At 37.1% G+C, this 288,358-nt stretch overlaps 1 protein-coding gene across 2 annotated transcripts; it reads right to left on the bottom strand.

The window, feature by feature from the left end:
* Nucleotides 1–33,099: 33,099 nt before the first annotated feature.
* Nucleotides 33,100–231,301, bottom strand: SGCZ (sarcoglycan zeta). Of its 2 annotated transcripts, XM_059681106.1 has the most exons (8): nt 231,107–231,301; nt 148,486–148,587; nt 143,912–143,932; nt 106,573–106,639; nt 82,605–82,727; nt 53,356–53,428; nt 42,628–42,751; nt 33,100–33,412 (listed from the first exon to the last, which is right to left on the bottom strand). In XM_059681106.1, the coding sequence occupies exons 1-8, from the start codon at nt 231,299–231,301 to the stop codon at nt 33,221–33,223; spliced, it is 897 nt and encodes a 298-aa protein (XP_059537089.1). In that variant the 3' UTR covers nt 33,100–33,220. The 2 variants fall into 2 exon arrangements, with proteins under 2 accessions (XP_059537089.1, XP_059537088.1); XM_059681105.1 differs by lacking the exon at nt 143,912–143,932 and having other exon boundaries at nt 106,573–106,660.
* Nucleotides 231,302–288,358: the final 57,057 nt, after the last annotated feature.

Consider the following 288,358-nt stretch of genomic DNA (forward strand, 5'->3'; position numbering starts at 1 on the left):
TGGCATACCCTGGCCCCAGGACTCCTAGTTCATTGGCATTTTCACCACTCCGACTAACCACGGTGCTTTTCCTAACAGCAAATTCTGTTTTGGCATACAGTTTAGGAATGATGCAGATGAACCTTTTGCTGTGTCTTTAAAAATTCCAAGCAAAGTTAAAATTCTCCAATAAAATTATCTGCTGACCATGATTATTTTGGGGGTGATTCACAGAATGGTTTTTATTAAAAAGACACAACAACTATAGGAAATAATGACATTTCACCCTAAAGAAAAGTTGAATTATATAGCAAGAGAGAGAGATAGGAAGAGAGAGAGAGAGAGAGAGAGAGAGAGAGAGAGAGAGAGAGAGAGAGAGAGAAGAACAGAATGTAGAACTATGTGATTTGGTATGTGATCTGATTAGCACAGAGAACTGATATGGAGAATTTAGAGTAAAGTTGGTGCTACAATCAGGAAATTTAAGAAGGCGCTTCAAGATTCGGGGCTGGGAATGAGGCTGGGAGGCACGATTCCTACCTAAGCTATGGTTTGGGTTTTCTATGTTTAAATAGTGGACAGTTAGTAAAATTTAATAGTTATTTCTTTAGCCACTGATCTAGGATTTTGGCTAGATCATGTGAATTGTGGCTTTTCCCTCATAATCCGCAATGCACAATGTCCCCCATTTCCTACGGTATTTCCTCAGGGCAACTCCTTGTCTGAAATTTATCTTTTGCCAACTACAGCCAAATATTTCATTACAGAATTGATTTTATTTTCTCCTCCGTGGACACATCCCATAGATACTACCCACCCAGCATGACACCTGTTAAATAGTCCTATAAATCATTCTCCTGCTCACTTGGCTTGCCACCATTCAAGAGAAACCTGGGGTAATTGATCCTGATGCAGTCTTTCCACAAGATCTATTTCACCAACCAAAAGGGACTTTCCAACTGTCCCACTAAATTCTCTCAACACTTCTCAAGTGATATATGGTAACATATGCTTTTCCAAGGGGAAAGAGATTGTTGACAGTTTTAACTTCCGAAGAAAGGAATCTGTGACAGATTAGCTGTGGCCTCTTCCATGCTATTCTTAAGTCTGTCTCTGCAGCTCTTCACATCACTGATTTCTCAATAAGCAAGCGCTTTGAAGAGCTTTTCCTATGCCCTGGCTTATTGTAAACCAATCATTGATGATCATCAGTGCTTTATTAAGCCACTAACTGATTTCCCTTAGGTCTGGCTTTCTGAACGTAGTCACAGGGGCAAGAACTTCATTTCAGCCCTGACCAGTTTGGCTCAGTGGATAGAGCGTAGGCCTGCGGACTGAAGGGTCCCAGGTTGGATTCCGGTCAAGGGCATGTACCTGGGTTGCAGGCACATCCCCAGTAGCGGGTGTGCAGGAGGCAGCTGATCAATGTTTCTCTCTCATCGATGTTTCTAACTCTCTACCTCTCTCCCTTCCTCTCTAAAAAATCAATAAAATATATTTAAAAAATGAACTTCATTTCATGCTTGTCTTAAAAGTCATGTTAGGTACATCATCTGCTTTTGATTTTATTAACTTGAAAGCAAAATTGGTACCATTGACTCAATCCTGGAGCCTTGGGAATCCTCAATAAGCTCTTACAAAGATGACAGCCAGAGTTAAGTCAAAGATTATCACTGAAAGATGCTACCAAAAAAAGTGGGAAAGACTTTATCAATTCTATCATCATATCATTGGCTCGGACACTTTGTTGGAAGATCTTAAAGGCACTTGAGATCTCAGACCCCCAGAAAAGGTAAATCCTTATTATTTAACAAACAGCAGCATGATAGGGGTGTTTATTCATCTAGTTTTCCAATGTATTCATTTTTATCTCGTTAATTGTGACTGAAACCTAAAATTATTAAGTATTCTATATAAAAAAAACAAAAACGTAACACCATCCACCCCTATCAGCATGCTACAAGAGAAGCAAATCAGAGTCAGGTCCTGGGGTTAGGAAAACAGTGTTAAAAGGCTTGTTAAGAATCTCTAATTGCATCATTGACATCACACTGCTCTTTAAAAACAATCACCTGAAATTAAGAATAATGAATCTGAAATGGGCATTCATGGAATTTTCCCAATAAGAAATGTATTTTAAAAAGTAAAGGAAAAGCCTCTGTTAAAACTAGATCTCAAATAGAATGTAATTATTTTTTTCTATGAATTGCCTATAACATCTATTTGGGTTTTAAACCCATTAATCTGAATTGCATAACCTTACGATTATAATATGATTAGCATGCATCACTTTGGGGGACCAAAACTTCTAGATCTTCGTAACAGAAAACTGATTAAAGTACGTTTGAACTTAAGAAACTTTTTGAGTTAGATTACTTCTCTAGCCCCAGTTCCGCAAATATTTGAGTTATCCTCAGCTTTAAGAGGATTTTCTTCAATCAGCAGCTTATATGTAATTAGAGCTCTTTAAATTTCCTTTGAGTTTTTGGAATATTTTACAAGTTAATAAAAGACACTTTGCTTTGAGTGCAGTATGGCTCACATCTTTAAATTTTGTATAACAAATAATGCAGGGGTTTTAAGACGTATCTAGCAAATACCGTGTAATTATGATTTGACCTCCAAAGTCTAGTTCTCTGTGTGTTGAGTAGATGACAGGGCTGGAACCATTTCAGGGAAAGTGTGTGCATAAGAAATACTCTTACTACAGCAAGAAATAGTCCTCTGTGTACAACTGTTAGAAAAATCTTGGTGCATTGTAATTTGAAATAAACAAAAACAAAACAAAACAAAAACAAACAAAAACTGGTCCCCAGCTCCCTTGAATGCAAATGATTTTAAAGCAAACTTTAGCCCATGAAATGAATCAGGTCCTGCCTGTTTCTGTAAGGCACAGAATGCTTTTTACAGATAAACATTTATAATGGATCTGATGATAAGGAACACTAACTTTAAGCCTTAATTAAATACAATTGTGTCCTCCTGTGAGTAATGAATTCCATTCTTCTCATAAGTAGACCTGTATTCCAAAGAAAGTTCTCAATTACAATAATTATATTTAAAATGTTATCAATACACATGTCTAAAAACTACACAAGTTTTAATCTCTTTTTGTATAAATACTTATACAATAGCTTTGATTTTGCCTGTTGGTACCAAGCTTCACATATTTACTCTCTAGCCCTTTACAGAAACAGTGTGCCTACAGCTATGTTAGAACATACGAAAATCTACAGAGATGGTAAAGGAAAGTTTGCAAAGTGGTTAAGAACAGCAACTTTATATTAAACAGGCTTGACTGAGTTCATCAACTGCCATTTATTGAATCTATGAGCCTGGACAAGTCACTTGCACTCACTAAAATTCAGTTAAGTTATATGTGTACATTAGTTATGACATTATAATGGGGTTAATGATAATGATACCTAGTTCATAGGGTTAATGATAATGATACCTAGTTCATAGGGTCTCTACAAAGATTAAGTTGCCAGGCTCATACGAAGATCTAATTAATCATCTATTGTGGCAAATGAGTATTCAGGTGCTCAGTCTGTTTTTTGTTTGTTTGTTTTATGGAAAATCAATTCTTAGCAACCCTCATAAACACACAAGCAAAATCATAATCATAGGAGGCAAATTTACTTCCAAATATTTCAAGGAAGAGTTTGAAGAGTGAGCTTTCCCTGTTCAGAGCTTTTTGTGTGTTAATTTGATTGTTTTTGGTAATGACTAAGGCTTAGGTAGAACAATTTGGTCAATTATATTCTGTGATAAGTTGCAAGTCTGTATAGCCGAGAACCTACCAACTAAGAGTTTTTGGAAGGGACCCCAGAGCTTTTGGATCCTGTTCAGGGCACTGGTTCTAGAATATTGTTCTCTTCACGACCTCACACCTAGGAAGTGACAGATGGGTTTGCCCACTAGAAGAGGGCCAGCTTTCCAGTTGCCCTGTTGGAGTGGATCTCAGTTCTTGCTAGAATCCAGCAGCTTTTAAGTGCCAAGACTGAGTCCCTCCTCCCCTGTACTCAGGGCATATCTCCTGTTGATCTCTCCATGTGCATGAGAAGGGGAAGTTAGACTGCCAACAGCAGGGCAGCAGGCCCTGGGCTAAGAACGAATTCCAACACCATTAACAAACCCCTGGTGAGGATTCTTACCCAAACTGCCAAAGGGCACTTTTATGCCCAAAGGGGGCTGCTGTCTACACGAGGGTTGACAGGAAGAAATCCAATGCTGCTGCCTGGTGTGGGAAGTACCAAACAGAGCTGTTGTAACTTCTGGAACTCTTCCCTATTCCTTCAAAAAGACAAGAGGGAGGACGCATAAGAGCTCTCTCTCTGTGTCACATTGTGTATCCTGCAGCCCCGAGGAAGGCTTTCAAATCGACATATGCTTGGTCACAGCATAAAGCCGGAACATAAAACGCTGGTAAAACGAAGCATTTAAATTATAAATGCTTTAACCATCTGATTTGTCAGCAACTGGGAATTCTTAATCTCAGTAATCACACCTATTGGAGAGAGGTGTCCATTTGTAATTGAGCAACTTTTTGTCTGTGGAAAATAAAATGCACCAGGCAGCATAAATCACCCGAAATATTTCAAATTGTCATTCCCTAACACCACAAGATACTGTGTCTTCTTAAAGGAAAAAAGTGGTTCATGTGCTGCATGGGGCCTGTGTTTTCCTTAGATGAGTAACTTACTTTTTATGACTATTCTAAAGGCAGAGGAGAGGTCTATTGGCATACCTCATTAATATCCCTTTTTTAGCAAGAGCATGCTCTGATTTTATATATCCATAAACATGTCTGGTCATTATCTGAATAAAAAATAATATATTTCCTGCCAGAATTTATACTCAGGTACCGATGTTAGAAAAACATAAATTCTGCTAAAATTTAGATATTTGAGAAGAATAAATTACAATAAAAATATTACCTGCAGTGTGTTCATAGAATATTGAATTTGTGTGTTCTTGTCTTGGTCCTTATATTTTCATCTTTTTTATCATTATCCTCTTTTCAGCTTTGCTTTTTATGCATTCTTATGTGAATATGGAAGAAATGAGATGCTAAGAAATAATGTTTACTTTCCAGAGATTTAATAAAACCTATTTACTTTATAAATAAAATAATTTATGTTCCTGGACAAGTGTTTTTGTCTGTGTATACATTTCTTATGATACAACCTCACAATGGAGGAAAACCAAGATATACTAATTTAATGTCTGAACTACTAGTTTTAACTCACACACTTCCACTCAGAAAATAAGACAGTAACTGCAAGTATTAGTAAACCTACATGAAATGTATTTTTTTCCAATAAGACAATATAAATTGCATGAAGGGAATGGATCTGATGTCACTTTTCTCCATACATTTGTCCAAAGGATATTCATTGAATGGGCACTGTGCATTAGGAATGCTATGAGGCACGATAAAGATACAGAAATGGATAAGGCAGCTAAGCCTTTATGAATTCAAACAAGGTAAATTCAACAACTGGGGGCATGGTATGTGTTACGAAGGTTTGTATATTGGTGTATGGGAGCAATAAGAGGAGACTGATTTTATGACCAAGGAAGGCTTCTCGGAAGAGGTATCATATGAACTGAGCCTCCAACACTAAGTAGGAGTTGGCTAGAAGGGAAGTGTCATTGCTTGAGCAGCAGGTGTGGAAATCCACACCACAGGACTATTTTTAAGACTTCATACCTACACCTTAATCTTAGTCCCTACACCTATTTCCCCGACCCATCAAACCTCACACCTCGGGTAGACACCAGTTTGTTTCCTGTGTCTGAGTTTGTTTCTGCTTTGCTTTGTTTGTTTGTTTGCTTTTTTCTTTTGTTCTTATTGCACATATATATGAAATTATATGGTATTTGTCTTTGTCTGATTTGTTTCACTTCGCATATCTCCTCCAGGTCCACCCATATTGTAAAAAATGACAAGATTTATGGCTGAGAGTAATAGTATATATATGTGAGTGTGTATAGATACATATTTATGACACCTTCTTTATCCATTTATATACAAATAGACACCTAAATTGCTTTCACATCTTAGCTATTATAAATGGTGCTCCAAGGAACATAGAGGATATATATTATTGAAAATTCATGTTTTTCTTTTCTTTGATTGAATAACCATAAGTGGAATTGCTGGATTTTAGGGTAATGTAAATAAGTCATGGGATGTAATGTACAGCATGGGGGATATAGTCAATAATATTGTAATAACTCTGCATGGAATATATGATAACCAGATTTAGTGTGATGATCATTTCACAAATATGGAATCACTTGATGTATACCTAAAATAATAGGATATTGGATGCCAGTTATATTTAAAAACCCACCAACTTAGTGTATTGAAAGTGAACAATGAGTCTGAAGGGGTACATTGGAGACCAGAGAGAGTTATAATTTATCTTGGAATTCTGGATAATTTTGAAGAAGTTTAACAAGAGGGTGGCTATAGTGAGATTGGCTTTAATTTCACATCCTTGGTATTTGTTTATTCATTCTGTGTATGTTTATAGAATTCAACACGTACAGGTTTGTTCATCCTTCTCTTTTCAAATAAGAGCAACTGGGCATACAGAGTCCCATGCGTGATCATTAGATCACCATTTTAGGTGGCTAAAAAACACTGGAAGCCAGGATTTTTCATTTTTTAGGTAGTCCTTTTCCTGGACTACCTTTCCTTTCCAATAATAAATAGTTTAATAAGGTACTTAAATCAACTATCACAGTTACAAAATGTACAGGTCCAAGTTGGAATGATATTTGCAGTTAATGTGTTAAACTTGTCGTCTATGCCAAAAGAACATACTATGTTTTAGCTGCTCAGAAAGAGCCTGTGACTCATTACAGGTGATCATCAATCAGATATGTCTGCTCTAAGCAGCAGCTATTCTTTTCTGGAGAGCAAGAAAATCACCATCAAATTGCTCTAGCTTTCTCATTTGACTGTGGTATTACGAGACACTGGCAAATGTACTTTATAATCTGTAACTTTTAGATACTGCTCCATAGTGATACCTTTTTCATCACTACAAATTCAACATTTTTTTAAATCAGAGAAATATAATATCATCGAAGGAATAGATCCTGTATCAATTCAGTTAATTCTAATACACAAAAATGCTTAGGTCCATATTTATTTAGTAACAATTTGTGAAGTGAAAATTTTAAGCTGATTCTAAAACATTTTGCTCAAGTCTTAGTCCTAGACAGAATCCTACATAATAAAAGGCTAATATGCTAAGTGTCTGGTCGGCCAGTTGACCGTGCAACCAATCAAAGTGTAGTATGCTAATGATATGCTAAGGCTGCTCAACCGCTCGCTATGAAGTGCACTGACCACCAGGGGGCAGATGCTCTGACAAGTAGGTGAGCTTGCTGCTGAGGTCTGGCCAATTGGGACTGAGTGAGACAGGCCGGACATGCCCTGGAGCCCTCCTGCAGTCCCTCTCTAGCTGGCCAACCTCCTGCGTCCCTCCCGGGCCTCGATTGTGCACCAGTGGGGCCCCTTGGCCTAGCCTGTGCCCTCTCGTAATCTGGGACCCCTCAGGCGATGTCAGAGAGGTCCTGATCTCACAGGTTGGTTCGAGGGACCCCACTGGTGCATGAATTCATGCACCAGGCCTCTAGTATATTATATTACTTTGAAGAGCAGTCCAGAAAAAATCATGCTACTTGACTACTGAAAGGTATTTCAGGGGGATAACTGCAAGCAATATAAATTATACAGTTACTCTTACCTGGAGAAATTTAGTGACATTGAAGGTAAGAGAAATGAGATTCCTCTTCATCTTCTCATCCTTTCAAAATGACTCACTTCTATCTAACAGTATTTTCCCTTTCCTTTGCTTTCTTTATCTCTCACCCTTTCTTTGTGCATCGGACTTTTGCAAACTGAAATGATAGCACTGGAGTCCCAGACCACCTATTATTTTCCCTTCTCTCCCATTCCCCACCCCACCATCCTGAAGGTGATGTGTGTTTGTCATGTACTACTCATGTTTAGTGTTATACACACTGGCACATGTCCCAAATGACATGTGCATGCACTTATCCCAATACATGTTATTATTGCTATGAATGTTTAAGTTCATTAATGGCATGATACAGTTTTACTCTTTTGCATTTTTCTCCATTTTAAAAAATTGTTATTGACCAATACAGATTTTATTTATAAGTATAGCTATATATGAATATTAGAGGAAACTATACTTAATCATCCTTTTCCTTACTGATGGACAGTGTACAGCCTACACATTTTTGCTATTAGCCATAGTGGTGCAGTGCCTGGGTTGTTGTATCTTCCTTCTTATGCACACACACGGCACTTTCTCCAGGGAGAGCTGGGGCAAGCTCATGAGACACTTTTGTGGAAATTAATAGGCACCTATGGAGGGGGCGTGAGCCCCACTTCAGGGTGTGTAACTTGGCGTGCACAGCGGAAGATGAGTTTGGCTCTCCCAGCTACCCTTGGCCTTCTGTACCCTCTTATTCAGGACACAATTTGTCGGTTTTAGTAGATCCTAGAAATAAAATCACTCGGTCATAGGGAATCAACTCTGCAACTTAGCATTACTAAATTTCTGTATAAATCACACACTCCTCATTAGGGTTTAATATCTTGCAATTTCCCATGTCCTTTTCAAATTTTTATATTGTCAGAGATGTTCTTTCTTGTCTACTCGATGGATGTGAAGTGGTATATTTTGTTGCCATAACATATCACTCCCTAGACACTTGTGAAATAAGACTCTGTCCATGTATAAGCCTAAATTTTGCCTTATCTTTCTCTTTTCATTGCCCCCCCAAAACAAACAAACAAACAAAGTTTTGCATTTAAACATATTTGTCAGACCTTTCATGTATGGTTTACCTTATTCCATAGACTCCCTGCCTAGTCACTAGCTGCCTAGAGAATGTAACAATTCTGGAAACTTACAGGAGAGATAGCCACCTTGGAGTTTCTGGGCATGTTAGACACCGATTTCCATGCCAATTTCTCATTCAAGTTTTATTCAGGGTCAAAGAAGCTTTTTAGTGATGATAATACATATGGTGATTTTAGTTCAAGACAATGGCCTCAGTAGAGATGAAATATCTAGCCAGCTACCTGTGGGAAAACAAAACATGCCAGACCAAAGATAAATAATAAATGGATCAAATATTAAATGTCAAGTTTCAATCATAAAGATGGTGAAGGAAAATATAGGTAAACATTTTCATAATCTTTCAGTTTCAGAAATTTTTATCAAGTTTTATAAGTAACTTGGAGGTCATAAATAAATCATGTTTAGATTCAAATTCATAAGTGAAATCTCTCATATGACACGGAACTATAAAAGTGAAAATAAAAACAAATAAAACTAGAAAGAGATGATAAATTTTTCTGAGATAAATATGCCACACAAGGAATTAATGTTTTCATTACCTAAAAATATTTAAAAACAGGAAGAAAGTTATTATATATTGAAAGAAAATTAATAAAGCATACGAACAAGCTGTTATTAAATAAAATACAAGCTATTAATATTTTAATTGCCTAGTATCTGGAAATTACAAGTAAAAATTGAAGTATTAATGCTTTTCTTACCAGATTAGAAAAAAAGGACTAATAAGATTAATTTATAAGGTATGACAATAAGTTGGTTTTATAAAACTCTTAATACAGCATGTATTATATAGTAAACATTCAATTAACATTAGTTTTTTAATAATGCTGGTTGAAGATGGGGAGAAAATAGTACTCATATCCAATACTGTTAGAGATGTAAATTGGTATAATTTATGTTTTGAAAATGTACTCTGACTGCAATATAGAATGAATTGTTAGAATTGAATGCAAGGTTGTGTGTACTAAGGACTTTCATCAAACCAATGTTTATATTAGCACCAAATTGAAAGGAAACAGTTATGATTAGAGAATGTGGCTAAATTGTGTATCAAGACAATAGGATACTATGAGTCATTATAAATGACTAGAGGTCTGGTGCATGAAATTCGTGCATGGGTAGAGTCCCTAGGCCTGGCCTGCGATCAGGGCTGATCTTTCCCCGGGTTCCGGCAGCCGGCCCCACCCCCTGCGACCACCACCACCAGTTGCCCTCTGTGTGTGGGGTGACCAGCGGGGCAATTGGGGCTCCGGCGCCGCCTGCATTCGCCGCCACCCATCCCCAGTTCCCCGTTCCCCATTGGACAATCAGAGTATGCCAGCCAGGGGGAGGGACTGAGAGGTTGGCTGCAGGCCCCCATCTGGCGAACGGGGCCTGCAGGCTGGGGGGCAGCTCCTACGTTGACTGTCTGTCCCCTGGTGGTCAGTGTACATCATAGCCAACTGGTTATTCAGCCGTCTGGTTGATTTGCATATTATGCTTTATATATATAGACTAGGGGCCCGAAATTCGTGCACTGGGTGTGTGTGGGGGGGAGTGTCCCTCAGCCCAGCCTGCCCCCCCTCACATACTGGGAGCCCTCAGGCATTGACCCCCATCACCCTCCAAACGCAGGATCGGCCCCTTGCCCAGGCCTGATGCCTTGGCCAGAGGCGTAGACCCCCATCACCCTCCGATCACCTGATCGGCCCCTTGCCCAGGCCTGACGCCTCCGCCAGAGGTGTCAGGCTTGGACAGGGGACCCCCATCTCCCCCTGATCACTGGCTCTGGCCCCCGCCCAAGCCTGAGGCCTCTGGCCCAGGAATCATGCCTGGGCAGGGGACCCCCATCTCCCTCTGATCGCTTGCTCCACCCCCCACCCAAGCCTGATGCCTCTGACCCAGGCTTTAGGCCTGGGCAAGGGGACCATCATATCCCCCCAATCCCCGGCTCCGCCCCCCGCCCAGGCCTGATGCCTCGGCCAGAGGAGTTGACCCTCATCACCCTCCGATCACCAATCACCGGATCGGCCCCTTGACCAGGCCTGAGGCCTCTGGCCTAGGTGTCCGGCCCGGGGAGCGGGGACCCACAGCTGCAGCGGCCCCACGATCGTGGGCTCCGCTTTAGGCCCAGGCAAGGGACCCCTAGCTCCCGGGACTGCCAGCTTTGACCGTGCCCAGCTCCCATCGCTGGCTCCACCCCTACTTCCTGCTATCACTGGCCAGGGTGGAAAAGGCACCTGATTCTCTGATCATGGCTGGGGGGCAGGGCAAAGGCGGCCCCAGGGCCGCCTTTGCCCTGCCCCCCAGCTCTTAGCTCCCCCCTGGGTTTCCGATCACTGTCAGTGGCAGGGGGCTTCTTCCTGCTTTCCCTTTCACCTCCCTGCATTGTGCCTACATATGCAAATTAACCGCCATCTTGTTGGCAGTTAACTGTCAATCATAGTTGGCAGTTAATTTGCATATAGCCCTGATTAGCCAATGAAAAGGGTATCGTCGTACGCCAATTACCATTTTTCTCTTTTATTAGATAGGATACTGAATATCAAAGACCTCCTGTTACATTTTTATTGGGAAACACTGTTTACAAAAGAGTATGGGTTATAATATACCACTTACAAAATAATGTATTATACTTAAGTAATAATTAAACACATTAAAATTAATATATATTCTGTGTCATACAAAGTGTACATAACATAATTTTAAACATATGTATTAATTTAAATAAAAAATTATATATATAATAAAAGTCTTTTTCATTGAACTAGCTTGACACAGTAAAGTGCAAAAAGAAAGCTGCTTTGTTTGTCTCAGGCCACTATTTCAATCACATTCCCTCAGATATTCAATGGCTTTAGATGACATTTTTGAAAGCTCATATGCATCAGTCTGGGTCACATCAGGAAACAGATGGCACACTCAACACTGAAATAAGGAGGGATTTAATAAGTCCGTATTACAGACATAATAATCAGAGTAAGGAAACCACGAAGAGATGGCGAAGTGCACAGAGATGCCCAGCAGTGGATGCCAGGACCTGCTGAATGCCTTCAGAGGTGCAGTTAGGGAACTGGTGCTTGAGCCCTTGAAGCAGAAAACCAAACGGTAGCCATGGAACTCACAGGAGTTGTCCCCATGGGAAAGTAACCCAGACATTACCCAGCCAATCCCGGTACAGAAGGTGTAAGTGAAATGAATATCTCAAAGTCTCTTCCTTCTTCTCTCTGATGTCCCACTGGCACCCTAATTGGACGAACACTATCAGAAGCCAAAGGACATGCGGACCAGGAAAATGCCAGGGACAGCCTTCTGTGAAGGAGCAGGGCAGAAAACAGCAAAGAACGGATCGGAAGGTGCACGCATAGAATAACCACCAGAATACAGCTTTTTGGCAGATGCCAGGCAATACAATATTCTCGTTCTCCAGTTAAAAAGCCCCATCCAGTCTGCATCTCACATTTAGTGGAAGGCTACTCCTCCTCCAGCCCGGGAGGCCATCAGTTGATTTTCAGCCCTACCGTGCAACCCTTTCCTTTTCTCCTCCCCTACCTGTTGTGCTGCTTCTGCTTCATTCTGGGTTGGAGCAGGCCCCGAGAGAGATGAATGAAAGTAAAGAAAACCCAAACTTTTTTTTTAAATCAATTTTATTTCTTGCCCTTGGATTAATGTTCTCTGTCACGGCAAACATCCAACCTGATCATTCACTTACGGGCTATTTGTGGGATGGCTGGGGACCTTCACATCGTGAACTGTGCCCTTTTACATGGACATGAACTCTGCTGCTGCTGTTCTGAGTTGCCCTCCAGCTTCTGTCCTTTGGTGATGTCAGATTATCAGTGCTTTTCCAAATAGGTCACTCAGCTAGCTATCTGAGTTATCTCTTCCTCTATTTTACTGCTGTAACATAGGAAATTGATAGAAATGCAAAGGACCTGTGGCCATAGAAATGCAAGCTGTGTCCAGTACAACACAATTGATTATTGTCCTGTGGATTCAGTTGCCCGTTTTGCATCTATTAAGCCAATAAATTTCATAACATATCAATTCCTGATGGGCACACACATTTACTCTTTGGATTCTCTCATTAGCAAACAAGCTATAATCTTGTTACATACTTATGTTATGATTTTACCTTTCTTTAATATCACACTGAAACATTTCTTCTCTGGCATCTATGTGCACTTTCAGGAAGCCCTTTGTGATGAGGTGCTTTGAGATGACGGACTTAGCCACCTCTGACGTCTTTCTTGTGGCCCATGGGCATTAGACACCCTTGACTCACCAGAAGGCAAATGACAGCTGGCTATCAGTCCCACTCGCTCTTCTTATTCTGCTGTTCAGAACAGGTCCAGACAGGCATGGGCAAGGGAGGAAGCTTTAGTCCCTACGATTTACTTGAAGGCACACACAATTTCCCAAGCTCCTTTATATTTTACTAGAGGCCCGGTGCATGGATTTGTGCAGGGGGAGGGGTGGTCCCTCAGCCTGTCCTACGCCCTCTCATCATCTGGGACCCCTTGGGGGATCTAGCAAGTGGTCAGGGAGGAGCCCAAGCCATGGCCCGGCGCCTGGCCGCTCGTGCTCACCCCGGCCCACTGTGCTTGCCGCCACCAGGGTGAAACTCCTGCATTGAACATCTGCCCCCTGGTGGCATATCAACTGGTTGACCAGTTGTTCTGGTTGTTTGGTTGTAACAGTCGCTTAGGCTTTTATATATATACTAGAGGAACGGTGCACAAAAATTTGTGCACTTGGGGGGGAGGGGGGGTCCCTCAGCCCGGCCTGTGCCCTTTCACAGTCTGGGACCCCTCGGGAGATAACGACCTGCTGGCTTAGGCCTGCTCCCGGGTGGCAGAGGGCAGGCCCAATCCCTAGGTGCAGCCCCTGGTTGGGCTCAGAGCAGGGCTGATGGGGACTTGGGGCACCGCCCCCTGTCATGCACAGAGCAGAGCGATCGGGAGGTTGCGATGCCACCCTCAGTCATGCTCAGGGTAGGGCCGATTGGGGGATTGGGGCACTGCCCCCTGTCAAACTCAAGGCAGGGTCCATGGGGAGGTTGCAGCGCCACCCCTGTCATGCACAGAGCAGGGCCCATCAGGGGGGTTGGGGCTCCGTACCCTGTCACGCACAGAGCAGGGCCCATTAGGGGGTTGGGGAGCTCCCCCCTGTCATGCACAGAGCAGGGCAGATCAGGGGGTTGGGGCGCCGCCCTCTATCACCCACAGAGCAGGGCCCATCAGTGGGTTGAGGAGTTCCCCCCGTCACTCACAGAGTAGGGCCGATAGGCGAGTTGGGGCACTGCCCCCTGTCACACATAGAGCAAGGTGGATCAGGGGGTTGGGGCGCCGCCCTCTATCACCCACAGAGTAGGGCCAATCAGGGGATTGGGGCGCCGCCACTGTCACACTCAGGGTAGGGCCGATGGGGAGGTTATGGCTCTACCCCATCACACACAGAGCAGGGCCCGTGGGGTGGGGGGTTGTGGCGCTGCACCCTGTCACACACAGAGCAGGGCCGATCAGGGGGTTGGGCCAGCGCAGCCTGTCATACACAGAGCCGCAGGGCGACAAGGGGGTTGGGGAGCTCCCCTGTATCAGGCACAGGGCAGGGCTGATCAGGAGTTTGGGGTGCCTTCCCCTGTCACAAACAGAGCAGGGCGGATAGGGAGGTTGTGGCCCCGCCCCCTGTCACACACAGAGCTGCAGGGCGACCAGGGGGTTTGGGCGCTGCCCCCTGTCACGCTGATCCTGGTGCTGGGAGGCATATTACCCTTTTACTATATAGGATAGAGGCCTGGTGCATGGGTGGGGCTGGCTTGTTTGCCCTGAAGGGTGTCCTGGATCAGGGTGGGGGTCCCCACTGGGGTGCCTGGCCAGCCTGGGTGAGGGGATGATGGCTGTTTGCAGCTGGTCACACACCCTTCAGGGTGGGGGTTCCCACTGGGGTGCCTGGCCAGTCTGGGTGAGGGGCTGAGGGCTGTTTTCAGGTTGGTGGGTGACTGAAGCTCCCAACTGCTCCTATTTTTCTTTTTTTTAAAATTCTGGGCCAGCTTTAGCTCTGGCTCCAGCTCTGAGGCCTCTGCTGCTAAAAGCAGGTATCTGGTTTGTTTGGGTTCTATAATCGAAACAATGTATAACTCCAGCTCTGAGATCCGGCTCGCTGAAAGCAGGTTTCTGGGGTTTTGTTTAGCTTCTATATTTGTTAAAATGTTTCAAACTGCAGGCTCAGAAGCCGGCAAGGCAGGCGGGGAACATTGGTTTCCTCCGTCACTGAAGCAAGCAAGCCTCATGTTAGCTTCAAGCTGCCTGGCTGCCGGCCGCCATCTTGGCTGGCAGTTAATTTGCATATCACCCTGATTAGCCAATGGGAAGGGTAGCGGTCGTATGCTAATTACCATGTTTCTCTTTTATTAGATAGGACTAGAGGCCTGGTGCACAAAAATTTGTGCACTTGGAGGGGGTTTGTCCCTCAGCCTGGCCTGTACCCTCTTGCAGTCTGGGACCCCTCGGGGGATGTCCACCTGCTGGCTTAGGCCCGCTCCCCGGGAGATTGGGCCTAAGCTGGTAGTCAGACATCCCTTTGGCAGCCCGGGAACTATCCGGGGATGTCCACTTGCTAGCGGGGAGCAGGCCTAAGCTGCAGTTGGACATCCTTAGCGCTGCTGAGGAAGCGGGAGAGGCTCCCACCACCACCACTGCACTGGCAGCCGTCAGCCTGGCTTGTGGCTTAGCAGAGCTCCCCCCATGGGAGCACACTGACCAACAGGGGGCAGCTCCTGCATTGAGCATCTGCCCCCTGGTGGTCAGTGTGTGTCATAGTGACTTGTCATTCCCAGTCGTTCTAGTGTTAGGGTCAATTTGCATATTATCCTTTTATTATATAGGATAGAAGCCTGGTGCATGGGTGGGGGCCGGGTGGTTTGCCCTGAAGGGTGTCCCATATCAGGATGGGGGTCCCACTGGAGTGCTTGGCTAGCCTGGGTGAGGGCCTGAGGGCCATTTTCAGGCTGGCCACAGCCCCTTCAGGGCGGGGGTCCCCCTTAGGATGCCTGGCAAGCCTGGGTGAGGGGCTGATGGTTGTTTGCAGGCTGGCCACAGCCCTGTCAGTGTGGGGGTCCCCACTTCGGTGCCTTGCCAGCCTGTATGAGGGGCTGATGGCTGTTTTCAGGCTGGCCAAGCCCTCCAGTGGGAATCCTTACCCCATGAGGGTGTGGCCAGCCTGGATGAGGGGCTGATTGCTGTTTGCAGGCTGGCCACAGCCCCTTCAGGGTGGGGGTCCCCATTGGGGTGGCTGGCCAGCCTGGGTGAGGGGCTGAGGGCCCTTTTCAGGCTGGCCACACCCCCTTCAGGGTGGGGGGTCCTGCTGGGGTGCCTGGCCAGTCTGGATGAGGGGCTTATGGCTGTTTGCAGGCTGGCCACAGCCCCAGCCACCCAAGCTCCCAGTGTAGGCTAGCTGGAATCAGGTAACTGGGATTTATCTTCTATAATTGAAACTTTGTTGCCTTGAGTGGAGGCCACAGCCGCCAGGGTAGGCGGGAAGCTTGGCTTCCTGCATTGCCAGGGCAACCAAGCCTCTTGTTTGCTCCAGCGTGGTGGCTTCTGGCCGCCATCTTTGTTGGGTTAATTTGCATATAGCCGCTCTGATTGGCTGGTGGGCGTGGCTTGGGGCGTAGCGGAGGTGCAGTCAATTTACATGTTTTTCTTTTATTAGATTAGATATATATAGATCTTTTTATACAAGTGTCTTATCTTGGGCCCTTCTTGAATGGCTTAAAAATATTAAAAAAAACATGCTTCTCCCTTCTCTCACAGAGATAAAAACAGACAGTCTGCAATACTGTTAATAATTTTGACATTCCTACAATGACCCACCCCTGCCCCCTACCCAATTGCTGAGTCTACTCTTTGGTTTTCAGGAATGATTTGCTAATTGTTGCAGATTGAAGTCCCTGGAAAGCAGGCTTTGGTAGGAAGAGCAGTACCTGTGGATTGTTAGACCTGCTTTCAACATGTGTGGGAAAGGAGGCAGAGAGAGGTTTCACTGAGGGCCATTTAGAGTTGTTTCAGTGTGACACAAGAAGGCTGGTCCTTTTGTTTTTTGTTAATCTTCCCCTAGGATATTTTTCCATTGATTTTTAGAGAGAGTAGAATGGAGGTGGAGAGAGAGAGAGAGAGAGAGAGAGAGAGAGAGAGAGAGAGAGAGAGAGAGAGAAGCATTAATGTGAGAGAGATACAGCCGTTGGTTGCCTCCCACACACCCTCGACAGGGCCAGGGATGGAGTCTTCAACCAAGGTATGTGCACAGGAATCAAACCCGGGACCCTTCAGTCTGTAGGCCAGTGCACTATCCACTGAGCCAAATTGGTTAGGGCAAGGCTGGTCCTTTTAAATACTTCATCAACCAGTAAAACTTTCTTGTATTATTGGATTGAAGTTTCCTCTTTCTAAATGTAATTTGAGGGAGCATATATTTATAAAACTGTAAAAATTACAGAATTGAGGAATACAATTTTATTTAATGCTTTATCAGTGTGTTGGGCTTTTCATAGTCTTTGGAATTGTGGCTTTTCTTCTGTATCTTTTGCTTGAAGTAGTACTTGGATGTCATAATAATGTAAATAAATGTTTTTTTAAAAAAATATAGGAACATTTTTCTAAAATAAAACTTATATAGGTATCCTTTTGCAAGGGTATCAGGCATTCTGACTCATTAGGTATGGTCTAGAAGTAATAAAATCATGTTATTCATGCTTACAAATAATGAAAAAAGAGATTTGAATCAGATTTGAATCAGGTTATCTGACTCCTGGCTTTCCTTATCTTCAAAATTGAGTTTATCTTTATTTACCTTTTAACAAGAGAATATTTTTATCAAAGACTGCATTTTTACTCTCATAATTCTTTAACAAAAACCTTTTGAGATCTAAATTAAAGGAAAATAAACTAAAAGATTCTCTGGGAAAACTAATACTTTATACAATGTGAGGAAAGTATTATGAAATAACAATGGAATGGTGGCATTGCTAGTTCTATGTTATTACTAAATGTAAAAATGTCACACTTCTCCAGATTCTCAAGCCTTAGCCCAGATGCAGTCTGAACTCTTGTAATGGGGAAACGATGATTAGTTTTAAAACAATTTTTATGTAATAAATCATGTTATATACCTGTCATAAATACCATCTGTCAAACATTTATAGGCAGACATAGAAGGCTTGATACATATCAAAAAGGCAGTAAGATGAGAGAATCAGAATTCAAACTGGCAGGGTAACTACAACACATGGAAAATTCTTAGGGTACCTTGGAAAGCCTTTTATTTTTTTAAAATACTAAGTTATCTGAGTATGCTCCTGACCGGTGGCTTGAGAGCATTTCTTTGCACAATAATGTGGGTGATTTATGTGAGCAAAATCTCCACAGCATTCCACACTGCTGAAAATTTACAGCCGCATTTCCTGAGATATTCTTCAGTATGATGTTCTCCCCAAGGAAGCGTTTTTTTTGGTTAAATAACTGAGAGGCACTGCACATTGTGTCTCCATTTTGAAGTTATTCAATATATAGGAAAGGCTTTACCAAATAAAGAAATGTATATGCCTTTTCTTATATGTCTTTTCTGTGATTTTTGTTATTATTGTGGTTCAGTGTTGTTTTGTTTTTTGTCCATATGCCTTCTTTTCACACTCTTGTTTATATTTTGTGGGACTAGTGTTCAAGGAAATATACATTTGAACACATAGATTCAATGTGATATAAATTTGCATTAAGGAACTTATATATCCATCTGGTTACAACTGACAAAATTTTATCTTCTTCTGCAGGCTGGTTCCTTACAGAAAATTAATTGAAGAAAATGCATATTGGCAGAACACTATCACTTATGAAAAGCAAAAGGCATATTGTTATAGAAGAAATAAAGGATCAGTTCACCTTCTGAGGGACGATTCCAATTTGGCATTCATTTTGGTAGATGTTCTGATGCTTTAAAATATAATTTATTTACCACTATTTTATCAGGAAATATTTTTCTTCCTATAATAAATAATGTTATTACAATGGCAAAAAACTTCTATCAGGGACACAAAGTTACCATACTTGACTATAATTTGTACTAAATATTTTTATTTAATTAAAAAATTTCAATGTAATATACATTTAAAAATTTTACAATATTATTACATGCATTTATTTTTCTAATAAACCCAACAAAACATATTTCTAAAAGAATACAATAATAATCTATAGAAACATTAATAGGATGGAATAGTTTATTATAACAATAATTTAACTAAAGTGATATTTTAAACTGTACAATATTGTATTTTTGGAACATATGCTTACACAGCTTAAAATTATATAAGGACATTAAACAGATACAAATTATAGTTTCAGAAAGTGGAGTTATGTGGTCAAAATTTATTTTTTCTTGTTATCCAAAATATATGGCAATTAATAAATTTTTATTTAGATATAAAAATTTCAGTTTATACAAGGTACTATGTATGTTGAGAAAGTAAAAGTGCATTATGCTTAAAGAATTTGTAAGGTTTTGAAATAGGAGGTTAAAAACAAAGCAAAACAAACAAAAAAAATAAATCCCAGTAACCAAGAAAAATTATGGCATGATTCCCATACACAATATATATAGGCAATGTGTTTTTCTTCATACAAGGCTTACAATCATGAAATTCATAGACTTTCATTCATCTTTGTGAGAAGTTAACATAATGTTTCAAAATTCTTCAAAGGAAACTAAGGGTGTGTGTGTTAGCTCACGTTAGTTTTGGGTAAACATAGATATATTCTCTAGTCACAAAGTAATTTCTGTGAAAAACCATATATTTGAGTTCATTTGAGTGGTCCAATTTTCAAATAAAAGCAGAGCATGCCTTTATTAGGGAAGGATAAAAATAAGATGCAACTAATTGTATTATCTATACTGAAGCAATTACTGAGGGAATTCTACTTAAAATTTATTCCTATAACTATTTTTAAAAATCCAATATTTTATTTTAGAAAGCATCTTTGTTTTGTTGCAAATGTTAGTGCTTGAAAATAGGAAATTTGGGTGTTTTAGGTTAGGACCATTGTGTTGGATTTCCCTGGATAAAGAAAGGCATCCCAATTATACCTTAATTTATTTGATAAATGTATTTGAGGAAAAGTGCAGAGAATTAAATGAAAACTTTTAGGTACCAGATTATTATTAGCTTAAATACATCTTCAGATTCAGGAGTGCCAACCAATTTAAACAGTGAGTGATTAAACTCTCAACCACCTACTTTTCTGTTTATTGATTTTTGAGATGATTCTTCTTTTCTGAGGTTATGAAAAAGCAGATTAATCCAGACACTATGAAATGAGAAGGTAAGCCTGTGGAAATTGTATTACTTTGAAGGATGCCATCTGCCTTTTATATATTATTCAATTTGTGCTTTTTAAAAATTAGGCCACATGACTTATTCAGTAGTTCTTATGTTCCCAAATTATAATTTATGTCTACTCGTAAGTCTACAAAAATTTACAATTTGTGTCTACTCGTAAGTCTTCAATTTGTTGAAGACATCATATTTACAAATAATGGCTTTGAGTTGAAAGCAAATTATGCATTTTAGTGGAAATGATCACCTTTAATCTTTCATTTCCCTTTAATTTTCAAAATATAATGCTATTTTGCTCCTGTAACTTACTCTCATTTTTGAACACCGACTGTTTTATGGACAATGACTGATCACTGTTGTGAGATAAGTAGTCATTTGCACTCTCTCTGACTATCCATTTGCACACCATTGCAGAACTTAAAGGTTTAGTAGGACAAAAGCCAAATCCATTGCCCTACAATTCAGATCAAGTCTTTGCTAGTGCACAGGATGAGTGAAATATATTTCCCCACCCTAGCAGATCAATTTAACACAACGTCGCAGATGAAATGCTGATTTTCTTTACATTTTCATTTCATTTCCTAAATTTCAAAGTATGGAGCTAGACTATATAAGAAGAACCATGCATTTTAGACAACATAGCCACCACATTAAAATGTTGCAAAGGATAAAAACTTATCTTGCATATCATTTTCCAGAGTTTATTCCAATTACTGTTTTATGCTAGGAAAAACTTTTAACAGTTGTTTTTTTAAATCACATTATCACATTAATACAAATAGATCAATCTTCAACTTTTAAGAGTGTAAAAAGTAGAACACAACCATATATAGGCATCTGCTAAATGACAATTAACATTTTGACTAGAAATAACACAAAACGAAAACAGAGAAAGATAAAGAGGGGAAAGCAAGTTAAATTAGTTTTATTTCCTTTTCGGGATTTTCAGCTTTTGTGATCATGAATATGAACAGGTGATTATCCTGGGACACTAAACAAAATAACTTTAAATAATATATATGTGTATATATATATATATATATATGTGTGTGTGTGTGTGTGTGTGTGTGTGTGTGTGTGTGTGTGTGTATTAACACTTAAGTATCAGTTCTCAGAAGAAATGTGTATATTTTTTAGAAGTCTAGAGGATACTTATGTTTACTTGGTTGTACCCATTCAGGGAGTGATAAAAATAAGGTAGGCCAATTCTCCTTAAAGAGGGTGGCAAGTATTTGGATCAGTCTAGTACTGAGGCTGGGAACCTATTTTAAGTATCACCATTGAAAATAAGTGTAGCTCCAAACTGATCTGATCCATCTTGCAAAACCATAGTTACTGTACTGCAAATGGTGGTTACCTCTAAGTTGCTAATATTGGATACTGGTCCTCTGATTCAGTTGTTTCTCTGTTTTATTTGTTCTTATTCATAGGTATCACCGTGCATTTTTCTATGTTAACTATGCTAAGGTAATGATGCAACATTATAACAAGATGTAATCAAGGAAATGAGGTTGGCTGTGCAAAAATCATAAAATCTAAAGTTCCTGAGTTGGAAAAATTTCTGATCCAAAAATCTCTATATAATGTGTTGTATGCATGTAAAATTGAATATTGGAACTTGCAAATATGATATTGTCTTTAGGTCAATCAAACTTTTACCCTACTTATATGATTCTAGTTTTTCTTAGGGGCACATGACCAATGTGTAGTTTCATAATTTAGTATGTTCAGTAATGAATGTTTTTAAAATGCCTCAGAACAATTCAAGATATTAAGATTGATTTTTTATTGAATTTTTATTCAATCATTATAGATTTGCCTGATAGAAATAACCTAGTCTAACCAAGATAATCTAGCAAATTTATGTTGGAACTATAAAATATTCCAGAATAATGTATGAACACTGACAACAAATTTATCCCAGAGAGAAATAAACTGCTTTACTTTTTGTTTTTTAGATTTAATAAATCCATTGTGTATTAAAACTCAGGTTGATTTTATAGCAAACTTACTCTATTAGACACATCAAGAGGTAAAACAACTTACATCATTTGACATAACATGAACAACACTGAGCTTACAAGCATTTTGTAAGGGTAAAAATCCAGAGTAAATATGGCTTCCTGGTAGAATGTGATTGCACAATGAATTAACAATCTTATTCTTTTCACAATATCAAAGCTCATATTTCTTATTAGAATACCATTCTGAGATTTATCTTTAGGAGGGAGGCATTCATAGTAAATAAATTTTTTGTGGATGCTGAGTAATGCATTTTATTCACACAAATAAACCCATAATTTCCTACATGCACCCAGGAGAAAAAATCCACAGGAATGAAGGACTGCGTTAAAAGAGTGTGTGCCAGAGGCCAGACATGGAACCTCACATGCGATTATGATTAAAACTGTGATATCAATTTATGTCTAAGAATTCAACTGTGAATTGAATTGCAGTGAATGTTTATTCTTGCTTTATATAGCTTCAGGCACACAATTGTTGATATTATTGAAACTCTAGATAATGTTCCTAGTCATTGTTCCCAGGGATACTTTCCTGATTGACACCTGGTATTCAAGTGTTTGGGTTGACACACATCCTACCACACCATCTAGGAAATGTACTCGACAAAATGTACTTTGTGACTTGAAATGGTAAGATTCTCTTCTTAAAGTGCTTATCATAGTGAGGTGGACGCGCCCCGTCACTATCTCATTGCATATGCTCTTCAGAGAAGTTTTCACATTATGTCATTATCTTATTTATTTCTACATTGTCAGTGGTCTGGTCTGCATTCCCCAGCAAGCCCAGAAGTTCTACAAGAGTCCCGGCCTTCTCTGTCTCTCTTTGGTTGACCACTGTTTGTTTACCAGTGACTACAGTAGCAGAACAGTGGCTGACAGAGATGCTTATTACCATTTATCAAATAAATGAGCAAATGAATGCAATAAAATTTAATAATAAAGTATAATAGGTTAACTTGGAACCTATTATAACATCTTCAAAACACAGCTTTCTGATCTATAAAACAGGGACTAATGAAATTTAATCCAAGAGAGTTGAGTTTATAATTAAAAAATAATATAAATTAAGTGTTCTTAATTCAGTACAGATAGACAATATATGGTTCACCTATGTTAGTTCATTTGCTCCTACCTTTGAAAAGTAGACATCAAGTAAAATTATTTTCCAGAGCTCAGATAATTTACATAACCCAGATAATCCCATTGTGTTTTTTTAATTACATAATTGGCCATAATTAATGAACTGTTTAACAACTTGCCACCTTTATTCCTTATTCCTTCATTTCAGTACATTGCTCTATATGTTATACTTCCACATTAGAGTAAAAGTCAATTCTATATACCATAGAATTAGATATTAACATTTTACTTTTTAAAAAATATATATATTTCATTGATTTTTTACAGAGAGGAAGGGAGAGGGATAGAGAGTAAGAAATATCGATGAGAGAGAAACATTGATGAGAGAGAAACATCGATCAGCTGCCTCCTGCATACCCCCTACTGGGGATGTGCCCACAGCCAATGTACATGCCCTTGATGGGAATCGAACCTGGGACCCTTCAGTCCGCAGGCCGATGCTCTATCCACTGAGCCAAACCAGTCAGGGCTAGAAACTGACATTTTAAAGAAGATAAGACTAATAGGTTTTAAAATATTTTGTATTTAACCATGTTATTGTATAATTCAGGAAACTAAGCCCCATCATTGAGTTGAAAGCCCTTGAGATCAACTCACTGCTAAAATAGATCTCATGCATTTCATGACTCCAGATCCTTTGCTATTGTTGATGACATGCCACTCTTCCTGAGAGATTTGATTTAGTTCTAGAATCATACTCAATACAATGTTTTATATTGGTAGCCTTTTCAATTGGCTAGAGTTGGCTTGCAAGTTGAAACCAAGGTACAATCACAGATGAAGTTGCAACCTCTCATGTTCAAAGCAACTCAGGAATTAGAATCTGATTTTTTGACTTCTCGTTTGCTGATGCCCCTTTTAAAAGATCAAATCCATTTTACTTACGGGAATTTTATTACTTCAAGATGGATAATGGATCATAGTAAAAATAATTAAAGAGGTCAAATAATGAAATGCAAAAGGAAATGTATGTTAATTATTTTAATATTTTACTTTGAAGTTTCAATTACTATTTAATTAATTTACATTATTATGCCAGTGCTCTTCTTTGAGGCTATAACTAAAGTTTATTTTTTCTGGGCTTTCAGACTTCCTTTAAACAGTGACTTCATATAATGTGCTATTCATTCAAAACACGGTGGAATGCCATTGTCAGTTATAAATTCATGATAGCCCATAATAATTAATTGGGTAATGAGATTGACCCAATTAAAATAATATTATATATTTCTAGATTTTTGGCTAGGTCTTTCTTTGGCTTTATGTTTCTTTAATTAATTTTGAGAACAATGGATAACATTCCTCATGATATTGCAAAGCTCTTCATTCTAGTGGCCAATGAATTCAGAATCTTCTACCAAGGTGTAAACAGAAGGAAAACACCAAGTTCATCATGCTATTAAAATGTCAGTGGTATAGAGTTTTTCCAAGATGTTTCATCTACAACACTTTCCCAATGTTTACTCTTCTACATTACTTGCTAAATTCATTAGTAGATCCTATATAATAAAAGGCTAATATGCAAATCACCTGGAGGAATGACCAGCCACTATGACGCACACTGACCACCAGGGGGCAGACACTTAACGCAGGAGCTGCCCCCTGGTGGTCAGTGAGATCCCACAAGGGTAGGGCCATTCAGCCAGAAGCCAGGCATGATCATGGCTGGTGAGCACAGGGGCGGTGGTGGGAGCCTCTCCTGCCTTCGTGTCAGTGCTAAGGATGTCCGACTGATGTCTTAGGCCCGTACATCCCGCGAGGGCTCCCGGACTGCAACCGGGTGCAGGCTGGGCTGAGGGACACCCCCTCCCAAGTGCATGAATTTCATGCACCTGGCCTCTAGTAGTTATATAAAAGACAGAAGTATTGTATAGTCAGATAAATTATATATTATATACTAAGTGTACTATATATTTGGAAAATATCTGTCAAAATCTCAAATGCTTTAGATCTATGCCATTTATGTTTGACATTTTACACATTTGGCATATTTTTTAGACATTTGAGTTAATTTATGTATACTTTAACGGTTTATAATTATGGATCAATTGGTATTCTCATATATTGCAACATACTAAGCAATTCCAACATCTTATGTTCTATAATTAAGTGAATAGAAAAAAAAAGCATTTTTAAATAAAATTATTCTTTAAGGCACTGCATTTTCTTTACTGATCCATAAATATTTTAGCAATAAATACTTTAGATTTAACATAAAAATATATTCTGAAGTGGTATATATTTTTTTCTCAAATAATGTAGCCTATGCCGCTTCCCTTTAAATATCTGGCTTTCAGGAAATGTATGTTCCTTTAGCACTCAACATATTAACTAGATTTTGCTTTAGTGATAAAACTTTTGGTTTCTTTTTTCTTTTCTAGAAACTTCTTTTAATTTAATTTATTTTTTCTGTTTTAAGGGTTACTCTATGTTGTAAAAAATTTAATATTCTTTCTGAAAGCAGGTGAAATATTAAAATAATAAATTATTAGTAACTAGAAACATTGATTAAATCAGCTAAAATCATATCTGCAAATGCAATTTAATCATATATTTAACTATATATAACATATAAGACACTAAATATTATTTCTGAACAAAGCCAATATATTAATTTTATTTTAAAAATTTATATCCACTACTGGAATAAAATGATTAGATTGACTGGTTCTGATAAAAAGTTTAGTATATATTTGTAAGGTGCAATTAAATATTTCCTTTATTACATAGTGTTTCTTTCTTTCTTTTTTTTTTTTTTTTTTTTTTTTTAGTATCAATGGGATTTCTTTGGTAAAAAAATCAGGGCCACAATTTATACTTTCAGTAATTTCAAGTGATTCCTTTTTTGAGTTAGAATAATTTTTTACTAGCAGACATATTTGACTTTTAAAATCACTAGTGAATACTGTAAAGCAAGATTTTCCATTACCATAAACCTTACTTTTATGGCAAGAATTATTTCTTATTGAGGGAGATTAAAATGTAAGAAAAAATGTGTCTTCCCTCTAAAATTGGCCATGTGACAAAAAGAGGGTAATCTTCTACCTGATAATTAGAAGAAGCTACAGCAACCAGAAGTGCTATTTTCAGTACTATCCGTGATAAGCCAAAGTTCTGAAAACACAAATATAAAGTTGCATTGGAATTATCTGAATTATACCCACCCCAACCTTCACTCGCCCATACACACACTTCATAAGAGAAAAGAGTTTACTAAAAAGAAGGCATTATAATGGTTGGTAAATGGTCTGAGGATCTGCTAGAAATAAGCATGCATGTGTCTGATTGCTTCTTAGAACCATCCCAAACTTTGCTGGAGATAAAGTCATAGAATATATAGGGTGTCCCCAAAAATGTGTACACACACTTTGATTCATTATAAAGGCAGTGCTTATTAAAATACATTTAATTTTCAAAAATGAGCTATGAGCTGTTAAAGTGTATATACATTTTCTGGGGACACCCTGTATATGATTTCCCCAAATAATGCTCTCATTTATTTTCTACTTAGAATTAAATTTGAAAGATTTTGTGAGGAGTGTACATGATTCTGATTTTGTCCCCCCACCCCCTAATATCTGGACTAGAGTATATAGATATTTGGGCTGTAAAGAAAGAAAACAATAATCGTGACATAAAACACACACACAACAACTTCCAATGGACACTTTTGCTCTTTTGGAACCACTGAGGAGTAATGTCACTCTCAAAGCATGGAACACACTGGACTGGAAATTCTCTCTCCAAAAGGGAATACAGTGCAGGTCTTGAACTGGTTCTTGATATTTTGAATGTAACAAGGAAATGAAGAAATACAACAATATTCAAGCAAGTTTACAAATATGTGTTTATATTCACAGGTGCATGTGAATGTGTATTTAGGTGTGATGATATACATCTGTATAGAGAGGTGTGATTGAGCAAATGGCATATACCTAGTGTTATCCCCAAAATAAAAAATAAAGTCACAGTTAAACTATTAGCTAATCATCTGGTTAAATGTAGTAACTGTTACTTTTAAATCAATTCGAATGCTTTAGTTTCATTGGTCATATGTTTAAGAGGAACATATGTTCAGTTTTTCATAAGAGAAGCAACTTTATCAAGTATAAATTTATAAATTAAATTAAAATTGCAAAAGCATGTATCCTAATAGCATTGATTTAAAACACATCAATGAAAAAGGTCTCTATTCCCTACAAATACTCATTTCCCTTCTCTACGAACTTTTCTCAATAAAATAAATGAAATGATAGCATATGAGTTTTGATCCTCTTTGTTGACTATCACATTTAATCATGGTTACACAGTAGCACCAAAATTCGGACAAAATACAAGAATTACAGGAGAGATCTTAAATTAAATGAGCTCAATGCATGCATCAAGGGTCTCATTTTCTGAGGAAAGAAGTTTCCAACTGCCAAACTTTGTGCATTTTCTCCCAAAAGAAATGTAGCCCACTCTACCCAAAACTAAACAAAAGATACAATAGACTGATTTTTCAATAGATATGTTATCTACAGTTTATGGAGCTGATAGTCCATTTAAATAGAAAAAGATAGATTTTACATAAAGCAAGATCGAGTACAAAAGCACAGCTTTTGTAATTTTGGTAATATTGCAATTTTACAAACATATTGCATAGTATGTGTAAGAAAATAGTTCCATTTGTCATATGTACACCAGAAAACATTTACATGAAAATTACAAAACAAAATAAATGAATAGTGGACCTGGTTTAAAGAATTGTATAAAACAACGAGACACTGAAACACAAAATTACACATCTCCATTGTTAGTGAATGTCCTTGCACACTGTTAACCCTGTTTGGCTTTTATTTATAAGTATTCAAACAAATGAGATATGAAGAACGCAAAAACAAAAAGAATCACGGTTCATTATACCTCATTTCCTTTAATGTTTTTCATTGACTTTCTCAAAGATTGGAATCGCTTCAATCAACATAAAAAATAGCCCTGTGGTTCTAAAAGTATTTCAAATTAATTATATTCTCCAAGGAATTTTTAGCAAGCAATGAAAGTGTGAACTCAGCTGAGCAAATCCCTCCTGGGCACATTTGGGGATATAGTCTTTACATACTGGTTTTGTGGATAACAAGGATTTTATTATGCATGTGTAAAAGGTAAGTGGACTACACTAAGAACGGTTTCCTTCTAAAACAAAAGCATTAATTAATCATCTACAGCTCAGAAACTGGCAAGGAGGATGTTTACTATCTCACATTATAATTATAAGCCCTCCTATTTATTTGAATAAATTAGTAGAAGCAGCAGAGTTTTAGAGTGAAATATAATAGAAATCTCAGTCTTTGGTCTTTGAGATTTAAACAACTAATGAACTACAGTATTAAACAATATGAATAACAATGTTCAGGGAGGACATTCATTAGTTTATGATTGCTTTAAAAGAATAAAAGTACAATATTATCTTACTTATGATATTTTGCAATATTCATTACTATAATGTATAAGAGTATATAGAGAAAATAAGTATCTTTAAATAGGGTCAGATGAGCAGTTTTAACTAGACCAAAGCTACTGAGAGAAGATGGCAAGACCTCACTAATACAAAACTCAACTGTGAGTTTGCTTTGCTATACAGAATTTGGCCATGAGGTAGCATTAACTACAACAATTTAATGAATGTTATGATCTTGACATGACCTGCTATAAAATTTAACCACGTAAATCCATTAAACACTCGCCAGCCCTCTACCTATTGCTGCCTCATTCAGAGATATCATTTTTGCAATGGCATAATTCATTAGAAGTTTTATTGCATCAAATGCCAATTTTATAAAATGAGGCACTATCCAATTGAGTAATTCAGATGCTAGAATTACATAGGAATTTTGAATGGCATATTATAAAAAATTTAGCAATTGACCTTTTTGATCAAATTACCTTTAAAAAGACACAGTGCATTTTAGTTTGATAGAATAAATAATAATAGAATGACCAACAGAGTACTAACATTTGGTAAATGTTTCCATTATTTCCCTAAATAGTCATTTTTAATAAGATCCAAATATATTCTTTTCCTTTTGAAGGTCAACCAAATTACTGAAACCTGTCAAAAAAAAAGCATTATTTTTTTAAAAGGGACTTTAATGTTCAAATGGTAAGAGCAAGACAGGGAGCATAGAAAAAAAGTGGAGAGTAGCACGCTGGAAGATTTGCATTTCAACATTTATAAGCAACATGTTAAGTAAGGTATAGAGGAGATGAATGATGCCAGTTCAGACTGGGCTACTGAACTCAAGATTACTGAGTCTTAAGTGAACCAATTAAATTTAGAGATGAAAATAACAAAAACATCCTCCTAGTTTGATATACCCCTCTCACAGACAGGTAAGCTCTGGCCAAAATAATTAATTATATTTATTTAGGTCACATGAGTAGGGGAGCAGAACTAGAATTAGAACTCCTGGCTCAATTCTCAAAGGTTTGGGGTATGAACTCTAAGATTTTTCTGGTTAATGTAAAATTTGAAGCATTATTTTAAATTTTTTATATAAATAATTTTGTACCAGATTATGAAGCTTATGATTCATAACCTAAAACAAACAAACAAACAAACAAACAAACAAAAACAGGATAAAGCAGTACAGGCTAGACATCTTAGCGATATCGAGCCAAAGAAACATGAAATTTGGAAGTGTATTTTGTTTGGAAGTATCTTACTGAAATATTCTGAAAGAAAAAAGGATTTATCGTCTTTGCTTCTTTTCTTTTAGCCCCATCAACTGAACTCAATTACTTCTCAGTCTGTTCATTCCCAGTTTAGGATGTAAATATCAGGTGTAGTCCGCACCCTTCCCTCTTCCTTCCTATTTTACCTGCTTGCCTTCTTACCACCCCCCGCCACCCCCCCCAGCTCCCCACCTTCCTGTATTCTACAGCTAAACTGAATGCAAAATTTAGGGTTCATGTACTGCACTTAAAGAATCATTTTTTTCTGAGTTTGATTTAGAAAAGATTAAATTTGCAACGAAATAAACTTGACTCTATTTACATATGTTGTGATGTAAAAATGGTACTGAAAAAACAGATCATGAATCTTCCTGGGTAGTCTGCAATGCAGGGAGTGCTTTATTAGGAAAGAATCAAACCTTTGATAAGAAAATGAAGGACTTTTAAGAGCAATTTTCCGTGTCTTCAAAAGAGGCTCGAACTCTGGGCCTGAGTCTATACCTAGACACTAAGGACTCTAAAGCACCCAGTCACCAATTATTTGGCATTGGAGAGGAAAGCCATATGTATCACATTTTTTCCTACTAAATTGAACAGATATTTTTACATCACCTAGACATAGCCTCAATCTCTTAGCTTATGTATTTCTTTTTAACTATTTCTATAACATTTCAGAATATATTTGAATTCAAACGTTGACAGCCCCTCACTAGATTTGGTTTTTATAGGGTTTTGTCTCCTCACTCTTTTCATCTGTTCTCCTCTTATGACATAACATTTCGGTGGCCCCTTCCACCTCCTATAATATTTGCTTTTGAAATAAGAACATGTTTGAGGTGGAAGGAATCTCAAGAGACCATTTGATTCAATACTTTTTTTTTTGCAAAGTTGAGTAAACGAAAGCTTACAGATGTCCCCAAATGCGTAAATCAGCGCACGATTGGTAGAAGACAGAGCTGAGATTTGAAAAACAGCTAATTACTAATAAAAAACAACAAAAACAAACCTGTTACCTCTTGATTAAGAACTTTTCAATTGTTTTAATTTAGGTGTTTTCAACTTAAATATGACTCAAATTAATATGCAGTGTTTTCCTAAAAAGTCCATAACAGTGATTAGCATTCATAATTTCTCAAAATTTCTTGTATTGTACTTTGTATTAGTATTTTGCAAAAAACATTATGAGAATTTCTCATGTTAAATTCTAATATTTTAACTTAAATAAATTGAAGTCTCGTGTTCTGATATAACTTTTAAGCAATAGCAGCAATAGCATAGCTTAATTCTTCCTCCAATATTGATTTAAAGTTTTATTTAAGGAACCCCAAACGCAAGTTAAATTCTCTTTTAAAAGTATTAAGACTGAACTAGCTTTCTGCTTCTTCTGCTGAGTATAGAACTTATTTAATGAAATGGAGCTTTCTCAATTATTTGATATGATGGATCATGCAAAGAAGATAATCCTGGCTAAATGGTTCACTGCTTACATTACCCATTTTCCTGCTTCTACTACCCCAATAACCTCAACAAGTCCCACTCTCCCACTTCACTTTGGGCTACGGAGGCCTGAATTTCAGTGTATACAGTCAGGGTCCCTCAGAGGGAAGCTCCCACACAACTGGAACAGTGTGCCTGGGAGGGCCTGGGAAGATTGATTGACATATGAAAATTAAGGACTTACCTTATAGTAACCAAGTCATTTTCCCATAATAGAAAATGTTTAATACAATTTTACATTCTTGGATTCTGTAAGTTTCAAAAAAATTTGAGTTAAGGAGTGTTATGATAAATGAACCTACAGTATTCTGGTGTTGTGTTTTAGAAGCTAATTTACAAAAATAAGAATGGAAGAAACCATGATTTCTGGTAGGAGGGCAGCTTAAGAGTCTGACAAAAGTAAATGTTAAGGGCTGAAAGAACAAATTCCTTAAAATATGAATCTAATGATGTAAACACATTTTCAACATTTGTTAACATTTATATTTCTTTTACTATTTGAGCAGGAATTTTAAATTTAATTTCCACTGTCCTTAAATATTGATCTCCAGTGAAAAATACATAGATATACTTCTGAAGATGATACTCCAATGGAAAGTGAATCCATTCTCAGCACTACGCAGCACATTAGTATTTATTTAGAGGATGTTTGAATTTATCAGTCCGAGTCAAGTATAAAGTGAATGGTGCAAACAAAAATTGTACCATTAGAACCTACGTGTGTAACAAATAGCATGTGGATCCACACCACCTGCCTGTATGCCCCTCTTAATCCTTTCTTATATCGCAATAAATTAGATGTTTTGCTAAAAGTAAATATGTCACATGCAATAGCCAAGTAAATACTACATAAGGACATTCAGACCTGACAAATGACAGCATGGTGGCATATGGTTAATTCTGTAAATATATTGCTGAATGCTTTCAAAATTAGCTAATGTACAAAATTCTCGACATAGTAGACAAAGAGTAACAACACATTGAATTTAAAGAAACAAAACTCAGGGTGGGATTCTGTCTTATTTTGTTTTGTTTTGTTAAAAACCATCTATTGAATTTAATTTTTAGTAAAGCAAGCATTACATTAATGCTTTAAAATTTTAAAATTCTCGGGGGAGGGGGGGAAGTGTACATCTAAAAAGATGAATGGAAAATTGTGCTTTCAGACTGTCGTGTTAGTTTTCTCACAGGGTTAACCATTTCATCTTGCCATTGGACACTGGGAATTTCATCTAGGTAATGGACATATGTGCAGTTCATATCCAGGTCCTGCGAAAATCTAAAACTGTGTGCTTCACTTCATGTAGCAAAGGCACCTATGTTATTCTCCCTTTGAGCCAAAGTTATGATCCAGTTTTCCTGCTGAAGACGAGCTTCCGCCGTCCTGCCACGCACACCTCTGCGCTGAGCGGGACAGTAACTCACACGAGAAGGTGGAGGCGAATCCCTGCTGACGCCGGGAGAAGTTGCTCCGTGGACCATTTGAAGCAGCTCTGGACTGATCACAAGGGAAACCGAGCAGAACCGTGAAGCAGACAGACAGGAACAAAAGGCTATTCTGGTGTGAGGAGGCATCAGTCACTTCAGCTCCACAAGCAGATGCTGCTGCTGAGCTGACAGGTGGAACCCACTCCTGCCGGAGAAAGGTAGAGTTTGCCGTTGGGGCAGGCGCACAGCTCGTACACTGTCTGCCGAGGGTTGGGAGAGCTGGGTGAAGACGAGAAAGAGCCGGTGGGCAGGTTTCCCAGCCGAATGGTGTCCGCATTCAAAAATATCTACGGGGGGAAATTGCATTTTAATTCATTTTCGCATTCTCCAGGCCTCAGAGCTTTACCACGTGGCCTAGTGAGAAAGACCACACAACAAACACTCTATTGGCTTAGCTGCCATGCTTTGTTGAGCAAATTACATTTCTAAGGCACAGCCCCAACCTCTACAGCTATCTTCTCCTCTGAGACAGGGTGCATTCAGATGGCAAGCCCTCCATCTGAAAAAGCAACATTGTGCAATCTGCTTAAGGAACCCAGCCACTTACCCAATCACCGCAGAATATTAATGATTTGACAGTCTCTCCACTTAACTTCTTAATCATGCCTAGTTTAAAGAATATACAAAGAACTTAAAAGTCTCTCGTGGATCCCCGATGAGGCTTCCACACGCATGGCATAGGTCTTCCTGGAAATGAGATTACTGAAGGGAAGGGAAATTAATTAAAAAAAAATGACTCTGGCCTAATTAAAAAGATACCAGTACTCCTAAAATCATGTTGGTGGACTGTCTAAAAGATATTCAAGGTAGATTATCTGCAGGATTAACACCAGATAATTATTAGCTATAATCAGGTTTGAAGTCTCCATGAAATATATCACTTGTACTCAACACCTACTTGGCTGTATCTTCTAACTTGCAAGATTACTTCATTTATTCCAAATCATGGACTTAACAATTTCAGGGGCAGTGATCACATGGTTTAGACATGCATGGGGGAAGTCTCCCCCCGCTGCCCCCCAAAAAAGTGAATCCCGAACTTGAATGAGCAAAGAAAAAACACTGTGTCGCTACTCCTTCATTCTACTGTTTTGTAGTAAATTACTGCCTAAACACATCTTTGGGTTACAGGGGAACCAGAGAATAGACCATTTTCTACATATTTATCCTCACCCAGGTGTCATTCCTTTTTTACTAGGACTCTTGAAATAGCTGCCTAATAGGCCCGCCGAGCTGTCATTCTTGATCCCTTATAGTCTATTTTGCATATTGCTAGAGTAACTTTTTAAGAAATGCAGATCAAACCACAGCACCCCAGGGTTCAAAATTTCCTAATGGCCTCTGCTACACTTAACATGGATCCTTATTCCTTTACCAAGACCCACTGGCCCTATGTAACCTGGCCTCACTCTCTAACATCATTTCCTACCGTTCTTCTTGCTCCAGCTCTTATATATTCTCAAATACACCAACAGAACTCTGACCTCATGGGTTTTTATCCCCTACTTCTTTAGCCTGAAATCCTTTTCTGCAGATATATACAAGTGGGAGGTGGTTATTAACTAGGTGGTTAGAGAACAGGGGTGGAGGGAAATTTCCGCTGTTAGCCTCTTTCACATTTTTAAAATGTTGAAACACAGTAACTGATTGGCTATGCAAATGAGCCAGACATATCATGTATATTTTAGATTTGGATGTGAGCATGTTTATTCAAATGTCTATTCTACAATTGCCCTCTCAGAAATGATTTGCCTAGCCACCTTACTAAAATAACACTAACCCACTGATTAATTTCTCCTTGACAGTTCTGCTTTTCTTTATAGTAACCCTCCCCTCTTAACATTTATTGCATCTGTTCACTTGTGCTTCTCTTCCTTAAAAGCAAGCTCTATGAGGGCAGAATCTGCCTCTGGTTCCCGGTTATGGAACAGTTCATAGAACCGTGGGAGTACTCGGTTTGCGAAATAATGCACCTCCTTCACCTTGGACGTGTGTCTCCACCAAAGTCCTCTTCATTCGCTTTAGCCTCCACAGACCTTTCCATGATGCTCCACGATGGAACAACTCCTTTTGTTTGGTTCTCCTGTAGCACTTTATTGTTATTACTCTTGTTTTGCTGATATCCTATATAATAAAACCCTAATATGTAAATCGACCAAACAGTGGAACAACCAGTCACTATGATGTGCATTGACCACCAGGGGGCAGATACTCAATGCAGGAGCTGCCCCCAAAAGGGAGGCAACTGGTGGTGGTGATCGGGGGGGGGGGCAGGGCCAGCTGGCGGGCAGTGCCAAGGCGGGTGCCAGCAGGGGCCCCGGATCACCCTGCCCACTGGTCACCCCACAGATCAGCCCTGATCACCAGCCAGGCCTAAGGACCCTACCCATTATATTGGGAACAGTCTCTCAGATTTAAAAATTAAAACCTGGCAAGGCTACTCTAACACTGAAAAAACAGGATGATACAGCGATGACATGCATGGACACTGGCTTGCACATTTTGTGGTCAGCCCTGATTCTGACACTTATAACTGCGTGACAAAGCCAATTACTTAACTTCTCTCTGCTTCAGTTTTTCCACCCATAAGATGGGGAAAATGGTACTAATTGCCTCAGAAGGATAATGTTTTTTATAATCAGGGCAAGAAAATGTAGCTGCCATACAACAGCAAGATGCCTTTCACATCTATGAAAAAGTATGGTCACTGTGCATGCAGCATCCTGGATTGCGAGAGGGATGTCCTACTGCCGGTTTAGGCCTGGCATCCACTGAGGGGTCCTGGATTGTGAGAGGATGCAGGCTGGGCTGAGGATCCCCCCTCCCATGCACGAATTTTGTGCACCAGACCTCTAGTTTATTATATTATTTTATAGTCATATTTATATTTTACTTTCCCTACTAAATTTTGTCTTTGAATATAGAATCAGGCCTGAATATTTTCATAATTCCATGGTGTTTGATCCTGCACTTACAGTGTCCACATAATATGGTTGTTGACTAAATGGATTATAAAATAAATGAATGACTATGTTTAACAACAGTATCAAATTTAAGAAAGCATCATTACTCCTGGGTTAAGTGAGAGGAAAGAGAAAAAAAAAGGTGCCGGGAGCCGGTCCATCCTTGCTGTTTCAAGGGACCTGGCATATATGGCATACGGTTCTTAATATGTTTGCTCACCTTCTTGGTGCTGTGTTTTAACCAAGGTCACCTCTCTGAGAAAGGTTGAATCCCCAGGTAGGGATTTTCCCCTGAAGTTAGGGAGGGAATAAAACCCCTCAACTAAGTGCCAGGCAGGTAATTAATCCCTTTAACTACGAACAATCATGCTTAAACTACATAATCTTTTCTCCCTGGAATGGAGATAAGAAACGCCCTAACCTATGTAATAGAGATTGATAGGATTGAATCAACTGGTATAAATACAGTTGTAACAAGACAGAAACACTCAGAACTCAGAACACAGAACTCATGAGACAGAACTCAGAACACAGAACTGAGAACACAGGGCTTGGAAGACAGGACCAAGAGAGACAGAGCCTAGGCACAGAACCTACATAGAACGTTCTCTAGAGACAGAAGAACTTCGCTGGAGAGAGCATGCCGGAGGATCCTGGACAGGGACTGGCCTTGGAGCTTGGAGGCAAAGCCTGGCGAGAGAGCATGGCAGGGGATCCTGAACTGAACCTGACTGCGGAGATTGGCAGGAGAGCCTGACTAGAACCTGGTGACTGAACCTGACTGGAGAACCTGGACAGAACCTCTCTGGAGATCGAGACCAGAACTTGGCTGGAGATCCTGGCTAGGCTGCTGATCAACTGAACACTGTCTCTGTGTCATTCCTTCTTCGCCGACTCCGTCCACACCTTTGGGGACCCCTGGACCCGCTGGGGTTGGACCCCGGCATCTGGCGCCCGAACAGGGACCCCTAGGTAAGCGCCCCGCACTCAGGACGGATCAGACTCCACCGTAGGAAGAGGGTGGATAGTCTTCGCCGACTCCGTCCACACCTTTGGGAACCCCTGGAAAAGGATTCCCCTAGGTAAGCCCCCCCATTGAGAACCCCCACACTCGGGACGGATAGGACTCCACCAGGGTGCTACAGACCCCCCTATAGAGGATAAATAGGGTAAGAAGGTGGATAGTACAGAACTTAGATTGAGAAGATGTGCCATACTGAGTCCAAAGAAAGAAGACTCTGTATTGATCTTTAGATTAAGAAGATGTGCCATACTGAGTCTAAAGAAAAAAGATTCTGTATTGATCTTTTAACATATGTGCTTGCTAGCAGAGGAATTAAGGTTACTCCCAGTCAGACAGAACGTTTTATACAAGAAGTATGTCCATGCTTTTCTGAGGAAGGAAAGGTAAATGTAATGGCATGGGAGAAGGTAGGCCCAAGGAGCCTTATCCTTAACCCCACTGCAGCCTTTCTACCCTGGGAAAGTGCAGGATTGGCAAGCTCTCCCTGGGATGATAGATCAGGACTCAGGTAATAGCGGAAAGCGCCAATCCTACTCTTAAAATGGATATAAGAGAGCATTTGAGATTTTTCTTTTTAATGCTTGCTTTTAAAAAATAAAAAAGGGGGAATTTGCTGGGAGCCGGTCCATCCTTGCTGTTTCAAGGGACCTGGCATATATGGCATACGGTTCTTAATATGTTTGCTCACCTTCTTGGCGCTGTGTTTTAACCAAGGTCACCTCTCCGAGAAAGGTTGTTTTCCCAGGTAGGGATTTTCCCCTGAAGTTAGGGAGGGAATAAAACCCCTCAACTAAGTGCCAGGCGGGTAATTAATCCCTTTAACTACGAACAATCATGCTTAAACTACATAATCTTTTCTCCCTGGAATGGAGATAAGAAAAGCCCTAACCTTTGTAGTAGAGATTGATAGGATTGAATCAACTGGTATAAATACAGTTGTAACAAGACAGAAACACTCAGAACTCAGAACACAGAACTCATGAGACAGAACTCAGAACACAGAACTGAGAACACAGGGCTTGGAAGACAGGACCAAGAGAGACAGAGCCTAGGCACAGAACCTACATAGAACGTTCTCTAGAGACAGAAGAACTTCGCTGGAGAGAGCATGCCGGAGGATCCTGGACAGGGACTGGCCTCGGAGCCTGGAGGCAGAGCTTGCCGAGAGAGCATGGCAGGGGATCCTGGACTGAACCTGACTATAGAACATGGCAAGAGAACCTGACTAGAACCTGGTGACTGAACCTGCCTGGAGAACCTGAGCAGAACCTCTCTGGAGATCGAGACCCGAACCTGGCTGGAGATCCTGGCTAGGCTGCTGATCAACTGAATGCTGTCTCCATGTCATTCCTTCTTCGCCGACTCCGTCCACACCTACCCCTGGACCCGCTGGGGCAGGACCCCGGCAAAAAGGCCTTCTCTTTTAATTATTTCTAGATTTGTTTTACTGATGTAAAAGTTAGAAATATAAACCAGCAAAATAAAATGTCAATACATTTTTGGGTGTAGATGCTGGGCTTCATTTCTTCTGGCCTTTGTTTCCTCCCTGAGGGACATTAATGACCGTAACACACTGTTACATTAGCTGGGCTCTTTCCTGCATTTCTCCACAGGGGAGGAGGGAAGATGGCCTTCCGGGTTGAGTCGAGAGAGGAACGGGATTGCAGAGCTCATCCCCCTTTCCTCACATTTATTTTAGGAGCTAGCACACTTGCAGACATTCTTAAGTTTTAAAAATATTATAGGGGCAAGCTCTGGAATGATGGGGTTTGGGTCTGCATATTTGGAGGTGAGATCTCTGAAGACCTGTTAGGGCCGGCGTTTTGCCCAAGGAAACTTGAGACCTAGATGATAAACAGTGGAACATGGAAAGCTAGACAACATGTGGATAAGGAGGTCATGTGGGGTCGATCAAATGAGTATAAGATATTGTGAATGGTTCACTTATGAATAAACACAGAAATACTTGTCACTGGTTAGCCCTGGTGATTTGCAGAGCCTTGCTGACCCTGCTGCTACACTGGCTTTTACAGTTGGGAGCTCATTGTCTTCCCACTGCTGTAGCCTGAGGGAATGAATGCAGAGAGTAGCTGCTTTTATGCAGGAAGGGCAAGCAGGTGGCAGCCTTGGAAAGCAAGCACAGATGTAGAGACCTCATCAGTGGCCTTAGCCTTGAACCTTATGGTGTGTGGCTGGACCACTTCAGCTTTATAGCACTACCCTCTAGCTCTCCTATCCACTTAGGGGCTGCTCTGGACAATATTTAGCTCCATGACAATACTTAATTCCATAAACTTCTGATATCCAAACTGTATCCTCACCCACATAAGGGAGGCATGTTTGATTAATAGATAAATTAAAATGAAGAGGGCCTTCAAAAAGAGAAAATTATATTTTATTGGCTTAGATAGAAAATAAGTCAAGAGGTGAAAGGGACAATATATATTGATTCTTGCAACCCAACATGGCTCAGCTTCTCCAGGCTCCTGCAGCGTGGATGGGCTTGCTCATGGGCTTGCTCGTATCTCTTTCTGTCTGCTAGTAATACTGTTCACTTTCCAACTTCTCAAATTGACATTTCTAGTCTATATTGTCCTATAAACCATGTAATCCATTTGTGTGGAAACTCTTTCTGGTACTCAAAATTACACCCCTGAGGTTTTAACTCAAGGGCCATTGTGTTCTCTCCACTACGAATTCATTTATCCCATCCTTACCTGTTGAAATCAGACCTATTGCTGTAGGAACAATATCAGTTTGCAAAATAAAAATTGTTTTCTCCTTCCTCTGTGATCTTGTAACATGTAACTACATCATGGCTTTGTATATACTATTATAACATGTCCAGCGTCCTTACAGCTATGATTCACATGGTCCTCAGAGCTGAATTTGAAATTCCTTGTAACACTGTGAGAAATCACTGCATATTCTACAATGCTGATTTTGAGTATAATTTCATTTTACACACTTTGTCCATTATTTTGGTAACCTCAATGCTATGCCTGTTTTGATTTTAACTAGTTCAAAAACTACCTAAAGATAGATTTGACATATTTCTATATTGTTTAATAAATGATCAGTTTACCTTTCTGTGGCATAGTCAATGAAGCAAAAAGAAAGATTTTTATATCATTTCACATTTCTTTATAGGATAATTACATGTTATTTATTCTAATATAAAGTGCTGTGACTTTCTACATCTTTGTTTTATTAATATAAAAATGACCACAGCTGAATACCTCTGGATATGATTTATTTATAGCATTTTACTCAATTCACAATTAAATGCCAACCTGTAATTGACCTAAGGAATCTTCTGATATTTTGAATAAAAGAATATCAGTAAAGTAGTGGGTAAGTAAGAAAAGAACAAATGCCAAAACCGGTTTGGCTCAGTGGATAGAGCGTCGGTCTGTGGACTGAAGGGTCCCAGGTTCGATTCCGGTCAAGGGCATGTACCTTGGTTGTGGGCACATCCCCAGTAGGAGATGTGCAGGAGGCAGCCGATCGCTGTTTCTCTCTCATTGATGTTTCTAACTCTCTATCTCTCTCCCTTCCTCTCTGTAAAAAAATCAATAAAATATATTAAAAAAAAGAAAAGAACAAAGATTAATAACCACCAATATTTCTTATGGGATGATTCACTATGAATAATTTGAATGAATTATTAGCATGATAAAAGCAACTCTTTAAAAAGGATGTGAGATATTTAGAAAGTTTTCTGTCTTGCTGTGGAAGACAAAGTATTGTAGTCTGTAATAGAAGTGGAAAGAACCCTAGAAGGTAATATGGATATATTTTTTAAATATCATAAAGCATATTTCTAGATCACATAAGTTGTAATAAGATGCTAATGTGGTTCTGACAATGACTTTGTTTATAAAAATGAAACAAAATATATAATTAAAATGTATCTTGAAACAACAACTGAGATAATGGCATAAAAGTAAAAAAAAAAGAATGTCTCCCTTTGATTCTATTAATTTATGCTCTCATCTTTACATCTGAAGAGGTAAAATGCTCCAGAACAGCTCTTAAATTAGCCTTCCATTCTTTTTCTTTTCAATTTAAACTTCCTAAACTCATAATGCAAAATAAATAAGCACACAAAGGAAGAAAATACTAAGGGAATTGATTGGCATAAACAGCTATACAACAGATTTAGCCCTTCAAGGGCTTTGGGAGTCACAGTAGAAATATACAGAATAGAATATGTATTATGTATAAGGCTTTGAAATAATTAAGGTAGAATTAAAAACAAACAAGCACACAAAAGAGAAACTACAAAAATGTCCATGCAGATTTGAAAAAACAACAGATGAGAATCCTAGAAATGAACAACATAATTACTAAAATTAAAAGCTCAATGTAGGGATTAAGTGTGCGATAAGATACTGAAGAGGAACCTGGGCATGCAGATCTGAATAAATAAACAGAGTGAGGCACGGGGAGGCAAAGAAATAGAAAGTAGGAAGGAGAAGCTAAGGGATCTTAGGGCAAAACAATGCAAAGTCTTAGCCTTTCTTCAGAGTTCCAGAAAAAGGCCACAGAGAAAATGAGGAGAGGTACTATGTGAAGACATCTGCTGAGTAATTTGCCAGAATTGACAAAAATGTGACTCTGCAGACACAACAATCACATGTTTAGAGCAATAAGGTAAAGGGAATAAATGGTGTCTATTGCATTAGAGTGCAAGAGTGGAAGACCGAAGGCAAAAGGTTCCTTAGAGCAGGCAGTGAAAAAAAGCAGATGGTCTTAAAGGAATGACAATAGACTTAAAGGAGATTCTTAGGGGAAATAAAGTGAATGGAAAAAACTATTAAAGAGTATCTCCTAACCCAGGAAATAACAATACGGTTAAATAGTAAAATAAATCTTTGTTTTGTTTTCCTTTAAAAAATATATAGGTACTATTTTTTAAAAATATATATATTTTTCATTGATTTGAGAGAGGAAGAGAGAGAGAGAGAGATAGAAACATCAATGATAAGAGGGAATCATTGATCGCTGCCTCCTGCACACCCCCGACCAGGGATCAGCCAGCAACCTGGGCCTCTCCCCTGACCAGGAATTGATGACTTCCTGGTTCATAGGTCCATGCTCAGCCACAGGAACATGCCAGCCGAGCTAGGCATTAATTTTATAGAAACAAACATTCAAGGAACTTTTTGCAAAAATGTTTTCAAGACCAAAATATAACTTTAAAAAAGATTAATTTATTCTTGATAGTATCTTGACATTTCGTATGTGTAGCTGCCAATTTTGAAACTACAGGAACTCAGATGCCCGATTTATTCTTGACATCTGAATATCTTTCAATATAAAATAAATAGAGCTTTGACTTAAGAAAATAACATTAGGTTTACCAAATTTCATATTCAAGAAGGAGTATTAATATGGTCATCATTGCCATCTTAAGAAGCAGCTCTCTATGTCTCAGCTGGAACCATAAGCGTACACTTTGAGAGGAAGGACTCTCACCAGTAAAGAGCCACCCGCCACCCTGGAGACTCACCTCCCCCTCTGTCGACTGCAAGTGGAGCTCCTTCCTGCAGGTGGCCTTGAAGTCTCCTGCAGCAGCTCGCACCTGGACCCCTCGAGGAGCCTCCATTATCAAGGACCTGGTTGGTGATTCAAGCCTAAGGGAAAAACATAGGAATCCTTAAGAGTAAAAATAAAAAATTATTATGATGGACTAAAAGATAACATTAGTCAACTAAAAACAAACAACTAGGTAGGAATAAATAAAAATATTTGCCATTAAAAAAAAAAGCCAAATGACATTTATAATGATTTTTGATTGCCTTATTTATTTTTTGGCTTTTTATGAAATTATTTCTTGGCATCGGTTATTTACTCTCATTTGTAAACTGATTTACTTAGTTTTTTAATGTTGTTTCCCTTCACAGTACACATGAAAGTAGGTCATAAGTTTACTTGTTTAAATCTTTTATACATTTTCAATATTAATGATGGAGTTTTAATAAAGACATTTCTACAAACTGAGCATATAAATATCCCTCAATAAAGAGTCCCTATTTTGTGGAGATGAGAGAGCTTTAATGAAAATCATGAATATTGTAAACTGCCAAGCACACACAGTAAACATTTGTAAACTTGAACATTTTCAAAATACTCTTTACACTTCAAAGAAATTAATCAAAATGAAGAAATAAGACATTTCCCCCATCAACTGACTTCTGCTGGTCGAGGAAAATGTCCACAGAATAAATGACATTAGTCTGAGGAAGGAACATTAAGTAAGGGATGATATACAAGTACAAGATGGACTACATACATTTTGAGATTGTAGTCATTCAGGATTGACTACATACATTTTGAGAAAAGAAGTGTTTAAGATAGTTGTGTCTGCAAAAGAAAGGTAGCTGGAAGGCAGTTTCAAAATTATCTTCAACTATAAAACTAGAGAAAAGAGCCAAAGAAGGCAGAATACAGAAAATAGAATACAGCCGTAAAAAGCACTGGTGTGAGAAGATGCTGTACCCGCTGAATTGGGCTTTGGATAAGTGCTCTGCTCTGGGCTGCAATGACCTGTGTTCCCTTGACCACAGAAACTCAGGACAAGAGTCCCCTCAGGCTCATATGCAACTGGGTGCTCATCACTCAGAGCAACTGGTTTACAGTGAGGCCATAGATCCAGAGCTGTTTTGTAGAGAGAACCACAGTAAACAGTTTGATCAGCTCTCTCTTTCTCAGTTGTGAAGTTGAAAGTGTTATTGAGGGACTCCTGCCAGCACTTAGAAAAAAGTGATTTGGGCCTGTTCAAAAGACTTTTCTTCTTTTTTTCCACTCAGAAACCAACTTTGAAACTTCCATCCCTATGGGCCAATTGAACATCTTCATAAAATCCCTGGCAGACCCCAGCCAGTGTGGCTCAGTGGTTGAGAGTCCACACAGGATCCAAGAGGTCAAAGTCTGATTCTGGTCAGGGCACATGCCCTGATTGTGGGCTTGATCCCCAGTAGGGACTATGCAGGAGGCAGCTAATAGATGATGCTTCTCTCTCATGGATGTGTCCATCTCACTATCCCTCTCCCTTCCTCTATTTCTAAAAAGCAATTAAAAACATAGTTAAAGCCTGTGCTTAAAAAAAAAAAAAATCCCTGGCAGGAGTGAGGAGTGATAGTGATGTCAGGTTCTGACTAAGATACTTTAAACAAATATCTGTATGTTGTCTTTTTTAAAAAAAATATATTTTATTGATTTTTTACAGAGAGGAGGGAGAGAAATAGAGAGTTAGAAACATCGATGAAAGAGAAACATCGACCAGCTGCCTCCTGCACACCTCCTACTGGGGATGTGCCCACAACCCAGGTACATGCCCTTGACCGGAATCGAACCTGGGACCTTTCAGTCCACAGGCCGACGCTCTATCCACTGAGCCAAACCGGTTTTGGCTGTAGTCTTTTTTTAAAAAGTACAAATCACACATTTTAAGGAATATTTGTAAACTTGAAAAGGAAAATCACTTGTCATTTTTTATTCATAATTTTTTTACTTTGACACATTATTTAATTTCAAAATCTGAATGTTAAAATGTGTATTTTAAATTAATTTTCCCAGATACACCTCCAAATCTATATCACCTTAAACAGTATATCTGTGGCCCCTACTATTTCCATTTGTTAATTATTTATAATATAAATGTTATTCTTTCTTAATATCTCAAGAAAAATGATTTTAAATATGATGTTGCATGCAATAAGCACAAATTATTCAAGGAAAATGATCTTACATATAATAATATTATATGCAATAAACATTAATATTTCAAGAATAAAAGGATTTTAAGTATAATAATATTACCAAAACTGTACTAACATAGTATGATATCACAAAAGTTATAGGAAATATTAAAAATCTGCAACTAACAGGATTACTTCTATTATATTCTAGAATATTTTCCCCCTTTGGCTCTATTTTTGCTCATCAGTTTATGTTGTTCATTCCACAAATGAATGAGATCATATGATATTTATCTTTCTCTGACTGGCTTCTTTCGCTTAGCTTGATGCTTTTAAAGTCTATTTTGTCAGATATGAGTATTGCTACTCCAGCTTATTTTTTCTTTTCCATTTGCATGAAAAATATTTTCCTTCCCTTCACTTTCATCCTGTGTGTGTCTTTTGTTTTGAGGTGGGTCTCTTGTAGACAGCATATACTAGTAATTGGGTCATGCTTTTGTATCCATTCAGCTACACAACACCATTTTATTGGAGCATTTAATCTATTTACATTTAGGGTTATTATTGAGAGGTACTTACTTATAGCCATTTTAATTCTGTATGGCTGGGTTTCTCTCTCTGTTTCCTCTTTTCAGCAATCCCTTACAGCAATCCCTTTAGCATTTCTTGTAATGCTAGCTTGGCAGTGATGAACTCCTTTAGTCATTTTTTTTTTTTTTTTTTTTTTTTTTTTTTTTTTTTTTTTTGTCTGGGAAGCTCTTTATTTGACCGTCTATTTTGAATGATAGCCTTGCTGGATATAGTAATCTTGGTCTCAGATCCTTGCTTTCCATTACCTTGAGTGCTTCATGCCATTCCCTTCTGGCCTGTAGAGTTTCTGATGAGAAATCAGATGTCAGCCTTATGGGAACTCCTTTGTAGGTAACAGTTTTCTTTTATCTTGCTGCCTTTAAGATTCTCTCTTTGTCTTTAATTTTTGGCATTTTAATTATGATATGTCTGCGTGTGGGTCTGTTTGGGTTCTTCTTGTTTGGGGTTCTCTGTGCCTCCTGAACTTGTGTGACTTTTTCCTTTACCAGGTAGAAAGTTTTCTACCATTATTTGCCGGAAGCTGGTCCACCCTTGCTGCTTGACCCAGTCGCTGCAGGGAAGAAACATCTGCACAGCTTATGTTTCAAGGGACCTGGCGTATATGGCATATGTTTGCTCCCCCTCTTAGCGCTATGTGTTTTAAACCAGGACCACCTCCCCAAGAAAGTTGTTTCCCCAGGTGGGGATTTTCCCTGGATTTAAGGATTAACAGGACTAAGGAAGGGAATAAATCAGTAAAACCCCTTAACTAAGTGCCAGGCGAGTAGTTAATCACCTTAACTATGAACAATCACGATTAAACTACATAATCTTTACTTAGGATAATCTCCTTTAGTTACTTCCTTGTAGCTTAACAGAACAGTAGAGTAGTGACCTTGGAATGGAGATAACTAGTCCTAACCTTTGAATAGAATGGATAGGATTAAACTCAACAGAACTAGATGGAGATGGGATTTTTGGCAAAGGTCAGATAAGAAACTATGGACATGAAACAAGGAACTGTAGGTCAAGGGAGGACCCAAAACATACCATGATGTGATTATAGAGGCATGCTTATAGGATCAAATGGTATAAATACAGATGTAACAGGACAATAAAGAGAGAACCTGGCTATGCTGATCAACTGTCTCCGTGTCATTCCTTCTTCACTGACTCCATGCACACCTTTGGGAACCCCTGGGCCTGCTGGGGCTGGACCCCAACAATTTCTTCAAATACCTTCTCTATTCCTTTTTCCCCTTTCTGCTTCTTCTGGCACACCTACTCTTCTAATATTGCCCTCCACTGCATGAGGGAATGACTCAACCCAGGAAACTTGGGGTGTCTGCCTTCTGAGCTCTATCCCCCAAGTTCCCAGTCCTGGGTTCTGCTCTCACAGCTCCTGTCCACTTCACCCTCCCTCTGCCAGAGCATAAGGTGGGTGGCTCCACAGGGAATTTTTGTGCTTTGGCCCTGTAAGAGGGTGCCTGAACTTTCAGCTGCCACTCCATGGCAGACAGTACCCCACTGCTTTTCACAGATAGATGTTACCTCAGTTTGGTGCTCCCTGCTGGGAAGCCCAGCTTCAGGATTAGATCCCAACGTTCTCTGTGGCACCACCCTCCCCCCCCGCCCCCCCCGCCCCCGAGGTGAGATATCTCTCCAGGACTTCAGTTGCTGTCTGTGGGTGCCCAGCCAGCCCTTTCCTACTTCTGCCCCTCCTACCAGTCTCTATGCAGTCTCCACCTTCGGTCCTTGGATATCAGAGTTCTCTCCTGTGAGTTTTCCATTAATTATTTAGGAAGCCTTTCCGTATTTCAGTTGAAATTCCAGCTTGTTCCTGGGAGCATGTCCATGCAGCATCCTCCTACTCTGCTGCCATTTATTTCTAAAATGTTATTCTTTAAGTTTGGATATTATTGAGCCATTTAAACAGAAGTCAGATAAAAACTTAATAAAAGTGGATTAAAGTTTAAAAACAGATTATGAATCTGACATTCATGGAAATTCAATTCAGTTATCTTATAAAGTGGGAGGAAAAACACAGTTTCTTTATCAAAGAATTGATAAGATTTAGTTTGTTTCTGAGGATAAGTGGTTAGAGTTATTACTCATGTGTTTAACAGTAAAATGTCCATATTAAATGTGTACATTTTTTTGTAGCATTTTTCTACCATGTCTGACATTTGGGATTAGAGGATTAAAATATATTAAAGATTTCAGGGCTCTTCATTTATTCCATTTTAGTATTTACTAATTATTTAATCAGAATTTTTCATTACATTCAGGTATCCTTTGCCACTGTAGCCACAGAATAAGATGTTGGGAAAGAGGTGTTGTCTCAGATCGTATAGGATTATCTACCTTTTACACAAAATTTGTGAAATATTGTGCTATTAAAATATAAGTAGGAAATTGTTAATTGATGTTAATCTTGTCATCAACTGTATTAAGCTGTAATAAATAATGTTATTGCCATGTAGTGACACCTTTAAACTATATAATTCATGTTGTTAGATTATTATGTTAATATAAATGCTATATGATTTAATGCCTGTACTTTATAATTATTTCAGGGAGAGGGATGTATAAAGTGGACATTTGATATTCTTTACTTGAAAATTCAAGAATTGGAGATATTCCTGGATAAAAATAAACTCATATCATATCATGAAACTTCCAATATTTCACAAAGTAATGAAAACATGCAATAAAAATCCAGCAATAATCTCAATAGAATCTCTTGAAAGTTAAAACATTATGTCAAATAATTGGGGGAGAAAAGTATGTTAGACAATTACCAGATTGTAAAAATAAAATAAAGTGGAAGATTTTTTAAAAATTAGAACTTAATCTAAAATTATTTTTATTAAAATGATATTGGAATTAGAAATAGAAATTGGATCATTAGAACAAAATCTAAAATAGAAAGTATGAGAAATATCTGACAAATGTGCAATCATTTTGTGATGGAAAATACTAGCTTATTTAATAAATGTTAATAAACGGACTAACAATACTGAAGAAAATAACATTGGATCCTTAATACACTCTGCAGGAATAACTTCCTGTTTCATCTACTCAAAATATTAAAAGTAATAAAGAAATCACAGACTATAAAATTCAACAGAAACTTAGAAGAAAATTCATAACCTAATTTCCCATTTTTTGCATTCAAAGGAAAAAACTATAAAATATAAAAGTGTTCATTTTAAAAGTATTAAATTCACAGCAGTGAATTTCTGACTATTTTTGGTACCCAAAGATTATATAGCAGAGAAGCGTTACTGTTGAACTCTAGTCTGCTTGTTTTACCAAGTGATTCTGGTTTTCATGGTTTTTACATAGCAAAGATGCAACAAGATTTTGCATTGAAGGTTGTGCAGTTCTCAGATTGAAAATGAAAAGCCTCGGTCTTAGAAGAAGCCTCAACATTCAGAGGCAAGAATTCAGAATTCTTTTAAAGTAAATCCCAGGATGCAATTACTAAACAGAAACTTAAGTAGAACTTAAACATCATATATCTTGTTTTTGCTAAATATTTAACAAAGTGCCAAAGAAATAGTAGGCACTTATGAATTATTTGAGGTTTCAATGATAGCACGAATGGAGAATTGAACAGAAAAGTGTTTTACGAAAAAAAGTAACACCAACTGTGACTTGAATATGTAAGAAATTTTACTGTCTTATCATTTCAGGCTACACTGAGCTTTCTTCAGATGCAAATAACATTCTTTTTGGTTACTCCATTTTTTCTTGTTTTCTGCTCACTGGCACATGCCATTGTGGTTTCTTCTTTCACATTATCTCAAAGAAATTTCTAGATCAATTGTCTTTGTTTCCCCATGTTTGCAAGCTAAAAGAAGCTTCTCATAACGTTCAGTTGTTACTAACACTAGATAAATGTATAAATGCATACATAGAATGAAAGAATAAAAGGAAAGAAGGAAGAAAGAGGGAGGGAAGAAGAGAGGGGAAGGATGGGGAGGAGAGGAGAAAAATACTACTTTCTTCTTCTTCTTCTCTAATTAGTAGAACAATACCAGCAAAGTATTTTACTCCTTTATTGACAAAATGGCTCAGAAAAAAATACTCATCTACTTAATAAATGGTGGCTTTTCCTTGAACTTAAAAACGATGTAAATTGGAACAACGTGTTTCCAGAGAGTAATTTTAAATTATATTCATGCAAGAATAGAAATGATGAAAAGATGCCAATTACATCATTAAATATTAAACTCATTTACTGATTCCAAGTCAAGATTCTTGTCTTATTTTTGGAGTAGTTAATGGAACTTGGATTCAAGCAATCTTTGGGCAGTGCACATTATATAATGGATTGCATCGCTTCTCACCGTAGAGTGCAGAAACCCTACTGAACTGTAATATTTTACTTATAAATTAACTTAAAATATAAAAAGAAGAACATTCATACATGAGTTAAACCAGGCATATATGGCATTATCTCCTTATTCACCATTCAGCATGTTTTGTTTTGTTTTAGCTTTGTAAAACATAGGCTCTATTGTAAAACAATTTCACCTGAAATTAAAAAAAAAAAAACGCAAAGAAAACTAACATGTGTAGGTTTAAAATGAACATGGAAACTTAGCACAGAACTCGGCACATATTAAGCATTCATCAAACATCTGTTGGATAAATAAATTATATAAATCTACTATATTTCTACACCAAAATATTACCTATACTCTATAATAAATGTTTTGGGATATTCCTTTCTAAAGCCTTTTATTTTTGACAAAAGCAAAAGCAATGTGTCTACTTACTCCCCAAATTACCATTTTAATTACCTACCCAACCATCCCACCTTGTTGCTTAAAATTAGGTGTCAACTAGGAGTGCTTCTATTGCCCTGAAAGGAAAATTGTCAGAAAACTTGTAAAGATCTCAGACACTCTAATTTTAATCTTCAGTACACACATAAATAATTGAATAACCTCATCACTACTGTGCTTTGCTTATGTTTCAGTTTTGGAATTTAGATCAGTAACACTCATCTTGGGGGTTGCCAATCTGCTCTTAGCAGCAGCAGATAAGCCTAGCTTAAGTCAGTCTTTAAATCACTGATGAGTAATTAGAAAATTAAAAACTAGGTACACTATATACTAATATAATTTCATCCACATTTCCCCTTACGAATTTTGAGACATACCAGCAAGGTAATTAAAATAGCAGGTCGTTCTTATTCCTCTTTTGGGCAATATAATTTTCCTAACAACAAAGCATAAAAATGGGTACATAATTACTAAAATGTTAGAAGTAAAAAATGTTTCTTTTAGAACTTAGTACTTTAAAATTTTTTATTGAATGAATCATTAAACTCTGATATTTGTATTAAAACAGTTCAAAAGCAACTGAAATTAGTGTTTGTTAAATGTGCCTTAGCAATAGGATAACAAATGCTGCCACATGTCTTATATACACGCATTTAGTAGTCCTCAGTATTCAGTTTTGCTAAATTTCAGTAATTCAAGTGAACAAATACTTATCAGACACTATAATGTGTGAGATACAGTGCTGGGTGCTACAGAACTAAAGGTAATAAGCAAAGAAGATGCAGATCGGTTCTAATGGAACCTACAACCTCGTTAGGTGGAGAGGGATAACATTCATAATTACACAAAAATGTTAAATTCCTGAGAAAAGCGTCATAAATCAAGACTTTAACACACTATGAGACACTACACACAGTCTTCAATCCTTCTAAGTCTTTGGGGGTTTGGCCTAGTGTAAATAATTGTCATGGTTATCGTATAAACAAACTAGAGGCCTGATGCATGAAATTCGTGCAAGGGTAGGCTCTTGCAGCCCCAGTGGCTGCTTTGGCCCTCGCAGCCCCGGCTTCGTCCAGAAGGTTGTTCCAATGGTCGTTCCACTGTTTGGCCGTTTGGTTGATTTGCATATTACGGTTTCATTATTATAGATACCTTCATCACAGCAAGAGGGCACCTTCTGTTATTGTTAAGTAGCTTCTTTCAATCTGGGTTACTCTACTAGTGAGAAACCGAGTTCTTCCGGAAATTTTATCATAGAACTATAAAGGTCTGAAAATTTTACACTTTTGAAAGCATGTCTATTTTGGCATTAATATTTTTCTACTTTATTTTTCTATTTTCACTTGAGCAGTTGTCCCCACTCATCAAAATGGGAAGGGCTAAAGCTGATATTTATGAAATAACATTTTTTCTTACTATTTTTATAGCGTTTTCAAGACAAAGTCTCTCAGGTAGATACTTTGATTCAACTTTAAATATGATTGTAATATTTGATTTATTTTTAAAATATCAATATTGTCCTTTTCAAATTAATTAATTGGGTTGACAGTGGTTAATAGGTTCATATAGATTCCAGGTCTACATTTCTATGATACATGATCTGTATATTACATTGTATGCCCACTACCCAAGTCAAATCATCTTCCCTCACCATGTATTTGACCCCATTTACCCTTTACTAAACCCTCCACCTTCCCTCTAAAAACCACCATAGTGCTATCTGTGTCTATGAGTTTCAGTTTTATATCCCACTCTAGAGGCCTGGTGCACCCGTGGGGTCCCTCAGACTGGCCTGTGGGATCAGGCTGAAATCTGCTCTCCAGTATCCCCCAAGGGGTCCCGGATTGTGAGAGAGTTCGGGCTAGGCCAAGGGACCCCTCTGGTGCACGATTGGGGCCAGGGAGGGATGTGGGAGGCTGGCCAGCCAGGGAGGGACTGTGGGAGGGCTCCAGGGCATGTCTGACCCATCTTGCTCAGTCCCAATTGGCCAGACCCCAGCAGCAAGCTAACCTACTGATCAGAAAATCTGCCCCCCGGTGGTAAGTGCACATCAGAGCAACTGGTCGACCAGTCTAATGTCTGCTCCCTTGTGGTCAGTGCACGTCATAGTGAGTGGTTAGCATATCATTAGCATATCGTGCTTTGATTGATTGAACAGCCAACCAGACGATTGGACACTTAGCATATTAGGCGTTTATTATATAGGATATCAGTAAAATCATATGGTTCTTAGCTTTTCCTGACTTACTTATTTTGCTTAGCATGGTATTCTCAAGGTCCATCTATATTGTCCCAAATGGCAATATTTCATGTTGATATTTTATAAAAATACCCTAGCAAATGCACTTTAGAATGTAATTTGCTCATCCAAAATTAATTATGTGAAGTATTTTTTAAACAACATATAGTATTGTATTAGTATAAGGTATGTAATATGATATATTATGTGTATATAGTATAAAATGATCACCACAATAAATTGACTAAAGCTTAACTCACTGTTTGAATTGAGAACATCCATGGATCCGTTACTGGTTTTTACTATTTTAACTTTAATCAACAGTTGCCATGATTCCCCCAGGAGAATTTCCGATAATACTGTCATCTCACAATCTTCTCAGTAGTGAGAGCTTTTACATCTAACTGTGACTCTTAAAAACAGGAAGTAGCTTATTCCACTGGAAATATTAGATTGATGAGTCCATCATAGGGCAATTAAGTTCTGCCTTTCCTTGATTACTATCCATATTTGTTTCTGTTATTTCCTTTACATAACACTCCCTGACCTTTAGTAGCTTTCTCCTAATCTCTGCTTCTCTATTCCTTAAGCCTATGCACCATATATTTCATTGTCTATGACAGATTTTCCAGCAAGTTTATGATTCTCAGTCCTCCTCCTAACTACGCTAAAATTGCCTTTTCCTTTTTTTTTCCAAACTCCAAATATACATTCATTGTATGTTTATTTGGAAACAATATACAGATGGTTATTTTTTAGAATAAAAGGCATATTTTCTTGTCCTTCATTCATTACTTGACTATTTACCATGTAGAAGCAAATGTCAATTCTTCATACAGGCATGTAGCAGGTTTTCTGTTTTAGTTCTTTATATATTGAGGATGATCAACAGTGGTGAAAACAATAATACAGGTGGAAGAGCCAGGACTTACCTGAGGTCTTGGGAAGGTTCTGCTCTAATATGCGGTGTCTCGACTGAGTGCCCGAATACTGCTCCTTCAGTGCCTAAGGGCAACATGAATCCCATGTCAATACAAGCAAGTGGACGGATACACTGTTTTTAAGTTCTATTTTTATGGATCAAATATGCTTCCAAACATGGGACAACAGGAAAAATGAACACAGAAATTAAGAGAAAAATTGGAAACAGAGTTCAAGGTAGCGCAGGGATGGAGGACAAAGCTAAATGTCCCCGTGTTGACCACTTTTAAGATGACCTTACTTATTAAAGTTCAGACTGAGTTAGAATTATTACCCTTTTACCAAAGAACAAAGACCCATCTTCTTCTCCTCTTTTATTTCCCAGGTAATCATAATGAAACCAAAATGTGGGGTTTGAGTCTGAGTTCGTTGTTTCCCAAAATCGAATGAAGTCGAGGGATTCCAGGAGCAGGCCAGTGTCCAGAGCTTCCTTTCTGTTACAGTCAGGAGTATTTTAACATCTAAACTAAATAAGGCCTATTATCCATGTGTTGAGGTCCACATGGCCATAAGCCACCTGTGCACAGGAATGTGCTCCCCCACCAGAATTCATTGAGCAGAAGCAGCCTTTTAATTTAGGGCGTGGAGACAGCCTTGCTTGCTCCTCATTGGTCTTTTCAAAGAATTTTGCCTGAGCAACATCCTTGGGATTGGTGTCTATGCCTTACTACCTTGTGATTGGTTATCTGCAAGTTGTCTGTCTTAGCAACATTCATACATCCATGCCTCTCCGCGCACCCTTCCTTCCCCACCCAGTTGGGGTACCTTAGTAACTCTGCCTCCTTGGGTTTCCAGTTTTACATCCTCCTCCCATGACCCCACTCTTATCTATCTAACTTTCTTTTGTCTCAACAATATACAGTTCTGTCTTTTTATAAACAGCAGGACATGAATGAATATGGGAAGAGCTCCAGTATAGTACATTCTTCAATATTTAAAGGCATAGGACTTATTGGGCCTTGAGCATTTCTCCCACATAGAGCTCCCACCTTTGATGAGAATGATGATCAAACTGCAAAGGACTGGCACCTTCCTTTGACCTCGCTGGAAGCAGGGCTCTATCTAAGACCATGAACTGCTTGAATTACTTTTATGAGAGTTGACTTCTTATGGGGGGTCATAGTTATCTGAAGAGGTCTTGCACTCTAACAATTGAAGCTTTCATTTATTGACTCCATTTGATTTTTCTGGGTTCTCAGAGCTTTTCCACAATTTAACTGAGCAAAATAGAATGGTTTTCCTTTTCAAAAATTAAATGCAGGACACATTTTTAAAAGATGATGCTGCTGAAAAAAAATCTCTTTTTTTTCTTTTGTAATTTCACATAAATGTTTTATATTATTTCTTGAAGAATAAACGTTATCTTCTTTTGGTTTAATAATCTTTAAATATCTTGGTGTAAGAATGCTATGCCTGTTACATCAATGGCATCAACAATAGCTCAATAATGCAATGCCATTGAAAAATACAAATTTTAAACCTACAAAATGAAGCTGCTTCTGCTTATTGTGAAGAACAATATACATGTATTGGCTCAATAACCGAAGAAGAAGCTGCCACTAGAAATTACACCTAATGTTAAGATGCCTTGAATGTAAGTATTTATATAAGGAAATATACTAGAATCACCGGATGAATCCTCCATGGACATAAAACAGCAATGCAGACCTTGATCTCGAATCACAAAAGAAGAGGAGAGATTTTTTTTCAAAGACTACACTATGGTTTCGTCTATATTACGGTTCTAAGGGTAAATGTATAAGGGTCTGCTGCAGTAGATTTCTAAGATTATAGGTTTTCATTTATGAAGTAAAAATCTATTGGTATTTTTGACTTCTTAACTGACCTTTGGTGTGCTTCTCCCCCCGAAAGAGGCTCTGTAGGGTGTACACTGTTATATGGGCAACTATTACAAAAATATAAATTTGCACATCTCAAGGGGAGACTACTTTGGCATTTAAACAATAAAATATAACTTCCAAAAGGACACATGTGTGAAGTACAAATTTTGTAAACTTCCAAGATGAGATAGCAGAAATATAACTAAAGAACAGTAGCCATATTGCTTTTCAAATACAGAATGACACATGTAGTAATTTAGCACAGAATATATCAGTGAAAGGGAGAGTAGAATGCTATCCAAAGTGTAACTTACCAAGGAGGATTAAAAACTGATAGAGGTCTTAATTCCAAGTGTCAGTATTATTAATGATTTAAAAAATAATTCTTGAGGAAATAAACATATAATCATACCACCTACAGGGCTAAATTGAAAAGTGAATAAAATGAAAAATAATTAGCTAAGTTCAGGCCTCCAGATAATGAGAAAATTACTCTCATCTTTTTCAATTTTGTCCAGAAGGAGCCAAAGGAGCCCAAATTAATAAGCAACAATGATAATCTTACAAGGAAATCAGTGAAGCAGGATAAAAGCCACCTGAGCCAGGCACACAACAAACTCAAAAGGAAAAAGGTATATATATCCCACGGATTGGGAAATGTTTGAGTATTAATAGGACGCAGATACTTATCATTGAAAAATATAGGCCACCCAATTAAATTTTAATTTTAGGTTAACTTTAAATAATTTTTAGAATAAATACACAATATTTGAAGAGAGCATATTTATACTGAAATAATTTGTTGCTTATATGAAATTCAAAATTAACTGAATCATTCGTCAACATTCCTTTGGTACAAAGAGTACAGATCTGACTTATTCTCACTTTAGAAAAAGAAAGAATGCGCAATGAATCCCACATTGTAGGCTATAGAAACCATGGAAAACAAAGGAAGTGCGAAAAAAAGGACAAAAAGGAAAATAGTATAGACATTTACTATTATGTATTTACATTTATTGACTAATTAAACATTAGATGCTAAAGGATATTTCAGTTACCTTAAAGTGAAAGTGATGTTATGAGACTTAGGGAAAACATAGACTTTTAACTGTTGTAACAGTCAGGAAAAATGAGCCCAGCAAACTTCAGGGTCAAAAAGTCCTGGATCTCACTCATATGATAATTTTTGGTTTCAAAATAAAAGAATAAGGGTGGCATAGAATGTTTTGCTAGAAAGGAGAAAGAGTATATACAGAATGTGCTTCTCCTTTATATTTAAAGATGGTTTAAGGTATAAGCTAGGCTCTCACAAGTGCTCAACATAAAGTATCACTCCACAAAAAAAATGAAAAAAAAATTATTAAAATTAAATAAACACATCCTTCCTTAAGTGGCTATGTATACTGTAAATACTATCCTCTAAGCTACTCATTATGGACCTGTTGGCATCCATATATCCTTAGGGAAGTCATTTGCCTCAAAACAGGCAGCATAAGAAATGGAAATAAAAAACATTTGATATTCCCAGGTTCTTCCTTAACTTTATAGTAACTGAAAAGAAGAAAGTTCTGTGAAATGCAGCATGTCTCCAGCCATCAGCTTCATGAATTCTACTGCAGTATATTTCAGACACAATTTTATGATATTGGCCCTGTGTGGGAGACTTAGGATCAGTAATACACACAGAAGCCAAGTAAGGATACCACTATGCTTTTAAGTATTAGTTTTACATAAATCATCTCATTTTTCCCCCCACAGAACTTTTTAACATAAGTAGATAATATATTGTTAACACCTGAATAACGAGAAAGATCTTGTTGGAGAAATAAAATACCTTATTGACGAGGCTAGAATCCGGGCCTTCAGGTTTTCCTACGTGTACACTGCTCACGTTGACACGAGCAGACGTAGGAAGCAACCCCAGCTTCTTCATTCCTACCTAAGTGACCTTGAGAAGTTATTTAATATCTCCAAACATCCACTTCCTCTGACAAAAATTAAAATAGTAATGCCAACCTACAGTTTAAGTCAGGTTGTTCTTAAATAGGATGTAAATGTACGCTGGTTCATTGTAAGGATTCAGTATTTCTTAATTCCCCCCTGTTATAAACGTCAGCCACAGAAGATCTACACGTTGTGTGTGCAGAGGTAATGGCTCAATGTGGGTCACTCTACTCCCAAAATGTCATAGCCTCATGCTGAATTTTGAAATCTGAAATTTAGACACTGTAAAGACATTCTTAAATGTCAAATAGAAAATACATTTTATTAAACAAAATGCCATTCAGTAAATTGAGGAATCCCCCAGTGCAGCTGCTCGGGCGTTAGGTAAGATCAGTCAATGCTCAAATAAGCTCTAAGCACTCTGAGGCTTCTTCTAAATGAAATGCTTCCTTTGGCACAATCTCACCTCTAATTGAACTCTATCCTAATGTTGAAAATATTGAGAAAATGTGCTCTGACTTTTCTGTGTGTTAAACTGATTTGTTTTCTGTGCAGGAGATAATAGAAATGCATCATATCAATAACTGAAGTAGGTGAAACAGTCCTGAACTCTACCAAGGTTTTACTTTCCTTTTAAAAATGAAAGCAAGAGTTAAGGGAAGGGTTGAACAGGATACCTTGTTCTATTAAATATTAAAGCTAATATTGAATAGCATAGTGGTATCCTTGCTTGGCTTCTACTAGTATGTGTATAACTGATCCTTGAACTATTTCTCCTTTTAATATGAAATCTTAGTCATTGGTTGAATTGGTAAAAATTCCAACATAGCAATTAGCTCTAAGAACTTAAGGGGAGAAATTTGAGTAAGTATTAGCCACACTACCTCCCAGATCCAATCTATAAGATTGTTAGAAGACTTTAAATAATCAAAATTCAATTAACCTTAGATAGCATTTTAAGTTCCCACTCTGGAATAGGTCTGAGTCCAGAGCAAATACATCTAGATCAAAGGAGCAAAAAATATTTCTATTTATTCATTCTCTTCAAGTTTGATCCTGTGTTATTGAATGCATACAAATTCTTTGGTACATTAAATTGAAAGCCCCTTTATAAATTATAAATCTTTTTTATTATTCTTTTTGATATCAGGGGCCTTTTTCATTCTGTAGTTGTATTTCCTAGCATTTTACCTGGCATAATATAGACATTCATTAATATGTCTATCTGATGTTGCTGATTAAGTGACTGTTTTCATTGTGTGGAAGTCAGATGAAGAACATAGTGGTAGAATACTGCCTAGGAAGGGAGCCGTCTTCAGCCTTCACTAGGGCCCATATATGCTGTCACAAAGGGCTCGGAAGGAGAGGTGAAGGCCTGGAACAGAAGGCTTGCTATTCTGGAGTGCTAGAATGAAGAAGAAAAAAGAGACAAGCCAAGATGGCAGGGGACTAAAGAAACCAGGAAAGACTGGGGTACCTTTCCCTATGGGAAAGAAAACTAGAGAGGAGTAGAAGTGACCCTCCCAGCATAGTTCAGTAGTTGAACCTTGACCTATGAACCAGGAGGTCACAGTTCAATTCCTGGTCAGGGCACAGTTCAATTGCTGGCTGGATCTCCACTAGGGGGCATGCAGAAGGCAGCTGAGCAATAATTCTCTCTCTTCATTGGTGCTTCTCTCTCTCCCTCTCCTTCCCTCTCTGAAATCAGCAAAATACTACTACTACTACTACTAATAATAATAATAATCCTATATAATAAAAGGCCAATATGCAAATCTACCAAACAGCAGAATGACATGTCGCTATGAGGTGCACTGACCACCAGGGAGAGTGGGCCAAAGTCGTCAGTGGGACATTTCTCGAGGGCTCATGGACTACAAGAGAGCACAGGCCAGGCTGAAGGACCCCCCTGAATGCACGAATTTCATGCACCGGGCCTCTAGTATATTAAAAAAGAGAAATATCTAAATTCTACTTTTAAGTTTTGTGTTTTGATGTTTGCCAAATGAGATTCCCTTCTGACTTCAGGTTTTCAATAAAATCTCCCATGATCAATTATATTTTTGAGGTGTTTTGCTTTGTTTGAAGGGGGACAAAGAAGGGAATAAGCCTTACATACAGATCAATACAGAACAGAAAAGACAACAGGAGAGGAATCCAAGCCCAGGAGGCTAAGGGGGTTAAGAGAACATGAGCTTCTATGTCCACTGCCCTCTGGCCATGACAATGGAGTCTTAGGCAGCATTTTAAATTCCTACACTAGAGGTGAGGTTCAAGGGTAAATTCATCTAGATCTCAAGGGCCAGAAAGATTCCTATTTATTCCTATTTCCAAATTTGAACTTTTGCTACTGAGTATTTCAAATTCTTTGGAAGGTTTCACACTCTGTTTTCTTTTTCCTTAATTTGAAATCTCTTTCGCCCCAAATTTAAATTGGTAAAGTCAAAGATTGGACAGGGAACACTTTCATTCTATTCCCAGATCTGCTTCTAGCTTATTCTTTGATCTTTGACAAGTATTTAAAGCCCTCTGGATGTTATTTGTAAAATTAAGCTCTGAATAATGTGATCTGTAAGGTGCTTCAATTTCTAACTCACAGTTATATGATTTTTTTCAAACATGTCAAAGCATGTATACTATAACTCTCTCAATTCTCCTTAAATTCAAGTGGAAATGAGATTTCCCTTACATATCTATAGAAAATTATTTGGGGGGAGGAATGGAGTAATCATATTGGCAAAGTAAATTATTAACTGTCATTTCTTTTAGTCCATTAAAATGAGTTCCTCTGAATTCTGAAAGCATCATTATCTTTTAAAAGAAAAGAAGTCTTCTCCTTGTGTTATTTTAATAATCTAAGTGGCTTTCTGGCTTCCAGCTAACTTCACAAAATACAACCTACACATTGCTAGATTGAGCCTCATCTGGACAAAAAGCTGTAATTATACCTGGATCCTGCTTTTCCTCTGCATTCAAGACTTCTGTAATCTGACCCCATCTATCCATCTACTTAGATTCCTTTTCCTCTACTCATCTATGGACTCTCTTTACTAAGTTTGCCACCTGCTAAAGTAACTTGTAATCCATTCATTTTCTGAGCCTATTTAGGATTTACTACCTGTAACACTCATTTGGAACCTATCATATATGTTCTGAAATTTATAGTTAAAATTATGTGTTACTTCCCCAAAAAGAAAAAAAAAATCAAAGGCATAGCCCTTGTAGTCAACTGATTTCTTGTGAACAACATGGTGTCTTACATAGGTGAGATAATTAATAAATATTGATAAGGGTCAATATGTTAAGGACCTTCTCTTTGAAAACTGTTTTCTCCTCTTTCTGGTCCTCGTTTGAGTAATGATACACTCATGTCCAAAACACTCAAGTCAGAAAGTGGAGAAGTATACTGAGTTGCTCTTTCTTGTTCAACTTCCTTATTAGTTTATCTCTTTCTACAACTTCAATATCACTTTTATTTTCTTCCAGTTATTCCTCCATACCGCTGCCACATAATGTTCCAAAACACAAAGCTGACTGTGTAATTCCCGCTAGAAATACTCCAAGAATCCAATTGTCTAAAGAAGTCAAGTACAAATTCCTTGGTAGGACTTACCCTTTAGCAGCTATATGCGTTGTATACTTCAGTGACAATACAACTCTTAGAGATTTTGAAATGTTTAAGGGTTGTCGTGAGTATTACTTCTTCCAAGCATACTCCTCACCCCTCCTCCCTTTGGATGGCAATCTCTACTCTTTCTTCAGGCTCTGATTCTAGATTATTGCCTCTGTGAAATATATTGTGTGCCCTTGCTGCCCTTCCTCCCTCAGTCCAGCTTCTCCAGCTCCTTGAAAATTACTGGTGCAGCATTTATCACAATGTGACATGAGAAAGCTTTGCTATGCGCTTGAAACACATACTTGGTAAATATGAGTTTCTTGAACTCAAGGATTTTGTCTTAGTCACTGTTGTACACTTAGTGTTAGTCCTTGATTCTGATATAGAGCTGAGGATCAGTAAATAAAGGAAAGAATGAGAGTAAAAACTTAATAACAGAAGAAGAATTTAATATTATTCTATTTTATAATTTATTTGCAAAACATGTTTCAGTTTCCTAGAATATTTCTTTGTTTCATAATTTAACACAAATCAACTTATTAATATCCTGGGGGGATAGTGTGAATTTATTGAAACTGTTATTAGAAGCCTATCCAATGTTAATATTTCTAACAAAATGTGAAAAACAATGTTGTTAAATTGTTCTCTCTGATGGAAAAAAGACACACACACACACACAATCACACACCATATTGATCATTTGAGACTGGAGAATAAGCTGCCAAGATTTCCAAAAAGATATTTCAAAATCTGTTTTTACTTTTCATTCACAGTTTTCATGATTACAAAAACACCCCCAGGAATTTACCCTCAGATGGTGCCGATTCATGTCTCCTCCACTTGTGAAAGTTTCAGAAGATAAAAAGAGATCATGGGAAAGATACTTGGTGATCATATTAAAAATGTATTAGAATAAATCTATTTTCTCCAAGATGAAGTATATTTCAAAAGTAAATCATTTGTAACTAATAAAGAAAATTAGACTTAAATTGATCAGTATTAGAAATAAAGCAGAGTCCCTTCTTGCTTATATTTTTTAACTTTCAGGTAGCTTAGATTTTACTAACATTTATGTTTCTAATTTTTAGGGTAAAAGAAGCTCTTCATTTATTAATTTTTTCATGTTTTTTAGTAAAGAAAAATAAGTGAAAATAAATTATTTTCAAATAGAATAAATATGTGGCTTGATAGAAACTTCTAGGGAAGATACATAAATAAGCCCTCTTTCCAATTCCCACCTCCAAAAATAATTATAATGGTTACACAGAGCTTTTTTCACTCTGAGGATATATATTTTTCAGGAAATAATAAGTAAACCTAAGGTTTATAATCACTAAGGTTATTCTTTTCCCCATGACTTTAGTAATTACTAAAGGAATAAGAAAAAATACCCATCTGAGGCCTTTAGAAAATCCGAAATGAAAAAGTGCCACCCAAAACATATCTTAGGGAAACATAATCATCCGCTTCTACTGTCACAAATTTATTAAAAGGCAGTTATGTTTGAGTTGATTTATCATTACATTATAAACATTCTAACAGAAACTGAAATATAAAAATGAAATAACTTGATAAATAAACTGTATGGTTAAATTTTTTATAGACTTCATAAGAGATGAATGCATGATGAAATTTAGAAAGTTAACGAGACTGGATCCCTAGATGAATTACCTTTTTACCACATTTAAGTAGTCTTTTTAAACTCTGATACACTTAAGCTAGTGGTATATTTTATTCTGAGGTTTGGACATGGTACCTAATGTATGGATAGTACAGCAGGCACATTTTCTGTGTAATCCTTTCCTTTTTTAACGTCATCACCATCCTATATAATGAAAGTGTAGTATGCAAATTGTCCCCTCGACCAGGAGTTGTCTGGGAGTTTTATCAGGGGGCGAGGCCGGCCATGGGAAGGGAGGGAGGCCCTGGCCAGCAGCTGGCAGCCACTACGGACCCAACCAGTGCATGATTTCTAGTACTCAATATAAGCTTTTGTGATCCTTGTGGAAATTCAGTTATCTAAAAATCTGGCAGGTGCACATAAACTCAGATTTATTTGGGAAAATTAATGAATACCTTAATCCAGCCTCTTTTTCTTTGTCTTACTTTTTTTCTGCAGTTCTTCACCCCTCTATGGATTTCAGAAGAGAAGTAAGATGGGCTTTCTAATGCTGTAAATCACCAGTGGGAAGATTGCATTGCCAGTGGGCTCACGATGCTGCTCATTACCAAGTGGAATGCACAGGGATAGAGCTCATCTCAGCAGCACTTTTATGTCTTAATGGTTTTTCCCCATTAGGACTTTTGATACATTGCCATAAAAATGATTTCTATGGAAATAAAAATCAGTAGGGAAGATGTCCAAAGAGACGGTACCTGATTGTCAACAGTAGCTTCAGATATTACATTTGTTTAGTGATTTATCTGAGACTTTCTACAATATTTTTTTCATTGTGAAAAAATTTAAAAAATTGTATGTTAAAAAGATACTAATTATATGAGTAGTTTTATAAGCCTGAGCTATATGATTAATCTATACACATCGCCATGTGAACACAGCTAAGACTTTTAACATGGTATCTCACCAAACACAATTCAGGTAGACTTTTCTTCTCATTTCCAGATATCTAACTGATTCTAAAACATTTATGGGTCACCTGTCATGTTTGGAGTATCTTTGAAGATATGGACAGAGTCAGAAACTGGAACCTTTATACGTTCAACTTGCCCTAATTTATATTATTTCACTCATTTAGTAATAAATTCAGGTAAAAAATAAGGCTCCTCTAGTAACAGGATCGTGTGGCATCCATAATAGCATGCAAGTGGGAACAGGCAGCTACACAGGCATCAGAAAGCACATGTGTCAATGCTGACATAAATTCCCACCATCCTTCGGCTTCTATAAGATGCATTCTTTTTACCTCTTGATGTTCTAGATTGTTCCTGTGAATTCACTGAGTTCTAATAGATAAACAAAGAGAGCTTCATTTGTTAATGATTGTTTTCTACCCATAAGAGGGTTGGGATCATGACTTTTAATTAATTGAAAGAATTAGCTGGTTTTTACTAGAACCAACCACTGTTTTTGTCTATAATGAAGTTTCTTCACCAAGAACACTCATGGCATTCCCAACCATGATTGCCATGAACACCTTCACTTCATGTTTAGAGCAATTATAATAGCCATTAAAGCTTTGTACAAGTCCAGGGATTTTAAAAACTCTTCTGCTATTATGTCACCCTGTAGTTTATGGATGTGGTTGTTTATGCACCACACATAACTATCTTTAAAGATGGTGGCCCTCTGAGCTACAAAATAATGTCTCAGAGTTTTCCTTAACCTTTTGAAATAAATGGTTCTGTGCTGGGAAATCATGGGTAATGTACAACAGAATAATCAAGATTGTACTTTCACGTTTCTGGAATCCCCTGATATACTCCACAAATATCTCACCATGGATTGGTTAAGCAGGTATGCAGTATTTTCAATATAAATTGTTGACTTCTTTCCTGGGAAGCATGAGTTGTGACACAAACTTATACATCTGTGTGTGTGTGTGTGTGTGTGTGTGTGTGTGTGTGTGTGTGTGTGTAGAGATGATGGTATCTTACTGGGTAGTACTAAATTCAGATGTTTTTTGTTTGTAAGTATCGACAATATTCTCTCCACCAAATTCCAATCTAGTAGAAACTTATCTAGAGAATTATCACGATTATTTTCATTGCCAAATTAGGCAGGAACTATACAATATAAGAGTTTTAAGGCTTACATGTATTCATGGGTATAGGTACAATATCTAAAGAAAGAGTATCATGAGTCAACCAACAATAAGAAATGTTGGGATTATTTGCTTAGGATTTATCATAGAATATAAATTTGGTTTAACAGTAGAAAATTAATAAATTATCTATAATAATGTGTTAATGGAGAACACTATGTAGTCATATCAAAAGATGTAGACAGGTCATTCCAGAACTTCAAGACTGTTTCATGATTAATAATAGCAACAATAATTATCACTTTTAGAAAAGTAGGAATGCAAATGAATTTCTTCTCATCAATACATATCATCTACAACAAAACCCGCAGCATCTTCAAACTTATTGGTGATGTGTTAAAATATTTCACTTAACAACAGCAATAGTACGAAGGTTCTGTGTAGTTTACCTTGTGACTAAAATTATACTGCAATTCAACTCTCAACTATAGTTGTTGTCTTACTACGTGGTAGTAAGGGAAGGAAAAATGTAAAGATATGAAAAACAAATTTATTAGGGAAGTAGTAACAAAATCCTCTTGTAACACATATAACTGACAAAAACTGATTTCCTAATATATAAAGAACTCTTAAAAGTAATAAGAAAAAGATAAACAAAACAAATAAAAAATAATTAAGAACTTCAAGAGACACCTCACAAGAGGACTATGAGTAGCCAATAACCATCTAAAAAAAACACCTCAATAATTAGTAATCAAAATATAGCAAATTAAAATTCATAATGTGGTACCAAGTTAAACACTCTGATTTTACAGACACTTTAATATAAAAATCCTATTTCTTATGAAAAGGATGGATAAATTCTTAAGATAAAAATATAAAAAACTTTGAGAAAACAATTGATACATTTTACTATTAATACAACATTTTTTCTTAACAATAAAAGGCACCATAAGCAAAGCTAAAAACAAAAAACAAATATATACACATAGTCTACAGCAAATATAACTGACAAACAAATACCACCCATAAAACATAAGAAACTCCTGCAAATCAATAAGAAAACCACAAACAACTCATTTTTAAAAAGGACCAAAAATGTGAATAGGCTATTCACAGAAAAAGAGACTTGGATAGCCAATATGATAATTAAGAACAAACAAACAAACAAAAAAACACAAGAGCTCTGCATCACTATAAATTTTGGCATTACAATAAACAAACCAAAAAAAACAAAACAAAAAAATACAACAAGACAAAAAGACAATAAAACAAAACATTTAATTTTATTGGAATCTTTTCTGGAGTCCAGGATGTTAGAAACGTCAACCTGTCATGCTGGTTTGTATCACCTTCAAGGCTGAGATAAAGTGCTGTTCACCATCTTCCACTTTAGGTGCCATTAGTGGGAGTTTTGAAAGCTACTTCAACTTTAAAGTAGTGTGAAATGTATAAAAAGGTCATTTCTCATTGAACAAAAAACGCATTTTTTGAAGTAGTCAACATTTTAAGATAGCTGTATTAAAATGACATGTATGTCTTACCAAATTTGCATGCTTATTTCAAAATATAAATATTTTGTTTTTTCACTGTTATTAGGTGACTAAAATCCTACATGAAATAAGAAAATAGAATTCAGGATCAACATTTGAATATTTAAAGTTTTCTATTTAAATTATTGTGCAGAAATATTTACTTCTTCAGTTCACTACAGAAAGTATCAGAAAGTCTATAGTTTTTCTAGTAGAGTAACAGAGAAGACACGTGATACCTTAGAAAATTTGAGTTCCAGGTCAACTTTTTGTCTTACTAGCAATGTGGCAATGAATAAGTCATTTAGTTATTTGGAATCTTAATTTTCTTATATGTAAAACTAGGGGCCCGGTGCACGAAATTCGTGCACTGGGTGTGTGTGTGGGGGGAGTGTCCCTCAGCCCAGCCTGCCCCCTCTCACATACTGGGAGCCCTCAGGCGTTGACCCCCATCACCCTCCAATCGCAGGATCGGCCCCTTGCCCAGGCCTGACACCTCTGGCCTAGGCGTCGGGCCCGGGGAAGCGGGGACCTGCAGTGGCAGCGGGGGGCGCCGCGATTGCGCGGGCTCCGCCCCTGCCCCTGCAGGATGCCTCTGGCTGAGGCGTCCGGCCCGGGCAGCGGGGACCCACAGCTGCAGCGGCCCCGTGATCGTGGGCTTCGCTTTAGGCCCAGGCAAGGGGCCCCTAGCTCCTGGGACTGCCAGCTTCGACCGTGCCCAGCTCCCATCGCTGGCTCCACCCCTACTTCCTGCTATCACTGGCCAGGGCAGCAAAGGCACCTGATTCTCCGATCATGGCTGGGGGGCAGGGCAAAGGCGGCCCCAGGGCCGCCTTTGCCCTGCCCCCCAGCTCTTAGCTCCCCCCTGGGTTTCTGATCACTGTCAGTGGCAGTGGGCTTCTTCCTGCTTTCCCTTTCGCCTCCCTGCATTGTGCCTACATATGCAAATTAACCGCCATCTTGTTGACAGTTAACTGCCAATCTTAGTTGGCAGTTAATTTGCATATAGCCCTGATTAGCCAATGAAAAGGGTATTGTCGTACGCCAATTACCATTTTTCTCTTTTATTAGTGTTGATTAAAATCTATGTGTTCTCTTCTCCTCATAGAACTGTGTAAGATTTTTAAAAAAGATTACTATCTATACCTATCATCTTTATCTATCTATCTATCTATCTATCTATCTATCTATCTATCATCTATCTCTACATATATCTACATACTACACTATAATGTGTACTTCATGATTGTTTAGCATTATTGATATGTGTAAAGTCAATTTAAAGACTTAGTGATCTGTGGTGGTTCAGCAACATGGGAATTTTCATTTACTTCTTATGAGAGGGTAAAATAATGAATTTTTTCTGGGGCCCTTATACTTTGTACAAATAATTCAATTTCAAGGAAATTATCCTAAAGGGGTTGGTATTTATGTGCACAAAAAAGTTAGTAGCTACAAAGAAGTTGACGAAAGCTCTGTTTAGGTTTATTAGATATAAACCAAATGTCCCACAAGAGAGAATTAATAAACTATTGTGGTTCAACAATACTTTTACCCATTTAAAATATTACTGGACACTTCTAAATGGCATAAATTAAAAATTAATATTAAGATATGCATAAATATCTATGTTGTTAAAGAGTCTCATAAAATATTAGCTAGTTAAAATGCCATTTGGCAGCCTTCTTTGCAATTATAGTCACCTTTATTTTTCTCTACCTTTGTTTTTATTCTCTTTTTTTTTCTCCTTCATCCCTATTAGAAAATCAAAGTTATTGCTTGAAACATTATCTCATCTTAAAGTTTTCTATTTTACCACATAAAAGAGCTTTTACTAAAGTGAGCCCGATAACTGAACAAAACATACACAATTCTTAAAACGTAACAATATCTCAATGAGATGTCATCTTAAATAAAATATTTTGTTATCTACTTTAGAGATAAAGTGACTTTTTCAGTTAATCTATCAAAAGATAAAATTAGATTGTCTTGAGAGGTTATGAGATTTCAGTTACCAAGAGTTGAAAGAGAGAATGACTGACCAAATTACAAAGATAAAATAAAGACGATTCAAACGTGGTTGAAAAGTGGAGTAATTAAAATTGAAGATAGTTTTAAAGCTGAGATTCTATGATAACCTGGTAAAATAGTGGGGAAAAGTAGGCTTACAGTTTTAATACAAATGAATACAAAATTCACAAATAATAATACAAGAATAAACTGTTTCATGTACTCACAACTGTAAACCTCCTTTTGCTCATCCCTGAACAGTAAAGGAATGATGAGTAAAAAGGTTGGTTACTGAAAAGTTATTCTGATCCACTTGTTTTAAGGACCAAACAACCAGGATAATTATCAACAATTATCAAAAAATAATTCACTTGATTCTCAATTATAAACTTTAAAGAGGCCAAGCAATGAAACGTAAGTTATTTGCAAAGTTCATATGGGTTTTGTATTGGTATATGGGGAAAGTAGTGATGTTAAAGGCTTGTAGGTTAAATAGGAAACTGATCCTATAAATGAGTATTGAAGCTGATATTGAAGGATTGGCACTATTTATCTATATATCTATATCATCTATATCTATATCTATATCTATATCTATATCTATATCTATATCTATATCTATATCTATATCTATATCTATATCTATATCTATATCTATATCTATATCTATATCTATATCTATATCTATATCTATATCATCTATATCTATCTATCTATCTATCTATCTATCTATCTATCTATCTATCTATCTATCTAAAATTCTAAGTGTCCATCCAACTGCCTACTGGTCACTATGATGCACACTGACCACCAGGGGGCAGATGTTCAACACAGGAGCTGCTGTGACATGCACTGGCCATTTACAAATAAATGGCACTGCACACCTGGAGCCAACGAAGCAACACTCAGCTTCCCCCAAGTGGGACACAGGCCCCGCTAAAACCCCAGAGTGACACCCCACCAAATCACAGCCAACACTGCTAAGACCCCATGGTGCAAAACATGGCCCACAGCCCAGCCTAGCCCAGAAGCAGTTCGCTGTGGGCACCAGGTAATGACATCACATAGCAATGCCCAGCTTCCTCTCCCTAGAGATTAGCCTCCTTGGAGTTTCTTCAGCCCAGGAACATGACTTGCTTTGTAGCCAGGTACAAACATTTTGCACTTTAACCAAATGTCTGTGAAGCATTTCATGTGCCTCATCTCATTTGGTCCTCATAGAAGTCCTGGAGTAGGTAGATAAGAGACTTGGTAGAATCCTATTTTCTTTTCATTAGCTGGAAATTGGAGATTTAGAAAGTTTAGAAACTTGACTTGACTGAAAAGTAAAAAATGGTGGAACTTGAAAATGATTTCAGGTTTTCTCACTGCACAGAATATAGATAAACACTGCTGCAGTTAAATATTTTACCCTTTGTTCTCCCTGAATGATCTATAATAATAATCTGCTTCATGTTGATATTTATTGCTGTTTTGCTGACAATTACCTGAAAGAGAAGTTGGGGTGCTTCACTGGGCTGGGAAAGTTTAGCTAAATCAGAAAGCAGGTTTAATAAAGCAAATTTATTCTATATCTATAAGAGGCTAAGTTGACTCGTGCATGTGTGATATATATAAAGCTCTCGCTGGTGCCAATCGCAAGCCTGTGTTTCAATCTGTCATTGTTGATTGTGCATTTGGTTGACACTTCTATTATAGAGAAAGGGTGAATAGTGATATCAAAACATTTCTTCTAATTAATTTCCTTTCAATGTGCATGAATCTGTGTACCAGGCCTCTAGTATTAGAACAACATAATCCTTAAACATCTTTCTTCCCATGTCACAGGATTCATAGTTGATGTCCAGAGCCATGATCAAAATGAATATATTTTATTTTCTTAATAAAATGGGCAAATTTCCTTGGCTCATATCTGGTTTCAGGCACAGATGTGGACACCTCAGACTCATATGCACAACATTCCATTTCAAGCATGTGCTGAGCCTCGCTCTGCTTCTCAGAGCCCCGGAAAGCATGCTCAGCCCAAGCAGCACCCAAGAATCACCCCAAAATGCCTTGCCAGGGAGTTAGCACCCCTGAGAAAACCTTCGACCAATGAGACAATGAACTAATGAATACATGCACTCAGCCTCATGTCTTTCAGCTGGACAATTATGAGAGGCAGTTGGTAAATTCTCTCTATTTTTTTTTTTTTTTGCATTGGCCACATTTTGAAAAGAAAAATACTTGGCCCTAATTTCAAGTCATTTGTATAGTCTTCTCTCATACATAATATGACGGATTCTTCGATTAACCTTGTGAGGAGGTCAGAAACTAACCAAGGAAGAGAGATAGCATTATTCCTTCTACTCCCCTCTCCTCCTAGAAATAATGATAATCATGGCTGGCATTTTTTGAACAGTTAAACTAATTCAGTCATGTATTAAGCACTGAAAAATCATTTCAAAAAGCATAATTTTCACGATAAAACTCTGAGACCAATTTAAAAAAATAATGTCCCCATTTTACAGTTGATGCAGTGAAAGCACAGAAGGCATAACTAGCTTGTCGAAAAGTGTTTAGCATTTATGGTAGATGACCCAGAGTTAAAAAAAAATATAAACTAATTATGCCCTTAGTACAAATATGCCAATGTCTAGTTTTGTGTGTTTTTTCTCACTGCCAATTCTGAATTCAAGAAATTAGAAAACCTTTATTTACTTTTCCAATCTTCCAGGAACTCTCAATTTAGTGAGTAAAAATGTTTGATGAAATTGATCAATCATACTTAGTGTGGCAGCAGAATGATTTTCTTCCTATCCTGCCCCCACCCCAAAATCCACATCCTAATCTCTGGAATCCGTGACTATGTTTCCTTAAAAGCAAAGGAGAATTTCAATGACAAATGGAAGATTGCTACTTCGATTAAAATAGGGAAATTTTCCTAAGTTATCCAGGAGGGTCCAAAAAAATCATAAGGATCATTGGAAATGAAAGAGGAAGGTGAAAATGGAGAATCAGAAACAGGAAAGCATGAGGAAGACTTGGCCTGCTATGGCTGGCTTCGAAACAGAAGTCAGCGCCTGGAGTCAAGGAATGCAAAGGGCCTCTAAAGGTGGAAAGGCAGGAAAATGGACTCTCCTAGGAAAGAGCACAGCCCAGCAGACACTTGATTTTAGCTCAGTGAGAACTTTTTCAGACCTCTAACCTCCAGAACTGAGGAGACTACTAGAATTAGGTTTTTGTTGTCTCTAAGCCACTAAGATTGTGGTAATTACTATCATAGCAGCAATAGAAATTAATGCAATTAATTAGTAATTGGAAAATGTAGTCAACCCATTCAATCTTGCAATATCTCTTCCCTTTCTTCTCTCCTATCTCTCTTCTTCCCTCTCCACCTTTACAGTGAAACTAGAGGCCCGATGCATGGAATTCTTGCAAGGGACTAGGCCTTGTTGCCCCGGCTTCGTCCTGAAAGCTGTTTGACTGTCTGGCCTAATTAGCATATTATGCTTTTATTATTATAGATGAAAGATTGTCCTGGTTATCATTTATATCAAGGGTGGGGAACATCCAGCCCTCAGACCATTGAAGGCCTGCAAAATCATTTGGTCTGGTTCATAAGGTGAGTTAATTAAATGTCTGACCAAATATAGCAGGCTAATTTTTAAGTTGATGATATTGTATAGCCTGCGAATGATATTATAAATATTCAAATGGCCCTTGGCAGCAAAAAGGTTCCCCACCCCCGATTTATATGAACACAGAATTTATCCACTTATGTAAAGCACACACGGAAAACTCCACAGTGAAATTAGAAATAAAATTCATTTTGACATACTTTAAACAATCCTTTTGAAGACAAAGGTCAGCTTGATGAATGAATACACAGTGGATTTAAAGCTAAAATTTGTTCTTCCTCAAATTTCAATAGGCCTTTAAAATTACAGACCAAGATTATATTACTGTGTCTCCAAAGTGATTATAACATCAATTATTCATCTCAATCTTTTCCCTTGACATTGTTAGGCATATCTTAAGCTTTCAATTTACATAGCTACATGAAGACAGAGAGGTTATGCTGGGAGCTCGCTATGATATAGTGGAGAAAGTCAGAAAGATAGCATTTAAGTATGCTCGTCCTCTTCACCTCGAACTTTTTCCAGACTACTAAATAAATCTGCTTGAAATAATGACCTCGCTACTAAATAAATCAGATCCCAGGAGCTCTACTTCTTGTTATAGAAGTTCTTATTCGGGATCTGAATGTATTACAGACACATGCATGTATCGACGCAGATAAAGCAGAAATGAGACTGGGCTATCTTGAGGCTATACCCAACTTCTGGCCTGCTATTCAGAGCTGGCATTCTGTGCAAATTATTTAACCTTAAGACTCAGTTTGCAAAATGAAGACAATAATACACATCACCTTAAGTAGTGAGGAACAAACAAATCAATGTAAATGACTGTGGTTTGTCAATAGCAAAAGTTATGCCTATATGTCATTAATGTTCTTATTTTGATAGTTGTGATGCTTTACTTTATTGCTCTAAAGTTTAATCTATAATACATTTTCTACATTTAATTTTTGTTTTAATTTCCCTTCTTGTGATCTTATATCATTTTTCACTTAAATACCTCTGAAAGACCTACATTGGATTGAATACTATTCAGTATTACATAAAATGTCCCATATTATATTGTATACTATTATGTGTATATGAGAGATAAATGATAAACAATTAAATTTAGAAGGACTTTACAATAAGTGCTATAAGAGGAAGAATGTTGTTTTATTAAAATATAATATTAAAGTCTTTGTAATGGTTATAATAACAATAATTATTTCCTACATTTATTGACCGCTTACTATGTGTCAGATAACAGGCTTTTACATGATTCAGTTCAAATGAACTAAATGATATTTCTTACATCCTTGTTTCATAGATGAGGAACTGGTGACTTCGAAGCCTACCAATTAAGTTGCCCATAATTACTCTGTTAGAAAGCAGAAGAGTTGCAACTCCAGAGGCAATGCTTACAATCACTACCCCTTGGAACCCTTCAGAAAGTAGTGCCCAGCCTGTTCCTCTCCAAACCCTACTCCTCCTTTCCTATCTGACCCTTCAAAACAGCTAGATTGTGCCCTGGCCAGTAATCTTCAGTGGTGAGAGCATTGGTTGTGTATTGAAGGGTTGCAGGGTCAATTCTTGGTCAAGGGCACGTACCTGGGGTGCAGGTTCCATCCCCTACCCCTGTGGGGGTATGTGGGGGAAGCAAACAATAAATGGGTCTCTCTCACATCAATGTTTCTTTCTCTCACTCCCTCTCTTCCCCTCCCTCCTTCCCTTCCACTCTCTCTAAAAATCAATGGAAAAATATCCTTGGTTGAGAAAATAACAACAACAAAACAATAAAAACACACGGCTAGATTGTCATGAAACTAAATATATTTATATTTATTCAGTGACAGTTTATCATGATTCAGAACTTACTTTGTTGTATAAATCTCTTATAGCTAGTTTTAGTGGGCCAAAATTTAAAACTTTTTCTTAGTATCTTTCATAACAGTAACAAAATATAATTGCTAATTAGTCATTACTTTACAAATTGGGGATGGAATCTATAATAATGAAAGATTATTGATACACACACACACATACATATATATATATATATATATATATATATATATATATATATATACACCATTTTTTTATTTAGCTTATAACTTCATTTTATGCATTTTCCTTTTATTTTCAACAATTTTGATGAACACTTTTGTTATTTAAAGAATGCCACTTTTCATCATGACCTCTGAAATGTGCAACTATTTATATCACTTTGAAGTAATAATTAGTACTTTTCCTTGATTGAATTTTTATTTGATTCATGAGCAATATAAAAGTAATTATAGACTTCATATTTTCTGTGGCATGTTCATGACTTTTGATGGCTTTTATATACTTATTCTATCACAAAACACATATAAGTAATGCTAAATATTATAAGAAAACAACATAAACAATCCTTAATCTTGGAATAGACTGGCCAGAACCTCAGAAGATCTGAGCATCTTAGTTTTTTTCAAAATATTTGGTTGAAAATACCTCTTTTCTCCATTGCACTATTCGTATTCAAATAGTACTGTATTGGAATCTGTAGCCACTATCATAAGGCTTAAAAAGGAATAAAATCACCTCTATTTGCATATGACATGATTATTTACATAAGAAATCCCCTAAATTTGCAAAATATATGGTATACGAATAGAAGATCAATACATGAAAAAGATCAATCAAATGTTATATGTTAACAATGAACATACAGAAAATAAAAGAGAAACAAATATACTAATTATAATTACTTGGAAGGAAGTGAAAAGTTATCAAAATATGTACAGAATGTGTATGCTGAAAATGACAAAAATGTTCATAAAACAATTTAAAACCTAAAAAAAATTGAGAGCCATAACATTTTCATAACTGGAAGACTCAATTATAGAAAAGATGTTAAATCTCCTAAAATTTATGTGTGGGTTTAATGCAATTTCTATCAAAATCCAATCAAGAATTTAAACACAGAAATACACATTATGAAATTTATATGTAAAAGCAAAGGCTCTAGAATAGAAAAACCAATGTTAAAAATGAGTAAGTTCAAAGGTTTCTCTACCCAATATTACAGCCTACGTGATAGCTACACTAATTAAGATATGATATTGTCAGACAGTCACCCCAAACAATGTGAAAGAATAGAGCATTTAGAAAGAAACACAAATTGTTTTGCAAGCGGTTATCCTCCTGGGGAACTGCCTAAATGCTGCATGGAACCTTTCTGTGTTTGCTCAATCCCATATATGTAACCCGTGTTACCAACCTGCTCCACCTCCACCGCCCCTCTCTGATGCCCTCTCCACTTGAGCCCTTGTCCCTGCCATACTTCTTTCCCAAGCTCAAGTGCCACTCCCCTCTCTTTTCACCTTCCACTTACTTGCTCTTACTTCTACTGGTCTGTCTTTGCTCTTAACTGCCTGCCTCTCAAAGGCAGGAAGAAAAGGAGCTGGGGAGGGAGGGAGAGAGGGAGGGAGGGAGGGAGAGGGAGGGAGGGAGGGGAGTAATAAAGGATGGAGGCAGGAGGGAGTGAAGGGAGGGAGGAAGGGAGGGAGGGAGGGAAGGAAGGAGGGAGGGAGGGAGGGAGGGAGGAAGGAAGGAAGGAAGGAAGGAAGGAAGGAAGGAAGGAAGGAAGGAAGGAAGGAAGGAAGGAAAGAAGGAAGGAAGGAAGGAAGAAGAAGTCATCTGTTCATCTGCAATGAGCTTCTGCATCTGTATCTTAGGCCTTTGTCCCATAAATGGAGATGTAAATACTCAAGCCTGGTTTCTACCCTCAATACAACACAGCACAATTATCTGTTTTTAACTTAGTTTCACACAGACTGTTATCTATCCAGCTCTGAAATATTGTCTCAATCTCCAAATTCACCTCAGCTATTAATCTTCTGGATTTGAAGTTGGCTTGCTATTTCCTGGGTATTTCAATGCCAGAATTCCTCTATTGATTTTGACTTGACTTCTTTCATTCAGCTCTGGACATTCTGAGTTGCCTAAAAGTAATTTTCTACTTTAACTTTAACTCTCCAAAACTCAGTTCTTGACGTCAACCATTTAGAGTTGCAAAGGAATGGAAAAATGAGTGGACTGATCTACCTAGAGATTATGCGTTGAGAGAAATTTTTAAAATGTGCCATATTAAACTTTTTTTATCCTGATACAGGTAGTAAGATTTCAGTTTGACGAAGATGATAATAGGGAATAAGGATATTTTCTTGATTTCTTTTTTATTTAAATATATTGGGGTGACATTGGTTAATAGGATCATATAAGTTTCAATGTACATTTCTATGATACATGATCTGTATATTGCATTGTGGCAGAAATGGTTCCTTTTCTAATTTAACCCATTCTTCCTTTACTAATAGAAGTTCCCATCCCAAGTTTTAGCAAAGAACATAACCTCCAGTTAGAGCTAGCCTTTCCAGCTACACATAAGCGCACAACTAAATTTTGGCCAATATGTCAGTGATGAGTGTCATTTCCAGATTGTGGTATTCTAAGAAAAGTCCTTTTTCCTGCTTCCTCTTTTTCTCACTTCTCTTATGCTGAAATGCAGAGAAGACAGTATATGACAGCCTCAAGCTGATTACCAGGGACAACAACCTGATCAAAGAAAGGCTTGCAGACATGGAAGTTTTAAGGAACCTATTATCACTAGATGTCTCGGTATCTGCCTATGTCTGAACTCTGATATGAGAGAAAAATAAAATGTATATTGTTTGAGCTCCTGTATTTTTGGGACAATAACTAGTATTACTTATCCATATTTTATCCTTCTGTTGACTTTTTTTCAAGAGCTCTTCTACAATCTCTAAATATCTAGTAAAGTGTATAGTTTTCCATTTCTAATATTGAATAAACAATTTCCATGCCATGTATTTTCAACTCTCTTATTTTATTTTCCTTCTTTATCTGTTGTGCAATGTATTTTAATTTCCTTTACAACTATCTACCTTAAAAACATCAAACAAATCAGGAGAACATTAATGGTATTTAAAAATTATAATATGGTGGTTGTTATTAAATGCCAAATTTGTGCTATGGTTCTTCCTAAGTGATTTTCAATGTATCTTTTACCTCCACCCAAATCCTATGTGGTGTGTCCTCTAAATACTCCCTTAAAGAAGAAAAACGGAGGCTTAGAGAGATTCAATGATTGGTACCGTACCCAAGACAGACAAATGACCCCCTCTCCAAAGATGTTCACTCCATAAGTCCTGCTTCCTGTGAATATGCTCCATGACAAAGGGGTTCACAGATGTACTGGTGGTTATTAACCTATTGACCTCAAAATAGGGGGATCCTCCCAGATTATGCAGGTGTCTGGACAATGTAATGAGGCAACGTAATCACATGAGTTATTAAAAACAGATAGCCTTTCCCAGCTGTGGCAGAAGAGGATATTGGAGGATTTGAATCATGAGAGGAACTCTACCCAGTGCTCCTGGAGGCAGGAGGCTTGGAAAACCTGCAAAGGAAGATATGTGAGCTCTAGGAGGGAACCCCAGCTCCTGGCTGACAGTCAGCAAACAACAAAAAGTATTCTAGAATTTTAACTTTGTGACACTTTTAACTTTCTATTTAAGGAAGACAAAATTGCACACACTTCCAGGACACCACATTCTATAAGTAATATATTTTTTAAACTTCATCATGATATATAAGAAATCAGACAATTCATTCACATGATGGAAGGATAAATTATACCTTTGAGATATTTTGGGATTTAAGGCCCATAGCTATATGATACATCAATGGAAAAAAATTAAAACCACTACAAAAACATGTTAATTCAACACACCCCAATTATTTTTTTAAAGGGACTGTCCTCTTTAAAGACGTTTTTCACATTTTTCTTATAAAAGTATATTTTCAAGTTTTGCTTTAACAAAAGTAGGGAACATTTAAATGATAACTTAGAAAAGTAAGTCATGAAGAGGATTGCCAATAGGGCCTAGTTCATCATTTATACACTTCAAACCTTTCCACGAGTTTTACCTGGAGATCTGGGGGTAAGGTACAGTGGTACTCATCATTAGTGTCTCCAAAATCTTTCTCCTCCGGAGGTTGAAAAGCAACTGGAAAACTAGGTGAGTGAGGTGGGTGATTTACCCTACTCTGTGGACTTGAAATGCCACACTCGAGTAAATGAATGCCTGCACAGTACTTTCCTCGGCACCTGATCTAATCACATTTCTTCAAGTGCCATTCGGACCAAGGAGCTCCGTCCATCCTGCCGGCTGGGTGGTACACATTCTTGGCATTTGGGCAGGTGGGGGGAACGATGGTCCTGCATAACAGAACGCTTGGTTCCAAAGCTGGCCCCTTCACCATGTGCCAATTTAACAGAGAAGAACCAGGATGTAGCAGACTCACTAATAAAAACAAACCAGAAAATATTGATTTCAACCCAGACACGTGGTGTTTAATTTAAAAGACAGCTCTTCAGAAAATCCTTTCCTCAGTTGTCACACAGGCATGAGGACGTGTCTATCTTCCCAGGCACTCAGCTAGAACAGAGACAAAGGAGTGGTACTCTTGCTTTTCAAGTCAACACAAGGGCACGGGTACACGCGTGGCTGGGATTCATTATTCTTTCAGCTTGCCAGTTTTAATTTCTACTCTCTGGAAATAAAAGACGTACCCTTTCTCCTCAGACATTTAGCTTTTCGTTTTTTTCCTTTTTCTCTCAAATACAAAGAAGAGAGGTCGAAGTCCAACCGATAGCATTTAATTTAACACTAAGGCATTCTATAGGGCTAAAGTCTTTCACTTTATAAAGCCAAATGACTTGTACATGCACGTTGTTTCCAAGAGAATACACGCATGGAATACAAATGAAAGTACAAATTGAAGTTGATAGATTCTGCCTGAAAGCACTGCATTTGAGTCTTCTGAGTGTAAAGGTTTCTATCTTTTATTTGTTTATCTGCTCTCAAAAGATAATTGCATTAAGTGATATCATTGGCCAATAGTAGGGGATACAAAATGCAAATAAGGTTTGCATTCAAGCATGCATATGTGAGCTAACAAGTGAAACTCCAAAATATCCAATAACACAGAGAGGGCATGTTAAGGTCAAATAAGTGTATTCAAATGAAGATTTAAGAGAGATGAATCAGGGAACTTATATGTATACATGCATAGCCCATGGATACAGACAATAGTGTGGTGAAGGCCTGGGAGGGGCGGGTGCAGGGTGGAGGGGGTCAATGGGAAAAGAGAAACACCCAAGGGGACATCTGTCATACTTTATTTTTTTATTTATTTATTTTTTTCCCATACTTTAAACAATAAAGATAAATTTTTAAATGAAAACAACAACAACAACACAAATTAAGATTTAACTAAATAATTACTGAGCAAGTCAAGTAATATCAAGAGTAAAGAGTTATACATTTCAAGCATCTGATTGCTCATCATGGTGATAGGCAACTGTGGGGTGGTTGTGTTCAGGTAACCATTTGCCAATTTCCTCCTGAAACAGTGGTTCTCAACCTTCCTAATGCCGCGACCCTCTAATACAGTTCTTCATGTTGTGGTAACCCGCAAACATAAAATTATTTTTGTTGCTAATTCATAACTGTAATTTTGCTACTGTTATGAATCGTAATGTAAATATCTGATATGCTATATGTGTTTTCTGATGGTCGCAACCCACAGGTTGAGAACCGCTGTCACTAGTATTTACATGTATGACGTAAATTCCTGCTACATTTTAGGAAGGGTAAATGTAAATAGCCTGAGCGATACTAGATCAATCAATAATTTTAGGCATCAATGATTTTGCCTCAGGTGTACAGACCCACTAAATAAATGCATCCACTTCTGTCGCCCTGAAAGAGAAGTCCATGTTCAAAATACCATTGTTCACAAAGGATAATGTTAGGAAGGGCTCATTTTAATTCCTAAGAATCTTCCTTAAATAGAACATTTTTGTGTCACAAACTTAAAATTCTAGAATAAACTTCACACAGATCTCTTGTCACTTCAACTCTGACGTCTTGTCAGTGCAGCTAACTAATTATATGAAGCACCCGGGAGTCAATGTTTCTTTGCAGTGTTATGTGTTCAATGATTCAAGCACTGCTTTAAAGTATATGTGGGCTTACTAATCAATTCTCGTTCCCCTAAATTGCATGCGATGCTATGCACGATTTTCTCCTCCAAGCATGTAAAATGCTAAATTACATTTGTCTTTGATACATTTTCCCCCTTTTATTTTAGAAGCATCACAGGAAGGAACACAGCTACTATAAAATTAATATGCAATCATCCAGCAAAGGAGTACGGGCCTAGCAGGGCTTGAGAGGTCACGTGTATGCTTGTGTCTATGAGAAACAGAAATGTGCCTGGAGACTTGGGGAGGTGGTGGCGATTCTAATCAGCTCAGTTACTCTCCGTGCATCTGTTAACAATGTGGAGAGGCATGCTCATTCTTTCATCCTAAGTGCTATTCCTCAAACCCTTACAAAATTATGTTGGATTCAGAAATGATGGCCTCAGGATTACATTATTTTGTTAGATGGGATCTTCTGGAATCATATAGTACATAAATCTATTGTAAAACTGATTAATTTTCTGAGATAATTGGGAAATATAGATCAATCAAGAATATATGAAGAATAAACTCAGTTATGTGTATAATTTTGAGATAGAGAAAGAAATGGAAAAAGAGAGCCAGAGTGAGATAAAAGTAGTTGTCCATCTATACATACATATATACATATATACATATATACTATTCATATATACTATACATACATACACACATACATTCATACATACACAGAGGGGGAGAGAGAGCAAGAAAAAAATGAACAGGTTAGCAGAGATGACTGCTTCAAGACAGTTAATTAAAAAGCAGAAAAACTTCGATTTTTCAGGAGGCACATTCTCCCCTGACTTAATGGCTCAAATTATAGTCCAAGGATACCAAGAAAAAGAGGAAAATAAAATTGAGTATCCACCTACCTCAAAGAAAAAATTTCAAAAACTACTGAATGTGTCTAATTTTGTAAAGAGAGCATTCCACCACAATTGTTATGAGACAAGTCAAGGTAACATAAAGATCAGAGAAAGTTAAAATTCCATGAATCCTAAAAGCTGTCCAGAGCTCTAGAACGTCCCTTCATTTATGAATGCAAAGTACCCCATGGGAATATCTGAATACTGATTAAATAATTTTGGGGTAACTGTGTAATATTCTAAATGCTGTCTCAGAATTATGCTGGTTTCAAAGCTGATTACCAGTATACACTATCAAGGTTCAAAGATTGCTAAATATTGAAATCATATGTGCCCAATCTCCCTGAGTGCATATCTAACCACATACCCAACTTTTCTACCAACCAGCAATTCACATGTTAGCGCAAAGGGCCCTAACAGTCAATGTCCTTAGTGATTTGTCTGTGTTCTACACTAACCATATCTTCATGCTGTTTTAAGTCTCCCTTGCCCCCATCACAGGACTTAGGTCAATTTGGTTAATTTTTGCCTCATATGCATACCTCCTTTCCTGACCTTTCCAAGGAATTTTAAGAAAAAAGGAAAATAAGGCAGATGGACAGTAATAGGGGCCACAACCAAACACCAACCTGATATTACAGGCCCCAGCTACTCAGCAGGACACCCTCACAAAAGACAGGACATGAGGGTGGTAGTGGGTTGTGAGCAATCCCAGAGATGCCCAATGAGGATCCCCTGTCAACAACCCTTGTTGAATTTCGTTGTTATTTAATAGTAAATCTTTCTTGAAGTCCACGCAGCCGTGTCTGGGACATTGACAATATTATTATTTCTCTTCATTAATAAGAATAAAGAGCTAACCTTCACAACGTCTTTATTATGTGTGGAAAACCTTCTAAACATACAGATGCACACACAGGCATGTATGTGCACACACACGTAATTGGACACTAAATTTATCATTATCATTTAGATTAAGAAAAATTGGGGGCATAGATGATTTATTTAAATTATTGAATAGTAGAGATAGGATTCAACCCCCAAACCCATGGAGAGCAGAGGCCAATTACCATGCTAACTGCTCTCACAGGGCGCAGAGGACTAAGTTGGACCTAACTAGATATGACAGATATCCCAGAAGCTGTTCCCAAACTCCTATCTTGATAACACTAAGTCAAAGATATTTCATCATTTTTCTTTCTTAAAATAATGTGGGCCTCTTTGGCTGGTTTTAATAAAACATGTGTTATTGTTGTGAATGAAATAATTGAATAGAAATTGTCCTTAAAATTGTCTTTAAAAATTATGCGCTGCTCCCAATCATCCCTTTAACTTTCTGTTTTTTGGTGTGTGTGTGTGTGTGTGTGTGTGTGTGTGTGTGTGTGTTTGTTGTTGTTGTTGTTCTTGTTCTTGCTTTTCAATTTCAGTTGTTGATTGAATTATGATCCTAATGTTAGGACCCTAATTTAATAACTCCTAAATAATATGTGATCACTATTTCTCGGTTTATATACTTCTTAAGATAATTATGAGCCCTAAAGAACAATCATTTAGTTTACTTATATTATAATCTTTCCCCTACTTCATTTTAAAGTTGGTATTTACACTTTAGTTCTCCTTTTACATATCTTTTATTTTTAAATAATACTTCTACATTTTATTTGTCTATCACCTATAGAAAGCTTTATTCAGTGTTTGACCTACCTTTTATCTTCCACCATTCATGCCCACTTTCCTCCACCTACCCCTCCCTGAGACTCACAGCTTAATTATACATCAACAAGGCTAATGTTTACATCCACAACCAGGCCCTTCTCTTTGAAGACTGTTGGAAACTCAAACGTTGTGACATCATTGTGACTGTGAAACTCAATTTTGGACATGGGGATCACACACCTCATAAAGTAGCTTTTTTCCAGTGATAAATTCTTTCAAGAAGTAAACAATGTTTCAATACCTCAATCTACAGTACCTGTAACTTTCAGCTTTTCAGCCCCAATGGTAATCTCATCTTCATCTGCAGAGAACAGCACCCTGCCGTCTTCACTTGCTCTCACTTCAAATCTTTTACACTGAGCTTCCACAGCATCAGCTCCTATGGTCAGAGGAAAGGTTTAAAAATGAAACTGGTAAGCAGGAAATCATCAATATGTATTTTTAGAAAGATAAGAGAAATGCATATATTGTTTAGTTTATCTCGGCAATATGTTTTCACCCAAATTAATATTTTTAATTGTTATATTTTTCAGTAGCCTGTACAATTTGGAAGAATATTTCTGGGCTAAGATGGCTGGGCATACATCTGACATCTAAATGTCTGATGTGATCCGAAAAAATGTTTGTTCAAAACTCTGTATATAAACAAGGAGAGACAATGTCTGCTTTGTTCTTGGTTGCAGCCTGAAAATGGGGCATTACACTGGCACCTGCTGCAGGCTCAATAAATACTTATGGACTGAATGACTCGTGTTTTCTCTCTACAAGCAGAAAATAGTGCCCATACCTGCCGCATCACAAGATAAAGCATTATTCAGCTGTGAAACTTTAGGTAGTTTACATTCCAGAGTCTAATATTGAAATTTGTTCACCCTTTACTATCACTGAATGTGAACCCTTTAATAATCTTGCATGCATATATATATATATGTATATGTGTTTATGTGCTCCCCAACATGTCTTCTAATAAAATGTTTTCTTGATTTGTTAAAATATAATATTAAATAAATATAATTACAATATAGAATTGAAATCTATTTTCAATTTATTGGATACTTTTTCATATTAATCCATTCACAGACTACAAACCCATCCCCCATATTTGGAAAACACAATTCCTATGAGAGTTTGGAGGGCTTCAGTAAGAAGATAAAACAGGTCAGAGGGGGAGGAGTTGTTACTTCCATAACATTTATTTGTTTTCACGTATGGATCTATATCTTCCCCTCTTGTAAATATTTGGAACATCCCTCCTCTGCCATATACTTACATTAGAAACTTTTGCAAGTTACAATCTAGCCCAGTCAGGGACCTAGGCATAAAACACTCTGTGCATACTTCTTCTCATTTATTTTAGCATGTGCTAGAAACTCAATGTTTGTGTCTCCCCAAAATTCATACATTGAAATGTTGACCCCCAGTGTAGTGCTGTTAGGAGGATAGGCCTCTAAAAGGTAATCTGGCCATTAGTGCGGAGCCCTTGTGAATGGGATTAGTGCCCTTACAAAAGGACATCAAGAGTGCACTCTCTCTGCAGTCCTCCAAGGGAGGACACAGTGACAATTTGGTTGTCTGTGAGCCAGTAAGAGGCCTCTCACCAGACACTGGATCTGTTGGTACCTAGATGTTGGAATCCCCAGTCTCCAGAACTGTGACAACTTTATTTTTGTTGTTTAAGTCACTCATTCAAAGGTATTTAATTATGGCAGCCTAAACTAAGAAAATGTATTGCCATTATTTATTAAATACTAGAGATCTGGTGCCTGGATTCATGCACTGGTGGAGTCCCTCAGCCTGCAGGAATCAGGCTCAAACCAGCTCTCCAACATCCCCCGAGGGGCCCTGGATTGCAAGAAGGCACAGGCCAGGCCGAGGGAACCCACCGGTGCACGATTGGGGCTGGGAAGGGGCCGAAGGAGGGCTCCAGGGCATGTCCCTATTGGCCAGATCCCAGCAGCAAGCTAACCTACCAGTTGGAGCGTCTGCCCCCTGGTGGTCAGTGCATGGCATAGCAACTGGTCAAACAGTTGAACACATAGCACATTAGGCTTTTATTATATAGGATATGACCCTCTGAAATTGAAAACATGAAATCATCATTGTATTCCAAAATATCCTCTAAATTTAAAATTGTGTCTGGTTTCCAGTGGGTGCTTAGTAGGAAAATGTTATGTAATTAAATTCTAGACTTAAGCTTACTTTTCTTTCCTTAGTCTTCAGCCCTACACCCAATCCTAGCCCATTGGCTTTAGTAACTTAAACCTTACCATCACCATAGCTTCTGAGGATCACTGAACAAGAGGAAAAAGTTAATCCCAAACCCTGATAACATGTGGGATAACTCTCTGAAAATAAGATGTATTTGTTTTTTACATTCTGTAACTACATACATTTTTTCAGGTCAACATAGAAAATTTGAAAAGCTGCTATGACAACCTCATAGGCTGTCAAGTTTAAAACAGCATGAATTATATTTTAAAATCAGTTCTTTATCTTTCTTTAAAACAAAGAACTTTCCTTACAGAATTTAATGACAATATTGAAAAAAACTATGGAAGACCTATTGTTCTTCATAAGTCATTGCATTTGGTCTTCGAAAAGCTATTTCAGCAACATGCAATCAGTTGAATGTGTTTTCTTAGAATTATGGTCTACATTGTTCTTTGAATTTTTGAACATAGTAATAAAACTGGGTAATATTTGAAAAAATGTCAAGTCCAATGTATTGATAAATGTGAATTGTGGATTTTGTGGCCTCTATGTTTTAATCTCTCTTCAAGGAACTCAGCCATATATTAAATATAAACTTTCTGAATGCTAGTATAGCTATTATGCACATAAAACTTTAACATATATATTATGTTACTTCCTTCACATATACTTAATTATTGGGTGAATTGATCTGTACAATATATCACTGACTTAAATGATATTGAGGTGCATTAGATCACTACACACTACATACACACTTACTTACATTCATTCATACCTACATATACATAAGCAATATATACACACACTAGCAAAACTTTTCTTGGCATAATAGTTAATGTCATTATGTAAGAGATGCTTTATTAATATAAAAATGCGATATTGTATGTCATAAACTATTAGAACTGTAAGTAAAGTGTCTGGGTATGACAAGGTGAGTTGAAATCTTAATTCATTAAATTTAAATAAGCAAAACAACTAAGTGAATGCACCTGGAATAGAAGAGAAGCATCTAGGTTAAAAAAATGCATGCAGAATTATTAAAATGTATACACAAATTATTATTGCAGATTACACTTTATTCAACATATTAGTGTAATGACAGCAGACAAAATTGCAAGCAATTAGCAATGCATTGATAGCAAATGAACATTCACTTCAGAAAATAATTTTGAATATATTGTACTTCTGTACATTGCTTTTCTTTTCTGCAAATAAAAACCAATAAATATATGTAGTTGAGCATATATTACATTGTTGTGAATGTTTATGCTTAAATTTAGTATATTAGGCTATATAAAACTAAATTTATTACATCCTAACATGCACTGTGTTGTCTTATTCTGTTTTTTAAGTTCCTGGCATCACAGGTTCTCCAGGTTGGGTCCACTTAGGATCCAGTGTACAGAGGAGAGGTGATGTCCAGTTCAATTGTGTCTCATCTGGTGAGGCCTCCAGTGTTGCCAGAGAGCAATGTGCCTAAAGACTCTGGGTAAGGAGTTCTATTTCCTTAAATAGATCATAAAAGATGGGGTTGTTCAGGCACTTCTATATTTTATTAGTTATCTTAAACACCAACTCACTAACTAAAGTATGGAAACTAAATGTTTCTTTAGGTATATCTCTGTGGAAATTTATTCTAGCAACTTCAAAATCAAACAAAGAGCAGTCAGGGATAGAAGAAATGAGAATTGGCAGGAAAAAGAGAGAACATATATAAACAAAAGAATAGGTTCCATAAAAATATTGAAGAGTTCAATCCATATCCAAATATTTTCTCTAGTTCATTTAATGATCTATGTATTCTTCACAAAGAAACAAACCAAAATAACAACTAAGCTAATTTCTTTGTTACCTTGGGATACTGTTCCATTGCCTTTTAAAACTTCCACATTTCTTACAATCATATTCAGTAGCCATAGGCATGTTTTGATGGGAAGTAGAGAGGCTCTAATAATTTATCTACTGTCTTTGAATTTCTACATTGAATCAGTCATATACATGAATTGGAAAATTTTATTCAATAGAAATCTCCAAAGGTGCTAAAATAATATATTACCACTAGAGGCCCAGTACACGGATTCGTGCACTGGTGGGGTCCCTCAGCCTGGCCTGTGCCCTCTCATAATCTGGAACCCCTCAGGGGATGTTGGCCTACCAGTTTCAACCCGATCCCTGCAGGCCAGGCCGAGGGACCCCACCTCATGCACCGGGCTGGTTTCGGCCAATCCTGCCCCAGGCCTTTACTATGCAAATAAGATCTTTGGTTAATCTTTTCCCCCTAGTTCCTCCCCCCTTCCCCTCTTCCCTCTGAGATTCATCAGTCTGTTCCATGTTTCCATGCCTGTACATTGAGCATCTGCCCTCTGGTGGTCAGTGAGCATCATAGCTACCGGTCGAACAGTCGAATGATTGCTTAGGCTTTTATATATATAGATAGGGCCATATGGTATGATTTAGTACTGATTTAAAGAAAATAAGGCAAAGATCAAAATGAGTATGTCTGATCATCTCTACTGTGCTTTCCTCAAGCATATCATAATGGACCTTTTGTCTGTATAACTGCAATTTTATATGTCTGTCAATACTTTCTAGGTCTTGAAAACGAGTATTATTAAATGACTAGAAATCCCCATGAGAAAAACAAAAACAAGATTCAATATACTCAACTAAATTCGGTGTTCTAAAAGTCCTGATTTAGAATTATCATGGGCCAAACAAAACAAAATTGGAAATAAAAAATGAAGCTGCTTTAATGAAATATAGATATAAAGAGGCCCTGTACTTTATTTTATTTCACGCTGTGTGTGTCCTTACAAACTTCATGGGAAATGCACTCCATGTGAACTTGAGGAGGGGCGGAGAAGCAGAATACGGAAGAGGTCACCAGGGCCAGGCTGGAATCTGCAATTCTCATAGGATCCTGCCAGAGATTAGTTTTACCCCACACTCCCCCTGCTTCCCCAGCACACTCTCGCTCACACAAAACACACACACACACACACACACACACACACACACACACACACACACACACACACACACAGGAACTGTCTTCTGCTTTGGAATCAGAGGAGGAGCCATTCTCCTCCAGCAAATAAGGTTGCCTCAAAAACTCTGACGTTACATTCTCCATTGTATTACTACTTGAGACTTCCACCCCATGTCTGGACCAGTGCATAACAATTCCTCAATAAAAATTTCTTCTAAACTTTAATGAATTCCAATTCTTCCCATCATTTGTACTTCAGTACTTTGTTAATCACACCCTCGCCTATCTATATATCCTACAATCACATATTATTGGCCCCCTTCATCCTTTTTAAAAGTTATGAAAAACTTACACATATAAAGATTATATAAATATGTTACCAACCACACAGACAAGTAAATAAGAATTATTGACAACATAGATAAAATATTCAATGCAACCTTTCCTTAATCACATGTCCCTGCCTTCCCTGGGGAGCTCCAATGTCAACATTATATTGAAATTAGTTTCCATCACTCTCATTTTATAACTGTACTACTTATGTATTCTTAAAACAGTTTTTAAAATTGGCATGTTTTGAATTATATATATGTATACACACATACCTTTCTAGTACTTATATTTTTTGGTGACTAGGTTTTTTGCATTCAACATTAAATTTGTTAGATTCATCTATTTCAATACATGTATCTCCAGTTTATTCATATTCACTGTTTTATTCTATCACTAGAGACCTGTTGCATGAAGAGATTCATGCAATAGGCCTTCCCTTCCCTTGGCTGCTGGCACCAGTTTTCCTCCTGCACTCGAGACCCAGGCCTTTGCTCTGGCTGGGATCCAGCCGGAGCCACCCTGGAGCCGTCAGGCTTCCTGCTCAGCAGGCCCCTGGCCGTGAGGCCTCTATGCTCCACCTGGCACTGAGGCCCTGTGGCCTCGCTGCTCCACCAGCCCCAGGGCCCTTTGGCCTCGCTGCTCCACCAGCCCCAGGGCCCTGAGGCCTTGCTGCTCCACCAGCCCCGGGGCCATGATGCCTCTCTTCTCTGCCAGCCCCGGGGCCATGATGCCTCACTGCTCTGCCAGGCACCGGGCCCATGAGGCCTCAATGCTCTGGCCTGGGTCGTCAGACTTCGCTCCACCACTTGGGACCTAGTATGCAAATAAACTACCATCTTTGTTGGTGGTTAATTTGCATATCATGCTGATTAGCCAATGGGAAGCGTAGCAAAGTTACAGTCAATTACCATGTTCGTCTGTTATTAGGTAAGATATGGATAGAGCACAGGTCAATGATCCATTTTCCACTGATTATCTTTTAGGTTGTTTCTGGGATATCAAAATTAGTAATAATGATGCTGTAAATCTTTGTACAAGATTGCTTCTATACTTTGGCAAGAATTTTCCAGGGCATATATTTGGGTGTGAGATAGTAGAAAATGTACTTCAAATGTAGATAACAAAAAGTTATTTTTCAAACTGATTTTATCAATTAACATACCTCATAGAGAACATGAGAGTTCCTGTAGCTCTGCATTTTTGCAAACACTCATTGTTATCTGACTTCAATATTTTTGCCAATCTGAGCATGTAAGAGATCTGCCACTATGGTTTCAATGTACAGTTCCTTGATTACTGTTGGAATAAATATCATTTAAGTAACACTTGTTTTCAGTCTTACAGACAATAGATTCCTCACAGTCCCTGGGGCCACTGGGGCTGACTCTTTAGAAGTGGTCCATTTCTCTGAGTGCTGTTACTTTCTCTGACCAAAGCAATTAATTCATGCATAAGCACCGACTGAAACACTCTCCTGATTTTTGCACTAAGTTTTGAAAGAGGCACATTCTTCTTTTCAGATCACAGACACTGACCATGATATAAACTTGAAGCTCTTAAGTCAAGCTCCCAGGTGGAAAAAGTCTGCCTGAGAATTCATTCAATCCACGGGAAAGGAACAGAAAGAGAAAGACAAGGACAGAGAGACAATCCTGAATAATTGCTTAAACAACTGAGTGCAGTCAGAGACAAACGAAGGTACCCCTGGACTTTCCAATGATATGAATAAATAAATTACCACGCCCATGCTGAATAGTGCATACATTGTGATTTGGCTTGCTTTTAGTTGCATTTTTATTACTCTTTGTTTTCTTCTTCTTTATGTTTTTTGTGCAGTCATTCTCTATCTCTCTTTCTCTCTCTCTCTCTCTCTCTCTCTCTCTCTCTCTCTCTCTCAAATAGAAATCAATGCATCGTTTCAAAAATTCATCAGTGTCTAATTTAAACATATATATTTCTGAAATGATGCTGTTGAGAAGGCTACTATCATATACTGAACAAATTCTCTTATAGACATTTCTATTGGGCAAACTAGAGTTCTATTTAGGTTTTTCTAAAACCTGGCCTTAAGTATAAATATAATCTTTTACACTTATATTCTTGTTATATTGGTGATTAATAATAATAATAATACTTATAGACTACCTAGCCAACCATTTCCTAAACTACTATGGTATTTTTTTCCTGGCCTGGTCTCTATGAACTTTAAGCATCAGGTAAAATCTATCTGTTTATTCCACTTATGTTGACCAAGTTGTTTAAGAGAAGTGAAAGTGAACATTTTGGCCTATTGTTTTGTGTAAGGGTCCCAATCAAACTACATATGTGCAAAATATTCTGGTTTTTACATAGTATACAAACATAAAATTACAGCACTTCAAAATTGTATATGCCACAAAGTTTGTGGGTGACTTATTGTTCTTCAAAAAGTGTTTACATCTTATATGCATTCATGCTCTTTCAGTTCATAAAGTTAAAATAGAAATAAAAAAGGCATATCGCATGCAGTGAATAAATGTTTTCTGATAGAATTATTATATCTGAGTGGAATCAATGAATGTTTGAGTAATGAGACAAGATTAACTAGAAAGGCAATAGAGGAGATAAAATGGAATACTAAAAAGCAATCAGCTGATGAAACAGGGCAGAAATGGAAAATAAGACGATCAAAAATAGAAGAAGTAAAGAGAAAAGAGACAGCAAGGTGGTATATTTAAATGGAAAGACATCAACAATCACAGTCAAATATAAATGGGCAAGAACTAAACACTACAATAAAAATTTTACCATGTTGCCCACAGCATATCACAGTGTAGATTCCATTTGTAAGTAGGAGTGGGGCTCAAAACCAAAGAGACTGGGGAAAACATATGCCAATGTCAGCAATCCTGGGAGAGACCAAGAGGTCTGATGCCACCTAACGGAAACCTTATTTTTTTAATGTGTTGTTGTTTTTCATTTTTTTTCTTTATTGATTAAGGTATTACATATGTATTCTTATCCCCCTACGGGCCCTCAAACCCCTGGTGTCTGTGTCCATTGGTTAGAATTATATGCATGCATACAAGTCCTTTGGTTGATCTTTCCCTTCCCCCCACCCTCCCCTACCTTCCCTCTGAGGTTTGATGGTCTGATCAATGCTTCTCTGTCTCTGGATCTATCCCTGTTCATCAGTTTATGTTGTTCATTATATTCCACAAATGTGTGAGATCATGTGATATTTATCTTTCTCTGACTGACTTATTTCGCTTAGCATAATGCTCTCCAGTTCCATCCATGCTGTTGCAAATGGTAAGAACTCCTTTTTTACCACAGAATAGTATTCCATTGCGGAAATGTAACACTGCTTTTTAATCCACTCATTTGCTGATGGACACTTAGGCTGTTTCCAAATCTTAGCTATTGTAAATTGTGCTGCTATGAACATAGGGGTGCATATATCCTTTCTGATTGGTGTTTCTGGTTTCTTGGGATATATTCCTAGAAGTGAGATCACTGGGTCAAATAGGAGTTCCATTTTTAGTTTTTTGAGGGAACTCCATACTGTTCTCCACAGTGGCTTCACCAGTCTGCATTCCCACCAGCAGTGCACAAGGATTCCTTTTTCTCTACATCCTCGCCATCACTTGTCATTTGTTGATTTGTTGTTGATAGCCATTCTCACAGGTGTGAGATGGTACCTTATTGTCATTTTGATTTGCATCTCTCAGAAGATCAGTGACTTTGAGCATGTTTTCATGTCCCTTGGTCTTCCTTATGTCCTCTTTCGAAAAGTATCTATTTAGATCCATTTCCTGTTTTTTTTTATTGGGTTTTTATCTTTGTTAAGTTGTATGAGTTCCCTGTAAATGTTGGAGATTAAACCCTTATTGGTGATAACACTGGCAAATATGTTCTCCCATGCAGTGGGCTTTCTTGTAGTTTTGTTGATGGTTTCCTTTGCTGAACAGAAGCTTTTTATTTTGATAGTCCCATTTGTTTATTTTCTCTTTAGTTTCCATTGCCCTAGGAGCTGTATCGGTGAAGATATTGCTTTGGCATATGTCTGAGATTTTGCGGCCTGTGGATTCCTCTAATATAGACCACCAACTTACACCATACACAAAAGTAAACTGAAAATAGAAACCTTCTTTAGAGAGCAAACTCAAATAAGACGGTAATTTTGTTAATATTTACATATTAGCATTCAGTATTGTTTATGGGAGTATTAACTTTTAGAAGAATTTTAACTTTCATTCACGTAAATCAATTAATTTTTTTCTTCTGCAGCTTTTAATGCACAGTATACTCTGGAAGACCTTCTCCACACAAGATCAGATGGCTCTTCTAATACATATTTTTTCCACATTTGTTTCAAATTTCAAATAAAACCATTACAGTTCTCCAAGGTCAATTTTTTGTTTCATTGTATAAAGTCGTAGGGATTTAACTCCTGCCGCTAAACTGTTGAACAATTAAGTCAACCTTCTGTGTTTAGTAATTCCCTTCTTACATCCCATTGATTTCACAGGATACTTTGAACCTATGTTGAGTTACTGTAGATACATGGGAACTTCCTTGGTTTTCTATCCTGGTCTAGTTATTGTTTTTGATCTTTTTAGCCCCAAATTGTATTAGTTATTGTGCCTGTAATAGTTGACGTTACACATATTAAAATTCCCTTTGCTTTTCATTAAATTATATTGTTTGGAAATACTTTATCAAGTTGTAAAATACCCATTAGTATTCCCATTTGAATTGTTTTACATCTGTCAGTTAATTTTGTGGGAAACTGATAACTTTAATAAAGATGTATATTCTAGAGTTCAGCTTTTTCATGTATATTTTCAATAAATAACAATGTAAAGTTGTACAATTAATATAAGGCATTATTCACTACTCATTTTTATGTTCATATAAAACATTCACTTCTAGAATAATTTATTGTTACCAGAATTAATGAGCTGTTGGAATGTCAGAAAACTGAGAGAGAACAAATATAAAACCTTAATGTCCTATCAGTGACTGGTTAAAGGGCCAGATGCTGTGAGTAATTTAATTGTGCTTATCGCCCAGCAGTAGTCTTGTGAATGTCATGACATGTGAAAGCACCTGCCCATGCCAATAAATCAAGCGATAGCACTCAATAACCTTTAGATGCTAGGATTAAATGTTACCTTGAGTGATCACTATCCAATAAAAATTATGGCACGTCTGAATAAATCTTTTCTGGTGGTTCTCTCATTAAGACATACTACTAATACTAGCAGCTAGCACATCTGTAGTACTTAATATGTGCCAAGAATGTCACCTACATCAACTCATTCAATGATCAAAATAACAAGGCAAATATTATCATTATGCCCACCTAACAGTTAGGAATCTCAGACACAGAAAGGTGAACTTACTTGCCTAAATCACACAGTTGGTAAATGGATGCATGGGAATAAATCCCTGTAGCCCGTCTCCAGAGTCCTTGCTCTTCGCTCAGATGCTTTTCTGCTTCCTATGGCACTTTGAACTGATGCTGAACTCCCAGCAGCAGTTGAGTCCCTGAGATCCTATTAGTAGGACAAACTGAGGCCTCCATTGCAGGGCATTAAGGGACACTTCCTTCCTCTCCACTGTCTTCATACCTTCTTCATTCTCTTACCTGTGTACCTCTCAAAAGCACCCTCCTATGTACTTCCTGCACCCAGATGGTCATCTTCTCCAGGAATCCCAAAGGAAGATGTGTTAAATTCATCCTTTACCCTCTAGACATACTTTACTTGCACCCATTCATCAGTTTATTTCTAATTTGCATCACAAAGCACATCTTTGATACCATGGTGTCACTCTGAGCTCAAACTTTTAAAGTGATTCTGCATCACAAATAATGTCCACAGTTTTTGGACTTATATGGAAAACGATACAACATGGACCCTACTAGTTTTTCAAGTTTAAACCTGTACAAACTACCTGTTCTAACAAAGTAGATACTTTTTAAATTGAATAAAGTAGATTGTTACTTTAATGCATTTAGAAGTATATTTATAAGGGGATAGAAATACCAAGGACAAAAGAGAACTTTGGTGATAATGCCGTAAGTTGCAGAATTCTCCTTGTCAGCAGGTAAGATATCACTAGGGCATCTGATGGGTATAAACCAGGTGGCAGGTGCAGGGGATAGAGCTCCAGCTCTGAAGCTAGGGGGATGCAGAAGTAGGGAGCTGGCACACAATTTAAATTTTCTAAGCGTGCCTTCCATGGCTTTGCACCAAAACACATGGTCACTATTTGGTATGTCACATAGCTTTGTGCTTTTTGACATACACCCCTAAGTGAAAGCTCAGTTACGCTAAATAATATTTCTCTATTCTCATTCCTCTAGCTGTGTCTGCTACACAGAAAGAAAAAAAATAATAAATTCAGATCTATTGATGTTCTGACATGAAAGAGCTTTTATTATGTTGCTATACAAATTATAAAATGACCCGGGGGAAAAGAGGCACGATAGAGGAGAGAGTGGAAGGAGGCCAAAAAACCCATTTAAGGTCATAATCATTATTAAATCATTTCTAATATCACATGACGTTCTTGCTTTGAAACACTTATTAGACTCCCAACACTGTTTATTCTTGTTACTTACACTGTGACCCCACTAACACCTTCCTTAACCCGTTACATTTTCTACACGCAAGGAAATTCTTGGTGTATTTTGAAAAGGCACAAAGGAGATCATCACTTTCCATGCTCAGCCAGTGGCCTCGTGCTGTCTGTCTGACAGGAAACCAGCCTCACAGCATCTCTGCCTTTTAGATTCTGATCACACTTTTCTTTGAAACTATTTGATCCTAAGAACCATAAACTATGCAGTGGCGTCGGTTGAATTCTCAATAGTTTTATACGTTGTTTGCCTTCATCGCCTTTGTTATCAACGTGATATCAACAAATGAATCCCAGAGTTAATTTCTATTTTCACTGAGCTTTGAGGAGGTTATTCAAAAGCAGGGGTGATCTGTTTGATGTTGCATTAAAAAAAGGGCTCTTCTAAATGACCAGTTGCTTATGGGTGAGAAAACAGAAACAGGAGATGTATTTTGAAGGGAAGCTGATTAGCTTCAATGAAATTCAAAAACAAACAAACAAGCAAAGAGAAAGCCTCTGTGTGACCCTGTTAACTTCACAGGAAACAGGCAAATTTGGTCAGAGTGGCTGCTGCATTTTGTCCACAGCAGCAGCGGCTTAGGAGACTCAACCAGCCCAGCACTGGGTGTTCTCGGTATCTTTCATTCTAGTAATTGCAATGACTACAGTTTATGATTTCTCAGAGCTTTTAATGTAAAAATACATATAATTAATGACTTAGTGGATGACGTTGAAGGCTTTATTTTCCAGATATAACATTGAAGGCTTTATTTCCCACCATTCTCCAGTACGGCTTTTTTTTTTTTTTTTTTGATACATTTAATGATTCACTTAAAAGTGAGAATTGAGTGAAAAATGAGGCCACAGGAGATAGAAAAAGGAGATCCAATCATGAAGACTCAGGAAGAAAGACTATGGGGAAGCTTATTTTTTAGAGCCACAATACCCCCTAGTCTCCCAAAATAACTTGTATCGTGACTGTGCTGTAAGTTACTTGCAGTAATCTTTGTAGAATAATACAAAATGGCAAAAGCAATGCAAAAATTAGAAATGAGAGATTTTTTCTTAAATATTGTGACACGAGAGAAGATAGGTTTTAAATAGTAGGCGTTAACATGCATTAATTCCTTGGAGGGGTTGGAGGAGGATGGACTATGAGAATTGCAGTGGTCTGATGTGTTTGTGAGCATTTAGAAAAGAAAGCAGCAGACACAGGACCTCAGCTGGAAGATTTAAAACTAGCCATGCCACAGTTGGATCTATGTATGAGGGCAGTATAAGATTTCATATTCTTGATTTTAGGCAAATATATGACAAAATATCTAAGTTGACTGTTGTGGGGAAAGGTTGCAAGTAAATTCAGAGCTGGTTAAACACTTTAACCAAAGAATTCAGATTAAGAGACTGATAGCAATTTTAAGGTAGTTGTAAGGAGATGTGGTACTACTCTTGCGGAGTATATTATCAGGGGTCCAGCAAATACTTGGAAACAAGAATTGCTCTGGTTCATTTTTTCCCTTTTTCTATATTCCATTTTCTATTCCCACTGTGCTTATTTTTCTGATGTATACATTGTCTGACTTGGAACTTCTCCAAAACTACACATAAGAATAGACACATACTCCAAAGTGAAATTTGAGAAAAAAACTAATGCACTTAATAGACCATCATATGTAATGGTCCCCACAGTTTGTCTCCCTGTATTCCATGGCCAGGCCATTAGTATTGCCCCTTAGTGGTTTGGGTTCCACTGCAACCTCATCCAACGCCCTAAAACTGAGATAAATAATCTTCCGTGTACACATGGACCCCTAAGTCTTATTTAGCTTCCTACCACAGATGTTTTCAGATAATTAGTCCCATAACCTTACATTTGTGAACAGTATGCCCCATTAAGCAAATTTCCAAAGACACGTTTCTTATTGAGGCCAACAAAAATTTGCATGTTCAATAAGTCAATTATATATGAAACTCAAAGCACCTGCAATTACGAAGTCCCACAAATGGAGACTCATTAAAAACAAAGTTTGGTTCAGTGTATAAACTATAGACTCATTAATTTCAGATAAGTCATACACTTATGGTGCTCACTAAACATCTAAAATATGAAGTAAATAACCACTCTTGTATTTTGCTTACTTTATTTTACTCTTATCCTGTAGTAAGCTCTGTAATATATCATTTTTATTTCATTACAATCTTCTTACCATAAAATTTAAACACTGAGCTATTGTTGTGGCACATTTTAAATTATTTAATGTAATCACATAATTAACAAAATAGTGATTCAGCTCTTTAGTGCTTTCCTTAGTATTATGTTATAAATATGTACCCAATTCTTGCATTTACATTTATTGAAAAGAACAACATTACTTCCTTTTATCACCACATAAAGAGATGGACTGGCCTAGGTAATGCGAAGATGGTGAGTATGGCCCCTTTATAATACGTCCTACTAGAACCACCATTTTTCATTTTATTCCACATGCTCATTCCTAAATACTCAAGCCTAGATTTATTTCTTTGACAACTAAAGGCATTATTATCATATTTTGAAACATATATTTTGCTTGAAAAGGAGGGCATTCCATGACGTTTCCTATCAGTCAAAGCATTAGGATCCCTGACAATTTTAGCAGATTAGCTACCCATGGTCTCGAAAAGGAGAGGCCAACACCTTGCAGGGATGGTCTTTTGGACCATAAAACAGAGCACTGTTCAGTGGAACTGGCCTCTAAGAACTACAATTATGGATCCCAGAGAAGGGCAGGTACTTGATAAGAGCAGGAGGACAGAGCAGGCAAGCCTAGAAATGACTGAGCCAAACCATCTACTTCAGAATTCGGTCTAGGTCCTCCAGGAAGAAATAGTCAGCATTCCTTGATCTTGCATGCCTAACTCTACACATATTTAAGAATTTAATTAAATATTTGAGACAAAGCATTTGTTTTGTCTTTATTGAATAACAATCTGCAACTAACACCAAAAAGGCAATGTAATGGCTCAGGATGTTAAGACAATGACGTAAAAATCTCATGTGATATGATTTTTTAAAACATGCACATTATTGTATTTTCTTTAGATAATGTAATTTTCATTATACCTGAGTTACACCAAGGGTCCTAATGTCTAAAAATGCAATCTTTGTCCGAAAATCATAGGCATCTGCTTCAAAGTACTACTTTCTCAAACTGATGAATTAGTAAACTAGTTAATAGTAGTTTAATTAATATGAATTGATTGATATTAACAATGAACCCTTAAAAATCAACGATGCATTTAATCATTTAACCTGTATGGGGAACATTAAACCTAAGTGTTTTGTTGATCTATTCTCCACAATTTGCAGGCTATTTTACATAAAATATTCATTCTTATTAAGTTGTCCCAGACTACTACAGCATTCTCTAAGTTAAAAAAAATGAGTCAATGAAAAAAACATAAATTTGGTACATAAGAATAATCTGTAACCTTCTACTTTTTTTATGTTCTACACCATCTGCAGTCAATTAAGCAATTCCCAGGTGTTCACAGTAGTAATTGCTTCAATGCAAGATTACATGTCACTTTAGGGGTCTTTAAATATTTATTATAAACTCCTCATCTACATTTTTCTCCATTTATTTCAGGACAAAACATGCTGATGTTTAGTATTTACAAAAAAAAGAAAGCTGATTGGGCTTGTTGAATTAATTTGTGTATTAAATTTCATTATAAAATTTGATGAAAGTATAAAAACATAATGATGTTGATTTAGTTGTGTCTATTCACATTCTTCATTCTAAATCTAAAATACTTCTAATTTTTGGCTAAGATTTCAAATACTCAAATAGGGTGTCATTTTGTCAGGACTACTATACAGTGAGGATTTAATGGATGAAATTATTCATCAATTAATTTCCTTCCCTAAAGGCAAAAAGTAGTTTTTCACTTTTAGATGTGGAACAGGAGAGAAACATGGAGGCAGTGTAGCATAATATTCATTTCATAGATGAGCAAAGTAAAATCTAGAGACTTGGTCAAGTGTACAGAATTATTTACATGGAAATCTAACAAAAATTACAATTACTAACATACACATAATGCTTCAGGAAGTATTCCCCAAATTTCACATATATTCATTTATTTAATCCTCACATCTACTTTATGATATGAATACTGGAGATGATGTCCAGTGTGACTTGAATAACATCACAGAACTGGGAAGTGACATATCTGGGATTTAGCGGATCTAGGCCTAGTGCTATTAATTATTAAAATGTATACCTTCCATAAGTTGTTGATTTTTTCATCCATCCTGTGAGAGATCAATCAAATCACTTGTATGCATACGTATAAGCCTAACCAATGGACACAGACCCGGGGGGGGGAGGGCATGAGTAGGGGGTGGGGGGCAATGGGAGGATAAGGACACATATGTAATAACTTCATCAATAAAGAAAAAAAATGGAATACCTTCCAAAAACTAGTTTCCCAGGAAATGATGATTTCTAGGTGAACATATTCCTTTATATTGTTTTGATACATAAACCATATTAGACAAGTCCTCATACTATTTTTTCCTCATACTATTATTATTATTTAAAACTTATATATGCCTGTATTTTAACAGATTTTTTCATTGAACTTATGCTCTGATTCTTTGGTCTTCTAGAATAATTCTTAATAATTAGTCCTAATCAAAGTGCCTCTTTAGCACATGTTTTGTATCTAAGCTTGTAAAATCTTAGGACATAGGAATTAACTTAAATTTGTGGAACATTGAAAAATGTTCAGTGGCCAAAACCGGTTTGGCTCAGTGGACAGAGCATCGGCCTGCGGACTGAAGGGTCCCAGGTTCAATTCCGGTCAAGGGCATGTACCTGGGTTGCGGGCACATCCCCAGTGGGGGATGTGCAGGAGGCAGCTGATCGATGTTTCTCTCTCATCGATGTTTCTGACTCTCTATCTCTCTCCCTTCCTCTCTGTAAAAATCAATAAAATATATATTAAAAAAAAAAAAAGAAAAATGCTCAGTGGTTTAAACAATCCAATAAGCATCAATGTATATTAAATTCTTAATTATAACATAGTCATTATTAAAATTTTGTGACTAATGATGTGATGAATCCTTAAATTTATGTGATTTTATGCACTTCTTGCTTTACAGAGGTTTTATTTTGTCATGATAGTTGGCTGGTAATTTTTTTAAAAAGCTCCTAAGCATATTATCTTGGAGCATATTGAACAGAATAAAATGCTGATGTCTCCATCAACCCTGCTGTGTGCTGTGGTAGACTCAGAAATGTCTCTTTAAAGTTGTGCTGGCTTTGCTTTCCTTCTATGGGGACACCTGTGGTGTGTGTGTGTGTGTGTGTGTGTGCGTGTGCATGTGTGTGCGTGTGTGTGTGTGTGTGTGTGTGTGTGAGTGTATCTGTCTATCTTGGCATTTGGGGGCTGTATTGAGGTGGGCAGAGAGCCACTGACACAGTTAAAAGATATAGGGTCTCCAGTTTTTACTCAAGTGCATGATTTTATCATCAGGTTACTTGATTTCTAAAATGAAAAGATCCAGCTACAGTCACAGTCACTAGGATTTTGGGGCTCTTTCTTCATCTGATCAATGACAAGTCCAGATGAAGGTATATATCACTTAAACAATGGTCACACACATCATCTCTTGCAGGTAGGTCTAGATCTTTATCCTTGAATTAAGTTGAACCAGTAAACATATATTTTTGCCACCCACAATTATTTTTATCTAACTTCAATTTGTTGCCTTGTTCTCTGCATTCTTTGAAGCACTGTGACAAAATGTTAGCAGGCCCAATGCTTCTTTGATGTAGAGTTGCTAAAAGCAGTATACACTGTATCACCCAGTTTTCTTTTTATTAATCAACTAGAGGCCCGGTGCATGAATTCGTGCACCAGTGGGGTCCCTCAGCCCAGCCTGCGGGATTGGTTTGAAACTGGTTCTCCAACATCCCCCAAGGGGTCCCAAATTGTGAGAGGGCACAGGCCAGGCTGAGGGACCCCACTGGTGCACAATCGAGGCTGGGGAGGGATGCAGGAGGTTGGCCAGACAGGCAGGGACTGCAGGAGGGCTCCAGGGCATGTTTGGCCCATCTTGCTCAGTATTGATTTGCCACACCCCAGCAACAAGCTAACCTACTGGTTGGAGTGTCTGTCCCCTGGTGGTCAGTGCATGTCATAGCAAGCGGTTGAGCGGCCTTAGCGTATCATTAGCATATTACACTTTGATTGGTTGAGTGGCCAACTGGTCAACTGGACACTTAGCATATTAGGCTTTTATTATATAGGATGTGTACATTTTATTCAGTGTAATTTTGGTTTCCGATAAGAAGCTCATATTTTTTTTTTCCCCCTTAAATGTAGTGGTAGCACATCATTTGTTACAATTCCCTTGTAACTCTACTACCAGGAAGGTCAATGTAGTTTAATTAATTACTCTATAGGATACAAATAGCTTATATATAGGCAAACTGTACTAATTTTAATGTATTTTTATATATTTATACATTTTTATCTCCTTATAAAGATTATTTTCTAAATGTTTGTTTCATCCTATGAACTGTATTATTTGTGTGTATTGACTCAAAGTGAGACGTAAACAAATCAAAGAAAAATATTTTCCTTACACAACTCTAAAAGTGTAATTTTTTTCTTATCAAGCACATCTTCTCTAGTCGTAAATAAAGCACATTTGATGTTTAAGTGTGAAGTGGATTGACAGCCCCTGGAACAGGCACAGGGCCAGTGCAGCCACGTCTGTTCAGGCCCATCTCCTGCTCATTCATCATCCCCCCTCCCTGAGTCCCTCCCTCAGAAATCCCCAGGCAATGAAGAGGAGCAAGCTCCTCAGACTCCGAGAAACCTGAGACCGTTTCCTGCAGAGCCCTCTGCACTTGCTTGCAGGATTGCGTGGTGATTAAGCCTGACAATGTGAAATATTTAAAGAAAACTGGTGCTGAATGTAAATGTCAATGTGTTTAATTTCTTGCCCAAGGCATTTTTACTTACTGCTATATAGTTAGATGTATTTAAGAATCACTTCGAAGAAGTTTAAAGCATTGAAGAAATAGTGAGTAAAGACAGACAAAAAACAAAAAAACAAAATTGAAAAAAAACAGACAAAAACCCCTGGTCAGTGTTGCTCAATAGGTTGGAGTGTTGTCTCCAAAGGTTGCCTTTGGGTGCATATGGAAGGCAGCCAAGCCATGTTATTCTCTCACGTTGATGGTACTCTCCCCCTCTGTCTCTTTTTCTCCCCCCTTTCCCTCTCTTGCTTCCCCTCTTTCTTTAAAATCAATAAAAACATACACTCTAGTGATGATTAAAAAATTTAAAGAAAGAAAAACGAGGAATTGTAGATTGTAATTGAGGTTTTTATATAATTTGATATGCCCTGATTCTTGAAAAATGAAAATGACAATATCAATGATGAGTAAATGATTCTGACAATAACAGCTAGCAGTTCTAGGAGTTAATTAATTTGCCCAAATTTATTGAGCACTAAATAAGAAGAATTATGATGAAATACAAGTTCCCATTTGAAGCATAATATTGTGACTTAAGCACAGTTTGAAAGAAAAATTTCAGAACAATGACATTCTAATTATTTAATACCCAATTAGTCTTAATGTTTTACTGGGATAATGATATAGATGTGGCAGCATGGAGTTTATTATTTTTACAACATAGGACCCCATAGCAATCATTCTGGGTTTTTAAATCAACATTTTTTTTGTGACTGAAATTTAAAGTCAGGATGCTACTAAACAAAAATAATTAAAACCAAAACTATCTTTTCTCATTAATATTATTCCATGTTCAATTTTCAGTTAATTCTCCTTTTATTTTTATTTTCCTGCTATTGGCTGATAACAAGACATACAAAAGTAAAAAATCTTATTACTTTTTAGCTATTGCTTTATCAAAATTAAATAATACTTTATAATGCAATGTAAGAATAAGCAACATATAATTTAATACCTTATTCAAGTTGGCTAAGAAATATTGAAGAACAATTAATTTGGTGAAATTAACATTTATATTTTTAAACTACTTACAATAGTTTGTCTTTTCTATTATAGATCAATGTAATGTTATTGGGAAATAAAATATAATTATCTCCATGATATTATTGGAAAGGTAATTTTATTTTTAGCAAATCCAATTACTACAGAATTAATGACCAGTTTTATGAACAAAGTCTATACCAAAACTACATAATATTACACATGCACTGCCCTAAAAATGATTTTTTATTCTGTTTATCACATTATAGCAGTTTCCTAAGAAAATGTGATATGCCCTGACTGGTTTGGTTCAGTGGATAGAGCGTCGGCCTGTGGTCTCAAGGGTCCCGGCTTTGATTCTGAACAAGGGCATGTGCCTTGGTTGCGGGCACATCCCCAGTGGGGAGTGTGCAGGAGGCAGCTGATCGATGTTTCTCTCTCATCGATGTTTCTAGCTCTCTATCCTTCTCCCTTCCTCTCTGTAATAAATCAATAAAATATATTTTAAAAAAAAGAAAAAAAAGAAAATGCGATATGTTTCACAAAAATGCATACTTCACATTTTATCCATGTTATTTGATGAGAATGTCCTGAAAAATAGAAACTATTATGCTATCAACATATGTTATATGAACATCTAACATCTAAAATCACACACCCTTTATGTCACATATAAAAAAGAACCACCTTGCTAATATAGACATTTATAATTGAAAAGTAGAAATTTTGACCTGGTTAATGACTCTGGCACATGTTTAAAAGTTCTTGTTTTTTTTTTTGAAGGAATCTGACCTCTTAGGATCTGTATGTTCTTTAATCACTTCTTAAAAACAACCTTAGTCCTCTCTGCTTTATTCTAAGAAAAATAAATTCTGTAAAGAAATCTTGAATTCACTCATCCCCTCCTTATGAAAAACTGGAATCTTACACATCATGGGGGCAGGGGTAGTATTCTATTATTAACATAAACTTAACACAAACATATACTTATATAAGCACACAAAATATTTTTCAATTGATTTTTTTAAACCCCAAATCTAAAAATGTCGATTTATTTAATTTTGAATATGTCTGAGCTGTCATATGTATAAAATGTTTTCTTTGCATGTATTAAATTAGAAATGATCTGGTTTCATAGTCTCAGAAAGACTCTGGATTAGAATGAACACAGCAGGTCTGTTCAGGCCTTCCTTCCATTACACATACCCCTTGCAAATGTAATCAGCAGGAAGGTAGGCTTGTATGAAAAAAATTAGAAGGGCAGGGTACAAGACGAATGATATTTGCTTTGCTGACCAATCATATATAGAATTTTGGGAAAATATGACACAGGTAGCTACTGATAAGAGACATTTTATTTTCCCTTAAATAATGGGAATAAAATGTAGAAAAAGAATTCAGTCTGTCATACTTTTCTAATGGAAATTGATAGATTTAGGGTAGAAATTAGAATTGTCTTATTTAGAAAATTAAGAATAAATAAATTTATTTTTTATAAATGAGTCCATTTTGGAAGTATATTTTAAAATATTGCAAAATAGTATCATGTTTATACTAAAAATCTCAGCTATGTTAAAAAAAACACTGAAAGAAATTTAAAACGTAGCAGGAAAAGAAGGTTAAATAGCTACTTTATGTCAATACAACTAAAATTAAAGTCTTTAAAAATGAATACTGATGGAATACATTGCTTAAATTCATCCTATTATGTCTTCAGATTCTACCTAGGGATAAATGTATCCTGATATGATTTAAAATGTCTCCACACATCAGGTACACTTCCTGTGATGTGTTTTGTAGTATATCTTTGCAACAGTATTGTAATCCAGTACATATTCCTCAACTACTATCACAGAGATACATTGGATAGAAAATAACCATAAAATTTCTCAAGGATTAGCAATGTATTTATAACTTAAGTGATCATATAATTATTACAATCACCATCATCAAAATACCAGGTTCAAAATATAATTGTCTACCATTTGAGGTGCTGAAATTGCTTGATTCTTATAATATTCTTCTAAATAGGTGCCCTTATCTCTGTTTTAGAGATGAAATAACTGAGTCCCCAAGACATAAATTATTTTTGGGAGTCCCAATGGTTTGACTTCAAATGTGAACACTTCATCCCCTGCAAGCTCCCCCTTTTCTACATATTCATTTGTGTCTTTAGGTCCATTGAAAATACAAAGCAACGAAAAGACGGAGGTCACCAACAGTAGACCCCAATGACCAGGATATTAAACAGTTTTTAGTTTAAGCCTCAATGGATTGAGTATATGTCCATCCACAGATACAAGCTGCGATATCATTAACTTATTGATTTGCTTCATTTAAAACGAAGCATAACCTTTCTCCCTTCACCCACCCGTTCTCTCTGTCTTTCCATTCTTCTCTTTTCTTCTCAACTGACAAATACTGATACTATATTAAAATCAGTTGGAGACAATGGTTTAAAATACAATCATGAGACTATCTTTCTTTATATTTCCAGCAGGAAAGCATGCAGCAAAATGCAAACGGCATTTGATTATTTCATACAATCAAATAGCTGTTCAGCTCTACTAACAATAGTTACTAGTATGTAGCTATTGTATTACAGTGCACACTTGTATGTGCCTTTTTGTATTTAATATACATTTAGGCATTTCCACTAAGGACCTTTTCTTTTTTAAATCAAGACAAGGATATAAAAAAAGTTTTATCTATCTAAAGTGTTCTCAACATTAAGAAAATTATAATATGAAAAATCTGCCAGCTTACGCCTGTTTCTGCAGTTCCAACACTGTAACAATAATGAGTTGGCAGGTCACTTACACTAGTGCCTGGTGCTTCTGGACTAGTTCTGTATCCATAGACATATTTCTTTTCTCTAATTTTGAATACATTTACATATGACCCCACTTCCTAGTTGATATATTTCTGTGGATCACAAAATACTAACCAGTTATAGTAATTAATAGATACCTACTGACCGACTCTTACACTTTAAAGATATGTAAAATAAAATTTAATTATTATAAATAAAATGCAATTATATATTTTGGAAATATATGTTAAGATATAAGTTCCACTTTTGGTTTCATAAAATGAATAGCGTACCAAGAAGTATTTCAATACCTATAAAGGAACTAGAAGGAATAAAACTCATGTCTATAAATCTCACGTTTTAAATGATATAATTTGGTGTAGTTGAATTTGAAACATACACGTGCATTCAAATGATGCTGTACTTATCATCGTTAAGAATAACTCAGTCCTCAAAATTGTAAGTTATTTGTAATATACTTTCATACATACACACATAACACACAGAAAAAAAATCAATAAGTGGTAGGCAATTTTCCCACAGAAAATTGTTATATTCTAAAAAAATATTTTAACAATTACACATAAATTCAATCTTTGTATTATCTTACATAACTATGACTAACTTTTAATTTGCCTTTCTTCTTACACAAATTGACTCAAATACTAATGCCATGTATTATGAACCTCTAAATTAAAATTTTGAAATATGATAAAATAGGTATTTATTACTTCTAAAGCCTATTAGCCTTAAAGTTTAGATGATTCAATATCAAATTTATAAGTAATTCATAAATGTTAGATTTATTATATTCAACTATTATGTCACTTTTAATTTATATAAGCTGATAATAATATTTATTGGTAAATTATTTGCCTAAAATAAAGGATACATAGACCACATAATGTTATATCTTACATGTTTGTTCAAGCCTATTTACTATAATTGAACACATATTAGGGAGATATTTGGTAAGAAAATTGTGCAGTTTATAATTCAAGAGTAATAACAGCAAAAAATATATAATTCAGCCCCATAATAACACATTGACAAGAGGAATAACTACCGAACAGAGGAAACCATAGCTAGCCTCATGACAAACAATTCATGTGCAAGATTATTGGGCTGTTCTGGGGTGTCTAGTTATATATTAGAGAAATAATATACTTTTGCTTTTCCCAATTTCAACAACCACAAGAGTTTTAAATGGAGTAAGATGGTAGAAGCAATTTTACCCCCAGAGACTCACCTACTGTCAGCTGTCCAGTTAACTGCCCCATGTGATTTCTTGCATTCACTGTTACATTCCTGTCAGACTGTAAGACCAGTGGACTATCCTGGGAAACATGTATAAAATAAAGAAATCAAAGAAAAAAATAGATAGATAGTCATAACTTAATATATAAAATTATACTCTGTTTGGGCATTACCAAAATTCTATGTTGTTGTTTTATATTGGGCAGTTATTTTAACATCCCAAACATTGGTTGAACAATATAAAAATAAGGGTGCTTCTTAACTACTGTACAGAATAGGAATGTTTCTACATTGGTAAATGGGCATTAACTATTGAGTACAAGCATTTCCAACTTTTCTGGTTATTGTAAGCATCATAGGCATTCTAGTCTCTCTCCTTCTCCTCTCCCAGGGGCCTGCTTTTGGAGATATTCTAGACCTTATCCAACTGAGAAAGTCTCTTTTTAAGCGGAACTTGCAATTTACAGATCTCAGCTTAAATGTTTCCTCTAAATTGCTTCCCCTGAAAACTGTAAGTATAGATTCATTCAATTCCCAAATTCCCACTCTTCACTTATTTTGTTCAAAGTACTTATCATAAGATGAATTTCATTTGCTCATTTATGTGTTTACTTGTTTTTTTATTTGTTTCTGTCACAAGAGAAACCATCCATGGCACAGGGACCATGGCGATCATGTGTACACAACTATAGCCCCACTACTTAACATACTGCTGAAGGAAAGCATTTACTAAGTGCTTACTGAATGGATAAATACATCTTCATAAAAAATATTTAACCATTTACCCCATGTAGAAATTATTTGTAAATCACAGAATGATTTAAGTAAGGAGGTATATAGAACATAAGGTGTTTGCCTGTAAATTCTTTTAGTATACATAACCTTGGTTGATGTTTCCTTCTATCGCTGGCCTAGTACTTAATAGTAAAATAATTTATGGAAGGACATTATCATTGCCTAAGAAACTAGTATATGAAGCTTTTGCCACCACCTGTCTCAGACAATTAACTTACAACTGACCACATTATCATTTTTATGATCTAAAACGTAAGCAGGGTGATTATTTACAAACTGTCCCTTCATTCATTCAACAAATATTTGCTGTCTCACTCTGTGTGACAATGAAAATATATCCCAACAGTATCTTCACAATCAAGATGGTGTGTCACTTCCATGTCAATGTAAATATACACATACTTTCATAGCCATATAAAAATTCTTTCTAGATTAGGATTTGGAATCTGTGATTTGGATAGACATAGAAAGACTATAGGCATTTTCTAAAGCTATTTTGTGCCCCTTTGGCGAGATACAAAGCACTGAGCAAACACAAACTTTCTCTTAAAAGTGTGCTTTGCTAATATATCTAAACTAAGACTTGATTTTTTTAAAATAATTTCCACATTTTGAAGATGATATGTATTTTGTAAAGTGAGGCATAGTTGTACAAAAACCATTATAATAAAATTTCATTCCCTTCTTGTCTCTCATCACAACTTATTTCTTTTTGCAAATCGTGTTATTTTTGCAATTAAAAAATCTGGTCTCGCTCTAGCCGGTTTGGCCTGTGGACCAAAGGGCCTAGGGTTTCATTCCAGCCAAGGGCATGTGCCTTGGTTGCAGGACCCTCCCCGCCCCCGGCCCTCGTCAGGTGTGTGCAGGAGGTAACCAATCAATGTGTTCCTCTCACATCGATATTTCTCTCTGTCTTTCCCTCTTTTTCACTCTCTCTAAAAATCAATGGAAAATATCCTCGGGTGAGGATTTAAAAAAAAAATCTGATCTTTTTTCATAGATACTTCTATGCTTCAGGTATTTATCTTTGAAGATATCAGAAGTATTTTAAATTAATTACATCATTTGTTTCAAGAAATATGTTCAAATTCTTTTTACAATATAGATTGAGCCTGGACTTTTTTTGCAAAGAATTATACCCAGTAAGGATAATGCACAAAGCAAAAGCTCATAAAAGCACAAAAAGTATTTCATTTTATGTTGGCAAAATAAATACATGTTACCTATCTATCTTAAAAATGAGCCTTTAATTAAATAACATTAATTTGAATGTTAGAACAGCAGAAGCCTATAAAGAAACTTGCTGTTCAAAACATACAAAATTTTGGTAGAATTTTCACTCACATTCTTCAATATTTTATGATATAACATGCATGGCTGTAGTTTAGATATTTTAAAATCAATGACACTATATGCTTTTACACAATATCCCCTCAGTACCAATTTAAAAATACGTATGTGATAAAAATATCTAAGGCAAAAATGATATCAACTCTTCCAATCATCTACAGAGGATACAATACTAAACTATCTATAAATCTGATAACAAAGCCATTTTAAGTGAAAATCAGTACCAAGAAACGACCTCTTTCCAAAAAAAAGATTGACATTTAAGAAGGTTTTATATCGTCTTTGCATTCATTTCTAAAAAAGTTCTCTACATAAGAAAATCACTTCCACCAACAGATCATAGCTTTCCACTCTTCTTTCTATTCTCTCTTCATGCTCCTTTATATTGCCTGTCTGTGTTCTAAAATTTGAAAGCCAGTCTAGTTTCAGATAGTAAAATAGAGATAACTGGACTCCCTTCTAGCTTATTTTTGCTGGGAACATAATGGGTGGGGAGACAATCATTTGGTGGTATTATCTCATGGAGTAGGAATAAACACAGTAAGGATGAACAGGTGGCATCTTAGTCTGCACAATGCACTTGTATAAATATCTTTATTTTCTTTGGAGGAAGAAAAACTTCATGCAGAAACTTTAGTATCTTTCCACTAAAACTATGATATCCTCTATTCACAGGTATATCAGTTCTCGGGAGCTGACCTGCATCTTGGCTATAACTACAGGAAATATACTTATGCTCTTTATGCTTCTTACGCTACCCTTGAGACAAAGCCAGTCGAAGATACAGGGAGAAAAGCAATGGCACCACTAAATGGGCCTGAGAACGCTGCTTACATTTCCTTCATGCACACATTATTTAGCTGAAGATCTGGCTGTAACCTTGCTAATGGTTATCCTATATAATAAAAGCCTAATCCTATATAATAAAAGACTAATATGCTAAGTGTCCAGTTGTCCGGTCATTTGTTCAACCAATCAAAGCGTAATATGCTAATGACCAGATGACTGGACAACCAGACACTTAGCATATTATGTGCACTGACCACCAGGGGGCAGATGCTCTGACTAGTAGGTTAACTTCCTCAGGGGTCCATCTGATTGGGACTGAGTGAGTCAGGCCAGACATGCCCTGGAGCCCTACAGCAGTCCCTCCCCGGCTGGCCTACCTCCTGTGTCCCTGCCCGGCCCTGATTGTGCACCAGTGGGGTCCCTCATCCTTGCCTGCACACTCTTGCAATCTGAGACCCCTCAGGGGATGTCAGACAGCCAGTTTTGGCCTGATCACACAGGCCTGGCCGAGGGACCCCACTAGTGCAAGAGTTCATGCACCAGGCCTCTAGAAGAAAAATAATGCAGAATGTTCTCATTGCAGTGCCTTTGTGATAGGCTGTGCAACTGAGTAAGGAGGAAAAAAGATTCTTTTCTTTGTATTTCTATTGAGCTCACCTTTGTTTATAATAAATATTTACTGAGTACCTATGATGTGCCCAGCTCTTTGCCTGTCAGTGTGTGTAAAACAGTAACAGAAAGAGACACACTTTATTCTCTTATAGACTTCATAATCTACTAAGCCACACAGACAATAAAGCAGGTAAATAAAAAATAGAACAAAACAGAGAATGTCACACTCACAAGCTGCCATGATAGGCATTTCTCTACAAAAGTATGTTGTACTAAAAAAATAAAGAAGTATGTTGTACTGATGAGAAGATGGTGTGTATATATGTGTATAAGGTGTTGCATGTATATAAGGCACTTCAGATTCCTATATTCATTCTTTCAAGACTATCAAATTGTAGTAGAAATAACAGTAGAAACAGCAGCTAGGACTTGCTGGTACTTAATCAGTGCTAGATGCTGCTCTAAATACTTTACATCTATGAGCACAAAGTAAGATTGCCCATGAAAAAAAAATTAAGAAAATTAAGAAAATGGTTATAAGACAGGCAGTGGACCCTGACTGATTTCAAACAGTGAGTCTAGCAAACGCTGACTGCTTGACTCAGCAATTCACAGAACTTCCCTGTACCATCCTTTCTTTATCTGTAAACAGGGTAATGATACATGATTTGTGGGGTTTCTAAGGAATTAGATATAATATATACAAAATGCTCGGACAAGGGCCTCGCCTTTGCTAGGGGCACTGTTAGTGTTTGCTTTAATTATTTATTCTGCACTGCATTCCAGTCCTCTACTAATGACAGTGCTCGTGACCATTCTTTGTGTTTCACAGTGAAGACACTGCAGCGAAGAGTACAAGTCAGTTGCTCAAAATCACACAGCTAATAAATAACAGAGGATGTAGTCGTCAAACCCGGCAGTCCAGATCTAGAATCTTTCCTGTCAAGCACAGTAAGATACACTCTCTCTGGTCTGTGATTAATTTCAAGCCTTTCTAAAATGGCAAACCAAACTCTGAAAATAAATTCAAAATAATGGGACACATATAATTTAAAATTGCTTTAAACATTCCCACCTCTGAAAGATCTGATACATACACTGTCTCAGAGGTAAGATCTGGCCTCCACATTAGCATTATCCAAGTTTCAGTAGGTCTGGTTCATTGTGTTTGCCCAGGTTGGAGAGGAAGCAGGATACTCCTGACAATGCCCTCCTCACACACACTTTAGAATACATCACCTATGAGAGCCTCCCTAAATAATGGGACAAGTTATCCTAAAAGATAACTCGAATTAATGATACATATTGTTCCATGTAGATGGCATAAATTTGATCTGTCATTTCTGGAATTTATCAGATTTTACCTGAGTTTTACCAGATACATTTTCTTTTTCTTTTTTTAAATATATATTTTTTTTATTTCAGAGAGGAAAGAAGAGGGAGAGAGAGAGAGAAACATCCATGATGAGAGAGAATCATGGATCGGCTGCCTCCTGCAAGTCCCCTACTGGGGATCGAGCCTACAACCCAGGCATGTGCCCTTGACCAGAATCGAAACCAGGACACTCTTCAGTCTGCAGGCTAACACTCTATCCCCTGAGCCAAACTGGCCAGGGCTAGATACATTTTCTAATCCTCACTGACCGAAATTATACAATTTTGCAATAACTTATATTATCTCCAAACTTCTGTCTTCCTTTTCCTCAATATTTAATCAGCTATGTCAGAAATGTTTCTGAAATACACGAGTTCCTGTAACAGACTGGTAACTCACATCATGATAACCACTTCTTGTTTAAATTGATTTTTTTTCCATATCCACTGTTAGGTTTAAAAATAGTTTTAAATAAGAAAACATTGGCATGGTTAAAGTAAAGCAAAACAAAATAAAACATGTATTGATTCCTCATTCCCAGTATGAAAAAAATTCACATTTTTAACATATACGGTACTTTATGATGTGCTCCAGTTGTACTTTTGCACCTCTATTTCAAGCCCTTCACCATGCAAGAACTACCCACATTTCCATTTTTCTGAAAATATGCCACTACTGTGTATTCTCATCTTCTGTTCCCTAGGCCTGAAATTCTTATCCACGTCTCCAAACTGGCCAAACTGTAGGTATTTTAAAGTCTCGGGTGACAGTTATGTCCTCTGTGAAGCTTTCCTGCCCCTCCTGAGTTAAAACACACCTCCCGCTCTCCAGCGCCTCAGCTGGGGTTGATGACAGTACTTGTCACAGGACTTTGTGCCTTGCTTCCTGTTGATCATTCCTTTGTTTATATCCTCCACTAGAGGCCCAATGCATGGAGATTTGTGCAAGAATGGGACTTCCTTCCCCTGGCTGTTGGCACCGCCTTCACTACTGCCGGAGCCGCCTTTCCACATTTGCTCCAGCCAGGAGCCTCCGAGCCACCTTCCCACGCTGCCCAGAGGCCCAGAGTGGCTGGGGAAGTGCTGAATGCAAGCATCCTGCCCTGCCCCTGGCCACTTGTGTATGCAAATTAACCCACCATCTTTGTTGGGTTAATTTGCATATTCATTTCTGATTGACTGGTGAGCATCATGAAGGCACAGTCAATTTTCATCTTTCTCTTTTATTAGTATAGATTCCACTGAAATGTCCCAAAAGCAGACTTTTGAAAGTATAGTTTGCATCATGCTTGGTACCTACTTCATGTTCAATAAATGCCTGTTGAGGGAATGAACTGATCCTTACACATTCATGATGCACTCAGGCTGCGTGTGCTCACTTGGATGTGTGTTCAGGTCACATAGAACATACCTTACTACTATTTTTTTTTAACCCAGAGCAAGGTCTTTTTTAAAAAAACGTTTAAGCAGAACAAGTCATATCACATTATGATTTGATTTATATTCATCATCTTTTGCTGCCCAAGGCAGACACCACATTCCTTTCCTTAAGTATTCAAACCACTTAAGAAGCTGCAAAACAGGTAATTTTTTAATTCTTTGATTAATAAAACAATTCATTGAGATTGTTTCCTTCAGAATGCAAATTATTTAATTGCTAAAACACATATTTCAAAGGCATCAGTGTTGATCATGAAAAGGAATATATATCAAGAGCTGTTAGACTGACTTCCCTGAATTATCGGTGTTCATGTGTTAACCTGACTGTGAAGTAGTGCAGGAGAAAGAGCATTTATTTATCAACCAACTTTCCTCTATTTCTACTCCCAAAAAGTTTTTTTGAGAATTTCCTCACTGTGGTTCATTTTCTGTTATGAATTATCTAGTCACGGAAGCCACTGATAGGAATATATTCTGAGGATATTCCGACTCCTGAGTGACCTTTGCCTCTGCCCTGACTCTTTCAGGCTATGGAGTGAGCACAGCGCCCCTGAGGCCCTCCTCATCCCAATTACTACCCATGAGTGAGTCTGCAGAATAAACTGTAACCGACTACGTTTCTTTTCCCTCTTACTTCCTGAAGTAAAAATTGAAGCAGAAGGATAAAAACTATTTACGGAGCTTTTTTTCTTTTCTGATCCTGCTCTACTTTTGTTCTAATTTTTTCCAGTCCAGCCTTTCTTAAGTTATTCTTGTTTCTATCTTTCTATATTATTGTATAATTTTTGTTATTTTAACTATAGTTTCTCGAATAAGTAAGGTATAAATAGAAAAATAATATACAATAGTATAAATAATGTTAATATGCATATGCACATATCCAACATGACACAATGATGTTGTGGCCATTTAAATTGGTACCAAGAAATGCTGAAAGTTTAAATATGAATACAGATTGTTATAAAGTTATATAGTGACACCTACCTAGCAATTCAAGATCAATAAAAGAATAATTTGTTTCAATATATCTTTTAAACAATGAAGTGACAAGAGAATTTGTTGAAATTAGAATTTTGCAGACATTTTGGTTGAGGCTATTCTTTTAACTATAGAACAACCAACATAGTAATGTGTTATTCAAAAGAAATACCATTAATTACTAGATCTCTTCAGATTTTTAGAAAGATTACAGCCTACCAGAGAATATACATATTAAATAATCATTTGTATATCTTAAGATAATTTAAAGAAATATTTTCTCCACATATGAAGATTACAATGGAAATAATTAAAAAGCAGGTGTGTCCTTGTGAGAAAGAAGATACAATTTTTTTCTTTCAATTCAGAGTTTCTCAGGACACCAAAATCACACTATTAATCACTAGTCTGGAATATTTTATTAAAAAAATATGGAGCAGTGCAGTAGTCCTCTGTACATGCCCAATACACCCCTGATCTCCTGAGAATCCTCTGATTATGCATTAGAAAAAAGTGAAAGTCACTTATCACTTGAAGAGATCATTTGGAACCTTAGAGTAGCTCCAGAAATCCATTTAACATTTTGAATGAGCTAAGGTTAACAGGTTACAGGTTAGCAGTAGACTCACAGCTTATAGGTAAAGTAAATTAATGGACAGAGTAAAATCAAATGTAACAGAATATTTAATTCTCCTAAAAAAAATAAGTGCTAACATTATATAACCTAATATATCTCACATCCAAAATTCATCTACATGTTCCAATAGTGAGCTCTTATAGAGTGCATTCAATATAACATGTGATAATATATAAATGTCACTGGGTTAATGTGATAGTCTTATGATCAGTTTATCTGCAAGTGGGGAAAACTGGCATTCACTAAGCTACAGTTTGAACATCTTAAGATATTTTAGAAAAACTTTTATGACCTTCAAGTGTGAGATTTATGTGCAGCTTGGTAGAAATAAATGAGAAGTGGGCCAGTTTATAGAAACCATTGCAACATGACCCTGCCTTCTTCATGCTAGCATCCTAACTTCTAAAAATCAATAGGCATTCTGAATAATGTAGCATAGTGCAAAGGCAGAGAGCTTTTAACCTTACAAAACATTCAATCAGCAGCTTAACCGTCATCATGACCTATACTTGGCTGCCACTTTGTGTTTGATTCCAGAGCATGCTAAAACTACCTCTTATACTTGAGCCATTAATCTTATGAAGATACAGTTAGCCTAGGTAGCCTCCAGTATATGGGTTTGAAATACTATTATTTTACAATGAAAATGTAATTATCAATTTGTCATTGCCTGTTCCAATCATACTTTATATAAAATATTTACCGGATGTATGAATAAGGAAACATGAATAAAAGTTACTCCAGAGAAACACTGACGAAAAAGGCAAATTATGTTCCCCTTGAAAACAAAAACACATTTTTGTGAGATGAAATTACTTCACTAAAGTTTTAAGCCATTAGAAATGATGCCCAAGCAAAATTATATTGTCTTGCTTCTCTTTCACTCATAGGCAACTGAGGTGCTACCTGAGACTAACAGAATGAGAAAGTAAAATTTTTAAAAAAGAAGGCCCTTCTCTAAACACCTACATTCAATAAAGGCAAATAAATATTTTGACTTTTTTAGTGAAGATCTATATTAAATTTACTTCCTTAAGAAGTTTTACTGACCATGCTATTTTATTAAACTCTGTAGAACAATGCAAAACTAATTTAATTTGCTCATTAGGATCAATGCTAAGTATAAACTGACTAGTTGAGCTACTTCGATGTTTGTTATTCTTAAATTTACATGTCAATATATTGACCAAAGTGTAATGCTGAGAATCTACCAATTTAAAGCTGGAAAAGAAATGATCAAACCATTTTCAAGATGTGTATTCACTTTAGGCTAGAGTACTGGTCTCCACAAACTGTCTATTAAAGTATTGTATTTTTTTTTGGGGGGGGGTTGGGGGTTCAGGCTCTCTCTTTAGGATGAAAAAAGAATCTATTAAAAGTCAACTGAGGCCGAAACCGGTTTGGCTCAGTGGATAGAGCGTCGGACTGCGGACTGAAAGGTCCCGGGTTCGATTCTGGTCAAGGGCATGTACCTGGGTTGCAGGCACATCCCCAGTAGGAGATGTGCAGGAAGCAGCTGATCGATGTTTCTCTCTCATCGATGTTTCTAACTCTCTATCTCTCTCCCTTCCTCTCTGTAAAGAATCAATAAAATATATTTTTTTTAAAAAAAAAGTCAACTGAGAATTTTAAGACCATCAGGGGATCTAAATTCAGAAGAAAACTAAAATTGGTGTAAAAAAATTGCTGATTTTTCAAGACAAAAATATTCCTAAAAGATTTGGTATTGCTAAACACATCTCTCTATATAAAAGCCTAATATGCAAAGTGTCCCCTCAGGAATTTGACCAACTGGGAGATCAATCGCTCACTATGATGTGTGCTGACCACCAGGGGGCAGTGCGGAACTAAGGGAGGCCCTGGCCGGCATCTAGCAGCCAGGGTAGTGAGGCCCTGGCCAGCAGCTGGCAGCAGCTAGGGACCGTACCCATGCAAGAATTTAGTGCACTAGGCTTCTAGTTGAAGAATAAATAGGAATGTGACCTATTTCAGCCCTAAGAAATTTAAACATGACAAATGAGACATTCATAGAAAGGACAGGCTATAGTTTTTGAGATAATTTAATCTGTGACTGCATTAATCCTTGGATGATCATGCAGTTATCACTTAGTAAAAAAACTGCACTAAATGCCATTAAACCAACCTTGTATTGAATGAACCTTAATTTTGTAGATAAAATCATTAGTAATTAAAAAAATATAGTAACAGGTTAAAAATTAAGAACCTCATGGATATGCTCAAATGTTATGAAATGACATATGGTTTAATGGGTAAACTGTTCTTTGCCTCACAACTGTTTCTGTTACCCTACATCAACTGATCAGCACTGTCCAGTAGAACTATCTGTGATAATGAGAATTGCTGGCATTATCCAGTAGAGTATCCACCAGTCTCAGGTATCCAATTAGCACCTAAAATTAGAAACTAATTGTGCATTTTATTTAATATTAATTAATTTAAAATTTAATATTCATGTATGGCTAGTAGATAAAGTATTGGAAAATATAAAATTATAGAACTATCCAGACCCATCAGAGTAACCTCTTTAAAGAATTCATTCCCTCTAATTTCTGTATTTAATTTTCAGAACATCTATTTTATTTTTTGTTTATTGCTTAAAGTAATTTATTACATTTAGCCTTTTATCTTGTTATTGTTTTCAAATTTTAAAGCTTCAAAAATGAATAAATAATACATATATCATTGCCATCATCAAAGATATATCATGATGGATTAATGTATAATTATATGAGGATTAATGTGCAATTTTTAAAAATGATGCAAAACTTAAAATAAGTTTCAAACAATGCTCCAGAAAAACATCCGACATGCACACACAGCTTTCTAAATTAGAAAAATGAAGATGAGAGAAATAGAATCCAACACCCTATGTTACAACAGCTAAGTAAACACAAACAAAATTGAGCAGTCCTTTATCAATTTCTTTTATACTATCACTTACACATTTCTTTTGTGCTTTTTTTACGTGAATTTGTTGTTTTTTCTTAAACTTTAAAGTAATTATGCATTTTGTGAAGAATGAGGAGATAATTACTTTGGAATTGCTTCATATGAAAACACAATTTTTGCTTTAGTTTTGATTTCATGGTTTTGTTTTTGTGTGTAATGAAAGTAGTGATTTTTCTTAAATACTACTTAGTAAAAAAATAACATTTTAAAACTTTCCTTAAACCAATTGTAGAATGCAAATAAAAGTATATCAGTTTGTGAGAGAAAATAACCCAGAAGCGTATGGTACTATCTTTCAAGTCTATGAAAAAACTTAAAAATCATTAAAAATACCATTGTGAAGATTTATATTTTGATAAGTCTGTGTCTTATTTCTGACTATGTTCCTAAGATAAAAAGAGGATTTTTCCTTTCGTGTCAACGTCTAAGTGCTAGAATTTAAGATAAGTCCAAACAATTCTTCCTTATTTTAAAATCATAAAAACTGTCAATTTTAATAACTTAGTCTGTATTAAAGAGTCTCAATCCAAGTAGTGCTCTTCTTGCACAAGACAGCTTTCAGCACAGGAAGGGATCCACAGGCCAGCAAGAGTCTACTGAGCCTACGTTGGACTAGTATATGTCTATCTAAACCCCCGGCCCCTGCCACCTCAGCTGACTCCTTTTGAGTACCAGTCTTGAATACTTAGCACAATTCTGAGATCAAAAGGCACCTTATCAAAGTCTTAGTATGTTCATTTCTGACACTCTATGAGTCTTTTGGGTTTATACTTTACTTATAGAACTCATAAAGTCAACATTTAATTGATAGAATTCAAGTACTTGCCTCATTTATCTTGTAAAGAGGATTAAAAAATATTTTCTAAAAGTGGCTGAAATCCTAATACAAATAGTTGATGTATTTTATGGTCAGTGCTAGTATTATCTCTTTCTTGTTGGTCCTGTAATTCTTCTTGGAAAGACTAATAAAAATACCAGAGTCTATAATACTAATTCAGTTCATATGAATTAAACCAAAATGTAATGACCCATTAGTATGGAGCAAAGGCTAAAGAATCCTATATAATAAAAGCCTAATATGCAAATTGACTGAATGGTAGAACCACCGATGGAACGACCGCTCACTATGATGCACACTGACCACCAGGGGCAGTCGCTCAATGCAGGAGATGCCCCCAGCCAGCAGACCCAGGCCAGCCAAGGCGGGTGCCAGTGGGGGCCCCCCCTGATCATCCTGCTGGTCACCCCACAGATAGAGGTGATTGGCATCGGCGGCGGGGGGCGGGGCTGGTGAGTTGGTGGCACCATGCCAGCCAAAGCGGATGCCAGCAGGGGCCCCCCAATCGCCCAGCAGTCACCCCTCAGATCAGCCCTGATCACTGTCCAGACCTAGAGACCCTAGCCGTGCATGAATTCCATGCACCGGGCCTCAAGTACAAATATAACAGACATGATTCTTGTCTTAAAGTGTCTTCTATTTTGGTGGGTGAGGCATTGATGCAATAGAGTGGAAAAATACAATGATATATGTTTTGTAGAGTTCTATAGAAGCACCAAAGGACTCACCTACTACACACAGGCATAGTTAGGGGAGGTTTTCTTCAATACTTGAATGCTCAATAATGTGTAGCCAGGAGAAGGTAGGGACCCAAAAAGAAATGAAGGAAATGTCTGGTAGTGGGAAGAGACCAATCAAACATAGGGGGGAAAGGAGAAAAGTAGGGAACTGAAATAAATTTGGCTTCATAGAAATTATTATAGAGAAGATCATGACATGAAACTGTATTAATGCTTCGTTAATAATATCGGCAAAAATCGTTTATAACCTTAGCTTTGACCCGTGTTAGAAGAAGCTACAGTAGAAATCAAATTTACACATGAATAGTTACATGTAACAATTTTTGTTACAGAAATCACTTGGATTAGCTCTTAAATGGAGAGGATGACAACAATCTATTTTTCCCTCTCTACATTAATTTAAACATATCAGTGTGAATGTCAAATTAAAAATAAAATTTACATTTAAGTAAAATGAGAGTGCTGTAACAAATTCCAATTTTATTTGTGGAATGTTTTTATTACCTACGTCTCATAATGAAAAGCTTTTCCCCAATGACAATAAATCATTTAGGCTGTTATTTTAAATAAGTACAATATATGTATTTGTAAAGAAATAAATAATAATAAAAATAAAACTAATAGAAAATTTTTCTTTTTCTGTGTTATTCCTCTTAGTTGCTTAGTCCCAGGCTTAGGGCTTATATTTTAATTACAACAAATTATACTGCACCTTGAAAAAAAGACTTAGTACTTCCTTCCTTTACATCTCAGTAAATCATCTATGGTTTTGAACTGAAGAAGTCCTCTCTCTTACTCTTCCTGAAATGATGCGTATATGCCTCAGATTTCTTGCACACAAAGCGCCCTGAGATGGGAATACAATTCAACTCCTTGCACTCTCCCAGGGCATTCCAAGAAATCCGTGCCCATAAAATATCCTAGTGAGCGTTCCCAACCCACATAATGACATTTAAATGTGAGTTTTAAATATTATCAATCATAATGTCGAACTATACTACCACACTAATCCTAGCCCTTATGTTTTAAGGTTTAGAATATTTAGAAAAAAATCTATCTTGAGTCCTCAACCAAGGAAATCCAAGGATATGAGATAATATACATTATAACTTACCATCATGTGTGTTGGTAAACTATTTCAGTATTTGTCCTTAACAAAGAAAAGAAGCACAGGCAACATCAAATGCAACCTGAATACTAAATATAAAAACTAATGAGCATTGTAATAAGCTCCCAAGGGATGTATAACAAAACATTACATTTACTACTTTATCTCAGCTCAAAAATGTATCAAGTTTATGACCCTCTAATTTAGAAATTTGAAAGTTGTCAAATCCTTTTTGTTATTTTCCAAGGAAGATGGGATAATTTTTAGTAAACATACATGCACATTTCTAACAAGCAAACACTAAGACAGATGGCCTTGTCTCCTGATACCATTTGTTTGAAATAGGTGTCAAAGGAAGATTCTTCAGGGTCTCTTCCTTTTATTAAATTTCCTTTAAAATATATTCTAATCTTTTCACATTTAGTTGTGTTTTTTGAGATTTTATCTGCATATGTTGATATAGAACTTTAACCACACAATTTCTTAAACTATTATTGTTGTTTTGAATTGTAATAAAGTAAATCTTATTTCAAAAATTTGACAGAAAAATTAAGTATTAAAAATAGCAGGAGTTTTCTAGAAATTTCAAGTGAATTCCACAACTTTCAGCATTTTAAAGTTTATGATTAATTCTGCACAAGAGAAACAGTTGGTTTACATAAATATTTCATCTTACTAAGTTATGCACAAGATGTTTGTTTCCACTTCTGATGAACTTTGGAAACATTTGATAAGACCAAATAGAGTTTGTTTTTAGAGTGCATGTTGAAGGTAAAAAAACCCTGAAAACTCTCTACAGTATTCTTCTGTTGTTTTTTCTAGTGTTATTACCAAGACTTACTATAGTCTTCTCTTGGTATCAAAACATCTATATATATAAAAGACCTACCAGCTGGGTGGTAGCTATGATGCACACTGACCACCAGGGGGCAGACGCTGAATGCAGGTGTGGAAACCACAGGCATAGAAACATGCAACAGACTGATGAATCTCAGAGGGAAGGGAGGAGAGGGGAGAGTGGGAAGAGATTACTCAAAGATCTTATATGCATACTAGAAACCTGGTGCATGGATTTGTGCACAGGTGGGGTCCCTGGACCTGGCCTGCACCCTCTAGCAATCCACGACACTTTGAGGGATGTTGGAGAGCTGATTTCAGCTGATTCCTGCAGGCCAGGCTGAAAAACCTCACTGGTGCATTAATCCATGCACCGGGCCTCTCGTGTTATTATATATGACAATCTCCTTCAAGATATGTTCCAAATACACTTTTATTTTAAATGATGCTCATTTGGATACCTACTAAAAGTTTATTTAAACAACTTCAAAAGTGTCCTTTCTTTATGCCTTTTATTAATTTTTACACAAATTTACTGTTTTAGTTTTCTATGTATGCTTCTCAGGCAATCACATAAGATACATATCCTATCTAATAATAGACAAACATGGTAATTAACCATACCTCTGACACGCTTCCCATTGGCTAATCAGGACAATATGCAAATTAACTGCCAACCAAGATGGCGGCCGGCAGCCAGGCAGCTGAAGCAAACAGGAGGCTTGCTTGCTCCAGGGATGGAGGAAGCCAAGGTTTCCCGCCTGCTGCTGCCGGCCTCTGAGCTGCACTCTAAGAAACAATGTTGCAATTATAGAAGCTAAACAAACCCCAGAAACATGCTTTCAGCCAGCCGGGCCTCAGAGCTGGAGCTACAACAGTGTTTCAATTATAGAACCTAAACAAACCCAGATACCTGCTTTCAGCAGCCGAGGTCTCAGAGATGGAGCCGAGCCTCAGAGCTAAAGCCAGCTCTCAGTTCCAGTGACAGCCATAGAAGGTAAATAAATCCCAGAATAAAAAAAAGAAAGAAAAAAAGGAGAAGTTGGGAGCTTCAGTCACCCGCTAGCCTGAAAAGGGCCCTCAGCTCCTCACTCAGACTGGCCAGGCACCCCAGTGGGGACCCCCACCCTGAAGAGGGTGTGACCAGCTTCAAACAGCCATCATCCCCTCATCCAGGCTGGCCAGGCAACCAAGCGGGAACCCCACCCTGATCTGGGACACCCTTCAGGGCAAACCAGCTGGCCCCCACCCGTGCACCAGGTCTCTATCCTATATAATAAAAGGGTAATATGCAAACTGACCCTAACAGCAGAACGACTGGGAACAACTGGTCACTATGACACACACTGACCACCAGGGGGCAGACGCTCATTGCAGGCGCTGCCCTCTGGTGGTCAGGGCACTCTCACAGGGGGGAGCTCTGCTCAGCCACAAGCCAGGCTGATGGCTGCCAGTACAGCAGTGGTGGTGGGAGCCTCTCCTGCCTCCATAGCAGTGCTAAGAATGTCTGACTGCAGTTTAGGCCTGCTCCCCACTGGCAAGTGGACATCCCCTGAGGGCTGCTGGGATTCCAGAGGGATGTCTGATTGCCATCTTAGGCTCAATCCCCCGGGGAGAGGGCCTAAGCCAGCAGGTGGTCATCCCCTGAGGGGTCCCAGACTGTGATAGGGCACAGGCCGGGCTGAGGGACCTCCCTTCCCCCTGAGTGCACAAATTTTTGTGCACCAGGCATCTAGTTATTATATAAGCTGCATTGAGGTAATAATAATAATAATAATAATACTCTGAGCATTGTGTAAAGTGACACTGAGGCCCCAAATTCATTTGCTCCCTAGACTTTTGGCAGCTCATTTCCTTACTTCAGATTTGCACAATCATTAGCATCTTATAAATGAATAAATCATATCAGTCATATTATTCATTTTCTGAACTCAGAATTTTAGAACTAAATGTGAGACATGACAGAGAAAAAACAGCTTAAATCCTTACTGTACATATGAGAACACAGAGAACATGGGGTGGCGTGATCATGGGCCTACAGTAACACAGGTCAGAGCTAACCTAGGTCTCCTCACTCACAGTCAAATTTTAGTAAACTAACCAACATCAAATATTTGAACATTTTAAACTGAAAGATTTCTAATCATCATGAATAGCAAATGTAAACCCACAGAGTAAAATTAGATCCTACCTTGGTTTTCCCCATTGTCTATTCTAACCCACTCCACAGAACAACCTCTTCCCTGTCCCATTAGATGAAATCTAGTCAAAGTTCAATGAATTTTCAGGATACTCTCAGAAAATTAAAAGGTCTCTTTGCAATAATTAATGTATTTAATCCACTTACTACGCAAGCCTCAAATCTCCCCTCTAATTCCTTACCTGGGGCCTGCTGATACTCACTGCCTGCAACTAAAAGGGAGATTAGTTCCTTTCTCTCTCACATCTTAAAACTTCTACTCTTCCTCCTCCTCATTCTCACAACATGGAGGACAACAACAACAAATCAAGAGGGAACAATGTTCTTTCACTATTACTGCTCTGGGCTGGAGTTTGCACTTCAGCCCATGGCAGGTGCCTGGAGGCCTCTCCTTGCACTTTTCTGGAACTTATTATTTTTTTTTTATTTAGTGGTGGGACCTCCCAACGGCTGGGGATCCCTCTCCTGCAGGGCCCTTTATGAAGTGGACACTTCTTCATCCGCTGGTAACTTGAAACTGTTTTCTTACACCTGGGAATCCTGGGCTCCATACCTGTACAGGTTACTTTATCCCGACTGATGATGTAATGCAACCCTAAGCTGGCTCGCTCTCACAGAGGACCACCATCTGGTTAAGGGTGAACCTCAGCATTCTTTGTCTGCCAAACTCTGGGAGTGAAAGCCATTCAAATGTGCCAACCTACCATCCTTAGAATCTCTCAGGCCCGCGTCAAACACCGGTCCTCTAGGTGCCCCAAGTTCTGCGGTCACATATAACATCCTCCAATGGGGGCCAACCCCTGTGCGACAGCGACCATGCCTTTCCCTTGGGGAACAGCAGAGGACCTGTACATGAAAAGCTCTACAACTTCTCCTCTTTATACAAAATCCTGTGCCTGTGTATCCTCAGTTTGGTGGGTATGATGAGTAATGTACATATTTCCTATGCTTCTTTGCCAAGTCCTATGGGATAGTCCATTCATTACTTTGGAATGAGCGTGCATTTTCTTGGGGTCTCGACTGAGACTGTGATTAAAACAATTTCATTTAATCATGTTGTCACAGATTCTTAGAAAACATGTAGCATTCATTTTTTTTTTTGCATTCCCAGTGCTTATCACGGTGATTGAAACTTAGCAGGTATTAAATAACTGTGCTTTAAAAAAAAAAAAAAGATTGAAGTGATCGTTAATTTAGATCCTGCACCATGTGTTCTCAGAAAAACAAACATGTAAGCAATTCTTGATTTATTTTCTCCCAATGAGTTCAACAACACATTTTTCATTGAGTCTTATTTTTATACCCTTTCTATCACTAAAATATTTGCCCCACTCCACACCTTTTTTTATCCACTGACTTAAGTTAGGTGTTCACCTCTCACTTGGACTGCTCTAAACATTCTTATTTCTCTATAACATATTCTTTTCCTTCTAATAAGTATTTTATACTGTCTTCAAGGGTATTGCTCTAAAAATTAAAATTTGATTCTTTTATTCTATCCCATTACTCTGCCCTCTGTTTAACCCACTTCGCTCACATTTTGAAGAGAGTCCAAATTATCCAGAAAGACAGGAACAACTTTTACAATGTGAAATCTGTCTAATTCCCCATTACTTTCTTGTACCATTCACCTCTTTTACCCTATTGAATTTCAATAATATTCAACCACAAAGAGATTAAAGATTGGACCATGCTCTTTCATAGTTTCCAACTTTGGCAAATGATTTCCTTTTCAAGGAATACCTTCCTCTCTTGTTTATCTGGTCAACTTCAAGTGCCACTGCAAATGATATTTTACAACCCCTTTCAGAAATACTCACTTCCTCAGTTCTGCTAACTCCAGACCATATGCTACTAATGCATATATTACTCTATATTATTTGTCTATATATTTGTCTTTTCAACTTGACTGGAGTAGTTTCTTTATTATAATCAATCAATCAATAAATGATTTAGCCAGAACCAGTTTGGCTCAGTGGATAGAGCATCAGCCTGAGGACTGAAAGGTCCCAGGTTCGATTCCGGTCAAGGGCATGTACCTGGGTTGCGGGCACATCCCCAGTAGGAGATGTGCAGGAGGCAGCTGATCGATGTTTCTCTCTCATCGATGTTTCTAACTCTCTATCTCTCTCCCTTCCTCTCTGTAAAAAATCAATAAAATATATTTTTTTAAAAAAAATAAATGATTTAAACAATCAATAAATTAAACATTGTTAAATTGCTAGGGTGTTGGTGGGAGAAAAAAGCATCATAAGCATAGCATCTGGAATACAAATGGAGAGAATGAAATGGGAGGGTTAACTGTGTAAATTATATAATATTTATGAGCTCCATTTATTTTCAAGCAGTTTCATAGTCACCAGAATATTACCACATTATGTGGTCTGATTCTCCCTATGGAGACCTGCAAATAGTTTAGTCAAACTAAGGCTGCCTTCAGCAAAGTGATGTCTATGGTAAAAGTATGCACAGAATCAGTACTTTGAATGTGTTAAGAGTCTCCTGATCAACTACTTGTAGTTATTGGGTAATTCATGTCAAGGTGGAAAGGTCTTAAAAGGGAATGAAAGATTGTGAAATAGTGATAACAAGCACGGAGAATTTCTGTATTTTCTACATTGTTATTTCCCAAGCAGCATGCATTCTACAAAACGAGCTATGCATTTATTGGTATAATCTTCCCAATAAGAAGCTGAATCTCCTCCTACATACAGTAGGGCTACTAGGTTATTCACAGTAGCAAACCCCCAACTAAGGCATCTCAATGAAGAAGCGGGTATTCTGCTGTGATCTATGTCTACATGAGACTTTGTGTTTGTGATGTACTCAGAATATGCACAAGTCTCTGAGCAATATCCTCAATAAACCACAAGGTAGTTTTAAATTCTCAGCCCACAAAAATATGGAAATTGCTATCATAAACTCTTAGAATGCATGTCTCTCCCCTGACAAATTGATTTTTTACGGAAGTAGCTCTAATTCTCAGTCTAGACATTTAATGGAGACATGTCTCTTTAAAATGAAATAATAGGAATATATTGCTTCACGTTTGTTCTTGGTGCGCCATTTAATCATAATTACTTATCTTAGGTTGAATTGCCTAAAAATCAGAGCCTGAGTAAAATATTATGTGCTAACGTTTTATTAAGGACTCCAATCAGTCATTGTTGATTAAGAGAGAAGGAAGGAAATGTAGTGAGGCATGGAAAAAGAAAGAACATGTACACTGAGAAGAGAGACCTAGATGGTCACTGATAATCATCCCTCATCAGAGAAGCCTTATGAATAATGATATCTGAGGACAGGCATCTGTCAGGGGCAGTACTTCTCTGGTTCCCTATCCCTTACTGATCAAAGGCTATGCCATGGTTGATAATTCATGCCTCCTCCCTGCTCCCCGCCCCCCATTTCTGCCCACAAACACACCAGGTCTCTCTAGGCAGCTGCTAAGGAAGCCAGAGCTCCAGGGGAACCTGGCCAGTCAAGTTCACAGTGATCTTTGGTCAGTCAATGTCGAGCATGGGGTTTCATCACAGGATTGGTTGCAGTGGCAACTGTAGAGACTTGGCTGCATAACTAGAAACCATTTCAACCAGTTTCTAGGGTCTGTCCATCCAGCAAGCCAGGCAAATGCATGGAGCCAAGGTGAAGCCTAAACAGAATCCTTCACCTCCATCTCATGCTTTTTCATGACATTAATATGTAAAAGGCAGTGCTGCCTGAGATCGATCTAACTACTGCAGGTAGCTGGTTTATTTACTTACTTACCTACTTACTTACTTATTGTTTGTGTGTGCTTGCTTCAGAGGAAACCATTGTATATCATTTTTTAGTTGACCAAGGAAGAGTAAGCAGGAGATCAGCTTCCAGTCTAACAAAAAACTAACCCTCTTGAACTGCTTCAAACAGAAAGAAGAAAATCAGTCACTGGAGTGGAAGAGTTTCCATAAGTGTGTCATCTCATCCTCAGGGCACTGGCCTGGAGTTTCTTTCCTGAAGCTACGCAGGGATGGTCAGGAGACGGGGAACAGCGGGGTGTCGGTAATGGCACAGGGAGAGTGGTGTGAAGCAAGCTGTATGGATCTCATGAAGCACTGTTTCCTAACAGTAGAGACTATGTTTCCTAATGTTTATGGCACTTGTCTGTTATGAGTATCATTTTAGTCAAAATAATAACTTTCTTTTGTTAGTGACAGATGGTTGCCGTCATTAGTAATTGTTTGCTTTGGGGGAAGGAGTCAATGCCAGTCGATGTAGGGTGTCGTGTACCATCCTGAGGGTGTTTGAGGGGGGAGGATAGTGATGTTGAAGCACTCACATCCGGGTCACTAACGGAACTGGGACTCCAGGAGAGAAATGTACAGAATTCTGAGGTTTCAATCTGAAGTGGTGCTTGTCTAGCCCACTAACTCAACAGTAACATAATGTGTTTTTCTTTAGCTTTTGATCATCAAACCACAGCTACCCAATTCACTTTTAAAAATGCAAATTCAAGAACCTGACTGGGTGTCTGTGGAGACTATAGTTTTAGAGAAAAAAAGAAAGAAAACACATGTGGGTATGTTTTGTTCTTTTAAAATGTATTACAGAGAAGGGCTACATTATCCAAACATTTTCTGACTATGGCTAATTTTGAGATGTATTAGTCTGAAACTTTATGTTCCACACACCCCTCAAACTCTAAGTACTGATGAATACTTGATATACATTAGGAAAAATGGGGTATTCAATAATTCACAGTTCAATGTTTTGCTTCAGATATAAATGGTCTTATTTTCCCAATAATACAAAATCTAACATGCCTGTCACAGAAATTTTAGAACAACAATAATAGCAAGAAAACTAGAAAGCACCCTAAATCATCCCTATCCCTGGAAATAAGCACTCACATGGTTTTTGTTTTTTTTTTTAATCCATATCTCAACATTTTCTAATTCTTCTTTTCTTTTTCAATCATTCCAGATAACTTTTGGAAGACCTTCTTGGTCTGGCCGTTTTCCTTTTGCCTTGGGGATCAACTGACTACAGCTCACTTGACAAATTCTGCCAAAGACTTATATTTTTGGTATTTATTTTATATATTTAAATGCCACTTAAATCAACCAAAAAATGAGTTCGCGTGTCACCTCTGACACGCGTGTCATAGGTTCGCCATCACTGAATTAGGCCCATCTGAAAATTCATTCTTTTTTTTTTTTTAGATATATTTTTAATGATTTCAGAGAGGAAGGGAGAGAGAGAGATGGAAATATTAAGGAAATATTAATGATAAGAGAGAATCACTGATTGGCTGTCTCCAGTACACCTCCTTCTGGGAATGAGCCCGCAACCCAGGCAGGTTCTCTGACTAGGAGTCGAACCATGTCCTCCTGGTTCATAGGTCAATGCTTAACCACTAATCTACACTAGCTGGGCTGAAAACTCGTTCTTTAAATCAATCTATTAAACAAAATATTGAACTTGGTCTAAGTGACCTAAGTCTAAATATAAAAATTAGTCAGCTTTGGGGCTTTGCTCAATTCCTTTTTTTTTTTGCCATTTTTTTTTTTAATTGTGGAAGTCAAACAGACTTCTTTCTGAGCCATATGACTTAGGATTTTGTTCAAATGAGATTAAATTGAATTAGTAAAAAGTTCATCTAATCTACTGGGCAGAAGACCATATACACAATCTTCCCTTATTGTCAGTTATAACATAACTAGAGGCCCGGTGCACAAATACATTCACTGGTGGGTCCAGTTGGCCTGCCCCAATGGGGCCCATCAGGGCTGGGGCTGGCCGGGGTGAGGGGCCTCAGTTGTCTGGTCATTCCAGTTGTTCTGCCATTTGGTCGCTGAGCTTTTATTATATAGGATGCTATAGATGATAACAGTTTCTCTAAAATAAGAATAATTTTACTTGGCATTAGTTTATTTTTATTGAAAGCCTGTATCCATTCAATGTAGCATCTCTGCCCCAAAATCCATTTGACTACATGTTAGAAAACTAAAAATAAACATTGAGGTGAATAAGTTGAAAGTTTGGGAAAACTTTTGATTTTAATATTTTAAAATTTTATCATGTACTTCATGTATTATTTTTAAATTATACATTCATTTTATTGTTCATATATATAACAATATTTATTATATATACATATATATATATATAACTACCAAAATCCTATTCCTAAAATAAAATTTGAAGTCACTTAAAGGCTTAAAAAGTATCTAATGACTATTTCTGTAGTGCATAAAATCTAAATTCTTGGTACAAGTTTTTAAGAACAACCAACATGACCTAAACCTTTCTTTCTAGTTTTAGTCATGTTTGAACATCTTACTCTGACTAGTTGCTCAAGCTCTTCCTCTGACTAGCAGGCCCCTTTATTTCTTTCTAACTATCTATCTATCTATCTATCTATCTATCTATCTATCTATCATCTATCTATCTATCCATCTATCTATTTATCTATCTATCTATCCTCTATTTATCATTATTTTACAAGTCCTACCTCAATGGCCATTAATCTCATCAGCTATTCAATGGCCACTTTTGTCTGAGACAGCGAAATAAAAAAAATCTTCAATATAAAATAAAACAAACTTACTTAAAATCTCCAAATATATTTTAGAACCAGTTTCTTCAAGGAATAATATACCTCAATGTATTCTCAAATTAGTTAAAGGGAAAAACCATAATAAAAAAACAAAAACCATTATATAAGGCAAACTAATTAAACCTAGCTAAAACATATATGAATAGCATAAATACAGAGGGTAGTTACTTTAAAAATAAAATGTAACTGTCATTTCTCCCTCAAATATAAAATATCAAGATTAGAAATTTTAAACATTAAAAAACATGGATTTATTAAAAACCTAATCTCTTTTTCACACACACATACACACACACACACACACACACACAGGAGCTAGGTATTCATAGGCTAGAAGTCCTCTGATAATAAACTCCAAATACGATTTAGGAAACCAAACATTGTTTCAATGAACAGTTAGTCAGTGGATTCATAGAAGTGCCAAACTAAAATTATTGTCAACAAATATGTGTTTTTGTTATAACTAAATGACTCTAAAAAATTTCCAGCAGAGCAAAACACATCAATAATGACATATTGAAACATCAGTGAAAATAATGGATAACCCATTAAATTAAATAGCAAGATATTTTTATTCTAAAAATTAAAAAGTATTACATCATGTTCATTTAATTTTGATTCACTTATTTTTAGTAATTACAATGTATTTTTTACTTTATTTTCTCTAGAATAATAATGGAGTTGTATTATATCTACATGATTTAGAAAAAAATGATTCCCTCAGTTGGCCAAATAGTTACAGTTTTTTTTTCAGAAATAAAGACATTTCTAAGACAACAGAAATCTCATCCTACTCCAATTATCAATTCTTTTCAATTTATTGTTAGCATTTTTCTGAAACACTATAATGCAACTGACAATTTATATAGTCAGCTGTAGTTGCAGAATGTTTTTATATGTTAAAGGAATAATAAAATCATAAGATGGCCAAATACCAATGCCACAACCTTATTGGCAAATGGTACTAATGTAGGTATGTGTATACCAGAAAAAAAAAACAACTGTATATATCACTCATGGCTCTATATTCCATTGCTATGGTGATGAATCATCTCTTGAGATTGATTTTACTTCCTGAAAAAATGGCCAAACTATTTAAATAAATGTTCTCTATGGCAACAATTTTAAACTTTAAGGTTGTTTTAACTGTGAAACATGAACAATATATCCATTCTATTATAATTCTAGAAGTAGCACACCTATTTCATATTAATTATGGATATAATTTTGTTATAGTAGTAAAAAAATGACTGATGTAGAAATTAATAGAATAAAATTTCAGTGATTTGTAGTATTCCTAAAATTATCTGTTAATAGCATCCTAGAGAAAATAGAGCATGGTGATTACACCAAAATCTATAATTCATTTAATCAAATATTGAGACAAACAGCACTTACAAAGCGTTACAGCAATCTATCCTAGCTTAGGGTGCTTTGTTGTGTAAAGATTCTAGATAAAATAGATTGAACACATATCTTATTTTCACGGGTCTTTATTTTAAAATAATATAAAGCCAAGCTATAAATCTTCATAGGTCAATCAATATCAACAATAATCTACCAATATTGCTATCAGAAGGACAACATAATCACATAAATTCAAAGAGATGAGTAATGTTTAGCATGATAGATGCCTCATAAGTCATAGTAATGCCAAATAAATTACATTTGTTGATATGGTCACAGCACCCAATATTTTTCATGTTTATATTGCTTATTTTAAAATTGTGATGCCACAATGCTAAAACTTTCAAATAATTCAAAAGCAGATCTTTCATATCTTCAAAAACCATTGTTTTTGAGTTGCTTAAAACGAAGTTCTGCTATAAACATAAAAGAGCAAAAATCTAGGAATTTTATTTGATTTTAAGTGAAAAAATAATACGGGTCTTTCAAGTTTAATTAACAAATGTCTACTTCTTTTTAAACAAAAGCTTAAGTACACAATTCAGTCTTTCATACAAAATGCTACTGGTAAACTATCAAACGAAAAAGCGCTATAAAATGATTAAGATAAGAAATAATGACAGCTTTTGTGGTAGGCTGAAAGGTGGCCAAAGATTCTTCCATTATTCTGTGCCCCTTTGGAAAATGACATTACTGTTCAACCATCAGGAGGTAGAACTGATTTCTCTACCCCTTGAATTGGGCTCAGCCTGTGATTTATATTGGCTAATGAGCCATTCACTGATTTGCCATAGCAGAGGCTTGAGCTGCATCTGCCCATTGGGGCTTGCTGCTGGGAACCATTTTGTCACCATGTGCTCAGATTGGGAACAAACTCCTACAAGATTCGGGATGACAGGAGAGCTATATCAGCCATTACAGCCAGGGAGAGGAGCCTGTGAGGATGTTTTAGGTGATTCAGCTCCAGACCAGTTACAGTGGTTCTCAACCTCCTGGCCCTTTAAATACAGTTCCTCATGTTGTGACCCAACCATAAAATTATTTTCATTGCTACATCATAACTGTAATGTTGCTACTGTTATGAATCGTAATGTAAATATCTGATATGCAGGATGGTCTTAGGCGACCCCTGTGAAAGGGTCGTTCGACCGCCAAAGGGGTCTTGACCCACAGGCTGAGAACCACTGATTAGTACAAGGCCTGGCTAATGCACAAAATTGAGGAGAATAATTAATGTTTTTGGTTTTGGGCAAAAGAGGTTTTTTTTTGCAGCAAAAGTTAGTTAGATAAATCTTCATATAATGAATTTATGCAACTAAACTAATTTTCATAACTCTCATAACAAATATAGTCTACAGAACAGCAGGACTAAAGCAAAATAGTAAGTTAATGTGATAACATCTACACTAATAAAAGAGAAAAATGGTAATTGGCGTACGGCGATACCCTTTTCATTGGCTAATCGGGGCTATATGCAAATTAACTGCCAACTAAGATTGGCAGTTAACTGCCAACAAGATGGCGGTTAATTTGCATATGTAGGCACAATGCAGGGAGGCGAAAGGGAAAGCAGGAAGAAGCCCCCTGCCACTGACAGTGATCGGAAACCCAGGGGGGAGCTAAGAGCTGGGGAGCAGGGCAAAGGCGGCCCTGGGGCCGCCTTTGCCCTGCCCCCCAGCCATGATCGGAGAATCAGGTGCCTTTGCCGCCCTGGCCAGTGATAGCAGGAAGTAGGGGTGGAGCCAGCGATGGGAACTGGGCACAGTCGAAGCTGGCAGTCCCAGGAGCTAGGGGTCCCTTGCCTGGGCCTAAAGCGAAGCCCACGATCGAGGGGCCGCTGCAGCTGCGGGTCCCCGCTGCCCGGGCCGGACACCTAGGCCAGAGGCGTTAGGCCTGGGCAGGGGCGGAGCCTGCAACCGCGGGGAGCTGGGGGTCCCCTGCCCAGGCCTGACACCTCTGCCGGAGGCCTCAGGCCTGGTCAAGGGGCCGATCCAGTGATTGGTGATCGGAGGGTGATGAGGGTCAACTCCTCTGGCAGAGGCATCAGGCCTGGGCGGGGGCCAGAGCCAGTGATCCGGGCGTGATGGGGGCCCCCTGTCCAAGCCTGACACCTCTGGCGGAGGCGTCAGGCCTGGGCAAGGGGCAGAGCCAGCAATCAGAGGGGTCTGGGGGTCCCCTGCCCAGGCCTGACGCCTGGGCCAGAGGCATCAGGCCTGGGCTGGGGGCAGAACCAGTGATGGGGGGAAATGAGGGTCCCCTGCCCAGGCCTGACGCCTCTGGCTCAGGCGTCAGGCTGGGCAAGGGGCCGATCCTGCGATTGGAGGGTGATGGGGGTCAACGCCTGAGGGCTCCCAGTATGTGAGAGGGGGCAGGCTGGGCTGAGGGACATTCCCCCCCACACACACACCCAGTGCACGAATTTCGTGCACCGGGCCCCTAGTTATAGTATAACATCAGTCTTAATAAAAACTACTTTATATATTTTTCCATAGAAACTATGTCCATTAATTTTAAAAATTTTGAAATAACGGGCAGGTGAGATGTGTAATTGACTATTCCACCAATTAAACATTATTTCAAATAAAATGCAAAGCACAGGAAAAATGTTAAAATTAGTTTATCTGCAAAAGTGTGGAGTGAGTTGAGTGAAATGCAACATGAGCTGCTGATTGAAATTACAGATAAATAAAGAGAGCAAGAATGGCATGGTGTTATATAGGCACTGATTTAAAACACACACACGCACAGAATAAGTGCAGGCATTTACATAACTATGTTAAATTTATTTTTTTCTACTTAAGAATAAAATTTAAAATGATAATTTAAAGTATCAGATTGAAATGAAACCTAAATAAAGAATGGAGAAGGAAAAAAAAGGATACAAGACTACTTTTTATTATGTTGCACAAGTACCAGAGGATAAAAGACAGGACAGAGATGGTGGTTTATAGTAGCTTTTATTTTATTTTTTTTAACATTTCACTTCATAAATAGTTCCTAGCAAGAAATGAAATGGCAGACAATTACTAATTACACCTACATTTTTTGAAGGGGAATATTTGCACTGATGTACACTTAAGAAATGAGAGAAAAATAAAAAGAGAAATTATTTTTAAATTAAATATTTTATCAGGAAAAAAATAATACAGCTAAAATAACTTTTACTTAACCAAACAAAACTGGAACATAGAAATGAAACAGTGAGTATGAGATACACAAAAGATATGGCACTTAAATAAATATTTTTCTTATTGTCTTTTCCCTTATTTTCCAGTTACTCGGGTTTCTAAATTAATATTTTAGTAACTTGGTTAAACATTAGAACCATGTAATTAAGCTTCAGAATGGTATTTTTACCATTGTAATTAACTATCTATCTATCTATATAAAAGGCTAAGTAACTGACTGTCCGTCGACCAACCGTCCGACCTACTGACTGGCAGGTACATATGATGTACACTGGCCATTTAAAAATAAATTTTGACTTGTGCATGCGTGATTTTTGTCTCCATCTGACACTGGCCTCCCATTTAAATTATTTTGAAGAATGTTTCCCATGTTGCCAACATTTGCGACAACTCTTAATAGATCACAAGGACAAACTCTAGACAGAGTAGGAATATTCCTACCTGAACCTGTTTTTGCACATGGTCAGTTATATATTGCTTTCTCTCGAGTTCAAAGAGAGTGTGATGTTAAAGTTAAAGTTGTAAATACTTCATCACAAGGGAAATTAGTCAAGCACTCTGAAGGTGTTTTTACTCTTAATGTGATATACAGGGAGATATTAGAATAAGTTTAATCAATTTATCAGTCATTATTTTTATCACTGTTGTTTTTATATCATGTATTTGTTGTTATATCATGTTGTTATTATTTATTTATTAATCAATTAATATATTATTGTCATATACATTTTACTAATTTTCTTTCATCTCTGATATTTCTATTATAAAGGGCAAATAGCGATATTAAACTATTTCCTCTAATTAATTTCCTTTCAATGTGCACAAATCCATGCAGCAGGCCACTAGTTAATAATAATAAAGCAAAGAAAATGCCAGACATTATAAGCTTGGCTATCTGACCAGCTTCTCCAAGAAGCTGCAATTTCACATCCCCAAAGAACCATTGGCCCATTCCCCATAGATCACTGGGGAAGGGGTCCAATAAAAGGGGAGATAGTCACATGGGCAGTGAGTCAGTGTGCCTTAGGGAAGGCACTTGCCTGTCAGTCTAACCTGGAAACAAAAATAATTGGCTTGGGGGAGGGGTGCAGAGCCACTATGTGAAATCCTGAAGGCTTCATTGGTTATACTCCTATTTGAAATCCACAGACAAAGGAATTCTCTCTCTATTGTTCTTCTGGCTTTGCTCTGTTTCCTTGTACTCTGTTGGGGAGCACCTGAGACTTTTTTGGAAAGTTTATAAGGTGGACATTTTGAGAAAAGGGAAGTGTGTGGAAGGTGTCCACACCGGTTATTGGAATTCTGAATTAGGGGATGCCAAAGGCGGCTCCCCTAATTATTCCTTGACCTTTCCAAACAAGCCTGTGCCCATGCAGACCCCTGGGTGTTTACTGGAATCCTTATGCTTAATCTTTGGGTGTCCTTGCTTAAAGGGCACTGCAAACACATGTGCCCTCACAAGATTACTTATCCTATTTTATCTCAAACTGCTGTTATAATAAAAGCCTAATGAGGCTGTCTGGTTCCTTTAGCCAGGCAGTCCCTTAGCCCTCTCCTTCACAGCAAATGTTGTGTCAGAGTAATCATTCATCTGTCCCTGAGAGTTTGCTGGTCAGCCCTGGCAGTACTCCCCCATGTTCTCTCCATAGAAATGTGGCCCTAGAAGCTGCATGGCCATGGCCATGCACACCCCACGCACAATGGACTGTGTCTGGGAACACAAGCTAACTTGGCCTGATATTGGAATGGACTGTGCAAATATGGAGAGGAAACTCTGGGCAGTGGCTTTAAACCTAGCTGTGCTGAAGACATTGCTGGACTTTTTCTTTGAAGGGATGGAGGGAGATGGGACCTTGGAAATTCATGGGCTTAATTCCATGCAGATAAATATCACTGATTCTCCCAAGCAATTCTTAGAAAATTCATTTTCTCGTGACATCACAAGAATCCCACTTCCACTGGCAACAGGTAGGGACACAAAGAACACCCCACCCATAATAGTGTGAGGATCAAAGAAACAATTCAGCAACACAAAGTAAGTTTTAATAGTTCAGGTATGTATTTGCATATCTTAATATCAATGAAAATATATAAATATAATTTTTTTCTGCTACTATCCACTTTTATAGAATTTGACATATATCTTTGGTTTTCCCCAGGTTTTCTCTTCCTCTCTCCATTCTTTTTCTTATTTCCTGAATTATATAGGTCAATCTAAAATTTCTTTGGCAAAAATGACTTTTTCCTCTTTGGTATATAAAAAGGAGGACAAAGGAAATTATAAGGTTATCTTGGCCCTGAGGGACAGAGCATTAAAATTAGGGCTCTCAACTGAGTTAAAATTGTTGTCCTCTGATATATACTTGTAATAAAGACACAAAAGTGTCTAAATTAAAATTGTCTTTGTCCTCCTGTTTACTTCCATTATCTGAGGTAAATTCTGTTAACAAATTGTTGGGCATTTTCCTATTACATTTTCCTTTTTTATAGAAAAACACACAAATGTATATTCTATAATGTTAAGTATAACATCAACATATCCAAGAAAAAAAGAGCTTTTTGGTTGCTGATCTCAAAAAAAAAGGGAAAGGGAAAAAGGGAAGAGACAGGGGAGTAAGAATGACTCAGTGTTGTGATAACATCTCATGTCTTTAAAACTTCAGTGGGGTCTTTACAAAATAAATTTAAAAAAACACATACAAATATATGTGAGCCTTTTAGGGGATAAAAGTGGGAAATCCAATAAATGATAGAGTTCCAAAATTGGGTAGATATCATGAGAGGGAAAACAACTTTTCATATAATGTAGGGGGAAAGAATCCAACAGTGACAGAAACTTGTGGCCAGATGACCTAAGTCCCCTGGAAATCCATATATACTATTTTATGGATAAATAGAGTTAACCATAGTTCACGGAATAAGGGTTAAACTATATGTAAAAACTCCTAAAGACTCAACAACAACAAAAAGAACTTTTGGAAATTATCAACAAATCAGTAAAGTTTATGGATATAAATTTCTTAAGTTTCTAAAAAGCAGGGTTATAAAAGGCAGCATATGGGTTCATTATATTAAAAATATTATAAGTAGCAACAATAAAATTAATACAAAGCAAAATTATATTGCATGTCATGTTTTCTTTCTTAATGCTTGGAAATGTCATGATTTTGATATGTCTTAGTACATTTGTGATAAAGATTACTTATTTTGTCACAAATGTGCTCATTTAAAGTAAGTTCTTATTTGTAAGAGGCTGCTTATTACTTCAAAAGAGATTTCAATAGCTATGAGGATGTAAAGTTAAGAGGAATAAATTATACTCTGTGAAAATGAATAAAGGAAACTTTATTAAAATCAAAGTGGAGACGCTCTGAAAGTGGAGCCTCTCACCACGTCTACCCACTGACACTTGGGGACTCCAGCAGGAAGAAGTGTACCTTATCCTCCCAACAGACAAAAGCCTACTTTACCACTCCAGCAGGAGGAACATTTTTCTCCTCAGCAACAGCCCAGCCAATGAGAAACTGCTACAACTCAGCCAATGAGAGATGGTCACCACTGAACTGTTTACTTCCTTCCAATGGCCCATCATTCAAAGTCATCCCTCCCAACTTCCCCTTTTACTTTATAAAGGAAGTTTCCTTTATTCTCTGGACATGCCAATGGTTTGCTGAAGCTTGCATGTCCCAAATTGCAATTCCTGTGCTGTTTATAAATAAACTCATTTTTCCTCCTTAAATAACTAGCTATTTTATCTTTAAGATTGACATCCCTAAATCTTTCAGTTATTTTATTAATGTAAAGGAAAATCACAGAAGTGTGATAGAAATGTGTGAAAAGGCAAAATCATGATGATAATGAATTATGGGCCTTTACAGTGAAGAGGGAGATTATGATAGAATATTAATACAAGTAGTTATAGTGTTGGTGATTCATTTAATTTTGTACAATAATAAAAGTGTAGGACAACACTAGAGATATTGGTCAAAGCCAGTGTTTTTCCACTTATAATGCAAACATACCAAATGTCCAACAGATTACTGTCATGGATGGGACACAACTTCATGTCCATTTGCTTTACATTGATTTTGTTTTCTACTAAGATTTTATTTGAAGGGCAACTCTCATATCTAAAAGTTATTAATAAACCACCAATCCAACAAATATAATAATTTGTAATACTTAAGAGTAATGCATTTTTAGTTTTAAGAGACTGAATATTTATATTTTTAAAATTTGTCTCTACTTTTTATTTATTTTATCAAATTTTTTTTAAAATTTTGTTTTATTGCTTAAAGTATTACAAAGAGTATTACATATGTCTCCTTCCCCCCGCCCCCTTGACATTCCCCCGGCCTCCCCTACCCCCCAGTGTCTTATGTCCATTGGTTATGCTTATATGCATGCATACAAGTCCTTCGGTTGATCTCTTACCCCCCTCCTGCCCCCCAGCCCTCCCCAGCCTTCCTGCTGTAGTTTGACAGTCTGTTCAATGCTGCTCTGCCTCTGTATCTATTTTTGTTCATCAGTTTATAATGGTCTTTATTATCCATAAATGAGTGAGTTCATGTGGTATTTTTCTTTCATTGACTGATTATCACAATTTTTTTACTTTTTTAATGTATTGGGGTGATATTGGTTAATAAAATTATGTAGGTTTCAGGTGTACAATTCTATAATACATCATCTGTATATTGTATTGTGTGTTCACTACCCCAAGTCGGGTCTCTTTCCATCACCATTTATCCCATCTTTAGCCTTTTCTACTTTAGCTGTGGCTCAGTATAATGCATTTTATAAAATTTCTGTGACTCTATGTCTTAGAAATATTAAAATGAATGATTATCTAGCACACTAAAATGCAGTTACCAAAAATAATGGGAAAGAATATACAGCTTTTTCAGCTAATGAAATTTCTGTTTATTATATTTAAATAAATGTTTTTTATTAACTTGAAATATAGTAGACTAGGAATTTTAATACTATAGGTCCTTTAGAGTTGCATTACCTTGAGGACAAATTCTAAGTTCCTTAACATCCTTGCATGTGTGAAGCCCTAAGCTGCTTTCCAAATCAATGTTTCCCTGTTCCTCTGTCTCTGTTCTTCAAATATATTTGTGCTCACTCATCCCCTAAAATAGTTTTTGAATCTATGCCTTCTCAAATATTTTAAGCTGATATATGCAATATTTTGGCTTAAAAAGTTTAATGTTTGTAAGAGATAAAATATCTGATGCTAAATATTGTATATGTATTTCAAATGTATTTTGTGCAACACTCCAATTTTTTGGAGCTCACATTGAGCTTAGCCAAATGATAAAACATGCCTGCCATATAACCTAAATCATCAGTACAATGAGCCTTACTGTGCGTAGGAAACTGCCTCAGTAAAACCTGAGAAATCTTGGAACACCCTTGGGTTTTAGACTCTTGCTTTACAGAATTCCTCAAATCAAACCAAACTGCTCGACTCTATTTCCTAAGCAAACAATGGTTTTTATAATCTATTTTCTTGCTCACAAATATGATCTAATTTGAAATTCAAATCCCAATCATTCTTCAAAGCCCAGCTGAAATTCTTTCACCTGGAGGCATCCTGTGTTTCTTATTTCATGTGGAAGACCCAATCTAAAGTCAAAATCCAGTCACTAATATTGTTGCCATGCTCAGTTTCCAGGCCTAACTTCTAAGGACAGCAAACATAAGTAAGTAAACATAAATTTTTAAAAAATGCATTAACTAATAAAAGCTATTTTATCAAGCAACATTACAGAGATTAAAAAAAAATAAGTCAGACTATTCTGTGGCTCAAGCACCACTCTAGTATGCCCAGTTTTGGTACTTTTGGTACTAACTCGGGGACATAGATGATGAACCAGTTATATTTATACCGGCAAGATCATAATAAAACACAAAGCTCTAATAATTCAAAGTTAGAACTTCTGTTCTCTTCAATTCTTTTTAGGGCAGGGGAGACCTACTTTATAAGTATGTCTCTTTATAAGTATGAAATTAATATGACTACTTTTTCTTATGCAATATAAGCCAATTTGAGGATCTAATATTTGGGGGGAAAAACTGGTGAAACAAGGTGTAATAAGGTCACGTATTCTGTTTGTAATGTAATAAACATCTCTTTATGTGGTTTTAATTTACGTTTTTGAATACATCAACCATTCATTCTCTCAGTAAAGCAAACATACACTGAGGTGTATGCAATTATATTGAATAAAGAGTTTTAAATTTTTCACTGGGAATTTCACCTATCAGGCAGTTATAGGAAGTAGTCAAAATACATGATTGCTGTTCTTATGAAATTTAAACGTCTCACTCTTTGTCCTTTGAAATTCAAATAAAGTGTTTCACATTCCCCACTGAAAAACCATTATTTCTATGACACCTGAGAGAAGAGAAAATATTTGGCCATAAATTTATTGAACATGCTGAGCAGCTAATAGCTAGGGCAGTGTTTTTCAAACCAAACACATATTGGGGCCTTTAAATAAATGTAATGGGTTGCAACAATATATACATATAATATATATCCGTTATAAATATATAAAATATATATATTTTAATATATATGAAATAAAATAGTACCATCTTACTATAATATAATAGACTAGAAAAATCAGTGTATCACGTGTACAATGTATAATCTGTTTTACTGTGGTTCATACTAAAAAGTGTTGAAAAAACACTGAGCTAATATATGTGTCACTACTATATTCACTGTGGTCTGCTCCCTGAGATTTGAATAAAGATGAACCTATATAGCAATAGTAAGTCCACAAATTCATGTGGATATGCAAGTGTGGGGCAGTGAAGAAATCCACTTTTTGGAGGACAATTTCTTTCAGCTCCATTATAAATAGTGACACTGAAACATCGTTAAAATTCCATTCACTGGAGAAAGATATTCAAAATAATGAGGGCTCATTTTTTTTTTATCTCCTGCAAGAAAAAATCTTAAAGGGCGTGAGTTCTTATTTAAAAACACACTCCATAGCATGGTTTTCAAAAAAAATCTTTTATATAAAGTAAAGAATGTTTCATAGAAGAAGAATCATAATAGAAATACCCTTCACCTCTTCTGCCAAGACTTGGCTTGTTCCATTCACTGGTATGGAGATTTCAAAGAAGCTCAGGGCATGGGTATGAGTCTGACAGACCTAGATCTGATCCTTGCCCTGTGTGCTAAGATATTCAGGTAAGTTTATAACGTCTTTGAACCATGTGCTTTTCTCATGTGTAAAATGAATGTAATGATGTCAACTTCATGTGGGTTGCTATGAGAATTAGATAAGCATGAATGTATATTAGGTCCTTCACATAGCAGTTAACATACAGAAAGTACTTAATTGGTAGCAAGAGCTATTCAAGATGAATTATCAGGTATTCAACATGTAATGATTTGTGCTTCTTAAGCATATCATTCTTAACAATGGATTATATTATTATATCAGGTAATTGTAAGGCATAATACTCTAGCCCTTAAAATATTAGGGAACACTATGGACTTGATTTTACAGATGATAAAGTAAGGCACAGAGAGATTAAACAGGGTAATTAGTAACTGCTAAGTGACAGAGCTAGGATTTAAAAACTAGGAATTGGACTCCAGAGATCTAGTTTATGATAAATGTTAGCTAATATTAAAAATCATTATCTCTCTGAATAGCCACAAAAATAATTTGAGATATACTAAAACAATAAAACTTCAAGAAAATTGACAGATTATATTTGCAACACCAAAAAAGAACAGCTTTTCTAGACAAACACAAAGATTGATGAGAAAAATGAATGGAAAACCCATTCTCATAAGCATAAGAATCATAAAATGACTGACAAGAAATATGTGATGATTATATGAATAATAATGTTAAAAATGTTTCTGAACAACACAAAATAAGTTCTCAAAAAAATCAAGAGAGGAGCCATGTTCTTGGGATAAAAAAATATATATATAGCACTATAAAGATGCCAATTCTAGACAAATTAAATATAACCACAATTAACTCCCAACAGGAATTTTTATGAAACTTGACAGCTGATCATTAAGTTCATTTTTAAAATAAAACACACCATAGGCAAAAGCTCTTTAAAAAGAACAATAAAAGAACTTGCTCTCAAAGTTATTAAAACCATTCCTTAAAATTTGTGGGTGTTTTTTTTTTTTGTTTGTTTTGTTTTGTTTTTGTTTTTGTCTAAGTATATCAATAGAACAGAGACACCAGAAATAAATCTATGTACATTTAAGAATGCAGTATATGAGAAAAGGCATATGTCAAATCATTGATGGTAAAAATGGAGTATTCAAGTTATGGTATTGGGTACTATTGGCCATAAAGGAGAGAAAGAAATGAAGAAGGGAAGGGAGGGGAAAGGAAGGGAAAGGAAGGGAAGGGAAGGGAAGGGAAGGGAAGGGAAGGGAAGGGAAGGGAAGGGAAGGAGGAGGTAGGGGAGGAGGAAGGAAGTGAGCCTATCTGATACTAGACTTCAAAATAGAAAAGTTTTCAAAAACTTCTCTCCCTTACTACTTAACAAAGTAAACCATAATGATTTTTTTAATCTTTTCTTTAGAACAACTCACAATTTCTTGAAACAAGTTTATGCTATAAACCTAAAAAAGTGGAAGCCAAGAAAAGAGGTTATCTCATAGCAGCATGTAACATGTATCCATATACTACTCCCACCCATGCCCTGGAAAGAAAAAAAAGAGTGTTAACATCTTTCTGAGAAATCCTATGCAAATAAACTAACCAAGATATAGGGAAGATTGTGGTAGAGTAGACACTACTGGGAAAATCTACCAAAAATGAAGGACTGACTAGACCACTGGAAATATTCTACAGAGGCAGAAAGGGCCACCAAGACTCATAGATTTAAAATAGTCCATGTCTGGTTGGCAGAACCCATCTTGTAGCACCTCAAATGGGGGAAAAAAACAACAAAAAAAACCCCAAAAAACAAACAAACAGTCAAAGCCTGTTTTCCCCTTCTCACCAACTATCTCTTTAAAATAAACAAAGTAGCTAGCCCTTAATTCCTCTACCTCAAATTGTGGCTCATCATGGATAATTCAAGATAGGTAAAGCAAGTGCTTTAAGTTTTAGGATTAAAAAAAGTAAATTGAATAAAACCATAGCTCAAAGACACCAATATCACAGGATTTAAAAGGAGACTGTGGACCTAAGGGGAATTCTGAGGATCAAAACAGCATCCTTGTATATAAAATACATGAGTGAGGGGAAGCAAGGGCAATACTCATATTTTCAAAATTTTAAATAAGTGAATGCTATGGAAGAAAGACTCTAGATAATGGCAGTTACTGTGGTCAGAGGAAAATAACAGGGTTTAAAATAACTGGATACATTATGACCGCTGTGGAGGACAAAGACGACCCAACATACGAATTATTGTTTTCTCCGAAGTGAAGACTCAACAAAGGAATCTGAAAGATATTGAACGATATAATAGAGAGAATTTCCCTGAGGTGAAAAAGTGAAAGTGCAAAGATGTATCAGATCAGACAGAACAAGAGACAAGTATCAGGCTGCCTGCAGACATTGTATGCCAATATTCAGTGCTAGAATGTCATAGGAAGTGAGTTAACAGGAAAAGAAGTGATGAGCCCTTACTAATATCCCCAGAAAAAAAACAATAAAGAAAACAGACATATTTAGCGTGAAATATTTCAAGGGTTAACAAGCAAGCAAGCAAACACACAAATAAAACTAATTAGCAGTGAAATACACATAAGGAGGGATGACTTAAATATTGAACTTGGCCATAGAGAAGCCATAATAGAATACCGGTGGTGAATACCGCAGACGCCTATATATATAGAATTAAGATCAAAGTGCCAAGGCAATTAATGTTGCAGAACAGAATGCAATTACTCTGAACTCTGGCAAAGTTAAAATAATATAATTGTCCAGAAAACTGAAAATGAAAAAGGGTGAGGACAAATTGGAGAGGAGCTAATCACCTCAAATTGCACTGCGGGGAGTTAATGAACACTGACACGTGGGGCTGAGGCAGCCAGCTTCTAAATGGCACTCATAAACTTTTATTCTGAACATAAAGACAAGCTTTAAAGAATTCTTGTTGTGAAGAAAAATTTAAGTTCAGTAATTCCTCTTAATTTAGTTCAGAGTATATTTCCTCTACTAAATGACTATGTTATTGTAAAAAGCATGTCCATGTCTCTCTACATACTTATGTTGTTGTGCAGATGTATAAACATATAACTGTGATGATATTCAATGTATATTAACAGTGTGTTGTTGTTTTTTTCCTGAGTGTAAAGATTTTGGGATGATTTGTAGTTTTTCTTTTTCTTTTACCTTGAATAAAGACATTGCAGTGAAATACTCACTTTCACCTGTATTCTACATCTAAATGCAGGATGATAATGACAATGAGGAAATGATTGTAGAAGCCGGCAGATGTCTCTTTGCATGAATTGGTCTGCGTGGGAGAAAGAAACCAGCAAAGAGATTTAAAGGGGAGAAAGGGACCTGAAAAAAAGACAGTGTCCGGAGGTTTGCATGCTAGGTAACCAGGAATGTGTTTTGCTGAGCTTGCCTGACCCCATGGCTCTGTGTCTGAACTCCATAAAAAAGGGTTGATTACACAAGGTAAGAAACTGGTTGTAACCAAGAACGGAGTTAGCATCCGAGCTCTGATGCCCGGTGAAATGAGTGGGCATGGAGCGGGGCGCAGCGCCTCGTTCACAGCTCTGCTAACACAGGAGCCATAAAGAAAACAAACGTGTTTGCTTTGCTGGGGTGTTATTGAAACTGGAATTATCTGGTGTGGCTCCCCGGCACAAGTATCAATCTCGCATGCACGGTGCTGGGCTGGGAGGGCAGTGGTGAGGAAACAACTAAAATAGTGAACAGGAAGGCTGGTTAGCTTATGCCAGAGGAAGTTAGGTAAATGCTTGAAGTTCCAGAGACCTGCGGTATGATGCCAAATTTCTGGTAAGAATCAGTGGAATGCAGTTAGTGCTGTGGACTCATGAAATCTTGGGAAATATACTCCAGTTACATGAAAAAACAAACAGCCTGGTGATTACATGCCCTAATTTCCTGCTATTTCAAAACATCTGACCTAATGTTAGAACATGTGCATTGAAGATTGATTCAGAATGTAATCATTTATTTGAGGTAGCCCCAAATTACATATCCTTCACTATTCCTTCTCATTGAAGAAAACTATATATTTAATTTCATAAATATTCAACGAGTTCTTATTCTCTGAAAGCAATGTGTTAATTTTGAAAGGTTCATTGAATTCTAAGATATTTCAAGCAGATATGATTTTCTGTTCACCAATATGACACACAATAGAAAAGGTTGATTTTTTTTCAAAGCATAAATAAAGAGTAAGCTGTGATAGATAATAATAGAACTCCAAATACCTATAGACATTTAGAGGTGGGGAGGGACGCCAGTTAGCATGTAGACAGTAGGAACAGCCCCTGGTTTATAGGTTGAGAGACTAGAAGTGTGTGTCTGTGGGCAACTGCATTTTCTGACAAATGGAAACATCAATGGTGAGAGGGAATCATTGGTTCGCTGCCTCCTGCAGGCCCTCTACTCTGGATGGAGCCCACAACCCAGGCATGTGCCCTGATCGGGAATCAAACCTGGACCTTCTGGTTCATGGGTCGTTGCTCAACCACTGAGCCACACTGACCTGGCTTTTTCTTCATTTCATACATTTTTTGGTGGTGTATATGTAGAGAAATTTTCAGGAAGTAAATGGGTCTCCTTCTTCTGTTCCCAAGCCACACTCCGTGCCCAACTGCAGACAGGATGTGCCTCCTGCCTGTGCTGTGCCCTTCGCTCCGCAGTTACTTAAAGGAAAATGATGAGCAGAGGATCCACGGGAAGGACAAGCAGCAGGACTGGAGATGTGACAGGCGGCATGTAGATGTCGATCACTACAGTGGGCTTTAGAAATGCTGGGGAACTGAGGTTGCAAACTTTCCAGGGACAAAGTTAGGAAGCCTGGCTGCCACCACCTCTCACTTTAATGTTAGAGAATCAGTGGATTCTTTCTTATTAGGTCGATAGATGGAGTCAACATTCATCCAGTTCTCCTAGGAGAATCCTAGCTTACACCCATGGCTCTGAAAAATGTTCCAGCTGAGAAGGTAAATTCTATCTTTCTCTAAATTGTCTTCCCAGGCAGACACTATAATTTGGTCTAAAATGGATGAATTTTGAAAGAAGTTTACTGCCTATGATGACTCTCACCTTCTTCCCATGTTAATTTCTTGATTTCCATGTACAAGTTTTCATTTCTTCAAAGATTAAATTGTTTAATCCAAACACAACACTAACTTCCGTTCAGGGGAAAGACATTAACCTCTGTAAGCACGGTATTTTCCAGTTTTTATAAAAATAAAACAGCCGAGACCGGTTTGGCTCAGTGGGTAGAGCGTCGGCCTGCGGACTGAAGGGTCCCAGGTTCGATTCCGGTCAAGGGCATGTACCTGGGTTGCGGGCACATCCCCGTTGGGGGGTGTGCAGGAGGCGGCTGATCGATGTTTCTCTCTCATCGATGTTTCTGACTCTCTGTCTCTCTCCCTTCCTCTCTGTGGAAAATCAATAAAATATATTTTAAAAAAAAAACAACAAAAAAAACACCAATGGATTTTTAAGTTTAATTATTTTTATAGTTAATCATGTACTAGTAAGGTTAGGTAGTCATACATGTGCCTACTGTGTTATTTATCTGACCAAAATGCAGAAGGTAATCTCAGTATATTTTTCTAGTACCCAAAGTCAATATAGTATATTAGTGAAACTCTGTAGGTTCACATAAAACAAAATAAAATTTAAAGTTAAGCCTGGCTGGTGTTGCTCAGTGGTTGAACATCGACCTATTGAACCAGTTCAATTCCTGGTCAGGGCACATACCCAGGTTGTGGTTTTGATCCCAGTGTGGAGTGTGCAAGAGGCAGCCAATCAATGGTTCTCTCTCATCATTGATGTTTCTAGCTCTCTCTCTCTCTCTCTCTCTCTCTCTCTCTCTCTCTCTCTCTCTCCCTTCCTCTCTGGAATCAATAAAAAATATTGATAAAATAATAAAGTTAATATAATTATCCTCATTAAACATTTTATATAAAAGAATGTTCTATTGTGTTGTCACTATGACCTTTAAGTGAAAAAATGGCTTTGAAACAAATTATCAAATTATGTCTTACTATGTACCCAATTTCCTAAGATGTTATATCAGTAATATTTAAATATAACTCTAGTTTTAAAAATACTTTTATATTTATGAAATAAATTTAATAATCTTTCCACATTTTATGTCACATGCTTTCCATTTTTCCTGTCTTAATAAATTTATTTCCACACCTACATACATATCCCAGGGAATGCCTTATAGATTGAAAGATTCTAGTTAGATTTTGAGGTAACCAAGAATACTTACTACCTTCTGAGAAGTAACACACAAACCAACATGAACGTCTCATTTATGACCTTTTGAGTTTTAACATTCTGCTAAGTGATAAAACACACAGAGCACACACACAGGTAAAAGGATAATATTCTTACTTGATTTAAATAGATTCCGAAATAAATTTAATTTCTATACTAAGACTCTTTGTCATCTCTTAGAAAATGCATCTGCATTAAAAATATATATATAATATATTGAAATAAAATCACTTATTCAAATCAATGCTTCCAGCAAAAATTGCTCAAGATTTATCAAATGCCCCTTTTGGAATTCCTGTAAGTGTGTATTTCTAACTTCCATTGAAAATAGAGGGGCACATTTTATAGACTAACAAACACAACACTATAGTTTAATTCTAAATGGTTTTCTAATGTGTTACTTTTAAACTAGCCTTCACTAGTTGTTCAGTTGTTTAATTGATTTGATTTATGTAAATAAGTCTTTAGCTTTAGGAAACAATTACATATTGAAGAGATAAGGGGATTCTATCTTCTTAGTTCAAGCTAAAACATAACCTCTAAATTATCTTTTACAGTAAGCCAAAGCCAGTATCACATACCTTTCGGGAATGAATTTCTTTCACATACAATGGAAGTAGAAACTCAGATATACCTTCAAGTCGAATTCCCTTCTTGGTGACTCTCAGATTTCCCATACCATCCTACAAGCAATGAAATATAGTTCACTTTTAGGTTAATGAGAGAATGAATAACTGGCCATAATTTTCTTAGGCCTAAATTGAGAAAACAGTTAAGCTCAAGTCAGTGATGATTTAAGGAAAATGGGAGATTGAATCTATTTAATGAATGACTGCAGCATTTTGCATGCATATAGAGGGCTCTGTTTAACATAAGCAGGATGAGAGGAATATAAAGGATCGAGTATATCCTCTCAGCTCTATCAGAGACTAGAATGTATCTATGAATAAATCCTGTACTTTCTTCATGCAGCAACCAGTTCAACTATTTGTTAGGTATAATGATACTTGCTACCCGATTATTGGGAACAACTTTATTTGCAGAAATCTAATAATATTTTTACATTACAGTTATACACATATTTCTACAATATTCAAATAGTCACATTCATATAATAATTTCAGTAAGTACTTAATAATTGACTAGTATAAGTAAGCATGGTGTTTTAGTATTCAAATAATAAGTAACGCATATATCCTCTCCTTTAGAAAATACTCTATGAGGAGGGTTAAACAAGTATGCAAATAATGTTTATGAAACAGAGTAAAATAAATAAGTAAGAACAGAATGCTACTGGGAATTTAAAAAGAAGATTTCAAACCTGGCAATTGAATATGCCACATCTCATGGAAGAGATTGACTATGATAAAGGCCTTAAGAATATGGAATTTCAACCTGAGATGTCCTTAGAGAGAGAGGAGCAAAATGAACATCTGGTAACACATAGGACATAACAATGCCATCCAATCTGGACAGTGTATGAAATATGGTGAGAGAATACAACTGGGAGTATGTTTTGAGGCCAGAGAAAGGAAAGCCCTGAATACAAAGCTAAGGAGTCTGTACTTATTTCAGTCTCCAAGAGAAGAAACAGAAGTTCGTCAATAGCTCAAATTACCAGTGTTTAAGCTTTAAGACAATTCTGGAATAGTATGTGGGCCTAATTGACAAAGCGTCAGTTAATAATGCACAACGTGGCATATGTGTGAGGGTGGTGGTGGAAGAACAACTTATCAGACCTCGTGACTAACTTTATCTGGAGATACTAAAAAAGGGAGCATTTACAATTAATCCAAGATTTCGCCTCTATGACTAAATAAGGGAACATAGTGGTTTTACGCTGGATCCTGGGAATTTGTAGGCAGAATAGCAAAAATAAATTCAGCTTTGGACTCTCTAACTTTGAGGTAACATTGAAAACTTCAGATACTTATTTAAAAACCATTGGATCTGTAGAAAGTGGTTTGGGGGATGCCCATCACTTAAGGCATGCTTGAGTCAATCATGATGGATGAGCAAATTTTACTCTAAAACTTTTAGATGATGACTTAAGTTTGTGAGTTGGAAAACAGTTATTTCTTACATTCTGGGAGGCTGTGACCAGTAACACCAGAGGAAAGCTAAGACATTCTGATGGCCCCATTCTCTACCCCTTCTCCCCGCAAAAGCAAGTCAATGAAGTAGTATAAATACAATTTTGAGTAAGAATTAAAAGACTTTTAAGTTAGACAAAGAAAATGACTATTAAGAGAGAGAAATTTTTATGTGGTGAGGTTTAAATCTTCTTATCAAAGGAGAAAGTAATAGATTTTGGTTGAATTGAACTGGGGATGGGAAGAAGAAATTTGCTTTCTTGAGACTCTGACTTAAAACTGACACTGGAAATGCCTATTAGGGAACGAGAGAGAGAGAGAGAGAGAGAGAGAGAGAGAGAGAGAGAGAGAGAGAGAGAGAGAGAGAGAGAGAGAATTTTAAGGACCATTCAAGGTTAATTCTGATGGGAAAACGGTCTACCTTTTTAGGGATGATGACACACTCTGGTTTCTCTGAGGTAGCTGTTTATACCAGTTTTATAACAGACACTTTCACTCTCAAAAGTGAAATGTGTCTCTGATTTAGAAATTAATTACATGGCCACCGATATACTGGCTCAGTTAGTATAGTTTCACAGCATTCTACCTGGTAGGAACAGAGGCAGAAGTCAGTCAGAGACTCCGACCTGAGGATGTGCCAGGCAGGAATGGCAGAGTCATAAGGATATGGCATTCTAAAGTAGCAAAAATTATGCCCTTCAAATATCTGTCCATTATTTTTCTTATTGGGTAGGAACAAATGAAGCCAGAACAGCACTGCTGGGCTGTATAATAGCACAAGGTCAAAGAATGATAATTGATAATGAATTGGTGACCAAGATCAATAGGGGTTTAGAAATATGAGATAGGGGAGGAGAGATTTATCACCAGAAAATGGAGCTTCTGATATTGGGATCTTGACAGTGAGAGAATTTCCAGATATGATGAGGCCTAAAGAACACTTGGGCAGTGGTGGGAGATGTGGAGACAGAACACTCTATAATTCAGAAAGCTGATAATATTAGAACATGTGAAATGACACATGGCTTAAAGTATTTATTTCCTCAGAGGGATTTTCTTTACTAAATCTCACACAGTGACTGTCCATATATATGGTCAAATCCTATCTGAAGGAAATTTTCTGCAGTATTTCCCATGGAGCTGCTCTGAACATATCTAATGGAATTATCTTAGGGTAATAAAAAAAAATTCTATTGCAAACATAATACCCGTTTAAATATTAATCTTTTTAAATTCTTTTTTAAAAAACATATTTTTATTGATTTCAGAGAGGAAGGGAGAGGAAGAGAGAGAGATAGAAGCATCAATGATGAGAGAGAATCATTGATTGGCTGCCTACTGCATACCCCCTATGGGGGATTGAGCCTGAAACCCTGGCATGTGCCCTTGACAAGAATGGAACCTGGGACCTTTCAGTCCGCAGGAGACTCTCTATCCACTGAGCCAAACCAGCTAGGGCATTATTTATTCTTTAATGTAGCATAAATAAATGGAAAATATTTAATTTCCAACTCCTAAAGAAGAAAAAAATCATATATACATATATATATATATATATATATATATATATATATATATATATATATATATTTTTTTTTTTAAACACACACTGTTTTAGGCTGTTCTTTATAATTTAGTAGAGGCCCAGTGCATGAAAATTCATGCACTTGGGCGGGGGGGGGGGGGCCGTCCCTCAGTCCAGCCTGCATCTCTAGCAGTTCGGAACCCCTTGGGGGTTGTCCACCTGCCGGCTTAGGCCCACTCCCCAGGAGATGGGGCCTAAGCTGTTAGTCAGACATCCTTAGTGCTGCCGTGGAGGCGGGAGAGGCTCTGGCCACTGCCATTGTGCTGGCCAGCCATGAGCCGGCTTCTGGCTGAGCAGTGCTCCCCCTGTGGAAGTGTACTGACCACCAGGGGGCAGCTCCTGCATTGAGCATCTGGCCCCTGGTGGTCAGTGCACATCAGAGTGACTGGTCGTTCCAGGTCGTTCCAGGACGTTTTGCTGTTAGGGTTAATTTGCATATTACCCTTTTATTATATAGGATAATAAGCTGTTTTCTCTCATAAGAGGAAGAACAAATAAAAACATAAGTTTACAGTCTGCTTTGAATGTGTTTTTACTATGCTGTTTGCTGACAGCCTGTATGTTATTTTCATTTCAATAGGCCTTCTTTATTCCTGCCTATTATTAGAAAATAAGTATTATAGTGATAATAATTGATAGAACTATAAATTTGACCTATAATTCAGCTTATATAGCAATATCTTTATAGGTTTTTGTTAGTAAAATATCTTTTATCATCTGGAACATAATATATTACCTTTGTTCTTAGCCAATATTCAAAGTTTCAAATAATTTATATACCACCAATTGTCAGTGCTGTGAAAAGGTTTTAACTGTTTTCATATATTGAATCAGACAATAAACATTGCAGTTGGTATCTTTTATTTGTATTGGCATCCTTTTAACCATGTGAATGATTTTTAAAATGCATAATAAAATAAAATTCATTTTTTCCTAAATTTTCTCTTATTAAAATATAATTTCTTGACAAATATTTTCTTATTTTTCTAACAACTCACATATCATTCACTTCTCAGGACATATGCAATTGCTTAGTAACAAAATAATCAGAATGAAAATATGCTGAAGCAAAATAAAATAAAAACAATAATATACTCAATGACATGGTAGATATGATCATAATAACCTAGTAAGTGGAGAAGAAGTGGATGCATTCAATAAATCTGATGAGACTATGTGCTAGTATAAGGAATCAGCAAAGATGTAAGCCTTATAGTAATGCTATTATATATCAGGGACCAGCAAATGTTTATTTGAAGTAAATGGAGAATAGATTATATCTGTTCAATCCCATGGGAACATTTGTAATACAGATGCATTTTATGTTCAATATTCTTAAAAACAAATGGTTTCCACAGGAATTGCTGCAAGGAAAAATTATTCCTGTGACCAGGCCTAGTAGTCTAATATTACTTGTATAACACAACTTTAAATGTGCAGGGAAATCCCTGTAATGTGCAACTTTAACTTGAAATTCAAGTTTACATCTTAAGAACGTGATAATCGACCTTGGCAGAAGACAGGCTTGTTAATCAACAGTTCTCTAGGAAAACTGAGGGTGCTATTAAAACATAGCACATTTCTTGGTGGTAAATGTGACAACTGAAAAAAACCTCAGGGATTTGACTTAAGAAAAGTATCAAATAATTATAATAATGCTATGCACCCTATGGACAGCCATCCATTAGTAGTTGACTGAGTAACATACATATTTTAATCTTTGGAACATGACTATAAAGCCTAAAGGTTTGCTATTAGCATTCCTGTCTTTCTCAAACTTCTCTATATATAAAAGCCTAAGCGACTGAATGACTGAACGACTGGTCACTAAGACACACACTGACCACCAGGGGGCAGACGCTCAATGCAGAAGCTGCCCCCTTGTGGTCAGTGCGCTCCCACAGCCAACCTCCCACAGTCCCTCCATCCAGCCAGCCCGCCCCGATTGGCCCTGATTGGGACTGGGTGAGACAGCCCCTGATTGGCCCCAATCGCTGGCCAGGCCGAGGAACCCCACCCATACACAAATTCGTGCACTTGGCCTCTAGTGTTTAATAGAATACCAGAATTATAATAAACCTAGTGAAAAAAAATGCTCAGTTTTCAAATAAATTTAGAAAATGGTTGCATGCTATATTCCCTTCAGAGATTCATAATGCATGTTAGTATCCTAAATAGTCTAGACGTCTACAATAAGGAAACCTATTTACTTCATTCAGTACAGAGTTCCCCAAACATTTTGCCCAATGGGTCCCCTACTCACCTGTATTTTAGAACAGACTGAATAATGTCCCCTGAACACTAGTTTAATCACCTGTATTTTACAAACTCTGTAGGAATACTTCTTAAAAAGGAGGTGCATTGTATAGCATGGAGGTTCAAAAAGAGTTTAAAGCTATGTCTCCACAAATATTTTTTGATAGCCTATGCATAGTACCACTAAATTCTGTTTATAATTTGATTTCACAGCTGTCTTTGAATACGGGAGAGAATATGCTGAACACTGCTAGGAATTTCATCTGCTTCATGGATGCAACTTCTTATTGTCTATAAGAAGTGAGAAAGAGAGGTGATGCTGATCATAGCTCTGGTTTTGCACATGATATCTGTCAGTTGTTATGAGCATAGTTTAGTTCCTAAAAGAAGGATAACTTCTTGCCTTGAGCAAAATCACATTACTGGACCTGTAAATTATAGACAAGACCTGAAGGTATGGCCACTCTGCGTTAAGTAGCCTACATGGTAAGGTCTTGTCTAAGAAGTCCTTCCAGAATCTCATGACAGCATCTTCGATTTCCACCCTAACTGTTATGAAATCAGGCATACCAGCTTAATTCAGAGAACGCTTCAGCAAATTCTGAGCCAATGGCATATCAAAACAACCTTGAGAAATAGGCACATTATTGTCCTCATTTTAATTAAAACACTGCAAGAAAGGGAGCTAAGTGGAATTTATGCAGCTAGGAAGTTAGCCTGAAATCTAGTAAACTTTGGCAACTATGGAAATAGAAAATGTAAGTTAAATTTACTTTCTTAGGTAATTTCAGTAGGGAATCCTAATATGTTTAGGATTATTTCTGAGTTAATTTGTATCTCCACTTTATTAAAATTTTTGCATTCTTTGTGTTATTTTTTTTTTAATTTTGTTCTCAGACTTCATTTACCAGCACATATTTCTCTTTGGGCTCAGATCTGTATCATAGTATTCTGAAGAAAGTTTTATGGTAAGAAAAAAAAACAAAACACAAAAAGCTCTAGTTCCAAATGATTACAAAGTTCACCCTGAAATGAATCCCCCAGGACAAATTATTGATATCTGTATAGTCAATCACCATTTTAAAGAAATCTGAAAAGAAGACTTTTTGTAAAGAAAAAAATAAGCATTTTACAATCTTTTTATGAATTGTTTTGTAATTAGCCTCATCCTATAACTAAGTTGTGTGTGTGTGCGTGTGTGTACTTCAATGCATGTGTGCATGCGTGTGCGTATTTAGAAGAGATGAGTTGCACAGGAGGGGTAGGTAAAATGCACTTGAACTTAAAATTGTAGGTATCCTGCTAACTGGGAACTGAGGGAATATTAGGTAAATGTCATTCATAATAGGACAGACACACCATGAAGACACAGATGAGAAAGCTGATTCTCCCTGACAGACTAGGCAGTGAGACTATAGATAAGAGTTTTCTGACTTTGAGTCATTTTATGGTTCACGGACTTCCTAATCCCCACAGCGTTTTGCCACGTACAATACTGAGCTTATAAAGCTGTAGCATGTGGCCTCTTAAACTAAAGTCATCTCTCAGGCTTTGTTAAAACATCTGAAGATCCTTCTCATCATGAAGGAGAACCTTGCAGGCGGAAATGCAACGGGTCATCTCTCAGCCAGATCTCAAAAGATTCTATAAGTTTCCATCGATTTCACCCTGGAATTTTAAGAATGGATTTTTTTCCCTAAAACATGTAGACTAGCATCTCTTCTTTAATATAAGTTCCATTTTAGGTACTAGTAACAACCATTACATAAATATTTAAGATGACATGTTTTTCTACATTTTTGCTCTTCTGCTTTATGATAGTACCAAATGGCATCCTTTGCAAACTTTTCTTGTTTGCCATGTCAAACATAGACCTCAGCCCATAATGGAATCCTTTTTGTGGGAATTACTGCCAACCCCTTCTCAGCAACATGCTTCCCATAGAAACTGCCATTTCCTTACCTGGTCTGACATGCTTACCATACCGGCGATTCAAGCAAGAGTTCATCACCTCATCTAGGTCAGTCAGTCAGACACTTTTACTAACATATCTTGAACTCAAAATTAGGTACAACCAATTGAACAATGTCTCTTTGAATGTAGGACTGAAGTTAACAGTGACCATCTCTAAGTTATTTAGAGAAAGCCAGAATAGGCCTAGGGTAGGATAGCAGAGGACAAAGGAGGCTAATTCCACTTACCAACTATATCCCTGTTTCTAGTTCTTTCTAAAGCACACATGCTTAGCAAATCATGTCGTGTTGTTTCTTTTCAACACTTCCTTCAGTGCCGTGATCCTGCAAATTATCTCATCCTACTTACTAGTGTAGTAAGGTAACAATTAAATCAATTGAATAGAATGTCTGCTTTATATTCATACTCCAACTTGGTGACCACATCCACTTCCATGGCTAAATTCTTTAGTTAAGTCAAGCTCCTTGCTTCTTCACTATTCTCTCTCTCCAACCCTCCCCCCTCCTTTATTTGATTTCTTTGTCTCATTCTTTGTGTAGCAATTCAAGCATATCTTTATGAAGGCATCTTCCCATACAAGTTCAGAATGCTCCTCTTTATGAAGTAATGTTCTAATACACTGATATTCTACCATTTATAGTACGTCACATACTAAGAAGACATACACATACTACAGGAGTCAATCAGAGAGGACAAAACATAAGTAAAACATGATATAATATTATCTATGTAGTATCAAATTCCTAAGACTGTGAGTGCCCTTGTTAAATATATATGTACATAGATATATATATGTAATTTATGTATCCCAAATATATGTATAGCACATGAAATGTAGGGTGGAGCAAAAGTAGGTTTCCAACTGTTCTTATGGAAAATAATACATAATTAATACATAGTAGCGCAAAAATAAACTGTTTCATGTACTTACAACTGTAAACCTGGTTTTGTCCCACCCTATATAATCACATTGCTTTTTAAAATTTCTATAAAATACTTTGCAATGAAATTCTGAAGCTAAAGAACTTTGGTTTCTCACTTCTATTTATTATCTAATTCTTAACACTTACATATTTAAATATTTTGTAAGGGAAACAACATAAATGCTATACAAGAAGGTTATATCCAGATGACAAAACTTCTTTTTCCCAAAAGCAGACCTAATTGAACTGTAAGCATCTGGATTTATTCCCAAGCAATTTTCCATAGTACAACATTAATAACAAAAATATTTGATGGATATTTTCAAAGATTATAAGTATATTTCTTTTTCAATTGGCAAGCTAACATTCTACTATTACAAACAAGGCATTTGTGATAACACTGTCCTTGAATCAAAGTATGTTGTTATTATATATAATTTATGATGTAAATTTCTTCAATTTTTATTGCACATTTTATTCATTCCAAAGTGTTTGTGTAATTTGTTGGTTTATAAGGTACAAGCAGATGTTTTGCTATAAATATGTCAGGATGCAGATTATTTATATATGCGATCAGCAGTAAAACAACAACAATTTTTTATGTGCTAAAAAACTCAAAGTCTATATTCCTGGTTTTCTTCATTCCAAATCAATTCATAATTTAATTGCTAAGAATAGTAACTAGTTGCTATCATTATTAGATATAGTAACTAGACTGATTGCCAAGAATAGTAGCTAGACTGCTTTCTATTTCTGAAGGTAAAGTTCACAAACCTTACAAGACAGAGAATATAATTTATTCTTCAACAATAAAGTGATATATTTATTTTACTTCTATGCAGATTTTCTGTATCTCTAGTTGCATCATTCCAATATCTTGGTAAAGTCATCTCATCTAAGATTTTAATTTAATAATTTATACCATGCAATAATCATGTATGCCCATTCTACTGGACCAATTTGATAAGAAGATAAAATTGTATATCATTATCAAATATTTTTATAAACTGTTTAACACTGTAAAAGCTTATGTAAATAATACAGTCCTTAAAATGAACTATTAAGTAAATACTCTTTGGAAGTTCTGGGCCAATCAGCCAATATCTTGCATCTTGAGTGGAGCCAGTTGAAGGAGGAGCAAAGAAAGGTATATATTATATCTAAGAGTCAAACCAGTAAATTGCCTGATTCCAGTGTCAGATCTTCTCTATTTTGACACTTGAGAAAGTCTGAGAGGGGCCATTAATTATATACAGATATCATATATGTAAAATACACAACATATAATATATGTTAATATATAATATACATATTACCCAAAATCCTTCATAAGCAATTGCTATTTGTCAATAGAGTAATATATTTTAAAATATGAATAAGCTATCAAAAATTTCTAGATACTGGAAGAAAATTAACAGAGTAAAGAGAAAGAGAAATTGAAATACTATGTATTAAGAAAAAGTAAATAATATTAGAGTCAACAAAATTAGAGGGCTCACTACAATGCATTTGAAGGGAAAAAAGTCTTCATTTAACAAAATATGTGATATAAAAAATCTGGATGTTCCTGTTGATGAGATATAATGAAATTATTTAGTTTTTTTGTGTTTTTTCCCCACAAGAATAAAGATAATCTACCAAGAAATATTTGTATACTTAAAGCAAACTAACTTATGGCAAAATTTTGAGCATTTGCTAGGGTTTGTGAAAGTAAAACTTCTTTACTTATGATGTTTTAAATACTGCCTCTTTAATGGCAATATTAATAAAACAGCATTGTTAATGCTACTCTGCAGGCTCAAAACCACTTGATTTTGAATAAAAATGATCTGTATAAGTATAATATTTTCCTGTATATTACACCTGAATTTTTAGATTTGATCTAAAGACAATATTAACAAACAAAATGTAATTATTATAAACCCTGACAATAAATAATGTAATACTCAGCAAAAGTTTACCATTTAAAGTTATGAGAGTGAGTCCTAGATTTTAAAAAATAAATGTCTAAAGTAGAAATGTTAGGTAGTGCAGTAAAAGGAGACAGAGGTGGTGAGATCAATTAAATTCCTCATCTTTCAAAGTCAATGCAGTGCATATATGTCTGATAACACAGAAAATACTTATGATGATAACTAATCTTAAAAACTAAGAATAAAATCACAAGCATTTAAAAGTGATTAACTCTGGTGCCTGGAACTGGGGCGTCGGCGGGAAGGAAAGGGACATTTTTGTTTCACTGATCGATCCCCTGGCTGTTATCAGGAGCTCCAGGACGTCGGTGGGATGGTTTATGATGTTGGATTTAATTTCTTTCATAAATTAAACTTAAGGTGTCTTAAAAATCATGTCTATGTTAAAAACACACACACAGACAATATAAATATTTTGGATATGTTCACAATATTGTGCTTGCTTCTTGAAATTTATTAAGATACAGTACACCATTTGGAAGAATTCATTATAATCCTAATATTTACCACATACAAAAATAGGCTCTGTTTTCAGCTTTGTTTTAAATTCTGTGTACCACTATTTTGAATTTAAATAGTTATGATTGCTACCACTAACACAATAGATTAAGAACAAAATAAAAGTTGATGGTTCCTCTACTGAATTTTAGCATTAGTTTGAAAATATAACACTGAAGATAATTCATGTAAATAACCTGTTCTATCATTTACTGAGGTCAGTAATACAACATTCATGCTAGTAATGTCTCTCTTTAAAATAATATATTGTGACTATATTATAAATGTGATATTTTTTATTGACCTATGGTCTTCTCACTTGTAAGGGATACAGGAGAAATTTCCAAATGACACCCATAATCTACATTTATATTCGTTATTCTCAGACTGATAGTCTCTGTAGAGCCTCAGAATGATGATTCAACTTCATTTTAATCCCTGTCTTAGTTCTAGAAATGATAGGTCAGGTCACTGTTCTTGTGCCTGTACTGACATTTTTAAATTTCTCTATTCATGTATTAAGTGAGATTATTTTATTCAAGGAAGCGGATATCACTTAAGCTTATTTAATAATCAACCTTCTTCAAACGACATATAGGTTTGTGATATCAGTACTAAAGGAGAAAATGCATGTTACTTAAAGCAGCAAACAAATTAATACTTTCCTCGGAGTGTGATTTGAGTTTTAAAGAGGATGAAAGTCATTTAAGGTTTACAAGGTCCTTGACTATATCTTTGTGTAATCACTGAGATAACATAACTGACCCAGTTTTCTCAAATCACTGAGGACTTTGCATTTCTCCTATAAGACAAACTGTTTTTCAAGTGGCTAAGTTAAATTTTAAGACATACAGTAAGTATTTTTTGTTACAAGTGTTAACAGCGCTAGAATAGAGAATATATCACTTCCCACACAACACTAATGACTTTGAAAGTAATCTTGGTAACTTTATCACTTGGCTAAGCTGAGCAGCTATACTAGCAATGGCACTTAATACATTTAGTCAGATAATTTCTATACTTTCAAAAAATAGAGGTATTCCTAATTAAAAAGAACATAACTGCAATAGCATAACTCTTGATATTAGCAGCTTCATCACCACTTTTTTTTTCTCCTTAGTCTCACTAAGAGGGATTCTACAGAAAATAATAATAATAAAAATAGATGCTTCATTCAATTCATAGGAACCAAAGCCCTGTTATAAACTGTATTAGTATGTACTATATAATTTAATACTTTAAAGAACATAAAAGTTAAATTAAACTCAAAACATGTAAATGATATCACCTGAATAATAAAGTTAAAATTATTAGGGATAATATTTGTGTTGAAATCTGGTTTAAGTCCAAAGTCTGTGCAATTAACTATGAGGATATATTACAAGAAGGAAATAATAATAACAGTAATAATAATAGCAAATATTAAACTCATATGGTAAGAAAATATTCTTAATTCGAACTAATCAAGATCTCACTTTTTCTTAAATGTTTTGGGTTAGATTGTCCATAGTAGGCATTTGAGAATTAAAGGAGGAATTTACATACACAGACATACACATAAATGCAGATTTACACACATAAATTGATATTATTTACTTAACGTGAAAGGTAACATGAATGAGAAAGAGTTGGACGATAGATGATGGCTTTTGTGCTTCTATGGGATATAACGCTCTGGTGAAACTTCACCACTATAAACTACTTTCTAACAAGTTGACAAAATAGTTCCTTACAAAGGATCACCATGATAGGTATGTATACTTACTATGCTAACATGGGCAGCCAAACCAAGGGATCTTTTGGAGCAGTGGTTCTCAACCTTCCTAATGCCGCGACCCTTTAATACAGTTCCTCATGTTGTGGTGACCCCCAATTTCATTGTTACGAATTGAACATAATTAAAGCACAGTGATAAATCACAAAAGCAATATGTAATTATATATGTGTTTTCTGATGGTCTTAGGTGACCACTGTGAAAGGGTCATTCGACCCCCAAAGGGGTCGTGACCCACAGGTTGAGAACCACTGTTCTAGAGACTAGCTGTCAGAAATGTATGGTTTTCCAGAACCTGTGGGTTACACTGTGACAAGAATTCTATTCACTAGGGGTGACTGGTCCTGAATCATGTAGAGAAGTTGAGGGAGAAAGAGATAAAGAAGGAGAAAAAGGAAGAGAAGAGGAGTAAGGAAGAAGGAAGGAGGGAAAAGAAACAATCATTATTGATAAGTCAAAATGTATCCCCCACCAAATCTACTTTAACCACAAAAAAAAAAAAAGAATTAGAACTCTACAATCCTATGAAACCCCACCAAAATGAGAAGTCATGAAGAGAATATTCTCAGATACACAGAAAAGAAATGACCTATGTACATTAAAAAAATGTTTGGTGTCAGTAGGAATTTCCAACAATTAAATTGAAATGCTATGATTACTAAGGTTAAAATATTGTTAATAGAAACTACTTGCAAAAATATGATAATGATAATCTGTTTGGAAAAGTAACTATCAAGAAAGTGATAGGGGGCCACTTAAATTTGTTTTTAAAAATTATTTCTAGCAATATTTGGAAATAGATATTAATTGATATATAGGAAACTAGCTAGATGGAATCTAATAGAGTTTTTTAAAATATATTTTTACTAATTTTGGAGAAGAAGGGAGAGGGAGAGGGAGAGAGAGATAGAAACATCAATGATGAGAATCATTGATTATCTGCCTCCTGCACATCCCCTACTAGAGATCCAGCCTACAACCCAGGCATGTGTCCTTGACTGGAATCAAACCAGGCATCCTCCAGTCCGCAGGCCGACACTCTGTCCACTGAGCCAAACCAGCTAGGGCTACATGGACTCTATATTTACATGCTATATAAAATCTGCTTTTAATTTTTGATTACCTTATTCTTTGAATTTCTGAACTTTAAAAAATTATAATTTTCCAAATATATAAGTGGGAAAAGATAGCACGCCTTTGCTTAAACACAAAATAGGTGAGTAAAGTACATTCACATTTACTGCGAAGACGAATATTCTTGGTTTCAAATCTGTATTGTAATTTATTTTTAATTAAACTTTTAATTTGAGAGGGTTGCAGTCACATGTGATCATCAGTTCTGTGTACCCTTTCCCCAGACTATCTCAGTATTAACATCTTACAAAAGTATGGTACAACCAGCATATTGACATTTATACAGTCTACTGGTATTATCCACATTACCCAAGTTTTACTTGTACTTTTTATTTTATTTTAGCCATTCTGATACCTGTATAGTCATAACTCATTGTGACTCTAATTTACATCACCCTTGTAGCTAATGATGTTGCAAATTTTCTTCATGTGCTATTTTCCATTGGCATATCTTCTTTGATACAATGTCTATTCATTTATTACATCCATTTCCTAATGGAATTATTTAATTGTATATTTCTTTTGACTAGTCTTTAATCAAATGTAGTTTGAATATATTTTAAGTCATTTTTTGATTTTCTTATAACAGAGCAAAAGTTTCCAATTTTGATAAAATGCAATTTAGCCTTTTTTTTTCTTTTATAGATTATGTGTTTAATACCAAGTCTAGAGCCATATTCCAAAGGTATTCTTTTTTATCCTAATGATTTATAATTGTACATTTAAGTCTATGATATATATATACTATAGGCCCAGAGCATGAAATTTGTGCACAGATAGGGTTCCTAAGCCTGGCCAGCTGGATCAGGGACAATTGGGGTCTTCCTTCCACTGGCCAGGGCCTTCCTTCAATATGTGCCACTCCCTGGTGGTCACCGCACGTCATAGGGAGCGGTCAAACTCCCAGTCGGTCAAATTCCTGAGGGGACAATTTGCATATTAGCCTTTTATTAAATAGGATTTATATATCTACACTAATAAAAGAGAAACATGCAAATTAACCATCACTCTGCCATACCCACCAGCCAATCAGGAGCAAGTATGCAAATTAACCCAACTAAGATGGCGGCAGACACGGAGGTGGAGTGAGCAGGAGGCTTGGGTTGTCCCGGGCGATGGAGGAAGCCAAGCTTCCTGCCTGCCCTAGCCAGCCCTGGGCTCCGTTCAAGGCTATAAAGTTACAATTATAGAAGATAAATAAATCCCAGATACCTGCTTCCAGCCTGCCTTGGCCTCTGCTCAAGGAGGTGCTGAAAAAAAGAAAAAAAGAAAAAAAAGAGGCTGGGAGCTTGGGTCGTGGGGGTGCGTGGGCAGCCTGAAAATGGCCCTCAGCCCCTCATCCAGGCTGGCTAGGCACCCCAGCGGGAACCCCCACCCTGAAGGGGCTGTGGGCAGCCTGAAAACAGCCCTCAGCCCCTCACCCAGGCTGACCACACCTCCGTGGGGTGAGGGTCCCTGATGGGGGGCTTAGTCAGCCTGCAAACAGCCATCAGCCCCTCACCCAGGCTGGCTAGGCACCCCAGAGGGATCCCCTCCCTGATCTGGGACACACTTCAGGGCAAACCAGCTGGTCCCCACCCATGCACCAGGCCTCTATCTATATTAATAAAAGGGTAATATGCTGATTAGACTGGGAGAACTTCCAGGAGACCTTCCAGACATTCTTCTGGACAAAGCCATGGTGGTGGGGCCAAGGTAGAGGCGGTTAGAGGCCAAGAGGGGAGGGCAGTTCTGGGTGATCAGGCCAGGATGGGACGGCAGTTGTGGGTGATCAGGCTGATGTGGGGTGGGACAGTAGAGGGTAAGCAGACCAGCAGGGGGGCCAGTTGGAAGTGATCAGGACAGAGGGGTGCAATTTGGAGTGAGCAGGGCAGCAGAAGGTCTGTTGCAGGTGAGCAGGGGAGGGAAGGTGGGGGTGAGCAAGCCAGCAGGGGGGACAGTTGGGGGCTAGCACACTGGCATGTGGGGCAATTGGGGGTGATCAGCTGGCATGCAGAGTGGTTAGGGGCAATCAGGCAGGTGAGTGGTTAGGAGCCAGCAGTCCCAGATTGTGAGAGGGATGTCCGACTGCCGGTTTAGGCCCGATCCCTGTAAACTGGCAGTAGGACATCCTTCGTGGGTGCAGGCCGGGCTGAGGGACACCATCCCCCTGTGCATGAATTTCATGCACCAGGCTACTAGTATATAAATAAGTATATATATAAATACTAGGGACCCAGTGCACGAAATTTATGCACTGGGTGTGTGTGGGGGGGTGTCCCTCAGCCCAGCCTGCCCCCTCTCACATAGTGGGAGCCCTCAGGCATTGACCCCCATCACCCTCCGATCGCCTGATAGGTCCCTTGCCCAGGCCTGACTCCTCCGCCAGAGGTGTCAGGCTTGGACAGGGGACCCCCATCTCCCCCCGATCACGGGCTCTGACCCCCGCCCAGGCCTGAGGCCTCTGGCCCAGGAATCATGCCTGGGCAGGGGACCCCCATCTCCCTCTGATCGCTTGCTCCACCCACCGCTCAAGCCTGACGCCTCTGACCCAGGCTTCAGGCCTGGGCAAGGGGACCATCATATCCCCCCGATCCCCAGCTCCGCCCCTCACCCAGGCCTGATGCCTCGGCCAGAGGAGTAGACCCTCATCACCCTCCGATCACCAATCACCGGATCGGCCCCTTGACCAGGCCTGAGGCCTCCGGCAGAGGTGTCAGGCCTGGGCAGGGGACCCCCAGCTCCCCGCGGTTGCAGGCTCCGCCCCTGCCCAGGCCTAACGCCTCTGGCCTAGGCGTCTGGCCCAGGCAGCGGGGACCTGCAGCTGCAGCGGCCCCGCGATCACGGGCTCCACTTTAGGCCCAGGCAAGGGGCCCCTAGCTCCCGGGACTGCCAGCTTCGACCGTGCCCAGCTCCCATCGCTGGCTCCACCCCTACTTCCTGCTATCACTGGCCAGGGCAGAAAAGGCACCTGATTCTCCAATCATGGCTGGGGGGCAGGGCAAAGGCAGCCCCAGGGCCGCCTTTGCTCTGCCCCCCGGCTCTTAGCTCCCCCCTGGGTTTCCGATCACTGTCAGTGGCAGGGGGCTTCTTCCTGCTTTCCCTTTCACCTCCCTGCATTGTGCCTACATATGCAAATTAACGGCCATCTTGTTGGCAGTTAATTGCCAATCTTAGTTGGCGGTTAATTTGAATATAGCCCTGATTAGCCAATGAAAAGGGTAGCATCGTGCGCCAATTACCATTTTTCTCTTTTATTAGTGTAGATATATAAATATATATATATATAATTTGAGACTTAGAGGTTTGTTTCTATGCCTATGAATGTTCAATTGCTCTGGCACAATTGTTGAATAGGCTATCCTTTCTCCATTGAATTGCTTTTGTAGCTTTGTCAAAAGCAGTTAAGTATATTTGTGTGGGTCTATGTAGATTTCTCTATTCTGTCCCATTGTTCTCTGCTTCTCTCTCTTTTTTTTTTTTTTAATTAAATCTTTATTGTTCAGATTATTACATTTGTTCCTCTTTTTTTTTCCCCCCATAACTCCCATCCTCCCAGTTCCCACCCCATCCTCCGCCCTCACTCCCCACCCACTGTCCTCATCCATAGGTGCACGATTTTTGTCCAGTCTCTTCCCACATCTCCCACACCCTTTTCCCCCCCAAGAATAGTCAGTCCATTCCCTTTCTATGTCCCTGATTCTATTATAATCAACAGTTCATTCTGTTCATCAGATTATTTATTCACTTGATTCTTAGATTCACTTGTTGATAGATGCATATTTGTTGTTCATAATTTGTATCTTTACCTTTTTCTTCTTCTTCCTCTTCTTAAAGGATACCTTTCAGCATTTCATATAATCCTGGTTTGGTGGTGATGAACTCCTTTAGCTTTTCCTTATCTGTGAAGCTCTTTATCTGACCTTCAATTCTGAATGATAGCTTTGCTGGATAAAGTAATCTTGGTTGTAGGTTCTTGGTATTCATCACTTTGAATATTTCTTGCCACTCCCTTCTGGCCTGCAAAGTTTCTGTTGAGAAATCAGCTGACAGTCGTATGGGTATTCCCTTGTAGGTAACTGAGTTTCTTTCTCTTGCTGTTTTTAAGATTCTCTCTTTATCTTTTGCTCTTGGCATTTTAATTATGATGTGTCTTGGTGTGGTCCTCTTTGGATTCCTTTTGTTTGGGGTTCTCCGCGCTTCTTGGACCTGTAAGTCCATTTCTTTCACCAGGTGGGGGAAGTTTTCTGTCATTATTTCTTCAAATAGGTTTTCAATATCTTGCTCTCTCTCATCTTCTGGCACCCCTATAATTCTGATGTTGGTACGCTTGAAGCTGTCCCAGAGGCTCCTTACACTATCCTCGCATTTTTGGATTCTTTTTTCATTTTGCTTTTCCGGTTGGATGTTTTTTGCTTCCTCGCATTTCAAGTCATTGACTTGATTCTTGCGCTCCTCTGGTCTGCTGTCGGGCGTCTGTATAATATTCGTTATTTCAGTCCGTGTATGCTTAATTTCTAGTTGGTTCCCCAATATAAGATCGAGGGTCTTATTAGTTTTCGTGTAGATCTCATTAAGTTTATCGGCAGCTTCTAAACAGTTCTTGAGAGACCTTAAAAGTGTGGTTCTGAACTCTATTTCTTCCATTGACAATTTTGTCCTGTTTCTTTGTCTCCTCATTTTGTTATGCTTCCTTGGTGCACCCCCTAGTGGTCTTTGTTCGAAGTCTTATAGATAAATCTTGATTGTTGTAGCTAATTCCAGGGAGGGTTTGACCTCCAGGCCAAGTGGCTATGAGAATCAGCTGTGTCAGTAGTGAGAGAACTTCTGTCCTCTAGGGAGGTGCTAATCTAGCCTTTGCCTGAGGCTATCTGGCAAATAACTCTGTGCAGGGCTTGGGCGGGGCGGGTCGCACAGGATCAACAGGGTGGGCCGGAGAGAGCAGTTATGGTGGCTCTCAGTCCTGTCCCCAGGGGCTCTGCCTCTCTGAGTCCCAGCACCCACTGCAAAGTTTGGAGAGAAAGCTGCACTCGCTCTGACCGAAGCCAGACAGTCCTGCTTCTCCCGTTTGAGTCTGGGTCCCTAAGGACTCGCCCGGATCTGGAGCTCAGAGTCTGCGACTCCCTCCCGATTGAAAACGCCAACCGCGCCGTCCGCCGCCAGCCTGCTCCGCGCACTCCGCACCTCAGAATTTGACTTCAGCACTGCGCCTCCTCTGAGTGTCCGTGTGCGTTTCTCTTTCCTCCTAGTTGTAGGACTTCCACTCAGCCAGCGTTCCTGTGGTTCTGCGTGATGTCCGTTCCGTCTTTTAGTTTCACTTTTGAAGTAGTTGTTCAAAGCAGCAAACTCCGGCGTCAACCTATGCCACCATCTTGGTTCTCTCCTCTGCTTCTCTCTTGATTACTGTGGTTAGACTGTAAGACCTGGTATCAAGTTGGGTGATCTCTCCCACTGTATTCATTAAGATTGCTTTAGCTATTCCAGGGCTTGTGGATATCTACACAAATTTTAGGATAAGCTGCAAAGAATCTTGCTGGGGTTTTTACAGGAAAATACCTTAGCTATTATATTTATAGACTGTTTTCTGATGTTCTATGGTAGTCAAGGGAGCATCTTTGTTCCTACAGAGTCTCCAAGAGAGCCCTTGTATTCTGCTACTTCTCAGAGCTGGTTCAAAGGCCAAACAAAAACCGCCAGTCTACATCCTCTAATCTTTGTAACTAAAGAAACAACATATGGACAAAACTTCATTTCATGAAATCATTCTTTCTCAGTAAGAATTAACTTCTGAGTCTACTGAATTCATTTCCCAGCTTTATTATTTTGAGTATCCTTGTTCTGAGTTTCTACCTCATTTAGCTGAACAAATGTTTATTTTGCTAAATTGTTGTTTTATTTCTTTAGTTTATGTTCCTTTGTAGCTAGACTTTTAGAGGTCAAATTCTTCTCCCATTGACTATTTACATTTTATTATTGTAAATAAAAATTTAAGAGATATACACAACTTCTTACACATGCAAATTTTATCAATACATGTATACAAACATAGTACTATATAGTAAGAAAATGTATTTTTAAAATATTTTTGGTATACCATTATATGTTATTCAACAATGTGAATTTTTAAAATAATTTTATAGATTATCAATTTGTGGATGCCAATTTTGCATGTTATCTTCAAGGCTTCTTTTAAGATGACAGTCTGGAGAAAGGAGAAAATTTGATAAATTGTTCCTAACCTGGAGTTTAAATGGGAAAGCATTTCTTTATTTCCTTTATATCCATAAGACTTAAGACATCTGAAAACATTAATGTGACTGTCAGTTGAGATATTTTCCCTTTGACGTAGAGTTGTGCTATAATGACAATATGAAATATATGAGACCTTGCACCCACACTAGTTTTCTCTCATTCTTTACTTATTGGAAGTTTATACACTATGAATGGCCAGAGCTAGGTACTAAGAGAAAAATACTGACTTTCAGGCTGAGACTTAACTCCTATAATTGTAATCTAGAGGTTGCATTTTTCATATCCAGAAGCTACAGAGGGCACCTTTTAATGTTGGAGCAATTGCAAGCAGCACTTAGGCATTTTGTTTTTTTACCCATAGGTAACTATCACAGAAGTGCGGTTAGAACAGAAGGGTATTTGTGGTCTGAGAGCATCATTCTTTTTCTTTTTTTTCTACCCTTGCCCCCAAGCAACAATTTACTTTTAACAATAAAGAAGATCTGATAATTTGGTGCTTTAAGGAATGTTACCTCACCAACTGGCTAACAAAAAGTAGAAAGGATTCAATCATTTATTCGTTTCAACTCTTTGGTGGCAGCTGCTGCACCAGATATTAAGGGTGCACAAGACTCATTTGCAAATCGCCCCGCACGCTTTGCTTATTCTCCTTTATGAACATCTCCTTAAACCCTGAAAACACTCTAGTTATGGGGGGGGCGTGGGGGGCAGGGGAGAGGCAAGTGAAAATTTTCAAAATTTGTTAGCTTGATTGAATTAATCTGTGTGTATGTGTGTGTTTAATTTAGATCTGCATGGGTACTGGAAAAATTTATAATATGAGTAGTATATTGAACTAAATATGTCTAAATATTTTATAACGTCTACATTACAAGAAGACAGTTTACTTTGGGACTCAGGAAGTTAGTTCTTTTCTGTTCAAAATATGTTATGATGTTTGAAATTACTGAAAAAAAGACAACTACAAAATAAAAAACAAAAGCCAAGTTCAGGAAATGATATAGGTCAGGTTTCAAATCTAAATTGCTGACATATCTTTGTCTTCATACACAATTAAGGAACATGGCAGAGTAATTCAGGGTTGGGGACAGCTCCCACAGTTGTGGCAAAAATACTCATTTCAGAGCTCTGCAGGGAGTTAAAAAGACCTTTACTTCTAATGAGCTGACAAGTTTAACACAAGAGCTAGCACAAAGGAAGAGAAAGGAAAGTTTTAAATGGCAAAGAGTAAACTGGCATAGAAACACACTTCTCAGTTACAGAGGTAAGTCAAAAGGATTCTGGAGCTTAGTAGACAAAGATACTCTTGATCAAGTGGCTATGAAGTTGTCAGGTCAGTCATCTGACATTCCTTGATTAAATAGCCTGTAGTATATTGCTTTAATAGGCTTTATTAAATTTTCATAAATATAGTGACTTTCAAAACTCAGATATTCTGACAAGCACAACCCCCCAAAACATTAAGCTATAAAAGTTACTAAAGCAAAAGATTTTACATTATTGACACAATTCTAAATATGAAACATATAAACTTATGAGAATTTATATAATTAAATGAAGATAACAGAGAGTAAGCAGATTTATATCTAAACTAGAGGCCTGCTGCATGAAATTTGTGCACTGGGTGGGGATCCCTCAGTCTGGCCTGCACCCTCTCCAATCCGGGACCCCTCAAGGATGTCAGAAATTCCTCTCGTAACCTGGGACCTCTGGCTCCTAACCACTCACCTGCCTGCTGGTCTGATCTCCCCCTAACTGCTCCCCCCTGCCAGCCTGATCTCCCCTAATCGCCTCTGCCTCAGCCCCTGCCACTGTGGCTTTGTCTGGAAGGATGTCCAGAAGATGTCCAGTCTAATTAGCATATTACCCTTTTATTAGTATAGATATTTTTACTGGTTTTCTTTTTATTGCTAATTTAAAATATCCTCTATGTGTATATTAAAAATGAGAATTTATTAATTAATACTTATACAATTAATTAACAAGGAATATTTTGGAAACTCAATTAGACATAACTGTTATATAGGCTGACTTCTTGATTTTTTTCTGCTCATGAAATAATAAATTCCTAGCTCAAAGGTTGGCCAGCTGGCTGGGGAGAGGGGCTGCAGGCAGTTGGCTGGCCGGCCCTGCCCCTGATCAGGGTGGGGGGCAATCAGGGGTGGGGCAAGCCAGGGGGAGGGGTTGTAGGCCAATTGGGGTGGGGCAGGCTGATCAGGGGCAGGGCTGGCCGGGAGAAGGGCCACGGGAGGTTGGCTGGCTGACCCCATGCCCCTATCAGGCCAGTTCGCTGGCCACAGTGGCATGATAGCAACTGACTATTCTGGTCATCATGGCATTCTGGTTAATGGCTATATATATATATATATATATATATATATATATATATATATATCATATTGATAGATAAATACTTGAAATTTGAAATTATCTAATACAAATGTAGTTTGCATTTGTCATACCAGACATGTGATACAAACATCACATGGAAGCCCCATAGAATGAGGCACTTCAGAGTACATGTCTGAGCTTTTTCACTACCCACGACCATTAATACATCATTCCAAAGAGGTTACAAATGAAACACATAAATAAATAACATTGTGAAGGAGATGTAATTTTACATTTTGAGAGCCAATAAAATTACTCTTTTCTTATTCTTTTGTTCCATATGAATATGTTTAAAATAGTCAAATACTAGTAAATGATAAAATTCCTCTCAGATGGTTAGGCACCTTCAGGAAATCTTTGGCATTTATCAAATTTGAATTAAAAGTTAATTCTCCCTTCAAAGAATCCAGATGTCTATAGAAGGGTATAATTTACTATAACATATTCATGGAACAATTAGCAACTAAATATCCTGAATAAGAGATCATAAAAATTATCATTAGAACCATTAAGGTTTTTTTTAACTAAGTCACTTCATTTGAGTGATAAGATTTTCTGATTTTAGAAAAGAATTTCTGCTATAAAATCTATTTAAAATCTGTGCTTTATAAATATATTCATTACAATTAGATATTTACATTTCGACGTTGCCAGCTATAATGATAATGATAAGGTAATAGATACAAATTAGGAAATGCTGTCTTTACCCTTATATTACTTGTTGTGCATCTGTGTAAATTAAGCTTACCTATAAAGAATAAATCAAAATCTAAATTTATAAGATAATCCTCATATGGCATGGATGAGATTTTAATGGGAACAGAGAGAGGGATCGATATGTGCTGAAATAATACGGGGAAAATTCATGGAGGAGAAATGGAAAAACCTTGCAGGAATTTCAGGCTACATCACAAGATAGGAAAGGAGATCCAAACAACAGTTTATAGATCCCCAAGAGAATATTTGTAGAATCTTCAAAAGTAAACAGTTCCAGGATGAGTATCGAGAATTATAATAAAACTAAAATTATGAAGGGGGGTCTTGTCCATAGGTTCAACCTGTGCCTCAGGTTGAAGATTTTATGGGGAATATGTATATCTTATTTATTGGTATTTATTTTAAAGAAATATCAGAAAATTAATTCCATTATTCATTCTTGGATTGAATAAATATTTGTTGTCTATTCTGTATTATATCATTTATGTCCTATGAATAGAGGAGCAAACAAGAAAGAAAACCTATGGTTTCACAGAGTTTACACTTGGTTAAGGGACCGGAAACTCCTAAAACAAGCTGTATATCACATGGGCTGGTGAAAAGTGCTGTGGAGTAACATGAAGCATAGACAGAGGGTAGGAAGCACAGCTGGTGGGGTGCAATTTTCAGCAGGTTGGCAGGAATAGCTTCATCGAATAGGTAGCATTTTGTGCAAATACTACCTGAAGGAGATGAAGGAGTGAATCTTCTAGGGAAAATTTGGAGATAAATGAAGGAGATAAAAACATTAAGGCAGCCTGGCCGGTGTGGCTCAGTGATTGAGGATGGACCCTTGAACCCAGGAGGTCACGGTTCGATTCCTGGTCAGGGCACATGCCTGGGTTGCAAGCTCGATCCCCAGTAGGGAACATGCAGGAGGCAATTGATCAATGATTCTCGCTCATCATTGATGTTTCTATCCCTCTCCCTTCTTTTCTCTGAAATAAATAAAAACATTTGTACAAAAAAATACAACAAAATAAATTAATGCAGAGAAACAGGAAGTGCAAAGCACAGGATACAGGAACCTGTTTAGAGTATCCGGGGAACAGAAAGGGGTCATGTGGGGATTGAGCCAAAAGCACCCAGGAAAATGAGTAGAAAATGAAGCCAGTGAGATAATGAAGTAGGCTGCAGTGGCAGTTCATTAGAGACCTAATAGTTAATTGCAAACATTGTTACTTTCATTCTAATTAGGCAGAGAGCCACAGTAAGATTTTGAGCAGAAGCGTGACAACATGGTATTATCTGATTTACTATAAAATAGAAGGTGGCACTCACTAAAGAGTTGACAATAACCTTTGGATGGCAAAGAGTGGGAACATCAAGATCAGCCAAGAGGCTATTGCAAGAATCTACAGGAGAGAAAATGATTGCTTATAAAAGGATGGTAGCAGTAGATTGGATAAGAAATCATATTCTACTATTTAGTACTTGCTGATCTTCTATGAGGTTAAAGAAGAGAGAGAAGGATGATATCCAGAATTCAGCTTACACAAGTGACAGACAGTACTGGTATCTACCAAAATGGTATTCAGTGGAACATGAAAGGAAGACTATGAGTTCTGCCTGGCTGATATGGCTCAGCGGTTAAATGTCGACCCATGAACCAAGAGGTCACTGGTTCCATTTCCAGTCAGGGCACATGCAAGGGTTGTGGGCTTAACCCCCAGTACAGGGTGTGCAGGAGGCAGCCAAACGATGTTTCTCTCTCATTGATGTTTCTGTCTCTCTATCCCTCTCCGTGCCTCTCTCTCTAAAAATAAATAAAAGCATATTTAAATTAAAAAATTATGAGCCCAATTTTGTACATGTTAAATCTGAAATTTGTGTATTGCTACTTCGTGGTTATTTTGAATCTAACTCGGATATACAATTCTAGAATTCCTGCAGGGGTCTGGGTTAGAGATGTTAATTTGTGAGCACTAAGCACATTTATGGCATGTTGAGCAATGAAACGCATGACATTCAGAGAAGATAGTAAAACAATGAAGCCTCAGGACTCTGCCCCAGGGACCAAACATTATTTGGCTCGAGGAGGTAAAACCAGCTATAGAAGTGTCCTATTTTGGAAATCAAAGTAAAAAAACACCTTTGGAGCAAGAAATGAGTAAGAAGGACTAAAAGTGACAGTTGGATTTTACATAACTCCTTAATGACTTGAAAAGACCAATTTTAGTGGATTTATGGGGTTGGGGGAATGTAATAAACACATTAAGAGAGAATGAGATGAGAAGAATTATAAACAGTGTAGAAAAAACTTTCAAGGAAAAAAAAAAAGCATGCTTATTTTACCAAAAGACAAAAATAAGAGATAACAAGGGAAAATAACTATTGAAACCACCACAAATTTATAAAGAAGAGATTATTTTGAATAGGTCTATCTAAAGTTTGAAAACTTAGAGGAGTTATATAATTTCCTCAAAACGCAGTTTCCAAAAATGAACTAAAAACTTAGATCAATTTCCACAGAATAAGTAAAGGTAAAATGGCCCAGACCCAGATTGTTTGACAAGGGAATCTTCCCAGACTTCAAAAACAGATAGTTTGCCCCTAATGCTACACATCTTTTTCCAAGCATGGAAACTGAAAAGCTATTTCCAAACTCTTTTTAGCAAAACATGTAATATGAGGACCTAACTCAGATAAAAGAAAGAAAATTGCAAAACAATATTACCTGTGAATATCAGGTAAACATTTTAATGACATTTTGGCAAGCAGAATTCAGGATTACATTAAGAAAATTAGCAGGTAAGATTTATTTAAGGAATGAAATGTGAGTTAAATATTGAAAAACCATTGACATAACATATTAATGGATTTAAGAAACATGATTATTTTTATAGATTTTAAAAGCCTTTGACAAACAACTTTATTTAAAATCACTTAAAAATAAAAACTGATGGATGTTTTTATGAAAATATATAATCTCTTTACCTTAATTCTTAGCCTAGCATGTAGTTAATGGACAATCAATCAAGACTTCCCATCAATATAAGGGAAAAGGAAAACATGCACACATTTCCATTACCATTTGTAATTCGTATGAAACTACCAGCAAATGCAAGCAGAAAAAAATCAACTACAATCATAAGAATTAGAAAATAGATACTGAATCTATTTATCTTTGCCATAGAAATTATTATATACCTAGGAAACCTTGCAGAATCAATGAAAAAAAAACTTACCATTTTAAGTTCACAATAAAAGAATTTGGTCAGGTAGCAAAAGATAAAATTATTTTATAGACATCAGTAGCCTTCATAGGTTACACAAACAATAACTAGATACAGGATATCATGGTATAGAAAACCCATTTGCAATAACAACACCTGTCAAATACTTAAAATTAAACTTAAAAATTGCAAAACCTATATCATGAAAACTGTAATGTACTCCTCTGAGTTACAAGCACATCTTGAGCACATGCAAAGCCATGCTCTGCTTCAGATAGGATACCTGAATATCAGAAAGATGACAAATGATCTTATGATCATTTACCATTATAAACTTTTGAACAATAATAGATACAGAGGCAGAGCTGCCTCAAACAGATTGTCAAACTGCAGCGGGAAGGCCGGGGAGGGTTGGGGGGCAGGAGGGAGGTGGGTAAGAGATCAACCGAAGGACTTGTATGCATGCATATAAGCATAACCAATGGACATAAGACACTGGGGGATAGGGGAGGCTAGGGGACTGTCAAGGGCGGGGGAGGGGGGGAAGGACACATATGTAATACCCTTTGTAATACTTTAAGCAATAAAAACAAACAAACAAACAAAACAAAAAAACCAAAATTCCAATAAAACTACAGTATTTGAAACCTAATCAATTTGATGCTATGTTTATATGAACAAGTAAGCATGCATAAATAGCTAGGCAAATGCTGATAGAGAAAAGCTATAAGGGGAGAGTTGTCTTGCCCAACCAGATATTAAAACATTAGAACAACTCATATCAACCATTTACATTTTATCTTCTACATTCTTTAGTTGGCTCATGAAAATTTTCTCTTATTAATATATGCAATCTTTATATATTACATTAACATTTTATGTGCGGATTTATTATGAATATTTCCCAGCCTGTGGTTTGCAGTTATGATGTTACTGACACTGTCAAATTGCCTTTACTTTCTCCCATTCTTTCATGTTTCATTAAAAGGTTTTCTTTAATCAATACTAGATAATCACCTAGATTTTTCTATCACATTTGGATATCATTATTTTAGCTTTAACTTTAATTCATCTAGAATTTATTTTTGAAATATAATATGATGAACTGCTATCAAAATATATTTTCCAAGTAGCTAGTCAATTTTTCCAATTCAATGTATTAAATAATTTATCAATTCTTTATTGATTTTGTTTGCATTTTTCTTTAGTTGAAGAAATACAGTCATGAAAAATCAAACAATAAAGAAGTATATAATGTAAAATGTAAAACTATCTGTCATGGTCTCAATTCCAATTCCAAGAGGTTTCTATTTTAAACATTTTAGTGAGTAGTCTCAATGATTCTTGACACATTTTTTACTATACATACATTTTTTTACTCTCATAAGTAGTCAGTTTCTGAACCACATTTTTTTTCATCTGACCTGGTGATCCGCAAAAGAGGTAAAAACATATCTTGGAAATGTGACAAAAACTGGAATCAGATTCATAGGATTTAGATATATGGATGGTTGTGTTAATTATAATGGTTGAGTCTGAACTCTAACATTTTTGGCTGAAGTCATTACAAAACTTCTTTTTCTAAAAAATATATTTTATTGATTTTTTACAGAAAGGGAGAGGGATAGACAGTTAGAAACATCGATGAGAGAGAAACATCGATCAGCTGCCTCACATCTCCTACTGGGGATGTGCCCGCAACCCAGGTACATGGCCTTGACCGGAATCGAACCTGGGACCTTTCAGTCCACAGGCTGACGCTCTATCCACTGAGCCAAACCAGTTTCGGCACAAAACTTCTTTTTTTAAAATATATATATATTTTTTTTAATTGATTTTTTAATAGCGAGGAAGGGAGAGGGATAGAGAGTTAGAAACATCGATGGGAGAGAAACATTGATCAGCTGCCTCCCGTACACCCCCACTGGTGATGTGCCCGCAACCGAGGTACACGCCCTTGACTGGAATCGAACCCGGGACCCTTCAGTCCGGAGGCTGACGTTCTATCTACTGAGCCAAACCGGTCAGGGCACAAAACTTCTTAGAATATATATATATATATATATATATATATATATATATATATATTCAATTCTCAGAAAAGAAACTAGAAAGGTTCAATAGAGTAGAGTTAGAAAGAAGTTCTGAGTGTAAAAATAGGTAATCTTCTAGAAATTTCTCAGGCCTAGCCACCCTGATAGCTCTGAGAGGGTCACAACATGAATAATAATCCACATTATACTACATCTTCATCTATTAGTATTACATGATTCCTTCCCTCCAACAGCACCCCCCCCCCAAAAAAAAAGAAAAAAATCAATATATTGAAATCCCCGAGTTTACCCACACACACAAACATGGTTTCGCTAGTCAGTATGCCCTGAAAAATGCTCTACCTCTCTGTCAAACATTCCAGTTTCTGCCGACACCTCATTAAGCCTTCTCACCTTTGGAAGAATTGTTCCTTACTGGTCACATGAGCTCACTGTATAGCCTTACCATTTGCTGAGCTTTACTGTGAGGGCTCCTGGAGAAATGATCATACAGAGTATTGAGTAAAAGTGACAGGAAGGACGAACACCCCCTCCAGTTTTTCTTACTACACACTGACAAAGGGGACCACAGGGATGCCTTGTTTGCTTAACAGATTGTGCCTGCTAAAAAACCTGGGCTAGGTTTCTGCTAAATTGACAGTGGATTAGATAACACTACCTCTTGAGGCCTTGTATGTAGTAGAAGCAGAACAGTACCCTAATTTAAGAATAGTTACCGCCCTGGCAGTGTGGCTCAGCTGCCTGGGCATCTACCTTTGCACCAAAAGGTTGCTGATTCAATTTCAGGTCAGGGAACAGGCCTGGGTTGCAGGCCGGATCCCCAGTAGGGGGCATGCAAGAGCAAGCCTATCAATGTTTCTCTTCCCCCAACCCCTTCTTCTCTTTCTAGAAAATATCTAAAAAAATGAATATTTACAGAACTTCTTTACATCCAAGAGTTTTCTGTCTGTATAAATATCAACTGTTTTGAATGAGGACCAAGACCTATAAAAATGAACTTAGATCCAAGAACAGAGCTCAGAAATACATAGACCTGTCTGACAGTCACCAACAAAAGAAAAATATAATAGTATCACAGTACTTAGACCAGTGATGGAAAACCTTTTGATCTCAGTGTGTCAGCATTTTGAAAAACCCTAACTTAACTCTGGTGCCATGTCACATATAGAAATTTTTTGATATTTGGAACCATAGTAAAACAAAGATCTATATTTTTGATATTTATTTTATATATTTAAATGCCATTTAACAAAGAAAAATCAACCAATAAAATGAGTTCGCGTGTCACCTCTGACACGCGTGTCATAGGTTCGCCATCACTGACTTAGACCATTGTCTGGCATAGAGCAGGTGCATGCTGAATGTGAGATAATCATGTATTAGCTAGTCTTTCCTCTGGGACTCCTCTGCATATGTCAGCACACATAAGTTCCTTAAAGTGAAGAGAGATATGTGCCACAAACATCATTATTAGGAATGTAAAGAACATTTTCCGAGGAGGTTCCAAGAAAATATATCAATAAACTTTTTCTGAATGAAAAGATATGTGCTCAGAGCACCACGGTGTGGAAATGTCACATATTAGTACACACCAGTGGGCAGAGTATTGAATACGTAAGTGAGCTTAACGAAGCAGTTCTGCATTGTTTACTTATGGCCCTCTCTTTCCTTGGAACACACAGTGGTGTCCAGTGCTCTTTTCCAGACACCAAGTTCAAACAGCTAGAGTCCTGTACTAAGATGGATTACTATCCTCTATGGGCTCGATTTTCGATACTGGCTATAACTCATCATGTCCAGTTCTGTCTTCTCTCAAGATCACTTCCCTCCCAGAAAGCTGTTCTGTATCCTGAAAAGAAAATTATGTGGAATCATCCCACCATTTCATATACCCGAATGCAGCCCAGCAGAGATGCAGCTATGTTTAATTCCCAGACTTTCCCCCAACTTTATAAAAATGATATCTGTTGGATCTGGCTCAACCACGCTCCAAAGAAAAAGCTGCAGTAGATGTGAGTAGGCTATAAATCAAGATGAAATCTCTGTTATGTCTAAGCCATATCAAATTTGCTATAAAATCGATTAATTAAACTGACAAAATAAAAAGCTCTAATTTTGAAGAAAATTGGTGTAATATGTATTAAATGTCTCCTCTCTGATTGTATCACTAAAGAAGATTATGATTATGAGAAAGAGACCTAAAGATAAATGACAATATGCCCCAATGTGCCCTGTATATTTCCTGATTATACAGTATATTCTAACCTAATTTGTTGGAGTACTCCATTTCACTCACAAGTCTCCAATGCTAGGTCTTCCCAGATAAAGGACATGTGCGCTGATAATACTAGTAATGGTAGATGTTAAATACCAAAAAGAAAAAGAGGACCATCTGTTAAGGGAGGTCCTAAGGCACTTGTTCTCAAGCTTACTAATGCCGTGACCTTTTAATACAGTTCCTCATGTTGTGGTGACCCCCAACCATAAAATTATTTTCGTTGCTACTTCATAACTGTAATGTTTCTAATGTTATAAATCGTAATGTAAATATCTGATATGCAGGATGTATTTTCATTGTTACAAATTGAACATAAAGCATAGTGATTAATCACAGAAACAATATGTAATTATATATTGTGAAATATTTATTTCTAATTACAAATAAATGAAATATTGTCTTGAAGCATGGTGTAGCATGGGTAACAGTCTTAATATAACAACAGTAAACTACATTGCTACATTTTGCGACAGTATGCATAAAAAGCCAACGTCAGTGTGAAGGTTGAGATTGCTTCTTTCTTACCAGATCAGAAATTCCCAGGAAAGTCTTTGCAAGAGCACAACGAAGATCATCTTCCACAACAAGTCTACTTCTGTATTTAGACTTGATAACCAACAAGCTGGGTGTATGTGATGGGGTTGGAGCGATGATGTCATCACACCGGTACTCGTATGTGGGCCTATCTGCATGTGGGCGGACCCGCTTTGAGACGGACAGAGGAGCGGTGTCTTGGTTCCTAAGACCATTGAAAATATGTGTTTTCCGATGGTCTTAGGCGACCCCTGTGAAAGGGTCATTCGACCCCAAAAGGGGTCGCAACCCACAGGTTGAGAACCACTGTCCTAAGGGAAAGATACTTTTATGCTAACACCTTTTCACTGAAACTAAATGTTGAGAGGTAAAATGGGGCAAAAAGCATTGCAGGCAAATGGCTGGTAAGAACAAGCACTTGATTGGGAAAGAGAAAGGCAAGAAATATTTACTAATGGTCTGGAAAATGAGAGACATCTTCCTACCCATCTGGTAGTTTTAATTTAAAAATAGATACACACACACACACACACACACACACACACACACACACACACCGAGGAATAAAAAACACTAGTCTCAACAATGAATGACCAAAAGTCTGATTTTCTATAGAAAGAGAATATTAAATTGAAAAATGAACATAAAACTAGTCTAGGAGAATAAAGTCCCAAGATTTCAGAAAGAATAAACTCCAATTTCAACATTCCAAACTTGGGGTGCAGGGTGGGCTGTGACAAATCTTTACTAAAAATGGCCTAATGATAAAGAAGTTACAAACTACATGAGAAGACAAAGGAAAATGAAAGAGAATGGGTTGATGTGACAAATAGAAGATGGTATCCAAAGTATTTCAAATAATAAAAATATTTTTAAATTACTTAAATGACACTATGTAATAATATGTTTATTTCATAGATAAAAATTAACACAAGAATAATAAAAACTTTAGAACTATTAAAATAATAATGCAGAATCCAATTTCCAAACCACTAAAAAGAAATCAGAAGAATAAAGCTAACACATTCAAATCAGAAGAAAGAAAAGATAGGGGAAACCTGCAATGAATAGGTATGACAAATAAAATAAACTTCTGACCTACTTCCAGATGCACAGAACTAAATAAAACATGTGTTCCCATCTCCAATACTACCCAATAACAAATCTTTAGAGCTAAGAAACCCAAATATATATGACCCTCCTTGAGGTTCTAGGGATAATTTAGAAATGGAGTGATATAATGCCTGGTTTGAGACTGGAAACCGTAAGACTGGCCAAGCAAAATAATCTGTCATCATCTTTGAAAACATTTCTTCCCTAATATGGTCAGTCTCAAGATAGAAAACTTAAAAAAAAATTCTAATTGAAAAATTGCTTCCTTTACATACAATATAACATGTAATTATTATAGATATTGAAAAACAAAGAATAATCATGCATAACCCTAAAGTGTAGAAATAGTCATTGTCAAGACTTTGGACTATGTCCTACACTTATATAATAAGAGATTCTGTATGTATCTCAAAATGTCAGATTTGTATGACAGCACATGGGGAGCTACTGATGTAGTTCAAGCAAGGAGTACTATGCTCAGTGACAGTACTGAGAAGGGTGCATAGGAAATCAACTAGTCTACTTCTGGGAACCAGTTAGGAGAGCACTCCAGTACCACAGAGATGGTCATGAAATAGTACAGTTAGAAGACAGAACAAACAGTATTTTGTGATTAATTTCATTTGGAGCTCTAGGGAGGAATATAAGGGCGAGAAAATTTTAAATAATTCCCAGAGTCCTGGCTTTATTTAATCTCGTAAATTTAATATTTTATACTAATCACAAACAACACAATTATCAGTAAGATTAAAGCAATAAAAGATATAATTTAATGCATAGTATTCTCTTTACTAATATTTCATTTTCTTTTTCTCATGTCAGATCCAATTTTCTAACAAAAGTTTATTTTAGAATCATTTTCTCTTACTCTAGCTAAAGAGCTAGCTAGCCTTCTAGCTTTCAGGTGGTGTGAAGAATTGATTCTCAACTCTAGTAAGATTCTCTAGATAGACCAACTAGTCATTCTAACTGAAATGAGGAAGTAGATGGTAATCAAAATGATGTGGAAGAGTTTAAAACCTGTAATCACAATTGGATAAGAGTGGTAATAAGATGTTTGCTGATTTGGACAACTGGAGTGAGAAGAGTTCCCAAAGCAAATTGTGCTGTATTTATTTTAGATCCAAGAGTACATGGGGCTCTGAACCTTAGATGAATCCTGGTTTACACACTGATAGCAGGTCTATTTTTATCAGTTTAGTAGGTAGATATAATACGATTACTTAAATTACAATAAAAAAGATACTTTAAGCACATATATAAGCAAGTACAATTATTTTTAATTTAGGAAACTATTATAAAATTACATGTAACTTAATACCATGCATATAAATAATACATTATTTTTAGATATTTAATAACTTTAATGTTAAAAGATCAAACTACACAATAAAAATTATTTGAGACTTACACATGGGCTCTACCTTTGTGAATTATATTTAATTTAAAAAACATACTTATTATGTGTATCCTTTAACTTAGAAAAAATATATCTAATTTATTTTTTATTATACTTTATATGTTGTGTTTTATTAGGAGATATACATTTAAAAACAAAACTCACCCTAACCAGTTTGGCTCAGGGATAGAGCATCATCTGTGGACTGAAGGGTCACAGGTTTGATTCCGGTCAAGGGCATGTACCTTGGTTGCGGGCACATCCCCAGTAGAGTATGAGCAGGAGGCAGCTGATCGATGTTTCTCTCTCATCAATGTTTCTAACTGTCTATCCCTCTCCCTTCCTTTCTGTAAAAAATAATAAAATATATTTTAAAAAAATAAATAAAAACAAAACTCAATATTTGTAATAATCTGAAAATAATTCTAGGCAGAGATTTCTGTGGGGGGACAAATGAAGGGGAGGAATAGAGAAATGCTGCGGCATTATTCTGACTTGGTTGCCTTTCTAAATGTTAGTATCTTTGTTTTCTAGAGTCTAATGCAAATGTCTCCTGTGTATGAGTGATAAAGTAGTGCTGCATCCTATATTTATAAACCAGAAGGGCAAATAGCTCTTATGCCTTTAGATGCTTCCAGGAATTACTCCAATAAGTGCATTGATTTATGGGTCCTAATAAACTCTGAACATTGTACAAACCATAAAATTTTAGGAGAAAATTTTCTAATACTTCCTCTGTATGAATTAACTTTCAAATCTTGCCATCTTTTTATGTGCATAATTTCTTGGCCTCATGCTTTAATTAATGTGTGAACTTTAGAAGTGCCTTCTCTTTAAGGCAAATATTAATGTATTCTTAATTGCTGTTTTATTTTAAAATATTTTACATGTTTAGAATAAAAAGGAAAGTAAAATACAACTGAACAGTAATATCCTAAACTAGTTTATGCACTTCCTAACTTCCAATATCCTCAAAATACATACTAATATTAAAAAACAAACAAACGCTTTTTAAGATGACACATATGAGTCGCACTCAAATACTTGAGCTCATGTCTGGCTTAAGCAGCTTAAGAGTGTGATCCATTCATTCATGTGGATTTCAGTGTTCTCATAGAAATCTGTGGGTAAAATGGCCAAGACCTAAATGAACACTGTGGTAATGTAGACAAAGTGGAGGGAAAAGACAGTTCAGGGTTTTAGTTTTGGTGACTGGGTAGAGATATCAATTAAATATAGAATACAGATACAGGAGTCTAAACAAACACGTTAGAGCCGCCCACATTTCCAGCTGCTCTGTCAGTGGATGGATAGTGTTGTGCAGGTATCAAGAACGAAACTACCAGACTTCTCGGGTTTTTATCTTTCCCACTATTCCCCAGCTAGTGACATGGACAAGCTCCTCAACCACTTGTTGTTTTCATTTTCTAACTTGTAAAATTGGTGTAATAGAAGTATTTACCTCAGAGAATTCTGAGGATTAAATCAAATTAAATAGGAAAAGTACTTAGAAAAATGTAAGAGGTTTAGGACATGTCCCTATGCTCAATAAAAGACAGCTATAATTATTCTGTCCTTAGACATTCTGTCACAGTCTGCATGCTCTTAAAAGGTCATTTTATCTACTGTAATAGTTCCAATTTCACTTGATGTCTCAAAAATCTCTATCAAATACAGACGTCATCTTGTGGTTCAGAATTATGCATTCAACTAAAAGTTAGCATCATGAGAATGGCAAAGAAACAAAAGCAAAGATATGGAAGGGTAGGATTCTCACAGAAAAAGGATGCAGGGTTTATCAATCAGGTTAGCAGAAGAAAACAGATGGCTTGCTCAGAATCAGATGTTTGAGGACAATTTAAAACAGAGACTATTGCAAAGGGAAGGCATTTTACAAAGGGCTGTTTCCTATAAGACAAGGAATAGTGCAGCATGCTAGTGCTAATAAATGTGGAGCTTCAGGGGGCCTGGGGAGGGGGTGGTTACCCTAATTCAGAAGGAGAGCACTGACTAGAAAGGGGAATGTTGAGAGGATCATTAATCTTCAGCACAGGACACAGCCAGTCAGTGATGAGAGAGCGCTAGCAGAATAAATACCGCAAAGCACCCTGACCTCAATTTCCTCACTTCCTCTGCTGTCCCAACAGGGCTACCTGTTGGGTGAACACAACCAGATATCAGAGGGCAAGGGTCCCAAAGCAAATACCAAGAAGGGTGGAGAGCAAATCTGCAAGGATAAATGCATGATATCCGGCACATAATGTCCAAATGAGGGGCTAATAGTGCAAGTGGATACACTAGTATCAAATAAGACGATTACAGAATATAATCATAGGCTTCTCAATACATTCTGATTGGACATGTTTGTATTGGATGACACTTCCAGTTGCAAAGTAACAAAATAAGAGTTAAAATAGACTTATAATTCACATTCACTATGTCTATATTTTATGTATATTTAAGATGAGGGAGCGGGTAAGTACAAATGAAAGATATTTTTTCAAAGTTAATGCCAGTGGGAGGTATTATTTGCTTGCTTTTCCTGGCAATTATTACCCTGGCCATTCTAGGTGCCTATACCTTGCAGATAGTCGATCTATTACTCTTCAGGTCTTGCTGGAAAGATTACGTAAACTCTCCTGAATAACTTTACTCTCTGCTTCTTTTAGTTCCTGGGCAACATATAATTTAGTGTAAAGTGGGAACTTCAAATGGATATATTTTCTAAACAAGAAAATGAGGTGTTTTTATAATGTTTAACTCAATTTCTCTGACTTCCTATTGCTATTTCCAACCTTTGACAACCCGCAAGACAATGGGAGTGATAACATTAAAGTCAATGAAATCCCTATCTGATAACAAATCATGGACAATGGTGAGAATTAGACCAGTTAGATTCGGAGGACTTGGAGATATTATCCAGCCTATCACTTCCATCTCATGATTCATTCACTCAATATTCAATGTACACCTATTGAGAAGTTCCTCTTTACTGGGCTCTTTTCTTGGTGCTAAGGATAATGAAGTGGACAAGGTAGATAAGCCTCCATCCAGTCTCACTAGATATTTCATTGAGAGTAGCTGATAGCTAAGTTAATGACTGATTAATACATCCCTTTTTCACATTGCCCAGGGTTTTCCTAACAGCAAGTTTCATTGTCAGGCTACTGAGAGGCTTATTTTTGTGCTCAGATGAGTGGAGTTACAAGATGTGAGCTTCGGGTTGACACTGGCCATCCTGACTCTTCCTAGCCCCTGGGGAACATAGGGAAGGGGTTAAACAGCAATACAGTGCCATTGGAAGGAAGCCACGGGAGAAGACTGGTGTACTGCAGAGTACACCAACTTTAACTGAGGGAAATTTGTTTAATCCCTTTGAAAAGCAGTTCTCTCATTGGTAACACAATCACATTCATCCTTCATTACAAGATTGTAGGGAATTAATGATCATACATGAATGAGGCCCAAGAGAAGTTACTGGTAAGTTTTGACACAGTTGTTTAAACTTTGTAAGAGTCAATTTTCTCATCTTTAAAATGAGAATAATGTTTCCTACTTTTATTCAGATTAAAACTATGGGCTTTGGTGTATTCTACTAACAGGAGGTACAAAATTTTGACTGACTTATTTCTCCCTGAGAGATGTGTATTCCTCACTTCCTATTAAGATATGTCATTAATATAAAAGGCTATAATATTTTTAAAGCTAATAGAAGCTATTAATATTAGAATATCATAACATTTCTGGTACAACAGGAGGCATGAAAACTTTAATTAGATAATTTATAAGTAGGACAAACTCTATAAATCACTTTCAATTTTGACTGTTTTTATTCCCAATTAAAATAGTCATTACTGCTTCTAATAGGCATTCACCACAGAAAATAGTGTAAGTAATTACCTCACAGGAATAATTTTTTCTTTGTCAATGTGCATTGACATATAATATTTCTAATCAAGGTATGACAGTATCTATTTAGTTTAATGCAAAGAATGAAAGTAACCACCTGTTTCATGGTATTGGAAGCCTGCATTATTACATATAATATATATTGTAGCACTTTTTTATTTTAACATTTTTTCAAATTTAGGCAGTTGAGATGAGCGTAATTTCATTTTTAATAAAAATGTTCATAATTCCTCCTTGAGATTAAATATGAAGGATGCACAAAACTATTTGGTATCCAAAAACATCCTTCACATATCACAGAAGCGTACTCCCTTCCCTGTCATGAGCATCTTCAGCTGAATTTCTGGCTCATCAAAGGTCTCTTACAGGGGCACTTCATGTAGGGTTGCCCACCCCGAGCAGAGCCTTGGACACTTATGTCTCCCCTCCTCTTCATCAAAACACCCTCACGCTGCATTTCAATCCCCTGAGCCCTGCTCTCTGACTACTGGCAGATAATCAGATAAATTCCTTTGATCTCAGAAATCACCCTTCCTCTAAGGATGTCTGTGTTAGTTAATGCTTCCTACCACTAATTTAAGTGAGAGGTTTTTGTAACCCTCAGTTGATATCAGGAGTTCAGTGAAAGGACCAGTTTTGTAGGCAGACCGACCTGCTTCCTTTAGCTGCGTGCAGGTATGCAGATACTTGAATGTTCCAAGACCTAATTTTCTCAGCTTTTAAATGAGATTAGCATTAGTTATCCTTTAGAACTGCTTTTAATTACATAAAGTTATATCTTTAAAATGCCCCAATTATTGATTAGGTCTCTGGCATCCACACATTTTTTTCCTCCTCGATGGGAACCCAGTTCTTTTCACTTTTACCACCGAAGATCTAGTTTAGGACGACTGAGTATATACTCGTCTTTAGCCATCAATTATGGAGCCTCATTTCAACAAGCATAAATGCTTACTGAAATAAATAACAGAATTAAGTGATAAATTTCAATATTTATTTTGAGATAACTTGAAGTGTTTACTTGTGATTATTAACTACTTCCAAAAGAACATTTCTTTTTCTAAGCTTCAGTCTCCTGGACCTATTGGGTTCAGAAAATGGATTTGATCATTATTGTTTTGAGATATGAAAAGAATGTGGCACTACCATTGCTTTTGGGGAAAATGGTATTTCAGAATTTAAAATTGTGTTGACCATAAATATTTCATTTATTACTTACTCGTAACGTATCAGCCTTCTTTGGATGCCCTTTTTGTTAAGATTTTTATATAATAAATAGTAGCCCTGCACACGAATCTGTGTGCCAGTAGCTCTCTGAGGGGCCTGGGCGCTCAGCGCCCGCTGCCCAGAGGCTCTCCGCAGCCCAGAGGCCCATCTGTGGCCAGGCACGGAATGCTTGCCTCGTTGCCACGGTGACAAAGCAAGCATTCCGCCAGGCTGCTCACACTGCCTGCTCTCAGCAGCCACTCCCTAGGGACTCTGGCAGAGCTGAGAGGACTGGGTGCCACCATCTTTGTGATGGGGTGATGGTTAATTTGCATATTCCCCTTTTATTACATAGGATTATTGTTCATTACAAAAATTATGTGATTATAACTATTCGGGTCAATCATAATTTGCTTCTTACCAATATTTTACTTCACTGGTAGAATGTCATGGGCCTCGGCATCCACCTGCTTCTAAATAGTGCCTGCGATATATTGTTCAATGATGCTTGATTAAACGTGACAGGCTGGACTTCTTTTATAACATCTTTCTCATGGATGGATGCTTTGGATACATATATTCTTTCCCACATAACAGAGGATCTATCAGTATGAAAAAGAATTTTCTTAGTCTCTCTAGCTGGAAGTTAGAATGACCTTTTAGAGAGACATTTTGCAGTAAGTTTTGCAGAACTTTGCAAATTCAAAATTACATATCCTTATTTTTACTGTATAATGAGCCACTTGTACACAAATGCTTGTCTTATTAGTTGCTTTTAACCCCTTCAGAATCCATCAGCATGCTTTGGGCTTAATATTATTCAATTAATTGGTGATATGTTTTACATTTCTGAATCAGGCTCTTCCAAGTAGTAACAACCAATAGCTGATAATATTTATCTATACTTTCTTTTTTCCTTTTTATAAAATTAAATTTTATTGGGGTGACATTGGTCAACATGACCATATAGGTTTCATGTTTGGATTTCTAAGTTATAAAATCTGCATATAGCACCATGTGCTCACCACCCAAAGTCAAATCTCCTTCTGTCACCATAGCTTCTTGGGCTAAGATTCATATGACATAAAATTTACCTCTTTAACATAGGCAATTCAGTCCTGGCTTGTGTGTCTCACTTGGTTCGGCATTATCCTGTGCACCTAAAGGTTGCTGGTTTTGGTTTCTTTTTCTTGGTCAGGGCACATGCCCTGATTATGGGTTTGATACCCAGTAGGGGGCATGCATGAGGCAGCTGACAGATGTTTCACCCTCACATCAATGCTTCTCCCTCTCCTTTCCTTCCCCTCTAAAAATCAATAAATTTATATTTAAAAAATAAAATAGGCAATTCAAAATTTTTAGTATACTTACAGAGTTATGCAGTCATCAACATAATAAAAATTTTAAACATTACTATCACACCATACAGAAACTCTGCCCTTTGGCTATCAGTTCCCATTTCCTCTCCCGGCTTCTTGCCACCCCTCATCCTTCCTTTACCAACCAGCCAAGGAAATTACAAATTGAGTTTATATAGCTCTATATTTTCCTTTTCCAGACATTTCCTATAAATAATACAATATAATATGGGGTGTTTTGTGACTAGATTCTTTCACTAAGCATAATATTTTAGAGATATTATATCCATGTAATAGCATGTATCAGCATTTCATTCATTTTTATTGTAAAATAATATCCCATTGTATGAATACACCACATTTTGTGTATCATTCATCAATTAATGAACATTTCAGTTGTTTCCATATTTTGTCTAGTATAAGTAATTCTGCTGTGAACATGCATGTACAAGTTTTGTGTAGATAAATGTTTGCATTTTATCTTTTCAGGATAATTACAAGTGGAATTTCTGGTTCTTATTGGGTCTTCCATTCCAAAAAAATATCTATAATGTGTCATAAACATTATTTAAATTATAATATTCAATCTTATATATCATGATTATTATATTATTATATGACCAGAACATGTTCTATTGACATGAAACTTGCATGTCTTAATCAAAATGCTATGCTTGTGCTATCTTGTGTGCAATTATTTATGAGTGCCGTTCTCACATCTGTATTTTTTTTATTGTAAAGCTACAACTTCCTAATCAATAGCTTATTTGCCAGAAAGTAAATTATATGCACAGAGCTGAAAAAAGGACTGCACTCATGGAGTACTCAACAATGATTTAGCCTGGCTGCACAAGTTAATTTGTTTGTAGATCTTCAAAGAGTTCAAAATGATTTATGTAGCAAAATATATGTGGTGATTCTATTTCTATTTTGTTATGTTAAATATGTTTCTAACAATGAAAACCTAACCACATATTGCATAATATAGGAAGGCTTGGTCATTGGCAGAACATGATTTGAAAACCAATGATTCATCACAAGCAAATCAGTCCCCCCCTACACTCTGATTTCTCTCTATTGTTAATGGCCCTTGCATAGTCTCCCTTCCACTCTACAGATCCTAGTCATTCAAAGACTGTTCATTTCACACCTACAAGTAGCTTTCCCAGATTGATTGTGTCCACAGCAATGCAACATGTGCTATTTTAAAATTTCGTTGCATTATTTATATCAATGAAACACCTGTCCATAGTAGATAATAACTCTAAAGAAAAGCACATTAATTTTTCTTTTGCTATTGTCTTATTTATTTCAATAGATTGAAAGCACCATGTATCACAAATGCAGGTCTTATAAAAAGTGTTCTTATATTTAAGTACAAGACATATTCTTATAGTGGGGGGGGGGGAGAGAGAGAGAGAGAGAGAGAGAGCGAATTTGGAGTTGGGAAATATGTTCTTTGGGGTTCGAGAATTTCTATAAATTTATTAATTCTGCTACCCTGGCAATGATTAGATTACCTCAAAAAGAGATTCACAGTTATAATATAAAACTACCTTTGCAGTGATAAATCATAATTGCAATTTATTGATCTAAGTTTCTATAGGAAAATTTAGTTTGATCAATATTTAGCCAATATTTTTCCAACTGCTAGTCTCCCCCCCCAAAGGAGCTCTGTGCATTACTGACGTTTAAGAAAAGACATCTATGTGCAATATTTATATAAAATATATGTTTAAAGACTGTATTACCTGAAGTTACACCTGTCAATTATGTACATTTTAATCCTCAGAGCTTTAAAAATCATTGGGCACATCAGGAAAGTCTAGGTTGGGAGAAGGATTCTGATAGGAATTTAACGGAAGAGGAATGAGTAGTCTGGCAAGTGGGTATGTGCCACACATAAAGCTCAAAGATAAAGACACATCGAGAGACTTGAGAAGATGGATGGGGAAACTAATAAATGACATACTTGAGTACCATGAAGGAGAGAGAATAAACTACTTGAGATCAGAGGAGGGATGGTGCCAGAGGAGGAGATGCATTACTTGTAACTCAATTTAAAATTTCATCTCATGTTATAACAATCAGACACTTAAGCTAGCTGTAAACACCCCATCTATCTACATTTATCTAGTGCAATTTTCTTTTTTTAATAACATAAAATGTCCTCAGTGCTCAGTGTGTGTATACTGTGCTATAAGATCTTTAACATTATACTGTTCTAAATAAATTACCTTGTAAATGCTAAGAAAACATCCATTTTATGAAATATGAGCATTAATATAACAGCAACACATCCTCTTAAAAGGAGACTGTACTTCAGAGTATGCAGGCATTTATGAACATTGGAGGAGATAGGAGGAGAAAGTTAGAAGGAAATTCAAATAATTTTAGAAGTTCTTTTCACACTCAGAAGTAATAATAAGTGATTAAAATGACATTTAGATTTTCAAATTAGGTGAGAAAACTCAGACCTCAGGTTGTCATTTCAAATTAGATGGTGTGCTATTTTTCCTTAATCACTAGAAAAGACCTTTTTTTATATGGCACACTGAGAATTCAGGAGGATATTTGACTTTCTTATGAAAGGAAGTACATTTCCTGGCTGGCCCTTTCTCCAATCCTGCATTTAAGGTGTGGAAATTAACATAGCATCCATCATTTTCTTGTTTGCTCTCAGGTTCATGCCTGGCTTTCACCTCGCCCCACTCGTATCTCAAGGATCTGGAGATATGAAACCTGGAAATGACACTGTCTAGGTTTCTTTGCCTGCAGTATTTTTGAGCTAACTTTGACCAATTCAAAGGCACGGGGAAAGTGAAGTGCATTTGCTCCAATTTCCCAGGTGCTATATGGAAAATCTGACAGTGACTTTAAATCCTTGGGACCACAGCCCGGCCGGTGTGGCTAGGTAGTTGAGTGTTGACCTATGAGCCAGGAGGTCACAGTTCAATTCCTGGTCAGGGCACATGCCTGGGTTGCAGGCTGGATCCTCAGTGTGGGGTGTGCAGGAGGCAACTGATCAATTATTCTCTCTCACCATTGATGTTTCTATCTCTTTTTCTCTCCCTTCCTCTCTGAAATCAATAAAAATATATTTTTTTAAGAAAATCTTGGGATTACAGATCTGGCCAGGTACTTTAAGGTCCAGCCTGGTGGACCCAGCAAACTTAAGTCCTCAAGTATCCTCCTCCTCCTCCGTTCTTTTTCTGAAGGGCACTGGTTCTGGAACTCTGGCACTATCGTCTGCTTGCCTTCTGCCCAGCCATAGGTTTGATATGGGCTGCCCGTGAGTATCGACTCTGAGTTTTCATCTGCTCCTAACTCCTGTTAGTAATTCCCCATGTTAAATTCCCTCCCTTGAAATACATGAATTCAATTTTTCTGGCTGGAGACTGACAGATAAAATACAGTGTGGCTGAATATGTAAGCATTATAAATTATTTCACTATTAAGGCTATGATGTGAGTTGTTACATCTTTACATATCCTCCCCAGGAAACTGTTTTTCTCACACATTGCATTAAGATTCGAGCTAAAAAGCACATGAAAAATTCAATAAAATCAGATAAGAAAAAGAATGTTTTGACTTGGGAACTGTTTTTATCTACTTCAATGTGCACATTATTGGCTATTTAATCAATTTACATTCCACAGTCATAACAAAGTGTGTGTTCTCTGTCCATGTGTTGGCAGAAGTTGGAGAACAACTAAACTACATTATTAGAATTATATAAAATTTGTTTAATGTTATGACATATTCTTTCTTATTATTGAAACATCACTTTTCCTTGTCCGCTTAAAAAATGTTTCTAGCATTAGAGGTTAATGAGTTTTTCCCCTTTATATAGTCAAATAATGACTAAAGTTGTCCTATTTTTGACTGTTCAGACCTCAACTACAAGCTTTAGTTTTTCCTTTGAATTATGAACTGGCATCGTATTTTTTAGATTTTTAAATTTTTATCATAGATTCAAATTTTTCCATCAGACATTTGATATTAGTGGTTGTAAACATGTATTTTTCCTCCTAATCCTGTCGGTATCTTCCCTGTGCCTGATCTTTTGTACCTGTTGTTTGGAAGGCTCTGCCTACTGCATGCTACGGGTTTTGCTAGGTGGTTAGATTGAAGAGTGAGTAATAACAGAAACATGACCTCCTGACTTAGAGGGGCTATTAGTTTAATAAGCTATTTTACCTCCTTTATGAATCTAATCAGCATAAAAAATATCATTTTCAATTATTTAGACCTTGCTTGCTTCAGTGATAGAGAAATTGCACATTTTAATTATTTCTTAATATAATGGAAACTATAGTGATGATAAAAACAAAATCTCATCCACCCATTTCTGTACCCCCCTTAGTTTACAACAATAAGGTAAACTTGCTTTGTGTAATGTGTGTTCAATTTCCATATCCTCCAACTTCCAATTACTATGTGACATTATAAACCTATTAGAATTAAGAATACTGAATGTTGAATTTATTAAATTCAAAGTGTACTGTTATGCTGAAATAACCAGCATTTGTTTCCATAAAGATAGAAAGTGTGTACCTTTCTCATTGACAATATAATTACAAACAATGGTTTATCTTTTGCTTCAAAATTCATAGGACAGAGAACCAAATGTGATCTGCTGGAAGTATATTTTCTTAATTTGATGTTAATAATTATTTCTAGTATTACTGCTATAGAAATCATATTAATCTCATTGTATTTATTGCATTCACATTCTATATTATAATCCAGCCTGTTTAACTATATAGAAGGGCTTATAGAAGCTGTAATAATTTTACCTTTTATCTAATTCTGTATTATTCACTATTTTTACTCTAATTTTTACAATCTTCTTTCATTTTGTTTTCAGAATTCTCTCAAAAATGTCTAAAATAAGACAAAAAAGAAATCTTTATAATCACATATTATATTATACCTTAGCACAAAAATGATGAATAACAGTTACTAATTATTGCCATTCACAATTAAATTACCCCTTTGGTATTTATTTCAAAATCTTTCCTTACATCTGCTCACTTATTCTCTCAGCTTTGCCTATTAGTCTTTATCCATTTTTCCCCTTTAATTTGGCTTCAGTATATTTAGTTTTAAGCTCTAATGTTTTCTCTAACATTTTTCTTATCTTCTTGAATGTATTCCTTTCCTTTCTCAGTTGCCGGACAGATACCAAAATGATTGACAGCTCTGGAGTTCTGACCCCAGAATCTTGTTTGCCCAACACAAAGAGATCAAGGCCACTTAGCAGAACCATAGACAACGCATGTGATTGGCATGCCAGCACTAACAAGTGCACACTTCCTCCCCAGGCCCTTGCTGGAGAATGTTTGCACAGCAACATTAAAGTTCCATTCTTTCCTGTCGTCGATATGTTTCTTTTATTCTCTTTTTCTTGTTAAAATAGTCTGAGTATATTTTGTAAGTCTATATAGAAGGGACTAGTGGTTTTATATTTATGTGATTCTTTCTAGATTTAATAAAATGACTTGTAGATGCTCCTGATAATTTTCCCACTGTATAATATGACTTAGAAATGGATCATACTATTTCAAAAGATATATGTATTATACTTTGAAGTTTTTGATGACTTTATTCTAAATTATTCTGAATTGTGATTTCTCCCCATTCTTTCCTCATTAAGTTAATCAAAAATATACCTTAAAAATGTCAGGTAATTTTGCTAGAGCACTTTCATGGGAACAGTCTAACATTCTCTTATTTGAAAAGGTGTCGTAAATACTAATCACACTCTTCCTTCCCTCGCCTGTCACACCACCACAGGTCAGCATCACTTCACTCTGTCTTTTTAAACGACATTGTTCTTTGTTCTGTCTTCCTACCATTTACCATGTAGAACAATATCAAGTAATTTTTAATGTTTTCTAAAGTTTTACTGGAATTCCCCAGTGATACAGAAAAGTCACCTTTTTTTTAAGTGTTACCATTGTAATTAGCGAGTTATTAATGTTAATAATAGGAAAGGAGCAAAAGGGAGGCCAGACCTTATAAGCATGGTCATCTGGGCAGCTTTACCAGGAGGCTGCAACTTTACACTCTCCGGGGAACACTGGCCCATTTCCTGCAAATCACTGCAGGAAGGGAGATGGGTGCATGTGCAGTGAAGTCAGGGTGACATATAGATGGCATCTGCCTGTCAGTCTAACCTGGGAACAAAGATCATTGGTTAGGGGGGCAGAGGCACTATAAGCATATGAACTGCTGAAGGATTAACTGGACAAACTCCCAGTTATAACCCCAAGACAAAAAGAATTCTCTCTCTCTTGCACTCCCCTGCTCTCTGACCTGTGCTAGCCTGTCATGTGGCCCTAGAAGCTGCATGACTCGTGGCCATGCAGACACCCCATGTAATGGACGGCAGCTGGAAACACAGCTCTAACCTAGACTGATGCTGGACTGCACTGTGCATTAACATGGAGCAAAGCTGGGGCTGGGGCTGTGATCTTAGCTCTGCTGACCATAAAATGGGACATTTCCATGGCTGAACGGAGGGAGAAGGGACCTTGGAGGGAATTCCCTTAAGGTTACATCATCATTAAGGCTTTCCTCAATGTCTCATCCTCCCATCGGGGCCTCAAGAAATTCTTATTTCTGTGGCACCCCAAGAATTCCACGTCCCCCAGTAACAGGTGGGGGCACAGAGGACACCTCACCAATAAAAAAAAGTCCAATTTATTCACTGGCTCAAATCATGCACATACCTGGTCTGGGGATCCCAGAGCAAACATAAACGTATAATGTCAGTACACCTTTAAGGCATTTTTATACCCAGTAACCAGATTTACAATTCCAGAACTTGTCATATCAAGCTAAGTCACCTGCATGTTATTAAAAAAAATCCTATATTTATGGTAGAACGCTCAGATAAATATAAATTTTGATCAGACAGAACAACTGATTTGTTTTACTATTTTCAAACTTCAACATAAAGATACATAGAGGAGTTCTGGTCCAAAAAGGTTACATACGAGACTCCTGAATTCACCTTCTCCCAGGGATACAGTGGACTTACAGCTACATAAAAAACAATTATTTCTGGGGGGAAAAAATCCAGAAACTACTGAGCAACTCCTACATTGGGAAAATGAGAAAATCCCAACATAAAAATGGATAGAATGGGCCCCAAAACATCTAGCACTGAGAGGCAACAGGGCTTGAATCCAGAAGACCTATCAAACTATAGCAAATAAAGAAACACATTTTTAAATTTTTAATGAAACTAATTGGGGTGACCTTGGTTTCAGGTTATACAATTCTATGATACATCATTTGTATACTGCCTCGTGTGCCCACCACCCAAAGTCTAATCTTCTACTGCCATATACTGGTCTCCTTTACCGTTTAGTACCCCCTACCCCCCTTCTCTCTGGTAAACACCATAATAATGTCTGGGTCAATGTTTCTTGTTTGCTTTTCCTGGAAAGAGAAATTATGCAAGGAAAAAAGTTATCCACATTTGGAATAAAAAGGTAAAACTACCTCTATTTTCAGATTGATATTATATATAAAAATCCTTAAAGACTCCTAAAAGAACTTTTAAATTTAATAAATAAATCAAGAAGTTGCAGGACACAAAATCAACATACAAAAATCAGTTGTGTTTCTATACACAAATCATGAACTATCAGGAAAATAATTAAGAAAACAATACCATTTACATTTTCCTCAAAATGAATAAAATACCAATGAAGTAAAAAAGTAAGTACATTGAAAACTTTAAGATATTGGTGAAAAAAAAAATTGAAGAAGACAAAAATAAATGGAAAGATATCCCATGCTCATGCATTGCAAGAATTTTAATATTGTTAAATGTACATACTACCCAAAGTGATACACAGATTTAATAAAATCCCTATAAAAATATCAATGGAATTTTTCACAGAAATAGGACAATCCTAAAATGTATATGGACTCACAAAGACTCACAGTAGCCAAAATAATCTTAAAAAGAAAAGGAAAGAAGTATGTATTATACTTCCTGATTTCAAACTATTCTACAAAGCTTGATGTATGCATTGCATTAGCATAAAACAGGTACATAGATCAATGGAACAGAACACACAGACCAGAAATAAATTTATGCATATGTAGTCAATTAATTTATGACACAGCAGCTAAGACTACACAATGGAGAATAACAGTCTCTTCAAAAAATTGTACTGGGAAAACTAAAAAGCCACATGCGAAAGAATGATAGTAGGCACCATCTCACTCAATACTCGAAAATAAATTAAATGGATTAAAGACTTGAGTATGAGAACTGAAACCATTAAATTCCTAAAAAAAATACCATCAGGAAGCTCCCAGACATTGGTCTTGGTGACAATATTTTGAACTTAATACCAAAAGCACTGACAACAAAGGTAAAGATAAACCAGTGGGACTATATCCAAATACAAGGTTTCTGCATAGCAAAGGAAAACATGAACAAAATGAAAAGACAACCTATGGAATGAGAGAAAATATTAGCTTGCTCTATATCTGATTAAGAGTTGATATTCAAAATACATAAAAACTCAATAGCAAAACCCAGAAAACCCAATTAAGCAATGGCCTGAGGGACTGAATAGACATTTTTTCCCCCAAAGAAAATATACACATGGCTAACAGATACATGAAAAAGTGCTCAACATCACTATTCATCAGGAATATGTAAATCAAAACCACAATGAGATAGGATCTCACACCTATTAGAATGGCTATCATAAAAAGACAAGAGATTACAGGTGTTGGCAAGAATGTAGTGAGGATGCAAATTGATGTAGCTACAAAGAAAAACAGCATGGAGGTTCCCTAAGAAATTAAACAACAACAACAAAACAACCTACCAAATGATCCCACAGTCCCATTTCTGAGTATATATTTAAAGGAAATATCTGCACTCTCATGGTCACCGAAGCCTTATTTACAACAACCAAGACATGGAAAGAACCTAAGTATCCAACAGCAGATAAGTGGATAGAGAAAATATTATGGAGTGGAATGTCATTAGCCATAAAGAAGAAGGAAGCCCTGTCATTTATGACCACATGAATGAATCTTCTGGGCATTATATTTAGTGAAATAAGTCAGAGGAAGACAAATCCTATATAATAAAAGCCTAGGTGGTGTCAGGCGATGACATCACAAGATGGCTGCCATGACGTCATCACAAGATGGCTACCACAAGATGGCTGGCAGGGGAGGGCAGTTGGGGTGAACAGGCCAGCAGGGGAGGACAGTTAGGGGTGACCAGGCCTGCAGAGGAACAGTTAGGTGTCAATCAGGCCAGCAGGGAACAGTTAGGGGGTGATCAGGCTGGCAGCCAGGTGAGCAGTTAGGAGCCAGCAGTCCCGGATTGTGATAGGGATGTCTGATTGCCAGTTTAGGCGTGATCTGTGGGATCGGGCCTAAACCAGTAGTCGGACATCCCCCAAGGGACCCCAGATTGGAGAGGGTGCAGGCCGGGCTGAGGGACAACGCCCCCACTGTGCATGAATTTCATGCACCAGTTCCCTAGTAGTATATAATCTCACAGGTGGCATCTAAAAAAGCTACTAAACAACAGAGTAGACTGGTCATTGACAAGGGTTGGGGTGGGAGAAATGGTTATCAAAATGTACAAACTTTCAATTATAAGACAAAAAAGTTCTGGAATCTAATGTACAGCATGGTGACTACAGTTAACAATGATGCATTGTAAGTGAAATTTACCAATATAGTTGATCTTAAATGTTCTTAGCACACACACAAAACACACACACACAAGGTAAGTATGTGAGATGATAGATATGTTGACTAACTTTATTTTGATAATCATTACTCAGTATATAAGTATTTCAAATAATCACACTGAGAATATATACAATTTTATTTTTCAATCATACTTCAATAAAACTGGAAAATATAAATCAACATTCCATCTGATATTTAAAGAGTCTAAAACAACATTTTTCAGCAATAATTATTTCCACAAAAATGAAAGAAATCTGCCTGAGAAATAGCCTAAAATACTGCAATAAATGCTACAATAATTCATGATTAGAAAACCATAACTCTAATTATATTTTAACACTAAAATTCCTCATCACAAAATTCTTAGCCTATCATTTGTTAGATAAAACAACATTTTTTTTGTGTGCCAGAGATGGCATTATAATGAACTTCCAAAGAGGCATTTTCTTTTCATTTTTATAGCACCTTTATAATCCAAAAGAATTTTTATAAATCTCAGAAGACAAGAGATAATTAAGACAGTAGACCTTTCACAAAGCATCCTCTGCAGAGGTTTATAGCTGCAAAGGATTATCGTGCCTAGTGGCATGATGAGCCGCTCCGCTCGGAGACATGAGGGGTAAGGGGTGTTTATCCCCTGTAGGCTCTGCCTCTAACTAGTATACATTTGTTAAAGGGAGCGATTCTTTTTAATGACTAACTGAGTTTGAAAAACACTGATTTCAAAAAACACCGAAGTGCAAAAAAAACAACCTGGCATTAAATAGATTGCAAAAGGGACATTCATTAACAATATGAGAACTGAAACAGGAATGCAGAGTCACTGTTGCACCTCAGTTTGCAATGTGCACAGAAGGTGACTCAAATTCTTCCCTTCTTGGCACGTGTCCCTGAATGACTGACGGCAAACCCACTCAGGATACTGATTGGGGAGTTACAAATTATTTTTGCATATAGGCAAACTCACCATGGGATTCACCAATAAAGGTGAATCCACTTCAATACGTAAAAGTAAAAAATATTGGACTATCTTTTATTTTAATGGCCCTACACTTTCTTGTAGGGCCTACAATGATTCAGGCGGAGCTAGGAAAGTGATAATTTGTAATCCGTTATAGCATGTGAAAACAAGATGTAAGGGGGTTATCTTATTACTGAATAAAACATAAATTGAGATATTTCTTTACTAAAAATATTTTAATATAAGATAAATGTAATTCCTTTACAATGTAAACTTCTTGAAAAGAGGAATTACCATACATCTTACTTTCAATAAACCCAATCAATGACTTCTTTGGAAGTGATCTTAATTTTATATGACATAATGAAAATATAGCAGAACAATTTATATTTGATTTTAAATGTATTATGGCTTATATTTAATTGTAATTCATCATTCAATCTATAATTCTAGGCATCTGTAACTTTCGAGAAATCATATTATCTTAGTGGAATGTAACCTGAATAAAACTTTTCTGATGGACAATTGTTGGTGCTAGCATAATTCTAAATAAAATGGTTTTGGTTTTACCAATACCAAAAAATATATATATTGAAAAAGAACAAAGTAAAAAAAATCTATCAGATCAAAATATCAGTGTTAAAATGTTCCTTTATTTTCTATAGCATTTTCACTTATTTTAGGCCAGTGGTTCTCAACCTGTGGGTTGCAGCCCCATTAGCGGTCAAATGACCCTTTCACAGGGGTCGCCTAAGACCATCCTGCATATCAGATAATTACATTATGATTCATAACAGTAGCAACATTACAGTTATGAAGTAGCGACGAAAATAATTTTATGGTTGGGTCACAACATGAGGAACTGTATTTAAAAGGCCAGAAGGTTGAGAACCACTGTTTTAGGCTATCATTAAATTACGAGAGGTACAGTGCACAAAATTCATACACAGGAGGGTCCCTAACAGCTGCCAGCTGGGGCTTTCCTTCATTCAAAACTTCCCCCTGGTGGTCAGCGCACATCATAGGGAGTAATTGAACTCCCAGTTGGTCAAACTCCTAAGGGGACAATTTGCATATTAGGCTTTTATATATATGCTAGAGGCCTGTTGCACAAAGATTTGTGCAATAGGCCTTCTTTCCCCTGGCTGCCAGCACCAGCTTTCCTCCGGCACCCGGACCCAGACCTTCACTGTGGCCACCACCTTCCATCTTTGCTCTGGACACAGTCTTCGCTGCGGCTGGAGCCTTCAGTCTTTGCTCCTCGCTCCGGCGGGAGTCTTCAGTCTCCGGCCAGAGCTGCTCCTTTAGCTCCTTCCACCGCCCATGCTCCCCCTCATAGCTTGATCGCTGCTTCACCTGCAAACCTTGCTGATGGGCTCCTGGGTTCCAGGGGGCCGCCTTGCCTGTGGCCCGGCTTTCTTATCACCATCATGGGCTGCAGGCAAGGCGGCTCCTGGGTCCTGGGGTGCCAACTTGCCTGTGGCACGGCTTTCCATTCACAATCACGATCACCATCACAGTCCGTAGGCAAGGGGGTTCCTGGGTCCCGGGGTCTGCCTTGCCTGTGGCCTGGCTTTCCTATCATGATCACGATCATGGGCCTCAGGCAAGGCGGCTCCTGAGTCCCGGGGGATCACCTTGCCTGCAGCCGGCCTGGCTTTCCAGTGGCTCCTGGGGTCGCATACAGGGGCCTGGATGGTTGCTCCCGGTGTCCTGCCCTACCTGCAGTATGCAAATTAGCCACAATCTTTGTTGACAGTTAATGTGCATGTCATGCTGATTTGCCAATGGGAGGCATAGCGAAGGTACGGTCAATTACCATGTTTGTCTATTATTAGATAGGATAGATTTTATATATATAAAGATTCATTGGGCCTCTAATATATATGGGCCTTCCTTCCCCTGGCTGTCGGCACTGCCTTTGCTCTGGCTGGAGCCACCTTTCTGCCTTCCCATGCTACTCAAAGGCCCGGATCGGCTGGGGCAGTGCAGAACTCCTGTGCCCCACCCGGCTCTCAGCTGCTCAGCACCTGTGTATGCAAATTGACATGCCATCTTTGTTGGGTAAATTTGCATACTCACTCCTGATTGGCTGGTGGGCGTCATGAAGGTACGATCTATTTGCATCTTTCTCTTTTATTAGTGTAGATAGATAAGAAAACTCAGTAATAATGTATCAGAATGTGCCAATACATATTTCTTCATGTTAAAATAATCCTCTTGTAATGATTTCACAAGGTACAGTATAATTCTGATTGAACTAAAACAATAAATATATCAATATTTAAATATTATTCCAAAACAAATAAAAATGTTCTTATACTATACAAATATGTCTGTGTGTGCATGGGTGTATTATGTTTTAAAATTTAACACTTTTTTCTGCAAATAATGCTACAGTTAAAATTTCTATTTCTCATTTGAATTACAAAACAAGGTGATGACATCAATGCTAAATAATAATAACCTTCCCCCGAATATTTAGCAAAGGTGTCATGCTACACTACAGTAGTAGCTCACCTTTTTATGTTTTGTAAGAATTGCAAGACGCTGTTTAGGTAACTGGTTGTGAAGTAATAATCAATGTGTTTGCAAAAATTAATAGACTTATATTTTATAGGTTTTTCTAATTTCAAATGATATCTAAGATAAATGCTCAGTTAAAATAAATCAGTCTTGGTCACTGAATATTACATGGGTAATATAGAATGAATTAAAATCTATAATAAAATTTACACCTGCTCTAATACATTTTAAAATACATTACAATGGTTTATGTATTCTCTTTATGTCTTATTATAGAAATAAAGTTATATTTCACTAAGATAATAGCTCACATGATAACTATTTTCAAATTATATTTTTATGTGAAAGATAATTAAGAATGAATAAACTTTCTCCAGCCTCTACTATTGCCCTCATGTTAAAACAAAGTTATTTAATTTTATTATAAATTATACATATAAGATAACCTGATTAAAAACATCTCTAATTTCCTACCCTTAAAACTCTGGAATAAATAAATATTAGGCAAGAAAGTATATACAATATAAAAATAATGAATTCATTGTATTAACAAATGATTCTACAAAAAGTAATATTAATTTTCCATAAATATTTCAACTACACAGGTGTTAGTGAAAACATTTGATAAAAATCATATATAATGAAGGCTAATATGCAAATAGAGGAACAACCAGAACAACTGAACAACTGAAGAACTGGTTGCTATGACGTGCACTGACCAACAGGGGGCGTGCACGGAACATAGCTGGTGTCAGCCGCGGCGGGATGGTGGAGCAGGTGAGGAGGGGCACCAGACCAAGGCGGGGCACCGGTCGCTGTCATTGGGGTGAGCCTCTGGTGGTTACTGAAAATTCTTTGCTCCTGCTTGCTGCAGTCCCACCTGGCACTCGCACCCTCTGCCAGCGCTGGAGCTGCTACTTGCACCCTCTGCCAGCGCTGCCCCACTCATACCTGCAGCCGGCACCTGGAGCTGGTCCCAATCGCTTGGCGCTGTCAGTGGGCACGGGTGGTGGCTGCTGCCCCGATCGCCCCTCAGGGCTTCTCCACCTCCCCCTTATCCTGAGGGGAGATCGGGGCAGCAGCCACCACTTGCACCCACTGATGAACCGAGCGATTGGGACAGGCACTAGGTGCCGGTTGCAGGTGCGAGTGGTGGCTCCAGCAACGGTTGCAGGTGTGAGCAGGACCAGGACTGGCGCCAGCAGTAGGTGTGAGTGGGGCTGATGCCATCATCATGTGGGAGCAGCGGCAGTGAGACCAGGGCTGCCAGCAGAGAGGGGAATCAGGGCCACGGCAGGAGGGGCCTGGTGGGGGTGCAGAGGGTAGGCCAAAGCCTCATGGTCCACAGTTCCTTTCAAGGTGCATGGGTTCCTGCACTGGGCCCCTAGTACATAAATAAATAGAATTGACTATTCATAATAATTTAAACAGAAGAAAAAGTAACTTCCATGAAACTAATGTTAAAATTATTTTTCTATCTGTAGTAGTATTCATTGCCAAATTTTGATTAATTCCTTGTGAGGGGGAAAATATTACAGATGAAATAAGAAATCCTTTATTGAATAGAATAGAATGTTTACATTGATAAAGGACATCTGCTACTAGAAAGAGTTACTTACAACATGATTTAGCATTTTCTGAAAAAACTACTTTGCACTCAAGACTGAAGTATTAAAGATACTCTGTAAAACACATGGGTTAGATAACCATATTGTTTCCATTTGAACTATAATCTACTTCTTGCACATGTAAATATCCAAACTTCTGAATTATTTTTCAGTTCTCTCAAATTTAGTGTAGATTATTAAAATGCTTTTTTTGGGAGTAAGAGGTATATGGGCTTCTAAGTCTATAAACACAATGACATAGATGAATACATGTATGAACTCATGTTCATACAGAAAGGCTAGAAATTAGTTCTTAAACCCATTTCTAATATCAGAAAATATTTTGCAGTAATAGTCATCATAATTCTTGTTTATTGTTAAGCACATTTTTACTTTATAGAAAGCTATATAATAATTTCAAGAATAGAAAAGATAAATCATACTAGGTAACCCTTTAACAAAATTAAAATATATCTGTCCATTTGAAAGAAAAAATAGTTTCCTTAATTATATATTGCAGACAGTCTCCTCCAAAGAACTTTGAAACTATACTCAGAAGCTAAAATACTTAAATTTACTGTTATATTTTGAATCACACTGAAAAATCAATTACTTGCCCTTCACCAAACCTTTTATTATATCCAAATGGATTTAGCCACCGAAGAGATAGAGAAAATTTTAAGTCACCGACAGCTTTAGTCTTGTAAGTGCATCATTCCAAAATGTGTGAGATAAATTTGAAAAGGTCAAATCTGCTATAATTAAGGCTATTATTTGGATCTCTTTACAGTGGAAGCTGTCAAAAATCTATGTTGAATGCCCAAAGAATCGCATATTCAGAAATATATTATTTTCTCACTAATCACACATTATAATGTGGACTTATTTTTTTTTTAATATAGTTTATTGATTTTTTACAGAGAGGAAGGGAGAGGGATAGAGAGTTAGAAACATTGATGCGAGAGAAACACCAATCAGCTGCCTCCTGCACACCCCCTACTGGGTATATGCCCGCAACCAAGGTACATGCCTTTGACCAGAATTGAACCTGGGACCCTTGAATCCACAGGCCGATGCTCTATCCGCTGAGCAAAACAGGCTAGGGCAATAATGTGGACTTATTTAATAAGTTATTATGTTTTTATTTTAGATAATGAATATTTCAAATCATGCAAGAACATCATGGTAGAGTTGTATATCTTATATTACAATCTGAACCAACTTATACTTAATTATGTGGCACTAAAGAACAAAATAATCTTATTTTAATATGATGCTGATGCAAAATATTTTATTTTATACTTATCCCAAATACATATCAATGTCTTAATATTATCCCTTTATATAACTGGTATGTTTTCTAATTCATAGTAAAAGAATTGTGGGAATAGTGCCAGACTACAATTAAAACAACTAATAAGTAATTGCAAAACTAATACATATGAAGAATAAAGTAAAAATATTACCATTATTAAATTAATAATGTTTATAAAGAAATTCCCTTCTCTTGTTATTTAAACTGACATTCCCATAAATGGTTCATGTTAATGATAGTAATTGTTTTTAAGACAGAAGAAAATACACTCATATACAATTTAATTGAATATGTATTAATATTAAATTTTCATTGATGGCAACTAATAAAGCTAATATTTTAATTTATTTCATATTTTTGGTTGGTTTCTTTTTACAATAATATTTTGTGCTAGAATTTGTTGGAACTACAAGAAAACCAAAACTTCTATCCCAGCCTTTGCAGATATTATAAACAGGATAGTGCAGCCAGGGTAAAAAATAATCAGAGGTAATTCCAGGTTAAGGAAGTGTATGACATGTTCCATGTTGTGACATATATACAACAATATGGTATATGCATGCATATGTATGTGAGTGTATAATTTATTTAAAGGTAAAAAAATAACAAATAACAATATCTTAAATAAATTAATAATTAAAACAAAGCCCACAAATACCAAATCTTTCTAACTTTTGAGAGAACTATTTATCAATGGCTAATCAGAGTTGAACAAGAGTAATATGCCTCCACTTATTGAGTATTTCTATATTCTAAACTTTAAACTTTTTCTATATTCTAAATTATGAATGCTAATGCACCGATTCTTACAACAGCTCAGTGAAGTATTCATTAATAGTCCCACTTTCAGATGAGAAGCTGGAGTTGTAACAAGTCAAGTTACTTGCCAGAGTCTTATATAGTTAAACTAGTGGCCCGGTGCATAAAATTTGTGAACGGGTGGGGGGGGGGTGTCCCTCAGCCGGCCTACACCTTCTCCAATTTGGGATACCTCTCACAATCCAGGACCGCTGGCTCCTAACCGCTCACCTGCCTACCTGCCTGATCACCCCTAACCACTCTGCCTGCTGGCCAGGTCGCCCCCAAATGCCCCCCCTTGCCAGCCTGATCACCCCCAACTGTCACCCCCACCATCCTCCTCACCCACAACTGCCCCCCGCCATCCTGCTCACCCACAACTGCCCTCCCCAACAGCCTGATCACCCCCAACTGCCCTCCCTTCCTGGCCAAATCGCCCCTAACCACCTCTGCTTCGGCCCCACCACCATGGCTTTGTCCTGAAGGACATCCAGAAGATCTCCTGCAAGGTCTCCTGATCTAATTAGCATATTACTCTTTTATTAGCATAGATAGTGGCCTGGTGCATGGGTGGGGCCTGGCTGTTCTGTCCTGAAGGGGGGTGTGGTCGGCCTGGGCAAGGGGCTGATGGCGGTTTGCAGGCTGGCCACGCCCCCATCAGGGTGAGGGTCCCCTCTGGGGGGCATGGCCGGCCTGGGCAAGGGATTGATGGCTGTTTGCAGGCTGGCCACGCCCCCATCAGGGTGAGAGTCCCCTCTGGGGGGCATGGCCGGCCTGGGCAAGGGGCTGATGGCCGTTTGCAGGCTGGCCACGCCCCCATCAGGGTGAGGGTCCCTCCTGGGAGGCGTGGCCAGCCTGGGCGAGGGGCTAAGGGCCATTTACAGGCTGGCCACGCTCCCTTTAGGGTGCGGGTCTTTGCATGGCCAGCCTAGGAAAGGGGCTGAGGCCCGTTTCAGGCTGGCCACACCCTCTTCAGCATGGGGGTCCCCTCTAGGGTCGTGGCCAGCCTGGGTGAGGGGCTGATGGCTGTGGTCAGGCCAGCCAACCCCCCGGCTTTGTCTGGAAGAACGTCCGGAAGGTTGCCTGGAAGGTCTCCCGGTCTAATTAGCATATTACCCTTTTATTAGTATTGATGGCCAAGCAAGAAGTAAACTCCAGCCTTGTCTGACTACCACAATCAGACTTTCCACATCGTGCCTCACTCTCTTGAAGACTCAGTCCCCAAACTCCTCTATGCCTTTCCAAAGAGGCAGATATTCATCTTTTCTGTAATAACTATTATTTCCCTAATTGTGTTTTTCAAAATATATCTATAAACAGACTGTGATCCTGAGCCACAGAACACACATATCGTGTTCCTTTTGAGAAATCTCTGAAGAATTGCGGCTAGTAACAAATGCTCATCCTCTAATTTATAATTTGGGCATATGCATTCATTCTACTTTGCATAATATGTCCTTCCATTAAGTTCGCCTTTTATTTCTTTTCACTTCTGTAAATAATTTACAATGATAATTATAAACTTATTAATATTCAACTTCAAAAAATATCTCTCCATGAAATTACATGAATTTCTACTGACATACTACTTTTGCATGTCCTTAATAACAAAAAGCCCAAACCTGCTGGCAAAGCCTTTACAACAAACTTTTTGATACTGAAATACTTTGGTTTTAAGCATTTGCTTTTTATGAGCTAATTAATGAATGTTAATATTCTTCATTGACATTTACTACCTATATTTTTATGCTTTTTACCACTGTGAGTTGTTTTACATACTAGTTGTTTTCATTACCCTATTAGTATTCTAAATTGAGTCTGGGTAGTAGAAATGACACAATTATCTTATTTTTATTAGATACCTCCTCATAGTAGTTTTATCTCCTAAACCTGTCTAAAACAATATCTAATAAATGCTTCCATTTAGCTAAATCTTAAATAGCAAAAAAAAATTTAGGCCTAAATTTTTAAACATAGAAGCAATTTTTAGCTGCTTTGATTTTCATCACAGCACACATTTTAGACTCTCTTATGTTTAAAAACTTTAAAATGGAAGAAAATTTAGAAAATATATGTTGAAATATACCTCTTCTTCATCTATTGGAATACATCCAGCTAACAAGGTTGTGTATCATTATGAATTTAGTATAATTTATTTACTCTGATATTTATAGCTCTTAATATATGGTTATTAATATGTTTTCCTTTTTGTCTTTTATTCCTGGAGCTTTTTACATTTCAAGGAACTCAAAGTTGTCCATAAAAGAAGGATAGGGGATGAGTTGAAGACAAAATATTCACTTTAGGAATATATGAATAAATGTAAGTGACATGGAACCTGATGAAAATGAAGGTCAGGTAACACCAAATATTGGTGAGGTTGTGGAACAACAGAAACCCTAGTCAGTACTTATCCCAAACCATACACAAAAATAAGAATTTCCTGACGATTAAAAACATATGTAAAAAGTAAAATTCTGACAGTTGTTGGAATATAGAAGTAAATATATCTTTGACTTTCATGCAAATAATATTTTATTTAAAAAATTCAAAAAGAGTTAATGATGAATCTTAAAAATAAAAATGTTTGCTAAGCTTAAAATCTCTGTTTCTCAAGAGATACTGTCAGGAAAATAAAAAAAATTAACCATAAACTAGAAGAAAATGTAAAATATTACCTACAGATAAACAGCAAATAAAACAATCTAATAGGATAATGGACAAAAGGTATATATAGACAATATATAGAATATGAAAACATGAATAAACAATGGGTATATGATGTTTAATCTTAGTAATCAGGGAAATGCTATTCAAATATAGGACAAGATGACATTATACTTTAATCATGTTGACAGAATTAAGTTCCAATCACAAGTCTCAGTGAGGATATAGAATAGGGAGATTCATACATGGCTTGTAAGTAATGAAGTGAGAAAGTAATGAAGTTAGTGATCATGTCTCATGATCAATTGGGACATACTCAATTTATTGGTTGGTCAGTAATGCTAAGTATAAGTTTCACAATAATTAATTCTGTGCTTTTCTGTGACAGTAATAGTGTAAAAGAAAAAAATATTAATTGTTTTCAATCTCACAATAAATGTGATCCAACATTGCATTATTGAATTTTTTGACCCTACAATCACCTTATCCCTTAGTTTATTGTATTTAATATTGTAAATACATGTAATAACTCTAGTAGAATAAACAATGATCTTGTAGTATTAGTTGCCTCTGGCAAATTAGGAGGAATTTTTTTTCATTATATATTATTTAACTTTTGAATTTTATACTGGGGGAATTCATTACTATTCAGAATAATATTAAAATATAAAATTAAGAAATATGAAAGGTTGGTCAATAATAACTGATTCTGGACTTGTGCTGAGACCATAAAAAACTAAAAAAAATAGACAAAATATATGAGACAATAATTTTAAAACATTTGAAATAGGCCACTAAGTATTGTTTGTCTCTAAGTCAGACAGGAAACAACATGAGACCACAACTGTCTCAGATTTCTGTCTGGAATCAACTGAAAAATACCACAGAAAGGAAAACCCAGATGGTTTTATTCTGAAATTACAATCGTTTGCTCACACTCTACACATATTTTGTTTTATTTGTATTTTTAAAGAGCTGGAAATCACTAGTTAAAACATGAAAGCAGAAAAGCCAGTTAAGTCACTACATCAGAGATTAGTAATTTATTCAGGAACTACTATCACTTTCTTGTCCTTTATTTGAGGTTTAGCTGGCTACCTGGCCATCTAATGAAATAATATATATACTAGCCATCTTTACATCTTCCTGTCTGGTTTAGCATTTCCCCTCAATTTTTATTTTTTATTTATTTATTTTTTTAATATATTTTATTGATTTTTTACAGAGAGGAAGGGAGAGAGATAGACAGTTAGAAACATGATGAGAGAGAAACATCGATCAGCCGCCTCCTGCACATCTCCCACTGGGGACGTGCCCACAACCCAGGTACATGCCCTTGACCGGAATCGAACCTGGGACCTTTCAGTCCGCAGGCCGACGCTCTATCCACTGAGCCAAACCGGTTTCGGCTCAATTTTTATTTTTATTTTTATTTTTATTTTTATTTTTATTTTTATTTTTATTAACTAGAGGCCCGGTGCATGAAAATTCGTGTACTGGGAGGGGGGGAGGCCCTCAGCCTGGCCTGTGCCCTCTCACAGTCTGGGACCCCTTGGGGGATGTCCACCTGCCAGCTTAGGCCTGCTCCCCAGGGGATAAGGCCTAAGCTGGCAGTCAGACATCTCTCTGGCAGCCTGGGAGCCCTCAAGTGATGTCTGACTGATGGCCCATTCCACACCACCGCTGCACTCGCAGTCATTAGCCTGGCTTGTGGCTGAGCGGAGCGCCCCCTGTGGGAGTGCACTGACAACCAGGGGGCAGCTCTTGCATTGAGCATCTGTCCCCTGGTGGTCAGTGTGTGTCATAGCAACTGGTCATTCCTGGTTGTTCTGCCCTTTGGGTCAATTTGCATATTACTTTTTTATTAGTATGATAGTTAAAGTAGACCCTGAAGGATTAACATAGGACGTCCACTTTGTGCTTCCAGCTTTTTCCTCGGTAGCATCTCTTCTGCATAGGACTCCTGTTAGGGTACAATGACTAAAGCTCTCACTTTAACATAAACTTATATCTTAAAGATGAACAGTAAGATAATCTGTCTCTTTATTCTCAGTGTTTCTGGGTACAAATCAACCAACACCTTCCTTTCTTTGATATCAGGCTTATGAACATAAGCTATTTTTAAAAAGTAATTTATATTTTAAGTAAAACTATTTTTCATATCTATCAGGATAAAACCTATGTGTCAGTTAATATATATTTTCAAAAGTATATAAGTAGGTTAACAGCCCTTTTATTCTCAAAATTTTCTGGGTAGGGACAATAAATTATTCATTCACATTACTTTTAAATCATCATTTTAGAGAATAAACTTGCCCTACACTTCCTCTCCCCTTGAAGTTGCCTGGAACATGGCACTGTTGTAGTCCCTTTGGGACTGAGATGGAGGATGTTTGCTGAGCATGGTACTAAGGACCAGCCAATCAAGGTTTCTGGGAGAACATATGGAGAAGAGCCTCCCACCAGCCTCATCCTTCCAGGACTGGCTTTCCAATCTCCCCAGGGTAAAATCGGCCATTAACCAGGATTATGAGGGAGAGACAACACAATAAAGGGGCCCTAGCTGGTTTGGCTCAGTGGATAGAGTGTCGGCCTACAGTCTGAAGGGTCCCGGGTTCCATTTTGGTCAAGGGCACATGTCTGGGTTGTGGGCTCAGTTCCCAGTATGGGATGTGTAGGAGCCATCCCATCAATGGTTCTCTCTCATCATTGATGTTTCTCTCTCTCTCTCTCTCTCTCTCTCTCTCTCTCTCTCTCTCTCTCTCTCCTTCTTCCTTCCTCCCTGAAATCAATAAAAAATATATTAAAAAATAAAACAAAACAATAAAGGAGACATTCCTGTTGGGCACATGTGCAGTAGGAGCCAAGATGGTGACCAAAAAGGGGAGCTGCCCAGCCTGGGAGAAGGAATTGGATAAGAGGATGACACAACAAGCCCCTGAAGGGTTAGGAAAAAAAATGGTTAGTAAAAGCGAAGCCTCTCTCTCCCAAGCCCAGGAAATAAAATCAAAGCTCAACAAAGGCCTTCTCAGCCGCAGGCATTCGCCCATTCTAGGGCATTCTCTTTTCTTAACAGCTTCTTGGTTTATGACAAAGACAGCATTAAAGTTCTCCCTCAGCCTGACTAAACTTTAGAAGGTTTTCTCCTGACTCCGAGCTCTTGACCTTCCTTTTCTTAGAGCATTTACTTTAGAAAACTTACAATTGTAAATTATTTTTCGACCCCTTTGAGACATAAATCTCCTGGGAGCCCTCTGCCACTTTTACAACTCAGGGAGGTCTTACTTAAGGACCTGGGAGCCATCCCTTTCAAATGCAGTCATCAAGAAAGACAACACCCCTACTTCCCAGTCTCTGAGAAGGTAGGAGCCTCATTTCCATCAGCACCAATCAGGGGACACATCTAGCCTCCTTAAATTTGACCAACCTCCTTCATTTCCTTTATTGGATTCCACTACTCCATCACAAAGCAAAAATTCTCCTACCTTTTGTTTTGAAGACAGTTGAGTTCAATCTCTCTCCTTCATTTCAATAATCTTGACCCCTAGCACGTTAGTGTTGAAATAAAGTTTTCCTTACCTTTTTAACATATAGTGCAATTTTTTTGACATATAACTCAAAAATTAATTACTTTTTAGAGATTTACTCTTCGTTATTCATGGATACAGTGGCATCTTCTAAATGAAAATTTGTCACCAACTAGTTATTGATACATTTTTAATGTAAAGATAAACTACTACAAAACAATGAAACTAAATACGACATAATTCAATTTTACAGAACCCATGGTTCTTTCAGCCTCATCATTTTATTAAACATGAAAAAGCAATTTAAATTCTTGCTGAATTACCATTTTATATAAATATTCATTAACAGTAAATTAGATTAAACAAGACAATTTTGTAGTGGGCAATGGTTGCATTAAAAGTTAGATGAGGACAATGGCTTGTTCATTTTAAACTATTACTTATAATATTCATTACACCTATGGGTAGATGAATCTATTTCAGTAGCCACAAATTATGAAATGGATACAAAAGAGTGTCTCCAAAATTAAGCAAGCTCTTTCTTATTAAGAGTTTTACAAATATAATTCAAACAAGCTTGACACTTTAAAAAATCTGAATTAACTCTCTGCCCCAAAGACCCCATTTGACCATCTGAATTAATTTTGGTTAGTTTGTGTGTGTGTGTGTGTGTGTGTGTGTGTATAAATGGCAGTAAGAAGAGGGTATGGAAGGTAGAAAGAGGGGAGTGGGTTGGGTTTGCTGCATTTTTATTATACACAAAACATATGTACTAAGAAACAATGGTATGGTAAAAACAAAGTATTACAAACTAGACAAAATACTTGAAATTAGCATTTTATGAGTCTTTAAAATGTAGCAAATACATTTGATTGGATACCACAGCCACATCCACTTGATCATTGACCTTTGACTCACATTTTGTTTACAAAACTTAAATCTACATTTTACATATATAGAATGGTTTGTAAATGTATGTCATGATGTTATTTATTATCATATGGAAAGCTAGAATGTCTTTAGCCTTCAATATTCTGCTTAGGACAGACCATGTTTTTGTTTGTTTGTTTGTTTTTAGCATGATATTAAATGCTTCAAAGCATAGGTTTTACTTGACTCAGAAACGGAGCTCAGTGACAGAGTAGGAAATACACTGCAAAACGAAGCCTGCTGGTTCTCATCCTCTTAGCCTCAATCTCTTCCCTCCTCTTTTTTCCTAACCTTCCTTCTCTCTTTCACTTCCCTTTCCCTTTTTCTCTCCCACCATTCTCTGATGAATACATAAACTCAGTATTTTTCAGGTGAAATTAAAATTCATGGACTCAAGGTGTTAATTTAATCATTCAACAACCATTTATTGAGTGATTATTATAGCCAGGCTGTTTTCTAGAGAACAGCTCAGGAAATCAATGTATTTTTTATTTAACCATGTAGTGACAGAAATTCATGCCTAGGATTTTAAAATAAATCAGACCTCTAATTTCAATCCTCCAGATAATAACATAGCTCTCTTAAGGTATTTGATGTCAGCATCAAAAAGAAATAATAATATTCTTTTTAAAAAGTCATTCCTGAGACAGAATTGTGGTCTTAGAAGATAATGCAGGCCTGTTCTACTAGCACAAACCTTAAGTACTCTTTTTAATCAATTGACTTTATAATTCTGATTTTTATAGCACATTCATAAGATTAAAATTTAAAAAAATATTCCTGATTCATTTTACTCATCACTTTTTAAACATATCTCATTTATTTGGTTATATTTCTTCATTTAAATTCACCTTGAAGACTTCTGTTCACCATTAACATTAATGATCAATTTTGATTACTTGTCTTAATATTTTATGACCACTTTTGGTATACTTCTTACAGGGAGCATGTAGGAAAGTTCACAGTTTATGATACACACACGCACACACACATACACATGCACACACACACTCACACTCATGCACACTGAGATACACAGACATAAACACATACACTCGAGTGGATCAAAAGACAAGGTACATTTAAGGGAAAAGAAACCATGCATTTCTTAGTGCACTACACACTCCTGTAAATTATTAGGAGTATTCAACTGAGGTGTGTACACGGAGATTTCCAAGGTTATTTGAGCTGAGATCTCTAACTAATGGCAAGGCCCTATATTAGTAATATACTAAAAAGTGCTCTTGGGCCTTTAAGAAATTTATGTATTTTCCCATAAAAAAGGAATTATAAGAACCCACAAAAAAACCCCACAAAAGTTGGCTATATTCTGTGATAAAGCAACACTGGTATCAATATGATTATATTTTAACTTTATATCTATTTTTTTTCATTTTATTTAGCTTCAAGTACACTTTTTTTATTTTAGATTACTGCCAATAAGAAACATTTTAGGGAAAAGGAGTCAAGGAAAAAAGTACTTATCTTTACCCTGTGCTTCAGTCTAATAATCATTACTAAAATACAGATAATAAATTGCTGTCTTGGTAAACCTTGTTGGCATTTCATTTTAGTAGCTAATCTGGGAGAATGCATTTGAGTGAATCATGTGTCAAGTGACATTTAAGTTTTGACCCATATAGAATTGAATTTTCATAATATGTCTGAAGTCTGGTTATTGTAAATCCTTTATCATCATATAATAACTAGAGGCCCAATGCACGAATTTGTGCATGGGTGGGGCCTCGGCGTGGCCAGAGGTCGGGCCGCTCAGGGCTGCCTTGCCCAGTACCAATGTGGGGAGGGACTGTGGGAAGTGGGCTGGTCCAGGAAGGTTGGCTGTAGGAGCCACTGACCACCAGGGGGCAGTTCCTGCATTGAGCATCTGCCCCCTGATCTTCGGTGTACATCACAGCGCCCGCTCAACTGCTCATTTAGTCAACCTGTTGTAAGGTTGCTTAGGCTTTTATACATATAGATAAAACTCTAGCCATTAGTGACTTAGGAAATGCTCAACAGATCTAAACAATATGGACCTAAATAGTCATGAGTGAGTATAGCTCATCTTTAATGTTTGTACAAATTAAAAATTAGTAAAATCATTTATGGTTAAGAAAAATATAGACATGAGCTTACTTTAATAGAGATAAATAGAATAAATGGAGATCAAGTAAGCCAGAACCATCTAAACCCTGAATGCCTTGTAACATTAATTAAATTAGTTGTCATCAACATAGCTTACTATTTTATTGATATATTCTTATAAATAATATAAATTTAAATTTTAAAAGAAACGTTAAAATTAAGATCAACATATGGTTAGTGCAATATATATATATATATATATATATATATATATATATATATATATATATATATATTCTTTATATTCAACATGTATAAAGGCCTAACTAGGTGCATCATTTATATTGAATTATTTGAGCATTAGCTTTCCCCCTCCTGATTCGATGGCCATATGTTGAAGGGCAAGTAAGACACACATGGGAAAAGCCCACACCTAACTCATTTCAGCACACCTGCTTGGCTCCTTCTACTTATATACCCTGCATTCCTGCTGACTACAATTTGACTAATCCTCTGACCTCATAAAGACTGCCAGGAGCTGGCATGTGTGAGCAGCATGAAATCAAATGTGCCATATTGTTCAGCATCTGTTCCTAACTCTCCATGAAGTTTTCTTTGCAAATAGCACAGGCCTGTCAGTTTCAATCAGCTCTGCTGAGAACTTCACTAAGATGCATTAGCCTTCATCTAGGATTGCTCTTTATATCATCGGACCTACACACGAGGCACCTAGGTACACAATGGAAAGGTGTAATGTTCATATGCCTAGCTTTTGCTCTCATATTCCTATGTGTTTTTGAGATCGGAATGTTAAGTATATATTTCTTTTAGTAACTGTTGCATCTCTCTCTTTCTTCTGGAAATGCTTCTCTGTAGGTTTTGATAAACACTTTTGACTTCTATTCCTTGAGCATTCCCTTTATCTCGTCTTCATTGCCGACAATAACAAAATGTAAATATATTAGTGCCCTTCTGTAGAAACACATTTCAAAAATTTGTAGTGCACTTTGAAATGGGATCAATGGCTTTCATATCAGAAATGGTAATTAAAGAAAAATTATTTTATAAATTAGGAATGCAGAAGTGCTGCGTTATAGGCAATGCCTGATTTTAGGCTTGCAACAGATAAATGTATTTAAATATTTAAACATCTTTAATCTGCCAAAGGCTTAATCTGAAAGATACTAAATAAATATCCCCACATATTCCAATATGCAAAAACATTCATTTGCATATTGTGCTATTACAGTTATTTGAAGTCATAAAAATTAGATGTCTGTCCTTAAAATATCTAAGAAAACATAATTGTGAAGATAAAATATGTTATTAACCTCAAAGTACAGTATGCTTTTTCTTTTTCCAATCAGTTCTAAAATATAAGTAATCTAATATGTAATAATTATTTATAATATATTACCAGCTCATAGATCTTTCAACACCGCCTGATAGAACTATTATTTCTAATATACACATTCATTAATTCTCCTTTTTGTAAAGAAGAAAGATCTGATTCGGTTTGACCATGTTTTTATTTATTAACAGTTTAAGTTGATTGGTCAAATATATTCTGGGCATCTTGTCCTGGAAATGCACATTGCAGGGCATTCATAAATGTCTGGCATTTAGGAGATATCATTTTTAAGATATATTTTTATTTATTTCAGAGAGGAAGGGAAAGAGAGAGATAGAAACATCAATGATGAGAAAGAATCATTGTCTGGCTGCCTCCTGCATGATCGATCCCTACTGGGGATGAAGCCCACAACCCGGGCATGTGCCCTTGACTAGAATCAAACCCAGGACGCTTCAGTCCACAGGCTGACACTTGATCCACTGAGCCAAACCGGCTAGGGCTAGGAGATATCATTTAATGTCTCAAATACAAAAGTGCTCCTGTTAATTCTTTGAAGGGACAAGGAGATTGGCAAAAATCTAATGTTGCATGGTTCACTACTGAATATTTAATACTAAAATGAGTTGTGAAAAAGTAATTAAATTACTTTAAAGTTCTATAAAGTAAATATTTTTTATCAGGTATGATTTTTAATATTTCTTGAGTGGTAAAAACATTATCAAGAAAAATCCCTTACTATGTAGAAAAATTCATTTCTTGATCATAAAGAATAAGTGAAGTTCTACTCTATGTGTATAGATGAGACCTGAGATCCCATAGTAGCTGGTAGTCTAACGGCTCCCAAGAATACAAGAACCTTGAAATAACCCTAGTAGTTTTGAAGAGTATGCAAAAAATAGGCACGAAGATAAAAGAAGGAATCTAATGTATGCCAATTAATAGATTGCCTCTTTTAATTCTATTTCCCAATCCCAACTATTGTCTCCTTTCCTACTAGTTTATTTCCTCTCCTACTCATAGAATAATCATATCCAATCTTCTAAGCACTATAACATATAGCTACTAGATTGTAATTTCATTATTGCATTTAAAACCATCACACTATTATCTAAAATAGCTAAAGGTTAAATAATCTTAGAAGGTACATGGATCCCTAAAGAAAAAATACCAGCCCTTTTGTAAGCAGCCTTAATAAAATAGATCTTGCAATTAACATTTCAGGTATAAAACTTGATTTAAAATGACCAATTTTATCACACAAATGAACAAATATAAAATTAATTAATAGTTTCATTGGTTAATTGTTTTAGTTAAAATTTTAAAAATATATATTGAAAACATTATTAAAATACCTGAATGTCATTATATAAGGACCGTACAGATATGTCTGTATGCCAAGGTACAGCACTAAAAATCACAGAGGTGTCCACAAATGATGGAGAATTATTTGTGTCCCAGAATCTGAATAAAACTAACATTTTTATTGCAAGAGTATACTTACTTTTAAGCAATAGAAAATTGCTAGAGTAAACTTTTAAGTTTAGCTAGCTAGAGTATTACCAATCTTTAGTAGATAGTTTAGTAGAAAATGGACATCAGCAGAATAATCACTTGTAACCTCCATACATGCTATATGTATCTCCACTGGGTGAATGAGATGGACCTTGAATTGGCTCAGAATTTTAAAATTGTACCATTTTTTAAGAAGAATCTGTGCTAAGATGAGAGTTAACAGCTGTTAAACTTTATGAGAGCAAGTGGAAAAGCATCCCTTTCTCAGAGAAAATGGGAATGTAGAAAAATGTAAGAGGAAACCAGCCATGAGCTGACTTACAGTGCAAAAGTGTTGTGCGTGTGTGTGTGTGTGTGTGAATCCATGAGCGCTGCAACAGCACACTGAATAGCATTGTCTGGGCTAAACAGATCCAAATGCATGCTGGCATCTGGCCATGCAGTAGGAAACTGTGGTGCAGATGTTGAGACCAGAGAAGTCTGAAGTGCCGGATGACAGCTGAAGTTGTGATGTAGCAGTTGTTGTGAGGGCACAGACAGGGCTTATTTGTAGAGAGGGCAGAATGAAGCAGGTGCATAGAGAGTCAGGGATAATTAGATGCTCATGAAAAAAATGGGAGAGAAGCTATTTATTAGAGACTAGAGGCCCAGAGCATGAAAATCGTGCACTCAGGGGGGTGGGTTCCTCAGCCCAGCCTGCGCCCTCTTGCAGTCTGGGAGCCCTTGGGGGGTGTCTGACTGCTGGCTTAGGCTTGCTCCCTGCAGTCAGATATCCTTAGTGCTGACACAGAGGCAGGAGAGGTTCCAGCCATCGCCACTGCACTTGCCAGTGAGGGCCTGGATTCTAGGTGAGTGGAGCTCCCTCTCTGGGAGTGCACTGACCACCAGGGGCAGCTCCTGCATTGAGCATCTGTCCACTGGTGGTTAGTGTGCATTATAGCGACCGGTTGTTCTACATTTTCAGTCAATTTGCATATTAGCCTTTTATAATATAGGGTGTTTCACTCCTAGTGTGGAACTGCTCTGGAATTTTTAATATTTGAGATGAGCTGAGTGACTTTCCTCATATTTAAAAGTTATCCAGTGGAACAACTGTCCATTCCATTTTTAGAATTGTCATCTTATTTATTTGCCTTCTTTCCTTTGTTTTTTCTTTCACTCCAATCAATAGCTAAGTATTTATTGATCATATAATACATGATGCCACTTTGCAGTGATGGGGAAACAAACATAGAGTTTTATTTCTGAGGCGTTCCCTCTTCTAGTGCAGATTTATAAGCAAAGAGCTAATTCACACACACAAGGGAGCAGTACCCTTGATGTAAAATTGACCAATTGCCTTGGTGGGAGGGAAAAGGGTGTTAAGGGTCAATGTATGCAATTCTGCCATCTACAAACAGGGTACAAACTCACTGAAAGAAAATACAACGTTTATGGTTTTTTCTAATACCCAGTGCATATCACAGAATATTGGATATTTTAGGCTGATATAACTGAGAGCCATTGCAATTTTGAAAATTTTTTTTCAGGTCATTTATTACTGAACCCTCTTATAAATAAACACAGGGAAGGAATATAGCTTCTATGATTAGCATACTCTTCTTAGTTATTTGTATTTAAAGTTGAATTAATAAAATAAGGATAACTATTCAGTAAAGTCTTTGCGATCCTTTAGGTTTACTCAGCAACATTCTGTGATTTGTGTTAGAGTTCGGCATCTAAACTTCATTCAGTAATTTGTACCTATTCACTAATCCGGCTGTTGGTGCCTAAGCTGAGATAACTGATTGACCTAAAGCAGTATAAAACAGTTTATTTGGGGCTCAAGTGACATTAAAATGATATATGATTTAAATTTGATTATTTAGATTTTATTATGATACATTTCTTTTTTAAAATATATTTTTATTGATTTCAGAGAGGAAGGGAGAGGGAGAGATAGAAAACACAATGATGAGAATCATTGACTGGCTGCCTCCTGCATGCCCTGGACTGAGGATCAAGCCTGCAGCCTGGGCATATGCCTTGACCAGGAATCAAACTGTGACCTCCTGGTTCATAGGTTGATGCTCAACCACTGAGCCATGCCAACTGGGCTTATTCTGATATATTTTAATGTTCTGTTTGAACAAAAGCAAAATAATGCTTTATTATTTTTAATTTTAGGCAATCTCTGTGAGATGAATGAAGTGTAATATGAGTAAGAAAATTTTAATGAGTAAGAAAATATTCCTTTTTTCTTAAAAACTATTATGCAATTAAGTTAGCATGTACCTAATAATAATTTTAGTTATGTCCATGCAGTGACTCATAATAAAAAAGAATACATCTGATATAAAAATGAATCATGGTTATCACTTTATTAGCCTACTATATTCTCTCTCCACATGAGCTGTAATTAAAATTATTCAATCTACCAAAAAGTATTACTTAAACATGAAGAGAAGTAATCTTAGTATAACTAAGCTGGTTTTGCAGTGTTAAGTCATAATCATTTTACTGAAAGGGAAACACAATTTATTAAAATTATATAACTCATTTCATATTTTTTCATTTATAACTATCATTAGATCATTCAGTGCTTTCAGGACTGCTCCAAATTACTTTAAGAAGAGTCTACAGTGACGATGGAATTTCAACATACTTCTTGGGACATTTAGGTTATAGTCTAGGGAAATAAAGACATTGAATGTGACAGATTAGATAACATTGTAATAATTGAAGAGAGAGAAATATTCATGAACTAAAATAAAGCAGTAAGTTGATTATGAAAATCTTACTGGTGGGGGAAGTTATGTGGTAGGTACATGGGGATTTTATAATATTTTTTTAAAAATTTTTTAAGTCAAACTATTTCAAAATAAAATTTTACAATAAACTGATATTTTGATAAATATCAGTTAAAATTAATGAAAAAACTGATTAAGTACAGTTAGACTTCAGTATTTTCTCATTATCTTAAAAATAAACAGTAAGAGCCCCAATTCATGATGGATGTCAGTAGGAAAATATGCCCACAGACTAAATGTAAATATTATTAAATTATCTTCAAAGCTGCCATACATACAGTCAGAACAAAATGCCTGAAAGTATTGTTTTTCTGTGAAGAGTTCTTTTTTATCAAAATGTAAACATATAACATAAAAATAAAATACTGTCTAAATTTGATCTAAAAGAGTCTGCTATTTAAAGATAAGATCTACATCAAATTCTCCAGGGTCCCAGTTGAACACAACTGGCTCCCTGGCATAGAGAAGTCACTAACCAAAGTTTTTAAAGAAAAACAATGAAACTCTCACAAATATTTGAACAGATGATTTTTTGGGGAGGGTAAAATACTGTAATACTGTAATGGGAAATAGAAGCACTTAAACATCATTTTTTTTTTTTTAGCCTAATATATGCTCAAAGCAAGATTTAGGTAGCAACAAGGCTGCTTTCCAAGAGCAATACTGCATTTGCAGGTCAGGCTAGTCTAATCCCAAGATGATAACTGCAAATGAAAACTTAAATCACTTAGTTCTAAGTTGCTTTCACATGGAATCTAATATTTTTTTTAAAAAATTAAAGGTTGTGTACGATACCAGCAAAACCTGAAATAACCGAAACCATTAACATAAACTCAATGTGATGGCTTTGTGATGTGTCAACTTGGTTAAGCTGAACTACATTCCTCATAATTGCCTTTCTATATGTTGCTGAATAGGGTAGCCTAGAGAAATACGCTCTGAGATAGTTGGAGAAAAAAATAGAGGCAGTGGCCATTTCTCTCAGTTAATCACTAATCTAGGGGCTTCAGTTGTAATTAGCCTCTCTAAACATCTGGCTTTTAGTTAATCAAAAGGAAGCGTATCCTTATTGTGCGTGACTTAACCAGTCAGGAGCCCCATAAAGAGGGCTTATACATTCCCTGAGGTCAGAGACCTCACACGTATGTACGTATGTATATAATGACAACTAGATATCTACACATGATTGCTTCCCCAGGGTTTTCTTAAAACCACAGCTGTGGTTATGTCTTCACCCTAAATCTTCTAACCTATGGACTCTCTCTGCACTCCAGGCTGAGTGCCTCCTGGTATCAGTACTCACTGCAGAGTCTTTGGAACCTCCATTGTAATTTCTAAAGTTCACTATTCAAGTTGCAGAGATAGTTTGGCTTAATAACACAGACAGCTTGGACTACATCTCTATTGCTTTCCCTATTTTTTATTTACCGTTGGTTAAATGTGGGCATTTGAAAATGTGTTTACATGACAATGTCCTCTGCAAAATTTCATCACCTTGTGAAAATTGTCCACACAGGTGTTTGGATAGAGCTCCCTGGATTTAGGTGGAGCATGTGGGGAACTTTAGCCCATAGGGTATAAAGAAGACTCTTCACCTCTCAGTCATTACTCTAAGGCTCTTTCTGCTTTCACCTTTAGTTATTGGCTTAATTTTTAAATTCTGCATTTTTCAACAAAATGTGTCACTCTGAGGCTTTGCTCACTTTTTGTCTCCTTCCTTCCTTCCTTCCTTCCTTCCTTCCTTCCTTCCTTCCTTCCTTCCTTCCTTCCTTCCTTCCTTCCTCCCTCTCTCCACCCTCCCTCCCTCCCTCCCTCCCTTCCTTCCTCAACAAACATTCAAGCCTCTACTATAATCAGTCTAAATAAAACTATTTTAGGCGATAGCAATTCAAATCCACTCTCATGGATTATTAAAATAACGGTGCTTTGATTTATACACTTGATCGAGAGCAGAACATTTATTTACATTAAAAAGGGAATTAAACCCATGTAACCATGAAGCAAAAATATGTACAAACACCTGCAATACAGTACCATCTTTATTATAATGTATGTGGCTAGATATGAAATATTTTAAGTGATCTATTTATAATACAGAAGTTGAAAACTTCTATCCATTTGCTACTTATTGTGAATTAGTTTATTGAGAATAATATTCTATCTTTGCCAACTTTAATTGATTTTTAAGTTCATTAATGTTTATTTGTCATCAAAATAATCTTTTTCTATGATATTTTAGAGACTTTGCATAATATTGCATACATTGTTTTAAATATGAATGTTTCACTTGCTGTTTTACCTTAAACACTTATCCAAAATCATTATTATTTGAAAAATTAAGCTTAATGATTAAAACTACACACATTTATTATTATTGCTTTAATTTTTCTTGTTTAGATCTTTGCATTGTTTCATATAAATATAATATGCACTTTTTAGACAAAAATTTTTCCCCTCATTCCTAATTATTTTTAGGGTACATGCCAGAGGATTTTTATGGCATTAAATGCCTTTGCATGATACTATAATGGTGGATATATCTAAGTTTTTCCTTGTAACTTTTAACCTGCTTAGATTTGGCTTGTGTACTCAGAGTGAAAAACACGCTGCAGTAACTCCAGCCAACAGTTAAATGACTGTCAAGCCTGGGAATAAATCAGACAGCTACAAGATGACTGGACAGCTGACTGAAGATCCATGAGGAAGTCCTGCCAACATTCGATGAGGGAAATGCACAGTCAATCCACAGATACCTACATTAATAGAATATTTATTGTTTTCACTTATTGGGGTTTGTGTCTGTATAACATTCTTGTGGCAATTGATCACTGGTAATTTGCACCTGTTTAAAATGCCTGCTTGTATCTAAAAGTTAAGCATGTCTATAATCTTATATAATAAAATCCTAATATGCAAATTGACCGAACGGCAGAAGGGTCAGTTGAATGACCGGTTGCTATGATGCCCACTGACCACTAGGAGGCAGATGTTGAATGCAGGAGCTACCCCCAGCCTCGCAGGCCCCAGGGCAGCCAAGGTGGGTGCCAGTGGGGGACCCCCAATCACCCCACCAGTTGCACCATAGGTCAGCCCTGATCAGTGGTCAGGCCTAGGGACCCTACCCATGCATGAATTTCGTGCACCAGGCCTCTAGGTTCTTATTAGAATAAAACAATACTCAGATAAGAGGCTACGTTTCATTTGTACAAATTACAGGAAAAGTTAGAGAAAGTATTGTTACTCTGTAGTTTTGTTACAATTAATATGCTGTAAGTGTGATAATGAATCAAAAGAAAATTACAGCAACAGTATACATTAATATTAACAGAGATTAAACTAATAACCTCACCATCATTCCAAAATTAAATAGAAAATATTCAATGTCATGCCCCTATTGAAAATATGAGTTACGTTTGAAGACTAGCAACAATAAGAAGTATATTATTATTGAAATTAATACAATTCATATAAATTCCTGTCCAAAAAGATTATTTTTAGTAAAGTAATATCTTTGTGTAGAAACAACACATATGACATTTCAACTGTTTTTAAAAAGCAAATGGTTACCTTATTTTTATAAAATAGCAAAACATGAACCCCTCAAGATAATTATTTGGTTATAAAACTTAATCCACTGCCAAAGTTCTTACTAAAATAGACAAATTATGTAAGACATACCAAATGCTATTATTTTTATGTAAGACATACCAAATGCTATTATTTGTGAGAATAAGCTCACACGCACATACTACCTTAAGTTCAATGTGACCTAACATAATATTTCATGTTCTGCCTGTGAGTCACCCTCACGGGCATGTAACGGTATCTTTCTGGACCTCCATCTTTACTACGTAAAATGAGGCACTGAATTAGTCAGTAAATGAACAAACAGAACTCATAGTTACAGAGAACATTTTGATAGTTGCCAGATGGGAGAATGCTTGGGAGAACGGATGCAAAGGCCAAGCGATTAAGCAGTACGAATTGGTGGTTATAGACTAGTCACGAGGATGTGAGGTACGGCACAGAATAGTCAATGGTATTGTAATACCTATGCCTGGTGTCAGATGATACTAGATTAATTAGGGCGATCTCTCCATAAGGTTTGTAAATGTCTAATCACTGTCTCATGCACCTGAAACTAAAATAATATTGTAGGGCAACTAATTGAAAAAATTAAAAAATATATATTTACAAATATATGAACTAACAAGTCTGTACTTTTTATAACTTATTATTCAATGGCTAATTTTCTTAATCCTGTGTTATTTTCTTGCAGAATATTTCGTAGTATAGTGTACTTCATTTTGCATAGGCTGTATATAGTTTGTGATTTATCTTTTGCCACCGTTTTTGTAGTTTATTTCAATAACACAAACTACCACTTGGTACTGGTTTGAACTTGGATAAAAATGACTAAATTTTTCTTTATAAACTCAAGGAAAGAAAATGTACTGCTGGGCTAAGACTAAGCATGAAAGATTTCATCTGAGAGGAACAATTTGTCAGAAAATTATGAGGAGGTGCAAACAGAAAGTTATAATGGAAGTGGTCTTGCAACATTAACTATATCATTCACTCCCATAAATTCTGTAATAAATCCACACACAGCACACTGAGGGGCGGTGCAGGCCTGATGGTTCTCCAGCAGGCAGGCTGCACGGCTGGCATTCTCCTGCAGGATGCTCATAGCACAGAAGGTAGCAGCCCACCTTGGCGTGGGCTAGACATCGTGAGTCATGTACTGAGAGGTACACTGGGAAAACGAAAATGCCAGCCCAGGAAAGTGGACAAAAGCTATGATCCTAAATCACCCTCAGATTAATCTGTTATCATGGCCAATCCGTTACTCCTCGGCAAAATATAGTTTAACCAGGGCAATACATGGATGGGAATCAAAGGAAAAATAACCTTTATGAAAATCACTGTCTGCTTTATAAAGGTACCACTAATAAATCTCATTCTCCATCCAGAAATTAAATTCCAATGTCCACGCTGCCAAACTCAAAGGTGTAGTCACGCCTGGGACTTACTGAGGAGTTTTCACTGTTCTAATGACTCACTGACTATGAGAGATCGGGTAGATTCCTCCATTACATTAATAACAGCTGAGAGGATTGAGATACCTTTTGCCCAATAAATTCAAAATATCATGAAAAAAGCAGTCATGTCATTTGTAGATATTTAATGGTGGCGTTTAAATGCACTGAGCTGTACAGGGAAGCAAGCCATTTAGGAAAAATATTAAACTAATTTAATTTTACTAATATTAATGTAATAAAAAGTGGTGGGAAAAGCATAAGTTTTAAAATCATATAGCCCTTGCATCTACCTTTGCTCACCAGTATGACCTAGGAAGTTTATTTAATTTCCCTAAGCCTCTGTTCCTTCAATTGTTGAAGGGGATATAACATTCACTTGGAAATGTCATTGTGAAAGTCAAAGTCTGGTCTTTCAAGCACATACTCTTGCTGAATATAAACTACATGCTCAATAAAAAATGGGATCCCGGACATCATAAACGGCAATCTCATAACTGAAGAGTTATAGCCTAAAGGTTATAATTTAGGATGCTGTAAACATAATTCAGATTACAATATCTCAATCCAGTAGTAATTTAAAACTCTGGACATTAAAGGATATTGAAACATTTAGGCTCAAGAATGGAAATCCCACTATATCATTCCTTTTTAAGTACTACTTTTTATGAATGGTTCAAGAAGACATTAGCACTTTCTAGCGAATGAGCTTTCTCATTCAGACAGGCCAGGAGGCTCACGTTCAGGTAGTGCAGGTTCATAGCTTAGGTCAGTTGTCGGCAAACCGCGGCTCGCGAGCCACATGCGGCTCTTTGGCCCCTTGAGTGTGGCTTTTCCACAAAATACCACGGGCAGGCGCGCACGTACAGTGCAATTGAAACTTCGTGGCCCGTGCGCAGAAGTTGGTTTTCGGCCTGGGTGAGTCTATTTTGGAGAAGTGGCGTTAGAAGAAGTGTGGGGTGTCGGTCGGTCGGTCGGTCGGGCCACGCGGTGCAGGCGGGCCTCGGGATACGCAGCGCAGGGGAGGAGCGCGATTCATGCCTGAGTTGAGTGAGCCAGTCAGTCAGGCACTCTGTGCAGTGGTTAGTGCTAGTCGTGTCCGCAAATCGCGTGCGGGTGATAAAAGTACCTATTCGAAGCATAAAGTTACCTGTATTTTTCCAACCAGCTGCAAATCCTACAGGTATTTTTGTCGTCAATTTAAGAATTGTAATTCTTTTGTGTTGGTGGCTTTATTATTATAAAATGAAACATTTTTTTAGGTGCCCTGTTTGAGATGGCTACAAAGAAGAAGCAAAGAAAAACAGAAGACGAAAACCGTGAATTTAAAGTTGAATGTACCTACCTATACAGTGTAAGTTTAAAAAATTTGGCTCTCAAAAGAAATTTCAACTGTTGTGCTATTAATATTTGACTCTGTTGACTAATGAGTTTGCCGACCACTGGCTTAGGTCATTAAAATAACGATGATTTTGACAGCTGAACTGTTCCTCTTAGAAGTTTTAGGTGAACTGTTTTATATCTCAGCATTAAATTAGAATTTCAAAAGGAATCTTAATGATCCTTTCGTCATGCCAAGGGAATAATACATTTCCTGTGATAAAATACATCGTATAAAATAACTTTAATTATTAACAGCTAATAATGGATGGAAAGCATATATGTCAATACACATAACTGACACCAACTGAGGGCTTACTCTGTGGCTCAATTTTACAAATTTTTACAAATGTTCAGGTATTTAATGCTTCTCATATCTCTGTGGATCAGTGCCTTTAACCATTTCACAGATGAAGAAAGTGGGTGGAGTTAGAGAGGTTAAGTACCTGACAGGAGGTCATGTTGCTACTGGTCATCATTGAGCCAGAATGCCCTCTGGCTACCCAGCTCCAACACTCATTCTTTTAACCTATAGACATGTCATTAGCATGAACATGATTACAAATGCTCTCATTTATTTATAATTTATTACTAAATACACATCCTTTTCTGTCTAGGATGGTTTATGCTCAATAGAAAATTCAAGTTAATTCACATGATGTCTGGGATAATTGTGAAGTTGAAACAGGAAATGAGTAAGAGTAATAGTAACAAACTCTTACATAGCTGTTTGGACATGCCAGACACATCTAAAGAATTTTTACTATTTTAATTTTGATTTCTACAACAATCTAATGAAATAAATAATAAAATTGCACCCATTCTACAGAATGGCAAACAGCCACAGTTTAAATAACTTGCCTTAGGTAATGTAGCTAATAAACTATGAAAGCTAGATGTGGACCCAATGGTCAGGTGCCAGAATCCATGCTTTTTAAAAAAATATATGTTTGTACTATTTCAGAGAGAAAGGGAGAGAAAGATAGAAACATCAATGATGAGAGAGAATCATGGATCAGCTGCCGCTTGCATGGCTCCCACCAGGTATTGAGACTGCAACCTGGGTATGTGCCCTGACCAGGCATCAAACCATGACCTTTGGTTCATAGGTCGATGCTCAACCACTGAGCCACACTGGTCGAGCGTTTATATCTATCTTTTTCACTCTATAGCAGTGATGGCAAACCTATGACACGCATGTCAGAGGTGTCACGTGAACTCATTTTTTTGGTTGATTTTTCTTTGTTAAATGGCATTTAAATATATAAAATAAATATTAAAAATATAAATCTTTGTTTTACTATGGTTGCAAATATCAAAAATTTCTATATGCGACACGGCACCAGAGTTAAGTTAGGGTTTTTCAAAATGCTGACACACTGAGCTCAAAAGGTTTGCCATCACTGCTCTATAGTATAAACTCATTTCCTTTTTCTTCATTCTGTGCAGTTGAATATCTCAATAGCAAAGTGATTTTATTCTGTTTCCCACAAAATGAGAAACAGAATAAAATCACATCAACCATACAGATCATGCACAATACTGGCCATGCTGATAGACTCCATGAAGTATCGTAAAACAGGTTGGCAGCTACCTTTGTTGTGCTGAAAACACAATATTTTGATAACAATAACATGCCTAGTTTCTTCAAATAAAAGATGTTCACAGCCAGATATTTTTTATGTGTTGGATGGCAATAGTTAAAATAAAAAAGATACACATTTGTGCAGATCAATAATAATCTCCAGACAACTTACACATCATTTACTGCTTCTTACTATATTGTGGCAAGTGGTTTTGGTATTCACTCTAGAGATAGATACAATCGTAATATAACAGGGAAAACATAAAATTGATTTTTTTTTACTGCTCTCATATAAGAGGATTACAAATTATTTCTCGCTTTTCAAGTACATACAACTTAATCTGATGTGTAGTATTCAGGACCATTAAATTCAGCAACTACTTACATAATTTGGAATTTCTCTGAATTACGAATTACTGCATTGATACAGGGAACATGTTACCTTACAAAGATTAACTTGATGCAGTCGTTACAAGTTCATCTCTCCTTTTATTTTAGCTGCATACAAATAGCTGATATGGGTGAAGGAAGGATAGTCTTCCATTTTGTGTATAAAACAGTAAAATTTTAATTTCAAAATAAGTAATATATGCCCCAAATTAAAAATTATATGTGCAAATATCAAGCCCCCTATGGAAATAGATTCCTTTTCAATATCCCCAGGAATATGATGACATTTACTCTTCTGCCAGCTGAGGTTCAAATTAGATAGCTCCATATGAGACAGACACCCCGAGGCCTGCGTGGATCCTGAGGACAAAGGTGATTGTTTCAATTATTTTCTTTGAATGGCTTATCCAGCCTTGGCCTCAGCATGGGGCAAGACATTGGGAGCCCGATGCATGCAGCCATGTAATTATGCATTTAAGTCTATTTTCCTAATTAATTTAAATATGCTTGAGAAGCTTACATGGCTTGCCTCTGAATAATCCTGTGGCCTGGTCCCCGAGTGGGATCTAAGCCCCTGAGGTGAGAGTTGATCACATCTGTTTGAAAGATGCTTCTTGGTAGAAGAAACTGAAGGCTCAAAATTTCAAAACCTGGAGAAAAAGCTACTCGTATCTCTTATTGATTTTTATTTTTTATTCTTGGTTAAGATAATGAGGTTGAGAAAGCTGCTGTCAGCCATTGCAAGTTTGACTGATGGTTACCACAGCATAGAAGAATCTGCAGAAATAAACACATTGCCCCCACTCATGTGATAAACGATTCACTAATGAAACCCAGACACTACTGAGAGAAGACAGGCCCAGAGCTCAGAGGAACTGAATGTCTAGGGGAAGCATTAGTAACATTTGTGCCAAAATATATCCACGCGTGTGTAGGGGAAGAGGAGAGGACAGGACTGACTGAGCCAACTCTTGAGATGAAGGAATGGCTCAGATGTATTACCGGACTCTCAGAAAGCAACGACTGGCCTAGTGACCCTCACACCCATCTCTAGGCACCCACAGGCTTAGGCCTGGATCAATGACCCTGAACATGTATCCATGTCTAGGCTACCGGTAATTTCTCAAATCCTCGAACATACTGATTCCTGCCCACCCTGTTTTGTCTTCCATTCCGTTTTTGATGAACTCCCAGATGTGCACTGTTTTGAATAAGATGGAGCCCTTGCTCAGCTGATTCTCCTCTGTGAGCATGTGCTGCTTTCTCATGATTTGCACAGGTGTGGCTGTTTTCTCTCTTGAAGGGGAGGCCACCTGCCCTCGCCGGCTCTTTCTGCATCCAACCGCGGTGCCCTATGCCATGGACAGATGCTGGCTCATTTTGCCCTTTGTGATTCTGTTTTGACTTCTAGCTAGATGTTAGTGAGGTTAGGAAGAAATTACTCTTATTAAGTCAATACACAGCAGAGGTTTTGTTTTCTCATTTTTTAAAAAATGACATTCAATATAGGAAGATCAGTGAAGTTAAATACAAGCTTTCCTCTTGCCCTGAGGGCGCAGAGTTCTAAAGAACAATAGCAGTCTGGTCAGCAAGTGAAAGATCCCTGCCTGGCTGGGAAGGTATCTGGGGTCTCTAAGTAAAAGCCAAAAGGTTTAAGGGCAGAGTAGAGAAATTTAAGAATTTAGCCAGAAAATATAAATTGAACTAAGCTAGACTTTGCTGATGCAGCTAATTTTTCCAGATAAGTCATGCTAATAGGTCTATTGTACATATTCTAAACTCAGCAATGAATTATAAAATTATTTTATTTTAGGTTGATTTAACTTCTGGTTTGTCTTTTATTTATCATACCCATACTAAAAAAATGAGGTAACCATCTCACAACAATTATAGACATTGGTTCATGCAGCCCAGGCAAAATTCCAAAGTTTAGGTTTGAACAGGCAATAGATAGAGAGGCAAATATTCTATATGAAGTATCTCAAAGGTACTTGTGATTTCTGATGTTAGTATTATTGTGAAATATCATCTAATATTATCATGAAATATCAGACTCATTTCGTAGATGCCCAGGTAGAGCAAGCAATAGTTCCTGTGTATTGGTTAAAAGTTTTCTAAATTTCTAATGAATCTATGTGCTGTACTGTCTGGTTACGTAAATTTCCCACACTTAAACGGCAGGTAGTAATGCCAGATGTATTTCGTGAATACACTTATTGAAAGTAGTCTGAAAACTATATATGACAGCCTTTGGAATTTCAAGATAGATACATGTAAAGATTAAAGTGAATAACTTTCAATTAAAAAATAAGAGTTGTATGGTCTTTGAACCAAAAGCAATAGATGTAAAATAAAATCATGGTGGTACTTACCACAGTGAAATTCATAACTTTCAATATCCAAATTGTCATGGCTAAGTTAACTATCATGGTAACCAGCAGCAGAAGGACAAAGAAGTATAAGCACCTCTTTCGCCATCCATAAATGCCCACAGGGTACAGGTGTGCATTCTCAGCCTTTGGCAGGTTATTCTGTTGTGTTGCTAGTATGTATTGTTCTCGTGTCATCTGGAGAGCAAAAAGAAAAAGAAAAGCATTCAAAATTAAAACCATTGTTTTGTTTTTTTAATCAAAAGACACAAAATACCTAAGAATAATAGGTAGTGAGCGCTCACATCATTATTGCTATGTAATCAAAATAAGTTATTAATTCATTTAATTAAATGTGGTCCAGATGTTATAAATCCCCTCAACTCATTATCATCAACTTAGCCCTTTAAAGCTATTTAATTATTCTTATGTCTCTAGGATATATATTATTTTAAGTCAGGTTTATCTAACCCTAACAGTAGCCTTTCCTCTCAGGAGTCTCTGAAGATACTCAATTCTACTTCCAGTTGTCCAAAACCCAACAACTCTATAAACACTCAAGATATCCTTGGAATAAAAAATAAATAAAAATATTCTTTAGGGCAGACAGAGACCACGGTATGGCAAGGTATTGGTATGCCTTTATCTAAAAGTGCAGGATACAAGTAGCTCAGTGTATGTGATTTAATAAAACAACAATGCTTTCGCAAGAACTTATGGAAAGAAGATATGCTTTTATTTGGAATTATATAGTATAGTTATTTAATGAAAACTTTTCTTTAGAACTTTGTTGGTTATTTATTTTAGTTATATTTCAATGAGTTATCAGGATGAAACTGAACTCTGAAAGAATGAAATGATATGCCATAATATCCTAAAATGCAGCGGTTTTCAAATGGTGCTAAATTTTTTTAAAAAACATGCAATACCTGACTATTTAGTCAGGGGCACTGACCTCTCTTCCCTTAGAAGGTCAAATAAAAAAAGAGCAACATCAAACACAATAGCTATATAGTGTTTAATGAATAAAAATTATACCAATTATTTTTGTCTGATTGGCAAAAAATAGTTTTTTGGCATGCTGCAGAATTTTAGTAATTAGTTCAGTGTGCCATGAGATGGAAAAAGGTTGAAAACTGCTGCTACAATATAATATAATGATATAAGCAAAAGTAAGTTTTGGAAAAGGGGTAATATATCGATTTTGGATCTAAATTACTTCTTTCACAAAGAAAATACACTCGTTTACTGTTTGATACAACCAAGAAATATGAAAAAAGTAAAATTTATATATATATATATATATATATATATATATATATATATATATATATATGGTATATGGTATAAAATTTTCAGAATAACACATTTATTACCTAAAGGATGAAAATTTTAATTTTAATAAAATGATTTTTTTATAGAAGAATAAATATCATTTTCTTTTCTCTTTAGGTTTTTCTCAGATATCTTTTCTTGTGCATGTCAACTAAGTAATATACCAACAAAATAATAATAAATAAATTATATCAAAATAAAACAAAAAAGAATTAAAACAACCTGTCCAGTAATGTAGAATATGTACAATCAAATTATTAAGTTATGGTTTTTATTCACCCAAACCTACTCTAGATAAAATTTTGAATTGTATATTGAAAAATGCAAAGAACACAAGTTCTTATTTGGCTTTTCCCATTTTTTTTAAATTTTAGAACTATAATTTCAAATTGTATTACTGCAATATTAAATATTGTTTTCAATTTTTATAATTAAATTATATAATAAAAATAGTTATATACATTAAATCATAACTTTAATTAGAGGTGCTAATAATTTTAGGTGATCAAGAACAAATTCTTTCATAATATAAAGAATGGACTCATTTTTATTATCATTCCTACTATTCAAGTTAACATTTAATGTTTTCTTGAAACTAACCAAACAGGTTTAGTTCTTAATTAGATCAAATTTGCAGGGGAGATGTGTAACCTATGAACTGCTATGTAACATAAACGGTATAGTAGGTAACAACATGCCACTGGGGTTTTCTTTGCCTGAAGATTTTTATTGAAAACCTCATAGTTCTGGCAGTGGCTGTGATTACAGAATAGACAATAGATTATATGAAGAAGGAAAAAGAGTGACTGTAGGGACCATCGCAATGAAAGTAGAGAACAAGGAACATGGGTACAGGAGAGTAGAAACCTGCATGTACCTGACTAGCAGGGAGAACTTCCCTTCTGGAGTTGGTCTCTGAAAAATGACATATCAAATTGGGGTTATGTCAATCATGCATTGTCTCTAATCCCATAGGAAAGTACACTTCCTTCCTACAATCCTCTATTTCTCAAAATTCTATTTAGACATAAAGTGAAGATTAGTGTGAATTTGAAGAGAAATAAAAATGTATTAGGTCTCTGAAATAAAACAAACACAAATTACAGAGAAAAGGATCTTTCAGCAATAGGTTTTTATTTTCAATTTTTATTGAAAACCAAGAGATCTGGAAAACATATCAAATGCCTCTAACAATTATAAAGATCTAATTGTATAACAAAAGGCCAAGAGAAAAGGTTGTCAAGAAAACATGAAATACTTTGTTATTTGATGAATTTTATTACCTCATCTTAAAGATAAATTTAGCATTATTACTTTATATACCTTCTTCAGCACAAAATACTTTAGAGCATGTGAATTGCAAAAAGTTTGCTCTTTATTTCTTAAATCTCACAGATTTTTTTCAAGATCACAAAAGGTTGTAGTCAGTGTTATGGTGCAGTGATATTACCAGCAAAGAGTAACAACATACAACTCTAAGAGATTAAGGAAATGATCCTAAATTTGAAACTTTTACAACCTTTGCCTAAGATGTAAAATGTTGATCCATGTTCAAGTATTGAGCATATTCTAAAATATCTTGGTGCCTTGGCATTAGGAGATTTTTATAATATAGAGCATTGTTTCACCAAGTGCTATTGTCATTCTAAAGAAATCTATCAAAAAATCCACAATTGCAGAGATACTAATTTTCTCAGAACACTAAGTAGGTGTCCTGAGAAAGAGAGATGATCACAATTTCCTGAGAGAAAATACCTTGTACTGAGATAGCTCTCTGGCTCAGTCCTCTCTATCTCCATCTGCAATATGAATTCAATACCCTTAAGAACCTTTCTTTGAAATTCCTTTGGTGTTCAAGGTTGTGTACACTCCTCCTGGGTACTTAAAGTAATTACTACTTTCTGCATCTTACTTTTGCAATTCTATTTCATACCATATTTCATACTGACAGAGCATTCATTACAGTCAAATAACTTCTAAAATACAGTTTTTCTTACTTAATAGCAAGGAAGTCGTCACCTCCTTGGATCAAGATGAGTATTATTCACAATAAGGCAATCTGACTTACTTATAATCCATTGTAATTCAGATAAAGGCTGATTTAAATGTGGACATTGCAGTTTCTTTATGAAGAAACATACTTTCAATACCCTGATAATGTGAATAATATTTCCAATATGTTACATGGTTATATGAGACATGCCCGGGCAAATAGAATTAAACCTTGTAAATTCATCTTTCCCTGAAGATATGGGAAATCTGGTTTTCAGGAAGGGCTATTTTGTTCAGTAAATTTAATAACATAGCAAATAAAGACTAGAAGAGAATGAAATGTTCTGGAATGATCTTGGGAAATTCTGGTGAAGTCTACTGAGCTGGAGGGAATGTCAGAGATATTAACTAGAGTAGCCGAGAACATTGGCTATTTCCCCCTTGCCTCACAGGAGGAGGTGATAGTACCAAATACTAAGGCCAAAGAAACGTACCAATTACTCCAATGTAACTAGCATCATTATTTATTTTATATAAATATTCAGAGTAGGGCATAGCAATTGAGAGTCTAGGCAGAAGTGGGTCTTCCCTTGACAAAATATGTATTTAGTGACAACTATGTGCAGGGAGAGTTCAATATGATTCCACTCATGAATTTTACATATTTGAGAAAACACAGTCAAGAAATAGAAAACATATCAAATTGTAACATACTCTGAAGATGATAATAAATACAATGATATAATAGATAAGTACAATGACATAAAATTATATGTAATACTAAATACATTAATATACGAATAACAAAATAAGTATAATAGATAAATTATACAAATAATATACTTTTAAATTGTGATAGATTCTATGAAGATAATAGACAAGGTAATATAATGGGAAGACTACTTTAAATGTGGTAAAAAGAGAATACCTCTTAGAAGAAGGGGTACCTGAGATGAGACTGAAATGATGGAAGTCTTCTAAGAAGAAAGGTAAAACAGATCTCTGAGTATTGAAAGCCTAATTAGAGTGGGATAACTAAAAATTTAAAGTAAATAAATGAAGAATGTGGACCATTTTTTTGAGGGGGAAAGAAGAGCAAAAATGGGATTTCACATGAGAGTATGGAGTCAGATGTTGGAGTATTAATCAGGGGCCAGTGCAAGTCTATATAAAGGGAGGTAGAGAATGGAAAGGAAATAAGGATACCTAGTATAGAGCCAATTTTTGAGGTGACAAAGCTGGGACCAAGGGTTGAGCTAAGCATTCTCAGAGGTGTGGTGGTGGAGGAACTAGAGACAATGACGAATTACCCAAGTATCTGGATCCCACAAGTAGGGGTAATATGGACAGGCTGTAATTGTCATAATCCAACGAGACTAGTTCTCCATCTCATACACTAGACTTCTGACATATTTACATGGACATATGCAAAGCTAACTGTGCTGTGGTTCAAGTTCGCAGGTGCCTGGTGGGCAGGGGGCAGCACCACCTGCACAGCACACGTCTTCAGAGGCACCTTTACCGGAGATCTGTTCCATTTGGATTCTGTGTCCAACACCTAGATTGCCAATATGTAAAAGTATCATCTTTCCCTTCTGACACCAATAGGCGTTCTCCTCTTTCAGTGAGGTTGTCTTGTTTACTTTCTAAAATTTGGATGGGAGGAAAGAGGGCATGTGTGAATATTATTAGATGGGGCATCTTTCTAGATAGACAGGAAAGGCTAAAGATGATTCAACCACTGCTACTATTTGTGAGAACAGAGGAAGAAAATAAGAGGTTAAGGGAGATAATAGTGCGTAAGATAAATGTTTCAAATTGCTATTGGTGAAGGGTGAAAATAAGAGCTATTAAAGGAATGCCCTGTTTTATGTTTTCTTAGGGGGAAATGTTGTCTGAAAGGATGACCAACTGACCCTGCCACAGGTTTGTGTCTTTATGACCCTAAAAGAGAAGGGATTCAAACAACTTTAAAACAGCAGTGAGCTGAGAAGTCTGGAGGTGAGTATTTTTACAATCTGAGTTTTACCAAGAATAGACTCTAATTTTGCACATATACTTGTGGACATTAGAAAGTTAGTACAAGTGCCCGGCCTGAGTTGGCTCAGTGGTTGAGCATCGACCTCTGACTCAGGAGGTCACAGTTCTATTCCTGGTGAATGCAAATGCCCTGGTTGCAGGCTTGATCCCCCAGAGTGGGCGTGCAGGAGGCGGTCAATCCAGGATTCTCTCTCATCATTGATGTTTCTTTCTCTCTCTCCCTTCCCGTACCCTCTGAAATCAATAAAAACATATTTTAAAAAAGAAAGTTAGTACAAGCCCGGGTATTGAGAACCTATTATTTAAAGTCCAGATTTTACCACTAAATTGCCAATCTGATGATAAAGCTGTAAAGAGAACCTATTTTATATTGGAAGTGATATAATTAATACAATTGTGTTTTTTTAATTAACCACTTACAATACTACTCACAGAAACACTGGGTATGATGCAGAGATGTAAGCAAACACTGGGTATCACTGGGTATAATGCAGAGATGAAGCAGAAAGACTGGAAGGAAATAGCAAAGTATTTATCTCACTAATTTGATTTCTACATATTAAAATATAAATTGAGTATCTAATTTCTGCTTAGACTTGTTCCTTGGGTCCCCTGTTATAGGGAATAAGAATATAAAAGAGGCCAAAACAGGTTTGGTTCAGTGGATAGAGCGTTGGCCTGTGGACTGAAAGGTCCCAGGTTCGATTCCGGTCAAGGGCATGTACCTGGGTTGTGGGCACATCCCCGGTGGGGGATGTGCAGGAGGCGGCTGATCGATGTTTCTCTCTCGTCAATGTTTCTGACTCTCTATCTCTCTCCCTTCCTCTCTGTAAAAAATCAATAAAATATATTTAAAAAAAGAATATAAAAGAGAAACATGTGTCTCCTAGAAAATAAGCTCAACAATTTGCAAAACTGACTTTAATTTCTGGTTAGGGAGCTAGACTTGGCACATTTAAGTAGCACTATGCAACATCCTTGTGACCATAAAAACTGAACCTCAGCTCCAAAACCTCTTACCCTCCTGAGAGTAGCCATACTCTAGAACAGCGGTTCTCAACCTGTGGGTCGCGACCCCTTTGGCGGTCGAATGACCCTTTCACAGGGGTCGCCTAAGACCATCCTGCATATCAGATATTTACATTGCAATTCATAACAGTAGCAACATTACAGTTATGAAGTAGCAATGAAAATAATTTTATGGTTGGATCACAGCATGAGGAACTGTATTTTAAGGGCAAGAAGGTTTAGAACCTCTGCTCTAGAAGAAGTGGCAAATATCACATTGGTGTCACTGTTCATTAAGTGCTGATCATGTAGATTTAGCCCTACAATTGTCGGACATGTGTTCAGACAAGGATGGAGCATGATAGACTAATTGCAGTCTCGGATTTATGTGCCGAGTTGCAATCCCAGCCTGGCCATTCTGTTCTCTGCTCCTAGGGCAACTCACTTAGCTTTTCTTGCTCCAGTTTTATCCTCTCTCAAATGAATATTACATTGACTTATATAAGAGCAATATGGGAGTAGAAAAGTAGACAAGGATGCTCAAGTGTCCTTTTCATTTTAAATGGTAAAAAATACTTTAAAATGTATTACCCACTCCTTAGCTAATAGTTTCCTACTTAAGTGCTGCGTAAGTATTTACATTGAAATTATTTAAAATGAACTATAACTTTAAAAACAAAATGCTTAACCGAAACCGGTTTGGCGCAGTGGATAGAGCGTCGGCCTGCGGACTGAGAGGTCGCAGGTTCGATTCCGGTCAAGGGCATGTACCTGGGTTGCGGGCACATCCCCGGCGGGGGATGTGCAGGAGGCGGCTGGTCGATGTTTCTCTCTCATCGATGTTTCTGACTCTCTATCTCTCTCCCTTCCTCTCTGTAAAAAATCAATAAAATATATTAAAAAATAATAATAATAATAAAAAACAAAATGCTTAAAGTATCCAAATTATATGGTATGAACTTTACAGAGCAGAAAGGCATTTTTTTTTGTTCCCAGAAAATGAGTCTCTAAACAGCTTCTAATATTGAGAGAGATTGAAACTAAGATGGTCAAGTCCACTTACCATGATGATATAAACTCCGCCCATCTATGATACTTAATTCTCAAAGGCATGTTCCAACATGAAGGTAAAGTTTGCTATTAAAAAAAAGTCTACTAGGAATGAATCTTTTTCCCTGTTGGTTATGGAAAATGCTGTCGTCAGATTTTACAGCCCAGAAAAGAGACAGCCTGGCCACTGAATTCCAAGAATGATGAAAGATGTTACCTGAGTCAAATGGGCTGCCTCTTGAGAGAGGAAGTGGAGAGGATGCTAGCCGAGAGTGACAGGAGAAAGAAACCTGCACAGGCATTAAAAGGGAGACCCATTCCCAAGTGAATAGACGTTCTATTAAAATGTGGACATTTAAAGAGAGCTTTTTCAGTGACGCAGCAGTCATTCTTAGCTTATTCTGCACACTTTGTGCACTCTATAATTGGGTGCTTTTATATAGGAAATAACTCCTCAGTATTTATTGAATAAAACTCAATCACCGTTTTGGGCCTTTATTAAGGCACAGACTTAGATTTAGGTCCCTAACATTGAAGTAACTCAATTCTCAGATCCTCTCTTGTATTATTAATAGACAAACTTAGCCATTAAAGCAATTTTGAAGGAGGCTGGCAAGTCTTTGTCCGCTCAGGTATATCAGCACTGAGAGCTAAAACAGCAGCGACAGCGTGAGTCCCCTAACACACTAAGACTGCAAGCAGGAGAAGCCCGTTGGCAAGCGCAGCCACACACACAGCAGGGGGAAAGGAAAAATCTTTAAGGAAAAACAAATTTGCCAGAAACACAGCTGGAAAGCTTAACTGGGCAAGTGGAAAGTCCGCATTATTTAAAGTAATAAAGAGTAACAGAAAAACGTGTTTAAAGAACGATGGCAACAAAGAGAATCAGAGAAAGAGGAAGGTTTGTTGGTTTTTAACAGCGAATAGAAAAACTCAGTGAGAACAAGGTAGCTAAGAGTATGGCTTCTAGCCATGAGGATTCATTGGTAAGTGTCACCGTTCATGAAATATTTTGCAAACTAATTTCAAAATAGTCTCTTGAAAGTCATTCCCCTTCCCCCCCCCCCCACTTTGCCAACCTTAGTTACATTTTGCCAGATTACTTTAAATTATTTACAGTCAAATATGCTTTGGTGCACAATATTCTAGTGGGTTCTATTTTTGGTTATTTTATTTTTGAGGAAAGAGAAGATTCATAAAGAATATGTTTTAATTTATAATTTTCTGCTTTAAATTAAACAAAGATGTCCTTGTAAAGAACAACATAATCTAGCCAAAGTAAGCTTTTACTCTTAGCATTACTAACTGTTGATTACCTGGGTGAAGACAGAACAGTTGGGCCAAAAATTAGACTTCAACTCTCTTGAATTATTTACTCTTCATTTTTTATTTATTTATTTTTTAAATGTATTTTATTGATTTTTTATAAAAGGGAGAGAAAGGGAGAGAGATAGTCAGAAACATCAATGAGAGAGAAACATCGATCAGCTGCCTCCTGCACATCTCCCACTGGGGATGTGCCCGCAACCCAGGTACATGCCCTTGACTGGAATCGAACCCGGGACCCTCCAGTCCACAAGCCGACGCTCTATACACTGAGCCAAACCAGTTTCGGCTTGAATTATTTAGGTTTTAAATGAATTAAAAAAAATATAAGGCCCAGTTTTTTAGATGGTTTTATTAATTTTTTAAAGAGATAGATAGAGAGATATATCAATTGGCTGCCTCCTGCATGCTCCATATGGGGGAATAGAGCCTGCTATCTGGGCATGTGCCCTGACCAGGAATTGAACCAGTGACCTCTTGGTTCATGGGTCAATGCTCAACCACTGAACCATACCGGCCTGGCAAGGCCCAGTTTTGATGTAACAAGTTAAAAGCAGAGAGGACATGCAGACCAGTCCAGCAACCAGTGGCATGCAGGAAGGATGTAAATAGAAGGAACGGTCATCATGAACGTCCATGTTCCTTCCTCTCTCTCCCTGCTGGATCTCAGTAGGGTTGGACATGAGGACAAGAGCCAGCAGGCGAGATGAATGCCACACCCATCATGACTCACACTGGCCTTGGCTGAGCTCCTCTAGATCATGAGTATAAGCTGCCTTCGCACCAGAGGTGGAAAACATACCACCAATCAGCCTCTTTTCAATACAAGTGTTAAGGAACTAAACATAAACGGATTGGTTTTGTTAGCTGGGGAGCTTTTGGAGAATGTATGTTATCCTCTTCCTTCTATTATTTTCTGTTGTATATGGTTGTTTCTTGCCTTAGCTTATGAAAGTAGCAAAATATGCCAGCCCCAAATATACCACTTTGGCGTGTAGATTAGTTTGAGCTGTAGGCACTTGAAAAACAGCAAATGCAGGGAAAGGCTTTCTCTGAGCTCCCTTATCTGCTTAAAGCCAGTCCTCAGAGAGGAACTGGGTTGTCACAGATCCCTCCCCAGGAGTGTCATCAACCAGGGAGGCCTGACTCATGTCAGGAGAAGAGACTAGAATCTGACTTCACACCCAGACACACCTGTCACAAAGGATCATTCTCCCATCTATTCTGCTCAGGGCCCAATCATCTCTCCTGAAAATCTTTACTCTTCAATAAGAGGCCTACATCTCCCCTTCCCTTTCCCTTTCAAGTTGGGATTTATGCCTGGATGGTAAGCTACCTCTGGGAGTTACTCTTTTTTTTTTTTTTTTTTTTGTATATCCCACACATACATTAGGTTTTTACCTATTAATAAATATTTCTTTGTTTTTCTCTTGTAATCTGTCCATTTATTATAGGGCCCTCAGCCAAGAATTCAAAAGAGTAGACAAAATTATTTTTCCTCCCCTACACTCTCAACACCCATCCACAGGGCAGAGAACCAGCTGGCTGTGCAGAGCTGGCTGTCCTGTCTTCATCTGACCATCCCCGTTCCTCCTCTCTGTGGTAAGCAAAGTGCTCTCTCCAAAGCTTGCATAAATATTGTTTGCAGATTCCCCCCATATATAAATTGTTTTCTGATTGCATTTTACAAAACTCTTTATTTATTTTTAAATGCATTCTCTCCAGAGTTCTGGAAAGCTATATTTCAGGTCACAATACTTAACTGAAGCTCTTCTATGGTGATCTGAAATGGCCTTGGTCATCTTTGTAAATTGCATTTAACTCGTTTAAAAGTAATTTGTTCACAATCAAGGAAAAGCACAAATAGGGAGTTCACCTAAATGAATACAAAACAAATGCCTGAAAACATGTCAATTGTTCGTTCTAAGAATAACTGACAATATGAGTAACTATATATATATATATGAAGCATAATATATCCTATATAATAAAAGGGTTATATGCAAACTGACCCTAACAGCAGAACGACTGGGAATGAGTGGTCACTATGACACACACTGACCACCAGGGGGCAGATGCTCAATGCAGGAGCTGCCCCCTGGTGGTCAGTGCGCTCCCACAGGGGGAGCTCTGCTCAGCCACAGCCAGGCTGATGGCTGCCAGTACAGCAGTGGTGGCGGGAGCCTCTCCCGCCTCCTCAGCAGCGCTAAGGATGTCCAACTGCAGTTTAGGCCTGCTCCCCGCTGGCAAGTGGACATTCCCCAAGGGCTCCCAGGCTGCAAGAGGGATGTCTGATGGCCAGCTTAGGCCCAATGCCCCGGGGAGCGGGCCTAAGCCAGCAGATGGTCATCCCCCCAGGGGTCCCAGGCTGTGAGAGGGCACAGGCCGGGCTGAGGGATCCGCCCCCCCCCCCGCCCCCCCCCGAGTGCACAAACTTTTGTTCACCGGGCCTCTAGTGTGTGTGTGTGTGTGTGTGTGTGTGTGTGTGTGTGTGTGTATATATATATAATTTCTTTATTTACTTACATATTGCACATAGTACTTTCAAAAAAAATAGGTTGGGATGAATAGGAAAAGAAACAAAAATTAAAACCACCTAATTGTTTAAAACACTTGAAACTCTGCTTTGAATAAGCAAAAATTCACATATTAAAATTAATTTGAAACATTATACAGATTGAATGATAAACTAAACAGTGCTTATTCACTAGATTGTTTCCATGATACAGTATTAAGGTGAAATGACAATGCATGCTCTAGTGCATTCTGCAGAATTTTGCATTTTAACAACACTTTAGTGCTTCCTACTAGATAGACATGTTTATGACCAGCCATGTTTGGTTATGTTCCTAAACTAAAAGGCTAAGTGTTCCTATTTAATCTGAAAATGAAAAATGAAGTAATTCATTTTTATTCATAGCTGCTCAAATTATTTTCTACGACACAATGAGAAGGAATTATTTTCAGTTAAAAAGGAATAGCATATTTAACACTGATTGATCCTCATTCAAGGGGAAAAGTTGGAATTGTTAGTAATGATAATAACAGCAAAATGATTGCATAGAAATTTCATGTGCCAGACACAAATGCCCCAGTAAGTATTAACTCATTTAATCCTAACCACAACCCAAAGAGGGAAGCTGTTATTATTATCCTTTTTTTAATATATATATATGAGAATAAGCCTGGAGAGGTTAGAAAATTTCTCCAAGAGCTACTAGGCGCAAAAGTTAGTGAGGGCAAGAAATGTAAGAGGCACCATCCAATCCCTGAACTTACTTTCTCAGCCAGACCCTACACTGTCTTTGGGCTAAACTCAGAGCCAGTCCTTCTCATAGGTTGTCACATTTATTCATCAATACCTCTCTATAAAAGTGAGTCTTCAAAGTCCCATTTTAATAATTAAAAATTCAAAACTCCAAAAAGTCAACACACAGTCCCACAAATGCATAATGAATTGTTAGATTCAGGTCTGTAGATTAATGATGTTTTCATTTACTTAACAATGTCAAACTACTTTCCAAACAAATATTTACTAAATATCTAGTACACAGGACTTTAATATATTTAAATATATACAACACTACCTCCAAAGTCATAAACAAACAAGTAAATGAATATAGTCTGTGCTTTTCTTAATTTGAGATTTGTATTACTGGTGGTAGGACAATTGGTTTAAGTGGCAAGGATAATTATGGCATGAAACATCTTTGACTCATATAAAGAGAAATCTATCTATCTATATAAAAGGCTAAGTGACTGACCGTCCATCCATCCAATGATCCAACCGACCTGCCAGTACAAATGACATGCACTGGCAATTTAAAAATAAACATTGATTTTAGCATGCGCAATACATATAAAGCTCTCGCTGGCACCAATCACACATGTGTTTTAACTTTATAATACTACTAGAAGCCCGATACACAAAATTCATGCAAGGCTAGGCCCTCTCAGCCTCAGCCACCTTGGCTGTTCCCTTGCAGTCCTGGCCACCTCGGCTGTGGCCCCACCACCCACCCACTGGTCGTTCAGGAAGGTCATTCTGCCATCTTATCTAATTAGCATATTAGCTCTTTAGTATATAGGATATTATATATACTACTAGAGGCCCGGTGCATGAAATTTGTTCACGGGGGAGGGGGTGTCCCTCAGCCCAGCCTGCATCCTCTCCAATCTGGGATCCCTCTCACAATCCAGGACTGCTGGCTCCCAACCACTCGCCTGCCCGCCTGCCGGATTGCCCATAACCTCTTCTGCCTGCCAGCCTTATCATCCCCTAACCACTCTCCTGCCAGCCTGATCAACACCTAACTTCTCCCTTGCCGGCCAAATGGCCCCTAACTGCCCTCCCCTGTGGGCCTGGTCGCCCCCAACTGCCCTCCCCTGCCAGCCTAGTTGCCCCTAACTGCCCTCCCCTGCCAGCCTGGTCACCCCCAACTGCCCTCCCCTGCTGGTCTGATTACCCACAACTGCCCTTCCCTGCTGGCCATCTTGGGGTGGCCATCTTGTGTCCACATGGAGGTGGCCATCTTTGACCACATGGGGGCAGCCATCTTGTGTGTTGTAGTGATGATCAATTTGCATATTACCTCTTTATTATATAGGATTTTGACATAATTTTTTGCAGTAACGTAATTACCACACAAATCTTCTAATTCATTTCCTTTCCTTGGTGCATGAATTCGTGCATCAAGCCACTAGTTCTTTTATATTTGTTTCCAAGCTTTTTTAGCATGTCACTTAAAAATTCATTTTTATGCTAGTAAGCATATTCCTAATTTCTAGCCACCCACCCACAACCCCCAAAAAATCTATTAGAAAAGTTCTCAGCTAAACATCATCTCTCTAATTGGATGTAATAACTTTGTTTTGTTTTCATTGTTTTATCCTTCCTGTAACCTTGTGGCAGGTGAAAGTGCCACATCCTCCCTGTTATCTTTTGGCAGATAGAACTGGTTCCAATTCACTATGTCCATCTAAAATGTCCTTTAAATATAGGTTTATTTAGGTAAAGGTAGTAAGTTGATTTAAGGAATAATATTCAAGAAACTGCATACTTGCTATATAAATATGGGGGGAAATTGTGTATCTTGTAGGAAGTGGTTAACATTTGGAAGATACCATAGACACAAAAAGGAATTGTTTCTTAACTAGGCTATCTGATAATTAAATGGGCTAAATCCATGATAGTGAGGTCCCTTAAATTTATAGGAACTGAGTAGAAACTGGATGTTTGCATGGAAATCAACACAGAGGACTCAAGCATAAACAGTAGGGAGGGCTAGGAGGTGGTTAGTTCTTAAAGGCCCAGAAGCTATGGGTCTTTTGATAAATTCCATGTGAGTGAGAGATGCTCTGGAAATTTGATGGAGAAAATAATCACTCTCTGGATATGATAGCAGGTGGCTTACCAGAACATTTGATGCAGGCTTCATATAACCTTTAACATTTTAATAAATGTAGAAGAGGCCCGGATGGCATTTCGGGCAAGGAAAAAGCAAGGGAACAGGAATGCAAAACTCGTGAAGCATATTTGAAGAAACTTGAGCTGCACAAGAAAGAAAATATGACAGTAACTTCTTGATAACCAACATATAAAACACATGAAAAATTAAAAATAAGAGAAGATAGTTTACAGTTATATTTTTAGAAAATAATCCTGTTTTCTCAGAATAAGATTGCATCTATATCTGTCCACTGAATTATTTTTATAATATTGAATGATATTAAACTTATTTTCTGCTTCAAAATGGAAATGAAATCATATTGATGAATGAACAATAGGGGGAAATGTTTGAAAGAGTAAGAGCAGTGTTTACCTTACCTGATATCAAGATTTATTATAAACCTATATTCAACCAGTGTGCTACTGATTCAGGGGTAGTAAAATAAACCACTGGAATATAATAGAAATTTCAGAAATGGACCCACAGACATGGTTAATTTGAAGTTACTAAGATTACCAAGTGCTGGGAAAAATATGGTGAAATAGCAACTCTCAAAAACGCCAGTAGGAGAATGAATTGGTATCTCACTTTGGAGAGCATTTTTTAAAAAAAAATCTGTTAAGTTGAATATGTATCACCCTATATCCTAGAATTTCCCTATATACATACTATGTCCATCTATTATAAACCTTGTTCAAATAATGTTTTGCAATACTAAAATATTGAAAAAAATCTCACATATGTCCTTTGATAGGGGAATATATATATATATAACTAGTGTTGTTAAAGAGTAGACTAACACAGATAATTAAAACGAATTGAATTAGTTCTTCATGTATTAACATCCATAGATCACAAAAAAATATATGTTAAATGTAAAAAACAAACAATGTATGTATGTAGGTACACCCACACAAAATTTATGCTCATATGCATAATGAGTAACATATAAAAGCATGTTGAAAGAAGCATATAAACCTATACCAGGATAGTTATTAGCTCCCTCTATTCCGTGAGTGAACACGGACATGAGATGGGTGCTCTATTTACTTTTTCTATAAAATAAACGGATTAACAAAATAGATCCAGAGACATAGAAGCATGGAACAGACTGTGGAACCTCAGAGGGAAGGTGTGGGTGGGAAGACATCAACCAAAGAACTTGTATACATATATGCATACAGACAATAGTGTGGTAAAGGCATGTGGTAGGGGGCGACAGTGGACTAAAAGGGGTCAATGGGGAAAACGGGACATCTACACTAATAAAACAGAAACATGGTAATTGGCGTACAACCGCTACCCTTTTCATTGGCTAATCAGCGAGATATGCAAATTAACTGTCAGCCAAGATGGCGGCTAATTTGCATACGTAGGCTCCAAGTGGCAGAGCGAAGCCTGGTGAGGACTCAGGCATTCTGCCACAACCGGCTGGTGGAGGGCCTCTGGGCCTGCTTGGTCAGCGCTGCTGGGGGGATGAAGGAGCAGAGACACAGGCCGCAGGGGGGCCTGCACCCAGAAACCCAAGCCCCGCCTCAGCGCTGGGGTTGGGGGAGCAGAGACACAGGCCGCAGGGGGGCCTGCACCCAGAAACCCAAGCCCCACCTCAGCGCTGGGGTTGGGGGAGTAGAGACATAGGCCGCAGGGGGGCCTGCACCCAGCAGCCCCAAGCCCCGCCTTGGTGCTGGGGTTGGAGGAGCAGAGACACAGCCCTCAGGGTGACCTGCACCCAGCAGGCCCTAACCCCAAGGCCGCAGAGGCGCTGGGGCCACTGGGGCTGCAGCAGAGACACAAACCGGCAGGAAACCTGTGGAAAGGGAGATAAACTATCATAACTTTATCTCCCTTTCCACAAGATGAGAAAACTGACCCTGATTATTTAGTGATATGGCCCACACCTTTCTACAAGCACAGGGTACTTATGATCACTCCCAGGAAGTGATCAGAATACTGGTCAGAATACTGTTTCCAGGGAATAACGCTACTGTGGCAAATTATCTAAGAGAAGAAACAAGCTTTTGTTGGGTTTATTCTAAAGGTCAGAGAACAGGCCACCTCAACATATGCCATGTTGTTATATTGACGATCTTGACCTGCAGATGCTTGAAAAACAGCAAATGCACTGAAGTCTCCTTCTCTGCCTAAAATCGGACCCCCCAAAAGGTTCCCTTGATGGGAAAAGTGCCATCAGCCAGTGAAGACTGACTCCTGTCACAGGACAGGAGACTAGAAGTTGACATCACATCCAAACTTTGTTACAAACTATCTCCCCCACCCCATACATCTTTCCTAAAAATCATGTACTCTCCTCTAAGAGGCCTACATATCCCGTCCCCTTCCCCTAGAAAGAAGGTATTTAAATCTGGATTCTAAGTCACTTTGGGAAGTTATTCATTTTTCCCTGGGATCTCCCACATATACATGAGGTACACAAGTTAATGAACTTTAGTTTTTCTCTTGGTAATCGGTCTTTCATTACAAGGGCCTCTGCTAAGAACTCAGAAGGGTAGAGGAAAACTATTTTTCCTCCTCCATAATTCTATCTCGGGAAATCAAGTCCTGGGCTGAACAGTGAGTTTGGCTCAAGTGCCAAGCAGTCCCGGCTGAGGGGAGGGAAGCTTCTAGGGGGAAATCAATGATACTGGCATCAAAGTAGGACAGAGGGCACATGCATGATTGCTGGTGGGAGTTTAAAGTGATTCAACATTTTTGGAGGATGATTTGGCAAAATCGATAGAAATGTTCAAGGTACATCCAAGAGTCTTCTTCTAGGAATCTCATCTGCTGAGATAAAGCACGAGTGCATAAGCCCTGATCAGAACCCAGGATGCTACTGCGGGCTCTCCTTCCATGATGGGAAAACCTGCTAACAACCTACATTTTTAGGCAAGGTGGCATCTATACTAATAAAAAGGTAATATGCTAATTAGACTGAACATCTTCCAGACGAGGTTCCGAGGTTCCGGACGTCCTTCCAGACAAAGCCATGGTGACAGGGCTGAGGCAGAGGCGGTTAGAGGTGATCAGGCAGGCAGGGGAGAGCAGTTAGGAGGATCAGGACGGCAGGGGAGAGCAGTTAAGGGTATCAGACCATCAGGGGAGAGCAGTTAGAGGGATCAGGCCAGCAGGCAGGTGAGCAGTTAGGTGCCAGCAGCCCTGAGGGGTCCCGGATTGGAGAGGGTGCAGGCCAGGCTGAGGAACTCCCTGCTCCCGTGCACGAATTAGGGGCAATCAGGCAGGCACACAGGTGAGTGGTTAGGAGGCAGCGGTCCAGGATTGTGAAAGGGATGTCCAACTGCCAGTTTAGACCCGATCCCGGCAGTTGGACATCCTGAGATTAGGCCTAAACCAGTAGTCGGCATCCCCCAAAGGGTCTGAGATTGGAGAGGGTGCAGGCTGGGCTGAGGGACACTCTCCTCCCGTGCACGAATTTCGTGCACCGGGCCACTAGTCTATACTAATAAAAGGGTAATATGCTAATTAACCCAGGAGACCTTCCAGACATCCTTCCTGACAAAGTCATGGTGCTGGGGCCAAGGCAGAGGCAATTAGGGGTGATCAGGCCAGGAGGGGAGGGAAGTTAGGGGTGATCAGGCCAGTGCAGGGGGGGGGTGGTTGAGCAGGCCAGCAGGGGTGCCAGTTGGGGGCAAGCAGGCCAGCAGTGGGGGGCAGTTGGGGGCAATCAGGCTGGCAGAGTTGGCAGCTGGGGGCGAGCAGGCTGGCAGGGTGCCATTGGGGGTGATCAGGCCAGCAGGGGGGTAGCTGGGGACAGCAGGCCAGCAGTGGGGAGAAGTTGGGGGCGATCAGGCTGGCGGGGGGGTAGTTGGGGGTGAGCAGGCCAGCAGGCAGAATGGTTAGGGGCAATCAGGCAGGCAGGCAGGTGACCGGTTAGGAGCCAGTGGTCCCAGATTGCGAGAGGGATGTCCGATTGCCGGTTTAGGCCCAATTAGGCCTAAACCGGCAATTGGACATCCCCCAAATGGTCCCAGATTGGAGAGGGTGCAGGCCGTGCTGAGGGACACCTCCTTCCGTGCATAAATTTTGTGCACCGGGCCACTGGTATGTAATACTGTCAATGATAAAGACTTTAAACAAAATAAAATGAGATTGATGAAAATCTGCCTAGGGCTTGATTTGAGCCATTTATGACTGTATATTGAAACTGTATAGACAAATATAAAGTGTGTGTGTGTGTGTGTGTGTGTGTGTGTGTGTGTGTGGCAGGGGGAGATGAGAGGAAAATAATTAGAGGTCACATTTATGTATCATTGCTCAATGAAGAAAATGTATCCTGAGCTGAGTCTCTTTAAAGGAAAAAGACCTTGGAATTTGTAATCAAGGCAAGAAGGAGGAGAACCCAGGTACGGCATAACAAGGGAAACTGGCGTCTAATGAGGGACCACGTAACAGGAATGAGAGTTAAAGATAAGGTGGTTGAGGTAAGTTTTAGGAATAGAACATTTATTATTTATTTACACATAGGAAAATTGCAAAATTGAACTAGAATTATATTCTTCTAGGAACTTATTTTACCTCCCTGAGATGGACTCCACCAGACCATCTCCTGAAAACAGTGACCTGAAGACAATAGCTTAAAGGCCTAGGCATGCTTTCATACATCTGTTCTCTACAATCTTTTTATTTTAATGGGTTAGAAGACGACAGGACACAGACAAGGGCAATATTCTTGGACAGAATTTAACTTCAGTGGAAGAAGTGCTGTGTTCTAAATATGAGCAGAAGCACACAGCAAGAGCATGGTGGCTGCTCAATACAACCCATTGTTCTCTGATGTTGAATGGGACACAAATAAGAGAGCATTGCAATCCTGTCAGTATAAGAAGGAGGGAAAAGGATGCATCATTCATGCTTATTAGATTACCCATGTGCGTGTTCATTTAAAGCAGGGGTGGGGAATGTTCAGCCCACGGGCCACATTAGGCCCCAGAAATCAACTGGTCTGGCCCTTCCAAGGCATTAAGGGTGAGTTAATTAAATGCTTGACCTGATACAGCAGGCTAATTTTTAAGTTGATAATTTTATATGGCCCATGCATGATGTTATAAACATCCAAGTGGCCCTTGGCAGAAAAAAAGGCTCCCCATCATTGATCAAGAGTCATCACCTTTAAAAAAAGTCCATGAAACTAGACAATAAAGATTAACCTACTTGAGATTTACTGTATGAAAAAAGAAATTAAGTGATTCTTAAAAAAAATAAAGGTGGAAATCAAATGGTATATTTCTTTCTTGATCAAAATTTCCAATTGCCAAAAAGATATTAAAATGAGGTGTATATTACTAAGTTCATACTAAAAGTATGTGAATCATGCTGAGTGCATTTGAGAATATGTAATTAATAAGCCTTTTATGCCATATGGACCTGGTAGCCACTCAATAAAAATAGATAAATGTACTAAAAACAACTTACCACTATTTTTGTGCCCCCATCTAGAAATATAATATAGATATTACAATTTTACTTGATCTTATTTATCTTCAACATTATCATATTAACTCCATAACTAATTATTTTATGAAAATTAAAATAAGAAAAGAATAAAAGAAACACCATTGCCAATAATAAATTGGGCCAGAACTGGTTTGACTCAGTGGATAGAGTGTCGGCCTGCGGACTCAAGGGTCCCAGGTTCGATTCTGGTCAAGGGCATTTACCTTAGTTGTGGGCACATCCCCAGTGGGGGGCATGCAGGAGGCAGCTGATCAATGTTTCTCTCTCATTGATGTTTCTGGCTCTCTATCTCTCTCCCTTCCTCTCTGTAAAAAATCAATAAAATATATTTAAAAAAATAATAATAAATTGGAATGATACTCAACATTTAACCCTCTAATAAGATCACAATAAAGTAACATGTACCTGGTTTTTATTGGAATTTCACAAACTGGATAAAATTCTATGTGTCTTTTGCAGTCAAACAGGCCATGTTTTACTAATTGATCATATTCTTATTCACTTATATATTTCCAGGCTGAATTATGCCAGACCCATGTAAACACTTAAGAAACATTCTCTGGCCCTAGCCAATTTTGTTCAGTGGATAGAGCATTGACCTGCAGACTGAAGGGTCCCAAGTTCCATTTTGGTCCAGGCCACATGCCCGGGTTGCAGGTTCGATCCCCAGTAGGGGGCGTGTAGGGGGCAGCCAATCAATTATTCTCTCTCATCATTGATGTTTCTGTCTTTCTTTCCATCTCCCTTCCTCTCTGAAATCAATAAATGTATATAAAGGAATATTCTCTGAGTGTTGTCCCTCTGGGGAGCAGGCCTTCGCCTTTTCTTCCCCCCAGGACCTTACCACTGCCCTTCTCTCTCCTACGCTCCAAGGTCCCTTCTTTTGCTTCTGTAACTTGTTTCCTGAGCCCACACAGCCCAGCTGGCTCACTACAGCTACCTCTGTAACGTTCTACATAAACTTTCTCTTATAAAATAATACTCTATGAATCAATGAGAAAATGAATGGAAGAGTAACTTTTTAAAATGTCAGCTTATTAAGATAAAATTGACATGTAAAATGGTAAGATGTAGGGTTTTGATACATGTCCATGTTTTGAAAAGATTTCCTCCCATAGAGCTAATTAACACTTCCATCACCTCATGTAATTAGCTTTTTATGTGTGTGTGTGTGTGTGTGTGTACATTTAAGGTCTACCCCCTTAGAAAATTTCACTTATCCAATACTATTATCAATACTAGTCATCATGCTTCACATTAGATCATCAGACCTTATACCTGAAAGTTTGCACCCATTTACTAACCTCTTCCTATTTCCCCACCTGCAGCCCCTGGCCACTTTCTAGTCCTGGTTTCTACATGTTAATTTTTATTCTTTGGTTTCTATTTTAAGCAGAATTACCTTACTATGAACTGCAATAAAGTAAACCATACAGTATGTAAGGGGACCGGGAAATGATGACCGACTTTCCCAATCCTTGTATACCTTCCATACTTACACTCCACCTTGAACACTGGTACCTACTTTTATTAAATTGGGAGGGGTATACATTTAAAAATACACATGCAGATGTGGTGATAGAAAGACTGATGACAGTAAAACTCATACTGAGACACTGGGTGACTCAACTTGGTGCAAAATTCCACCTAGCCACTGCCTGTGTGCTCCCTTCCCCCAGTTTACTCCTAGATATCCACAGCCCATGTCAGGAATGGAGAGAAGTATTGGGGCACCCACCAGTTATCAGCAAAACAGCCAGCTGCAGGGCATGAGTTACCCTCTGCCTCAACCCTTGGCCAATAAGCCCTCATGTTTGAGTCCTGGCTACAACATAGATCAGACTGTCTCTGACCATGTAACTAGATAGATAAACCAGAATTATTCTAGAATTTCAATGCATCAAAAACTACATATTATCACTTCACTCAAATAGCAAGCACATCTCATCACTACTCCTTGCAACTTTTGTGTCCTTTGGAGTCCTTGCAAGTTTTATGTCCTTTGGATGTGGTAGACTAAATTAAGGGCACTAGCCAAGTGGAACAAATGTCATATCTAAGAGAAGACCTGGACACATGTGACTAGGAGTCACAGGGCTAATATTTTTAAAACTATTTCATTGCTTTCTTGTATTTATTATATTTTAATTAATTTTTTGATATTTCATGTATCTGAACAAGTTTCAAGGAAACAATTTTGAATATTAAAAATACTTTAAATGGAAGGATTCTTATAACAGAAACTTTCAAAAGCACTAAAGTTAACTCTATATAATAAAGAGGTAATATGCAAACTGACCCTCACACCCTCGCATCATCATAAGATGGCCACTCCCACGTCATCACAAGATGGCCACCAGAAGATGGCCTGCAGGAGAGGGCAATTGGGGGGAACCAGGCCTGTAGGGGAGGGCAGTTGGGGGCGAGATCAGGCTGGCAGGGGAGGGCAGTTGGGAGCAACCAGGTTGGCAGGGGAGAGCAGCTGGGGGCGATCGGGCCGGCAGGGGAGGGCAGTTGGGAGTGACCAGGTCAGCAGGGGAGGGCAGTTGGGGACAATTGGGCCGACAGGGAGTGCAGTTGGGGGCGATCGAGCCGACAGGGGAGCAGTTGGGTGTCACGGGGTCTCTAGGACATAAATAAGAGATTATAAGTCTACTCATCATTATTAAAATCATTCTTAAAATCCTTATTTGAAGAAAACCTTTAACAGAAATAGAGTATAATGATAGTATAAATGAGTAAGTGCATAAACAGATAAACTGACAGATAAACTGACAAACAAATAAACAAAACTAAATGGCTGTGGATATAAAAACAGAAAATACTATGTAGTATCATTTGGTATATCAGAAATCAGAGGCACATTTATCAACATATGAACTAGAATAAAATAAAAATTGACGTGTCAGTAAGTAATTATCCTTTTACATTTCACAAACAAGATGCTTTAAACAAGCCATAGGAGTTGTTTAACACAGAGATTGGTTACATCAATGTGCCCATTCTGATCAAGCCATAGTAGCTGCCTGGAGAGACTTGGAGAGACTCGGGGAGGGGGGGGGGGCGGTCTTTTCCAGACTCCAGGGGAAGGAATGCAATGACTCATTGCCGTTCAGCAGGCTGACTCACTTAAACACAATTTGCTCATATTTATGTCTTTGGAAGAAGTAATTGGTCATGGACATTGTCATTTCAAAAGTAAATGCCTTTCTTGAGAATCGTATGTACTGAACCACACTGTTCCTCACACTGTGAGATTCTCTCCTCTCAAACAGTAAAATTCCAGGGAGAGGGAATGAATGGTCTCATATGCTTGTTACTAATATTTTTCAGAGTTCTCACTGTGCATTAATAACTGAAGGCTTTAGGATCCAAGTCCATAATAAACTTCCAAGGCCACATCATGAGGCAATAAACTCATAGGAAAAGCATAGAATGAACTACATTAGTTTTTGAAAACAACACAGAATCATTCATGTTTTGCATAATGTTGCCTCAAAATCTGGATGGCTTTACCAAGAGTTTTTATTCTTTATTAAGAAAACTTGCATAGCAATTCCTACAATTCTCCAAACTGTCAAAGTCACAGCCTCTTTCCCTTCCTTTTTTATAAATTATGGCCTTCTACCATACTCCAGACACTATTATAGTAGGGCTACTCAACTATTTTAATACATAATTTCTCTCATATTATGCAAAGTGTATACTCCCAAAGTCTGCAATATTAAAGAGTATTTTACAAGTCTGTAAAGTTTTACTGTCATCCTACAAAGGTTATTCTTTTATGAAAATATACATTCTTTGAACTTGAAAAATATAATCATCATTAAAATTAATAATACAGAATTAGTTTGATAATTAACAAAGTACTGTGAATACATTATTTACATATTTGATACTCAAAGATTAATTAAATACTTATTACCAGAAAATAGATAAGAGGATTTAATGAAAACAAAGCAAAGATTCGTGTGATTGTCAGTTCTGTGTACTAACAAGCCCAGAGTATCCCATGAGAGACTTTAAAGCACTCTCAGCCAACCATGAGATAGTGCAGCAGATCACATGGTTGTGTTTATTATAAATAATGAAATCCAAATAAGTCCTCATAATTGCAAAGTGATATATTGTTAAGGAAAGTGAAATTATTCAATGAAGCATTTCAAAAGATTATTATGATCAATATGGCAGATCCAGGTGGAAGACTACAATTGTATTAGAAAAAAACACTGTGTATCATCATAATTTCATTTTTCAAAAACCTCTATTTTAAAAATTATGTATAATATTATTTCTAAATGGTTTACAATTTTTTTCAAATTTTCTTAGAGAAACAATTCCTATAAATGCTTCCAAGATAAAAGATAAAGAGAAAAACTTAATAAGACAAATAAAACTATTTGAAGATGGCGGTCACCTGCTTAAATTACAAATTGTAAAGGTCATGTCTTTATGCTATATAGAACAAATTAATTAAAACACATAGTTCAGACATCAACTTTTCTACAAATTATCTTTACCTAATTTTTAAGTGAATAAAACAAAAACCTTTTATTTTATATTAATTCATTTTATATTAAAAATAAGTAATAAATTCATAAAGTTAGGCATAAGAACAAAAGACGTAATATATATAAAATTGCTAATAAGTGTTTCATCAGTGTGTTGTGCAAAATTTTCTCATTTCATAAAAAGATTTCAAAAAATTGCTAAATGAAAATGTAATTAAAATCAAACTTTAACAGTGGGTAGAGTGAGATTTTCTTTAAAATGTCTTGACCATTAAAAATAAAAATTCCATAATAAAGAAAATGCCATGGATCTGATAAAATGAAATCACCTACACTTTGGAGTTAAAAAAAAAAAACATAAAAAAAACAAGCAACAACACAGAGTAATGAGCGAGGCAAAATAAATCTATGTTCAATTTATAAATCCAGAAGACTTCCAAAGTATCAAACAGGCAAATCATCAGCCATAATCACCACAATGGTATGTGTTTTACTGACTTATCATTGTGGATAACTCAATTTTAAGATAATTCTGAAACTTGTTTATATTTTTGTTAAATTTTTAAATGCCCATGCCATTTTAATTAACAAGCGTGAAAGTCTTGTAACAGTGCATATCTTTCCACCATCAATAGAACAGAAGCATGCAATCTAAAAGGAAACAGATCTTATGCTTCATCTCTACTTATCAATTTAGTAATAATGCCTTTTTAAATGATATTGAATCCTAAGTACAGTACGTAAAATTAAATAACAAAATTAAACAAAAATTAAACTAACAAAAAGTACTTATTTTTACATTTCCCAAACAACAAATATTAAGATAATCCAGCAAGTAGATTTGGTATTTAGATTAGCTAAAGGAATTGTGCTATAAATAGATTTATTGGCCAAGTTTGTGAGAGACTCAAAATGGTATCCACCAGTCCCTTGGCAATTACATAAACTCTTCATAGATCACATCTTTCTCAGTGGTTCCTAGTTTTAAACAGAGATATTTAAAAAGTTGGATAATAATACTGTAAACTTATATAATGAATTCAGAATATACATATATATGTACTATATGTAATATTAAAAGATAAAACTATATTATAGCATTGGAATCAGACAAAAGCAGACAAGAAAAAATGATGAAGGAATTCAAGAGAGAGCAATTGCTACTGTTTTGGAAATTCCAGAAGAGATTCCTAAAAAATGTAAGGAATACAATTTAATTGGCCAAGTAATATTGTTTTCTATATTCCATTTTATGCACAGCACTATAATGTGTATGATACAGATTAATTAAAATCAAGAAATTATTATTTTAGTCACATTTATTCTTTAAAATTATAATTCTTTTCTTTTATACTTTATTCTATTATTTACTTTTTCAATTCCATTCTTCATTCAAATAGTGGACTAGTGTTTGCTTTAAAGTTTAATTTATGAAAATGGGACACATGGCAAAGCTAATCCAATCATTTATTGAGTTGTGTGTTCTTTTTACAGAGATATGTACACACACACACACACACACACACATACACACACAGAGTGCTTTATATAACACTATGTATTTTATACAGACATTGTGTCATCATTATTTCAGGCTGAGATTCCAAGAGATTTGTTCAAAACTATGCACTAGTAAATGAGGAAAAGGAACCACAGGTAAAAGTCATCTGATAAATCTCAAGTATTATTTCAATACATTAGAAATTTCTTTATAAATTATGGCTAAATAATTGAGAGGAGTATCATTATTTTAATAATATCAAATAAGTAATCTATTAAATGGGAGCTCTATGGCCCTTTTTTTTAGCTTTAGCTGCTACTCTAACTCCTCTGAAGATTACTAAGCAGTTCTAGGTATAAACTAAACATAATGTTTTATAGAAATTCCTATCTTTAATAATCCAGGCCCCCTTTAACTAAACCACAGATAGGTTATTTTTCTTATATTTCATTTAGTGATGCTGACTTCAGAGCTTTTATATAGTTCAGCCTATTAATTGATGTATATAAACTTAATTCAAAAAGTGTAAGAAATAGAAATGTATAGAATATATATTCAGAATAGAGAAAAGATGTATTATCCCTCAAAGGAAAATAATATACAAATGGAATCACAATCTGTGATGCAGACATTTCCATAATTATTTTTTTTATCCTTGAATTCATATTTTATGGATCCTGTAAGATGTTAGCATAAGTGGATATTGATAAAGTCCATCAACATTTTTCTAAATCATGGACGTTTGGCTGTGAGTAATAAACCTCAAAACACTAAGTTTCTTGCATAATTTTAATGTTTGAAGCTGAGTAATTTAGGGAAAGCAAACTTTAGCCATTATAAGAGAGTACTTTGACATTCATGTCAACAGGGCTTAAGTCAGCATGTCTCTTCTGATAGTGCAATTTGCTTGGCTTTATATTGTCCATTATAATTCCACTTTCTTGCTAAGTCGATACAATTATATTACTACAGGGACTTCATTACGGGCACAGGGAGGCAGCAGCTGAGGTACACAATTTTCCTCCTGTGATGCAGCACTACTAAACAGTTATTGGAATGATGGTCTGCAAAGGGGCAATAAAAGTTGTTGTCTTAAATATAGTTATGCCATTATATCATCTGACAAAAGATAGTCAAAACTTTTAAAAATGTTTATGCAATGGAAATTTTGCTTTGAGAGAAGTATTCTGATTTAGGAAGGGTACTACATAGGGGTTGTTTCTCATTTATTCATTTAAACATAATTCAGAATACACATTATCTCTAGACTGTAGATTCCTGGTGTGAAATTTGAGAGAACTAGAATTTATGGGTATCTGATATGCCTCTAAATAAATGTGTAACAATGAAGAATAATGAAGTTCTTCTTCTTGATTAGATTGCTGTTTGCTCACAACAATACCAATTTTAGAACAAAAGCTGACATTTTATGCTGATGTAGCCCAGTATTTTTTCTTACCACCATAGCTTTAAACTATATGTTTGGATTCATATGCATAATTCTACTTTCAAGTGGCATACTAATTGGTTCCTTTCTTAATTATAGGAGGTTTAGCTCTTCTGAGTTTTATGCTTTATTTTCTGCCATCTGCCCTGGTACAATATATCTCATACACATTACTAAGTCTTAAAAACTTGGCATTTTTTACTACTTTTCTTATTCTCAAAAACAAGAATGACTATAAAAAAAACACGTCAAAGATTAATAGTCATGAAATTTCTCTAGCAAAATTCACGGTTATTTTCTACAAATTTTCATTTTAAGTTACATTGACATTTGACTAAGTTTTACTGTTGACTACATGTCAGGAACTGAGATGGGCTCAGAGATCTCAAATTTCTGAAAGAAACAGGATTGTCCCTTAAAGGTGCTCAGAGTTTTCAGCGGTTCTCAACCTGTAGGTTGCGACCCCTTTGGGGGTCGAACGACCCTTTCACAGGGGTCGCCTAAGACCATCGGAAAACATATATAATTACATATTGTTTTTGTGGTTAATCACTATGCTTTAATTATGTTCAATTTGTAACAATGAAATTTGGGGTCACCACAACATGAGGAACTATATTAAAGGGTCGTGGCATTAGGAAGGTTGAGAACCACTGAGTTAGACAGACCAGTAGAGATATAACGACAGTACAGCCCAGTGTCTTTCTGCACTCCCTAACCCAATGACATGACTCACTTATCATTAGGTAATTTAATGACCAATTTAACCAAGTATCCTATATAATAAAAGCCCAGTGACCATAACGGCATAACAATCAGAACAACTGCTTGACCAGTCACTATGGGAAGCGTTGACCACCCCTCTGTCCCTCTCCTACCCCCCCTCCCGCCCCCCACCAGTCTGTAGGCTCGAATCACCAAATGGTGAATGGGGAACCAGGGTGGGTGATGGCGGGGCAGGACTGGGGACTGGCAAGTGGAAGGAACGGCCGACCTCTTGGTCCCTCCCCCCAGCCTGCAGGCTCCAATCACCAGATGGCAAGTGGGGAACCATGGGGAACCAGGGTGGGTGGTGGTGGTGGAGCGGGACTGGTGAGGGGAACCAGGTGGGTGGCAGTGTTGGGGGAGGGGGGACTGGGGACTGGTGAATGGGAGGAAGATGGCCCTGATCGCAGGCTAGGCCTAGGGACCTTATCCGCGCACGATTTCATGCCCTGGGCCTCTAGCAAGGTCTAGCATATGTGAATCTAATGACTTTTTTCTTTGCTTCTCTTGCCTGTCACATAGTGGCTTCAGATAGGTACTGGAATATCTTTGTCAAATAAATAATTTCAACTACATTTGCCCTTATGCAGTAAGCTGAATAGGCCCCATTGTTCCAAAGGTGCCCATGTTCTAATCCCTAGAACCCATGACTATATTGTCTTACATGGAAAAGAGACTTTGCAGAGGGAATTAAACTAAGGATGTGGGATGCAAAGATGATTCTGAACTGTCACAAAGTTCCTTTTATGGGGAAAGAGGGAAGATCAGCATTAATAGAAAGAGGTATGAGATATGGTGACAGAAATAAGTGATTGAAGGATTTCAGAAAAAGACCAATAGTCAAAGAGTGCTGGCAGACTTTAGAAGCTGAAAAGGCAAGGAAATGTATTACCCCAAGGGACCTAGAATGGCAGGCATCTTGGTTCTAGACTTCTAACTTCCAGCCAGGACAGCAAGAAAATAAATCTGTATTGTTTAATCCAAGGTTGTGGTAATTTGTTACAGCAGCGATAAACCTTCTTACCAAGAAATAGCAAAATTATTTTCTTTTGTCTCCACCTTATAAATACTGATTTTTAATTTGGACAGTTTGCTTATAGTAGTGAAAGTATAAGAGTTTCCAAAACATTGAGATATCTCTACATGGAAGTAAGAAAAGCTATAGAAAACAAATGATGAAAAACAGTATCATATTTTTACTGAGAAATGGTCCTATGTTGGAACCTGTCATATACTGAAGCATTTTACACTGGATTGGGTTTTATCCCCAGAGTCACAGCCTACGCCTTCAAAGGAACAGGCTAACTTTCAATCCTGGCTAATTATTTGACGGACAGCAGTTTCCTGACTTGTCTGTATCAAAATTAACTGGAGAGCTTCTCTAATGGGCCTCACCCTCAGAGTTTGGGGTAAGAATCCAAGAAAGTGCATTTAACAAGTTTCTGGATGATGTTCATTTTACTGGTCCAAAAGACCAGAACGGAAGAAACCCTAATGCAGTGAAAAATATGAAACACAGAAGATCTAGGTTCATATATTTGTTACTTTCTAGCTATGAAATTGCTTAACTCCAGTAACTTTCAGCTTCCTTTTTTGTCCAAACAATCTCACAAGTCTGTTGAGATAATAAAAAGATAAATTATTCATAAAAATTTAAGTAAGACTGCTCAGTCATATAAAACATAGTAACTGTAGTTAATAAAAGCCAACCATTTATGCCTATGATAATGTTATTTAATTCTCTGGATGGTTTTCTGTGGATAAATATAGTATTTACTTGCCATTTTCCATGCTCTCAGTACATATATTTGTTACTTTTGAAATTAAAAATATGCATGCGTGCATGAACAAATGTGTGTGCACTGTGGATGCATGTTTGTGTAGAAATTTTAATAATTAGATGACTGAAATAATTGTTTCCTGATTTGAGAACTAAATCTTTAATGTTCTCATTTAACCTTTTTTTTTGTTCTTTTAAAAATTTTTTGCATTCCTACTTTACAATGACACTGCTATATCTACATTGTTATAGTTTTTTGCTGAAAACACAATAGATACTCATTATGGAGAAAAGGAGAATTTATCCTTAATTAGTAAAATAGTAGTTTACTTACTTTAGATCTTTTCTATAATAAATTATTGTATAATGATCTAATTTTAACTTTTTATATCGTATAAATGGCTTTATTGTGTGTGCTTTGCTTTCTAATTTATTATCACCTTAACATTTTATTCACATCAATAATGATGATGAATGCAACTGGGATTAATTAGTTCCACTCTTTCCTGTTTCCCATTAGGCTTGTTTCTCCTGAAGAACTGCTGTCATTCATTATCCTTTGTTTAAAGCCCTTTAGGCAAAAGGAAATACAAATCTTTTGAAAAGAGCAGTGTTTTGTTATTTCTTTAGAAAACATACTAAACAGTCCCTCAAAGTCAAGGCATATCTATACCTGGCAAGTTTCTAAACAAGTACATACCAGACAAGTGCCTGTGCCTTTATGTATGTTGTGTGAGTGTGTGTATTCACACACATCTAAATATAAGACACACACACACACACACACACACACACACACACACACTGACAAGCAGCTGAAAGGGAAAGGAACGGATCCATAGTTGGCATGATAATGACACAGCATGTTTTCCTGACAGAACAGTGGTGGATTCTAAGTGCAGCTGCTCTAGGACCCTACAGAGCTTCACCAATGAGCAGCTGGCTGGCCTTGAGCGAATACCATCTGTCTGCAACTTCTCTTCTGTAACAATTAAGGGATCGAATTGCTCAACGTCTCAAGGCCCTCCACCTTGAATATGCTGTGATTTGGCCTTGGTAGAATGCCTACAGGAGAAGATCATGCAATAGCTTATAGAGTAAACAAGAGTGGAGCCTCACTCAATGAGCAGTAAATGAAATTGTTCTGATCATTTTCACATTTTTAAAAATGCCAGTCTGCCACGTGAACGTAGCAGATGTCCTAAACTCGATATCAATTTGACCAAAGAGAAACTTTTAGGACTGTTTAGTACGTAGGAAAAAGAACAGACCTACTCAAAAGGAAGGAAAACTGTGTGTTCAAGAAGACACCACAAGTGGACAGCCCTTGGCCCTCCGGCACATCAGTTTACAGTGTTAAATAATGAGAGGAATAAAGCCTGCCACCGTCAGACAGATGGACTTTGAATACTCGGGACAGGCTGTGGTCTTTATCTTATTTAGTACCTGTCATGATGATGGGTGAAAATATACTCCGCAGTCTGTAAGCCTTTCATCTTAATGGATTGATAGCCCCAGATGTGGCCCTTTATGACTGGCTTCCAGCAAAATATTTTACAGAGCCTCCCCAATTAGACCAGGAATTCTTGGCAGAGGTAGGAACTTTGCATTAACCTCCTTCTACCCAGCACATGGGATAACACTACCATAAAAACTGTTTCAGAACAAGTATGATTGAATGGTAAATTCACTTGTATGTAAGCAGATTTAATAAAAGATAATTGTATCATTCAATAATAAAAATAATTTGATCTGTTAATGAGCATTTTGATGTACCCAACATATACTTCATTATAATTTTTCATAGAAGATATTTCCACATGGCTTAAGAAGCAATGAGGGTTATGGGATTTTTTGGAATATTGTTTATTTTTTATTCTTTGCAAACTGAGAGAGACAAGTACCATATGATTTCACTCATATGTGGAATCTAATGAACAAACTGAACTAACAAGCAAAATAGAGACAGACTCATCGATAGAGAGTAGGCTGACAGCTCTGGGGGCAGGGGAGAGGGTGAGAGAGGGGCTGGAAGGATTGAACGAAAAAGAAAAAAAGAGGAATAACTCATGGTCAGGGACAATAAGGTGGTGACTGGTGGGGTGGATGGAGGAAGACTTAGCAGGGATAAATGGTGAGAGAGGAAAATAAAATAAAAAAAGAGGGGAAAAATAAATAGCACAAGAATACATTTCATTTCACAGTTAGGAAAACTGAGGACCTGATAAATTATGTCACTTGAGCAGTCACTTGAGCAGTCAGTCACACAGCAAATTCAAATTCCAAGGAATGGTTGTCATCTATATAAATATTATAGTTCTGTTCATTCAAAAAGAAGTTTTTCCCCTATTAAAAATACTACTGAAGGAGGTTTAGCATTCAAACTATAAGAGAAATGGGTCTTGCCTTCCAGTAGCTTTAAAATAATAGCATTTATAAAATAGTGGGATTTTAAATAAGGTCATAATGAAGAGTGTAGGTTGTTTATTTCAGGTAAAAATTAAATCTTCATTTAAGTTTGTATTGTGAGATAGAAAGATCCACAAATGGAATTTAGATATGATTGATACTTTCTCTTGTCACTAACATGAACTTGGGTTTTGTTCTCTGTAAGGTCCACATGTCACCTTCTTTCCATAATAGCGGGTTTTAATTTGTCACCAAGTTTCAAATACAGCAATGCTGCTTTCTTCTGAGAAATCCCATTCTATCTGATGACTAAGCTTCTTGAGGTCAGGTTCCTGTCTTATCTTTGGTTTGTGCTTTTCAGAAAACTATGAATTTTTCACTACATTGTAAATATTCAAAAACCATATGATGAAATGCTTTAGTAATTCATGACCTGCTGATTGCTTTGTCAAAGTAAGACTGCATAACAGCACATCTCACATTGTTAAAAAGATTCCTAGCAATTATTCAATTTTCTATACAATGCAGTCCCACTAAAGCTCAGAAGCCACACTGTTTATTCCAAGAGAAATTATTGTTTACTTAAAATATACCGCTCTCATTTGTTACGATTGTTTAAAATATATTTTTATTGATTTCAGAGGGGAAGGGGCAAGGAGGGAGAAACATCACTAATGAGAATCATTGATCGGCTTGTCTCCTGTGCGACCCCTGCTGGAGATTGAGCCTGCAACTGGGGCATGTGCCCTGACTGGGAATCAAACCATGACCTCCTGGTTCATAGGTCAACGCTAAACCACTGAGCCATGCTGGCCAGGCTGTTACTATATTTTTTTACCTATGAAACATATCAAAATGTTAATGTGATGTTATGATGTCATTTTCTATATTAAGCAGGGTACAAACTGAAAAGGATGACAAATCACATTCACTCAGTTGCCAGACTCAATCGATCCCCAGTGGCTGCCTGGAGTGTATATTTTTTTGTTTGTTTTTTGTTGTTTTTTTCCAGAGGAATCCTGAGCCCAGTGTAGGTTCAGCAGAAAAGCACAGCAAGATCAATTACTGATGTCTGCCATGGGCATAGGGGAGAGTGAATGACAATACATAAGCCATGACTTTTCTTATCTGTGCAATAGAGCTTCAAATATGTAGTCATTTTAATGGAGAGATAGGCATATCCTTGCCAGACGACTGCCAGGACAGGTACAATGAACTCCAAGAATGTAGCCCGACTTTTGGGAACCTTGTTTACCACATATTCCAATGAGGAGATAACAGACCTCCTAAGGATGGTCATTCCCCAGGATACTATTGTCAAAGTAACAGAGTGTCATTGTTCATACTATTATATCCAGTATTGAGCCTTTCTGAGCATCGACTGTTATACCTGTCTCTAGAACATTTTAAAAAATAGCCAAGAGAGAATTGTTACTTTTACTGAAATGCATTCTGATGCATTCCTTGATGTAAAAAAGGGAATCTCCATTTTACAAAGTAAAAAACGAAAATTCAAAAAGTTCATGTTTGATTCCACAGCCTTCTGATGTCCCCTTATTTTAGGACATGATCTCTCAACACAAATATGGGGATCACATTGACTAACAGTAAATGCTGTTAGTAAAGGGCTGTGTTTGTACCAATAAAATATTTTATAATGCCTTTATGATTACTTACTGTCTGCTTTTAACCTCAATCTTGCTTTCCGATTTTGAAGGAATTTAGTAAGCTGAGTGCAATTACCATTTCTAACTTTGATAGATGCCTTGTTTTCAATATCTTGGTTTTGGACTATACTCTGGCTCCAATTAACTTGCCAAAAAGATTCAACAGAACACTAATCACTTTGCCCAGAGAAATCTTTTCTTGAAATGTAAAAACCCATAAGTGACAATCAAATCCTATCTCCATAATATTTGGTATAATCTAGAATTTTACTTATTCATGGTTGGTATCAAAGAGAAACAGTCATAAAGGTAATTTAATTTCTTAATTGTAGATACAGGCAATGTTCCATTAGGAATTGTGAAATATTTTGAGGAATTGGAGTCAAGATTAACATGCTTATGTTGGAAAATAATTTTATGTAGCACTTAAAAAAGAATAAATGAATATGATGGATTTTTGCCAAAAGTCAAAAATAAAGTAAGTATTGCCTTCTAATTCTGTTACTTTATTCACCTTAATTACAATTAAATAAATAATCACAGTTTCTAAAACACATTCTTATAATATGCCAGAAAAGTGAGAATCATTCTTTATCCCTCCCTCTACATCAGGACTACATCTAATTTATCAGCAAGTTTTGACAATTGTACTTTTAGAATATATCATTGACAAATCTATTTTTATCCAACTTTTCTACTGCCATGTAGACATAAGATAAAATCAACCCATTCTAATATTGCTAAAGTAGTCCCTTTATTTTGACCCCTTTTATAATTGTCCCATCACCTCCAATTCATTACTTATGACTTGCTTTCAACATGTCTGATGATGCCATGTTCTTGCCTCAGATACACCAATGGTTTCCTGTTGTAGTCCTTACTAGTTTCTACACCCCTCAACTCATACCACCTCCTTCTATATAAGTTCTAGCTATTAGGGTCTTACTAGTAGCCCAGTGCATGAAATTCGTGCACATTAAAAGGGAATTAATTAGCAAAATATTTTAATATTGCTATTTGCCCTTTCTCTGTAATAGAAGTGTGAGAGATGAAAGGAAATTAGTAAAATGCATATGAAAATAATATATAAATTTATTAATAAATAAACATTAACAAAAGGATATAACAACAACTGAGGTATGATATAAAAATGACAAAAACATGATATGAAAACAACAAAAACATGATATAAAAGATGATACAAAAACAGCAGTGATGCAATGACTGATAAAGTGATCAACTTATTCTAATATCCCCCTGTATACTACATTAAGAGTGAAAACACTTTCAGAGTGCTTGACTAATTTCCCTTGTGCTGAAGTATTTAGAACTTTAACGTCACATGCTCTTAGAACTTGAGAGAAAGCAACATATAACTGACCATGTGCGAAAACGGGTTCAGGTAGGAATATGCCTACTCTGTCTAGAGTTTGTCCTTGTGATTTATTAATAGTCATCACAAATGCTGGCATCATGGGAAACTGTCATTGAATCAATTTAAATGTGAGGCCAGTTTCAGATGGGGACAAATCAATTCTTAGAAGCAGAACAACCTCTCCCTCTGCAGATCCTGTTAATACTTCAGCTTTGATAATGTTAGGTCGTAATCTTTTGATAATAAATCTGGTACCATTACAAAGATCCCATTTACTATTAAGATTTCTCAATAGCATGATGATTGCACCCACTTTCCATTTTAATTTATGACACGGCATTCCCGAAGGAGTAATACTATTAAGAAATTTGATGGGAAAATTTTCCTTTTCAGTATCATCTGTGGACTCAATGGAATCATCACTACAATATGTGTGAAAATCTCCATTGAGTATATCCAAAATTTCTTCATTTACTTTTTGAACGTGCTCATTTTTTGGACAAAGAATTGCACGATTAGATATATTTTTAATATTACCTATAGATACAGTATTTCCAAAGGTAGCTTCAATAATAGATCCATTACAAATCATTTTACCGGGGATTTCAATAATATCCATTCCTAAATGAAAACTGCTATCAAGTTTGCCATCTCCAAGTTTTACTAACCATTCACTATAAGCAGAAATCTCTGAACTCATATTTGTTGTAAGAGACAACTTTCTGAAACATCCCCAAACATTGCAGTACTTTAAAATCATTTGTAATATGGCTGGTTGCGTAGCATGCGGTACAATACCAAGACATTGTCGAAAATCCCCTCCAAGAAGGAGAACTTTCCCACCAAATACAACATTCAAATTCATAATTTCTCTTAGTAATCTGTCTATGACGTTTATAGCATGACTAGATGTCATGGTGCATTCATCAATAATGAGAAGTTAGGCCTTTTCAATAGTTTTAGCAACTTCACTGTTTATATTGAGTCTAGAAATTGAAGTTTCATTTAATGGAATTGGTAATTTATATTAGGAATGAAAGGTGCTTCCACCGAGAAGTAAATTTGCAGCAATTCCTGTAGACACTGTGGGTAAAACAGTACTACCACGACCTCTAATATAATGTATTAAAACTTTATAAAGATATACCTCCATGCTCCGAGGGCCGGTTCCTGCCTCAAACCTCGCCCTTACCAGAAACAGCTCGGGGATGTTGCAGCTGTGGCTAAGAGGACCTAGGACTCAGTGCGTCCATGCTCCGAGGGCAGGTTCCTGCCTGAAAGCTAGCCGCCCTTGCAGGAAACAGCTCGGGGAGGGTGCAGCCATTTCCAAGACAACCCCTGCAGGGTTGTCTTCCTTCCAGTTGGTCGAGCCTCGGTCGTGATGTTACACCCAGGGTTTTTATATAAATAGATAGTTCCTCAACACCACGAAGAGCTTTAGATTCTTGAAGGCATAGTTTATGCAGTTCCCACTACCTGTAATGTTCCTGCCCTCACTTCTCAGCATGATGGCTCCTTCTCACCTTCCTGCATCTTCAGTATCAACCACGTGTTATGCGAGTATACACTTGAATTACCCCATTTTTCTCTCCTAGCAGTCTAATTTATCATAGGTCTTCAAGAGAAAAACAAAACACCAACACAATTGTTTGTTTACTATTTCTTTCTACTAGAGTAAAATTCTGAATGGAAAGGTGCAGATATATTTTATTTACCACAGTACATGCAGTATCCATCAACATGTCTGGCATATATTAAGGGATAAATACTTATGTGTGGGAAGGCAAGTAAGAAGGAATCCTATGGTATGGCTTCTTGTTACTGTTACTGTGGTTGGTAGTGTTCTATCATGTGATGGTGATGAGTTGTTTGCCTATTTGTGGAAAGTTTTTACAGTTGAGGCTATTAAGTATTAGACTATTAAGTATTGAGTAAATTACCCAGTAAGTAGAGAAGCCAGGATATAATTCACTATATCAGGCCATATTGTTGCTTCTAATAGTACATGGTACTGTTTTCATATTCATCATATAGTCAATGGGAAAACTACTGGTTCCACTGTTCACTGACTGTGCTTTATCCTCAATTTTCTTATCTATAAACTGGCTCTATTGACTTCCATCTTATGGACATCTTTTGGATATTGATGAAAGCTGTAAATATATACATACATATAAATAAATGGGCATATAACAAAAATTAAATAAAATCAAATTTTGTCTCTTACCTTTCCTAATAATTATCAGCATAAATTTAGTTGCTTTTGGTTGTCAAAGAGTTAACTGTCCCTCAGATAGCAATTTCCAGCAATGATAATTTTTATCTCTGCACCAAGATTGCTTAAATATAACTTGTATTTAGTCTCTTTATCTTTCAAAGTCTATAATAGATTCCATCTCCTATACTATTAATTCATTCAATTTGATAATTCAATACAGTTAATGTCCTAATTTAAAACAATTAATTTTCAAACTTGGCAGCAGTTTTAATACACATGAACTCTTGAATGCCGCCCAAATTGACAATTTCAATTCACTATCCAAACTCTGAGGCCCAGAAAAATGAAATAAAGTGACAATTACCAAAGAGCTAGAAAAAAATTTGAGCTCAGCTTGTGGGATTTACATGGTCAAGTAAAGAGGAATGGGAGATGAAAAGTTTCCAAGTGAACAAACCTTTCAGGCTTATCTCGACCACTGTGTTAACACTGACAGAAGGAAGCACATATACAAACTATACACATGTGCTCTGTGTAAATTTAGAAATCTATTTTCAGAGTATTACTCTAGAACATTTTTTAATTGAAGTTGAAAAATGTGATTGGGCCACTTGTAAAGGAATAATTAATTGTTCCTGCTGTAAGGGACAAAAAAACAAAAAAACAGGTTTCTAAAAGTTTCCAATGACTGATAAGGAAGGTTATATGAATCTAAAAATGCAGACTAAGATTGTAGTGTGATCAATATTGTCAACAGGAAAAGTACAACCTACTCCTTTGTCACTTGATTTCTGGGAACACAACAAAACGATAATTACAATATAAAGATTCTAAAAAGCTACTTTTCAAAAGTGAAGTGCCAAAACTCTTCTCATAGTATAATGAAAATAACCTATAACACAACTTTCTACAAATTCATTTCAACTTATGTGCTTTATTTGAGAATTTTAAAGTGTTGTAAATCCCAGCATGAATTTTAAAGTTTTGGACTTGAAAAAATGTCAAAAAGAAGAAGATACAACTTCTCCAAGATCATGAATATTACAAGATAAAACAGAATGTTTTGTACAATTTAGATGCAACTAGACTCATGTGACTGTATAATAGGAAAAAAAATTGGATCAAACAATTCCACGTTTAAAATTCCTTACAGACGATGGATGGATTTTTACTTGTGCTGTTTCATTTTTTTTGTATGATGAAATGACCAAATGTTTCTATTAAAATGACTTTTAAACCTTCTAAATAATTATGTATAATTTTATTTTTTTGGAAAGACAATTTAAATATTTCAATGTTTGCCTTTAACTAAATATAAATTCCATTTGAAATTGTAATAATATGGAACTGAGCTCATTATTTAAGAATAAAGAGGTTTTTACCTGTGTTGATATTTAGTCTATTAACTTATTTATTCTCTTATTTCAATATTATATAATAATAATGCTGGAATTAGAATAAAATGAATTCGTTGCTTGGTTGAAAATAACCTTGGAAGAGTACCAAATTATGTCAACAGAAGTTTTCAAGTGATAATTTCTGCCACCAGATGTCTATAAATCACTTTGAGACCCCTGGAAGGAAAATGTTAGATAAATATGTAAGACAATAAGTTTCTTTGAAAACGTCTTACTTAGGCCTCCTGGTGCAATGAGAAGTGCCGGGAGCCGGTCCATCCTTGCTGTTTCAAGGGACCTGGCATATATGGCATACGGTTCTTAATATGTTTGCTCACCTTCTTGGCGCTGTGTTTTAACCAAAGTCACCTCTCCGAGAAAGGTTGAATCCCCAGGTAGGGATTTTCCCCTGAAGTTAGGGAGGGAATAAAACCCCTCAACTAAGTGCCAGGCGGGTAATTAATCCCTTTAACTACGAACAATCATGCATAAACTACATAATCTTTTCTCCCTGGAATGGAGATAAGAAACGCCCTAACCTTTGTAATAGAGATTGATAGGATTGAATCAACTGGTATAAATACAGTTGTAACAAGACAGAAACACTCAGAACTTAGAACAGAATCAAGAAGACAGAGCCTACACGGAGCCTAGAGACAGAAGAACTTCGCTGGAGAGAGCATGCCGGAGGATCCTGGACAGGGACTGGCCTCGGAGCCTGGAGGAGAGCCTGGCGAGAGAGCATGGCAGGGGATCCTGGACTGAACCTGACTGCGGAGATTGGCAGGAGAGCCTGACTGGAACCTGGTGACTGAGCCTGGCTGGAGAGCCTGGACGGAACCTGGCTGGAGATCCTAAGCTGAACCTCTCTGGAGATCCAGACCAGAACTTGGCTGGAGATCCTGGCTAGAGATCCTGGCTAGGCTGCTGATCAACTGAACACTGTCTCCGTGCCCTCCCTTCTTCGCCGACTCCGTCCACGCCTTTGGGGACCCCTGGACCTGCTGGGGCTGGACCCCGGCATCTGGCGCCCGAACAGGGACCCCTAGGTAAGCGCCCCGCACTCAGGACGGATAGGACTCCACCATAGGAAAAGGGTGGATAGTCTTCGCCGACTCCGTCCACACCTTTGGGAACACCTGGAAAAGGATTCCCCTAGGTAAGCCCCCCCCATTGAGAACCCCCATACTCGGGACGGATAGGACTCCACCAGGGTGCTACAGACCCCCCTATAGAGGATAAGTAGGGTAAGAAGGTGGATAGTACAGAACTTAGATTGAGAAGATGTGCCATACTGAGTCCAAAGAAAGAAGACTCTGTATTGATCTTTAGATTAAGAAGATGTGCCATACTGAGTCTAAAGAAAAAAGACTCCGTATTGATCTTTTAACATATATGCTTGTTAGCAGAGGAATTAAGGTTACTCCCAGTCAGACAGAACATTTTATACAAGAAATACGTCCATGCTTTTCTGAGGAAGGAAAGGTGCCGGAAAGGTAAATGTAGAGGCATGGGAGAAGGTAGGCCCAAGGAGCCTTATCCTTAACCCCACTGCAGCCTTTCCACCCCGGGAAAGTGCAGGATTGGCAAGCTCTCCCTGGGGTGATAGATCAGGACTCAGGTAATAGCAGAAAGCGCCAATCCTACTCTTAAAATGGATACAAGAGAGCATTTCAGGTTTTTCTTTTTAATGCTTGCTTTTAAAAAATAAAAAAGGGGGAATTTGCCGGGAGCCGGTCCATCCTTGCTGTTTCAAGGGACCTGGCATATATGGCATACGGTTCTTAATATGTTTGCTCACCTTCTTGGCGCTGTGTTTTAACCAAAGTCACCTCTCCGAGAAAGGTTGAATCCCCAGGTAGGGATTTTCCCCTGAAGTTAGGGAGGGAATAAAACCCCTCAACTAAGTGCCAGGCGGGTAATTAATCCCTTTAACTACGAACAATCATGCTTAAACTACATAATCTTTTCTCCCTGGAATGGAGATAAGAAACGCCCTAACCTTTGTAATAGAGATTGATAGGATTGAATCAACTGGTATAAATACAGTTGTAACAAGACAGAAACAGACAGAACTCAGAACAATGAACCAGACAGAGAGACAGAACTCAGAACACAGAACTAAGGACACAGGGCTTGGAAGACAGGACCAAGAGAGACAGAGCCTAGGCACAGAACCTACACAGAACGTTCTCTAGGGACAGAAGAACTTCGCTGGAGAGAGCATGCCGGAAGATCCTGGAGAGGGACTGGCCTCGGAGCCTAGAGACAGAGCCTAGCGGGAGAACATGGCAAGGGATCCTGGACTGAACCTGACTACAGAGATTGGCAGGAGAACCTGACTGGAACCTGGACACTGAATCTGACTGGAGAGCCTGGACAGAACCTGGCTGGAGAACCTAGCGAGGGAACATGGCTACAGAACCTCGCTGGAGATCCGAAGCAGAACCTCTCTGGAGATCCGGGCTAGAGATCCTGGCTAGGCTGCTGATCAACTGAACGCTGTCTCCGTGTCATTCCTTCTTCGCCGACTCCGTCCACACCTTTGGGGACCCCTGGACCTGCTGGGGTTGGACCCCGGCAGAGAAGTACCTCATGAAAAAATAAAGTTTAATTGAATATATTGAGGTAAATTTCCCCCAGTGATCAAGACTATTCAAGGTTTAGATATGAGAATGTCACTGTGTTATTCAGCACTTTAAAACACAGCATTTCTGATACAACATTTTAAAACACGGTACTCAGAATTGAAGCCAGAGCTAAATTTATGTCCTAAGAATTAATAAAGGTGCTTTCACAAAGAATAGTGGCTTATATATTCTTGCATTTTTTTAAGGTAGTGCAATAAAGAAAATAATCAGAAGGAGGAGAGGAGGCAGCAGGAATGTGGTGAAGAAGAGTTATTCATTTATACATAATCTGATTCTACTATACATAATCAGTTTGATATATTTGAACACCCTGATTTAATGAATCAGCAAATAAACTCAAGATAAGTAAGAGAATATTAGATTGGGAACTTATAGGTCTGCTCAGTGTGGAGATTTCAACTGCTACACTTTTATTTCAATTGGCATATTTTGGGGATCTATAAAGTTTAAGGCATGGACTCAGGCCCAGCAGAAAATGCACAATGAGTAGGTACATTTCTGGATGCCAGGTCAGAGTCACTCTTTTAAGCGGGGATACAGGGTTCACAGAGAACGTGTATATACAACAAAAAGTGTGTTTCATAAAATATAGATACATGAATTAGAAGGCCTTTTAATGCACAGGCATTGTCACAAGTGAGGGAAGATTCAAATCTGAAAGTTTTACCTAGAGTTACATAAGAGTTCACAGAAGCACATATGTGAAGACATAGATTGTGTCTTCAGAAACTGAACTATACGTTGAAGATTCAAATGCATGATAGTCATAATTAAATGATCAAATAATATTAATGGGATTGCAACCCAATTTTGTTTACAATATACATTTAAACTTGAAACCAGCTATCTCCTTTAAAAATTAAATTTGCTAACTAGTTTGATACCATGACTTGTTTGATACAAAAGACTTACATGTATTTTTAATAATAAAAATAAGCAAAAATAGGGGATACGATACTTTGTTTTAAAATAGTAAAAAACACATAACAACAATCATGAGCTTAATAGAGATCCAGGGGTTAGAATTACCTAAAATATTTAAGTATTATCTTTACCAAGTTTTATTAATTTATTTTTCATTAAAAAACCTTTGACTCCAAAGTGATGCTTAATGTGAAACATCTGAACACTGATTCCCCACCTTTAGCAGGCCCATCATTTTTCCTTTGGGAAACAGTCTTTGCTACCTCATAGGGATAGGCTAAGGGAGTGTGTGAGTGTGTGTGTGTGTGTGTGTGTGTGTGCGTGTGTGTGTGTGTGTGTGTGTGTGTGGTGGGGGGGGGGAGAGGAGGGGGGAGCGGTTCCTGTGTATGTGAGGTGCACTTAGGAGCTTTTCCTGGAAAAAAGTCACTTATAGGATACTGGCTTTTAAAAATTGTTTCTGGGAATAAGGTGATTTCAGAGTTTTTAAAATTCCATTTTTATTGGTCTTTATGTTAAATTTCTATAAATAAATAATGTCACTAATAAATGAATTTAACATGAATAAAGAGTTATTCACTGATTTGGACAAATACATATATTTGTCCTTTGCTGAAATATATGTTAAGCATAACACTCTGTAAAATGCTAATGAGAACATTATTTATGGAGTAAAACCTCCAATTCAGAAAAAATGTCAGTGAAATGTATTGATGAAATATTGTTCATAAAGAAATATTTCAATATGCAGCTACAGTGCTAATATGACCTATACTACCAATGAATTGGAAACAATCCGAATTAATATTAATGGAGTGGCTTAATAAAATATGGCTGATAACACAATATATTATTAAGTAGCCGTTTAATAACCAGAAACAAAATTGCTTTGGTGCAAAGGTTTTTCACTCATGATTCAATGTAGTAAAAATAGACAGCATATACACTATGCAAAATATATATATGATATGTAAAATATATATGTTAAAGTCATTTGAGATATGGATATGTTTTTTAGTTCTTGGTATATTGTTACTCTAGAACAAAACATAATTTCTTCAGGAGAAGGAATAAACCATTAAAATCAACAAACTGTATTCAGCTCTTTTTCCAAGTTAGGATTTCAGGAAGCATTGGCTATGAACATTTGTGTTTTCATATACAAGAGCAAGGGTTTTTTTTTTGCCCTTGTTGTTCTTGTTTTTATATGATAGGAAAAGAGGATTTAAGGTTTACAGCCACAAAGCTTGGATTAGTCAGAACCTGGAGTTTTTTGTTGTTTATCTTTTCCCCCCAAAAGCCATAGATTTGGAAGAGCTCCGAATTTTTATGAGGACACTTTTAGGACAACAAAGAGATGAAAAAAAACCAAACAAAATGAGCCTTCCTGACATGGGGAGAGGAGTCCGCTCAGAGGCAGGTGCGTGCATGGAGAGAGGGCCTGAGCCTCCCCCTGGCACCCAGGCGTGACCCGGCTGTAGGTACACGATGAATGGATGCCGTCCACAGAGCCCTCAGGACTCTACTGGGAAGTCCCAGAGCAGTTTTAACTAGAAGGTTTTTAACCAGAATCTACATTTAGAATTTACATTGTTACTTCCCTCTACAGATTTTTTTTCCCCCATAACATAATCTGTCCTTGCTAGTGTATTGCATTGAATGAAACTAGTAAATTCATAAGTTTGTGATTGGAACTATTCCTAGGTGGGTCATTACCAGAAGAAATGGTAAAATATCATGTGAAAATAGAGTTTCTTTGGGTAAAGTTTATAAAGCCTGCTCGTTTGGAATAATGAAATGCGGAGAGCCTGAATTGAAATGTATTGAATAACAATTTTAAGGTGATATACTCTTGCAAATAGTAATTTGTTTGCCACCTGTGTGATTTATTTCCTGTAACATAATCATTCGTGCATGGAGAATTTGCAAAGGTGAAAGAAACTCCATTAGGTTGCATAAATAATATACAAATCATGCTTAAAACAATTACATTCCAAGCCAAAGATAAATTTTGACTGTGTAAGAGTAATTAACAAAAAGGAATGCAATAGCCGAAACTGGTTTGGCTCAGTGGATAGAGCGTCGGCCTGTGGACTGAAAGGTCCCAGGTTCAATTCCGGTCAAGGGCATGTACCTGGGTTGCGGGCACATCCCCGGTGGGGGATGTGCAGGAGGCGGCTGGTCGATGTTTCTCTCTCATCGATGTTTCTGACTCTCTATCTCTCTCCCTTCCTCTCTGTAAAAAATCAATAAAATAGGAATGCAATAACTTTTTAAAATGTTTTTATTGATTTTTATAGAGAGAGGAAGAAAGAGGGATAGAGACATAGAAACGTCGATGAGAGAGGAACATCATTGATCTGCTGCTTCCTTCAAGTACCCCCACTTATGATGGAGCCCACAACCGGGCATGTGTCGCCACCAGACCTTTTGGTTCCTGGATTGACACTCAACCACTTAGCTACTCTGGCCAGGCAAGAATGCCACAACTTTAAAAAAAATAAATTACTCATTTAAAACATAATTAGAATTATGAAACTTAGGTTAGGGAAAAACAAAAGTAGCCATTACCCCTAACATAAAGAAATAAAGGAGTTAATATTAAACTAACATACTAAACAGAAAGCCAGCATTCTATAAAAAAGGCCACGCACAGAGAGAGATTAGGAAGATGAAAGTAAAGTTATTTACTGTACAACTGATGCTAGAAAACAATAGTTATCCGATAGCAATGAAAAAATAAGAACTGAGTCTGCCTAAATCACTTTGCAATTTACGAAGATCTAAAGGCATACATTTTAGAAAGGTTTTGGATAAGATGTGAAGTCTTAAAAGAAGTGTAATGAAGTTGTTCATCCATAGCTAGGAAGAAAAATTGAAATAAGAATGGCAACCAGTTTACATTAAGTATTTACATCATATGGATTGATGGTATAAAGAAAAGTAGGAAGAGAAGGATGTCAACACCAAGCACATGTTCTCTTGCCATCATACAACTAACTGGCTGATTTGTTAACGAAACTGACAGTTTCATGTTTAACTGAAGTCATTGACAGTTTAACCTGTCAGCTGAGGTGCTGCCTTCAATGAGTGCAAGTCCTTCACTGACACTGAACCTCACTGGAAAAACACGGAGCGAGTTACGTGACTAGGAATAGATTTGATCCTCCAGGTTAAATCACACTACAGTACAGTGTTCCTCACTTGCGTCTCAATGAGATGTGTTGTCAAGAAACTGACAAGATAACCTGTTTCTTCCAGCTGGAGAAATGGCTCAAGAGTGGGCTCTGTGATAAAAGCAGACAGGCACTATGGACAACCTGAAAAAAGACTCAGCGCTGTCCTCAAGGAACATAAAATTGTAATTGGCCAGGCCCAGCACAATTACATTAAGCTGTACTTTGACATCTCCCAGCTATTTTAAACAGCCATTTCCCACTTTCACATTTTTTCAATACAGGTTATGCACTCTCATGCCTTTTAGTAACAAGAAAAGGGCAATCTAGAAATTTAGTAAAAGAAAGGATTCTAAGATGGAGCAGAGCTCTAGGGAAGATGGAATAATTTTGACTAATAGAAAATTGTAAGGAAAAGAAGGCATTGGTTTAAACTTACCTTGATGGGTATTATTGTTTTAATTCCTCAAAGCCTTTCTGAATACTAAGAAAATTAAAAAAAAGTATTTTATTTTAGCAGGTGTGTTTATACTTACCAGATATGTTTTATAATTGATCTGTGATAAAAGAAAGTTGTATTCATATGTGATATTTGTAACTATCCTATATAATAAAAGACTAATATGCTGTGTCCAACCATTTGACCAGTTGCTATGATGAGCACTGACCACCAGGGGGCAGATGCTCCAACCAGTAGGTTAGCTTGCTGCTGGGGTCCAGCCAATCAGGGCTGGGTGAGACAGGGCGGACACGCCCTGGAGCCCTCTCGAGGTCCCTCCCCGGCCCTGATCATGCACCGGTGGGGTCCCTTGGCCTGGCCTGCACCCTCTCGCAATCCGGGACCCTCAGGGGAAGTTGGAGAGCCAATTTCGGCCTGATCCCCGCAGGCCGGGCCGAGGAACCCCACCAGTGCATGAATCCATGCACCAAGCCTCTAGTAAATAATATTAGCAGATCTTGAGAAAATCAGAATGTACACTGTTTTATAGCATTGGTATAGAACTGGTATATTTGGAGTCATTTTACTGTTCTAAATTATCATGTCTCTTCTATCTGGACTTTTATGATGTCTCATTAGTCATAGTTGTGATTTATTTAAGTTATGTCCTTGATCAGAAAACCATATCTTTAGAGCACTGAGCTTTAAAATGATGAACTGTATGAGGCAATTTCCAGAAATGTATTTTGGCAAACAGCCAGGGATACTTGTTTTTAAGCTTTTCAGTCTTAACTATAAATGCACCTGAAGTTCAGAGAGCACAGAAATAAATGTGAAGGGGATTTTTCAGGGAAAACTTCCATCATATAAATGGCTTTTCTGAGTCTTTGAGGAAAGGTAGTATTTATATAGTTAGGTTGAGAAGCACAGTGCCATGGGGCAAGAAAGAAGACACAGTGATAGAAGAAGAAAAAGGAAAAAAGAAATATTGTAATTACCTTTCTGATTAGAAGAAAGAATTCATACTGAAGACTATGGGACAGTACTTTTGTGGTATTCCTTTTTTTGTGTGTAGGACTTTAAAATGTAAATATACTTCTATAAACATGCACTTATTTCATTATCACAAAACTGTAGGAAGTAGAAAGAAATAGATATCATTTCCTTTTGCAAATAACAAGGGTGCAGTCCAGAGACATCCTTGAGTTGTCATTTTTCTCAGTAAAATGGAAATAATCTATTAAATGATTGATCATAAATTCACTTCATGTCCTTTCAGGTACCCAACAGATATTTACAAAGAAGCTATTATGTGCCAGGCACTGTTATAGGTACCTAAGATGACTTAGCAATAGAATGGATAAAAATATCAACCCTTGCAAACCTTACATTTTATAATGGTAGTAATAAACATAATAAAAAGTAAAATATATGATGTGTTATACAAGTGTTTTAGAGGAAAGAGAGCAGGAAAAGGGACATTGATTTGAAAGACAAGTTGAAAAGAACCCATTGTACTCTTATTTATTCATTTTTAAATATATTTTAATTGATTTCAGAGAGGCAGGGAGAGGCAGGGAGAGAGGGATGGAGGAAGAGAAAGAGAGAGAGAGAGAGAGATGGTGAGATCAATGGTGAGAGAGAATCATTGATTGGCTGCCTCCTGCATATGCCCTACTGGGTGGGGATTGAGCCTGCAATCTAGGCATGTTCCCCGATCTGGAATCAAACCTTGACCTCCAGGTTCATAGGCCCAAGCTCAACCACTGAGATACACTGGCTGGGTGAACCCATTGTACTTTGAAATAAGTTCATTAGGGTAAGCCTTTTTGAGAAAAGCTCATATCAATATCTGATGGAAGATAATACCAGCAGAGAGAAAGGCCTGTGTGGGGTCCCTAAATCATAAATTGTCCTGGCATATTAAAAGGATAATAATAATAACAGGGTGACTAGTAGAAGCCTGGGTAGGAATATCAGAGGAAAACAGAAGGGCAACAAGAGGAGAGGGATGGAGCAGGCAGCTCATGCAATCAATTGCAGCCATTAAAAAGACTATCACTTAGTAAAAAGTAGAACCATTGGGGAAATTTGAACATGGGGATAATGAGATCTGACATAGGGAGACTTATTAACTAATTAAGGCAAGAGATGATGGCAGTTCATCATGGTAGTAGCCAGAGGGATCATGAGAAGTGAATAGATTATGATAGACCCTATTTTAAAGATATGCCCAGATGATTACTTAACCAATTGGAAGGGGCTATGAGTAAAAATCAAAGTCAAGTATAATGCCAAAATTTTGCCTGGGTAAATCTAATGATGGAGTAAGGATAGTGCGAGATGTAGAAAAGTAGATCTGAACATGTTTGTGATAAATAGTAAAAATTCATACTCATTTTAAAAGATATCCTAGTGGGTATAGAGCAATATGGTCTATAGATACAAATTTTGAATTATAAATCATCATATAGATGGTGTTTGGAGTCTAAGAGGATATGAGGTTTATCTAAGGAGTCTGTATAGAAAGAGAAGAGGCCTGAAGAAGAGTCACCCTGAAGGCGTCCAAAGAGAAGAGTTTGGGGAGAAAAGAAATCTACAAAGCGGATTGAAAGGGATTCAGTGTTGAATTTGGAGAAAACTTAGAATATGTGTTGTTCCGACAACAACAACAAAGTATCACATAAGGGCTGTGAACAACCATCAGATGCAGCTGATGTCAACTGAGTATTGAACACTGGACTTAACATAAGACTCTTCTCTGAGCTTCTTGAGAGCAGGGCTGTGTTCTATGTAACCCTGCAGAGTTTGAAATAGTCCAAGTGCAGGACACTGTCCATCACAAAAAACAGTCTCTAGATAAAGTGCTACCACAAAAGTTAGACCATGCACATCTGTAATAAGCGATAATAATAAAAGCATAATATGCTAGTTAGATCAGACATCCTTCCAGATGAAGCAGGGACTGAGAGGGAAGCCTGGATCCCAGGTGCCAGAGGGAAGCCGGTGCCGGCAGCCAGGGGAAGGAAGGCCTACTCTTGCACGAATTTCATGCATCGGGCCTTTAGTTTTAAATAATAGGTAATGATAAATGGCTATTTCCTGAAAGTGTGCTGTTAATTATGTTCACTTACTTTTTTCTTGTTCTTTTTAAATAAATGATTTAGTTATTCAAAATAAACAAAAAACCAATAAAAACATGATGGTAAAAAGCTTAGGTGACTGTTCAGAGTAGGCAAGTGCCTGGGGTAACACTTTTATGAAGAAATAATGATGTTATGTGAGAATAGTATAAAAGCATTAGGAAACCAGAAGACTAATGGTGCCAATAATAAATTAGAGTCACTTATACTGATGTAATTAATGCCTTCAAGATCATATTAAATTTTAAATCAAGTTAGTTAAGTAAAATGAGACATTTCATTTTTTACCTTGGGTAGCTCAGTGAACTGAAATACAGCAGGTGGTGCTCCAACTTTCTCCTTCATTCTGACTAAACCCCATGCGTCCACTTGATCCCAGTACCAGAGATGAAAGAACATGCATGCACTGAAATGGGTACTGACTTTTCTGATGCCTCAGAGGACAGAATTATCCCCCGGAACACAGCAAAACAAAAACCACCCTCATGGGCCTTATTAGAACTCTATTCAGTCTGTCTGAACTTAGCAATGCTTACCAAAAGTATTATTTAAAATGAAATAAAAAGTACAGACACAAGAAGGCAAAAAACAAACAAAAAACCAACAATGAAGAATATAACATTAATGTAAAGAAAAATTAGAAATTCAGATCAAGCTTGAAAAACAAACTAAGTAATTGGAAAGCAAAATTCTTTCCAATTGGTTTGCAAAAATATCTCTATATATAAAAGCCTAAGTGACCATTATGACAGCTCCACTGATCGACTGGTTGCTACGATGACACACTGACCACCAGGGGGCAGACATTCAATGCAGGATCTGCCCCTTGGTGGTCAGTACACTCCCACAGCCAACCTCCTGTGATCCCTCCCTCTGGCTGACTGGCCCAAATCAGTCCCTAAGGGGAATGGGCGAGACAGCCCTGATTGGCCCTGATCACTGGCCAGGCCAATCTATGCAAGAATTTGTGCACCAGGCCTCTAGTAATTGAAAAAAAAAAGTACAGAAATGATGCTTGAATATTTTTGTTATTAAAAAGACCCCACCTGTGCATGAATTTGTGCACCAGGCCTCTAGTAATTGAAAAAAAAGTTCAGAAATGATACTTGAATATTTTTGTTATTAAAGAGAACATCTCTTCACATGAGGTAAAATATCCTGAGAAGCATACAACCATCCCACTGTGAACAAATGACAGGCTAAGGAGGAAGAATCCTCTGGCCTGGTATCTCCTAGGACAGTAGGAATACTCAATATACCTTATGAGGACCACAGGAGGAAAAAAATCACCTCATATATCTTTAGGGATTTTAATATTTTATCCAAAATATACACTTCTCTTTTTCCCCTTAATAGAATTCAGATAGAGATTACATTTCCAGACTTCTCAGCCCTTCATGTGGCCAATGGATTATGAATGGCAGTGATGCATACAATTTTTCATGCTTTATATCTAAAACTCTTTAACAGGTATTTTCCTTCATTTTACATGTGTCTTCTATGTATTAAATATATAAACTACTTGTTTATACTATTGTCTAGTAAACATACAAACTTTGTCACCTTATCTGACAAGCTGATAATAAGGTTGTGGCAATATAATGCATTGCTATTTAAATCTGTTCTCTTTGTTTAGTGCTCAGTAATGTAAGAATATTGTTCTTTCAGTAAAATTGAAATGTTTTTGAACATGCCACGATATGCCTTGATTACACTGCATATTTTGAAATCTCTGTAATTGATTGCTGCTTTCCTTTCATGGATCATCCAGTGACATTTTACAGTAGCAGCTTCTGCTGATGCATGACTGCTTGGAGCAAAGGACAGGTTTTTCCAAAGAGAAACAGACCATCTCTGCTCTATCGCCACTTATGCTCAGGCCTGAAGAACATGCACAACATGATGCTTTACTGTATAGTATTTTTATGGCCCTACAAGCAAAATATGGGCAGACTAAATGTGGGGAATCATCTAGTTGGGACTTCATACCCAGAGGATTCTTTATAAATAACTGATCATTACTGGAAGGTAAAGTTATAATAGTTTCCCAAGTTTCAATACTGCGGCTCAGAGTATGTAGCCTCTGCATTAATGACGTAGATCAGTGATTTTCCATCAGTGAGCCACCACACACTGATGCACAACAAGGGTTTTTAAAACATGCAACATCTAACTCTTTAGTCAGGGGTACTAAGTTCTTTTCCCTTAGATTGTCACATAAAAAAGTGACAACAGTCATCTGATGTGAGTGAATCAAAATTATAGCTATTTTTTGTCAGATTGGCAAAAAGTATGTATATTTTTGGTGTGCCACAGACTTTTGTAATTCGTTTATGTGTGCCATGAGATGAAAAAGGTTGAAACTTGCTGACATAAACTTAAAGTTTGGCTCATTAGATTTGAAGATGACATTAAAGGCAGTAGAATTACTATCACCTTGAAAGGTCAAAGTAGAAGTCACAGCATTCTGAACTTAGAAAAATAGGGTGAGGTCCTAAAGAAATGAACTTAGATAGCAAAGTTCCATCCGAAGCCAAAGTACATTTACAAAGAAAAAAAAGACTGTAACCTACTATCGCTATAGTCCCCTTCTGAGAAATTGTGTTTTACATTCTAAAAGGCTAAATATAAGTCTGCAAAATGTCAAATGATTTACATAGCTCAGGAGTATAATGTCTCCCTCTCTTCCCTACATCCCCTAAACATCTCAAAGGAGCTCATAATACATTTTCCTCTTCCTCCTCACTTCAGATAACACTACAATAAATTGAATATCTGTTCCTGGCTGTTATGGGTTGGATTATCCTGACACTACAAATTTATCTGTTGAAATTCTAAGGTCCAGTACCTTAGAATGTGAACTTACTTGAAAATAGGGTCATCATAGAGATAATTAAGTTAGATGAGGCCACACTGAAATAGGTTGGGTACTTAATACAATGTGATTGTTATCCTTATGAGAAATGAAAAATTGTAACAGAGAATAGAGACATAGGGAGAATGTCAAGTGACAACTGGAGTTTGTGCTTCCAGAAGCAAAGGACCACCCAAAGCAATGGGAATCCACCATAAGAGAGACATGAAACAGATTCCCCCTTATAGATCTCAGAAAGATCTAAACTTTGCCAATACCTTGATTTTTGGACGTCTAGCCACCAGAATTGTGAGACAATAAAATTCTGTGGCTTAAATCCATCCAATCTTTGAAACTTTGTTAGGGTAGTCCTAGAAAACTACTATACTGGCTCATAGTCTTTATCTGTAAGTTGTGATAGTGAGATTTACTGTTTTAGGATCTTGGAAAGAATAAATTATATAATTTTGTAAAGAATGTAATATGGTGCATAACACAAAATAGTTGCTCTCCAAATCATGGTTCTCATTCCTTTAGCTACTTTTCCAATCTTGAACCTGACATTTGGAAAATGATCTAATAATACAGAAAAGAATTAATTCACATTAAAATACAAATTACTAATAAACCTTACTAGCACGTTCTCTGTTATTTGAAAATTATTTACAGATTACTTGGAATGTGCAAGCTAAACATAAACTCTTTAACTCTTGTCCTTCTTCTGAAAGACTCTCTAACACTTCACTTAGTACATTTTCTGGAGTTAAATTAACAGAATCTGCCTAAATGTGCCTTCAATTCGGAGGGATCACCAATCGCCCAAACCCATTTATAGATGGCAGATTAAGAAGATCTAACTCTTTTTAAAAATATATGTATTTTTTATTGATACTGTACAGAGAGAAAAGAAGAGGGATAGAGAGTTAGAAACATCCTTCAGCTGCCTCCCACACACCTCCTACTGGGAATGTGCCCACAACCAAGGTACCTGCCCTTGATTGGAATCGAACCTGGGACCTTAAAGTCCGCAGGCTGACACTCTATCCACTGAGCCAAACAAGTTAGGGAAAGAACATCTAACTCTTAAGTTTCAAGACGGGAACATTTTAATTCATTCTCTCCTCCCATCCAATGTTTTGTTGCTCTTTGGCATATTTCCCTTTTGTTAGTTCAAGAAAAGTTGATTTGCTTTTGAGATCTAATAGACTATCTCTATATTTATTTAAAATCAAAATAAATGGGTCATTTTAAGAATGAAAAGAGAGTTATACAGCACTCTACATAGAGAAAATGGAGATGCGGTGAATAAATAAGTAAATTAAATTCTCTAGACTTTATAAAAAGGACCAATATTATAAGCAAATATTAATTCAATAGAAAAAATATAAAAACAATATTTGCATTTGCTTTACATGGTCCATAAATGTATTATATGTAATACTATTTAAAAAAGAATGTTTGTTTAAGGATTTGGTTCCAAAAGTGGCCACTAGGTGGTCAAATTGCATGGGTTCCCTCCCTGTACCTGTCTTGTATCTGTCATAACAATGATCTTTGCAAAATGTGTGCAATACAACGAATGTCTGTTGAATTGCATTGCATTAATGTTTTATGAATAAATGCATCAGTTAACATTCCTTATCTGCATTATCTATCTGGGATTATTCTCCTTCTCTTGCTCTCCCCTTTTCTGCTCCTTGGAGAAGAACTTATCTTTGGAAATGAGACACACTGAGGTTTGGATTCTGTGCTCTCTACGTTAGCTCTGTGGCTTTGAGCAAGTCACTTGTTTTGCACAGTGTTCCAGGCTTTATCAACAGTTTTCTCTCATCCAAAACAGACATGATGACTCATAAGATGTTTTGATTAAATACAATAGTGACACAACAAACATAAAATAAAAGCTATTACAACAAAAAAATACATTTGTGAGCAAAAGCATTTATTATTTATTATCATTCCTATTCCCTAACTAGAAAAAAAAAAGCTGGCAAATGATTATGGGAACAAAGTGGCACATGTTTGTATGGGTATAAGAAAATGCATTTGCCACAATGTGAGCTGCTTTTGTATATTTAGGGCAATTATAACAAATTTTACGACTTACTCATATAACTCTCATTTTTGGTTTACTCTATTTTTTTTTTTTGTCTGTGGATTCAGAAAAAAAAATTAACACTAAGTGAAGTATAGCTAGCATAAATGCAGAACTTGGTATTTTTAAAAAGTTCCCATGCTAAAGTTCAATATGAAAGCTGAATTCATAGTTCACTTTAACATTCATTTAACTTCACAAAGAAACACTCTTTACGTTCTGATTATTTTAGCATTCAACTAAATAATTTGTACAAGTGTCAACTTTGGCAGTCCAAAAGTGAATACTAATAGTGCTTTTTGTGTTTTCTGGGATCAAAGACTATCAGCATAAATAATTATAATACACTTTTCAGAAATTTTGCCAAAATGGACACAATTTAAGTTAGACGAGGTGATATGTAGTGTGACATTCAATATAGAAAAGCAACTGTTTGACTGAGACATTCCTTTTCAGGAAGCATTCTGAAAGCCCTGAATACATTTTTATTTCTCTTCTCCAATTTCTATCAGGCTGGCACAGACATATTTCAATGAGTTACAATGAACAGATGTGTGTCCAGAGTATCAAACTAAATGATGAGATGAGGAGAAATAGTGTTTATGTTGTTTATTTAAGAAAACAAAATGAAAGTCATTTTAAAAGGGATATTATTTTTTTTTAATTTTTATGTTTGTTTTTTAAACATTTAATTACAAATTAAAATTTACCTAAAGCCATGGTATAGCAATTATTGCAGAAAAATACTAAACCAATGGTCCTTTATGGTATTTGTGGAAATATTTTAAACAAATCAGATTGAACTCTTAACTTAGTTAAGAACTAGGTAATTTCAATAAGAAATGACTATGAACAAAAGCTACCCTGAAGGAATAAAAACCAGTGTGGTTTTCAATTTCACTGGAATTCCCTATGGGTATTAATCAAAATAAGCCAGTCAGAGAAAGATAAGTATCACATGATCTCACGCATATGTGGAATCTAATAAACCAAATAAACTGATGATCAAAATTAGACCCAGAGACATAGAAGCATGAACAGACTGTTGAACCTCAGAGGGAAGGCAGGGGAGGTGGGTGGGAAAAGAACAACCAATGAACTTTTAGGCATATATACATTACCCGTGGACACCGACAATGGGGTGGTGAGGGCCTCGAGAGAGGGAAGGACAGGAGCTGGCTGGAAGATGTTAATGGGGGAAAACAGAAGGACCTATGTGATATTTTTAATAATAAAGATTTTATTAAAAAACAAAAAGAACCAAAAAAAGAGGAACCTGACAGGCATGAATGACTCAGATACATGTGGAAAAATAAAATTTCATAAACTTATGGTAGCACTGAGAACATGAAATAAATACAGATGCCTAAATCAAGAAGAATTACTAAATTTAATTCAGAAAAAATAAATGTTGATAAATTATATCAATAAATATATTTCTTTTATGAATATTACTATGATAAATTTCATTTAATTAAAAAAATTACATAAAGCAGTACTAATTAAATTAAGAATTTGGTTAAAGCATCATGGTATTTAAATTACCCATTGGAGGGAAAATTAAAATTTACACTTGAATTTTATTAGTATTATCATATTTAAATATATTTAATTAATTAAAATATTATAAGTACTATTATAAAAATTTAGGTAGACATTTTATAGTTAAAGCTGAAGCTTTACGTATATATTTTTCTTTTTTTTCTTTCTACTTTATTTCTTTTTCTAAAGAACTGGAGGGTGCTCACAGGTCTGGAACCACCCTCCCAAGTGAGAGTGGTTGGCAAAGGAAGACTTGACTTGAAAGAATCGCTAAGGCAAAGCCCACTTGCTCTGCATGTATTTTCACATTAACTTTTCACACAGTAAGCTACCCTATAGCTGTCAGGAAAACCTATGAAGCAAAATTGACATTTTTTATAAACCAACTCAAACCGTCTCATTCCAAGCCCAGAAACCAAATATTCTATTTCAATTTATTTGCTCAATTTTTCTCCTTAATTAAAGGGCAACTTTTCCAACCTTTAGGGATACTTTTCACTGCACTTTGGTTTAAAGCTACTCTCATTTTGCCCAAGGTCTTGCTTAGTCTCTTATTCTTCAATTTAGAACATACAAAATATCTCCCTCATTTATTTAATATATTCATAAAATATTATAGAGCAATTATTATTTGCCAACTACTGTAATGGATTCTGAGGCTAAAATGGAGGGAAAGGGGGCATATTTCCTACCTTACAGAAATTGTATTTTACATGGTTATATAGTGTATAAGAAAACAAGGAATTGCAAGACTGTGATGTGCAAAGACAGCAAAGGCACCATTACATTAGCTAAAGAAGGCTTGCAGAGGGAAAGATGCCTGAGAAGATATGAATCAAGTGAAAGAATTAGAATATGAAGTAACTGGAACATCATATACAAAGATCTAGAGGGGAGTAAAAGTTTGAGTTGTCTGAGAATCTAACAGAAATTCAGTGTAGTTAGATAGTAGAAGCTGAGATCAAATATTTATATATATATATAAAACCATAATATGCAAATAGACTGAGCTGCTGAACAACTGAACAACCAGCCTCTATGATGTGTGCTGACCACCAGGAGGCACTCACAGAACATGGCAGGTGTTGGCTGGGGCAGGATGGTGGAGCAGGTGAGCAGGGGTGCCGAATCAAGATGAGGCTCCGGTTGCTGTCATCAGGGAAAGCCTCTGGTGGTTACTGAAAATTCCTTGCCCCCGTGCGGCTTGGTCCAGCCGGGCGCTCGCACCTGCTGCTGGTGCCCGCCCTGCTTGAACCCGCTGCCGGCACCCGGTGCCAGCCCCGATTGCTTGGCTCTGTCAGCAGATGTGAGCGGCGGCCCCAATTGCCCCTCAGGGCTTCTCCACCTTCCCCTGCTCCTGAGGGGTGATAGGGGCCTGCAGCTGCCTCTCCCACCCACTGCTGGCAATGACCCCGCTTGCACCCGCAGCCGGCGCAGGACCCACCACTTGCACCTGCTGCTGGTGCATGGTGCTAGTCCCGATCGTGCCGGGAGCTGGTCCATCCTTGCTGTTTCAAGGGACCTGGCATATATGGCATACGTTTCTTAATATGTTTTGCTCACCTTCTTGGCGCTGTGTTTTAACCAAGGTCACCTCTCCGAGAAAGGTTGAATCCCCAGGTAGGGATTTTCCCCTGAAGTTAGGGAGGGAATAAAACCCCTCAACTAAGTGCCAGGCGGGTAATTAATCC

This window comes from Myotis daubentonii, chromosome 2 (genome assembly GCF_963259705.1).
Source record: "Myotis daubentonii chromosome 2, mMyoDau2.1, whole genome shotgun sequence".
NCBI classification, from domain to species: domain Eukaryota; kingdom Metazoa; phylum Chordata; class Mammalia; order Chiroptera; family Vespertilionidae; genus Myotis; species Myotis daubentonii.

What these genes read in the sequence shown, in the direction of transcription:
- SGCZ (XM_059681105.1), bottom strand. Translation starts at nt 231,301, where the DNA reads ATGACACGAGAACAATACATACTAGCAACACAACAGAATAACCTGCCA. An exon ending in GAACCTTCCCAAGACCTCAG is followed by an intron (nt 42,752 to 53,355) that starts GTAAGTCCTGGC and finishes TTTTTCCCTTAG; the next exon opens with GCTTGAATCACCAACCAGGT. An exon ending in TGCAGTCGACAGAGGGGGAG is followed by an intron (nt 33,413 to 42,627) that starts GTGAGTCTCCAG and finishes TTCCCCCCGTAG; the next exon opens with ATATTTTTGAATGCGGACAC.